Raw genomic sequence first — 268,807 nt, 5'->3', positions numbered from 1 at the left:
CTGTGAAGTGAGCTGTTTCTTCTTCTGCATTTCATTTGCTAAAGCTACAAGAATTCAAGCTCCTAAACCAGTTTTAGTCCTCTAAAGTAAAAATATCAGTGGCTTGTATATGTTTGATGCAGAATCACTCCTCCAGATGTACTTCATTTGTAATAAATATACTTACTCATATTTATTACAAGGGGATTTCCTCACAATGAATTATAAACCAGTAAACACAGTCACATATTTGCTGTGGTGTCATGTTCATTTAAGTTTCTTAATATTTCTATCAGGCAATCATTCCTTTTCTATGGGTATGCGACGTCTGATGACAAATGTTTAATACCCATACAGATCATTAAACAATTTTCTTACAATATTTTATGATTTTATTGGTAGCATCACTCATTACTAGGACATAGAGTCCAGTAGCATTTTAATCTAATTGTTCATTTTTCAACTAATCAAATACATTTATGTCAGAACTCAGGCATTTCTCTCCATGCTCATAGTACATTTGGAAATCATTGGACATGGCTATTCCAGATTTATTGTTATGAGACCACTTACCTCATTAAACAGCTTCAGCATTTAGACCTGCTGCCAAACCAGAGGAATTAAATATTTTAAGCATTTGACAAGTATTTGTTGTCAAGCATTCAGTAATCAGTTACCTATCTTCCAGTCTTGGAGGATAGTGTACAAAACTTATCCTTGTATTAATCTTCATTAAAGTAACATATGAAACATATAAACAAATTCAGGTAAATTCATCTACTTTGCTATTTTATAGAAACTTTGAATCTAATGGTATAAACTTACTCCTCTGTGTATACTCAGTCACTACTGTAACTCTGGATGTCCATCATGCTTAAACTTCATAGCCAAGGGTGTATCCTCCTTGGTTCACTTCCTCCCCCCCCCCCCCACCCTCAACAAAAGTTATAGAGCTAACATCCAGTTCCAAATGGAAAAAGAAATAACACATCTAGGTTCTGCGGTCTACTTGCTGGCTGATATTTGTTAATTTATGTTGTTTTCGCCTTGAGGGGTTTTCTAAAAAACCAGCTTTAGGACGTGAAATCGCTATAATTTTGTATAGACATTTATAACAGTGCTTGTTTCTTTCTCTAATTATGAACTGTGATGAAATAATTTCACTAGCACCATATCATTGAGTTTAGAATTAAGCCAAAGTAACATGCATTCATATATCCAATACTGATGCAAGTGCATGTAAAGTAAGGGGCTCTACACCTCATGAAAATCTTCTTCTCTATGGGAAAACACCATTGAACATTAATTATTATGCAAATAACTACGCATTGACATCAGAACATGTGGGAGTGAACTTAACTTTAATCTTATACTTTGTCACTGAACCAACGAGTATATTAAGCATCTATATTTTTTTGCAGCAGCTGACAAAAAATTGAATTATCGACAATTTTTATAACATTACACAGTGACTCAAATTCATCTTAACATTATAATCACTATTCTCCTCCTCCAGAAATAAATAGATGTATAGATAATGCCATTGCCTCAAGTAAGCAAATAAAAGTAAAAATTTATAAGAATTTAACCAATGTTATAAACTAAACAGAAATGCCTCCAGTTCAGATACTGGTTTTTGAGAGGCACACTCCATCAGTCATGCCCTGGGGTGTTGTCTGCATAAAATAATCAAACCACCCCTGGGAACTGGACAATAAACAAATCTTAAATCTAGGCATCTGACTCTTTTACTGAACAGCAAACTGCTTGCTCTTTGGCATCAAATATCTACATAAAATAACATGTCTAAAATGATCCAGCATGCACTACTAATAAACCTTGTAATTTCTAAACATAACAAATTGCATGATATTTTATGTAAAACACTTTGATAGAATAATGCTGCATTAAAATACATAGTCTTTGTACTTCAATACATCCCATCTCCCCTAAGCCCCAGGGCTTAAATCTTCATCAGCATATGCATTACATTTTAAGTACCATTCAAAGCCAGGTTTAGTACACTCCAGTGGGCATGTAAATGTTTGCTTAAAATCTACTTCATAGGAAGATGTTAATTCAGAAATTTATGCCATTATTCCATCAACAGCCTCCTCCTGTTTCTTCCTGTTCTTATCTATCTGTGCCGTAGTATCCACTCTTAGATTATGTACCTTCTCAGAGATTCCTTCCTTAGTCTTAGATTATACATTCCAAATTTTCTGTACTTCACTCTGTTCTATCTGTTCCCGCATTAGAATAAGGTGTATTACAGACGATTCAGTCTTTTCTCATAATTTATTATTGACTAGGCCAACTACACACTCTTCCAAACTCCATATGTAGAACTTAAAATAGTGGTTATAACTGAATCTTTGCTTTGCTCCAACGCTCTCAACTTTACTTGGGAGCCTGACATTTGATTCTGTGTTGTGTTACATTTCCGCTCAGTTAATTCTTTTAATTGTCTCAAGTCTTTGTTCACATCTCTGAATTGCTTATTAGCTTTATGTCAAACTGAATTGCACTGGTTGAATACTCTCGAATTTAGCTCCTGTGGTAAGATGGAACATTTTGTCTATGACGGCAATATCCTAGTTCAGGTTTCTTCCTTTTCCTTATGTGACTCATTCATCTGTGTTGTAACACCCTCCTCATAGGTCAAACAGTTTAGAAATGGTGGAATTGTTTTTCCTTACATTATCTCCTGTACCTCATAGGTAGCAGATGCTAGTTGAAAATGAAGTTCAACTCTCCAAAACCAAAAGGGGCCGTGCATTGTCAGTCAATACAAGATTCAGAATTGTGAGTAAGATTTAAGGAGAAAATACGTTGAATGTTACATTAGAGGCAGAAACAGGTGAGAAAAATTCGAAATTTGTGATTAGTTCATATGGGACCAAACTGCTGATATCATTCCCTAGGCGTACACATTACTTAATCTATCTGAAACTAACTGACGCTTAGAACAACATACATACCCATGCTCGAGGGAGGACTCGAACCTCCAATCGGGGAGCCACACAAATCGGGGAGCCTCAGACAGTGTGGCTACCTCGTGCGGCATTAGGTGAGAGATGAAGTACACCAGTGTAGAACAGTGCCCTTTGTTGTAACGTCTGTGTTGTTCCACTGGGTCATTACCATGCTATCTAGTGGCAAAATAAAGACCGATTGAGAGCTAAGACTAACTTTCAACAGTAACTGCCGCACTTTGTGAAATGAAGTTTAATCGGAACAGGTTGATGAGAGTGCTGAAATAAAGAGGTGAGCAGTGGAATCGAGACTGAGCTACAGCTGCCAGCTGCACTAAGTCCTTCACAGGACTCGGTACCACATCAGACGAGCTGCCAGTCAACTATTGCGTGAGAGCAGTGAGCTGCACCGTGCACACAGCCATTTTCAGACTTGTCACAGTGACGTGAGCAGGGCATGATCTAACTGGATGTACACAACACTGAGGGAAGCAGCACACAAGAGTATCCTTATGCAACCACCACAGCTATGTGTGGAGCCTTGCAAGTGGTTTGCCATTGCTGCATCAATGCCCATGGCCTACATAGGCTGTTCATCTTACTAGCATGAAGTGACAGCCCATTGGCATCAGGTGGAAGCTGCCACCCATTCATAGGCCCCAGCCAGGATTAGAGAGGAGAGCCATGCCTGCCTCACTATGCCATGCATGAAATTCAGTAAAACTCTTTGTAACTGATAATTGTGTTTGCTTACAGATTCCTTCATTTGTGTCACCATATCTCTGACACTACAGAGTTGTATCAGGAGAGCTGACGTCCCACAATGGACAGCAGAGGAGTGCCACCCCTACAGTGTATCATACAAGTCGCAACTGATTGTCATCAGTGTGAGAGACAGTTTCTACTCTTATTTTGTGATATTCATGAGGCTGGAATTTAGGGGATGTAATTATATGAGGGTTATGTGTACAAGACCAGAGGAGATGACTAACGTATCACAGTTTAAGGGCAATTTTAGAGACGAATGTTAAGATGTTACTGTTTGTTGTACTCAGTGTACTAGGAGGAGATTATGGAGTTTGTTTGGTAACCTTGTCCCTTGCGCTAAAACTGTAGCAGTTAATTGATTTACATACAGTTATTTTCGGCATGTAGCTAGATAGTGTAGGGAGTCCAGGTGGCTCACGATAAGACAGAAGAAGGGGGTTGATAGACTACTAAGGGACTACCTGATTTATCCATATTAGTTTTGATATTTTTCTGCTTTTGTCTGAGTCGAGAAAATGAGTGAGGTCGAAGCATCAGAAAAGTCACAGATCAAGTTGCCGCCAAAGAGGAGACTTTGCAGTTGTTACTGAATTAAGTAATTCAGTTAAGAGTGGATAATGTGATTGTAAATAATGCTTCAGGAAGCTCAAGAAAATTGGCTGTGTTTGAACAGTTTATTTCTTTACTATCGGTTTTGATCAGCGGCCATCATCTGGCACGTACATCAACACTAGAAAACAAAAGTGACTACAAAACGTCATAAAGACACAAAAGTACAAAACGTAAGTTATGAAAATTGGCTAACACAAATCACACACCACGTATGTGGAACCATAAAATCGCATTAGCTGTCACTCTCTTGAACCATAACACAGAACAGTAATTTTCCCACAATAGCAACCTTCGTCATGTACACACAACAAGATATGTGTAGTGTGGACACAGCATGAGTGACAATAGTAATCATATCGTTAAAGGTAACACCACAGAAATGTCCTGTCGATATGAACAATGACACACAAAGATAATTTTAAGATGAAAAGCAAACATAATTACGATTACAGTAAAGACACAGGTAATATTTGTAAGAAAGTGGATAATACACTGAAGGGCCAAAGAAACTGGTAAATACATGCGTTTTCAAATACAGAGATATGTAGACAGGCAGAATACAGCGCTGCGGTCGGCAACGCCTATAGAAGACAACATGTCTGGCGCAGTTGTTAGATCGATCACTGCTGCTACAATGGCAGGTTATCAAGATTTAAGTGAGTTTGAATGTGGTGTTATAGTCGGCACATGGACAATGAGACACAGCATCTCTGAGGTAATGCTGAAGTGGCGATTTTCCCATACGACCATTTCACAAGTGTGCTGTGAATGTCAGGAATCCAGTAAAACATCAAATCTTCGACATCGCTGCGACTGGAAAAAGATCTTGTAAGAATGGGACCAATAACATTGAAGAGAATTGTTCAACACGACAGAAGTGCAACCCTACCGCAAATTGCTGCAGATTTCAATGCTGGGCCATCAACAAGTGTCAGCATAAGATCCATTCAACGAAAACATATTGATATGGGATTTCAGAGCTGAAGTACCACTCGTGTACCCTTGATGACTGCATGCCACAAAGCTTTATGCCTTACCTAGGCCCATCAACACTGACATTAGACTGTTGATGACTGGAAAAATGTTGCCTGGTCGGATGAGTCTTGTTTCAAACTGTATCAAGTAGATGGACATGAACAGGTATGGAGACAACCTCATGAATCCATGGACCATGCATGTCAGCACTGGACTGCTCAAACTGCTGGAGGCTCTACAATGGTGTGGGGTGTGTGCAGTTGGTGTGATATGAGACCCGTTTTATATATGTAGATATGACTCTGACAGGTGACATGTATGTAAGGTTTCTGTCTGATCACCTGCATCCATTCATGTGCATTGTGCATTCTGATGGGAGTTTGAACACTTACACTGGCCACCAAACTCCCCAGACATGAACATTATTGAGGATATCTAGGTTGCCTTGCAACATGCTGTTCAGGAGAGATCTCCAGCCCCTCATACTCTTAAAGATTTAGAGACAGCCCTACAGGATTCATGGTGTCAGTTCCCTCCAGCACTGCTTCAGACGTTAGTTGAGTCCATGCTATGTTGTTCTGTGGCACTTGTGCATGCTCGCATGGTCCCTACACGATATTAGGCAGGTGTACCAGTTTCTTTGGCTCTTTGGTGAAGTATGACCACTTAATCCCAAGTATGAATTACAGAAAAATTTACATTTTTTTTAAAATTAATGTTATATGGACTTCACAATGTACTAACTGCTTAATATGAGTTAGAGGATAATAATGTAAATAATGTAACCTGTGACAAAAACCTTTGATATATAATTGAAACAAAAGTGGTAGTAGTATATGTGATGTGTAGTTTCTTAGTACAGTATGCAATTCAGTGCATCACAAGTCCCAACATACAGGGACTCAGGAACAAAGGATTAAGGTTGAAGTTCCCAGTGTATTAATGAGAAGCTATAGCATTGTGGATATAAGAAAAAATTAATGAAGGCGAAACTATACATTGAACACAGTGTTAAAACTCAATAGCTTAATAAAGGGTGCCTTAATGATAGTATGAGGAAAATCTGTCAATAAAAGAAGTGTTATTTAATGTCCAAGTGTGTGGTTAAAATATTTTACCACATAACATCTAACTTATAGTCAATCAGGTTTACATGGAAAACATTTCCCATAAGAGATCAGTGCACAAGGTCAAATGTGTCAGATCAATATGTAATTGAAGGGAAACAGCAAATGAGCTTATAATAGTTATACAAAATCAGGTAAAATCAGGTCATCTGGTTTAGGCAACTGAACATTGTACAGATAGGACAAAGTGTGTGACCAACAAATGGATAACTTCAGTAGTGGACTTTGGGAAATGACTGTATATTGAAAAACTATAAAATAAGTTTTCAACCATTGCAACTCAGTGAAACCCTTAATTAACTGATAGTCAATGTTATGCAATGGTGATGGGAGACATTGTCACAGCAGAGACAAGAATATTGCAACTCTAATGGGCCATACAGCCACTACAAAGCAATCCTATGAAATACTATAATAAAAATCTCGTATGTTACAGGATGGACCAGAAGGGGTTATGCAACTTATCAATGTGAACCATACATAAAGGTATCAGAGTAAAATGTAACAATAAAATTTCCATTAAATACATGAAGGGTTGTATACATACATGAGAACAGACAAGTTTGAATAATATAAAATCTCATATTGTACCAGGGGAAGCAGAAGGGTAATATAATATACGAATCTGAACCAGATGTAACAGTATCAGACTAAAATGTATCAGTAAAATTGACCAAACATACGTAAAGGATATTACATATATATGAGAATGGACCAACCTGATTGACGATTATCACAATTACCAAGCAGTGCTCTATCATAATGATATGAGGTCACAATATCGTAACAGAAAGACCTAAAAGTAAACAAATGTGAAAAAAGGATAAAATGACAAGCAGAGATTACCTCAAAACATGTAAAATCTACATTTTAACCTAACTGAAGTAAGAAGACTAAGACATGAACATACCTTATTACTGGGAGAAGAACCAAAGAAACTAGTACACCTGCCTAATATCGTGTAGGGTCTCCGCAAGCACGCAGTACTGCCGCAATAGGACATGGCATGGACTCGACCAGTGTCTGAAGTAGTACTGGAGGGAAATGACACCAAGGATCCTGCAGGGCTGTCCATAAATCAGTAAGAGTATGAGGGGGTGGAGATCTTCTCTAAACAAAACTTTGCAAATGTCTGGGGAGTTTGGTGGCCAGCGGAAGTGTTTAAACTCAGGAGAATGTTCCTGGAGCCAGTCTGTAGAAATTCTGGACGTGTGGGGTGTCGCATTGTCCTCCTCGAATTGCCCAAGTCCTTCAGAATGCACAATGGACGTGGATGGATGCAGGTGATCAGACAGGATGCTTACGTGCATGTGACCTGTAAGGGTCACATGTAGATCTATCAAGAGTCTCATATCACTCCAACTGTACACATCTCACACCATTACAGACCTTCCACCAGCTTGAACAGTCCCCTGCTGACATGCAGGGTCCATGGATTCATGAGGTCGTCTCCATTCGCATACACATCCGTCAGCTCGATGTAATTTGAAACGAGATTCGTCCGTCAAGGCAGCATGTTACCAGTCATCAACAGTCTAATGTCAGTGTTGACGGGCATAGGCGAGGCGTAAAGCTTTGTGTCATGCACTCATCAATGGTACATGAGTGGCCCTTCGGCTCCAAAAGCCCATAGTGATGATGTTTCGTTGAATGGTTCTCATGCTGACATGTGTTGATGGCTCAACATTGAAATCTGCAGCTGCTTGCGGAAGGGTTGTATTTCTGTCATGTTGAGCGATTCTCTTCAGTCATCATTGGTCTCATTCTTGCAGGATCTTTTTCCAGCCACAGCGATGTTGTAGTTTTGATATTTTACTGGATTGCTGATATTCATGGCACACTCCTGAAATGGTCGTATGGGACAATCCCCACTTCATCGCTACCTTGGAGATGCTATGTCCTCACGTTCAAATTCACTTAAATCTTGATAACCTGCCATTTTAGCAGCAGTGACTGATCTAACTGGTGCACCAGACACTTGTTGTCTTATATACAGGCGCTACCGACCACAGCGCCGTATTCTGCCTGTTTGAATATCTCTGTATTTGAATACACATGCATACACCAGTTCCTTTGGCGCTTCAGAGTAATATTCAAGAGTGAAGAGGGGGAAGAGATAGGAAGGATTGGGAATAGTGATGAGGAGAAGGGAGCTCCATAATTGATATCCTAATTAGAAATATAGTAGATACTGATGATGCAAAAATTAAAACACAGAAATGATAAAAGACAAGTCAGTACATTCGAGTACTGGTTATATTACCCCCTTCTGTTCCTCCTGTCAAAATACGAGTCTTTGTAGTTTACAATTTATAATATTTAATATCGCCTTGCAATTATTCAAGTTTGGCTATAATCATGTATGTATACTATCCTTTATCTATTTCTTGGTAATTTTCTTGTTAGATTTTACTCTGCTACCATTATCTATGATTCATATGGGTAAGTTATATTACCCCTCCTAGTCCACCTCATAAAATATGATATTGTATATCACGATATTTAACACGATCGCTGTGACTGACGCTTATAGCGTTTCCGCGATCAACAAGCCAGTGCGGGTAACGCTTATAAGCGGTGCGTTCGCTAGCTGAGTACTCAGTTTAGTTTGTTCGGCTGCGCACTTGTGTTAATACAAGCAACCAACGAAATATCACGTAACGTTTTCTTGTTTGCAGTTGTGTGTTTTCGTCTTTAGTCGCCTGTATTGTGCATTGTTTGCAATGGCGGTGAATCAACCGACACTGGGGTCTTCTAATCCGAAAAAGACTAGAAATTGTGAACAATATATTGACCATGAGTCACTGAGTGTATTAGAAGATAGTTATGTTGAGTTCAGAGAGGATGAACCAGAGGGGGTGGGTGGAATTTGGAGATTGCAGAAACATACCATGGTGATGACAGTGTGGAAGCAGTACTGTCGAATATGTTTCGGAATCCGACGATATGGACGACGACGATGAGAAAATTGCCGACGATTAAGAACCCGCGCTCGCAGAAGTAAGCAAACCAGGCGCGACTTGGCATATAGAACCACATGGGATGCAGTATCATCCGTTTACAAAAGCAGAATGTTTGCAGATAAATCTTGCTGGCAATACGCCAACGGGTTTCCTTAGGCTACTTGTTACAGATGACACACTGCACATCGTAGCTGATGAAACGAATGGTAACGCAGGCAGTATACAGAGGGGTCCAAAAAACTGTATCCTTTGTTTGAAAGTCCATAACTGGTAAACTAACTGACGGAGTTGTCTCATCTTTGGTAGTGTAATAGTTTGTAGTTCCTGCAATCGCCACACAAGCGTTGTATTGCGTTGTTTTGTTTTGTCAGCTGGCAGTCGCCAGATAGTCAGTGTTTTGTTCTTAGTTGCACCTAGTCACTCGAGTAAACATGGCTGGCGCAAGGCTTAAATTCGATGAAAGGAAGTCAGTTTTGAAGTGGTATTTTAAGTACGAAAACATTAATGAGGTTCAACGGCAATGGCGAAATGAGTATCAAACGGAGCCACCGACAAGTTTAACGATTCGTCGCATTCGAGACAAATTTGAAGCCGAAGGCTGTGTTAAAGATGTACACAAACAACGATCTGGACGACCTGTAACAGTAACAAGTCCAGCTAACTCCAGTCGTGTGTTACAACAATTCACTCGCTCACCACAGAAGTCTGTGAGACAGTGTCTCAATGAAACTGGAGTAAGTCGCTCAAGTGTTCGGCCAATTTTGAAGACAACAAAGTGGAAGTGCTACCTCCCACGAATGCTACACACTGTGAACGAGGACGACTCAGATCGTAGAATGGAGTACTGCGAGTGGTTTACTAACGTGGTGCGCAATGATGAAGAGTTTGCAGAGATGATTGTGTGGTCTGATGAGGTACAGTTCAAACTCAATGGTACAGTAAATCGCAACAATTGCGTCTACTGGGCCGCCGAAAATCCGAACGTCCGTGTAGACAAAGCCGTGAATTTTCCAGGAGTAAATATATGGTGTGGGTTGTCTTACCGGGGCTTGATTGGGCCATTCTTCTTTGACGGCACAGTTACTGGTGAGGTGTACCTTCAGAAGCTTCAGACATCCATTTTACCTACCATCCGAGACTTGTATGGAGACGGAAGAGTTCACTTTCAACAAGAATGTGCCCCAGCCCACTACCAAAATTGTGTTAGGGCGTATCTCGACGAAAATCTACCAGGAAGATGGATAGGCTGTAGAGGTGCTGTGGAGTATCCACCACGTTCCCAAGACTTAACTTCTCTGGACTTTTACCTGTGGGGAACACTAAAGGACCTCGTTTATCGACAAAAGCCACGCATATTGGATGAAATTTGAGAATCCATCGTACATTCGTGTGCAAATATCCAACTGAACTCGTTCCATTCAGTAGTTAGTGCTGCAGTTCGGCGGCATCGTTTATGTGTGAATGTTAATGGTGACCATTTCGAACACCTACAGTGATATCACCAAGCATCCCCATGTATACAGCGCATTTCTTTACGAAACCGTCTGGATTATTTAGCATGTACAATCTGATGTCATATTTATTCCTTTTGTTCTTTATATACTGCCTAAATGACAATCGTCCATCCAAAGTTTGACTTTAAGCTACACTTTCACCAAAAATGAGACAACTCCGTGAATTAGTTTGCAAGTTTAAACAGCGGCTACATTTTTTTGGACACCTCTGTATTTGCGAGCGAAAATACGAAACAGCGCTCTAGGATTAGTAATTGAAAACCTGGAAGGGCAGGAGAAATACTAGCCTTCCTGGGAATTTCATTACTTATGGGTAATGTCAAATATGCTCAGTTACAAGACTACTGGAAGAACGACCCGCTGTTAGAAATAGAGGAATAGCGATGAGTATGGGCAGAGAAGATATTTGCTCATCTTATGCTCACGGCATTTCGCGAAAAATCTAGAGTCAGGAGACCCGAAAGAAGATGATTGACTACGTAAGGTACGCTCTATATTGAATTATTTTAACAACAGAATGTGTTAGGTGTATTATCCAGGTAGGGATCTATCTTTAGATGAATCAATGATTCTTTGGAAGGACGATTGTCATTTAGGCAGTATATAAAGAACAAAAGGAATAAATATGACATCAGATTGTACAAGCTAAATAATCCAGACGGTTTCGTAAAGAAATGCGCTGTATACATGGGGATGCTTGGTGATATGGGGGGAAAAGGACATGCTGGAAAGATAGTATTTTTACAACAACTTTGCTTTAGCTAAAACTTTGCTTTAGCTAAAACCCTGTTGAATGCAAAAACACTTTGCACTGGGCCACTAAGGGTAAATAGGAGAAATACCCCTAAAGACGTGGTATGTTCAAAACTGTGGAAAGGAGACACTATTGCACGATATTCGGACGGCGTTGTGATCGGCAAATGGAAGGATAGACGAGAGGTCTCCTATATTTCCCAGAATATCCTAATACAATTGGACGTGTGCCGAATGCACGCCAGTCTCGAAACCACTGCCAGTTATCAAATATAATAGTTGTATGACTGGGGCCGATAGGCAGGACCAAATGTTGTATTATTTATGTGAACAAAAGACTATCCGCTGGCCAAAGAAACTATTCTTCCATGTAGTTGATATGCTAATGTTCAATTCACATTACCTATATAATAAATTCTCAGGGCATAAAATGACGCTGTATGATTATATGATACAAATAATAAAGAGAGTACTGCCACCAATGGACGTTATGGAAGGTGTGCGTAACAAATACTGTAAAGACACACATATTGTGCAAAAGTGGGATGCAACTGAAGGGAAGAAGCAAGTTATGAGGAAGCGTTGTACAACGTGTGCGTAATGGGGCAAGCGTACGGGTACATCGTATGTGTGCATAACGTGTCCAAACAAACGTGGATTCTGTTTGAACTGCTGCACAATAACACATCCGTAAAATGTAGATGTGTGACTAGGGCCTCCCGTCGGGTAGACCGTTTGCCAGGTGCAAGTTTTCCGATTTGACGCCACTTCAGCGATTTGTGCGTCGATAGGGATGAAATGATGACGATTAGGATAATACAACACCAAGTCCCTGAGCAGAGAAATCCTCGTCCCAGCCGGGAATCGAACCTGGGCCCTTAGGATTGACATTCTGTTGCGCTGACCAGTCAGCTTCTGGGGGCGGACGTACACATCTGTAATGTAATGGGATTTTCAGAGGAAGATCTGTTCGTGTTTGATTTGTAAAGTGTTTGTATTTGTTTTATTTGATAGCCAAGTAAAATGATGTTGCATTGATTGCTCAGAACATGAGGTTTCTGTATAGTATGTGGACTTATTTGTGGTTTGCTATAAAAACGTTACCTCTACACCTTGCAAACGTATTTGTTATATGGGACTGGGTTTCCATAGCAACACATTTCAGATGTTTTTTTCTCCGTTTGATAAATTTTTTGGCGTTTCCAGACTCTAATTCTTTCTCAATGGAGTGGATTTATCGCTTGTTTGAATTGCATTTTCTTTCCAGTTTGCAATAAAATCAATAAATCAGAGGCGTTGTTAGAATTTTTTGCAATAAATGCATATGACGCTTATAAGCGTCAGACAGCATGCAGTTTTTATCACATGATCGGCATGCAGCTTAAGTGTTACTTGTATTTCTATATCTAGCACCACCTCTTGCGCAAACGGTATATTCGCTGTCAATAATACATACGTGCACAACATGAACTTACAGGATATGATTTCGGCTCTCAGCTCACATGCACTTACAACATTCACCTGGTGCATTAGCGGCCCACACTGGCGACCACAGTGGATGTGTTAATCGGATTGCCTTATGGTGCCCGTATTCCTTATTGGAGTTGAAGTATGCTTGTCTCTGCTGTGACAGTATCTGCCGCCATCATAGCTCAACATTGTCTGTTAGTTATTTAAGAGCGTCAGTGAGTTGTAGTGAACGAAAATTGATTTCGTGTTTTTCATTTTATAGCCACTTTCCAAAATCCACTACTTGAGTTCTCTATTTGTTGATCATACGCTTCATCCAATTCTATACCATGTCCAGTTGCTTGAAACAGATGATCTTATTTTCGCTGATTTTGTATAACTATTATAAGCTCATTTGCTGTGTGTCTGCACTGGAACAAGAGCGCAATCTGGCCTTCCACCACTGTGAAGTGCTATTCTGCCAATCCAGTTGGACACAGGGCTTTGGAAGACGAACCTTTATTACTGCCTAATATATGTGCTGTTGTCAATGATATTGTCTTGGCACTCTTTTGTTATGTGGTGAGTGACAGATATTTGTTTGCTTTCTTGTCCTTTACTTTCTCATGGCTGTGTTGAGCTGTAGGGATCTCCCCAGTATGTTAAATGTGTCGTTTGTTAGACCACAGAAACCTAGAGACTTGTCTCGGTGCTTTGGGAACACAAGAGAAGTTTACTTACAGCCAGTGAGTGTGCATGATTTGTCATGTGTTCCATCTGTGTCATCTACCTGTACTACATGTAGAAGGGTTGATCATGAAGCCCACCAGTGCAGAGAATATTGTTGGGCTATGATACTGTGTGTCCTGCCCACTTGTCTAATACGTGGTGCGTAGGAAGCTATTTTCTCGGATAGCTTGACAACATACAAGCAAATCTTATTAATGGAGTTTATTACAGTAAATTGAATTTACCATACTTAACTTTGCCTTTTTATATTGAGGTATCATAAGCAATTGACGATCTGCAAATAATCAATGTCATTCGATATATACAATTTCCATGCAAGCCAATCACACAAGCTCATAAGTCACTGCTACAGAGTTTATATCACAGTTCGCCGTCTAGTGTGGCTCCTCTAGTGTGGCCTGGGCTATCTGGAGCGGCGCTTATATTCTCTTCATATAGGTGGCACTCCTGTCTTCGTGCCGGCCATTGTGGCCGAGTGGTTCTAGGCGCTTCAGCCCGGAACCTCGCGACTGCTACTGTCGCAGGTTCGAATCCTGCCTCGGGCATACATGTGTACGATGTCCTTAGGTTAGTTAGGTTTAAGTAGTTCTACGTTCTATGGGACTGATGACCTGAGATGTTAAGTCCCATAGTGCTCAGAGCCATTTGAATCATTTTTTGAACCTGTCGTGGTGTGGTCCTAGTCAGCGTACTATTGGCTGACATCTCACAGCCTTCTTCCTTATTACATTCCAAGCCAACATGCCAGAGCTTGATGTTATGCCAGAACAGATATGATGTACAGGTTAAGTGTAGTTTAATTCCTTTGTTACCTATTGTGTGTGCAGTTTCCTTCTCTTCTGGTATAACACCAAATGGAGTTCACACACATGCCAGAAACATGAGCAGCGACTACGAATGGAATGGTGGAAGCTTTGAAGGGGCAGATAGCTATTTTGTTACAAGCTACAAAGCAACAGAGGCAAGACAATGAAGCATTGCATAGCGGAATAGAGTAATGGAAACCCAATGGGGAGGAGGGGGGAGGGGCAGGATGGCAAGGACTCCTTGATTCAGAAGCAAATAAAACAATGTTGAGTGCACCCACCCATTCCCTCTATTCCACGCCTGCTAACCACATAGTGCCATTTTCGGGTAAAGCAACCAAGGATGTGTCTATTTTTATTAGTGATGTAAAGGCTGTTGCCAGACTGGGAAAATGGTCGAACGAAACGTCCTTAAATATGGCTACAATTAGGCTAGCGGCTGATGTGGAAACGTATCCTGTGTACCACAAGTCTCTCAGTAAAACCCAAATGGTTAATGAACAAGCTAATAGTCTAATACAGCTAAATTGGAAGCAGAACACCATGATGTTGTTTAGGGACAACTTAATGGACTGCTACAGATGCACGGTGAATCAGTGGATTCCTTCTGTGACAGGATTAACAAACTGAACTTGCAAATTTATGAACTAACACATGATGCTGACGGTGATAGAATGATTGTGTGTGAGGCAGAGAACAGAGCTCTAAATGTGTTTCTCAGACGTGTTTCTGCTGATATGCCACGGAGAACGGAGAACCCAAGTGACATATCTGCTGCCATTAGGATTGCTACACAATTAGAGGAGCTCGACATTATTACATTAAGACAGGGTGATTACAGTGTTTCTTCTTCTGAAGTGAAGTGTTTTAATTGTGGCTGCGTGGGTCACATCAAGAGCAATGTCATCAGCCGGAATGTTTTGAATGTACGGAGGTTGGTCATAAAGCACGTGACTGTCGAAAGAAAGCATGAGACAAGCAGTGTCCTGGTAATTGGTCATTAAATGGGAATGAGGGCGCCTCAACCATCGGAGAGTGTTCTCAGTATGCATAGACAGAGTGTTGTTTACTAGGCAAAGTACGTGTTGTGGAACATGAATTTCTGGTGGACACAGCGGCTCGTGTGCCAGCAATCAGTCTGGATGATTTGGGCATAAAGAGACTATGATCGCCACAGTATAGGTGTTAGGCGATGATATCGTGAAGTCGTTGGGGACAATGCTGTTCGGTTTCAATATGGGAAATAAGTGTCTTCGAGACCATGTAGAAATATTGTCACATGTTGTGAAGGATATTGTATGATATATGACGGTAGTATCTGTTCCCGAAAGAACAGTTCCCGTGGACGACCATGCAGCTTTGCTAGAAATGAAATGATAATTAAATTACATGTAAGCAGGAAATCCCGGGTTCGAGTCCCGGTCGGGGCACACATTTTCAACATGTCCCCAATGAAGTACATCAACGCCTGTTTGCAGCTAGGGTGTCCATTTAATTATCATTTCATTTCTAGCAAAGCTGCATGGTCATCCACGGTAACTGTTCTTTCGGGAACAGATACTACCGTCATATATAGTTAAAATATGGCTTCCCGGCCATTGACCTTCTTGTGCGAACGCACACGCTATGCCCGAACTCGTACGGGACTTGGTAGATTAATCTGCCACGAGTAATGAGTATGATGGGCAAACATCTATTAGGCGCACTACGAATGCAGTGGTGTGGACATGTTGGGAATGTGGACCTCACGGGGAGCGTGCAAGGGATAAGTCCCTGCAGACGCACTATCCTCTGTGCCCGCGGTGGCTCAGATGGATAGAGCGTCTGCCATGTAAGCAGGAGATCCCGTGTTCGAGTCCCGGTCGGGGCACACATTTTCAACATGTCCCCAATGAAGTACATCAACGCCTGTTTGCAGCTAGGGTGTCCATTTAATTATCAGATATTGCATGATCCTAAGACTCGACTTCCTGCTAATCACCACACAAAAATTGATCTTTTGCTGCTGCGTACAATTAAACTTAGTGGGACTTTCTTTCTGCTAGCACCAACAGCTATAAGTGTTACACTGGTGCAAGGTTCGCCAATCATGAAGGTGATACCAAATAAACTGTAGACACAGGCGCTAAAAATCAATTCACGTGATATGATACCGCAAGGTACAGCAAAGTTGATCTGGGTGAGCATTGATATGGACATACCTAAGGATTTATTGTATGATGTAGTGGCACTGGAAACTAACGGAGAACTGGCTAAGATACACTGTACTGTATGAGGAATTATAGTATGTGTGAGTGACGTGGATGGAGATTTTATGGTCCTGATCAGTCTTGATAATTTTGGCAAGGACGAAATGAGTGTGCTAAAGAGTGTGCTAATTTGGATGTTTTGGAGGAAGATAACTTGGGTAGATCAAATGCGGACATCTGCTGCAAGCAAACCATCAATGAATCTGCGTTACACAATAAAGTGAAAGATTTACAGGGAAATGATAGAAAAGCAATGGAAGCTTCGTTACTCCAGTTCATGGATTTGTTTAATGTGCGTGGTCTGTTGCCAGCAACGCCACTCACGCAACACAGAATACCCACAGGCAATAATGCTCGAGTGTACATGAAAGCAACCGATAATGTAAGAGTTTATCGACCAGCAGTTGGCTGACGATATTATTGAGTATAGTGATAGCCTCTAGGGAGGATAACTGTAATTTTCGTCCCAAAAAAGTCACCAAATGGCTCTAAAAACTATAGTTTTTGCTGTGATTTCCAATATCTCAATGCACGAACCATTACTGATGAATATTCAGTACCAAACATAACAGTCGCTCTTGACAACTCGGGTCACTATTCCCCCACAATGTATTTAAAGAGCGGATATCACCAAACAGAAGTAGCGCTAGAGGATCGACCAAAGAATTTTTTCCGTCCTGGGAGATCATTTCCAGTGTCATCAAATGCCATTCAGACTCAAGAATACACTCAACACCTTTCAGGTAGTTTTGGATGCTGTACTTAGGGGATCGAAACCAGAATGATGTTTAATTTATGTGGATGACATAATGATGTTTTTAAAGGACAGGGATGTACATGTATGAGGTATTCAAGAAGATTAAGCACAGCATGACTAACGCTAAGCATCGATAAATGTCATTTTACAGCAACAGAAGTAAATTATCTTGGGCATGTAATTAGCTCAAATGGCTCTGAGCACTATGGGACTTAACTACTGTGGTCATCAGTCGCCTAGAATTTAGAACTACTTAAACCTAACTAACCTAAGGACATCACGCACATCCATGCCCGAGGCAGGATCCGAACCTGCGGCCGTAGCGGTCACGCGGTTCCAGACTGTAGCGCCTATAACCGCACGGCCACTCCGGCCGGCCATGTAATTAGCAAGGAAGGTGTGAGAACAGATCCACGTTTGGTCTCAGCAGTTCACAATCTTTCGCCACAAAAAATGGTCAAACAGTTGTAGAGTTTTATCAGACTCTGTAATCATTGCCGTCAATTTGTAAGGACTTTGCCAGTATTGTTACTTTTGAACCAAATTTTATGGAAAGTAGTAAACTTCTAATGGTCTACTAAATGTCAGACAGTGCTCAATACATTAAAGCAAGCACTGATATGGGAGCCAGTTTTGATATGCCCTCATTCTGAAAAATAATTTATTCTGTTTTGTGATGCAACTAATATGGCTGTTGGATGTGTCCCAGTCCAGAACATAGATGGTAAAGAACGTCCTGTAGCGTGTGGATCCCAACAGTTGAACGAAGCAGAGCTAAATTATCCCTCAAATGAGTAGATGCTAATAGTAACCTATGGTATGCCCACCTGACTAGCCGTGTGGTCTAACACACTGCTTCCCGAGCAAGAAGGCATGGCGGTCGCCAGCACGAATCTGCCCAGCAGACTAGTGTCGAGGCCCGGTGTGCCGCCCAGCCTGTGCATGTTTTTTAAGGCGGTTGTCCATCTGTCTCGACGAATACAGGCTGGTTATCCTTATTCTGCCTCAGTTACACTGTCAGTGATTGCTGCACAAATACTGTCTCCACATACGCGTACTCATAATTACTCCACTAAGCAAACATTGGGGTTACACTCGTCTGGACTGAGACGTTCCGAGGGGGGGGGGGGGGGGGGCTCCACTGCAGGCTGAAGAACCGCACAATAACTCTAGGTTCGGTGTGGGGCAGTGGTGGGTTGAGTGGACTGCTGTAGCCTGTTGTGTACCACTGAGGGCTGCATCGGGGAGAAGCCTCTCTGTCGTTTCTAGGTCCCCTGTTCAATAGATACATACATACAACCTATGGTATTATGTGGCCGGCCGCGGTGGTATAGCGGTTCTAGGCGCTCAGTCCGGAGCCGCGCGACTGCTACGGTCGCAGGTTCGAATCCTGCCTCGGGCATGGATGTGTGTGATGTCCTTAGGTTAGTTAGATTTAAGTAGTGCTAAGTTCTAGGGGACTGATGACCATAGATGTTAAGTCCCATAGTGCTCAGAGCCATTTGAACCATTTTTTTATGGTATTGTGTACTTCTGCTGTTATTTATATGGTGAAAAGTTTAATGTAATGACGGATCACATGGTTCTCAAATCGTTATTAGTATTGAAGAACCCTTGCAGCAGATTAACAAGGTGGGCAGTCGTCTGAATGAATTTGATTACAAAGTAATACACATGGCAGAAAAAAGGGCATGCTAACTCTGACAGTCTGTGAAGAAAAACTGCGGCCTTGCAGGCACTGGACAGAAGCGTTGCTGAATTGTGAAAGGCTCAAACTGCTCATGATGACTGGCAACAATTCAAGTCGCAACCACAGTTCATGATACATGATGGTTTGCGGTGCAGAACAACAAACTGCAGATTATGAGTGGTAGTACCTGCAGGTTTCCAGAACAAAGTCTTGGCTCAAGCACATGGCCATATATTGTAAGGCTATGGTGGATGAAGAGCAACTGACAGACGAATTGCCAAAAAAATTTTATGGAGCACTGGAAGACGAGATGTCGAGCAATATGTCAAGAAATGTATACCTTGTGCGCAACGAGCTAATCTTAACCACTGACCGATTCCATTACGGCATCTACTAGAAGCATCTAAATCTTTTGGGAACCTTGGATTGAAAATTTTAGACTCATTTAATTAAACAGCAGCAGGAAATATATACATATTGACTATAATTCACCACTTTCTATACTAGTGCTTGCAATTCCTGACCAAAAATCGAGTGCAGTTTCCAAGCATTTATAAATAATTCGTAGCTCACCTTTGACATTCTGGACACATTAAATACAGATCAGGGTACAAATTTCATCTCTGATCTTATGAAACAAGTGTGTCGACTGCTCTGAATTCGCAGGCTGCAAACAAGCCCCCTTCCACTCTCAAGCCAATGGGAAAACAGAGAGTTCATCACCTGATTTCGAAGATGTTGAGCTACTATATTAGCAGTAATAATGAAACCTGGAATGTATATTGAAATTTCATAACTGCCACATGCAATTCTAAAGTCCATATATATTTATCAGGCTTTTGCCATACGAGGTAATATATGGGAGAAAAATGTCTTCACCTTTCAAAGTGATTAAGCCAAACTTTGAATCCAACATCGAATCAATAAAAAGTTATCTGAGAAATTGTGAGACATGTGGGAACAAGTAAAATGCGCAAATATAAAAGCCTTAGAAAGTCAAGATCAGCTAGGACAATGCGTAGGGAAATTACTGCTCTATAGGACTTGCCGACAGGTGTTAATAACAAAACCATACTCACTAAAACGGTAAACAAAGAAATTCCTGATCCAATACTTTGGACCACACCAAGTAGTGAAAATGATGTCGCCTGTCAGTATCAAAGTACAGATGTCAATGAAGACTTTGGTTATTCATGTTGTATGTATTAAACGTTTTAAGGGAGCTCTTGATGCATTACCACAGATACCAGCAGCATCTGCAGTACAGAACTCGAAGCCTTGTGGAAGAAAGAAGAAACAGATGACTGATGACCACAGTAAGTCTAAAAAGTGTTACATCCTTAGGCACCAAGATCTGAGATTGTTGTTTGCCTATATCTCACTTCATTTGTTCTTATGTGGGCTGTTAGGAAGTCATCCAGTTTTATTTTGTTCTATTTGTAGTTAGTTTGAAAGTGCGTTTTCTATTTGCCATTATCGAGGAATCGATAGAATTTTGTTTTGTACATGGGGTACAGTTTTGTCCAGGTAATCTCGTCTTCGGAAGAGAGAGGGAGATAGTGTTAAGTGTTCCTTTCTCTCAGGTCGCACACCAAAATGTGGACAGTTGCGCACCATAGATGTATTAATAATTTAAAAGCAAAGAGATGGCTGTGTTTTAATGTCATTGGAAGACCCACAGTGGTGCCAGAGGGAAGCTGTTACTACCTGCCCACGTAGAAAAGCAGAATGTTGCAGCAGACTGGCATAAAGGTATGCGAGGTACAGTTATTCCTGGGAAAAACCAAAGTAAGTGAATGTCAAAGGAAGTGTTCCGCCATGTCCACATTTCCAGAGAGTAGGTACCCACTGGGTCTACTCAGTTTTTTCATTAGATGTAGTCATAATAAACTCTTATGAACACAAGATAACAGAAGACTACCCAAAACTTAACCATCCTAAATAATACCCTGAATCCAGACATTATAGGTTCACTTGGATGATAGAAGTATAGTAATCACACCTGACAAACAAGAATTAACTGATGAAATTGTCAATAATGTCTTTCAGAAAATTACTAAGTGGTTCCTTGTAAACGAACTCTCACTGAATTTTGATAAGACACAGTACATACAGTTCCGTACAGTAAATGGTATGACGCCAGTAATAAATATAGACCTTAATCAGAAGCATATAGCTAAGGTAGAATATTCAAAATTTTTAGGTGTGTCCACTGATGAGAGATTAAATTGGAAGAAACACGTTGATGATCTGCTGAAATGTTTGAGTTCAGCTACTTATGCAAGAAGGGTCATTGCAAATTTTGGTGATAAACATCTTAGTAAATTAGCTTACTACGCCTATTTTCACTCATTGCTTGAATATGGCATCATATTTTGGGGTAATTCATCACTGAGAAATAAAGTATTTGTTGCACAAAAGTGTGTAATCAGAATAATAGCTGGAGTCCACCCAAGATCATCCTGCAGACATTTATTTAAGGATCTAGGGATATTCACAGTAGCTTCTCAGTATATATACTCTCTTATGAAATTTGTTATTAACAGCCAAACCCAATTCAAAAGTAATAGCAGTGTGCATAACTACAATACTAGGAGAAAGGATGATCTTCACTATTCAAGATTAAATCTAACTTTGGCACAGAAAGGGGTGAATTATACTGCTACTAAAGTCTTTGGTCACTTACTAAATAGTATCAAAAGTCTGACAGATAACCAACAAGTATTTAAGAAGAAATTAAAAGAATTTCTGAATGACAACTCCTTCTACTCCATAGAGGCATTTTTAGATATAAATTAAGAGAAAAAAATTAAAAAAAGAACAACAACAAAAAAGTTGCTATATTAACTTAGTTATGTTGTTAAATTAACTTAATTCTGTCATGTATTGGAAAATTTGACTCGTTCCACATCATTACGAAATATCGTATTCATGATCCATGGAACTAGTATTAATCTAATCTAATCTAATCTATTAGACAAACTATAGCAACGCAACAAGGCAGAATTACAGTAAAACGAGTGTTCCAGCACATACAGGAATATCGCAGTAGACAACATCATAGTATTACAACTATATAAGTGTGATATCAACCAGTGCTGTAGTGGTTCTGATTGCGATTTTGGTAAGCTGCTTCTGTTTTGAACGGAAGTAATTGGACCCCTGAGATTTGCCTGTGCATCACATACCCACTCATCGGTTTGTGAATACAGCTCACACGTAGTAAAGGAATTATGTATCAACCAATAACTGAAAATATATGTGTATGAATAATTGTATTAGTGTGTAAGAAATGACTTCTTCCTAGGCTTATGTTATCACTTTCACATATCAACCGTTGAACATCATGTAAATTAGTTTTATGGTAATGGAAGAATAAAGTTGTATATGTGTAACTACTGGTGGAAAATTTGTAGGATTTGTTTATTACAGGCCCTCCTACCTGAAAAATTCGAGACTAATATTCTGAAGGAAGGGGAAGACATTATGCCCCAGGATAGTATTCCCAGTGGAGGTTAAAAATTCGTTCAAGTTCTACCTTGGCAGCTGCCAGAAGCCAAACCACCTGTCTTAATGATCAGTAGACTGCGAGCTATCCAGAAATGCCGAGCGTATTGTGGCAAACATGCAAGCTATCACAACATGGGGGAAAGATCGAGTGCCCAGATCTGCAAGCAATACATAATGCCATCATGGAAGCCGAGAATACCATGGTACTAGTGACAAAGCAGTGTTTCGTAAGAAAGGCTAGGTACAACGCAACCTTAAGTACTTAGGTGTCTAACCAGCAGAAAAGAGCCTCTGAAAGGTTAAGTTGCGAAAGTTTGAAGACCCTAGGAGAGATGACAGTGGAGAAGAACCCAGGACACATGATGTCATAGCCATACCCACCGCCACAGACCCAACTGGAAGCGCCTCCGTCAATACCCCGCACTTCTTAACAATTTCCTGATTCCTGAGTTCTGATTGTCGGCTGCCTAGTGCATAGTCTCAGCCCTTGTGTTAGTTACAGCTATCCAATGAGAGGGGAGGCTATGGAGGCTGACCCTAGGCGTGCCTAACCGTCTTCCATCATCAACAGAACCACAGTTTCAGGTGCAAGGATGTTACTACTGCCAGCTGCACTGCCGACGTCCGAGGCCAAACTGCTGGGACATGGAGGCCTGCATCACTCTGCAGGTCAGCTGGAGGATAGACCTGCGCGACCTGGATGCTGTCTGTAATCCAGTCACGGCACTAGGAGCACTACTGCTGCTCATCCAATTCCCAAGGTCGACACCAATAATGCTGCCTCGCGTTTCTTAAACAGGGGCTGAGAGTGGACCCCTGCCTGCCAATAAGGATTTAGTGTGGAGCTGGGGCCTAACACCTGAGTACTAAACTTGAACGTATGCTTTCGAGATCTGTATGCAGAGCTGGAGGCCGCTGGATTCCATGGGCCTATGGCTGCCGTGTGACATAACATCCGTTACCCAATGCTTCACCGTCCTGGAGTTACTGCAAGATGAGCACAAGCCAGACTTCCACCTATGGTGAGCCGCTACTTCACCAGCCTCGTTCTGACAAAGCACTTTGGAAGACAATCCTTTATTACTGCCTAATAAATGTGTCATTTGAAATGTGCATTCTTATAGGACAACTATCCAAGGTGTTTCACCCAATAATATCCAAACACCAGACTCTGTACACAATTTATTAAATTACCAATACTAAACTCCTTTAAATAACAAATCCATATAACTTACAAAACTTAACAAATGGTTAAAGAGTGAGCTTTAAAAAACAATAACGACAGCTTGCCACCATAAAATCAGGAACCTTTTACAATAGTGCTTTTAGAGTTTATCCAAAAGACAAAATCCAATAATAAGTTAACTTGGCATTACAATTTAAAATGATTTATATAAAAAAACTTTAAGATAATGGCGCTTGGCACCATAAAATGACAGAAGCGCAACACACAACCAATAAATATAATAACAAAATAATTTGATACAACCAAAGGGCGCGGGCAACTCCCAACACAATCACAGAAGAGCGAGCTGTCAACACTTCGGAGCCTTCCCACTAGAAATGGTCCCTCAAACAAACCGCTGAGAGCTCCCCGACATGCCTCCCACAACTGACCATCACTTACGCACCTTGGTTATGTTCTGTAACACACGACAGATAATATCAACACAAGATAAAATTCAAAATACAGTATAACATCCCGACAGCACATGATAACCACAGCGCCATTAACTCGGGCGCTCTTAAGTGCCAGAAGCCACCACACACAAATCTCAAACAATTCTCGCTTCCTAAAACGAAACAATAAAAGCCAAGCGCACATGAATAGTCAAACTACAGTCTTATAAGTGCCTTAACGACACCAAACACGACTATTCCACCAAGTTAATAATAACACAATAAAAAAATACAGAACATACCACTAAATGCTTTTACACAACCAAATTGACTAGATCGTGTTGTTCAGGTCCCAGAAGACCACATATACCAAGCAGCAGTAATTCACTATGTATATACTGTACAAAACCGACCTTCTTAGGCAGCCTTTACCTAACACGTCGACTGCCAAATGTACCATACATGAACGCAACTCTGGGCAGAACTCCAGTTGAGCAAATAAATTAGTAACAACAAATATCGGAACGAGCCACACACACAGCAGAAGTTCCAACAACACTGTACCACATCAGAAAAGTTCAGAAACTGCTGCTGGAGCTTCAATGGGAAAATCTGACTAGCCAACCGGGCCCACACCCTAACCTGGCAGACGACTCCAAAATTCAGCAACTAGTTGTCCACAGGACCCCACCGGACCTCCACGTCAGACAGGCAGAAAGAACAGGTACGCCTACTCCAATTAATCACCATCGCATGGCCAGCACAGCGGCGAGTCGCCTCCGCCCCAGACCACTCTGCTCATATTGCAAGGCACAACAACCTTAGCGCTAGTCACTAGCAGGTCAGGCAGAGCGAACTTCACATTCCGTCCAGTCCCCGGAAAACCAACCATCCTCTCGCTTTCCGCCGGCCACCGCAAACACACGCCAGCGACGTCATAGTAAATCGCCACCGGAGCACCACCCGCACCAGGACAGCGAACTATAATCGATTACAGTGCTCGCTCTGAACAAGATCACAGGTTAGCGGCGTGCGCCATGTCATCATTGTCAATGAAGTTTTCTTGGCGCTGTGGAGTGCAACTAGAACCTCACCACTGCATTCTGCCTGGCTCTCTCCTGACGACTGTAGGAGTTGGGGACTGGACCCCTTTAGTTGGCAGATTTGTGCAAGTAACAGAGGAAGGGCTGCTGCTGTTAGTGGAAGGTGGGGATCAATATATGGTGATGCCTGAGGGTCAACACCAGAAATGCCAGAGTGAGTTAATCAAAATATGTCTGACTAGTGAAACTGTGACATATAGAAGTACATGCATCATCCAATGTTTCAGGGACAACATACAGAGATATCCTAGCTAGAAGGATGAGATCGAACTAGAACTGTATTTTTGGAAGGCAGGTTTGCATTGGATATACTCAGTATACAATGATGTAGTGACAGTTATTAGTTACTATGAGCAGGGGAAGCTTATGCGGACAAAACGTTTGGAATTATGGGGCAGTGTATTGTTAATGAATGGGATTATATGCGATATTTTGGGATCATATTTCATTTGCCAGCTACTATAATGGGAGTTACTCTACTAAATGTGGCACCGCCACAGCTGTACTGGGCAAATATTTAGACATGGTGTTCCTACAGAACCTTACCTTCCTTAACAATACGTAAAGACCTAGGCTAGACCATTAACAAACCCAAATAATAGAAGCCCAGGAAGGGCAGAGCACTGTTCAAAATATGTGTGAATTCCTAAGGGACCAAACTGCTGAGGTTATCGGACCCTAGACTTACACACTACTTAAACTAACTTATGCTGAGAACAACACACACACACACACACAAACACAAACACACTCATGCCCGAGGGAGGACTCGAACCTCCGGCGGGAGGGACCGCGCAATCCATGACGTGGAACCTCGGACCGTGCAGCCACTCCGTGCGGCTGGCATATCACTGTAGAGAAATTATTGCAGCATGTCGAACAGTGCTGGGACGGTAGACGACAAGTAGCCATGACTTTGAGCATCACATTACCTAGCGCCGCAGTGACTTTGATTTTTCTCTGCCTAGCTCTCCAGTATTTGACGTGACAAACCATGCAGAAGGCTGATACATGGCTAATCCAAATCCCCCAGAGACTGGATGCCATGAGCAAGAGATAAAAGATAAAATTACTGATTCAGGGAAAAATACAGTAATTAGCATAGTAGTCAAGAATAGGCAATTTAGTGTCAGGTACTAATTTTATGGAATAAGAGTAGGAGTAATTACAATAGAGCTCAAGGCTGGGGTAAGACCAGAGAGACCATTTTTTCTCCATAGACGGGGTCAGTGTCGTGCGTTGCTCAGGCATAACTGACAAGGGAACCTCCCCATCGCACCCCCCTCAGATTTAGTTATAAGTTGGCACAGTGGATAGGCCTTGAAAAACTGAACACAGATCAGTCGATAAAACTGGAAGAAGTTGTGTGGAACTATGAAAAAATAAGCAAAATATACAAACTGAGTAGTCCATGTGCAAGATAGGCAACATCAAGGAGAATGTAAGCTCAAGGGGGCCGTGGTCCCGTGGTTAGCGTGAGCAGCTGCGGAACGAGAGGTCCTTGGTTCCAGTCTTCCCTCGAGTGAAAAGTTTAATTCTTCGTTTTCAGTTTATGTGACAAACTCTTATGTGTTCATCACATTTTGGGAGTGATTATCACATCCACAAGAAAATCTAAATCGGGCAAGGTAGAAGAATCTTTTTACCCATTCGCCAAGTGTACAAGTTAGGTGGGTCGACAACATATTCCTGTTATGTGACGCACATGCCGTCACCAGTGTCGTATAGAAGATATCAGACGTGTTTTCCTGTGGAGGAATCGGTTGACCTATGACCTTGCCATCAAATGTTTTCGGTTCCCATTGGAGAGGCACGCCCTTTCGTCTACTAATCGCACGGTTTTGCGGTGCGGTCGCAAAACGCAGACACTGATTACAGTGAACAGAGACGTCAATGAACGAACGGACAGATCATAACTTTGCGAAAATAAAGAAAATTAACTTTTCACTCGAGGGAAGACTTGAACCAAGGACCTCTCGTTGCGCAGCTGCTCACGCTAACCACGGGACCACGGCGCTCCTGAGCTCACACCATCGTTGATGTTGCCTATCTTGCACATGGACTACTCAGTTTGTATATTTTGCTTATTTTTTCACAGTTCCACACAACTTCTTCCTGTTTTCTCTATTGATCTGTGTTCAGTTTTTCAAGGCCTACCCACTGTGCCAACTTATAACTAAATCTGAGGGGGGTGCGATGGGGAGGTTTCCTTGTGAGGAGCAAGTAAGGGAGTGTCACCACACCAGAGCCATTCTCTTGTTTCGGTAACATGGTTAGGCGCTGGGTTTTATCGAAACAAATAGACACTGGAGGAATATAAATAAGTGTGTGTGTTGAGGCAGGGATCACTTACCATCACTGGAAGCCAGCAGTGCCACAATAATGCCTGAGCGATGCCATGGATTCAAGACTGAGCCGCACCTTGCATCTGCACTAGTCTTTCACAGGTCACGGTGCCTCAGCGGGTGGTCTGCTGCCTGTGCCTGTTGACTCTGGTGCCGACTTCCTAGTGGGACTCGGCACCACGACACCATCTGCCAGCTGACTGCTGTCTGAGGGCAGCGAGTTGCGTCCTGCACGTAGCCATCGTCACAGTCCATTTCCATGATGCAAGCCAGTTGAGGGCTCGCCAGGCCTACATGATGCTGAGGGAAGCAGCGTACAACAGTCTCCTTACGCTGTGACCGCAGTTGCATGTGGAGGTGAGGGGCTGCCAACCAAGTAGGTCGTGACCACAGCACAACATGACACACTGCTGACGTCAACACCAAAGGCCTACAGAAGCAGCACGAGGCGGCAGCCACCGCCTGTTAATCATCTCCATGCAGGAACAGGGAAGAGAGACTTGCCTGCCTCACCACGCCGTAGATCAATAGAACTATTTGTAATTGTTAACAGTGTTTGCTCTGGACCCCACAGACTGTCACCACCACTCACTCATGCACAATATGCCCTGCGTGCTACATTGTCAAGAACAATTACTAACAAAGGAGACTACTTCATGTTATTTTAATGTCACTGCTTATTCTCTGATTTTCAAGATGGAACATCTGTAGTGCACAGGCTACTACAGTAACTCAGTCAGATAAATGAGCAAGAAAGTTATTTTTAATCACTATAGACTTTATCGTTGCAAATAAATTTAGTGACCCAGTTTCGTAATAAGTTATGCTTTATTTCAATGACACAATGACGTTCAGTATTAATGATTTGGTAGAGGACTGCACCTCAGACAGACGCTAAGTACAATATTACTCCTAGAGTAACAGAAATTTATTCTCACTATTTAACCAAACCACACACATACACACACAGAAAATGCATTTTACATGACCAACATCTAAACAAAGTTATGTAAAAATTGTCGATGTGTTGGTTTTAATGGCGTCTGATGACGAGTGTCTTCAATGATCCACCAGGTTACCATACACCTCTCTGCCGCAGCTCTCATGTAAGGCAATAATTCTGACTGGAACTCTCGTGAGACGCACTGCTGGCTGTGGAGACGTCTATATTGAGAATCGCAATTATTCTCGTGTGACTTACACCTAGTGGCAAACACTATATGTCTTCAGCTATTATTTATAATCAACAACAGGTTAAAATCTGGTTCACTTTGTTCATCCACGAGACAGAGAAAGTAGTAGAGACCATCACCCAGGATGATTCAGTATACCTTGACTTCTGGAAGGTGTTCGGCACCGGTCCACGCTTCCAAATAATGAACGAAATACGAGCGTGTAGAATGTTAGGCCTTGTCTGTGACTGAACTGAAGAGCTTTTAGTACATAGAACACAGCACGCCATTCATAACAAAGGGAAATCTTCATATGTAAAGGTAACGTCAGATGCAACCCGAGAGAGTGATACAAGACCATTACATTTCACAATATACATAAATTACTTAGTAGATGGTGTCAGAAGTTTCATTAGGCTTTTTCCAGCTCGCCCCGTTGTATATTGGGAAGTCACAACGCTAAATAATTGCAGCAAGGTGTAGGAAACCTGCAGGGGATCCACACTTGCTGCAGAGATTGGCAGTTGATCTTCGAAATAAGGAAGTGTTATGTATTTCTCATAAAGAAAGAGCAGTTTTTATATGATTATGCGATTGTAAAACAATCAGTGCAAGCAATGAGATCCATTAAAAATCTAGGAATATGTGTGTAGAGTGAGTAAAAGACGAACACCATATAAAATTAATTACAGGTAAGACAGATACCAGACAGACTTGCATTGGGAGAATCCTCAGGAAGTGTAGCCATCCATGAAAGAGGTAGTTTGCGAAGCCTTGTTCAATCAGTAACTGAATGTTACTTGTCAGTCTGGTATCTGTACCAGAGACCTGGCCGAGGAAACAAACGAGATCTGAAGAAGATGTTCTGTGACAAGTTTATTCTGTAAGCACGAAAGAATCACTGATATACTCAGCCAACTCTAGAAGTAGACGCTACAAGAGACGCAGTATACATCAAGGTGTACTTCACTATTATCGTTCCGAGGTCATGTGTTCCTTGAAGTGTCAACGAATATTTCAACAAAGATAAAAAGTCAGTTGTTAGCTGCATAAGACAACCTTTATTTGGTTGTTTTTACTGGTTTCAACAGTTTACACTGTCATCCTTAGGAGTCAAATAGTGGGCCATGGGTTGGGTTGGGTTGTTTTGGGGGAGGAGACCAAACAGCGAGGTTATCGGTCTCATCGGATTAGGGAAGGATGGGAAAGGAAGTCGGCCGTGCCCTTTCGAAGGAACCATCCCAGCATTTGCCTGGAGCGACTTAGGGAAATAACGGGAAACCTAAATCAGGATGGCCGGACGCGGGATTGAACCGTCGTCCTCCCGAATGCGAGTCCAGTGTGCTAACGACTGCGCCACCTCGCTCGGAAAATAGGCCATTCTTGTTAGGTTCAGCGTAATATGGTTTTTGCGCAAGACTAGCCTGATATCCATTATTGATAGCAATGTACCTAAGGTTTTTATGTTCTGTAGCAATAGCAGAGGGAGTAAGAGTCGCCTCAAACATGAGGTAAACCATAGCATAAATATGCTATTTTGTGCTTGAAAGGGTGACTGGAAGAAGCGTGGTGGATTTACCTGTCGCAGTAGATTTCCTATAGATGTCAAAACTAATTTTTCCGTATACCAGACGCATTTTCAAGTCGAGGAAACTAAATTCATGGAACTGATGCTCTATCTCGCATGTAAGTTAGATTTTCGGTTGGTAACAGTTCAGGAAGTCACTAATAGATATGAAATCGTGTATAGCACCTTTGAATATGGCGATGGTGTCATACACATATCGTCTGTAAAATGAAATATTACTAGCCAAAACGGGGCAAGATGTGAAAAAGCTAAACTCAGATTGATTAATAAAAACGTCGGCAAGAAAATCAGCAAGGCAGTTCCACATAGCCGGTGGTTTATCATGTTGAAACATCTGATCACTGAAGCTGAAATAATTATATTTGAGGATAATACTCAAAAGTGCTATACTTTCCTTAATTTTGGCAGAATTAAATTTCTTGTACTTACTGAGATTTTATCTAATAATGAGGATCATTTCATCCATTGGATATTGGTGCAGAGATTTGTAATATCAAGTAATGTAAGCAGATGACCAGAGAGAAAGGTAGAATTTTTAAAAAGTTCCCTAAGTTTTCTATATCTTTCAACAAAAAAGTTGTATTGTATGTGTAATATTTTTTAAGAAAATAGTAACTTCTTCAATAAGAAAAACCCAGAGCTACCAGTTGCATTAACAACTGGACATATAGGCCACTTATTTTGTATACATTCACTTGTGATCACAATTTTGGCTTCTTGGGACTCATGGTTAACACTCCAGCATGGTGTTAGGGAGAGCAAAGGGAATTACAGACTTCAAAAGCTTCCTTTAGCTCTGTAATGAAATTAGTAATTGGGTTCATACTGATGCTGTGAATATTATTCTCAGGAAAGAACTCTAATGTTTTGTTTACATAGTCTTCTTAGTGTGACAGATGAGTTGCCTTTTTCTAGCTTTATGATTAGATTAGATTAGTAATTGTTCCATAGATCATGAATACCACACTTCATAATGATGTGGAATGTGTCAGGTTAATAAAAGGTGTCTATACAAGATATTACATTACACAAAATATTACATGACACTCAATATTTTTTTCTTTTTGTGTGGGGATTGGGAAATTACCCACTTTCTATATCCAAAAATTCATCTAATTAGTAGAAGGAGTCGCCATTAAGAAATTCTTTAAATTTCCAGTTAAATGCTATATGGCTATCTGTCAGACTTTTGATGCTATTACGCAAGAGACCAAAGACTTTTGTGGCAGCATAATTTACCCCCTTCTGAGCCAAAGTTAGATTTAAACTTGAGTAGTGAAGTTCATCCTTTCTCCTAGTGTTGTAGCCATGAACACTGCTATTACTTTTGAATTCGTTTGGGTTGTTAATAACAAATTTCATAAGTGAATATATATACTGTGAGGCTACAGTGAAGATTTCTAGCTCTTTAAATAAGTATCTACAGGATGATCTTGGATGAGCTCCAGCAATTATTCTGATTACACGCTTTTGTGCAATGAACACTCTTTTACCCAATGATGAGTTACCCCAGAATATGATGCCATACGAAAGCAGAGAATGAAAATAGGTGTGGTAAGCTAATTTACTCAGATGTATATCGCCAAAATTTGCAATGACCCTAACAGCACAAGTAGCTGAACTCAAACGTTTCAGCAGATCCTCAGTGTGTTTTTTCCAGTTCAACCCCTCATCAATGCATACGCCCAGAAATTTTGAATATTTTACCTTAGCTACCGATTTCTGATCGAAGTCTATATTTATTAATGGTGTCATTACATTTACTGTGTGGAACTGTATATACTGTGTTTTGTCAAAGTTTAAAGAGAGCCCATTTGCAGAGAACCACTTAATGATTCTCTGAAAAACATCATTCACAATTTCACCAGTTAATTCTTGTCTATTGGGTGTAATAGCTATACTTGTATCATTGGCAAAAAGTACCAGCTTTGCATCTTCGTGAATATAGAATGGCAAGTCTTTAATATATATTAAGAACAGCAGAGGACCCAAGACCAAACCTTGTGGCACCCCATTCTTGATTGTTCCCCAGTTTGAGAAATCACCAGTTTTTTGCATACTATGTGAACTACTTATTTCAACTTTCTGCACACTTCCAGTTAGGTATGATTTAAACCATTTGAGCACTGTCCCATTCACACCACAGTACTTGAGCTTATCTAGAAGTATTCCATGATTTACACAGTCAAAAGCCTTTGATAGATCACAAAAAATCCCAACGGGTGACTTCTGGTTACTCAGGGCATTTAATATTTCATTAGTGAAAGTATATATAGCATTTTCGGTTGAAAAACACTGCTGGAAACCAAACTGACATTTTTTAAAACTTTATTTTTGCAAAGGTGTGAAGCTATTCAACAATACGTTACTTTTTCAAGAATTTTGGATAAGGCAGGCAGAAGAGAGAGTGGGCGGTAGTTGTTAACATCAGACATATCCCCTTTTTTATGCAGTGGTTTAACAATGGCATACTTCAGTCCATCTGGGAAAATCCCCTGCTTCAGAGAGCTATTAGATATGTGGCTAAGAAACCCACTTATTTCTTGGGAACAAGCTTTTATTATCCTGCTGGAAATGCCATCAATTCCATGAGAACTTATATTTTTGAGAGAGTTTATTATCTTCCTAATTTCAGAAGGAGAGGTGGGTCGAATTTCAATTGTATCAAATGGTGTGGGTAAGGCCTCTTCCATTAATTGCTTTGCTTCTTCTAATGAACATTTAGATCCTATTTTCTCTACAACATTTAAAAAATGATTATTCAATATGTTCTCGACTTCCGGCTTGTTGTTTATCAAGTTTCCATTCGGTTTGATGGTGATGCCATTATCCTGTACTCTTGGTTGCCCTGTCTCCCTTGTAATAATATTCCAAATGGTTTTGATTTTTTTATCAGAGGTATTAATTTCAGACATGATGCACATGCTTCTGGACTTTTTAATAACCTTTCTTAATGTAGCACAGTAGTTTTTATAATATTTGGCTGTTTCTGGGTCATTACTCTTTCTTGTTGTTAGATACAGATCCCTTTTGTGGTTACAAGATATTTTTATTCCTTTAGTAAGCCAATATTTTCTGCATGGTTTCTTATAATTAGATTTAACTACTTTCTTGGAGAAAAGGTTTTCAAATTCTCTTACAAGTGTATCATGAAATAAGCTATATTTTAAATTAGCATCAGGTTTCTTGTACACCTCACCCCAGTCTAACTGCTGAAGATTTTCTCTGAAATTTCTAATTGTTGAGTCATTAATTGAATGCACAACTTTGGAGGGTAGTTTTGAATTACTGAATGGAGCTATGTCATATACTGTAACTAGCTGAGCATCATGATCAGAAAGCCCATTCTCAACAGGACAAGAATTTATGTTTTTAAACCTATCTTCATCTATAAAAGTGTTATCTGTCAATGTGCTGCTGTCCCTTACTGCCCGAGTAGGAAAATTAATGACAGATGTCAAATTGAAGTAACCGAGCAAGACTTCCAGGTCATTCTTCCTATTACCCTCTTTCAGTGAATCAAAATTGTAGTCCCCACAAATAATAATTTGCTTTCCCCTATCTGACAGCACAACAAGGCATCCAAGTTTTCCAGGAATAAATAGAAGTTACCTGAAGGAGACCTATATACTGTTACAATTATAAAAGAGTCCTCCTTCAGTTTAACTTGACAGTCACATGCTTCTATATGGTGCTCTAGACAAAACTCTTTTGTATCTAAGCTTTCTACACAGTGATAACTTTTGACATGCATGACAACTCCTCCTCTCACCTTATTCTCTCTACTCATATGTGCAGCTAGTTTATAACCACTGATATTTACCTTTTCCATATCAGACACAATGTGATGCTCAGACAGGCATAGTATATCTATTACATTATCAGATTCAACGTCATCTAAACAAACCAGGAGCTCATCTACTTTATTCTTCAATCCCGGAATATTTTGGTGAAAAATGGCAATGTTATTTTTCACTTTACTTTTGTGAGAATCTACTTTTTTCTGTAATCCGCCAATATTTTGGTTAAATATGGTAACACTATTATTTACTTTCCTGTTGTGAGAATTTTGTGAGTTTTGGGCCTCTTTAGCACCTGCCTGCCTGAACTTCTCATTGGACACTGATATTAGTCTAAAAAGAGTACTAGTGTGCCCCCTTATGGATTTTGCTACCAACCCTGCCAGTTTACCCTTCCCTTTCCTATTGAGATGTAGGCCGTGCCTTGTGAAATCCCCCCTATCAATAACCTCGACAGGAACCACTCCAATGTCTGACAGAGTGGCCGCCCTACGCAACTGATCCAACTCCATATTTACCCTCCTGACAGAGCGGTTCAACTGGGGCTGATCATGCCACACGAAAGCAGGCACAAGCCCAACATTGGTATGGGTCGTTGCTGAGGCTATTTTCTTCCCTGAACTTCTTATCGACATGCCCAACTGTGGCTAGCGAATTGTCTTTACTTTTGTGACTAGTGTAATTAGTTTTCTTAGTGTTAATCTCATCAACCTTGCAGTTTTTAACTTTGTTGAAATATTCTGCAGCTGCTGAACTACAGTTATGAACAAAATCATAAGTCAAAAAATATATTGCTCCCTACTATGTATATGGCATTTTCTGAAAACACCTTCAAATCTAAATTAGAGAGACGTAAACTCACATGGAGTCTTTCCAATAATAGTTTTTCATACAAATCATTTGCCACTTAAAAAGGAAAGGTAGTGGTACTCGAGATTCTCTCTCTCTCTCTCTCTCTCTCTCTCTCTCTCTCTCTCTCTCACACACACACACACACACACACACACACACACACAATCACATGATCGATTTGTGACAATATGCGCCTCTACACTGCCATACCATTAACTCTGTCAAAAAAAACAGTGCTACAATAACGTTTTGCAAAAAAAAAAAAAAAAAAAAAAAAAACACCAACCCCACAAGGTCATAGTACTGGAACCTCTTCCTTTACTAATCAAGCACTGCATATTTCCAACTTCTTGATATATCAGTCATTTACCACACTATGGCAAATTCGAAACTGCATAATTTATACCTATTTCTGAAATACATAGATGGAATAACCTTAATAGCAGCCACCTTCTGTTGATTACAGGAACAGAACCTGGTAACAGATAAATTAATCACTAAAGAATGCTGTCAGTAAGCAAAAGAGACGATTAAAATATGTTCATTAGGAGATAGCATCAGATCTCTGAGTGAACATGAATTGAAAAATAATGGAAGTTGATCAAAACCAAATAAAGGTATTCAGAAAAAGGATTGACAACATAGAACGAAGATACTGCAAAAGAATTTGAAGAAAAGATCCTTGCATACCTAAAGTAGTTGCATGGTGTCTCAGCTGAAAACACAGTATGTGTGGAAAGTCGCTGTGTGCTGGACTATGGTTTACGATTATAGGTTACATTGGAAGTTCAGAAGAAAGCTTGTGGAACACAAGTTGGCACAAAAGTTGCTTCATAGATATGAAATCCTTTTTTTAAATTTGTGTAACATTTAACTGTTTGATTCAATTTTGGGTATGATTCCTTCAAAGACCCTAGTCTTCTAAGTTCCTGAAACTACAGTCTCTCCTTAGCGCTGGAGTATTGTAGTTTATTCTTGAACTAATCTGATTATACTATGCTTCTCTTCCTATATACAGTAAATGACAGTTGATAAAAATGACCACATTCAAATTAAACACTGCTCTTAAGACTGAACAATTTTATATTTCTTTTCATACGTATGTATTACAAATGTTAACATTCTTGACATAAACTATTCGGCTGTAATCAGTACACAGGACAAATTACACATAATCTAAAGTGGAAGAGGTGACAGACCTTGCTCCCTACAACCAATCTCCTCCAACACTTCCCAGAGATTCATGTAGCCAAAGTGATACTTCAGTAAGCGAACATGGCACACTTCATCAGTACAAACAGTCTGTTGACAATATTACAGAAAATTTAAGTTAACACTAGCAAAGGAACTAATGAGTACAAACGTAATTTATAAGGGAAGAAAAATGATATATTTTAAGTATAAATTTTGGCTATGAAGTTTAGTGATTTAGGCAATGTTAAATATATAATTACATGCCAGTTACTCATGAAAGAAACAAATCCAATTTCTTAGAATAATTAACATTTTCATAAGCTCGACAAAACTAAAGGAAACAGACTTTCATAATATAATAGGCAAATATAAAAATGCAAATGAAAATTCAAAAAGTAGTCAGCAAACAACATAATAATCTTGAGAGCTCCCATAATGAACATATGATATGAAATTTTCAGAGAATCGTCTTCAGAATGTGAATAATATCAAACAGTTAGTAAGATGAGATGTATCATCGTCTACTATTGAACAGGTGTCACTATGGTACAGATTTATTTTAATACACTCCCTCCACCCCCAGTGATTTTCTTTACTGTATAAGTAATTACTAAATGCGAACACACGAAAGACATAACGAACGTCAACAATACATACAGGGTGTTTGTAAACAGTCTGAAAAGCTTCTAAGGGCGTTAGGGCGTTTCAGGGGAGATTGTGCTGAGAAATGATAGCTACGAAAAAAATTCGATACAGTGAGCCAGTCCGAGCTGCTCAGTATTGAAGTTAGCCTATAAGGTAGCTGCAAACGCAATTTCAAGTAGCCTGCCAGATGCAATTAGTGTCAGATGTTCTCGTAGCACAGAGAATAGCCCACAGGACTGCTGAGCCTTTGGCTTGGGTTCAATCCTTACTGGCTTCCCAATTTTTGTTTTAATCTCTTGTTTGCTTTTAGGAAACCAAATGAGGAACATGTTTGGCAATATCGCCTCTGGTAGTAGATTTGAAATTGGCTGCCCAATGACCTGATTGGATAGCTACAATGTTAAATAACTCAAAAATGGTGCAACATATTGAATCCTTTTTAATAGTTATTTCTCAGTACAACCTACCCTGCAGCACACTTACAAGCTTTTCAGACAGTTTCAGAGCACCCAGTATAATATCTCTTGTTTTTCATTTCATTGACATGTAGTACACAATCGCCTTAATAAAACGTTGCCTTTATGACTACTGATCAAGGAGTCAGTACTTTCAAAAATAAACAGCAAAAATATGATATGAAGTTAATCCTCTTTCTTCTCCATTCAGCTAGCATTAGGTTACTTGTTTCACATTTCTTTCCTAAGCTACATATGTAACTGTCTTGAAGCAAAAGAAGAAAACTTTATTTTAAGTACAAAGTTTTTTGATTTATCAAAAGCATTTGACACTGTGTGCCACAACACTCTGGGTTCCATTGTATAACTGATCATATCCTCAGTCTATTTCAAACAATTAGTGGAATGAATGAGTACCATCTACTCTGCTGTTAAAATTATTCAGTCATACTTATCTAATAGATCTCAAACTGATTACTTCAACAACCAATATTCTAGTTTCCTACCCATTAACCATGGTGTTCCTCAAGGGTCAATCTTGGGCCCTCTGTTGTTCATATTATATATGAATGACCTACCTAGCAATGTAATAGATGATACTACAAACGGTTGCTTGTATGCAGATGATATCAGTTTAAGTGTTACAGTGCCTACGAACAATAACATACGTAACTCTACCTCACTCAAGGTAGATATACTTTCTGACTGGTGCAATGCCAATAACCTATCTATGAACATAAATAAAACACAGGAATTAAACATTTCTTATAACAATTGAATCACCTTAGAGACAGTTCCTGTAAAGTTTCTTGGCATTGTTTTGCAAAACAATTTAGGCTGGCAGGCACATGTGAATTGTTTAACACCAAAAATTTCTAAAGGAATATTTATGCTCAGAAAATTACAAGCAACAGTAGATGAGAAAATTTTGCTTTCTGTCTATTACAGTTATATTCACTCTCATTTGACGTATGGGACAATCTTGTGGGGAAATAATTGCTACTCAAAATGCTTATTTACATCCCAGAGAAAAGCTGTCAGACTGATATGTAAAGTACCACCTAGGACTCACTGTAGAGAATTATTTATTAAACTTAGTATTATGACCTTGCCATGTATATACATATTTCAATGTCTCTTGTACATTAAAAAGAACTTGTCTAGTTTTCATCTGAATTCTGATGTACATAGCTATAACACATGACACTGTAATGATGTAAGAAAAGACTACTGCTCATATACCAAAACTCTAAACAGCTTCAAGCACACATCTGTAAAGCTATTTAATAAACTACCAGAGTCAGTTAAGAGTCTGGAGCTGAAAAATATTAAGATATTTGTAATAACTTTATTAATTCAGAATTGTTTTTATATAATGCAAGATTTCTGTGAGCATAATTTCTAACATAGATTAATTATTTGTGTATTTATTGTCATTGTTGTTTGTACATTTTTGACATTGCTTATACAAGCTTTACATCCCTGTAAACGTTTTGTTTTTGGGCAATAAAAATCAATCAATCAATCAATGTTAAATGAGACTTTTGGTTCTTGTAAGACAGTAAGCATTTGTGAGTATAGTGGAAGAAGCCAATGAATTTCCCATCGGAAAGAGTGTAAAACGAAGTGACTGCATATCTCCACAATTGTTTTCAACAGTCTGTGAATTAGCATTGTGTAAATTGGACTTGAAAACAAAGGAAATCAGAATTCTGGAAAAGAATTAAATAACCGAAGGTTCATTTATAATATTTGCATATAGTATAGAGGAACTTCAAATATTGGTTAGTGAACTTGCTTTAGCTGCTCAGAAGTTGGCCTAAAAATGGACTACAGTAAAACCATGATCATGACGAATGAAGGGACACTGGAGAGAAATACAAGTATATATTTTGGAAGCATGCAATGCAAAGGGTGACAGAATATGTTTATCAGGGATAATTGCTATATGTGAAATGGGACATAAAACCAGAAATTTGTTGACGTTTTAACGTGGGCTGGCAAACTTCTGGAAGACATTCTTCAGTTCTGAAGCCTAAGACGTCGGCCAAGCTGAAGAAACAGTTTTTGACCAATGTATACCGCCAGCAATAACTTATGGCTGAGACAATTAGTTGTTAGAAAACTATTTTGGCCCAAATAGAGATGGAAAGATCAATGTTAGACTACAAAAAGAAAGACAGGAAGAAGGCAGACGATATCAGACAGACAATAAAGGTCAGTGACATAGTGAAAAGTGTGAATACCTGGAAATGACAATGGGCTGGTCTTATCGCTTGACAGATGGCTAGTGCAGTCGGCGGTGCTATTTACAAAACAATACATTACTTCAGTTAATATATTTTATTTTTAGCTCATGTCAAAATTCTGTACGACTGATGGGCAACTTTCAGTCATGTTCGCTTCGAGATTGTTTTTCCCGCCACGTATTATTTACTCTTTGGGTGTTTTCCCGCGACGAATAATTGCTCATTGAATGGCGTATGTATACGAGCAGCTGTCCGTTTGCGACACTTGTCTTGTTGCGCTGCCTCCGAGAGTCACATACGACGCGAATTCGAAGCTTCCAAAATTCTATAAAAGAGTTCTATAACAGAAGCTTTTATTTTCGGTTTCCAACCTCCAGCAGAATATTCTCTCGGCGGAAAGGTAAGAGATACTCAACTATTGTAGCGCAAGATAAGACTGACGCGTAATCAGTAGCGATTGTGCTCATAGGTAGTTGCGAAAATGTGTGATGTTTGTGTTCTTCTAGGATGTTAAGGTTTTCGTGTCGTTATTAGACATGCCAACATATATGAAAAACATACGTGGTCTAACTACACGCAGTTCGTGTTCTGCAGCTTCTGCGACAGTCTTTTCGTTCGTGATCACCCGTAAGCAAAATCGCTACAATAACTAAAATGGTGTTTCTTTTGGTTGTCAGTGGCTTGGAATAGTAAAAAAAACTAGATGCGTATGTCTCTAGTGTCGCTGCTCGGTAGTAAGTTCCATGTCAGTTTTATGTTCATGATCTACTGCCTGCCGAGTTAATGTTCGAAACTTGCAAACATCCTGTTAATGGCTATGACTGCCTTGTACGTTTAGTACCACTCAACTGGTGCTATAGTTCCGTGAGGCGTTTTCTCTAGAATGGGCTAAACCATCATCAAAATCGCCAACGCGATCCAATAACAGCAGAGTAAATACAAACACTTGAAAGTGTGCCTGCTAAATAACATTAAAATAATACTAGACGGTCACAAAACTGCCATAGCATAAGATACTCCCAAACTGCTTCATAACCCCAAGCAAACAATAATGGTTCATTTCCTCATTATTAATTTATTGTAGCTTATTTTTTACGTGGAAGATGTTACATGTTTCTGAAAATACACGCTAGAAGATGTTTAATGTTTATTGTTTGGTTTCTACGTTCTACGGGATAGCCAATGACAACACAGCATTGTTTTCTGAGAAATTAAATGTCGAAGAGTCGACCAGTGTTCTGGTTTTCCTATGTCTATGGAGTGAACATTCAGATTCAGAGAAAGAATTTTTGTGGCCGACATGTATTTACTGCCGATACGTTTACATGCGACACGACTTCTGGAAAATAAAAATGGAATTTCGCGACACGTTTTACTTTGCGGTGTTACGGTATGATTTAAATTTCGTTGCCCAGTCAGTATCGGATTTCCGATCGTCTTTTATTTTACAATGATGGGCTCTGGAAATCAGCCATTTCGGTTGACGCTTCACACTCCGTTCAGCCAATAAGACGCTGTCGCTTACACTGTCTGTAAATGATTGACTCGGTTCTTTTGTGGTGTTTTTCATAAAGAAAGAGTAGAAATATCTAACAGATGAGTGAATTCATGCAACATCTTCGAAACATGTTCATTCCATCATATTGTTTGCAAGAAATAATAATTAGTTAGGATGAGTCCGCCTTTTTGCAGATACACAAATTATCGTATTGTTTTAACACCCAGACGTGTTTCACCACGGTTGTGGCATTTCAATGAGGTTTTTTCTTTTATTTGTATGATACACACATTGTGTTCAGGATAGGAAATATGTTACATCAGGTATTGTTGATAATAAGTTATATGTGCACTTTACCTTTCGTTTTACATGGCGTGCCCCCCTGTGGCTGCCAACCGAACTCTCTCAGAGGTCTAAATTAGTACAGCATGTCCTCTGCAAACATGATGGATGTGGGGATATCGTCTTTAAAATATATGTTCAGGTAAAAATCGTGGCAAATGCCCGTCTTTGGTCTTACCATTGTTGTATGTGGCTAATCCTGAGTTGTGACAGGTTTGTTTTTGTATATGGACTGGCCTGGGGACATTGGTAAAAGTTTAGTGAAGCATAGGCATGGAGAACCACTAGTAGTTTTTGTTGTGCATGGATTATGTTCTGTATTTTGACAGTGTTTACTCGTGTTTTCTATTGCTCATTTGTGAATACTCTTTCTATGTTGCTGTGGATTGGATACCCGTTTCACCGCACAAATTTACATTTCTAATGCGCTTGCGACTGTTGTTTGTTTACTATTTTGTTTTGGCATGACGTCCACGAACTTCGAATCTGTTCCATTTGTTTTCAGTCTGCGCATGTTCTGCAAATGTGGAATGTGTGCTGTTACTTTTCAGTGCTCTTAAATGTCCTGAGTGTCGTACTCTGAAATTTCTACGTGTCTGTCTAATGTATACTGAATCACAGTCTTTGCATGCTAACTGGTGTATACCCGCTGTGTTGAATCAGTGTATGGTGTTGCTTATTTTTAATCTTTTCTGCAGAGAGTTGTTTGTTTTGCATGCTACATGTATACCTTGTTTTCTCATGTTGTTTCGTATTGTGTGTGTTGTTTTGTTGTCAAATGCCAGTGTATGCCCTGTTTTCTTATTGTTTGTAGTTTCTTCATTTTGTTTGCCTTGTGTTGTGAGGTACTTGTTGATGTGTTACGTTGTGATATTGTTGTTGGTGTCAGTGTCAGCTGTGCTTTTGTTTTATGGTTTAGTTTGTCAACAATGTTTATTTTGTAACCATTTTCTGTGGCAATCTGTCTGATTATACTTGGTTCTGTAGCTATCTTTATCCATTGAAACTCTGTTCAGTTGGTGTAGAAGGTATCTGAGGCCGACCTGCTTGTGCACTGTCACGTGGTTTGTCCTGTTGTGAGTAACTGTACTGATTGATGTAGATTTTCTATGTATTGAGATCCACTGTTCATAGTTTTTGTCTTCTATTGTGATGGCTAGGATTTTTTTTCTCAGTTTCCATGATGTCTTTGTGTAACTGTAGTGTCTGCCTGTGTGTTTCATCTATCAAGCAAATTATGTCATCATCATAGGAGTACCAATATATTACTTTGTACTATTTTCATGTTATTATTTCTTCAAAGACTTTGTTTTCAAGGTGATTAAAAAATATGTTGGCCAGTAGGCTACTTAATGGCGACCCCATGGGGAGTCCTTCCTGTTGGGCATAGAATTAATCTTTAAATCTGAAATAATTGTGTCCTGTTATTACTTTCAAAATAGTGGTGTCTATGTTGTCTTCCAATTATTTTGATTATTTCTTCAATTGATATGTGGGTGTATGTTGATGTGATATCAAATGAGAGTAGGACTGCTGTGTTGAATGTATTCATATCTTTGATTGTGTTGACTAACAGCATTCTCTGCTAGACGTTTTCATATATTCATGTCTTGTAGAGGCCGTTCCTGTCATGGTGCGGTCCTAATCAGTGCACCATTGGCCAACATTGTCTCACCGCCTTCTCTTATCTTGCATTCGTCATCTTTGTTCCAGCGCTCATGGTTGTGCCATAACATTCTTACATTGTTATATTTATTTCACATTGTGAGTGTGTAGAACTGTAGTTTTTGCATATGTCTTTGAATCTTTGGTTAGGTCACTTTTTAGTTTTGTTATTTGGTTTTCTTTTCTCAGTATAACCGTTTTCATACCTGAAGACCAATGTTCTTCCCTTGCCTGCTCTTGTGAGCACTACATTGTGTGTCTTATTTTGTGTATGTCGTTAACTCTTCCCTCCTCTGTGGTTGTCTTATCACTGATGGTACTTTTGTTCTTTTTGATAAACTGTATGATTTTTGCTGCTATTAGTTATCTGATTAGCCTTGAATTGATATTTCCCGTATATTTCCTTTCTTCCTGTTTTATTATATATTCACTTTCTGTGATGATGTTTTCTGTTATTCATTGTGTGAGATGTATGTAGATTGTATCCCTTTTGAAGTAATTCCTTCTGTATTGAAAACTTCATTTCAGTTAAATTAGCAACACTTTCATAGACTGTGTTTTGTGTGCCTGTGTCTGTTGTTCATGTTGTGTGGGTTTACATTCAACAGTTTCCTTAGTTTCTGGCCTTGTTTCTTGGGCTTCTTTTCTATTCCTCTTTCTATGTGAAATTTTACCTGCTCAGTGATGCCATAAAGTACTGCGGATTGTTTAATGTGTTTGACTAGTTGTGGATGTGTTTTGTGTAGTGTGATGTTGAGCAGTCCTTTCTTTGAGTAAATTTCTTGGATTTGTCTTTGAAGCCATGCAAATCCTGCTTTTATTTCTGCATACTGTCAGCAAATGATATGTTGTTTTTTTTACATTAACTTTGGCATAGTTAGGAGTAACATTGTTAGATAAACAAATTTTGTTAAGCCTTATATTTAGAATGTTTTGCTGGAGTTGAATTAGTGTATTTCTGTATGTGTCATAGAACTTCAAGGAAAATACGTGGCATGGTTTTGAAATTGTCATATTGGAGTTTTCAGCTCAGTTCCTGTGCTTGCAGAAAATAATTATGAATTTTTGCACTGGCCAAAATCTTCCTTAATTACCTTGAGAACATAATCGTGGAAGAAATAATAAAACCAAAACAGTGCAAAGTAATATACTGGTACTGTATGTTGATGAAATGATTTGTTTGACAGATGAAACACATGGCCAGATACAATTGCAGAGACATCAGAACTGCTCACCCAAAAATACACTTCACATGTGAAACTGAAACAAGCAAAAAAAAAGAATAATAATAATAAATTTCCTACACGTCACAATAGAAGAAAAAAATGTGAACATTGGATCTCAATACATAGAAAATCAACATCAGTCAGTACAGTTATTCACAACAGGGCAAAGCACCTGACAGCTCACAAGCAAACCAACTCTCAGATAGCTCCTACACAGACTGAACAGAATGGACAAAGGTAGCCACAGGCAAGAACAAAACATAATTAGACAGACTGCAAAATACAAAATAAACACTGTTGACACTGAACACACACAAAACTGTCACATACAACACACCACCCACAACCACATAACACAAGCCACACAAGATGAACAAACCACAAACAAGCTCGAAACTCAAGGTTTGGTGTTGAATGAATTGATTCAGTTAATGAGTAAAATTATTCCAGTAAACTCATTGCTGGAGGTATTCGCAAGAAAACTTAAAGAGAAGTTTGAAAACATTATAAACAATAAGCCAGGCTTTGAACCCTTGAGCCAAAATGATAGTTTTATTAACTTCATAGGTAAACTATTACCAGAAACAATAAGTGCTTGCATAACACCCAAATTCAAATATTGCCCAGTTACCTCAGTTGATGTAGAACAGTCCTTTTCTGCTTATAAAAATGTTTTAAGTGATCGAAGGCACAATCTTACTACCGAACATTTGGAACAGTACTTGGCCATTTATGTTTGTAATAGTAGAAAAATGTAAAATAAATTGCAAATGGTGCTTTGGTCCAATAGTATTAATTAAAAGTTAAGACTGTTCAAAAAAATTCATGGTTGTATGTTTCTTTTTTAAATAAAATATTAACGGAGTTTTCGAGCATGCCCCTCAGTGTGCAATATCCCAGATCGTGGAAACGACCTCACTGGTCAACGTGAAGATACAGTTCCCCTCAAAAACGTCTGTTATACAAGTCACTCGCATAAAACTGTTTAAAGGAATGATAGAGTGGGGTACGTCAGTTATCCACAACCAACCAGGAAGTGAAAGTTATGAAGGGTAAAAAGAATGAACCTGAAATTGGCAAGCAATGTAAGGTGTATGTGTGCTGTATGGGTTAACCTCATATAAGTAAGTTATATAACTGTAATTTGTTTTGCTTTTTTGGTTTGGTACATCAGAGAGTATCTAGAGGGATATTTGTTGTTTTTTATTGCAGAGATTACTAATACCATTACTAATACCATTTTTTTGGTGGATTGTGCATTCTCAGAAGGAGGGAGGGAGTGATAGAGTAATTTTTAACTACAAGTGGTGAATACATAAAGACATCCTAGGAAACGAGGATGGTCTCGCTGTTACTGTACGTCTGCAAAGGCGAAGCAGTGCAGTTAATACTTGTACAGCCTCTAGAATCAGGTGTGATGTTCTCAAGTCAGCTGGATGTGTGGCTTGCTAGTCATAAATGGACGCTAAAAACAACAGTGGGGGTCTGGGACTCAGGAATGAGACGAATATGTTGGAGTATGCCTTTCCAGAATTATGTAAGAAGCACTGGGGAATAATTTATTAATGGAGTAAAGGGAGGGTACAGGAGTTGCAGTTCAGTTACAGTAAATTATGGGTACAGTTTACAGGTGATGGATGTGGTTCCTCATGCTAGTAGTTGGCAGAAGAGGGGCTAAATAAATCATCAGTGACTGATATTTAAATTTAACTACAAAAATAAATGTCTTTATCTTTTTCTGCAGCAGTTGCCAATTTTTAATCAGATACTCATCTGAGAATAGAAGATGTCCAGAAGAAAAGTTTCAAGCTAGATATAAACTTGCTTTGACACATATTATATGTTGTTGGACACATGAAAAGATTTTTGTGGTAACACGTTGAATACCTATCTCAGCCTTTGACTGCTACAGGAATGAATGAACAACATTTTGTCTTCTTGTGCAACTCCCATGGAGTTTACTATCGTTTCTGACACTCTGGCTGTTTAATTTCATTTTGCTTTTGATGACTAAAAGACTAACAATTGTTTAGTGCTTGTATTTTTAAGATATGGCATTTGGAATGTATTGCAGGTAACCGAAAACTGTTTATGAGTGAAAAAGACATAATTAATCAGAGTGACAACAGCCAGTGCAGCTAGTTATGCCAGTTAGCGAAATGTTGCTTAGAAATTTTAGGGCTGGAGCACTAAAGGTTAGAAATTGTAGTAGATGGTTGTGTGAGTAGAGATGTAAGCAATTCTAGTCCATTACAATTATGTGACATAACATTCCACTAAATCAGCTGCTGCAACGATGTTCTTGTATTAAAGACAGCACTATGCAATATAACTCAAGTAGACATAGTAGAAAAGGTATTGTCATGGGCACCATGACTGAGAAATAAAGAAATATACAACTGAAGACTTCCGTTCTGTAGAGATACTTTATTGACATGAGATCATTGAATAGTTTATTGCTTGCATAACAAAACATCATGTATCTCATTACATGATATGTGTAATAAATAGTGTATTAACTATACTATATACGATGACATACTTTTGCTGCATTAAATATCTTTTGAAGGCTTGCTAATTTTCGTTTGTTGGCACATTATTCGCAGTCAGTAATGCCGTATACTGTTTCCAGAGCATTAGTCCAACATCAGAATATTACAGATATTTATTTATGTTGACATATATGTCGAGTTCATGAATCTATTTTACAGAGATACTAACACTAAAATGAGATCATTTAAATGTACCAAAGTTTTCATTATTTTTCTAATATCCCTCGCGTTATGTGAATATCACAGGCCGAGCAGGCTGATGAGCAGAGCCGGCAAGCAGCTGCGCCAGGAACTGTGCTGCAGATGGCGGTCGTCACAGCCCTGCAAAGAAAGTGGACGCAATTAACTTGCATAAGAAAACTGTGCAGCAGTACCAAATATAGTGACCCTGGAAACAGTTTCATCAATTTCAGAGCTTCGTAAGGGAACAACTTAAAATGTTGTACATAATCTGTATGTAAGTGATCCACAATATGGAGCTGTAAAGGAAGTATGTTAACACACCAAATAATATCGTCAGCCAGTATATAGAGGCACATCCTTATACAGAATGTTAAAGAGCGTCAAAATTAAAGTTATTATTTAATTGTAAATGAAAAATTGCGAGAAAGTAAAGGAAATCCTCATTTCACTATCGTTAAAATTACGTATCACAGGTCACTTCTTCAAAGCCAAAAGTAATTACGCTAATGACACAATCGAATATTAAATGCATTGGAGTTGTATTTCAGCGAAACTCTGTTCAAACCTCCGTCTGGACATTCGATTTGCGGTCGTGCTTCTACATACAGGGCTATTACAAATGATTGAAGCGATTTCATAAATACACTGTACCTCCATTCATTGACATATGGTCACGACACACTACAGATACGTAGAAAAACTCATAAAGTTTTGTTCGGCTGAAGCCGCACTTCAAGTTTCTGCCGCCAGAGCGCTCGAGAGCGCAGTGAGACAAAATGGCGACAGGAGCCGAGAAAGCGTATGTCGTGCTTGAAATGCACTCACATCAGTCAGTCATAACAGTGCAACGACACTTCAGGACGAAGTTCAACAAAGATCCACCAACTACTAACTCCATTCGGCGATGGTATACGCAGTTTAAAGCTTCTGGATGCCTCTGTAAGGGGAAATCAACAGGTCGGCCCGCAGTGAGCGAAGAAACGGTTGAACGCGTGCGGGTAAGTTTCACGCGTAGCCCGCGGAAGTCGACGAATAAAGCAAGCAGGGAGCTAAACGTACCACAGGATGGTGCTGCACCCCACTTCCATCGTGATGTTCGGCATTTCTTAAAAAGGAGATTGGAAAACCGATGGATCGGTCGTGGTGGAGATCACGATCAGCAATTCATGTCACGGCCTCCACGCTCTCCCGACTTAACCCCATGCAATTTATTTCTGTGGAGTTATGTGAAAGATTCAGTGTTTAAACCTCCTCTACCAAGAAACGTGCCAGAACTGCGAGCTCGCTTCAACGATGTTTTCGATCTCATTGATGGGGACATGCTGCGCCAAGTGTGGGAGGAACTTGATTATCAGCTTGATGTCTGCCGAATCACTAAAGGAGCACATATGGAACATTTGTGAATGCCTAAAAAAACTTTTTGAGTTTTTGTATGTGTGTGCAAAGCATTGTAAAAATATCTCAAATAATAAAGTTATTGTAGAGCTGTGAAATCGCTTCAATCATTTGTAATAACCCTGTAATTTCAGCTTTCACCAATTAGGGTGAAGCTCAAGTTCGAGTGCTGTTCTTAGGCACAGGGTGAGTTTGCTAGTTTGCTTAATATCACATAATGGAAGCTGCAGCGAAAGGGTTTGTTGGTGGAGCTAGCAAGAGACATGTACTAGAGATACAAACAGTATCCTCTCCTGTGGAGACTGGTACATAATACTCTTTCACAGCTTGTAGGCCTCCAGGATTAATAACCACTCATCCACTTCACTGTGACTGGTGGGTCAGTGATAGGGTTGGGGATGTGTATGGCTGAGGCAGCAACCAGAGAGAACTCAGTGTATTACACCCATCCCTTCTAACCAATGAGTTTGTAGTACTGGCGTGCACTACAACTGTAACTGAAACAGTACACATACTTCACATCTTAGGAAGCCTGCTGTGCTCTGTACCAGAGGGAGGCAAACAAAAGGTTAGGGGTCTGTCAGTCATAGGCAATTGAAACGTACCTCTTAGGGAAATGGCAACAGGGAGTGGGAAGGAACACCAGGTTCACTCTGGGAGTATGCCTTGGGAACTCATTCAACATGCTGAAGAGACTGTCCTGGCGACCATTAAGGGAACAAGGTGCGACCTACTGGGATTGTGGTACATACTGGAACAAGCAATTCCTGGTGTCTGGTCTCTAAGGTCATACTTGAATCATTCCAGTGACTGTCAGAGAAGGCTGAGAATGTCCAGTCGCTCTCACAGAATTCCAGCAAATTTCACACTCTGCATCATTGTCCCCACGACTGATGTCACACTCAGGTTCTGAGTCGAGAGGAAGGGTTGAAGCAGGGACTTGAAATATTCTGTGACAATCTAGTCTATGAGTTCCCTGACTCATGTGATAAGACTGTGAACTGCAGGGTCCCCCTCAGAGAGTCAGGTGTGCACTGCACATCAGAGACCGGTACAAAGGTGGCTGATTGTGTGCAAGGTGCACACTAACTTTTCTAAGCTTAGGTGACTCTCCACGCAGTGCAGGTAATTATAGCCATACGAGACCCCACAGTATTAGTGTAAGATCTAAATAAATGACGCTCACGGATGAAATGATTAAAATCATTGTGATCAATTGCCGAAGCATGCACAGCCTAGTGTCGGGATATGAGGTGCTCCTAAGAATCAGTGGAGCTCTCATCACATTAGCTAAAGACTAAAGTCCAAAACTGACAGCATATTTTTTGAGTGTATCTGAGTGTATACCGAAAGGATTGACTAACGTGAAATGGAAACTGTGTGGAGACACTCAAACCTACTGAGTCAGAAACTGAAGTTGTGTACAAGATTGTTAGGGTAGGATTCATTATTACAACAACCGAATATGTTAATTAGAGTATTGTAAGTTGTGGATATGACAAAACATCATACTATACAATACCAAATGCCATCTCTGAAACTTATCATAAATAGTTCTGAAACCTAACCTCGACAGAAATGTATTAGCAATGTCTTAGTGCAGGAACTGGTTCTAAGCTCAGATTCTCAAAAAGTCTGTGTGCAGAGAGTCCCATGTTTACTAACTTAATATGAAGAAGTTCGAAGAGGAACCACCATCCAAAAACTACTTCAGAGACAGTTAAATGGGGGAGATGACTTTTAACGATCAATAATTGTTACTTTGTGGGCATTTGGCTTTGGCCCAAGGCACATTCCTGTCTCCTAGAGCTGGCGAAATCATTACGAGCTCTAAAGACTCATTAGTATTTTCAAACTCAAACACACTCAGCAAAACTAGCAGTTTATATGTAATGGCTAAAGCTGTCACTATACACGGCGCGTTTCTGATCATGTATCACCCAAGATATAGTAATCATCGTGGTTTCCTCACTCTCTGAGAAGGGATTGCTACACCTTAGAGGACTTTACTTGCTGTTCATTATGATTAGCGACCGCATCACTCCCCAGCAGCAGTTGTCAGATGTATCTAGCGTTCAATTCACACAGCCTGCTTACGAAAATGGGCGCATGTAACAGAGTTGTGTTAACTCTGTTAGTGATCGTCGAAGAAGAAGAAAGGAACCAGTTACAGCAGTGACGTAGACTGCTGTCTTGTATGTAATTAGTCTGTTTCCCTGCCACATTCTCAAAATCTAACTCTGTCTTCTGGATGAAGAGTTTTCTTATCTGTAACAAATAACACGGAGTATTGCAGATCAAACTTCTATAAAATTTGTTTGAAAGCCCAACAAGAAATTAAAAAAAAAGTACACGGAGGAACCGAAACGCCAACCTTCAACATCTCTCATCATTGTCCACTATTCTACCAATTACGCTACAGCGTTGATATGATAGCCACGGTTAAGTTATCCATCACGCAAACTTATAAAGGCTGTAACCATAGATGTCAATATTTATTATTTAACTGTACTAAAAACGTTGCGCTTCTGATAAATCGTGAGTGTAGCGTAGCACTGAAACTGCATACTTTTATAGTACGCATTCTATAATACGGAAGGCACCAAATAATACGATAAACCTTTAAGTACTGATATGCAATTACCCGTCATTTTACTACAACAAATCGTACCAAGCGACGCATTTTCGAGAGATTCCTCATTTGATGGTACTCTGAAAGAGCTTAAGTTCATAGCATGTAGTTATACACTGTCCAGTGACATTAAAGCGACTAGAGGTGCAATTGTTTAGCAACTGATCATCCAGATGAAGTAATGGTCTACCAGCAGAGTCTCTTCAACGACTATTCAGCAAAGTTGGTGTCTATGGGATCTGCAGGAGGCTCCTGGTTCATATACCCACGCTGACTGCTGCTCACCGGCGACGCAGGCTGAAATTTCTACGCCACTACCGCAGCTGGAAGTCCACAGAGTTACAGCAGTTGGCCCATCTCACGTGAATCAAGTTTTGCGCTCCACTGGACAGATGGCCTTTGGCATGCGTGGCGTCAAACGTTCGAAAGCAAAACACCCTGCAACAATTGTCACAAGGTTCCAGGCCACACGGCAATCCCTGGGTGATCTCGTGATTCTGTAAGGCACAACCGGATCAACACATGTGTGCATCAATTCTTGGGGACCCTGTCCACCCCTACATGCAGTTTCTTCTTCCTCAGATCGACAGCATCTACTAGCAGGAAAATGTAATGTGTCACGCGGCTCACACAGTACATGCGTGTTCAAAGAGAAGCAGCGTGAGTTTACCATACTCTTCTGGCCATCAAATTCCCCAAATTAAAGCCCAATCGACAATCTGGGGGATCATCTCAATTGGGCTGTTCCTCAGCTGAGAAACCTACCACAGCCACCCATGGTAGTTGAGTCAGTATGGCTCCACAGCCCTGTCAGTACCTTCCAGAACATCACTGACTGTCTTCCTGCGCTCCTCGAAATTGTCGTCACTGCAAAATGTGATTATTCAGGCCTTTAACAGGTGCCCATATTAATGTGGCTCGCCAGTGTAATAGAAAATCACCAAATACAGACTTGAACTCCGTAGGACTTAATCCAGTATGGGGTCTCCTACACGTTAGCCATGGATGTTACTGTAATGGCTTCCAGGACAGATGTTATGCTGACCCTAGTTCGAAACAGCCTGGTGGCTTATGGACGAGGGTTGGTGTGCACCAAGCAAATTGTGGTTTTTAGGCGTCTTTTCATATCCCACTAGGTGAATACTGTGCTGGTTCCCATGTTCTGCCTCAGATACACAATATGTAAACGTTTAAAGCACTTTCTCACACTCAGAATTCGTTCTATATGCAGACAGGTCGGGTACACTGCTTCAGTCTTCAGGGGCAAATAGGAGACTGATGATGTTCATTGTTTGGCATCCTTAAACACTCAACCAACCACACAAGTGTGTCCTAAGTTTCACTTATGATGTAAAACTGATGTAGCATCTCATTGGCTGTGTTCCTCTTCATGAGTCAAAATCCGATTTGGCAGATTCTTTCCTTCACATCTCGCTGTGTAGTGTAATGTAGAATACCCTACTGTGATGTCACTAAGCTCGATCAGCTTCTTATCCACAAATGCCTTCACGTATTGTGAAAGAACACCTTAACAGGTGGGACATGATGTCATCAGAAAACTTCCAATGGCCGACTGAATATATTGGCCTGGATACTGGAAGACATCTTATTGGTGATGTAGGCAAATCAGTCGAGCAGTTCGTTTGTAAACATCTTTCAGAACTTTAAACTGCCCAGTTCATTATTTGTTATTGTTATCTTCAGCTACTAAAATGAACGTCATGAAGTTGCAGTTCTGTTAATGATAAGTATTTCTTCATTGCTAACACAAGTAGTTACTGTAATTTCTTAATGACCAATGAGTGTTATCAAGGATCTTGCTTCAAAGTTATATTGTAATTTATTGTATAAATTAACCAAACATATACAAATACTTTTCGAAATTGTGTCTATTTACGTTGTATTTTTCAGACAATGGAAATGTTGAGGTGCTGTACAATAGGTGGCTGTAAAAGCAATCATAGACCACAAAATGAAACAGCAGGCATATTTTCTTTGCTCAGTGATGGAGACCTAAAGAAAATGTTTCTGAGAAAAATTCCCACTGACATCAAAAAGCTGAAGAAGCCTTTAATATGCATAAAGTATTTTAATGATAGAGCAAAGTAAAAAGAGAACAATTTACAGTTGATGGAGTATTAAAGACTTTCGTAAGGATTTATCCAAAGCGGAAACCAAATGCAGTGCCATCAGGTTTCCTCAACCTGCCATGATACCTGACAACAGCTGGACCATCACGCAGAAAATTATGTACCGCGATATATGGTAATTTTAAAAACAGCAGTGGTGTGAATCCTGGAAGATTATAGGTGGTATGAATATCAGAATGCTACTAACAATTTGTGAGATTTGTACAAATATTTTGTCAAGTGCTACCCATATACACAAGAATCATTACTGCAGTATTCAGAGTAGCCAAAAGATAGTGCTGTTTTTATTGCTACTAGTGATGAAATACCCAAAAATTATTACATCAGTGACTGTTCAGAAAAATTGAGTGTCCTACGTTCCTTGACAAAGTATAAAATTACCTAGCATGAAATGTCCAACGAATATGTGTCATTAAAATCTAAGCATGTGTTGGATAGCCTAATTAAATATGTTGAACCAATAGTGTCTAAAGAAGACATCTTAAACATCCAAGCTATTGTTCTAAATACGGTGAATACGTCAGAGGAGAGTTTTTCAGGTGATGGTTGTTCACAGTTGCGAATGATAACTGAAACATCCAGTTTCGAACTAAAAATGACAACAGACGCAGGTACAGTGGGAATACATTGTTATTGTTAGGTTCTCTTAATGTACATTAACCATCAACATATGCTGCTTTGCACGCTAGTGGTTATTCGTGTAAGCATCTGTTGCCCTCAAGCAATGTAAGGAAGCCGATAAAGTTTGACTTAAATGGTTTCACTGCAGATGGTAGTACAGATTACCTGAAGATTAAGAAAAATGTTTTTAAGATCGTGAATTAATAGTGGTAAACATGCTCCTGGATGAACTTTACATTGAACCTCACTTGATCTTTTAAGGAAATACAATTATGGTGCCAGTAAAACTGATGACAGTGATGTAGTAACAACATACCAGGTTTTCATAATATCCAATGTCGTTTCAAACTTCAAAGCTGTTGTGTCGATAAAACTTGTCAGCAATTTCACTGCAGCACAGCTGCATTGTGTGTTCTTACATGTAAATAGTTATGTAGAGAAAGCTGGATTTACTGTGTCAGTAACGGAAAATAATGCAGTAGATCGAAAAAGTTATAAGATATTTATTCTTATTGGTGTTCTGAAGCCTTATATTTCTCATCCTGTTAACAATATTAGAAACTGAAATTTCTGACATTGTACATATGCTGAAATTTATCCATAAAAGGTGGGACTGCTAAGCCTGAGAGGGTGTTGAAGTTCCCTGACTTCGAAAGTTTTTACCTTAGTTACTTCAGCTTTTGTGTATTTGGAATGGATGCACAGAAAAATAAGGAGTCATTAGTAAAGTAGTCATTTGTTGTCACATAAGGCCCTATTTCCTTACAATATTGGGAGTCAAATTGTTAACCTAGCAGTCAAGGTTTTATCTGGAAGAACTGTAATTGCTTTAAAGGTTTTTAATTCTAGAAAAACAGGCTTTCCACAGTCTGAATCCACAGCACCATTCATACAAATAATTTGTAGCTGGTGGCACATCGCCAATGTAAAATGTGAATATGAATGTCAAAGATTTAACAATGAGTACAGGGAATCTACAGGATCAATAGTTACTTAGAGTTACACTTTTTAAGGAAAACATCATTATGGGTGAGAAACTGTCGACAGAGTATTCCTACTTCACAATATTTAAGTCGTCAGACTTTTCACACATTAATCAAAATTTCTGATGCATTTTTAGTCGTGATTCCATGTGGATCTCAACATTACAAAACAAATTCTACATTTGTCGAAAATATCTGTCTTTTTAGCTTCAGTGGGGCATTGAGTGAACTCAGCAGCGGTGGATGAAAATTTGCTAAATGTCAGATATTTCTTTTGTAATTTATCATATACAACTGCTGTTTGAATCAATCTTGTCTGTCCTTCTGGACATGCAAGCCCGAAAGAACAGATACCATCCATGTACAAAATTACATATTGCCAAGTGAGTTTCAGTATGACAATCCTGAAGGTAGGTTTAGCTGTTATCATCAACTTAGTGGTGCAAATTACTATCTAAGTTATATCCAAATGCTAGAAAATGAGGAACATTGAGATTCAGAGATATAGTACTGCTTAATTCTTTGAATAAAAATCTCCGTCTGAGAACTCTGTTTCCTTATTCTGGCACATTTGATGAGTGTGTGAATCTTGAAAAATATTCTGTGCTGTTACAGAAGAATCTTGATATATCAAAGATACCAAAAGTTTTTTGTCTGTACTGATGTTCATATCTGGTTATTCCAAAAAGAAGGAACTTCCCTTTAAAATGACGAGGGAGATTTACACCTCCTGGCTGCAATCTTCTAAGGAAATTTAATCATCCATGCTGAATGACTTCATTGTTGAATGTGACCATGGAAAGTTGATTGTTCCTACTGTTATGGTGACTGCTCTTGCTTGGTTCATGTTGAAAGGCATATTAGATGTGTGTTCAGATACTTTCATTGTAGATGTATATCAGCTTTCTGTTTTGCACAGAACGTGTAGTCTAAAGCTGGAGAGATGTGGTCGTGTTGAAAGTGATTTAAGTGATGTTCGTAGATCGCAGAGATCTCTGAGGAATCAATGCAAAATATCAATTTCTGATCCTGAAACGAAATGCTAAATAACCTAAAAAAATATCAATAAACTGCAACAAGTAAACCACGCGGAAGACAGTTAAAAAACCATGTGAATAACAGAAGTAACGTCTTATAAGTGGTGAGCATGTAATTTCCAGTATTTAAATATGTAAATGCCACATTTTCATTTCAGATTTTGTCATATACAGTACAATATCTGGAAACTTTTTCCTGTTATGATTCGTTTGTATCCATGTGTATTGTGCATCTGAGTAATGAAAGCTGACCTTTCTGTAGTACCACCACTATCTTTCAACACTATTGGGTAATGTAGTGACGCTACCATGGCTGTTGTAATGGTCCAGGGAGTGGACGATCATGGAGCTGACCAAACACCATCACATCAGATACAGCAGCAACACCACCAGCCAGTTTACACATTGCAAGCCAGGCAAGAAGCATCACCAAAAAAAAACGACAACACAGCAGGAAAGCAGGTTGGCTGTGGCATCACAGGGTCAGTTGCTACACCCCCAAGCCATGGACTTGTTATGGCGTACACGTCCGAAAGCAGCACTTTACGAAACAAGTAAGCATCAAACCTGCATAAATTCCCATCGTATTTAGTCAAAGGTACCACACTCTGGTGGCACCACCTACGAAGTCTGTGCAGCTCGATGGGGTGGCATGGTTCCACAAGCAGTCACCACAAGACCTGGCCTCCGTCCACAGAAGGATTGCTGCTCACCCCATGTCCACTGGTGTAGACTTAGGCGCCTAACAAAAGGCGGGCTACCGCTGGAGACAAGCTGGAGCCAGCCCTCTGTCCTGGAGGGCAGCTCTTCGAGATTAGGATGGTACGGCTGCTCAGCCTCTTATGTCTGTGTAGGCAAACTGTAAGTTGTACACAAAAAAGAAAAAAAAATATTTGTTACTAGATAGTTGGCCTCATGTACATTGCACCACTCAGCGTATTCTTCCAATGTACTATTTTAGACCACTCAAAAGATCTGTTACATATTGTTTTGTAAGGAAATATCTTTTGTAAAACATCATATGATTACTTTTCATGAATTGTCTGGTGATGGAATTGTTTTATACGATGTACTGACAAAAATGCAGTTTTAAACAAACAAATGCAGCGAATATTATGTATCCAGAGCCGCCTAGCAGTTTAGTCCACTTGGCTTGCACTTTGTCCCTTGGTAGCTCATGATTGAGAATGTTTGTGAGATACAATGTATGTGACTGAAATAACACTGGTAAGCTAGAAGCCATATTCTACTCATTACACTACATCTCCAATTCATGTAGAAATGTAACATACTTTCATATATTCTGATACCAGTTTTGTGTTGTATTTTATAGCCTTTGAAAATGACGGAATATCGAAACCCGTAAGGTGATTTTGGGAATAATAAAAAGTGTGGTCGAGACATCAGAAAAGGTATTAAAGTGCATCCAAATGGCCGTTTTGTGTCATGGCATTTTCATGCAACTTGCACCTAGATAGCCAGTCGCTGTGGCCGAGCAGTTCTAGGCGCTTCAGTCGGGAACCGCGCGACCGCTACGGTCGCAGGTTTGAATCCTGCCTTGGGCATGGATGTGTGTGATGTCGTTAGGTTAATTAGGTTTAAGTAGTTCTACGTTCCAGGGGACTAATGACCTCAGAAGTTAAGTCCCATAGTGCTCAGAGCCAGCCAGCCAAACCGAAGATAAATATTCTGCTACACATAAATGTGGTAGCTACTAGGTGATAATTCAGTTGATTAGTTCTACTTCCTATTTTTTACGCGTTTCTGAGAGCTGTGTTTTCTCCACAGGTGGAAATGAAGGAGCAGAAACCTTATCAGTCAACTTCAGACGAAGCGATACAATGAAAACCAAATGCCTTTGACATCAACGCAGTGTATGAGTTAGAAACATGTATCTCAGTTATAATAGCAATAACATTTCCGAGACTGCTTAGTAGATTTATTGGTGCCCTCAACACTTTACATCTGTTTGGACACACTACATATATTGAATGATTTGAAGGCAAATGAGACATTGGAAGAAGGTAAATTATTGTTCATCACAACAAGTTTTTAAAGCACATACGATTTCCAAAGTATTATTGCTTGAATCAGTTGATAATAATACATTATTAACTATTACTCTCGGTAAAATGCAGGTTTAACAAGAGCTATGTAATTCCGAAATGAAACAAATAAATAATCTATTAGAAGATTCTGAAGTACAGTTTCGTGTGTGTGTGTGTGTGTGTGTTTGTGTGTGTTTAGGTCGTTTCATTACCAAATATTTCTAATGCGAGTCCTCCTAATCAATTATCACATGAAACCAAAACGACAGAGAATACAGAGAGAAACTGCGCTATGGTATTCAGCACTTCCTGTAGTGCCAAAACATGCTATTAGCCACCATGTTTCAGGAAGTCTCTGCGAGTGTTTTGAAAGCAAGAGAGAGCGTGTGTGATTTTGTAAGCTACACTACTGGTGAACTTCTTTTTGGAGTCGTGCCTGCTATGTGCTAAGAACATAATAAAACTCACATACACTGCCTAACAATTACTATTGAACAGAGACATTGTTGGACAGAAATAATCACAGGCAATGATGGACAACATGAAACACAATACATACATAAAAAAGGTGGAGTGATATATTTATAACTAAAAACGGTACGAATTTCAACACATGGGAAAGCAGGATAACGTTCGTACATTCATCTCTGACACAGGTCAGACTTCCAACATACACATCGATATGGGACTCTCTGTAACTAACGTTCTCTCCTCAGGCACTAACCCATATTTTGCACTCTTAAGGAGTCCTTGGGAGATGTAGTCCCACTCCTGTCTCAAGACGGTTTTCAGCTCTTGCACAGTTCAGGGAGGGGGCGTTTATTGAAAACCACGTCTGCCAAGAGCATCCGAGGCATAATGTGTAGTGCTTAGGTCCTGAGAGTATGGAGGTCATTCGATACCTTCGATATTTTCACTTTCCAGTGTGTCTGACACCTCAGAAGTCTTATGTGGGTGAGTACCGTTCTCCATAAACATAAATTTTAATCCTAAGGCACCCTTAAACACTCTGACATGGACTAGAATGATCTCCCTGCAATATTGCAGTGCTGTAACAGTATCTCAGGCAAAGACAGACAGCAGTGTTTTGCCATTGTGGATTAAGCCTGTCCACACCATAACGCCTAGGCCATACCAATGATGTTCATGAACATTCTGTGGCATATAATGTGTTTCTCTCTCTCTCCACACTAACTGGTGACTAGAATCACTTGCCATAGTGAAACAAGATTCGTCAGAGAACATCACTCTGGACAAATGTTGGAGGCCCCAACCAATATGCTTCCTGCAGCAAAGAACTCTTTCATGGCGATGGGGTGCTTGAAGTGGGATGCATTTAGCAGGCTCCCAAGCATACAAACCAGCCAGACTTCTGTTTCTGATGGAGATAAGTGTTCGGGTTGCAGCTACAAGGCCTGCAGTGATCTGATTAGGAGTGAAGTGTCTTTTCCTCTTCACCAGTAGGGCTATGTATTGATCCTCTCTTGCTGTATGGTGGTCCGTCTACAACCACTGGCTTCTTTTCACATAGCATTTCCACCTTCAGCATTATTGTGGCCACAGTAGTGACACTGTGACCAACATCGAGCCAACCAATTGCTTGTCCAGTCATAAGCACTCAAATGATATCTTGGAGACATGTTACTGTACCACAAGGAATGTAGCATTAATCAGTTCCACAACCACATTTGTCAAAAATTATGCTGAATGAATTGTTGAATGCACACAGAGCATTCATACACGTGTTTCACTGCAATTACCGCTCCCTGCCCTCTACATTTCCTTGTACTACAATTGGTTGGGCATTCTGTAGAAATTGTCAGTTCTTCCATGGCAATTCATAGTTGTTCCTTAGCAAGTGTCAGTTGTTTCTTAGAAACTTTCAAGCAGTGTATCTCAATAAAAGACTGAAGTGGATATATTTACATATATTCTGTAACTGTGATGTGTTTTGTGTGCATTGATGTATTTGTTTACATGTGTAATAAGGTTTGTTTTACCCAAGGTTTCCACAGCATATAACTTAGCCCATATGAAATTCCAAGAATTTTTTGATGGTACAGATGTATGACAAAGGCTTGCATCACACTTTGTAAACATTTTTGGAATGTCTGTAGCATAATAGTGTAAGTTATTGTTCTGACTGAAAACAAATTTGCTCGAAGGAAGGCGTTTTATAAAATAAATTATTTAGTTTTTGACAGTTGCAGTAGGTGTTACTGCATTAATTGCTTATGTTACTTTCTGGAATTTTTAAGTGCAGTGTTCTTTCCCATTAAATAATATGTTTACAGGCAGATGGGCCTATAATATTTTATGAACAGATACTTGTCTTAGATTATAACCTTTCATTACAACATGAATCCTTAGTATGCAAAGTAAAAAGTGCAAACTACTCTAACAAACAATCTTGGTATTCTTTTATACATGAGTGATCATTTTGCGAAGTTTGCATCCGTTTAATGAGCAGGTGGTTAACCAATTCATTAGGATGTTAGTTTAGCTAGACTATGTCTCAAGTATTAGTTTCACAAACTCACGATCATGCAGCAACTTCGTCATATTTTCTACTGGCTGGATGGATTGTGTCGTGATGTATCTGTTCCCTGGGTCGGAGTTTACATATTTGATCCATGTAACATACAGTTTATTTCACTTGCTTCAAATAAAAATTTCAAATACTGTTTATACAGAAGCAAACTTTGAAGATAACCTTCTTTTAACTCTCTTCTCCTGAACTTGTGGGTCACACATATCTGCAACTGATTTTTGAATTTTTCTGTATTGCATGTCTAAGTATGCTGAAGGTGTATTAAACCACATGAAGACTGGTCCTATTTCGTTTGGTACAGAAGTACTTGTATGTATTTGTTACAGTAACTGCAGAAATATCATGTATATCAAGTGTTAGGAGTAAAATCCTCTCTGGCCATAATTGCTAAATATTGATAGCTGAACATTATCCCTTGGTTGTTAGACACATTATCTTTCTCTGTCTGACATCATGTCCACCCTCCTTTTTTTTTACTTTTGGAAAGGCAACATTTGTTCAGTTTGCTTCACTCTGGTCGTTGTGCTGCCTCTCTATAGTATTCTATCTGTGTGTGAAACCTACTACCTTACTACGTTCACTTTTCATAAATTGTACAGTGATTCTGGTACTTTATTTCCTGCAGTTCATAAATGAAAAAAATGTTCACAGAAAGTACTGTTATTATACAAAATAACCATTCAAAATAAACCACTAATACAATGTTTCTGGGTGACATGTTGATGTACTGGAAAAACTCTTTTTTTGAGAAGTGGAAAGTAAACAAGAAGAAAATCGTACAGTAGTAAAAATAGTGTGGTTTTGTAACGCAAGGGGGCTATACATAAATAAGGATTTTCCTTTTTTGTACAGCAGAAGATTTATATGGACATCGATGGCAGAAATAGGATTTATGATGACTACTGATGCTTTCCTCTGACACGAAAAATAGTCCTTCTTGTCGTCATTCTTCTTATGTTACAATTCATGGATTAGGCACTGAGCCTACTTACATCTTCACAAATTGTCTGTCCATCTTTTCTTAAGTCTTCTAACGTCCATTTGCCCTGCCAGTTTGTATTTATCATCCTACTATTCTATAATCATAATATAATATAAGACCCTTCATACAGCCATGAGAATCTTTTTTGTGTGAACTGAATAGAAAAATGCAAATAACGAGCGCCCTACTTCTAAAAAAAAAAAAAAAAAAAAAAAAAAAAAAAAAAAAAAAAAAAAAAAAAAAAAAAAAAAAAAAACACTCATCATAAATCCTATCCTCCAGTTTTTCTGTAATTATATATAAGAATTACATATAAGAATTTTTACAAACCAATCTTAGTCTAAAGAATATGGGCAAGTTACACTTACATTACCGACTGCATAACTTAAATTTTAAAAGTAATGTTTGGGCTCTGACTGGAGCCTCGTGACATGAACACAGTATGTCTGTTAAAATTGTTATAGTAGAAGAGAAAGTCATTTTAGCTTTCAACCACTCATGGACGTCAACACTGTTTATGTCAGTACAGCTGTCGATTTGCCCTAATTATTATCCCAAAAAAATGAACTAGATGGTGTTGTAGGTCCTTTTCTATGTATTCAAACTTCAATATACCACAGTTTTCCGTTCGCTGAATGACTTGGCGGAGACCTTGGTTGTACAAGTCTGCATTTTGGCTGTTCAGGAACCGTTTCACTTTGAAAATCAGTTCATCATCATTTTGGAAATGCCTCCACACAACTGTTTCTTCATATAACAAAAAAGTAAAAAGTCAGTGGGCACCACAGGAGAATACAAGGATTGAGACAAAATCTGATGGCCCAAAGAAGCAACATGTGTGAAATACACAGAATCTCCTGGGCCATTGCCATGGAGCATAAACCCATTGTTGAACAATTTCCCACGACACATTGACTTGACAGCCATCCGTAGCCTTGTTAGTACATTTAGTTCATTCAGTATTGATTGGCACTCCTCATATAACGCCTGCAAAGTAGCAGTTTGATATGTGTGTCGATTTACGCATGAAGACAGACTTAGTACTGTCTACCACCATCATATGGACATATATTGGTATATTGCAGCAGCATTTTTTCCACTTGTAAGTATGCTGGTGGACATCGATAGGGCAATATTGCAGCAGACAAGCATGGGCAACAGTGGACAGTGTGGTTTCTTGAAGGGACGAAGTGACTGCTTTAGACATACACAAGAACTCAGTAGCCACATGTGGGGTATCTGCACGAGGTCACAGATCCATGTTTAGTTGGTTGCCAGAGTACAGAGACAGCACAGGCTGTGCTGGAAAACATAAAGCACTGCGCATCCATCCAACCACCAGCCACACCAACCAAAGAATGCCCAGTGTCAATGAACTGATAATGGGGCACAGGCGAATCGTGTTTATTGAACTGGAGAAGGCAACTGCTCTATTATGGGGAACCCCATACCATCATCCCCTGAGGATTTCAAGCTGTGTGCACAATGGATGCCCCATTTTCTCACCATTGCACAGAAACAGAAATTTGTGGAGGTATGCCAAAGGTTGGTGCAACAGTACAGCGTAGATCCACACGATTTCTTTAGGTGACTGGTCACTGTCAATGAGGTATGGCTCTTCCATGAGACTCCAAAAAGAAAACGCAAATCTATGGAGTGGAATCATACTGGGAGCCATTACTGGGGCCAGTAATGCAGAAACAAATGGCAGCAATGTTCTGTGATCAGGAAGGGATACTGCTGGCAGTCTTGCTCCCTCCTAATACCACCCTCAACATTGATCAGGATTGCAGTTTACTGCACGAACTCCAAAAACACACTCAACAATGCCACCACAGACAATGTGGCCATGGTGTTCTGCTCCAACATGACAATGTGCAGCCACAATGCAATTGCCAGAACATTGCTACCATGAATGGAAAGGGTTTACTGTGATGCCACATCCTCCATGTTCACCGGATCTGATCTCTAGCGACTATACCCTATTGACACAATGAAAGAATTTATGTGGGGTAAGACGTTCACCACCAACAACAAACTTCATGCAGATGTCCGCCGGTGGCGCTGGGATACATCAAATAATGGTCTGCTATGCAAATACACACATCAATAAAAGTTTTGCATCACCCCAGTTAAGAGAACTCCTGAAGCGAGATGTTGACTGTGGATATTGTATCACACAGCCTCTTTGACTGTTCAGAGAAATCACTAAACCTGCCCAAAGATGTAAACAACCATGCATGACCAGCGCCAATTAGACTGATGGGGCCCGACAGCTGACCAGTTCCAGTCATTCCACCAGGAAGGAGGTACACGGCTCATGTTGCCTGTAGTTTCACCATGCCTAGATGGTCAAACCCACGGTTCGATCGCATCCGCATTGTTACTTTGTGCCAGGAAGGGCTCTCAACAAAGGAAGTGTCCAGGCATCTCGGAGTGAACCAAAGCAATGTTGTTCAGACATGGAGAAGATACAGAGAGGTAGTAACTGTCGATGACATGCCTTACTCCGGCCACCCAAGGGCTACTACTGCTGTGGATGACGGCTACCTATGGGTTATGGCTCGGAGTAACCGTGATAGCAACGGCACCATGTTGAATAATGCTTTTCATGCAGCCACAGGACGTCCTGTTACGACTCAAACTGTGCGCAATAGGCTGCACGATGCGGAACTTCACTCCCAACAGCCATGGCAAAGTCTATCTTTCCAACCGCAACACCATGCTGCATGGTACAGATGGGCCCAACAACATGTCAAATGACTGCTCAGGATTGGCATAATGTTCTCTTCATTGATGAGTGTCACATATGCCTACAACCAGACAATTGTCGGAGACATGTTTGGAGGCAACCCGGTGAGGCTGAATGCCTAAGACACACTGTCCAGCGAGTACAGCAAGGTGGAGGTTCCCTGCTGTTTTGGGTTGGCATGATGTGGGGCCGACGTACACTGCTGGTGGTCATGGAAGGTGCCATAACAGCTGTACATTACACGAATGCCAACCTCCGACTGATAGTGAAACCATATGGGCAGTATATTGGCGAGGCACTGGTCTTCATGGACGACAATTCGCGCCCCCATCGTGCACATATTGTGACTGACTTCCTTCAAGAGCTCCCGCACAGGGTTCACTATATCAGTTTAGGACAAAGATGATGTCACAAGAAAGAGCGGTAGCAGGATGCAGTGACCATCTACCCCTGTGCAGGATTAACCCATGAGAATGATATGGGAAAATAACCATCACTTTGTGATCAGCTGATTCATGGCACATGTTCTGTGGGCGAGGAGAACCAGAGCATTTCCATTAACTGGGCCAATCTTGAATGACATCACTCCTATCCCAAAACATTTGCACCCATTTCAACACTATATACAATGGCAATGTTGCATCACCAAATGCCTCATACTGTCCCTGGAAACACCATTGTGCACACCATGTGCCACTTCAGTCTTGATCTACACGTTTTCATGTTTCCTAAATATGCTGTTAGGGTACTTGATCTGGCCTTCTGTACTTTCAGTACACACTAACACTGACTCAAAGCCATCGCCACTCATTGTACTACCTCAACTGACCTGTCACCAGCTACATACAGCACACATACCATTGGATGCACATCCTTCATGTTACTTTAGCATTGCCATTGATTTTTATCCAACACTAGTAACATCTGTGCTTCATTGTCTTACAATTAATGCTGTAACATATAATTCTGAAACAATTATAAGCAACATAACGTTCCTTTTACGCTAAACGTTTGGCATTCTATAAGTTTTAGTCTCTGAAGAAATTTTGATGCACAAACCATAAGTAATCAATGCTATTTGAAATCCATAATCAAACCTCTGCCTCATGTGGATATAAAATTACGTTAATTAAACATTAATAGTTTTGGAGCCTATCTTAACATCAGGTATATAAAGTGATACCAGATTTGCCAGTGACTTTGTCAGAGTTTGGACTCTGAGAAAACACGTTTCTGATAATTTTATATAACTGTATGCATCACATAAATGATGTCCAAATTTGATGGTTTAGGTCAGCACCTCTCATGCTGTTTATTGATATTTCTTGATGCATCACAAATGTAGACTATGGAACAAACTTACAAAATTTTAAAAGGAAAATAAGCATTCATGACAAAGTTCTCGCTAAATTCACAAATGTTCATACCGGATTGTCAGAAGCTAAAAGTTTCAGCTATTTGAAAGACAGTTATTTTGAATTACTTGTAAGTTATACTGGTCTCTGACTTACATGACACTATATGATGATACTGCAGTTAATATCCAGTATACCACATAACAATTTTCATAATTTAGTAATAAATATGTAGATACCACAATGAATAATTACTAACTTCACTTACCTGTCAGTTGAGATAGTATCATTCATGAGTATCTAATCTACTTAATGATCTCATTATTTATGGATGTACATGCTTATTTTTAAGGCCTGTATGATAAATGTGAATAAATTACCATAAAATTCCATTATGTGAGCATATTTAAATTTTAGTACTACAAGAGCAATTCCACTGTAAGTACAGATGTGATAAGATACTAGCAAATCCTTTCAGTTAAGTTATGTCCATTTTGACATACAATCAGAGCAGTATGCCTCACATGGATGCGAAATGAAAGACAGGATGAAGGAAAATATAAGAGCATGAAAAGGTTTTTTTAAATCTATGGATTGGATGCTTTCCACTTTCCACTGCCTTGTGCCTCCATTGCTAACTTTGTCCATTCTCATATTCCAAGATTTCTGTGCAATCTTTCTCTTGATGAGTTTTCACTATAGGTAATTTCTTTGTGATTCCAATATTCATATGTCCAGTCAACATGTTTTCCTCATTCTGCCATTTCCGTCCCTTATGTTCCTTTTTTTTTATCCTTAGAACTATTTGTTCACACATCATTCTGTCTGTCCATTTCATTTTGATTCCATTTTTATCCACTCCAAAACTGTCCAAATAATTTTCCACTATATCTTCAATTGTCTACGAGTCACTCCCATATAACACTACACCTCAGCAAAACACTTTGCACATGTTTGTCTTATCTCTGCCTGTTCTTTTGTCAGTCAAAATACGTTTCACTGCTTTAAAATATCTTATATCCATAAATTATCTGTCTCCTATTTTTTCCAACTAGCTACCATTTTATGCCACCAAACTTCCATAGTATCTGAAAGCTCTTACTTTTTTCTAAGGTCTTCCTTCCAAACGTTATTTTGACAGTATCTTTAAGTTTACTGATTGTTATTATTTTGGTTTTTCCTACGTTATCATTGTTCAATAACATTTCACAATTTTTATGAGATCTTCCATTATAAATTATATTTCTTCCCCTGGTTCTCACAACACTGCTTGTTCATCTGCATATTCAATTGTTTGTATCATATCTCCTCCTACTTGTATGCTACTTGGAATATTTAGCCAATCATGTCAACTTTCAAATATTTTGTTTTATTGTAACTAATGACTTCATTGTTTAGCTTACATATAAATGTGTGTGTGTGTGTGTGTGTGTGTGTGTGTGTGTGTGTGTGTGTGTGCGAGAGCGCGCATGTGCTCGTATGCACACACATGTGCACTATGTGACTCACTGACTATGTTCTTCCATATGTACTGAGCACTCTCACAGACCATTTAACTACAATCAGACAACAGATAATGGGCTGTTTTTCCAGTACCAGAAATCACAAAAGTGTATTACATGTAGCAACACACAACTGATTCTTGCTAGGAACAGTATGGGTATGTCATTCTGTTAAGGTAAGTGACATTAGACTTCGAATTATATTAAATATGATAAAACCCATTAATAGCTAGAGAGAATGTTAACTGTTTGTGAAGTTAAGTCAAAGGAAAGGTCCTGCTAAAACCAAAGGAAGTCATGCAAATTACACAACGAATTTTAAATGTAATAGGAAACTGAAACAGACATTAAATCATTTTCCTAGAGTCTTTATGTATCATCAATATAAGGAAAATATTACCTGATTGTTTTTGGTTAACAATGTGTTATGGAGACAGCACTGAAAACAGTGACAGTATTGCAATCATAGTGAACAGTGACAAATCTTTATTATGATGGTACCTAAGAACTAAGCAACTGTTTCTTATCTCTTTTAGTGCTACCAAGGATTATATGCAGAACTCTGCACATGTATTAGCATAAATACTACATTAAATTTCACTTTAATAGTCATAACAGTTTGATTGTGTGCAACTTTGATTGTTGAAACTATTTTCTAGAGCTTTGCAATCATGAAGTATGAGGCAGTTAACATCAGTTTTTTACTGTAAATGCTTTTGAGCAATCTGATTAGATATCCCGGTTTTTGTAGATCATCTAAATATTGAAATGGTACCTTAAACAAAATACCAACTCCTCATAAACAGCTATTGTAACCCAGAGAAGCATTACATCTAAAGCCCACTCAATAGATTGTTAAACATAAGGTAGAAAAAAACAGTTTCATGTTTATTCTTTTGTGGAGGTGTATGAAATCCTTGTAAAAAAGTATTTCGTGCACATTACACTATGTTATATCTGTGAAAATTTAATTTTCAACAAGTAAGAGACTCAGAAATGATAAAATTAACTATTTGTTTCTTAGATAACTTTAAATGAGTGTGGTATTTCTAGTAATAGCAACTGAGGCAAGAAAACAACAAATTACAAGGATCAACTCCTCAATAATTTCCTTTGGTAATTCTTTTGAAGGTGAAACAGTATTTACAGTTTATGTACTGCAGATGTATTCTAACATGTCCATTTTAAGTGATGCGTTAAAACTCTCACTGCTCTGTAATTGAAGAATTACATTCCAAAAATGAGTATGGCTGTTTCATAATAGGCAGGATTATTAATTTGAAATGTGAAATGAGTATAGACTCTTTTGAAAACCATTGCATTTACTTTAGGTATTTATATTTACTATTGTGTCTCACCCTAAGTACAAACAATTTCTGTCAATGTGACTAAATTTAAGTATGAGCCAGTAAAGTAATGTTTTGCAATACTTATTACATGGCTACTTTCCCTTTGTTAATACTCGCATATGCAGTTGGCCTTCAATGCTAATAATCAAAGCTAAGCACTTGACTTGTTAATAATAAGTGGGTCAATGATCATTTGTCATTTCAAAATAAGGAAGTACTTACAACAGAGATTTTTCATATAACCTTGTTAATTTATGTTTCCTGCAGAATTCTCACTCATGATAGTCATGTTTTACAATGAATAACACAATGGAAATATGTGATGCAGACAGTTGCCATATGCAATAAATCTATGCTGCCGGTTTCTGTCTCACACTGCTGCACGATGAAATGTAAGAAAACTTTTGTGGGAAAAATGAAATGAGTGTTTTGATGATGGCACAGAGAGTCACTTCCACTTTTTCTTTAGCTCAAAGTGACTACTTACAATCTGCATAGAAACGAAACTAATACAGTTTATGGAGCTATTGAGATATAATTTCATGATTTTTTAATTATTTAATTTTCCCTATATTTTTATAGGGAAGGCCTTACTCTTCATTGTAATCATAATAATAACTATTCTGATCAATGTTTATAGTTTAAAATGGAAGACATATGAAGATCAAGCTTCAACTATGGTATTTCAGATTTTTTATACAGATCTGACATAAGGTTAGAAGTTCTACTGAAGTGGTCACAACAAAAAAGCAATAAGTGAAATTACTTGTTCCTTAATAACGTTTATTAAAGGCAATCATTTTGATACGTAGCATTTTATTTTCAAATAAAATTTCAGTGCCTGAGAACTGCTAATTTCATCCCCTTGTGCATTACCAAGCTACAAAATAGTTCTGCTTATAGGTTTGCTACTGACGAGATGATGAAAAAATGAATATGGCAGACAAGCAACAGGTGACTGCCCCCTAGTAGCAGTTTAACACGACTATAAGTATGGGCACAACTGTCCTACGTGTGAAGTCTATATGTACATTGTTAAAAGGAAAACCCTAATGTGGGTTTGCTCGTTGAACAGAATATATAAACATATTAAGATACATAAGTGTAAATATTAGAGTGAAGACACACATAAAACGATCAACATCTTAAAATTAAATAACCAGCCTAGATAGCAGTATGTTAAAGTGACCACTTCTAGGACACAGGAAAGTGTGACGACCATGGTTCGAATCTGCTCACAGATTAATGATGAGGGCTAGTGTGCCAGTCAGCCTGGATATGGCTTCTGGGTGGTTTCCCACAACCCACTAGGTGAATACAGACTGGTACCTGCATCCCACTTCACATTTCAAAAACTTTATGACACTTGCACACAGCATTTACTCTAGATGCAGACAGATGGGTACACTGATTCTGTGATGGACAGGAGACAGATGGCCTTAGATGTTGAGACTCCATAAACCCCTAAGCAGCAGAGTTAAAATAAAATAGGATATGTTTCGACCAATGTAGTATCACAAGTGTATCATCATAGTTGTGCTAACTTATTTTTATGTGTTATTTATGCTCACAGAGTGACAAAACCTACTTAATGGTTGCACTTTTTTCATTTTACTTACTTACGGTCTTATTATCTGTGATGATTGTACCCACACATACTATGGTTGTGCATAGCTCTTATTATGAACTCTATCACATATTGCTCTTTCTCCACATACTTAAATGTCGAATACAATTTGTTGTAAGCATAACAGTTTTTATTCTGGTGTAGGTTGATAGTGCCCAAGGGGGGAGAAAATAGGTAATTTCTGCATAACAAAATAAATTCTTCATTTCAAAAATAAAACTGCAGGCTAAGCAGGAAAATGACTTTCTGCAAGAAATTTACAGAGACTGAACATGCAAACATGAAGGACTATTGATCCTTAACACTGATATGAAGAAACGAATGAATCCTCTCATTACTGAGTCATGTGACTCAGTCCTTGAGGTGTATTTAGTTACTGATTTATAGGAAGTAGAAACAATTTAACATCTTTGATTACAAATTGCCTGCTTGTATGTAAATATTCTGTTTTTAATGATGTTGATCTCTGCATTATGTGTTTGATAGCTGCACACCAAATGCCCTGCGAGAGTTAATTGTTGTCTTTCAGTCAGAAGCCCACCACACCTCATTAAAAGGGAATGGAGTCTGCCCAAGGGATCTGAGTGTTTTGGCCCAGGGTCAGAGCTCATCCTTACTGGAGGCGTTTCGTCGGCGTCGGCGCAGCACATCGTCAGGTGTGAGCGACACAGCATCAGAGTCACTGTCAACATCAGCACGGCGCTGCCTGTGGCTGTCAGACGCGGGATCTGGGTCCACCAGACTGATCCGTGAGCTCACTTGCACGGGTTTCCTGGACAACAAGACCAATGCATCACACTGTGGTCACATGTGTAAAAAGTACAAATCTACAAAATTAAGAACAGAGAAGTTTTTGTGTGAAACAAGATCGATGTTGGCTACAGGAAAATTTAAACATATCTTTGGAGAAAAAAGAATCTACTGTATGAATTTTAAGGGCTCAGATGGCAAGCTCATACTAAGCAAAAAAGTAAATGTCCACGAAATATACATGGTGTTTTGAAAAAGTGTTATGTTTCTACAAGAGGTAATATTGATCAAAACTAAAACAAAATGTTGCTATAATAATATGTCTGGTAAATAATACCTGTTCCCATGTACGCTATTGTATTTGTAATGAGTAATGTGTAGTATTTGGTGGTGCACATAGCATTCACAAGAGATTGCATAGAAAATTACCACAATACGCAAATGTGGACAGACGCAAAACTTCATGTAGTCATGGAGGCGAAGAATCAGGATCGCTTCAGTATGAATGTACTAGCGTGAATTGTCAGTGACAGAATCATCAGGCAACACACTTTACCAAACAGATAAACACGTGTTCTATATCACGGATTTCTGTGTGATGAATCACCAGCACTATTGGAGAATGTTACCCTTACAGAAAAAGAATGACTTTGGTTTACATACAACGAGACACCACCACATTTTCTATGGTCTGTGTACTGGTACCACACTACAATGTTTCACAGGTAATGCATTGGTTGAGGAGGTCCTGTAGTGCGGTCTCCACATTCACCGGACCTGACCCCAGTGGTATTTCTGGCTAAGGTGACATTTAACCCATAACTAGTGTAGCGAAGTTTTCGTTGCAATATTGGTATGGTGGGGTCATTATATATCAAATTTTTATTTCAATACTAGAGGGCAAAAATAAAATAAAGTCTTATAATCAACTTAATCTTAATAGTTATTAACTTTTCAAGGCTAAAACAGTTAAAAAGCTGAATAGAAGTTAACAATAACCTGCTGCAACCCAGATCAAGATCTGAATCATTGTTGCAGCAGTACTCATTCTGTACTTTAGCAAGGTTTGACTCTACCCTTTCACCTAGTATAGGTCACTTATTGCAATCAGTACGGTGGGGTTCAGTCCCCACTGAAAGAAAAATTGGTCTACGGTCACAGACTTACCTGTCGTAAGCACAACCACTCTGTTCAACTGTGCAGAACACACAGTCTGAAAGATACAGATCCCTGCAGAACTTCAGTGTTAGAAATACCTAAACTAAACAAAACAAAAATTCTGGGGTCTGCGTGAACTAACCACACCACCCACTCAAATTAATTGGTGTGCATTGCACTCATAGACAATATTCAGTCAGTACAGGAGCGTGTAATGTAGTCTTAAAGGAGCCAGGTGTGCTTAAAAGAGTTTGTGATTCACTGGGAGCAAGAACTGAAGAATATGTCAGGATGTGTGGTTAAGCAAACGCAGCAGTACCTACGATGTCTTCTTCTAGGTGTAATGTCACCATCTACTTTTAAGTAAAACTTGTGTGAATTTATATGAAAGCGACCACAGAGCACTGTGTTGGCTACCACTGGCCAGTAAGCACAGAGTGGCAACATATGAGCTATAGCAACTGTAGTGATTCGAGAATTTCCACGTAAATTCTGGAACCACACGACCTGCTGCCACCTCGAACACGCGATGTTTTAAAGATAAGGGCGAGAGAGCTTATTTACTGCTCAACACATGTCTATGTATGCAGGATTGAAGTTTGTCATGGAATTAACTTCTACGTTTTTACTTCCTATCCTTTTTTTCATTTTTTCTTCCTATTCATTTTTTTCCATTTGGAATCTTTGCGCATGTAATTTTTTTTTTTTGTATTAATTTTGATTTGATCATGTCATATTTTCGTCCACATTATTGCATTCATTACATCAACCCCTCATTTTGCGCATTTATTTTTAATTCCTTCTTTCACTTAAATGTTCATCTGCATTATTCTTCCCATAGCACAATAGGAATGTGTATTTTAAATGTTTGTGTGAAGATTAACATCCAAAAAAATGTACATCTTCTGCATTACGAAAAAATACGTATTCAACGCTATTGGCAGTCAATAAAAACAGTTTATTTCGCGTTTTGTTTTTTGACCAACGAATCAACATTTCCACAAGTACAAATATTGTGACGGATAAATAAGAATAACTGAAATCAAATGCACAAAGAGTCCAAACGAAAACACAAAGACAGGAAGGAAAAATAAGAGCAGATGAAAAAGTTAATACCATGATTAAAGTCTCCTGCAAAGGATTAGGAATTTTAAAAAGTGATATATTTCTAACAGAATGAAAATAATGATCACAGGCATTTCGATAACCATTTGAAAATGAAATATTTTCAAGCACCTGACGAGATTCTGCATAGCAGACTGATACGCTAACCACTACGCTAGAATGTCACTATATGAACATTCGTTAATTTTAAAGCACTAGCACTACACAAAATTAAAATTTTTTTTATTATTCGCAAATGCTATCAAATGTACAGTTCGGCTTTATAAGTCGTTTAACAACTGAAAATACTATATTCTCTTTCCTCTCTGAGGTACTGGATGGGCTAAACAAAAGACTTGGAGCGCTAGGCATACGTTTTAGATTTAACTAAGGCGCTTATCGATCACAAAATATTGCTCCAGAAGTTAGACCATTACAGAATATGGAGCGTAGCTCACAACTGGTTCACCTCTTAGTTTAACAACAGACAGCAAAATGTCATTATTCACAGTGTTGGAAACGGCTGTGATGTCGGGTGTGAGTGGGGTACGGTCAAGTAGGGGGTGCCCCAGAGATCAGTGTTGGGGCCATTCATGTTCCTTATTTATATAAATGATATGCCCTCTAGTATTACGGGCAACTCTAAAATATTTCTGTTTGCTGATGACACTAGCTTGGTAGTGAAGGATGTTGTGTGCAACATTGGCTCGGTTTCAGATAGTGCAGTTCATGGCCTAAGTTCATGGTTTGTGGAAAATGAACTAACGCTAAATCACAGTAAGACTCAGTTATACAGTTCTTAACACACAATTCAACAAAACCCGATGTTTTAACTTCACAGAAAGGGCATATGATTAGTGAAACTGAACAGTTCAAATTTCCCGGTGTTCAGATAGATAGTAAACAGTCGTGGAAAGCTCACATTCAGGATCTTGTTCAAAGACTTAATGCTGCCATTTTTACTATTCGAACAGTAGCTGAAGTGAGTGGTCGTTCGACATGAAAAATAGTCTACTTTGGTTACTTTCGTTCGCTTATGTCGTATTGCATTATATTTTGGGGTAACTCTTCCCATTCTAAAAGGATTTTTCTGGCTCAGAAACGGGCGGATCAGGCAATAAGTGGTGTAAGTTCGCAAACCTCTTGCTGGACCCTGTTCACTATTCTGTGTATTTTGACATGTGCAGTATACTGCTGCATCCATTTTCAATAAATTACCACAAGCCAGAATGAGATTTTCACTCTGCAGTGGAGTGTGAGCTGATATGAAACTTCCTGGCAGATTAAAACTGTGTGCCACACCGAGACTCGAACTCGGGACCTCTGCCTTTCGCAGGCAAGTGATGTACCAAGTGAGCTACTCAAGCAAGAGCACTTGGCTGCGAAAGGCAAAGGTCCTGAGTTCAAGTCTCGGTGTGGCACACAGTTTTAATCTGCCAGGAAGTTTCATATCAGCGCACACTCCGCTGCAGAGTGAAAATCTCATTCTGGAAACATTCCCCAGGCTGTGACTAAGCCACGTCTCCGCAATATCCTTTCTTTCAGGAGTGCTAGTTCTGCCACGCGGGATTAGCCGAGCAGTCTGAGGCGCTGCAGTCGTGGACTGTGCGGCTGGTCCTGGCGGAGGTTCGAGACCTCCTTCGGGCATGGGTGTGTGTGTTTGTCCTTAGGATAATTTAGGTTAAGTAGTGAGTAAGCTTAGGGACTGATGACCGTAGCAGTTGAGTCCCATAAAATTTCACACACATTTGAACATTTTTGCTAGTTCTGCAGGTTCGCAGGAGAGCTTCTGTAAAGTTTGGAAGGTAGGAGACGAGATACTGGCAGAAGCTATTACAAGAATTCAAAAATCTTAGCAGCATTCCACGTACTTTCAAATCGAAACTGAAGACTTTCCTCATGGGTCACTCCTTCTATTCTGTTGAGAAGTTCCTTGAAAAATTAAGCTGATTCTTTTGTTATATTGTTGACTGCATTTACTGAAACTTGTGGCTTAAATTTTTTTGGGTTCATAAACATTTTATTTTTATGTGTTATTACTTTTATGTTGTAAGTTCACGTACTGACAAGTTGCGTGGCCTTGGAGATTTGCTCCTCAATATGGTCCTACGGAACTTGACGTGTAAATAAATAATAAATAAAACGAGTGCCCACCAGAGTGGATGGCTGCAGGGTGAGATAGCTGGAAGCACAACCCACATTGCCATACAGGTGGTTTCAAAAGCTCGACCTCATCCCTGCAGACCTCGCCTCACATGTAAGACCTTTATTACAGGCCTAAGGAAACAGAAAGGACAACATGTACTCGAGTGCCGACTGTAGAGCAATCGTGTAGAAACAGAAGTAGTGGAGTGATGGCTATGCCGGCTCACCCGTCTGCGGAGCTGCCGCTGTCGGGGCTGAGGTCTGCGGCGACGGCTACCGACCGGGGCTGGCTGAAGTCGCACTCCAGCGTGAAGGCGGCGTCCCCGGGAGCCACGAACTCGTCGTCGTGCTGCAGCACCACCACGTTGCGGTACCGCACGTCGCCCTGGCACACGCAGACACACACAGGATACTAGATATCGAAATAGACGACAGAGGGATTGAGAAACAATTAAAATCGCTCAAAAGGGGAAAGGCCGCTGGACCTGATGGGATACCAGTTCGATTCTACACAGAGTACGTGAAGGAACTTGCCCCCCTTCTAACAGCCGTGTACCATAGGTCTCTAGAAGAGCGTAGCGTTCCAAAGGATTGGAAAAGGGCACAGGTCATCCCTGTTTTCAAGAAGGGACGTCGAACAGATGTGCAGAACTATAGACCTATATCTCTAACGTCGATCAGTTGTAGAATTTTGGAACATGTATTATGTTCGAGTACAATGACTTTTCTGGAGACCAGAAATCTGCTCTGTAGGAATCAGCATGGGTTTCGAAAAAGATGGTCGTGTGAAACCCAGCTCGTGCTATTCGTCCACGAGACTCAGAGGGCCATAGACACGGGTTCACAGGTAGATGCCGTGTTTCTTGACTTCCGCAATACGTTCGATACAGTTCCCCACTGTCGTTTAATGAACAAAGTAAGAGCATATGGACTATCAGACCAATTGTGTGATTGGATTGAAGAGTTCCTAGATAACAGAAAGCAGCAGGTCATTCTCAATGGAGAGAAGTCTTCCAAAGTAAGAGTGATTTCAGGTGTGCCGCAGGGGAGTGTCGTAGGACTATTGCTATTCACAATGTACATAAATGACATTGTGGATGACATCGGAAGTTCACAGAGGCTTTTTGCGGATGATGCTGTGGTATATCAAGAGGTTGTAACAATGGAAAATTGTACTGAAATGCAGGATGATCTGCAATGAATTGACGCATGGTGCAGGGAATGGCAATTGAATCTCAATGTAGACAAGTGTAATGTGCTGCGAATACATAGAAAGAAAGATCCCTTATCATTTAGCTACAAAATAGCAGGTCAGCAACTGGAAGCAGTTAATTCCATAAATTATCTGGGAGTATGCATTAGGAGTGATTTAAAATAGAATGATCATATAAAGTTAATTGTTAGTAAAGCAGATGCCAGACTGAGATTCATTGGAAGAATCCTAAGGAAATGCAATCGGAAAACAAAGGAAGTAGGTTACAGTACGCTTGTTCGCCCACTGCTTGAATACTGCTCAGCAGTGTGGGATCCGTACCACCAGATAGGGTTGAAAGAAGAGATAGATAAGATCCAACGGAGAGCAGCACACTTCCTTACAGGATCATTTAGTAATCGTGAAAGCGTTACAGAGATGACAAATAAATTCCAGTAGAAGACTCTGGAGGAGAGACGCTCAGTAGCTCGGTATGGGCTTTTATTGAAGTTTCGAGAACATACCTTCACCAAGGAGTCGAGCAGTATATTGCTCCCTCCTATGTATATCTCGCAAAGAGACCATGAGGATAAAATCAGAGAGATTAGAGCCCACACAGAAGCATCCCAACAATCCTTCTTTCCACAAATAATACGAGACTGGAATAGAAGGGAGAACCGATAGAGGTACTCAACGTACCCTCCGCCACACACCGTTAGGTGGCTTGCGCAGAAAGGATGTAGATGTAGAGATGTAGACCTGATATCCTCAGCGATGTGCCTCTGTAGCCCGCGGCCAGAGAAACACTGCATGACAAAAAAAGTGAATCGCTCAGAAGTTACAGGCGGGTGTCAAAGTATCTTTGTAGACAGACACGTCACCAGCACAGGTGTTGTTGCGTCCTCGCACATTTTTCCTACACCACCTATGGTGTTATCAGCGTGGCGCCATCAGGAATTTAGGGCCAATGTGGGTTTGTCGAAGATGAGAGGCAGGAACTCTCTCAGTTGGGATAGGCGTTCGATTACAGCAGGCTGGTAATTCCTGTAGAGCTGACAAGATTGGCCTGGTGAAGTAACGGATTATTACTGTCAGTCAATTCGCTCATTGTTCTGACCAACACATTTGTTTGTTGAGGTGTGAGAAAACCCCTTAATACACTCCTGGAAATGGAAAAAAGAACACATTGACACTGGTGTGTCAGACCCACCATACTTGCTCCGGACACTGCGAGAGGGCTGTACAAGCAATGATCACACGCACGGCACAGCGGACACACCAGGAACCGCGGTGTTGGCCGTCGAATGGCGCTAGCTGCGCAGCATTTGTGCACCGCCGCCGTCAGTGTCAGCCAGTTTGCTGTGGCATACGGAGCTCCATCGCAGTCTTTAACACTGGTAGCATGCCGCGACAGCGTGGACGTGAACCGTATGTGCAGTTGACGGACTTTGAGCGAGGGCGTATAGTGGGCATGCGGGAGGCCGGGTGGACGTACCGCCGAACTGCTTAACACGTGGGGCGTGAGGTCTCCACAGTACATCGACGTTGTCGCCAGTGGTCAGCGGAAGGTGCACGTGCCCATCGACCTGGGACCGGACCGCAGCGACGCACGGATGCACGCCAAGACCATAGGATCCTACGCAGTGCCGTAGGGGACCGCACCGCCACTTCCCAGCAAATTATGGACACTGTTGTTCCTGGGGTATCGGCGAGGACCATTCGCAACCGTCTCCATGAAGCTGGGCTACGGTCCCGCACACCGTTAGGCCGTCTTCCGCTCACGCCCCAACATCGTGCAGCCCGCCTCCAGTGGTGTCGCGACAGGCGTGAATGGAGGGACGAATGGAGACGTGTCGTCTTCAGCGATGAGAGTCGCTTCTGCCTTGGTGCCAATGATGGTCGTATGCGTGTTTGGCGCCGTGCAGGTGAGCGCCACAATCAGGACTGCATACGACCGAGGCACACAGGGCCAACACCCGGCATCATGGTGTGGGGAGCGATCTCCTACACTGGCCGTACACCACTGGTGATCGTCGAGGGGACACTCAATAGTGCACGGTACATCCAAACCGTCATCGAACCCATCGTTCTACCATTCCTAGACCGGCAAGGGAACTTGCTGTTCCAACAGGACAATGCACGTCCGCATGTATCCCGTGCCACCCAACGTGCTCTAGAAGGTGTAAGTCAACTAACCTGGCCAGCAAGATCTCCGGATCTGTCCCCCATTGAGCATGTTTGGGACTGGATGAAGCGTCGTCTCACGCGGTCTGCACGTCCAGCACGAACGCTGGTCCAACTGAGGCGCCAGGTGGAAATGGCATGGCAAGCCGTTCCACAGGACTACATCCAGCATCTCTACGATCGTCTCCATGGGAGAATACCAGCCTGCATTGCTGCGAAAGGTGGATATACACTGTACTAGTGCCGACATTGTGCATGCTCTGTTGCCTGTTTCTATGTGCCTGTGGTTCTGTCAGTGCGATCATGTGATGTATCTGACCCCAGGAATGTGTCAATAAAGTTTCCCCTTCCTGGGACAATGAATTCACGGTGTTCTTATTTCAATTTCCAGGAGTGTAGAATGTCAAATGCTTTCAAGAATCACTAGAAAGGACCTTTATTTATTTATTTAATCGTGTCTGAGCTACATCTGTAATTAATTAATAGGCTATATATACTAGGTTACAAATACAACTAAATAATAGTAATACACTTATATATACATTCATGATCTTCACATATCATAAGTCGTCATTATTGTCCATAGAAGGCTGATATCTCTCTCCAGTGTTCGGCACACTTCACTCCAGCATTGTTGGCCAACCACAGGTCAGGGAAAGTGCATGGGGCCAGCAAGGATGGACAGGTCAACAGGTGTGTCATCGTTTGTTTTCCTCCACATTGGCAGGGCCCTTCTTCGGCGTATTCCCACCTGAACAGGTTACCCTTTGATCTTCTCATTTGACACCTAAGTCTATTTATGCTCTTCCAGATTTCATCAATTAAATTCAGTATCTCTTCTGTTACCCAAGGATTTCTACTAGCCCTCGTCTTTTTACCTACTTGATGCTCTGCTGCCTTCACTATTTCATTCCTCAAAGCTACCCATTCTTCTTCTACTGAATTTCTTTCCCCCATTCCTGTCAATTGTTCCCTTATGCTCTCCCTGAAACTCTGTACAACCTCTGGTTCTTCCAGTTTATCCAGGTCCCATCTCCTTAAATTCCCACCTTTTTGCAGTTTCTTCAGTTTTAATCTACAGTTCATAACCAATAGATTGTGGTCAGAGTCCACATCTGCCCCTGGAAATGTCTTACAATTTAAAATCTGGTTCCTAAATCTCTGTCTTACCATTATGTAATCTATCTGAAACCTTTTAGTATGCGTTACTGGGTCAAATTATGTTTCCTTCGGTAAGTGAAGGAGCGGTCGCTGCCGTAGCGAACTCAAGGATGGAGGTGTCCAGAGGCCGTAACAGCACAGAGCTTCCTGGCGAAACTTTAGGGGCTGTCTAGAGGACGAGGAATGCTTTTAGAGAGATACAGATCTACAGTGTGGAAAAAATACGACAAATTGTGAAAGCAGTAAGCGTCGCTCTTGCAGGATAGGTGGCAGCCAGGTGCTCTTAACCAAACTTGTAGAACGAATTATAAAATGACTTATTTTTACAATATGAATATTTATATATGTGTTTGGAGAGAGAGAGATTGATTTTTGTTTGAGATTTTTACTTTAAGTCGTAACTGGTACCTGAATTTTGGTTGCTGCCTCCTTGAATGGTCAGCTTCTGAACCAGTTGGTGACGTATTAACGATTTGGACGAAGTTTTTGTCCTTTAAGGTTTAAAATACGACTCTGTTAGTTACTTGGCTGTATTGCGGATGCCTTTGAGCCCAAGTTTTCGTAGCTTTTCATACCTAAGAGACCACTGTTGTAAGTAAATAAGATCAAACAGCAATCTGCTTTTCGTGGGAAAAGGAGATTGCTTGGCACACTAACTTCCTTCACACTAAACATCCTGTTACATCAAAATTGGTCAGTGGAGTTCAGCACCATACTATTGTACAAGAACATAATCCAATTACTGTGATAAAGAAATTATGAGAGGTTGTTACTTATTGAACGAAAACTATAGAGAATGCATTTCTTTTCCTGTACTTTAGTGAACTTTGTACACTTACAACTCTGCCGATTGATAGACGGCGACGACAATGAAGTTCACTTCCTTTCCCAAAAACAAGATATTTCTATTATTCACTTCCAGAAAATTTGTATAGATAAATGTTTGGCAACTCTTCCTCATACTTTACTCAGTTGTATCACTAAAATATCAATTTTCATTAAATGTAACAATACGTTCTGAGCGACAGCCTAGCAACACATCCTCTTTCCACAAGATACAGATTAACAGTTCTCTTTTTTTTAAAAAAAATCAATTGTCTGTTTTCTTTGGAGTCCATACTCAAAGATTTACAACTACTATCGTTGCAGGGATTGCGAGCTAAAGAGTTTGTTGCTGTCCAGCTGCGCTTCAATTCAAGTACTTTTTAAATCAAATTTGCATTTACGGTATTTAAATACATTACTCAGCTTCTCAGAATAAAATCAGACACAAGTTAGTTTAAAAGAAGCAGTGAGGCACACACAACATTACAGAATGCTAATTGGCTCACAAAAATTATTTGGTAGCCGGAGGAAGAGCTAGCATGCATATGTGCCTTTCCTCTCATTTGTCACGATGGAAATCCATCGTGACAAATCCTGCCTAACTTTAGAGATAATTACCATTGGTCGTTAATCAAGTGAAATACGTAGGAGAAAGCACTTTGGCAGCGTATTTTTGGACTTTTCGCTGGTCAGAGCTCGCAGTCTTTACCGTAATTGGCTAGAGAGTTTCCGGTACTGCAAGAGCCAACAGAATTTCTGTAATGTCAAGCACAAACAAATGTCATCTTCAGAAGGCAGGGAGAGCACTTCATCCTAGGCGGCCACTGAGAACTCTTCGACTTTGGGAACCCAGTCACCCTCTTTGCCTTTGTCTTCTAGAGTTTCCACTGTGTCGCTAAACGGATGCAGATGCTGGGGCCAGACTCAGAGTCTGCAGCCAAGACTTCAGTGATGTGCTATGGTGGAATCAGAGTTCGGTGAGGATGTGTAGCAACTGCGTGAGTCGTGACGACTGGCCCACAAATCTATTTACAGTGAAACGTCCCTGTGAAGTCGATTCATAAGACGCTTGTCGAATTCGGTACAGCTTATACACTTTACTACCTGATTTTAGCTCAATTCATAAACTCTTCCAGAAAGACAGAGCACTTTAATAAGGCATATTGAATATTATATGCATATTTCAATGTGGGCTTTAGGTTTTGTTTTATGTGAAACGCTGAGTTGGTCATCGTCTGCTGCGAGCAGACGATGTTGCTTCTCGTTCGAAGGAGAGCACAGGATGACCGACTTAGGTTCCCATTACCTGAACAGAGAGGTTTACCCATCTTAGTCGAAGGCTGTTTTTGTGTGTGCGGTTGGTGACGGAGGGCTACCACTCAGGTAGCTTCCGCTGCACGAGGAGCGACGTAATCTCGAAAGAGAAAGCGGCAGTCTTCGGTGAACGCTTGGTGAGTACGGATCGTAGCTCTCGACAGTGGTTTCAGGTGATAGGAAGCAGGTTGAGTTAGGACTTCGTTATGTTTAACTGTTGAAATACTTAAGAACTTCAGCTTAACTGAGGCGTGTGAAGCGAGTTATTTTTCCGAATGTGCCATAATTATACTTCGTTCAATAGGCGATTTTTGGGTGTATGAGTTAAAAGTGTGGAAGTTACCCTACTGGCCATTAAAATTGCTACACCACGAAAATGACGTTCTACAGACGCGAAATTTAACCGACAGGAGGAAGATGCTGTGTTATGCAAATGATTAGCTTTTCAGAGCATTCACACAAGGTTGGTGCCGGTGGCGACACCTACAACGTGCTGACATGAGGAAAGTTTCCAACCGATTTCTCATACACAAACAGCACTTGACCGGCGTTGCCTGGTGAAACGTTGTTGTGATGCCTCGTGTAAGGAGGAGAAATGCGTACCACAACGTTTCCGACTTTGATAAAGGTCGGGTTGTGGCCTATCGCGACAGCGGTTTATTGTATTGCGACATTGCTGCTCGCGTTGGTCGAGATCCAATGACTGTTAGCAGAATATGGAATCCGTGGGTTCAGGAGGGTAATACGGAACGCCATGCTGGATCCCAACGGCCTCGTATCTCTAGCAGTCGAGATGACAGGCACCTTATCCGCATGGCTGTAACGGATCGTGCAGCCACGTCTCGATCCCTGAGTCGACAGATGGGGACGTTTGCAAGACAACAACCATCTGCACGAACAGTTCGATGACGTTTGCAGCAGCATGGACTATCAGCTCGGTGACCATGGCTGCGGTTACCCTTGACGCTGCATCACAGACAGGAGCGCCTGCGATGGTGTACTCGATGATAAACATGGGTGCACGAATGGAAAAACGTCATTTTTCGGATGAATCCAGGTTCTGTTTACAGCATCATGATGGTCGCATCAGTGTTTGGCCACATCGCAGTAAACATACGTTGGAAGCATGTATTCGTCATCGCCATACTGGCGTAGCACTCAGTGTGATGGTATGGGGTGCCATTGGTTACATGTCTCGGTCACCTCTTGTTCGCATTGACGGCACTTTGAACAGTGGACGTTACATTTCAGATGTGTTACGACCCGTGGCTCTACCCTTCATTTGATCCCTGCGAAGTCCTACATTTTAGCAGGATAATGCACGACCGCATGTTGCAGATCCTGTATGGGCCTTTCTGGATACAGAAAATGTTTGACTGCTGCCCTGGCCAGTACATTCTCCAGATCTCATACCAACTGAAAACGTCTGGTCAATGGTGGCCGAGTAACTGGCTCATCACAATACGCCAGTCACTACTCTTGATGAACTGTGGTATTGTGTTGAAGCTGCATGGGCAGCTGTACCTGTACACGCCATCCAAGTTCTGTTTGACTCAATGCCCAGGTATATCAAGGCCGTTATTACGGCCAGAGGTGGTTGTTCTGGGTACTAATTTCTCAGGATCTATGCACCCAAACTGCGTGAAAATGTAATCACATATCAGTTCTAGTGTAATATATTTGTCCAATGAATACCCGTTTATCATCTGCGTTTTTTCTTAGAGTAGCAATTTTAATGGCCAGTAGTGTACTTTGTTCATTTTGAACAACGATGAAGTATAATTTCAAATGGTAAATTTGATTAGGATCACTTCAACCGTACATGAGTGTAATATTGTCTCGAAGCAAGTATGATTTTCAATCTTATATTTTGTGGAACTTGCTTTTATCTTTATGTGTCGATTTTGTGCCACGTGTTTGGTAATCAATGACCCTTCTGGTCCACCATGACACCAGAATGGGCTTTATTTTAACAGTTTGCTTGTTCAATCAGCTATAATTTCTGGAAGAATATCTGTTCTTTCGTGCGCATTCTACAAAGCAGCACAACAATTTGATTCGGAATGCACCACGTGCTCTACTTTGGCCATTTGCAATCAGCGGATGCAGTTAGTATGTTGAATAATTATCGCACAACCTTGCGCATTGGTTGGACCTCTGTCCAAAATAGTGCATACATAGAACCATAATGCAAATCGCACTCAGATATTTTTATGGTATGAATGCAAAGGAGATGATAGTATGATTGTCTCCCACCCCCGTTTTCTGTGTTTCTTCTTGCTGTAGTTAAATTGTTCTCTGTTACATTCTCAAGCAATTCTCACTTAAATATTTCTAGTCAGGCACCAGTTATGTGTAGTTTTGGATGTGCAACCAAATACTTAGATACAATAAATGATCGACATGAAAGATAAATTCTGTGGTATTGATCTTACCCACTTACTCCGTTTTCCAATCCTGAATTAATGAAGTTGCTTCATGCACGACGTGGAGTGTTATTTATCTGGCTACTCAAAGAAATTTGCGTACTTGTAATTAAACTATTGAAGTAATTATACTTATAATTTTCCAGCTCCGTTTTTTCTAAACGGTTAGGAAGGGCTTGGGCTGGTGGTGACCCTGAATTCCTGAATTTTTTTCATTACTTGTGTGAGGGGAGCAGGTAGAAATGCGAGATAACGTATATGGCTCGATGAGAAACGTAGTAAAGATAGTAATACGTTAGAAGAGATTGGTTTGGCTTAACTGAATTCACTATGCCAGCTCAGTTGACCACTTGACTTATAAGGTTCCTGCACAAGTTCACTGCATTTTTTCCGTAATTTTAATAAACGCAACAGATACACATAAGAGAGATTTTAATCATCAGGTAGATGCCGTGTTTCTTGACTTCCGCAAGGCATTCGATACAGTTCCCCACAGTCATTTAATGAACAAAGTAAGAGCATATGGACTATCAGACCAATTGTGTGATTGGATTGAAGAGTTCCTGGATAACAGAACGCAGCATGTCATTCTCAATGGAGAGAGGTCTTCCGAAGTAAGAGTGATTTCAGGTGTGACGCAGGCGAGTGTCGTAGGACCGTTGCTATTCACAATATACATAAATGACCTTATGGATAACATCGGAAGTTCACTGAGGCTTTTTGCGGATGATGCTGTGGTATATCGAGAGGTTGTAACAATGGAAAATTGTACTGAAATGCAGGAGGATCTGCAATGAATTGACGCATGGTGCAGGGAATGGCAACTGAATCTCAATGAAGACAAGTGTAATGTGCTGCGAATACACAGAAAGATAGATCCCTTACCATTTAGCTACAATATAGCAGGTCAGCAACTGGAAGCAGTTAATTCCATAAATTATCTGGAAGTATGCATTGGGAGTGATTTAAAATGGAATGATCATATAAAGTTGATTGTTGGTAAAGCAGATGCCAGACTGAGATTCATTGCAAGAATCCTAAGGAAATGCAATCCGAAAACAAAGGAAGTAGGTTACAGTACACTTGTTCGCCCACTGCTTGAATACTGCTCAGCAGTGTGGGATCCGTACCAGATAGGGTTGATAGAAGAGATAGAGAAGATCCAACGGAGAGCAGCATGCTTCATTACAGGATCATTTAGTAATTGCGAAAGCGTTACAGAGATGATAGATATACTCCAGTGGAAGACTCTGCAGGAGAACGCTCAATAGCTCGGTACGGGCTTTTGTTGAAGTTTCGAGAACATACCCTCAGCAAGTAGTCAGGCAGTATATTGCTCCCTCGTACGTATATGTTGCGAAGAGACCATGAGGATAAAATGAGAGAGATTAGAGCCCACACAGAGGCATACCGACGATCTTTCTTTCCATGAACAATATGAGACTGGAATAGAAGGGAGAACCGATAGAGGTACTCAAGGTACCCTCCGCCACACACCGTCAGATGGCTTGCGGAGTATGGATGTAGATGTAGATGTAGATATTCTCCTTCACTATTTGAAACAGTGTGTCAACGCAGGGATAACTCTTCGATTCTGCGCCTATAGAAGTCTCACGGCTCTCAGGTAAAGAACTCGTTGAGGCACGTTTGGAGCACACTTTCACCCAGGAAATGCCGGATCGCCGAACAGGCTCACCTCGTTGAGCGCGTTGCAGGCGTCGAGCGGCAGCTGCATGGAGAAGCGGGTGCCGCCGTCGGCGTCCAGGAAACAGGGGGGCCGGCGCTCGTGGAAGGAGCCGCGCGTGTACAGCACGCCGCGGAAGTCGCGCGCCGTCGCCACGCGCACGTGCATCGCGTCCGCGCCGCAGCGCAGCTCCACACGCTCGAACGAGGCCGCGTCGCCGTCCACGTGCATCGCGCCGCCGACGTCGCCCGACTCCCACAGCTCTGGGCCTGAATCGACACAGTCCAACTACTGCAGTGCGCGTGTAGAGGCGGGCGCAGCGGGTGCGCACTACAACCTGTGCAGAGGGGGAGAGGCAGAGCATACTCTGTGGCATCACCAGGCTGGGTATAGTCTCAGTCATAAGCCTTAAAACATCAAGTCAGACAAGGTACCGATAATTATGGATGTCCATCTTACCTGAGGTTGTACTGAGTTTCAGGGACAGCATAGGGGAACAATTGACAGGAATGGGGGAAAGAAATACAGTAGAAGAAGAATGGGTAGCTCTGAGGGATGAAGTAGTGAAGGCAGCAGAGGATCTAGTAGATAAAAAGACGAGGGCTAGCAGGAGTCCTTGCATAACAGAAGAAATATTGACATTAATTGATGAAAGGAGAAAATATAAAAATGCAGTAAATGAAGCAGGCAAAAATGAATCCAAACGTCTCAAATATGAGATCGGCAGGAAGTGCAAAATGGCTAAGCAGGGATGGATAGAGGACAAATGTAAGGATGTAGACGCTTATCTCAGTAGGGGTAGGATACTGCCTACAGGAAAATTAAAGGGACCTTTGGAGAAAAGAGAGTCACTTGTGTGAATATCAAGAGCTCAGATGGAAACCCAGTTCTAAGCAAAGAAGGGAAAGCAGAAAGATGGAAGGAGTATATAGAGGGTCTATACAAGGGCGTTGTACTTGAGGACAATATTATGAAAATGGAAGAGGATCTAGGTGAAGATGAAATGGGAGATACGATACTGCGCAAAGAGTTTGACAGCGGACTGAAATACCTGAGGCGGAACAAGGCCCTGGGAGTAGACAACATTCCATTAGAACTACTGACGGCCTAGGGAGAGCCAGTCCTAACAAAACTCTACCATCTGAGCAAGATGTATGAGACAGACGAAATAACCTCAGACTTCAAGAAGAATATAATAATTCCAATCACAAAGAAAGCAGGTGCTGACAGATGTGAAAATTACCGAACTGACAGTTTAATAAGTCCGAGCTGCGAAATACTAATGCGAATTCTTTACACACGAATGGAAAAACTGGTAGAAGCGGACCTCGGGGGAGATCAGTTTGGATTCCGTAGAAATGTTGGAACACGTGAGGCAATACTGACCTTACGGCTTATCTTAGAAGAAACATTAAGGAAAGGCAAACTCTTTTTCTAGCATTAGAGAAAGCTTTTGACAATGTAGACTGGAATACTCTCTTTCAAATTCTGAAGGTGGAAGGGGTAAAATACAGGGATCAAAAGGCTATTTACAATTTGTACAGAAACCAGATGGCAGTTATAAGAGTCGAGGGGCATGAAAGGGAAGCAGTGGTTGGGAAGGGAGTGAGACAGGGTTGTAGCCTCTCCCCAATGTTATTCAATCTGCATATTGAGCAAGCAGTGAAGGAAACAAAAGAAAAATTCGGAGCAGGTATTAAAATCCATGGAGAAGAAATAAAAACTTTGAGGTTCGCCGATGATATTGTAATTCTGTCAGAGACAGCAAATTACTTGGAAGAGCAGCTGAACGGAATGGACAGTGTCTTGAAAGGAGGGTATAAGATGAACATCAACAAAAGCAAAACGAGGATAATGGAATGTAGTCGAATTAAGTCGTGTGATTCTAGGGGAACTAGATTAGGAAATGAGACGCTTAAAGTAGTAAATGAGTTTCGGTATTTGGGGAGCAAAATAATTGATGATGATCGAAGTGGATAGAATATAAAATGTAGACTGGCAACGGCAAGGAAAGCGTTTCTAAAGAAGAGAAATTTGTTAAGATCGGGTATAGATTTAAGTGTCAGGAAGTCGTTTCTGAAAGTATTTGTATGGAGTGCAGCTATGTATGGAAGTGAAACGTGGACGATAAATACTTTGGACAAGAAGAGAATAGAAGCTTTCGAAGAAGAATGCTGCAGAAGAATGCTGAAGATTAGATGGGTGGATCACGTAACTAATGAGGAGGTATTGAATAGGATTGGGGAGAAGAGAAGTTTGTAGCACAACTTGACCAGAAGAAGGGATCGGTTGGTAGGACATGTCCCGAGGCATCAAGGGATCACAAGTTTAGCATTGGAGGCCAGCGTGGAGGGTAAAACTCGTAGAGGGAGACCAAGAGATGAGTACAGTAAGCAGATTCAGAAGGATGTAGGTTGCAGTAGGTACTGGGAGATGAAGAAGCTTGCACGGGATAGAGTAGCATGGAGAGCTGCAACAAACCAGTCTCAGGACTGAAGACCACAACAACAACAACAACAACAACAACCTTACTACATCGACAAGGGACTTCAGCTGACAGTATATATGAGAAAAAGTACCACCACGTCTGTGGTAGTGATACTGTGCTCATTACCAGTGTAGTACTCATAATATTATCGTTACTTATCTGTAATACTACACATATCAAAAAAGTTTTTGCATCACCCCAGTTTCCAGAACTCCTGAAGATAGATGTTGACTGTGGATATTGTATCATACAGTCCCTTTGACTGTTCAGAGATGTCACTAAACCCACCCAAATGTGTATACATGAGCAGCGCCTATTAGATGGAGGGGGTCCGACAGCCGATCAGTTCCAGTCATTCCGCCAGGAAGGAGGTACATGGCTCGTGTTGTCTGGAGTTCAGCCATGCCTAGATGGCCAATATCGCGGTTCGATCACGTCTGCATTGTTACTTTGTGCCATGAAGGGCTCTCAACAGGGGAAGTGTCCAGGCGTCTCTGACTGAACCAGAACAGTGCTGTTCGCACATGGAGGAGATACAGGAAGACAGGAACTGTCAATGACATGCCTCGCTCAGGCCGCCCGAGGGCTACTACTGCAGTGGATGACCGCTACCTACGGATTATGGTTCGGAGAAACGCTGACAGCAACGCCACCATGTCGAATAATGCTTTTTGTGCAGAAAAAAGACCTCGTGTTAAGACTCAAACTGTGCGCAATAGGCTGCGTGATGTGCAACTTGTCTCCTGACGTCCATGGTGAGGTCTATCTTTGCAACTGCGACACCGTGCAACATGGTACAGATGAGCCCAACAACATGCCAAATGGACCGCTCAGGATTGGCATCGCATTCTCTTCATGGACGAGTGTCGCTTATGCCTTCAACCAGACAATGTTCGGAGATGTGTTTGGAGGCAACCCAGTCAGGCTGAACGCCTCAGACACACCGTGCAGCGAGCGCAGCAAGGGGTGGCATTATGTGGGGGTGACCTACGCCGGTGGTGGTCATGGAATGCGCCATAACGGTTGTACAATACGTTAATGCCATCCTCCGACTGATAGTGGAACCGTATCGGCAGCATATTGGCGAGGCATTCGTCTTGATGGACGCCAATTCGCTCCCCCATCATGCGCATCTTGTGAATGACTTCCCTCAGGATAACGACATCGCTCGACTAGAGTGGCCAGCATGATCTCCAGACATGAACCCTATCGACATGTCTGGGATGGATTGAAAACGGCTGTTTTGGGACGATATGACCTTTCAACCACTTTTAGGGATCTACGTCGAATCGATGTGTAAGTAGGCTGTTTAGGTTTTATTATTGGTAACGCCACGTAGCGCTCTGTGTGAAAATCACTGGCTGTGCTGTGTGCAGTCTGTGGCTAGTTTGCATTGTTGACTGCCATTGTAGTGTTGGGCAGTGGCAGCTGGATGTTAACAGCGCGTAGCATTGCGCAGTTGGAGGTGAGCCGCCAGCAGTGGTGGATGTGGGGAGAGAGATGGCGGAGTTTTGAAATTTGTCATGAACTGCTATATATATATATATATGAGATGATATTAAGGTAAATACATTGTTTGTTCTCTATTAATATCTTTCATTTGCTAACTATGCCTATCAGTAGTTAGTGCCTTCTGTAGTTTGAATCTTTTATTTAGCTGGCAGTAGTGGCGCTCGCTGTATTGCAGTAGTTCGAGTAACCAAGATTTTTGTGAGGTAAGCGATTTGTGAAACGCATAGTTTAATGTTAGTCAGGGCCATTCATTTGTAGGGTTTTTGAAAGTCAGATTGCGTTGCGCTAAAATAAAAAATATTGTGTGTCAGTTTAAGGACAGTCATGTACAATTGTTCAAAGGGGACGTTACATATGAACGTTTGGGCAGGCATTGTTGGTGATGTCTTGATTGGGCCCCTCGTTCTTCCACCTACGCTCAATGGAGCACGTTATCACGATTTCATATGGGATACTTTACCTGTGCTGCTAGAACGTATGGGGACGTTACATATATGTAACGTCCCCTTCATGACAAATTTCAAAACTCCGCCATCTCTCTCCCCACATCCACCACTGCTGGCGGCTCACCTCCAACTGCGCAACGCTACGCGATGTTCACATCCAGCTGCCGCTGCCCAACACTACAATGGCAGACAACAATGCAAACTAGCCACAGACTGCACACAGCACAGCCAGTGATTTTGATACAGAGCGCTACGTAACCTTGGCAATAAGAAAACATAAACAGCCTACTTACAGACGTTGAGGAGTGGGACAATGTGGACCAACAGTGCCTTGATGAACTTGTGGATAGTATGCCACGACGAATACAGGCATCCATGCAAGGGGATGTGCTACTGGCTATTAGAGGTACCGGTGAGTAGAAAAATCTGGACCACCACCTGTGAAGGTCTCGCTGTATGGTGGTACAACATGGAATTTGTGGTTTTCATGAGCAATAAAAAGGGCAGAAATGATGTTTATGTTGATCTCTATTTCAATTTTCTGTACGGGTTCCGGAATGCTTCGAACCGAGGTGATGCAAAACTTTTTGGATGTGTTTATACCGGGTGTTACAAAATGATACCGCCAAACTTTCAGCAAACATTCCACACACACAAAGAAAGAAAATATGTCACGTGGACATGTGTCTGGAAACGCTTACTTTCCATGTCACAGCTCATTTTATTACTTCTCTTTGTTACATAAAATGTTCAAAATGTCCTCCGTTAGCGAGGATACATGCATCCATCCTCCATCGCATGGAGTCCCTGATGCGCTGATGCAGCCCTGGAGAATGGCGTATTGTATCACAGCCGTCCACAGTACGAGCACGAAGAGTCTCTACATTTGGTACCGGGGTTGCATAGACGAGAGCTTTCAAATGCCCCCATAAATGAAAGTCAAGAGGGTTGAGGTCAGGAGAGCGTGGAGGCCACGGAATTGGTCCGCCTCTACCAATCCGTCGGTCACCGAATCTGTTGTTGAGAAACGTACGAACACTTCGACTGAAATGTGCAGGAGCTGCATCGTGCGTGAACCACATGTTGTGTCGTACTTGTAAAGGCACATGTTCTAGCAGCACAGGTAGAGTATCCCGTATGAAATCGTGATAACGTGCTCCATTGAGCGTAGGTGGAAGAACATGGGGCCCAATCGAGACATCACCGACAATGCCTGCCAAAACGTTCACAGAAAATCTGTGTCGATGACGTGATTTCACAATTGCGTGCGGATTCTCGTCAGCCCACACATGTTGATTGTGAAAATCTACAATTTGATCACGTTGGAATGAAGCCTCATCCGTAAAAACATTTGCACTGAAATGAGGACTGACGCATTGTCGGATGAACCATTCGCAGAAGTGTACCCGTGGAGGCCAATCAGCTGCTGATAGTGCCTGCACACGCTGTACACGGTACGGAAACAACTGGTTCTCCCGTAGCACTCTCCGTACAGTGACGTGGTCAACGTTACCTTGTACAGCAGCAACTTCTCTGACGCTGACATTAGGGTTATCGTCAACTGCACGAAGAATTTCCTCGTCCATTGCAGGTGTCCTCGTCGTTCTAGGTCTTCCCCAGTCGCGAGTCATAGGCTGGAATGTTCCGTGCTCCCTAAGACGCCGATCAATTGCTTCGAACGTCTTCCTGTCGGGACACCTTCGTTCTGGAAATCTGTCTCGAAACAAACATACCGCACCACGGCTATTGCGCCATGCTAATCCGTACATCAAATGGGAATCTGCCAAATCCGCATTTGTAAACATTGCACTGACTGCAAAACCACGTTCGTGATGAACACTAACCTGTTGATGCTACGTACTGATGTGCTTGATGCTAGACTGTAGAGCAATGAGTCGCATGTCAACACAAGCACCGAAGTCAACATTACCTTCCTTCAATTGGGCCAACTGGCGGTGAATCGAGGAAGTGCAGTACATGCTAACGAAACCAAAATGAGCTCTAACATGGAAGTAAGCGTTTCCGGACACATGTCTACATAACATCTTTTCTTTATTTGTGTGTGAGGAATGTTTCCTGAAAGTTTGGCCGTACCTTTTTGGAACACCCTGTATAAACACAAATCGGCCTTATTACCAAAAATATTGAAACTTTGTTGATACATTTACTTCAGACTTTTACATGACACTCTAAGCAACATTTGGAAACCCGTAGGATACATATTTTAAATATGTATATGATATCCACAGAGGTGGAAAAAGTCGGGCGGCGCTTGCTAATATCGTGTCACACCTTCTTTCGCCTGCCGTAGTGCGACAACGCGACGTGTCATGGACGCAACAGGTCGCTGGCAGTCCCGGGCACGAGCACTGAGCCGTGTTTCCACCACAGCCCTTCATACGAGGTGCATTCAAGTTCCAAGGTCTCCGATTTTTTTTCTAATTAACTACTTACCCGAAATCGATGAAACTGGCGTTACTTCTCGACGTAATCGCCCTGCAGACGTACACATTTTTCACAACGCTGACGCCATGATTCCGTGGCAGCGGCGAAGGCTTCTTTAGGAGACTGTTTTGGCCACTGGAAAATCGCTGAGGCAATAGCAGCACGGCTGGTGAATGTGCGGCCACGGAGAGTGTCTTTCATTGTTGGAAAAAGCCAAAAGTCACTAGGAGCCAGGTCAGGTGAGTAGGGAGCACGAGGAATCACTTCAAAGTTGTTATCACGAAGAAACTGTTGCGTAACGTTAGCTCGATGTGCAGGTGCGTTGTCTCGGTGAAACAGCACGCGCGCAGCCCTTCCCGGACGTTTTTGTTGCAGTGCAGGAAGGAATTTGTTCTTCAAAACATTTTCGTAGGATGCACCTGTTACCGTAGTGCCCTTTGGAACGCAATGGGTAAGGATTACACCCTCGCTGTCCCAGAATGTGGACACCATACTTTTTTCAGCACTGGCGGTTACCGGAAATTTTTTTGGTGGCGGTGAATCTGTGTGCTTCCATTGAGCTGACTGGCGCTTTGTTTCTGGATTGAAAAATGGCATCCACGTCTCATCCATTGTAACAACCGACGAAAAGAAAGTCCCACTCGTGCTGTCATAGTGCGTCAACATTGCTTGGCAACGTGCCACACGGGCAGCCGTGTGGTCGTCCGTCAGCATTCGTGGCACCCACCTGGATGACACTTTTCGCATTTTCAGGTCGTCGTGCAGGATTGTGTGCACAGAACCCACAGAAATACCAACTCTGGAGGCGATCTGTTCAACAGTCATTCGACAATCCCCCAAAACAATTCTCTCCACTTTGTCGATCATGTCGTCAGACCAGCTTGTGCGAGCCCGAGGTTGTTTCAGTTTGTTGTCACACGATGTTCTGCCTTCATTAAACTGTCGCACCCACGAACGCACTTTCGACACATCCATAACTCCATCACCACATGTCTCCTTCAACTGTCGATGAATTTCAATTGGTTTCACACCACGCAAATTCAGAAAACGAATGATTGCACGCTGTTCAAGTAAGGAAAACGTCGCCATTTTAACTATTTAAAACAGTTCTCATTCTCGCCGCTGGCGGTAAAATTCCATCTGCCGTAGGGTGCTGACATCTCTGGGATGTATTGACAATGAACGCGGCCTCATTTTAAAACAATGCGCATGTTTCTATCTCTTTCCAGTCTGGAGAAAAAAAATCGGAGGCCTTAGAACTTGAATGCACCTTGTACCTTCAGAAGTGTTGCCAGTGCAGGATTTTCTGCACGAACTGAAAAAATGTTTCAAATGGCTCTGAGCACTATGGGACTTAACATCTGTGGTCATCAGTCCACTAGAACTTAGAACTACTTAAACCTAACGAACCTAAGGACATCACACACATCCATGCCCGAGGCAGGATTCGAACCTGCGACCGTAGCAGTCGCGCGGTTCCGGACTGCGCGCCTAGAACCGCTAGACCACCGCGGCCGGCTGCACGAACTGACCTCTCGATCATGTCCCATAAACGTTCTTTGTCATTTATGTCAGGCGATCTCAGTGGTCAAATGTTTCTTTCGAAATATCCGGAATGTTCTTCACACCAATTGAAAAAACTCTGGCCTGTGGCAGGGAGCACTTCCAATCAGATAAATTCCACCACCACTGTTCGGTAACATGACGTCCATGCATGGCTGAAAACGTTCCCCAAGTAGCCGAACATCCGGAGGACCCAGTCCATTCCATGCAAACACGGCGCACACCAGTATGGAGCCACGACCAGCTTGCACGATGCCTTTCTGACAACTCGGATCCGTGGCTTTGTGGGGTCTGCGCCACTCTCGAACCCTACCATCACCAACTGAAATCTGGACTCATCTAACCAGGCCAATCGTCTACCGTCCAACCAATATGGTTACGAGCCCACGGGAGGTGCTGAAGGCGATGTCATGCTGTTAGCAAAGCCACTTGCACCAGTGATCTGCTGCCTTAAAGCCACATTTCGCTGCAATGTCCTAACAGATACGTTCGTAGTACGGCCCACATTGGTTTCTGCGGTGATTTCGTGCAGCATTGCTTGTCTGCTAGCACTGACAAGTCTACGCATACAGCTCTCCTCTCAGTGGTTAAGTGAAGGCCGTCGCCAACGGCGTTGTCCATGGTGTGGCGTGACGCCTGAAATGTGTAATTTCTCGGCACGCTCTTGACACTGTGGACCTTGAGATACTGAATTCGCTAACAATTTCCGAAATGGAATGTACCATGCGTCTAGCTCTAACTACTGTTACGCGCTCGAAGTGCGTTAATTAGCATCATGCGGCCATAATCTCGTCAGAAATACTTACAAATGAATCACCTGAATGAAAATGATACGCTTGCCATCCGTACATGTGTATATCGCTATGCCATGGCTTTCATCACCTCACTGTATACATATGTGCCAGGTGATCAAAAAGTCAGTATAAATTTGAAAACTGAATAAATCACGGAATAATGTAGATAGAGAGGTACAAATTGACACACATGCTTGGAATGACATGGGGTTTTATTAGAACCAAAAAAATACAAAAATTCAAAAAATGACCGACAGATGGCGCTTCATCTGATCAGAATAGCAATAATTAGCATAACAAAGTGAGAGAAAGCAAAGATGATGTTCTTCACAGGAAATGCTCAATATGTCCTCCATCATTCCTTAACAATAGCTGTAGTCGAGGAATAATGTTGTAAACAGCACTGTAAAGCATGTCTGGAGTTATGGTGAGGCATTGGCGCTGGATGTTGTCTTTCAGCATCCCTAGAGATGTCGGTCGATCACGATACACTTGCGGCTTCAGGTAACCCCAAAGCCAATAATCGCACGGACTGAGGTCTGGGGACCTGGGAGGCCAAGCATGACGAGAGTGGCGGCTGAGCACACGATCATCACCAAACGACGCGCGCAAGAGATCTTTCACGCGTCTAGCAATACTTTTTTTTTTTTTTGGTTCTAATAAAACCCCATGTCATTCCAAGCATGTGTGTCAATTTTTACCCCTCTATCTACGTTATTCCATGGTTTATTAAGTTTTCAAATTTATACTGACTTTTTGATCACCTGGTACATTACAATACCTACAGAGGAAACATTCTTAGAAAAAGTTTCGAAAAGTTCTTGACCGATTTACTCCAAATGGATACATAACGCTGTAATAAAAGTTTGTACAGATATATCCTGAACATTTCTTTAAAAAGAATGTACAGATTCCCTGCTAAAAACGACTCACACGTCGAAAGTGCTGTGCTATGCCGTGTAATACCCACCACACTATGTTCTAGCCACAAGATGTTAAAATGAACTAAGTGTACAAACTTCAACAAATACTATCGATACTACAATATTTTAAACGTAGCCGCACAACAGCAACGGTTCCACGTAATAAAATTATAAATAGCCGACCAGTTGCAATGGATAAAGACATTCTTTACCTAGGTTTCAACAAATATAAATTTGTCTTCTTCAGAAGGTAGCCTAAGGACAATGAACATCATAGCTTACATTAGAAAAGTATGAAATTTAAGCCAAGAATAACTTTTAACACAAATTAGATAACTCTTGCATTACAGAAGTATGATAACGACGAGTGATACTTACAATTTTACATTAGTAAGGACTAATGTACCATCGCCGTTTTTTCAAATGTCGGCATAGATCCAGTTGTCAAAAATGAAATATAGCCCTAGAATTAGGGTTTGTCACATAAATACAAAATAGTTCATGGATCTTGCAGAGCTCACAACCGACTGAGTGTAATCGGCGAGCGTAGTTACTCTGAAAACAGGGCAGGTGGCGCGAACCATGTGCCAATTGGCGTACAAAGGCAACGTGTAAATTATCAGTATTGATAACGTCCTTAGGTAGAGTGACAATAAAAAGGGAAGGCGTTTAACACTCCCGATATAACAGTATGGGAGCACTGGTACAATTAATGTAGTACATCAAAAAAGGCAGGTGGTGCTTACGCCGAGAAACTTAGGCCCAGTGGCATATACAGCCAAAATATAAAAAATTACATTACTATATTAGTGCAGCGCACAAACGGTATATATGTCAGAACTTTAAAATTGACAATAACGGCTCTTGTCAAGAAAGAATTATGAACACTGGTACATGATCCTGTTAATACACATTCACAGGGAAAACAAAATTTTAGAGCCAGGCAAAATCACAAAGGGCCGATGTAGTAGCAAACATACATCGTGACAAAACCACTATTACATAAGGGGTAGTGAGCTTTAAGCACTCAAGGTGCATCACAGCTTCCTGAGGAAATAAACCACTAAGGTTACCAGCATTAATGTTGTACCGTAAACAGTACAGGTTTAAAGCCTTCGAAAAATTGTCTACAAGCAAGGTTCAACTGGTCGTTCAGTATATTACCGTCATTGAGCTCATGATGTTTGAAAATTTGTAACTCTTCCCACAGATCTAATCTACGCCCTTTGACTTCTCTGTGTAGGATAACAGTGTCTTCTAAATGTTTAGGCGTATGACTGGCTATCAGCAGGTGTTCAGCAAAAGTAGAACTGTGTATATTCGCTCCTTTTTTACCTAATAGGTGTTCTTTATATCTAGTTTTCACAGCTCTGCCTGTTTGACCAATATAATATGAAGGACAGTTATTACAGGTTAGTTTGTAAACCCCTGAATTGGAAAACCAATCGCCGGCGATCTCTACTGAATGCACAAGATTTCTCTTTAAACTACTGTCTGTAGAGAAGGAGACGTTGCCGTTATATTTTTTCATTAGAAGACGTTTTATCCTATACGATATATTACCCAACAAAGAAATAGAAGTAAATTTTTTAGCTTCTTTGCTATCTGTGGGGAGGTTGTTGCTCAAAGTCGAACAGTTTTGGGAAGTTTTCTTACTGAAGATGTAATCATTCATATTCTGATTGTACAATTTATTATCCGCAATCGCTTTGATGACATTCAATTCTTTATGTTGATAGTAGTAGTTACCGTACAGTGAGTGGCAGAATGAAAAAACGCCAGTTTATGAGCTTTTGGATGAGTTGAGTCAGCAGGGATGACATTATCTGAATACGTTTGAAGATGTTGAAATTGGAGGAACTATTCTGTATAGAAATTGTTAAATCAAGAAAGTTAAGTTCACCTTTTTCATTCTGATGTTCTTTTGTGAAGGAAATTTTTTTCATGTAGGCCATTGAAAGTATCGAAGAGAAGCTCTAACTCATGATCAGTACCGTCAAAAGCAATGATAATGTCGTCAACATAACGTGCATAATAGCGGATTTTGTGGCGTAATTGTGAACTTGAATTGAAGAACGTTTATTTCCAGAGCGTTGATGGAAACATCTGCCAAAATACCAGGGAGAGGACTACCCATTGCTAATCCATCTGGTTGTACACGCATTTTCCCATTGAACGTGAAATAATTGTATTTCAAAACGACTTTAAGCAAACTAATCAGTTCAGCAATCTGAATTTCACTTAGTTTTTTTTATGTTTTAGTAGATTCTTTTTTTACAAGGGCTATGGTTACATCGACCGGGACATTTGCATAAAGACGGACGATGTCAAAGGAAACCAGTCTAGTGTCAGGTGTAAATCTTACAGTTTGAATATTGTTGATCAATTCCTTGCTGTTTTTAACCGAAAAATTATTTGCAAATATGAAAGACATAACCCGTACAATAAACGACGGGTGTTCGACAGATCTGCAATTCGCTGGACTACATACACATGGACTTCAAATAAAGGCCAAAATGGTGTCTCGTGACACTGAACTAACGACATTTGGCGTCATTTTACACCTCATCGGTCTATTTCCAGATGCATGGTCAGAATATTCGACATGCTAGATATTAATTGCCCTTCACGGTCGGAAACACTCCTCAGGGTGCTTCTTGCATGCAATGACGCAGGAAGCTCGGCGCGCTCAACGTTCGAATGCGCGGTCCGTGTTCCGACGGCTTTATCCTAACTGTGGCCGTAAGGACTACGAAGGCAAGACCAGGGAAATCAGGGCTCGTGCGGACGCATAAAAGACAGTCGTTTCTCCGTCGCCACATTTGCGCGTGGAACAGGAAAGGAAGTGACTAGCATTAGTAAAGGTACCCTCCGCTATGCACCATAGATTGGCTTACAGAATGTATGTGTAGATACAGATGCAGATCGCATACTGGCTATGCATCCCACTACAACTGCCCTACGGTAGGACTGCAGATATTTTTAAAAGTATCGCGAATCTGATACATCTAAATTTAAAACAATTACCAGATCTCGATATAGCGAAAAAAGTACAGGATGTCCGAAAAGTCTTTCCCTAATTACATAAATTGATAACTCGGGCCTGAAGTAAGATACAAATATGAAACTTGTAACGATTTGTTTACAACTATCAACGTTTTTTTTTCTGTTTTATGTTCGCAGTACGTAAGTAGTGGATGAGGTGCAGTGCCCAAGAAGCCATGTCAACCAATCAGGAGAAGGCACAGTGTGTCCTGTGGTACCATGAGACACGATCACCAATCACAGTGCAGAGACACTTCCAGACAACATTTGGAAGGAATCCACCTGATGTCAAGAGCATTAAAGCCTGGTATGAGAAGTTCGAGAACACAGGGTCGGTTGCTGACCTTCCGAGGTATGGTCGACCGAGAACCTCAGCAGACAGGGTGGAAGCTGTAAGGCAGTCTTTTCTGCCAAGTCCGAAGAAATCGGTGCGCAGGGCCTCACGTGAATTACAGATGCCAAAAAGCTCTCTCCGTGACATTTTACACAAACGTTTATTGTTTCGTGCATACAAAGTGCAAATCGTTCAGGCCTCGTTGCCCAATGACAGTACACGTCGATATGACTTCGCGGTCGAAATTCTGTCACGTATGGAGGACGATGATGGCTATCTCAGACGAATTTCCTTTTCCGACGAAGCGACCTATTTTGTCAGTGGAGTAGTGAATCGCCAGAATGTGGGCATTTGGTGTTCACAACCCCCTGGCGAGGTCACGGAGTGCACCAGAGGCAGTCCACAGGTGAATGTTTGATGTGCGCTATTGCACGATCTAATTATCGGGCCATTCTTCTTCGCTGAGGCTACCGTCACATCTGCAGAGTATCTGGACATGTTGCAACTGTATGCTGTTCCTCAGCTGCTCCAGTATCACCCCGATGTCTTGTTTCAGCAAGACGGTGCACCGCCTCATTGGGGTTTGGACGTCCGTGCCTATCTCGATATGACCTTTCCTCGGCGATAGATTGGTCGTGATGGGCGAAAGGTTTGGCCTCCACGCTCTCCTGACATAACCCCACTAGACTTCTTTTTATGGGGTTATGTCAAGGACGAGGTCTACTGAACACGTGTACCGGATCTTGAAACCCTGCGGCAACGGATAACCACAGTCGTTGAATCGATCCCTCCAGTGATGGTGGCTAATGTGTGGGCGGAAACTGAATATCGCCTAGATGTGCTACGTGCTACCAAGGGTGCTCATGTGGAAGTTTACTGATGTGCGAAAAAAACTGTGATTATTTGTACACAATTAGACACCACTTTCATATTTGTATCTTACTTCTAGCCTGAGTTATCAATTTATGCAATCAGAGAAAGACTTTTCGGACACCCTCTATAAGTATGTCGACAGAAAAGATATCCACTTTTTTTTTTTTTTTTTTTTTTTTTTTTTTACCAGTCTACTGGCTTGTGCGGTCCGCCACGAATCCCTCTCCTGTGCTAACCTCTTCATCTCAGAGTAGCACTTGCAACGTACGTCCCCAATTATTTGCTGTGTGTATTCCCATCTCTGTCTTCCTCCACAGTTTTTGCTCTCTACAGCTCCCTCTAGTACCATGGAAGTCATTCCCTCATGTCTTAGCAGATGTCCTATCATCCTGTTGTCCCTTCTCCCTATCAGTATTTTCCACATATTGCTTTCCTCTCCGATTCTGCACAGAACCTCCTCGTTCCTTACCTTATCAGTCCAACTAATTTTCAACATTCGTCTGTAGCACCACCTCTCAAATGCTTCGATTCCCTTCCGTTGCTGTTTTCCCACAGTACATGTTTCGAAACAATACAATACTGTGCTTCAGACGTACATTCTCAGAAATTTCTTCCTAAAATTATGGCCCATGTTTGATTCGAGTAGACTTCTCTTGGCCAGGAAAGCCCTTTTCGTCATAGCTAGTCTTCTTTTGGTGTCCTCCTTGCTCCGCCCGTCATTGATTATTTTGCTGCCTAGGTAGCAGAATTCTGATGTTAAGTTTCTCGCTATTTCCATTTCTGCTACATCTCACTACTTTCGTCTTTCTTCGATTTATTCTCAATCCATACTCTGTACCCATTAGACTGTTCATTCCATTCAGCAGAATATGTAATTCTTCTTCTCTTTTACTCAGAATAGCAATGTCATCAGCGAATCGTATCACTCATATCTTTTCACTTTAAATTTTAATTCCACTCCTAAATATTTCTTTTATTTCCACCATTCCTTCTGCGATGTACAGATTGAAGAGTAGGGGTGAAAGACTACTTCCCTAGCGATCGATGTCCTCAGCAGTTTGGTCCCATAGGACTTACCACACATTTCCATAGCACCCTTTTTAAACCGGGCACTTCGTTCTTCGTCGTCCAATGTTGTTATTCCCTCCTGACCCTTGTACATGTAGTATATTACCCAAGTCTCCCTATTGCTTACCCCTATTTTTCTCAAAATTTCGAACATCTTGCACCATTTTACATTGTCGAACGTTTTTTACATGTCGATAAATCCTATGAACGTGTCTCGATTTTTCTGTAGTCTTGCTTCCATTATCAACTGTAACGTCAAAATTGCCTCTCGCGCCTTTACCTTTTCTAAAGCCAAACTGATCGTTATGTAGCACATCCTCAACTTTCTTTTCCATTCTTCTGCATATTATTCTCGTCAGCAACTTGGATGCATGAGCTGTTAAGCTGATTGTTCGATAATTCTCGCACTTGTCAGCTTTTGCAGTCTTCGCAATTGTGTGGATGATACTTTACCGTAAATCAGACGGTATGTCGGCAGAATCACGTTTTCTACACACCAACGTGAATAGTCGTTTTGTTGCCACTTCCCCCAATGATCTTAGAAACTCTGATACAATGTTATCCATCCCTTCTGCCTTACTTGAGCTTAAGTACTCCAAAGCTCTTTTAAATTCTGATTCTGATACTGGATTCCCTATCTCTTCTAAATCGACTTCTGATTCTCCTTCTATTACGTCAGACATATCTTCCCCCTCATAGAGGCTTTCAATGTATGCTTTCTACCAATTCGCTTTCTCCCCTGCATTTAATAGTGGAATTCCCGTTGCACTCTTAATGTTACCGCCCTTGATTTCAGTGTCGTCGATTTTTGTTTTGACTTTGCTGTATGTCCTTCCGATAATCATTTCGTTTTCGATTTATTCGCATTTTTCATGCAACCACTTCGTCTTTGCCTCTCTGCACCTCCTTCTTATTTCATTCCTCAGGTTCTTGTATTTCTGTATTACTGAGTTTCCCGGAACATTTTTGTAGTTCCTCCTTTCATCGATGAACTGAACTATTTCTTCTGTTACTCATGGTTTCTCCGCAGTTACCTTCTTAGTTCCTATGCTTTTCTTTCCAACTTCTGTGATTGCCCTTTTTAGAGATGTCCATTCCTCTTCAACTGTACTGCCTACTAAGCTATTCCTTATTGCTATATCTATAGCCTTAGAGAACTTCAAGTGTGTCGCGTCATTCCTTAGTATTTCCATATCCCACTTCTTCGTGTATTGATTCTTTCTGATTGATATCTTAAACTTCAGCCTACTGTTCAACATCACCACATTGTGATCTGAGTCTCTATCTCCTCCTGGGTACGCCTTACAATCCAGTATCTGATTTCGGAATCTCTGTCTGACCATGATGTAATCTAACTGAAACCTTCCCGTATCACCCGGCCTTTTCCGAGTATACCTCCTCCTCTTGTGAGTCTTGAGCAGGGTATTCACTATTACTAGCTTAAATTTAATACAGAACTCAATAAGTCTTTCTCCTCTCTCATTCCTTGTCCCAAGCCCATATTCTCCTGTAACCTTTCCTTCCACTCTTTCCCCTATAATTGCATTCCAGTCCCCCATGACATCTCCTTTTACGTACTGTATTACCATTTCAATATCCTCATGTACTTCCTCTGTCTCCTCATCTTCAGTTTGCGATGTCGGCATGTATATACCTCCCTATCGTTGTCGATGTTGGTTTTCTATGGAGTCTGTTAAGAACGACCCTATCACAGAACTGTTCATAGTAACACACTCTTTGCCCCCTACCTGTCTATTCATAACGAATCCTACTCCCGTTAGACCATTTTCTGTTGCTGTTGATATTACCCTACACTCATCTGACCAGAAATCCTTCTTTTCTTTCCATTTCACTTCACGGAGCCCTACTATATCTAGATTGAGCCTTTTCATTTCCCTTTTCAGATTTTTTAGTTTCCCTACCACGTTCAAGCTTCTGGCATTCCACGCCCCGACTCGTAGAACGTTATCCTTCCGTTGATTATTCAATCTTTTTCTCATGGTAACCTCCCCCTTGGCAGTCCCCTCCCGGAGATCCGAATGGGGGACTATTCCGGAATCTTTTGCCAGTGGAGAGATCATCATGACACTTCTTCAATTACAGGCCACATGTCCTGTGGATACACGTTACGTGTCTTTAATGCAGTGGTTTCCATTGCCTTTTGCATCCTCATGTCGTTGATCATTGCTGATTCTTCCGCCTTTAGGGGCAATTTCCCACCCCTAGGACAAGAGAGTGCCCTGAACCTCTATCCGCTCCTCCACCCTCTTTGACAAGGCCGTTGGCAGAACGAGGCTGACTTCTTATGCCGGAAGTCTTCGGCCGCCAATGCTGATTATTAATCAAAATTTAAGTACTGACGGGATACGAACCCGGGACCGAATCAAAGACGCTACCCCTAGAGCAGGGCTTGTACAGACGCATAAAGACAGTCGTTTCTCCTTAGCCACATCTGCGAGTGGAACAGGAAAGGAAGTGACTAGCAGTGGTACAAGGTACCCTCCACTATGCACCATAATTTGGCTTACGGAATGTATGTATAGATGCAGATGTAGATGACAAACTGGCTACGCATCCCACTGCAACTGCCCTATGGTAAAACTGTTGATTTTTTTAAAAATATCGAGCAACCGATATGTCGATATTTCAAAAGGTGTCATTAGTTGCTCTGGATATACCGAAAAAAGCAATGGATATATCGACGTAAAATATATTGACCCATTGGCCTATAAAAAAATCAGCTGAAACTTCCGAGCAGATTAAAACTGTGTGCCGGGCCGAGACTCGAACTCGGGACCTTTGCCATTCGCGGGCAAGTGCTCTACCACCTGAGCTGTCCAAGCACGACTCACGCCCCGCCCTCACAGCTTTAATTCCGCCAGTACCTCGTCTGCTACCTTCCAAACTTCACAGAAGCTCTCCTGCGAACCTTGCAGAACTAGCACTCCTGGAAGAAAGGATATTGAGGAGACATGGCTTAGCCACAGCCTGGGGGATGTTTCCAGAATGAGATTTTCACTCTGCAGCGGAGTGTGCGCTGATATGAAACTTCCTGGCAGACTAAAACTGTGTGCCACTGCAGAGTGAAAATCTCATTCTGGAAACATTCCCCAGGCTGTGGGTAAGCCATGTCTCCACAATATGCTTTCTTTCAGGAGTGCTAGTTCTGCAAGGTTCGCAGGAGAGCTTCTGTGAAGTTTGGAAGGTAGGAGACGAGGTACTGGCGGAATTAAAGCTGTGAGGACGGGACGTGAGTCTTGCTTGGGTAGCTCAGTGGTTCAGCATGTCCGGTCAGAGGGTTTAGCTACCCTCTGTAAAAAAAAAAAAAAATAAATAAATAAATAAATAAAAAACTGAGTGAACGAATCAACGATCAACCTGAACAGGCGTCATCGGTCGTCCGCCACGAACAAATTCAACGAACAATACAGCACAAAATGAGATTTTAAAAAAAGTGGTAGAGCACTTGCCCGCGAAAGGCAAAGGTCCCGAGTTCGAGTCTCGGTCCGGCACACAGTTTTAATCTGCCAGGAAGTTTCATATCAGCGCACACTCCGCTGTAGAGTGAAAATTTCATTCTAAAATATCAGCTGCCAGTTTTCGAGCTGATTATTTAATTATTGACTTATTATTAGATACTCTGTACATCAACAAGCTAGCAGCCTGCTTATCCCCCTGAGAGCAGGAATTGAAAGGAAAACGATGCGTGTTCACGCCTGGTGACGGCCACTTTGCTAACAATGGTAAACGCATGTAACTGGGACAATAGAAGGCGTCAGATGGGCCCGTCGTTCGGTTTCGTCACATATCGGATTTGTCAGAACACTTCATATCGAGTTCTCTTTTCTCTTTTTGTTTTTCTGTTTTTTTCATTTCTGCAAACGCTAACGACCAAGCAGTTGTAGTGCCAAAATTTCGTAAAGAAGCTAAACGACTTTCTGTTGGTAGCGCCGAACGCCGATTGCGTCAGTATTTCCCCTCACATGTCTCTGCCAACCTCGTCGCGTAGATTTTTGTTCGTCATTTTCAGCAACTGTTTTTGAATAACGCCGGTGTGAAGAAAAAGCACGCCAGCTGTACTGAAAATCGTTTTCTTCACATCGGAAATCTTGTTATCCAGTTCACCCCGCCAGTGCAACTGGACTACTACTTCTTTTGCGCCACCTATACTTGAGTCACTTGGATGCAAAACTGTCCATGTCTACTTTTCAAAAAAATTGAGTTGTCAGCTCTGGATTGTAAAGCATGACATTTTACACATGCTTGAAATGCTATTTATGCTGAAAACTCTCCAGGTCCTATGGAAAACAGCTCACGAAAAGTGTGGTTAGATCCTAAACTGTCCACGTCCATCAGTAAGTTGGGTGCAAAACTTGCCTTGTCCCTTTTGAAAAATCGCATTGAAGGCTGGTGTCATGTGACTGTAATGCAGGTAGAAAAGCTGTCGCGTGTATTTACCTGCGACTCTTCAACATTACAAAGATGGAGCGACATTACAATTCCGTGGTTACTACGGAAAAGCGAGTCACGCCAAATTTTTTTAGGAACACATTTAGTACAAAATTTAACATTGGATTTGGGTCTCCAAACACAGATGTTTGTTCCACGTGTCTCAGACTTTTGGAGCAGGTCAAAACTGAAAAGTGTGACGTTAAGAAAGCTCAACTTATGGGTCGAAAGGGACTTCATAACTAGAGATGGGTAGTTCGCGAACGAACGGCTGCAAAGGAACGGTTCACCAAGATGAACGAAAGGACCGAGGAACGAATTCCGAGGAACGATCGGTTCATAGTTCGTTCAATTCGGTCGCGGCGGTCTACTTATAGTTCCCGGGAACGAGGAACGATCGGTTCATAGTTCACTTCGGTCGCGGCGGTCACTTGGGCAGTTGTCGTTCCAGCCTCGGTCGCGTGCTCGTCTCAGCCTCGGCCTCCATCGTCGTTCTTCGCATGACCGCCTGTCTCAGTTCCACTGCCGACTGCTCCTAGTCAGTTCAGTATCCAGTTGTTCGTTTCGTTCCCTGCGCTCGCCAATTTCAAATGTGTTCCAAACGGTTCTTGCACTTGGTTCTGGCTATTCGGCGTCCACGACCGGTAATCAAAAAGTATTTTATAGTTACGTAAATTACATAAAAATTGATTTGTATGTAATAGGTACGTCTTTTCAGGTAACAAAAGGGCATATCAGCTCACTTCATTATATCGATGAACAGCAGAAGACATACTCATAACAAGGCAAGTTTTTTTGTTATTCATATATTTTTTGGTTCCATCGACTTGATTTAGCAGCTACCTTTCAATAATTTGCTTAATTTTTAGTGTAAGAAAATTCATATAAAACAATTTTCGTGTATCTTTCATATACAAAACATTTCATTTAGGAAGGCCCTAATTATTTTTAAGTTTGGTTGTTTCCAATTTGCATTACCTGCTAGTTTAGTTTCTTTAAAAAAAAAAGAAAGCGGGTTGTGGGTCATTTTGGCTCAGTAGGAAAAGCGGTTCCTCTCCATTTTAAAAGATATTGCCATAAAATCGTATTTACTTATTATCTCAAAAACATTTGTTAAGGAGGAGCTTTCAAACCAAAAACTTTAATACTACGAACTTTATTATTACTATTATTGCTGCATTAACTTAAATAATCCAAAATAAAAACCTCATTTTTAATAAGCGTGTGGCGCAAGTATGAGAAAACCACATTTTATTTTACGCTTCCATAAAGTCTCTACTTTGCCTAATAACTTAGAGACAACGTGAAGTATATATAGGGTGTAAACGATTATTGATTACAACGTAGCATAGCTATGTAGTGGAAGTCGAAACGAAGAATTTTATACTAGACACTTGTGGTCTATTACGTTGGGAAACAGCCACCAACAGGTTTACAAGACTACATGAGCTACTATAGCCCATGCGCGTCGCGTGAGATTTTCATGTTCTCTTCTCCAGCTCTCTACACATCGTCATCGATTGTTTGCCAATTGTCGCTTGCATTAGCTTGTTATTTCTTCATTGCCTAATTATTACGTATTTGTCTGTTTGTTCTATCTGCTCGTAACGGGCAACACATCGTCCATAATTGGCGAGCAGTCTGTACTCGGGGCCGGTTTTCCGTGCGCCACCCTATATTATTCCCCTGCGACCAGCCACACAAGGCTACGGTTGGCTAAACGAGAGGTTCTGCAGAATCACAGAAATTATTTCTAAAAGTGTGTAAGAATTCTGTAATGAATAAAAACTCTGCACTCCAGGGGGGAGGCAAGTGCCCCATCTTGGTGCCCTCCATCCTTCAGTCACCTACACTACTGGTTTCCACTTTTGTCATAAGAACCGTATACCAAGCGCAAATGAACGGTGAACGAGTAAAAATGAACGATTCCCAAAAAAGAACGATCAGCAGTGAACTAGTTCCCAAGGATGAACGAGTTTGCCCATCTCTATTCATAACTTTAAAGCAAACAGTTTCTATTCACTGCTGAAGGAGAAGCAAGACAACCTTCTGACAATCTCCTCTGACTGCCAAAAGAATTAACCCTTGTCAAAAAATACCTGATCAGAGTGTCGATTACAGTAGGCAATTATACCTATACAATTTTGCCATTGTAGTAGGTTCCTCTAAATCAAAATTAACCACTAATAATGTCTCGATTCCCACTTGGCTTGAACATGGAATGTAAGAAGGGGTCAAATGAAATATGTGTTCAGCTCTTTACCACCGTTTGTGCCATACAGACACGAGCAACATACTAACTTTGAGATTAATTGCCGATGGATGCCCTGGGCAAAATAAGAACACAATAGTCGTCTCAATGCTGTGTCACTGGATGTACAAACATGCGCCAGGAGTAAATAAAACAGAAGTTCCCAGAATGAAATTTTCACTCTGCAGCGGAGTGTGCGCTGATATGAAACTTCCTGGCAGATTAAAACTGTGTGCCCGACCGAGACTCGAATTCGGGACCTTTGCCTTTCGCGGGCAAGTGCTCTACCATCTGAGCTACCGAAGCACGACTCACGCCCCGTCCTCACAGCTTTACTTCTGCCAGTACCTCGTCTCCTACCTTCCAAACTTTACAGAAGCTCTCCTGCGAACCTTGCAGAACTAGCACTCCTGAAACAAAGGATATAGCGGAGACATGGCTTAGCCACAGCCTGGGGGATGTTTCCAGAATGAGATTTTCACTCTGCAGCGGAGTGTGCGCTGATATGAAACTTCCTGGCAGTGAGTCGTGCTTGGGTAGCTCAGTTGGTAGAGCACTTGCCCGCGAAAGGCAAAGGTCCCGAGTTCGAGTCTCGATCGGGCACACAGTTTTAATCTGCCAGGAAGTTTCAAAACGGAAGTTATTTATCGCGTAACTGGATATTCATTCATGCCTCCTGATAGAGTTTTTGGGCACATCGAAAGGCAACTGCGGAAACGAGAAGTGATAGTTCAGCCATCCGAGTACCGTACCATGTTGGAACAGTATGGGACCCTTCACATGCTACTGAAGAGACTCGAAGGTAGCTGACAGGAAAGGAGCCATTCAAAACATCACTAAACCCGCAGCATCATTCCCCTTCCAGATAACGAAAGTAAAACGAGTGATCATCATACGTGATTCTCAGAATGCTATAAAAGTCCGAGGGGAGCCTAATTATAATCCTGAAATCAACCTACCAGTGTCCGTATGCAAACGTGGGAAACACTTAGGACACACAAACTCGAGCTGCATTACGAACACGGTCGTTCCTATTAATGAAAAGAAACTGGAGCATGTTTCAAAACTCCTCCAGAAACACTACGGTGAGTCCTGGAGGGAACGTGAATCCCTGTCGTGGTACATGACATTAGTAGGTTCCAGCGGGTCAGGGGCATCAGTTGAATCAGAATACCTACCAGGAGAAGATGATGACATTGTTCCAGATATGATGTATTAAGTGGATTGCAGTTTGTCAGTTGTTACACCATGTACCTTCAGAAATATTAAAAGAAATTAAAACTGGATACACAGTTTTACGTTCACTCCATATCCTCTCCTCATGTACACCTAGTCAGGTTCAAAACTGTCCATGTCCATTTCAGTTGCACGCAAAAGTGAAAACAGTTTTTCCACTTTTTCTCAAAACCGGTTATGGAGGACATGGACAGTTTTGCATCTACATCTACATCTACCTCCATTATCCGCAAGCCACCTGACGGTGTGTGGCGGAGGGTACCTTGAGTACCTCTATCGGTTCTCCCTTCTATTCCAGCCTCGTATTGTTCGTGGAAAGAAGGATTGTCGGTATGCCTCTGTGTGGGCTCTAATCTCTCTGATTTTATCTTCACGGTCTCTTCGCGAGATATACGTAGGAGGGAGCAATATACTGCTTGACTCTTCGGTGAAGGAATGTTCTCGAAACGTCAACAAAAGCCCGTACCGAGCTACTGAGCGTCTCTCCTGCAGAGTCTTCCACTGGAGTTTGCCTATCATCTCCGTAACGCTTTCGCGATTACTAAATGATCCTGTAACGAAGCGCGCTGCTCTCCGTTGGATCTTCTCTATCTCTTCTATCAGCCGTACCTGGTACGGATCCCACACTGTTGAGCAGTATTCAAGCAGTGGGCGAACAAGCGTACTGTAACCTACTTCCTTTGTTTTCGGATTAATTTCCTTAGGATTCTTCCAACGAATCTCAATCTGGCATCTGCTTTACCGATGATCAACTTTATACGATCATTTCATTTTAAATCACTCCCAATGCGTACTCCCAGATAATTTATGGTATTAACTGCTTCCAGTTGCTGACCTGCCGTATTGTAGCTAAATGATGAGGGATCTATCTTTCTATGTATTCGCAGCACATTACACTTGTCTACATTGAGATTCAATTGCCATTCTCTGCACCATGCGTCAATTCGCTGCAGATCCTCCTGCATTTCAGTACAATTTTCCACTGTTACAACCTCTCGATATACCACAGTATCATCCGCAAAAAACCTCAGTGAACTTCCGATGTTATCGACATGGTCATTTATGTATATTGTGAATAGCAACGGTCCTACGACACTCCCCTGCGGCACACCTGAAATCACTCTTACTTCGGAAGACTTCTCTCCATTGAGAATGACATGCTGCGTTCTGTTATCTAGGAACTCTTCAATCCAATCACACAATTGGTCTGATAGTCCATATGCTCTTACTTTGTTCATTAAACGACTATGGGGAACTGTATCGAACGCCTTGCGGAAGTCAAGAAACACGGCATCTACCTGTGAACCCGTGCCTATGGCCCTCTGAGTCTCGTGGACGAATAGCGCGAGCTGGGTTTCACACGACTGTCTTTTTGCTACAGAGTAGATTTCTAGTCTCCAGAAAAGTCATTATACTCGAACATAATACGTGTTCCAAAATTCTACAACTGATAGACGTTAGAGATATAGGTCTATAGTTCTGCACATCTGTTCGACGTCCCCTCTTGAAAACGGGGATGACCTGTGCCCTTTTCCAATCCTTTGGAACGCTACGCTCTTGTAGAGACCTAGGCGACTCACTTGCTTCACACTCACAAAGAAACAAATATCGCATATAAACACCGATGTTTTGGAGAAAATCATCGATTGGTCGATAGTTGATAGGCAGTCGCACCCTGTGGCCACCACACTGGGATCCGAACGCAGAGGCCGCCTCGTTCGGGTTTGACTGGCAGCATGAGGTGAGCCACGGAAACGCGAGAACCGTCCCCAAGTGCTGGTGCCGGGAATCGAAACCGCCTCCCGCCGAAAGGTGATCCTCCAGACCGACCAGTTGAGTCGCTCAGCCTGGAGTCTAAATATAGTGACGAGCTGTCTGGAGGCAGTTGAAACACAAAACGCGACAGCCGTCTCCCCGCTGCTGGGCCTATCTAACCTCCAACCGACGTAACCCTGTGACGACTCCGGCTGGCTACGTAAGCTCCGTGTTCTTCTCACTTCGGCTGGTATTACACTATCAAATTTCTTTGTCCAATATCTTTGTCAAAGATATTTGATAGTGTAATAAGGACTTTGTCAAATGTCGTCCAATATTTGATCAAATCTAGGGCCTCGCTGTAGATTTGATCAAACAAATCGCTTGTCTTCTGTTCACCGCAATGTGACATGTTACCACATGGAGCGCTAGCATCGCTGCAGCGTTCTGTCGTCTGTAGTGTTTTTATAACCATTGCCGGTAAATACAATTGGTGTGTGCCGACAACTACAAAATGAATAGAGATGTATGAAGCTGATGAGGCGCTTTACAACGTGAGGCACCCTGAATACAAAAATAGATTAAGAAGATCCTGACCTGACCTAACCTGACCTAACCTAACATAACCTAACATAACCCTCTCCTGTAGCAAGGAATCGGAGTGTTACACTGAGCCTGTCTTCTGCAGATGTAGCAGTTCTTCAGTGAATATTGTGCTTTGTGATATGAGGATACACTTCACTGAGCAAATACAGAAATGTATGCTCATCTATTCTTAAGTAATTGATGTACCACTTGACGTCTTCCACTGTAAGCTCACGTAACAAGTTTTGTTGAATGCTTATATCGTGTCGTCGTAAAACCCACGGCTTCACCCAGATTAGATTAGTTTTTCGTTCCATAGATCCGTGCTGAGGAGATCCTCGTGGATGTGGAACATGTCAATTTTTTAAAGCTGAAATAACAATACTAATAGTATGAATAAATACATTACATCATTTGTTTCTATTAAAAATTTCGCCAATGGAGTAGAAGGAGTTGGCCAGTAGTAAGTCTTTCAGGCTCCTTTTAAACTGATCTTTATTTGTAACCAAATTTTTTATATTTGGTGGCAAATTATTGAAGATGAGTGTTCCTGAGTAGCGGACCCCTTTTTGAACTAAAGTAAGTGCTTTCAAGTCCTTGTGCAGATCATTTTTGTTCCTGGTATTGTATGTACGAACTGAGTTGTTTGTTGGAAAAAGAGATATATTATTTAGGACAAATTTCATTAAGGAGTAAATGTACTGAGAGGCAGTAGTCAGTATTCCCAGTTCTTTGGAGAGGTTTCTACAGGACGTCCGTGAATTTACTCCACAAATAATATGTATTACACGCTTTTGGACTATGAAAACTTTTGTTTGACTTGAAGAGTTACCCCAAAATATTATCCCATATGACATTATGGAATGAAAGTTGGCAAAGTATGCAAGCTTTTTCATTTTTATGTCACCTATGTCTGCTAACACTCGAATTGCAAATACGGATTTGTTAAGGCCTTTCTGCAGTTCTGTGGTGTGCTCCTCCCAACTGAATTTATTATCAAGTTGTAATCCCAGGATTTTTAAGACTGTCAACCTCGTATGTATGGTTCCATTTTTTCCCCCACTTCTTTTCCGCATGTGCACACAACGCAATTGGGGTACGTGCAACTGCTGCGGTTAATAACAAGTTGTTGTCAGCCATCTTGAACTTTGACGAAAAATTTGATGACAGTGTAATACCCCTTCTAGCGCTACATCAAAGATATTTGTCAAATATATTTGACGGAATATTTGGTCACATCTTTGATCAAATCTTTGACAAAGAAATGTGATAGTGTAATACCGGCCTTTGCGACGGATTTTTTACGTGCGTGCGTGCGATGCTCCAATTGCGACGTATTATACGTCGCTGCTGCAATGCAATTCCTTTTATAATTTTTGTTCACCTACCTCTTTACGGCGGCAGATCTTCGCACGTAAACTCCTGACTGCAGCTACTTACGAGATCACAGAAAAGCAGTGTTGAGGAAACTGTAACCTCATAGCTACACGCCGGAGGCCGCTATAAGTAAAATTTGCTCAAAATTGTCTATGTACCTTAAAGAAATGATTCGGAAAGGGGATGTCACTCGTATTTTAAACATGAAGTTCAAATTTAAACCTTCAATAGATCTTTATTGCCGTTAAGCAAGATCATCAGCCCACATTTACGAAAATTACTAAAGTTTATGCTCACAGTTATCGCCATACCTAAAACAGCCCGAACTTTTACCTTCCCAAATTCCGAAACCAATTACTTGTAACACAGTCAATGATCGGCCAATTACTTCTGCACACGATATTCAGTGGTTGTCTTTAGTAAAAGCTTATGCTCGCCATAAAATACTCAGCAAGAATATGCTCAGTACCGCCACGCTATATAATTCAAAGTTCACTCGCGATTTTCGTCGGAACGAATTATCACAACACTCTAAAGTTTTCATAAACAGTTTCTGGTCACAACCCGATACCATTAACACTGGACATAATGCGAAAAGTCACATCCAGCATAACCGCCTCCAATCAAAGCTAGCTCGCGACTCCCCTCTCAGTCTCCCACACTCAAAACTATATCTCCTCGCTAGGCGGCCAACCGTCTCGCTTCTCATTGGCTGTCAGCACTTACGACCAATGAGAACTCACTTCTAGGGCGCAGCTGGCGCCAAAATCTAGCAAGCACCAACCACTTCTCTAGGCTCATTGACGTCATCAAATTAAGTAACACAAAACTCTCTAATTAAATAAACAAAACAAAATGAACTATAAGCTTTACTCTGTATCTGGAAATTTATTATGTAGTCGCGAATGTTCTGGCTGTCTTATACATAAGCATACATACTTGGGCATCCGACATTCACTAGTAGGGGAACCACTAGTGGATTCGTTCCCACGTTACAGAGTTGGAACACTTGCCAGTTCCTGTAGAGAATTACATGAATGATTTTTAATAATGCCGAACGTCCCACATACTCTCACACACGCATTCTCATTCACACGCACCCTAACACACAATACACATATTTACTTAGAATTCTCGTCCGCAGCTCGTGGTCGTGCGGTAGCGTTCTCGCTTCCCACGCCCGGGTTCCCGGGTTCGATTCCCGGCGGGGTCAGGGATTTTCTCTGTCTCGTGATGACTGGCTGTTGTGTGCTGTCCTTAGGTTAGTTAGGTTTAAGTAGTTCTAAGTTCTAGGGGACTCATGACCATAGATGTTAAGTCCCATAGTGCTCACAAGGGAACCTCCCCATCGCACCCCCTTCAGATTTAGTTATAAGTTGGCACAGTGGATAGGCCTTGGAAAACTGAACACAGATCAATTGAGAAAACAGGAAGAAATTGTGTGGAACTATGAAAAAAATAAGCAAAATATACAAACTGAGTAGTCCATGGGAAGATATGTAACGTCAAGGACACTGGGACCGTCGGAGCGCCGTGGTCTCGTGGTAACGTGAGCAGCAGCGGAACGAAAGGTCCTTGGTTCAAATCTTCCAGTGAGTGAAAACTTTAACTTTTTATTTTCAGTTTATGTGACAAACTCTTATGTTTTCATCACTTTTTTGGGAGTGATTATCACATCCACAAGAAAACCTAAATCGGGCAAGGTAGAAGAAACTTTTTACCCATTCGCCAAGTGTATAAGTTAGGTGGGTCGACAAGATATTTCTGTCATGTGACGCACATGCCGTCACCAGTGTCGTATAGAATATATCAGATGTGTTTTCCTGTGGAGGAATCGGTTGACCTATGACCTTGCGATCAAATGTTTTCGGTTCCCATTGGAGAGGCACGTCCTTTCGTCTACTAATAGCACGGTTTTGCGATGCGGTCGCAAAACACAGACACTAAAGTTATTACAGTGAACAGAGACGTCAATGAACGAACGGACAGATAATAACTATGCAAAAATAAAGAAAGTAAAATTTTCACTCGTGTGAAGACTTGAACCGAGGACCTCTCCTTCACCAGCTGCTCACGCTACCACGGGACCACGGCGCTCCTAAACTCACGTTATCCTTGATGTTGCCTATGTGGCCCATGGACTACTCAGTTCGTATATTTTGCTTATTTTTTCACAGTTCCACACAACTTCTTCCTGTTTTCTCAATTGATCTGTGTTCAGTTTATCAAGGCCTATCCACTGTGCCAAGTTATAACTAAATCTGAGGGGGGTGCGATGGGGAGGTTCACTTGTCAGAGTCATTTGAGCCATTTGAACTTAGAATTCTTGAAATTATTATTATAGAAAAGTTACAGAGGTTTTCTGACACTAAAAACTTTCCAGATTTATATATGAACACTGAAAGTGTTATTAGATCATCGTACGTAGTCACTGAAGGTGAACTATTACATCACTGTATTTATTTAAATTCTTGACTGTCGGAAAATTACGGTTTTTTTATGGAATTTTACTAACTTCCACAATACAACTATTTTTGATCTCAGACTTTAACATATTGTTTGTTTTCACAACAGGAGGTTCTACATCAAATATGACGTTCCTCAGGTTATTGCTTTATTAGTTATTAAAATTTTAGTTTCGTATAATGTAAGTGGCCAGCCAGCGCTTCTCCACTGTTTTCACACGTGCAGCTGCAACAGATGGTCGTGACGTCAGTCTGCAGGACACAACTCGTCCGTTACTGACAGTATAATACTCCACCGGCTTACACTGCAGCCCGCATTCATTCTGAAGTAAAGCTTTTAATGGACAAACGGGCGATCGCGCACTGGTTGCGACGGCACAACTTGCACCTGCTGTTAGGGCTGTTGACATTTTTAAGAATATCGCGCATCCGATACATCGATATTTAGCAAGTACAGGGCTATTACAAATGATTGAAGTGATTTCATAAATTCACTGTAGCTCCATTCATTGACATATGGTCACGACACACTACAGATACGTAGAAAAACTCATAAAGTTTTGTTCGGCTGAAGCCGCACTTCAGGTTTCTGCCGCCAGAGCGCTCGAGAGCGCAGTGAGACAAAATGGCGACAGGAGCCGAGAAAGCGTATGTCGTGCTTGAAATGCTCTCACATCAGTCAGTCATAATAGTGCAACGACACTTCAGGACGAAGTTCAACAAAGATCCACCAACTGCCAACTCCATTCGGCGATGGTATGCGCAGTTTAAAGCTTCTGGATGCCTCTGTAAGGGGAAATCGACGGGTCGGCCTGCAGTGAGCGAAGAAACGGTTGAACGCGTGCGGGCAAGTTTCACGCGTAGCCCGCGGAAGTCGACGAATAAAGCAAGCAGGGAGCTAAACGTACCACAGCCGACGGTTTGGAAAATCTTACGGAAAGGGCTAAAGCAGAAGCCTTACCATTTACAATTGCTACAAGCCCTGACACCCGATAACAAAGTCAAACGCTTTGAATTTTCGGCGCGGTTGCAACAGCTCACGGAAGAGGATGCGTTCAGTGCGAAACTTGTTTTCAGTGATGAAGCAACATTTTTTCTTAATGGTGAAGTGAACAGACACAATGTGCGAATCTGGGCGGTAGAGAATCCTCACGCATTCGTGCAGCAAATTCGCAATTCACCAAAAGTTAACGTGTTTTGTACAATCTCACGGTTTAAAGTTTACGGCCCCTTTTTGTTCTGCGAAAAAAACGTTACAGGACACGTGTATCTGGAGATGCTGGAAAATTGGCTCATGCCACAACTGGAGACCGACAGCGCCGACTTCATCTTTCAACAGGATGGTGCTCCACCGCACTTCCATCGTGATGTTCAGCATTTCTTCAACAGGAGATTGGAAAACCGATGGATCGGTCGTGGTGGAGATCATGATCAGCAATTCGTGTCATGGCCTCCACGCTCTCCCGACTTAACCCCATGCGATTTCTTTCTGTGGGGTTATGTGAAAGATTCAGTGTTTAAACCTCCTCTACCAAGAAACGTGCCAGAACTGCGAGCTCGCATCAACGTTGCTTTCGAACTCATTGATGGGGACATGCTGCGCCGAGTGTGGGAGGAACTTGATTATCGGCTTGATGTCTGCCGAATCACTAAAGGGGCACATATCGAACATTTGTGAATGCCTAAAAAAACTTTTTGAGTTTTTGTATGTGTGTGCAAAGCATTGTGAAAATATCTCAAATAGTAAAGTTATTGTAGAGCTGTGAAATCGCTTCAATCATTTGTAATAACCCTGTGTAGTCGTCGGCAACTGGTACATCGAAAAGAATTATAGATATATCGAAGAAAAGAAATGTCGATTTACCGGCATATATAAAAAAACGGCTGCACATTGAAAATATACTGCCGGTTTTAGAGCTGTATGTTTATGTATTGACTTGTTATTGGATAGCTGCCGAGAATTCTTCCGGGTTGTATGGCCGTGGTCCATGGAACTCTTCTATCCCTGACGTTTCGTCCTGGACTAGGTTGGACATGTTCGGAGGTGCTCCTGGCTGTGAAGAGTCTTGCCGACCGACGAGGCGGACGTCGAAGAACGGCCTAAATACCGTCGAAAGTGGGCGTGGTCTGGATTTCAACTGACAGCAGAGATAAACCTTGCGAAAGATAAAATATAACTATCGATCATAGTGCGTCAAAGATAAAAACTTCTCGTCGATTCTGTAGCGCCACTGTCCAATACATCGCTGTATTTCATGACTTCTTCTTTTCTGTTAAAATTATCTCCATGTTTGTATACCGAGTGATCAAAAAGTCAGTATAAATTTGAAAACTTAATAAACCACGGAATGATGTAGATAGAGAGGTAAAAATTGACACACATGCTTGGAATGACATGGGGTTTTATTGGAAAAAAAATTCACAAAATGTCCGACAGATCGCGCTGGACAGCAAAACGTCAGTGACTGCGCATGACAATCGTGTATAAAAGGAGCTGTAATGAGAGAGAGAATCAGATGCGCCAGCAGTCGCGGCATGTCGACGTTACCTGAAAAGGCGCTTTTAGTGAAGCTGTATTATCAGAATGGGGAGTGTGCTAGTTCAGCGTTACGATCCTATCGCCATAGGAAGGGGATTCGAACGGGTAAAGGTCCGTTGACAAATGCAGCTGTGGCGAGATTGATTTCGAAGTTCGAAGCCACGGGTTGTTTAGACGATAGACCCCGTAGTGGCCGACCGAGCACAAGGCGTAATGCTGCTGAGACAGTTCAGGAAGAAATGGAGACTGTAGCGGGTTTGTCTATGCACGGGGAAGTCAGCGCTCGTGCAGTCGCACGTCGCACCGGCATTCCCTACACTACTGTTTGGTTGGCACTGAGGCGCACCCTCCGATGCTATCCGTACAAAATCCATCGGTATCGTCAACTGTTACCTGGCGATTTAGTGAAGCGGAGGACATTTGCGGTGTGGGCGTTTCAAAAGATGGCGGAAGATGACGATTGGTTGAGTAACGTGTTGTGGGCCGATGAAGATCATTTCACGCTCCGAGGGTCTGTCAACGCCCACAACTGCAGAATTTGGGCTACCGAAAATGCTAGAACTGTCGTGGAAACTCCACTGCACGACGAGAAAGTCACGGTATGGGTTGGATTTACCACATCCACCGTTATCGGGCCTTTTTTCTTCGAGGAAATGCGTAATTCTGGTTTTGTAACTGCTACCGTGACAGGTGGGAGATATGCCGATATGTTACAGAATCACATCATCCCCAGCCTGGCTGATAAACACCTGCTGGAACGTACGATGTTTATGCAGGATGGCGCTCCACCCCATATTGCTAGACGCGTGGAAGATCTCTTGCGCGCAAGTGTATCGTGATCGACCGACATCTCTAGGAATGCTGAAAGACAACATCCGACGCCAATGCCTCACCATAACTCCGGACATGCTTCACAGTGCTGTTCACAACATTATTCCTCGACTTCAGCTATTGTTGAGGAATGATGGTGAACGTACTGAGCATTTCCTGTAAAGAACATCATCTTTGCTTTGTCTTACTTTGTTATGCTAATTATTGCTATTCTGATCAGATGAACCGCCATCTGTCGGACATTTTTTGAAGTTTTGTATTTTCTTGGTTTTAATAAAACGCCATGTCATACCAAGCATGTGTGTCAATTTGTACCTCTCTATCTACATTATTCCGTGATTTATTCAGTTTTCAAATTTATACCGACTTTTTGATCACCCGGTATTTCGATGGCTCCTCTATACAGCCGTGGATAATAGTTCGTCAAAGTACATAAATCTTCAGTTTCCGAAAATTTCACTACGTGATCACCCGACGGAAGAGCATGTTCCGCCACGGCTGACTTGTATGTTTTCCCTAGTCGGCAAAGATTTTTACGTTCCTTCAACCGTGTATTCACACTTCTCTTTGTAGTTCCAGTGTAGACCCTACCACACGTACACGCAATGTTGTATACACCACTTCCAGACCGACGGGGACGTTTATCCCTAACGGAACAAAGTGCTTGGCCTATTTTCTTAGTTGGGCTGTAAATGGGTCGAACGTTATGTTTCCTTAAAATCTTGCCGATTTGATCCGTTACTTTTTTGACGAAGGGTAGAGAAACTGTGTTCTTCCATCGCTGTGACCTATCGTTGTCCTTAGGCCTCCTGTTATTCGGTCACAAAACTCTATTAATTTCCTTGCTAGAGTACCCATTCTTCTCAAAAGCGTGCTGTAGAATTTTTTTAACTCGGCGTCCAGGTATTCCGGCGTAAAAATCGTTTTAGCTCTGTCCACTAGACTTTTAATTACACCTCTTTTCTGTTGTGGATGATGACTGGAACCCTTATGCGAGTATCTGTCGGAATGTGTAACCTTCCGAAAGACTATGTTTCAAGCTGCCATCAGTCTGTCTCATAACGAAGACACCCAAGAAGGACATTGCAGTCGGCTGGTGTGGCCGAGCGGTTCTAGGCGCTTCAGTCCGGAACCGCGCTGCTGCTACGGTCGCAGGTTCGAATCCTGCCTCGGGCATGGATGTGTGTGATGTCCTTAGGTTAGTTAGGTTTAAGTAGTTCTAAGTCTAGGGGACTGATGACCTCAGATGGTAAGTCCCATAGTGCTTAGAGCCATTTGACCCAAGGATATTGCATTGTCTTTCTCCATTTCCGTGGTGTAATGGTACTTGAATTACGAAACCATTACGGCACCTCACCTCAACCTCTCGATACCAGCAATATTCTACTGTGTTTCTGTAAAATAGTTAACATATTTCTGTGACAACATTCAGATTTGATTTCATTAATGTAGAGGTACTTCGATACATCGATATGTATATATTGCAATGATATTATTCTTATGTGTATTCTTTCTTTTGTCGCTATGATCTTTGACGTACTTGTAACTCTGATTTTTGGGCGCGTAAGCGGTTATTAGAGAGTCAAGCTTTGGTCGTCATGTAAAAAAGACGCAAATTGTAATCAGTTTATGAACTGTCAACTTTAACAGTGAGGAAGATATTTTCAAGTATGTTTTATATTGTGAAGTGATGTTTTGGAACGAGTTACGTGATATTGCAACAAAAGTAATAAAAAAAAAGAAGTGTAACTTAAATTCGGAGTGCTGATTACTTTCTTACATCACCATTGTGCTAACTTGCAAAAGTTTAATCTTCAAGAATGGTTTATGAAACACATCTATAAAACTTTTGAATATCGCAGAACAACACCTAGGCCTCTTTGCATCCGAGCTTGGAATCATCACCACCTAGATTTTCGACGACTGGGCTACGAGTTCACAACGAGGCCAGCGTGGGAAACACGAAAAGATGAGTGCCTAGTTTATCCCTTATTTCAAGAAATGACTTTATTAACTGTGCTCTAATGACACCTGCCGCATAATACAACTTTGTTGTTGCCCGAAAATGCAATATTTAACAGCGTGAGGAACACTACAATCATAATTAATTTTTGACCTTTGTTGTGGTAGCGTTGTTAGAATGGTAAAGTGGATTTTGGGATTTATACTATTTAAATAACAAAAGAATTGCTCTATAGCTTTTTTGCCGTGTGACCAAAACACAAATGTATGACCCACGTATCGATACCATCGACATGCTTTCTCATCCGCTTTTTCCAGATCTAATTGTTCGAATTTTTCCACGTAAAAATTAGCGTTCGTAGGGCTCAATGAGTTACCCATGGCCACACCATCAACCTGCTGCAATATTGGATACTCTGTACATTAACAAGCTGGCAGCCTGCCTAACGCCCCCTAGAGCAAGAATAGAAAGGAAAACGATGCGTGTTCACGCTTGGTGATAACCACTTTGCCAACAACGGTAACTGCATGTAAGTGGCACAATAATGGCTGGCCAATGGCTCTGTCCTTCCCTTTCGTCACGTATCGGATTTGTCCGCAACATTTCATGTCGACTTCCCTGTTTTTTTCATTTCTGCAAATGCAGTGACCTAGCAGGAGTTGTGTGGAAATGGCGCGTTGAAGCTGAGTGTTGCAGCGCCGATTACGTCAGCATTTCTCGTCACACATCCTCCCTCACCGGAGAGACCAATCTCGTCGTTTACATTTTTGTTCATCGTTTTCAGCAGCTCTTTCTGAAGAAATCCAATGTGAAGAAATAGCACACTAGTCGAGTTAAAAATTCTTTTTTTAAGGCAACTGATGTGCTATTTCTTCACATCGGAAATCTTGTTATACCCACCAGTGCAATTGGACTACTACTTTTGTGCCACCTATACTTGCTTCACACATTCAAAGACAAAGACTGGCCGTCATGAAAGCTCAAAAATCAGAAAACTCCTTCACACAATGAAAGGAAAATTATGATCTACCATAGTTTCACAAGGACAACTTCAAACACTTCCAGAAAATTGTGAAAAAATATAAAATAGAAATATCGACACTCGATATTGCCTGTTTGATATCGATATATCTATTTTTTCCAACGGCGCTGCATGCTATAGACCAGGACACTACCAAGAACTTTTTATGTACGAGGTGCATTCAAGTTCTAAGACCTCCGATTTTTTTTTTCTAATTAACTACTCACCCGAAATCGATGAAACTGGCGTTACTTCTCGACGTAATCGCCCTGCAGACGTACACATTTTTCGACGCCATGATTCCATGGCAGCGGCGAAGGCTTCTTTAGCAGTCTGTTTTGACCACTGGAAAATCGCTGAGGCAATAGCAGCACGGCTGGTGAATGTGCGGCCACGGAGAGTGTCTTTCATTGTTGGAAAAAGCCAAAAGTCACTAGGAGCCAGGTCAGGTGAGTAGGGAGCACGAGGAATCACTTCAAAGTTGTTATCACGAAGAAACTGTTGCGTAACGTTAGCTCGATGTGTGGGTGCGTTGTCTCGGTGAAACAGCACACGCGCAGCCCTTCCCGGACGTTTTTGTTGCAGGGCAGGAAGGAATTTGTTCTTCAAAACATTTTCGTAGGATGCACCTGTTACCGTAGTGCCCTTTGGAACGCAATGGGTAAGGATTACGCCCTCGCTGTCCGAGAACATGGACACCATCATTTTTTCAGCACTGGCGGTTACCCGAAATTTTTTTGGTGGCGGTGAATCTGTGTGCTTCCATTGAGCTGACTGGCGCTTAGTTTCTGGATTGAAAAATGGCATCCACGTCTCATCCATTGCCACAACCGACGAAAAGAAAGTCCCATTCGTGCTGTCGTTGCGCGTCAACATTGCTCGGCAACATGCCACACGGGCAGCCGTGTGGTCGTCCGTCAGCATTCGTGGCACCCACCTGGATGACGCTTTTCGCATTTTCAGGTCATCGTGCAGGATTGTGTGCACAGAACCCACAGAAATACCAACTCTGGAGGCGATCTGTTCAACAGTCATTCGGCGATCCCCCAAAACAATTCTCTCCACTTTCTCGATCGTGTCGTCAGACCGGCTTGTGCGAGCCCGAGGTTGTTTCGGTTTGTTGTCACACAATGTTCTGCCTTCATTAAACTGTCGCACCCACGAACGCACTTTCGACACATCCATAACTCTATCACCACATGCCTCTTCAACTGTCGATGAATTTCAATTGTTTTCACACCACGCAAATTCAGAAAACGAATGATTGCACACTGTTCAAGTAAGGAAAACGTCGCCATTTTAAGTATTTAAAACAGTTCTCATTCTCGCCGCTGGCGGTAAAATTCCAGCTGCCGTACGGTGCTGCCATCTCTGCGACGTATTGACAATGAACGCGGCCTCATTTTAAAACAATGCACATGTTTCTATCTCTTTCCAGTCGAGAGAAAAAAAATCAGAGGCCTTAGAAGTTGAATGCACCTTGTATATATGGTAGATACAGTAAGTCCGCACGGTGGGGGAGACTGTGTAATGCTTGCATCTCACTTTTAATAATCCAGCAGTTGGTTCAAATGGCTCTGAGCACTATGGGACTTAACATCTGAGGTCATCAGTCCCGTAGAGCTTAGAACTACTTAAACCTAACTAGGCTAAGGACATGGGACTTAACATCCATGCCCGAGGCAGGGTTCGAACCTGCGACCATAGCTGTCACGCGGTTCCAGACTGTAGCGCCTAGAACCGCTTTATACTCCCATTTTTCAATACCTGATATTAACCTGTCATAAAACGATTGTGCATATACAACTTCATTTGTATATAAGTGATACCGCGTAAATGGTTAATGTCCAGAGTGATGGCATTTTAACGGAAATGATCAAAAATATAATTAGTTCATTGAAATTATCCATTATGTAATATGGTTATAATAGAATTGTTTTGCATAATAACATATAAATTATTGTTGTTGCATTGGTTGTTTATCTATGGTATGTTGTATTCAGGGCCTGAAGATGATGTAACAACACCGAATCTGTTGTTGTTGTTGTCTTCAGTCCTGAGACTGGTTTGATGCAGCTCTCCATGCTACTCTATCCTGTCCAAGCTTCATCATCTCCCAGTACTTACTGCAGCCTACATCCTTCTGAATGTGCTTAGTGTATTCATCTCTTGGACTCCCTCTACGATTTTTACCCTCCACGCTGCCCTCCAATGCTAAATTTGTGATCCCTTAATGCCTCAGATCATGTCGTACCAACCGGTCCCTTCTTCTTGTCAAGTTGTGCCACAAACTCCTCTTCTCCCCAATTCTATTCAATACCATCTCACTAGTTATGTGATCTACCCATCTAATCTTCAGCATTCTTCTGTAGCACCGCATTTCGAAAGCTTACCAGATAGGATTAACAGAGGACTTCGAGAAGGTCAAAGAAGAGCAGTACATTTTGCATTATCGAGAAATAAGGGAGAGACAGTGCCACTGACATGATATAGTATTTGGGGTGGACATAATTAAAACAGATAAGAGTGAAGTAATGGTGTTTGGAAGAGAGAAAGGAATGAATGGAAATATTACCTTGAATGGAGAACCCCTCAAAGTGGTAGAAAGTTTTACTTATTTAGGGAGTGAAATATCTAGGAATGGAAGAATAACTAACGAAATTAATAGGAGGTTACAGAAGGGAGGCAATTTCTACCAAACAATAAAACATCTGATTTGGAATAATGAAGTTTCAGAAAGAGCAAAACTCCTGATGTATAAGAATTATTACTTCCCTATTGTCACCTATGGTGGAGATACATGGACAATGAAAGAAAGGGACTGGAGCAGACTGCAAGCAGGGGAAATGAAATTTCTCAGAGCAGTTAAGGGAAAAACAAGAATGGACAGAGTAAGGAATGTAGAGATTAGAAAGGACCTCAAACAAAAAAGTATGAGAGAAGAAATTGAAAGAAAGAGATTAAGATGGTATGGGCATGTTAAGAGGATGCATGGACAGAGACTCCCCAAAATTATGGAAGAACTAAAGATGGATGGGAAAAGACCTAGAGGGCGCCCAAGAACACGGTGGGAAATGGGAATGAGAATATCTGTTGAAAGGAGAGGTGTGACCTGGCAGCAAGTGGAGGAAGAAAAGTGGTGGGAGGACCGAGCCAAGTGGAGAGGACTCGTCAGCACCCAGACCCGGCAGTAGCTGGAGCGGGATTGGGATATAGATAGATAGATAGATAGATAGATAATTTAAACAAAGGCGTTTCTCGTTGTGGCGGAATCTTCTCACTAAATTCCAGTCACCAACTTTCTCCTCCGAATGCGAAAATATTTTGTGGACGCCGACATACATGTTGTTGTTATTGTGGTCTTCAGTCCTCAGACTGGTTTGATGCAGCTCTCCACGCTCCACATACATAAGGGATCATAAGTAAGGAAAACTAGGGCTCGCACGGAAACTTATAGGTATTCGCTTTTTTCCACGCGCGCTTCGAGGTTGGAATAATAAAGCGTCGTTGTGAAGGTGGCTTGATGAACATTCTGCCAGGTACTTAAGTGTGAATTCCAGGTTATCCACGTACATGTAGGTGTGACGCAAAACTCGTCCCTCAGACACTAACAGACTGGATAGAGGCAGACATGACCCCAAATTTCTGTCAAAGATTATTGCTCGGCATGAAAGTTGGTGGTACCAGTAAAACCCTCACAAGGAGCGTCGAACGACTGAATGGCAGGCTCCTGGATCACAAGCCTCAAAGAAAGTCAAACGGCAACGTTCGAGAACAAAGACAATGTTGATGGCACTCTTTGATACTAAAGAATTAGTTCACCGCGAGTATGTTCTTCCAGGTGAAACAGTGAACCAAACACTTTACATCAAAGCTTGAAACATTTGCGGCAAGCAATTTGACAAACTGCGACATTCTCTTGTTATTATCCACGGATATAGCTTGCAGTAAACATCTATCGGTGTTGCTGCTGTAAAAAGAATTCAGAATTCTGGATCTGATGATGGTCATTAAAGACCGAAACCGGTAATCTGGTAAATAGAAAAAATTGCGACCATAGGCGTAAATTAAAGGAAACTTAAGGATTTTGACGTCGCCGACCTGATCTGTGGCATCCTCAGGAGTGGTTCTTAGTGCATGGCAATGGAAGATCCCATACCGATGTATCCATTACCGAGTGTCTGGCCAGACACTCTGTTATTGCCATCCCACATACATCATATTCGCCTCACCTCTCGACTTCCGATTTTTTTTAATTATTTCTGCGAGTGAAACGGTGACTGGAAAGATATCGCAGACATCCAACGGACTGTGACAAATGAACTTAGAAGCATCGCAGTTGAGCATTTTCCTGCTTTCAAGATCTCCTGAAGCATTGGCAACTGTGTATACAGGGTGAAAAGTATTTAAACCGACTAACTCTGGTAGTAAATGATGACTGACTGAAACCCTCAGCTGCCGACAGGTGTAGTTGATATACCTCGATGCGGACAGCTGAAAATGTGTGCCCCGACCGGGACTCGAACCCGGAATCTCCTGCTTACAGGGCAGACGCTCTATCCATCTGAGCCACCGAGGACACAGGTGAATAGCGCGACTGCAGGGACTTATCCCTTGCACGCTTCCCGTGAGACTCACATTCCCACCTGTCCACAGCTCTACATATGTAATGTACCTTATAGACATTTGCCCATACACTCATTACTCGCGCACGCTTTGGCGAATCCCGTAAGAGTTTGGGCAAGCTGTGCGCATTCGCACAGACGAAGGTCAATGGCTGGGTAGCCTTTAACTATATATATATGAAGACAATAACTGTTCTCGAAAGAAGCGTCTCTAAGGTACATTACATATGTAGAACTGTGGACAGTTGGGAATATGAGTCTCACGGGAAGCGTGCAAGGGATAAGTCCCTGCAGTCGGGATATTCATCTGTGTCCTCGGTGGCTCAGATGGATAGAGCGTCTGCCATGTAAGCAGGAGATCCCGGGTTCGAGTCCCGGGCTGGGCACACATTTTCAGCTGTCCGCATCGAGGTATATCAACAACACCTGTCTGCAGCTGAGGGATTCAGTTAGTCATCATTTATTCCAGGAAAAAGCTGCACGGTCATGAACAGTATTCTGTTCTGTCGAGAACAGTTATTTTCTTCATGTATATAAACTCTGGTAGGTTGTAGGGGACATCAAAACAAATACTTTTCCCTAATGCCATTTTTCCTATGAGGATTATTTAAACCGGTAGAGGCCGTATTACGCTCTTCAGTTGTTAGAGGCCGTATTACGCTCTTCAGTTGTAGGCAACTGCTGTCCACCAGTGTAGTAGTGCATTGTCTCTGTTTACTAACGGAGCGATACACCTGGAGTGAGTACACTGACATGGTCGGTGCGTACTACGTAGCGCACCACAACGGACGAGCTGCACAGCGGGTTTATCAACAACAATATCCTAATCGCCGTATCCCGCATCGTACGACCTTTGCTGCTGTGTACCGACGTCTGCGTGAGACCGGGTCATTTAGCAGATTACCTGGACAGGGACGCCGTCGCACGGTAAGAACGCTGCAATTTGAGGAAGCTGCCTTGCAGCATGTGGAGCGGGATCCTTAAATCAGCGCTCGAGCAATTGCACGTAACATGGGGAGGAATCAGACGAATGTAAGAACAGTCCTTCGAGAGCATTTGTTACGTCCATTTCACTTACAGCGTGTCCACAACCTGGACCCAGTTGATTATCCACCCAGAGCACAGTTTTCGCAGTGGTACCTGGAACAGTGTGAAATGCAACCTACATTTCCGTCCTCTGTGTTCTTGTGTTGTTTACCGATGAAGCAACGTTCGGGCGTGATGGAGTCTTCAACATGCACAGTTCGCATGTTTGGAGTGAGGATAACCCACATGCCACAGTTACTGGCGCTCGTCAAGTGCGGTTCTTCGTTAATGTGTGGGTCGGTATTGTTGGGGACTGTTTAATTGGGCCGTATCTGCTACCTAGGCCATTAAATGGCAGGCACTATTACAATTTTCTCGCCAGAGCATTGCCAGAATTGCTGGAAGACGTCCCGCTCCCTACAAGACAACGCATGTGGTTCCGACATGACGGGTCGCCGGCACATTTCAGTCGTCGTGTGCGTCGATTCCTGGACCGACGGTTCCCAGAAACGTGGATTGGCAGAGGTGGTCCTGTACCGTGGCCTGCTCGATCCCCAGATATGTCCCCTCTGGACTTTTTTGTGTGGGGAGAGATGCGCAACCTTGTTTACGCAACTCCTGTTGCGTCAGAAGAGGATCTGGTTGCCCGGATAGTAGCAGCAGCAGGAACAATTCGGGATACTCCTGGGGTTTTTGCCCGTGTCAGACAGAACATGATCCGACGGTGTAACCTTTGTTTACGTGTCATTTTTGAAAATCTACTTTAATTGATATTATGTTGTGTTAATCTGTTGTCCCTTGGTCATAAAAAAATGGAAAAGCGTTTGTTGGTTTAATTAATTACCCGCCAGAGAAAGTTCCCCTACCGGTTTAAATACTCCTCATAGGAACAAATGACATCAGGGAAAAATATTTGTTTTGATGTGCCCTACAACTGCCCAGAGTTTGTCGGTTTTAATACTTTTCACCCTCTAGATAGCCAAGGGGAGTACTTCGGTAGAAGCTAGGATCATTATTTGGTAAGAGTAATTTTCTATTTTTTTAAAAAAAAGTCCTGTCCTGGAACTTCTCAGACAAAGGGAGTAATCCAGTAATTTTATAAAGTTCAGTGTATTAACTGACTTTGTAGTATTTAATCGCGGCCACCCTCAGTTACTTTAGAGACAGTAAGCACATTATTGCTGTTTTGTTTTCGGAAACTTTTGAAAGTAAAACGGGTCCTTTTGGATTTAAATAACTCAAATTACGCAAAGTAGATCTCTGAGATCCGTTTTCTTCACAAAGTTTAAGGGGAATGGAGAGGTCTGCCTCTTGACAAAACCTGGGTACCTCATTCTGAACTGGTAGCAACAAGGCAGTCAATGGAGCAGCACCAGCAGTAAACACCAAAAGAGAAGAAATACGAGGCACCCTCTCATTCCCGTGCCTATTTTGCCCAAAGGGACCGCCATTATCTCACATGCGTGTGTGAAGACTCTGAACATACTCGAGAACAGTTCGCGATGAGTTCCATCTGATGACACTCCAAAAGAAACCCGCAACAAATATAAAAGGCTGTGAGGACGGGCGTGAGTCGTACTTGGGTAGCTCAGTTGGTAGAGCACTTGCCCGCGAAAGGCAAAGGTACCGAGTTCGAGTCTCGGTCCGACACACAGTTTTAATCTGCCAGCAAGTTTCATATCAGCGCACACTCCGCTGTAGAGTGAAAATCTCATTCTGGAAATAGAATGTATCCCCAAAACTCAGAACCTGGGACCACATTGTCAGACTGCGCCCGACATATCGAGTACATCCACGTCTCTTTAAAACAATCGAAATCCTATGTACAAAACCGCCTGAAATGTCTCATTGCTTTACAAATGAGCTGAACACATATTTCACTTTAAGTGTGCAACTCAGAAGAAGTTGAAGAATGGTATGAAAGTAAGCTTAAGTTTTGTTGCATGTCCCTAAGTGCATTATGGAACTCTGAATGAATAAAGTCTGCCTAATCTGCGCTTCATTTTAAGCAAAAGGTAGTTTTTCACCTCGGTTGTTTGATTTGGGGGTGTGGACCAAACAGTGATGGCATTGGTCCCATCAGATTGGGGAAGGATGGGAAAGGAAGTCGGCCATGCCCTTTCAAAGGAACCATCCCAGCATTTGCCTGAAGCAATTTAAGGGGGGTAGGACGTGAAACGGGCCGACTTGGAGCAGGAGAGGCACCACAGGACATTTTAATTTCCAGCATCTATACTTTTACAAGTAAATTCATAAAACTTTGTCAGCATCACCAGGAAGGAATCAGGATTCACACTCATTGCAGTGGAAGTTCGAAAACATACAAAATTATTTTTTTTCCGTGTGAAATTTCATCATTTTTGTCACTTACTAATGGCTGCATTTGTTGCTATAGGTACACTTTTCTCCATAGGTTAGAGAGATTCTTCGATGAATTTTTCACAGCATACATACCATACTTACAGGAGTATGAAACTCTACAATTTATTTAATTTACGAAGAAACGAATGGTCCGTTGTATTTTAAACTTCATGTTTAGAAAAAACACAAATTTTGTAGTTAATTACCTCAATTTTTACCACAGTTTTTAATAGATTTGGAAAATTCTACAGTTTCATACACCGTTAAGTATGGTTTGTATGCTGTGCAAAATTCATCGAACCATCTCTCTTACTTATGAAGAAAAGTGTACCTATAGCAACAAATGCTGCCATTAGTAAGTGGAAAAAAAATGATGAAATTTCGCATGTAAGAAAAATTACTTCGTTATGTTTTCGAACTTCCACTGCTATGAGTGTGAATTCTGAATCCTTCCTGGTGATGGTGACAAAGTTTTATGAATTTATTTGTAAAAGTATAGACAGTGGAAATTAAAATGTCCTGTGGTGCCTCCCAAGCTCCAAGTCGGCCCGTTTGACGTCCTACTCCCCTTAAAAATGGTTCAAAATGGCTCTGAGCACTATGGGACTTAACATCTGAGGTCATCAGTCCCCTAGAACTTAGAGCTACTTAAACCTAACTCAACATAAGGACATCACACATATCCATGCCCAAGGCAGGAATCGAACCTGCGACTGGACCGTAAGAGCAGCGCGGTTCCGGACAATTTGGTCGAGATTGGTCACATACAGATACCTCTACCCGACGGAAAATAGAAATTCAGTATGTTAGCTAAATTTCATACGCAGCAACATACACTACTGGCCATTAAAATTGCCGGCTGGTCCCGGCGGAGATTCGAGTCCTCCCTCAGGCAGGGGTGTGTGTGATTGTCCTTAGGATAATTTAGGTTAAGTAGTGTGTAAGCTTAGGGACTGATGACCTTAGCAGTTAAGTCCCATTAGATTTCACACACATTTGAACATTTTGAACATTAAAATTGCTACACCAAGAAAAAAAGCAGATGATAAACGGGTATTCATTGGACAAATATATTATACTAGAACTGATATGTGATTACATTTTCACGCAATTTGGGTGCATAAGTCCTGAGAAATCAGTACCCAGAACAACCACCTCTGGCCGTAATAACGGCCTTGACACGCCTGTTGGGCGTTGAGTAAAACAGAGCTTGGATGACATGTACAGGTACAGCTGCCCATGCAGCTTCAACACTATACCACCGTTCATCGAGAGTAGTGACTGGCGTATTGTGACGAGCCAGTTGCTCGGCCACCATTGAACAGACGATTTCAATTGGTAAGAGATCTGGAGAATGTGCTGGCCAGGACAGCAGTGGAACATATTCTGTATCCAGAAAGGCCCGTACAGGATCTGCAACATGCGGTCGTGCATTATCCTGCTGAAATGTAGGGTTTTGCAGGGATCGAATGAAGGGTAGAGCCATGAAACGTAACACATCTCAAATGTAACGTCCACTGTTCAAAGTGCCGTCAATGCGAACAAGAGGTGACCGAGACGTGTAACCAACGACACCCCATACCATCACGCCAGGTGATACGCCAGTATGGCGATGATGAATACACGCTTCCAATGTGCGTTCACCGCGATGTCGCCAAACACGGATGCGACCATGTTGATACTGTAAACAGAACCTGGATTCATCCGAAAAAATGACATTTTGCCATTCGTGCACGCAGGTTCGTCGTCGAGTACACCATCGCAGGCGCTCCTCTCTGTGATGCAGCGTCAAGGGTAACCGCAGCCACGGTCTCCGAGCTGATAGTCCATGCTGCTGCAAACGTCGTCGAACTGTTCGTGCAGATGGTTGTTGTCTTGCAAACGTCGCCATCTGTTGACTCGGGGATCGAGACGTGACTGCACGATCCGTTACAGCCGTGCGGATAAGATGCCTGTCATCTCACGAGGCCGTTGGGATCCAGCACGGCGTTCTGTATTAACCTCCTGAACCCACCGATTCCATATTCTGCTAACAGTCATTGGATCTCGACCAACGCGAGCAGCAATGTTGCGATACGATAAACCGCAATCGCGATAGGCTAAACAATCCGACCTTTATCAAAGTCGGAAACGTGACGGTACGCATTTCTCCTCCTTACACGAGGCATCACAACAATGTTTCACCAGGCAACGCCGGTCAACTGCTGTTTGTGTATGAGAAATCGGTTGGAAACTTTCCTCATGTCAGCGCGTTGTAGGTGTCGCCACCGGCGCCAACCTTGTGTGAATGCTCTGAGAAGCTAATCATTTGCATATCACAGCATCTTCTTCCTGTCGGTTAAGTTTCGCGTCTGTAGCACTTCATCTTCTTGGTGTAGCAATTTTAATGGCCAGTAGTGTATTGTGTAACACGCACCAAACGGAAAATCATAGCGACATCTGTTTTTCACTGCAAACTTTTTCCAAATGTCGCACAGTTTTTCACAATAACTATGACCATTAACGAAATTATGGGCGCACCATCATAAACTTGACATATGAAACTCTAAGTAAAGCAAAAAAAATTTTTTTCAGAAGTTCTGTAAAATCGTTTGAGAAGGACTGCACCTCCATTCTGTCAGCACCGACTGGCCGAAAACTGACAAACGCTTGTTGGCCTCCGTTTCCGAAGTAACGACGTAAATTGGTCATTGCGCATCGGCCACTTTATCCTATGCTGACTCTGCTGGACGAAGAGACTTGGGGCATTTGCGAGGGATCAGTTACGCTCAAGGCAAACACAGTTTATAACTGTAATACGAACTTGGCGTGTTAAATTCTTCGTGTACGGTTATACACCGTAAGCGGCAGATTATGACAGCATTTTAAATTCGATCAATAATTTCGCAAAATATTGAAAATAGAACTTTTGTTGTCCCACCCTGCAACTGGCATCAGGCGTTTTACTAATACGTATTAATAGGTCCATGCATGACAATGCACGTTACCAATATGTGCCGACAATCCGTGAGCGAAAATGCGATTTTTCAGGGTATGTCAGGCTCTATTGATCGCAGACATAAAGGGTGAAGTCTTTTGGATATTCTGTAGTGAACACACAGTGCGTCGTGTAGAAATAATCCGAAAGCAAAGATCGCTTAAATACCACCACATTTCTAGAGAGAGTTTCGTTGTGGAAACTATTAAATACATCTCGCATTGAAATACGTACCAAATTTCGAGGCTCAGTAAAACATCGCCCATCTTGGAGATTTTGTGCTCGTCTAAATTATACTTGCCTTTTTTCGGTGCTCCTGCAGCAGCTTTCTGTCGTGTTTTGTGTACCATGGGGGATCAGTTCCGCCTGATATTAATTTATTTGGTATGAATCTCTCGAGTGCCGTTGATACTATTTCTTTGAACTTTACGCCACATATGGTCAGTGAAAAAGACCAATAAAAAGGTGTTATCATGTGGACGTAATGTGCTGTTCCAGTCTCTTCTGTGCCTAAGGTCCATCACCGTTCCTTTTGGATCCCTACGTAATTCGGTGCTCTCCGATACACACGATCGAACAGCGGAGGAGTGGTACTCAAGCGTCAACTTTAGGTTACAATATCTCCGGATGTAATTAACATTCTACAATGCAACAAACGGCACTGATTACGTATTTGTTTATATGTTCAGATGTGCTAACAAAACTAACGGGATTCCATTTAAAAAAACGTAGGTTTGTGTTAAAAAACATACTTCCGTGCATTTTTTTATGGTTTGTATTAACCAATTACACTAGCCCCTCTCCTTACGTTCGGTCTGTGGAATCGATTCGTCAGTATTTGATGTGGTTTACGAAATATATCCAGCGGTAACGTTAGGTGACTCACCCTGTATATATATATATATATATATATATATATATATATATATATATATATATATATATATATATTTTTTTTTTTTTTTTAAATAGAGGTGGAGCCCCTCCACGCCCACACCGGCATGATGGCCAACTCAAAAGGTCTACTGCCATCTCTTCATAAGGGTTAGTATTCACTAAAGTGAGGTGTCGCAGGATGTGGGTACTGCGATGTTTGCGTACGTCTGGTTAGGATTAACCATTAATACGCGCTCATCTTGGCAGAAATACATATTGACATAATCGTCGGTTTTCCAAAAGATATAAATATTTCGATTTCGGAAAAGAAGCTCTGTATTTGGCCAAGATGTCGAAGAAGAAGGTCCCTTACGTACTGGTTGTATCGAGTAAGATGTGGAGGCGGCGGTTTGAAAGCGGACAGAAGTACGAGGAATGGCGTCCCTGACCTGAGGGATCGCTAGCTGGCGAAGGGGCAAGTGTGGCAAAAAGTCCGGCGTGGCAAATGTCCGGCATTCCTTCAGTACTGTGTTATTGTGATAATGATTTTACTTCAGCTGGTCTGCCTCATGTATCGTTATATCCAAATGGTTTATAAATGTTAATCAACGTTCAGATCCGATGATGGCACCTTTAGTGTGTTGAAACCGGTTATCCAGTAAACAGTATTTAAGCGATCTCTTTTGGATATCCCTTGGCCTAGCGACCATTTAAAAATCTAGCGGAAGATCGGGTATACTGGTAGCTATATTACAGCACACGGTCAAAATTTAAATGTTACACACTTCCCTTAGCCCAGGCAAAGTCAGCTAATCGGTTGGTTCTTTTGCATTAGGTGTAGTCCAGGGTGTGCTTGAGCACTTTGTAAAAGCACCATTTGTTCGTGGACGGTACCTGGGAAAACCCCGATGATTTCCGGGTAAGCAAAGTACCAGTTGTGAGGTTGACCACTTCTGTAATTTCTGTTCGTGGCAGATCGTCGAAATTTTTACCGTATGTTCTTCAGATGATATTCTCGGGGAACTTCGAAACTTTTTTCGGTATGATATTCCACACCTAGATCCAGAGGTTCAAATTTACCATATTTTTGCGCGTAAAATATGACTGTAATATCTGGTTTGAGACGTTAATGTAGTTTTAGCTGACGTGGTAAGAACATGGCAAGGGTTCTAGGGTCACGAAACTATGTTTTTACTTGACATTTTTTCGCCAATAATACTTTATAACCCCCTGTCTCTACAATATGGACAGTTCACGTCTATACAAATATGTACCAAATGGTAATGCAGTAACTAAAAATGGTACGTAAAGGTTTTTTTATAAATTACCGCTACCAGTCACAAACTTCGTCAACTATTGGAATACTTTTTTATTTAGCGACATGTTTCGACGGTTAAACCTCATCTTCAGACTAAATGGCATTACAAAAACAATTTTAAAATAATGCCATACATATGTTAAATAGTCTTTTAGTGAATGATGTGGTCATCTTTTTCTTCTGGTGTGGCAATCTCGTTCTGATGCGCATGGGTACCACCATTTCCGTGCCTCTCCAGGTCACTGGTCACAAATTGTCACTAACACAGCAGTAACTTGGAGACACGATCACAAACAGTTCTGTAGTGCAATTTATAAAAAAAAAAGAAAGAAAGAAAGAAAGAAAGAAAATAAACCTTTACATATTGCTTGAGACAGTCACGGTCGAAATATAGTAAACATGTCTTGAAATTCAACTAAAAATGGACTAGAAAGAGTCATAACATAACTAACGAGAATTCAAAATGATTGCAAAAAATTATGTAAAACCGGGAAGACTGAGAACTCAGTAAAATACCGCTAATAATATTTTTACTCTTTTAAGAAACAAATCATAAGCGGAGCGTTTTCAAAAGCATGGCGATCGATGAGCAAATAATCCAGAAAAATATGTAAATCAAACGATTTTGTGCTAACCTTATACTATGCGTACGATACCTATTTGTTGTTTGTGCGTGTCAAAGCATATAAATGTATAGAAGTAAACAGATACGAGTAACTGTCAAGAGTTTACTGATATATCGAGTTCGTTTTATACGAGCAGCATATCCCCAGCTGTAGCGGGGAAAAGAATCGAACTAGTGGAATTTTTCCGCTGGTGATTCCAGCACTATTAGTAATTAATGGCGAGGAAACAAAATCTGTTCTTTGTTATACATCGTACTAAAAACAGCACATCCGTGATCCAACAATCTGTGCTGGAAACACATGTAATTATCCCGCCTCAATGAATATTTCAAAACGTAACGTAAAAACCCTGTTCGGTGAATTCTGCCGCCTGTCGGTGAGGCCGCGCAACTGCGCAGTTGTTTTGTTGAGCGACCGATAGATGGCAGCTGCGAAGTCTACCCGACACTAGTTCACACCAAACGTAACATGCGAGGAAGAGATCCAAGTTACAGAGCGCATCAAGTAGCTAGATATGAAATTTGTCAGTCTCTCTGTCTGTCGACTGTTAAGAACCCTTTTTCGTTGGAAAAGGTAGGCATATCATGTTGAAATATACGTCACATACAAATTTCTGTGGTCCCTTTGCGATGTAAAAAATTTATGCTTGATAATGAATGGAATGAAAAGTCACAGCCATTTACGTCAAATAGTTTGGTAGACGCAAATGACTCACCAAAACCTACAGGGTATCTCCCGTTGACCTGGAATCATTAAATATGGCACGAAGGAAGATTTCACAGTACAAGTGAAGGGAAAAAAAACGTATGTTTTTACCATTAGAACTTAATACTGCATTCATCACCTGTCGAAGCATAATAGAAAAATACTAGTGCATTTAGTCATGAAATGTAAATTGTAAGTAAAGTAAAATATTTTATTAAACTTGTCTCTCTACCTACACAAACTGAAGACGCCTCTCGTTTCTTTTAGTATGTCCGGGCTAGTCCAGAATGAAATGTGAGGCTAGCCTATAGATAGAAATCATTCATAAAAAGTAGTGTCTTACAGGGACCTGTCTACGGTAACAGGTGACAGATGAAGCGTTGGCAGTTGGTCACTCTGATTGCGCCTTTCAAAATAGGAAAGATCGCAACTGGCAGTGTTAGCAATTCTGTTTCTAGCACGCGCCTACACAACACTTGAAATGTACCTGCGTCTGCTCGAAAGCCCCCACAGAATCGAAAACATAATAAAGAAAAAAATACACGTTAGCAAACGGTGGCCGAACAATCCCTGAAATACCTATAGGGGTGTCTCTGAGAAAAGCACTTTGTAACAAATAGAGAAAGAATAAAAAAAACTATGCGCTGCCCGTCACATGCCATACATAATCTTCTGATCCAGACGTTGTGATTATGGTGCATTTACACGTGAAAAGATGCATGGCGTCCACCCCCACTACGTCCTCGTATTTGTATCTGTCGCTAATACCATTTACATTGCCCTTCTTGATCTCGCGTCCTTTAAATCACTTTTTTCTAGAATGAGATTTTTACTGTCCAGCGGAGTGTGCACTGATATGAAGCTTCCTGGCAGATTAAAACTGTGTGCCGGACCGAGACTCGAACTCGGGACCTTTGCCTTTCGTGGGCAAGCGCTCTACCATTATTATTATTATTATTATTTATTTTTAATCTCATTTTGTTCGTTTTCGTTCGTTGCATCTGCTCGGGGCGGACGTCATAAGACGTCCGTTTAAGTTCGTTGTTGGTCGATTAACTCAGTTTTTTTTTTACAGAGGGCAGCTAACCCTCTGACCGGACACGCTGAGCTACCGCGCCGGCGTTTACCTAGCTTATCTCTAGTCTCCTGAGGCGCTTTGCCTTTCATAAAGCAATGTTTAATCAGCACACGAAATTCTTTTTCGTCCATTTTTTGACAATCACTCGACTTCCTTGATTCACACGAACGCCAAACACAAAGAAATAGACCTATATGACATGTGAGCTACCCAAAGACGACTCACGCCCCGTCCTCACAGCCTTACTTCTGCCAGTACCTCGTCTCCCACCTTCCAAACTAGAGCACTCGCCCGCGAAAGGCAAAGGTCCCGAATTCGAGTTTCGGTCCGGCACACAGTTTTTATCTGCCAGTAAGTTTCATAATTTTTTCTGCTTTACTGCCACTTCTTTTAAGTTTTCCACCATTCCCTTCTTTTTTTTTTTTTCTCGGCGTTGAAGCCATGACCAATACATATTCAAATATAAAGTAATGCAGAAAAAAGCTGTTTCCATTTTTTGGCGCTGAAACGGCTAAAATGCACGAACTGTTTGTCCAGTTTCGTCGTATTTCCAAGTTTGCATCCCAGCAACTTTATTTAGCAAATAATTGTTATTTGGCGCAAAAGTAAAAGTAAGGGCTTTCAAAGTCGCCTGTTTTGCGCCATAAATCATGGTCGTAGCAAACTGGAAAGGACTGCTTCTCGTAATTCAAATAGCTCTGAGCACTATGGGACTTAACATCTGAGGTCATCAGTCCCCTACAACTTAGAAGTACTTAAACCTAACTAACCTAAGAACATCACACACATCCATGCCCGAGGTAGGATTTGAACCTGCGACCGTAGTGGTCGCGCGGTTCCAGAATGAAGCGCCTAGAACCGCTCGGCCACACCGGCCGGCGATATGTTGTAGAATTTTGGATCATACCCTGAGATCAAGCGTAATGAGCTCACTCGAACATAATTAAGCCCTCTGTGTCAAGCAGCATTGATTACGAAAACGTCAGTCCAGCCGAACCCGAGTCACAAACTTCCCACCTGACATGCTGAAAGCCATGGATTGAGACACCGACGCGGATGTGATATTTGTTGACCTTGCCATTTGCGTGCAGGTGCATAGCCGTTCTTGCCACCGAGTCTGCTTTACTACGCATCACTTGTCCGTCTCATCTTGACCTGCTTACCAACAGTTTTTCTGAGATGGGTGCAACTGCAGGTCTCCGTCGAACGTTGACGTTTCTTGTATGGTCAAATCAGGTAAGCCCAAGGCTCGCTCGGCGAAAGATCCGTACGCAAAGGCTGGAAAGTTGCACAGGTCACACCAATATTCAAGAAAGGTAGTAGGAGTAATCCACTAAATTACAGGCCTATATCGTTAACGTCGATATACAGCAGGATTTTGGAACAAATATAGTCTTCAAACATTATGAATTACCTAGAAGAAAACTGTCTATTGACACACAGTCAACACGGGTTGACAAAACGTTCCTGTGAAACAGGCACCAGCTCTTTATTCGCATGAAGTGCTGAGTGCTACTGACAAGGGATTTCAGATCGATTCCGTATTCCTGGATTTCCGGAAGGCTTTTGACACTGTACCACACAAGCGGCTCGTAGCGAAATTGCGTGCTTGTGGAATATCGTCTCAGTTATGTGACTGGATTTGTGATTTCCTGTCAGAGAGGTCACACTTCGTAGTAATTGACGGAAAGTCATCGAGTAAAACAGAGGTGATTTCTGCCGTTCCCCAAGTTAGTGTTATAGGCCCTTTGCTGTTCCTTATCTATATAAACGATATGGGTGACAATCTGAGCAGCCGTCTTCGGTTGCTTGCAGATGTCGCTGTCGTTTATCGACCAATAAAGTCATCAAAAGATCAAAACAAATTGGAAAACGATTCAGAAAATATATTTGAATGGTGCGAAAATTGGCAGTTGACCATAAATAACTAAAAGTAGGAGGTCAGCCACATGAGTGCTAAGAGGAATTCGTTAAAGTTCGGGTACACGATAAATCAGTCTAATCTAAAAGCCGTAAATTCAGCTAAATACCTAGATACTGCAATTCAGATGGTTCAAATGGCTCTGAGCACTATGGGACTTAACATCTGAGGCCATCAGTCCCCTAGAACTTAGAAGTAGTTGAACCTAACTAACCTAAGAACATCACACACATCCACGCCCGAGGCAGGATTTGAACCTGCGACCGTAGCGGTCGCGCGGTTCCGGACTGAAGCGCCTAGAACCGCTCGGCCACTCCGGTCGGCTACTGCAATTAGGAACAATTTAAATTGGAAGGAACACATCGAAAATGTTGTGGGGAAGGCTAACCAGACTGCGTTTTATTGGCAGGAGACTTAGAAAATGTAACAGACGTACTAAGACTGCCTACACTATGCTTGTCCGTCCTCTTTTAGAATACTGCGACGGCCGTTGTGGCCGAGCGGTTCTAGGCGCTTCAGTCCGGAACCGCGCGACCGCTACGGTCGCAGGTTTGAATCCTGCCTCGGGCATCGATGTGTGTGATGTCCTTAGGTTGGTTAGGTTTAATTAGTTCTAAGTTCTAGGCGACTGATGACCTCAGAAGTTAAGTCGGATACTGCTCAGAGCCATCATCTTAGAATATTGCTGCGCGGTGTGGGATCCTTACCAGATAGGACTGACGGAGTACATCGAAAAAGTTCAAAGAAACGCAGCACGTTTTGTATTATCGCGAAATATGGGAGAGAGTGTCACAGAAATGATACAGGATTTGGGCTGGACATCAGTAAAAGAAAGGCGTTTTTCGTTGCGACGCAATCTTCTCCCTAAATTCCAATAACCAACTTTCGCCTCCGAATGCGAAAATATTTTGTTGACACCAACCTACATAGGGAGAAGCGATCACCACGATAAAATAAGGGCCGGCCGCGGTGGTCTCGCGGTTCTAGGCGCTCAGTCCGGAACCGCGCGACTGCTACGGTCGCAGGTTCGAATCCTGCCTCGGGCATGGATGTGTGTGATGTCCTTAGGTTAGTTAGGTTTAAGTACTTCTAAGTTCTAGGGGACTGATGACCACAGATGTTAAGTCCCATAGTACTCAGAGCCATTTGAACCATTTTTTGATAAAATAAGGGAAATCAGAGCTCGTTCGGAGAGATATAGGTGTTCTTTCTTTCCGCGCGCTATACGAGATTCGAATAATAGAGAATTGTGAAGACGGTTCGATGAACCCTCTGCCAGGCACTTAAATGTGATTTGCAGAGTGTAGATGTAGATGTAGATCTGCAGCAGCACCATATCAAAATTCATTAACCAAAGTAGAGATCGCATGCGGTAAAATAAAATTTGTGGCCGCACTGACAGTTTCTTGCTACGGAGGACACAGCATGTTACCTCGGAGGGAGAGTAATCGACACGTGTTCGGTAAAAACTCGATTAACCGTCACTCTTTAAGCCGTCAGTTTCTGTAAACCTTCACTGCTGTAACAGCATAATAATACAGGTACTGTAATAACAGAATGCTCTAAGGTGCAGTGACGCATTCGCTTTGTTTATCTACTCTACTTTAGTGGGAAGTGAGTGTACCCGCCCACCGTAGAATGGTACATAAAATATGACCTTCAGCTGACGTGCTCACACATCTCCCCCTTTTCTTGCCTTTGTCCCACTTGTAGACTTGGCCACTGTTTCTATGTTTCGATACAGTGTATCGATACGTGGAACTGTCTCAGTGTTTCCAAACGGCTGTGTTTCACTGTCTCGGATACCGGGACCAGATTCGATCTCGAGCACAAAGAAACTGTATCGCTGTTTCAAAATAACACTGCTTCAGTCCACTTGTGCTTGGAACGGTCTAATTGTGTCGAAACAGTGACGTTTCATTCTGCTCTTGTGTCGGACGGGATTCGGGCTCGGTACAGGTACTGAAACACATTTAAAAAAATGGTTCAAATGGCTCTGAGCACTATGGGACTCAACTGCTGAGGTCATTAGTCCCCTAGAACTTAGAACTAGTTAAACCTAACTAACCTAAGGACATCACAAACATCCATGCCCGAGGCAGGATTCGAACCTGCGACCGTAGCGGTCTTGCGGTTCCAGACTGCAGCGCCTTTAACCGCACGGCCACTTCGGCCGGCAGAAACACATTTAACATCTCACTTCATGAAACACTTTCAAGTGTGTCGAAATCTTTTTGACACACAACTGCACGAAGCTTAAGGTTTCCGAAAATAAAGCTTCATTTCTAATTGAATGCCCTATTCCGAAATGGCGTAATATCTGCTTTATAAACACCAACAATAGAATAACGCGCATTATTCGCATTCAAAATAATAAAAGTGTGAAAAACATTCAGTTAAATTACACATCTCTTATAACATACACGTGCTGCAATTACAGTCGAGCTTGATAAATGTATGAAGATGCCACTGGTACACGAATCACAAGATCCATTGCTGTGGTGGAAAGAAAATCGTGTGTTGTTTACTACGCTGTTTGAAGTAATGAAGCTACGTCTTTGTATTATGGCCACCTCTGTTCCATGTCAGCGTATATTTTCAAAGTGGGGGCAAGCAATAACAGACAGACTATCCCGTCTTTCAAGCGAAAAAGTATCAAAAACGATATTTCTCAACTACAACTTAGAATAGGTGAAGTAGATCTATACAGAAATGAAACAGTAAAAATTCAGATCACTTTGTTCTTCTCTGGCAAATATCCACTGAATTTGTATTTGACTGGATTTTGTTTAGTCCACTAAATCTTAGATGTAGCTACCTTATAAGAACATTTTTCTCAGATTTGTTGCACACAGAAGACAATTCCGTATTTGCTCACCATTCAGTGAGTTTAATTTATTTTAGTGTATTTATCTGTTCGAGAATAATTATCTGATTTATGTATGTATATGTTTGTGTGTTGTAAATGTGCTATGTTTGCTTATTACACAATATAGCCATCTTAATACTTGTGTATCATAGATAATTCTCAGGCAAACCAACAACAGTACTTTGATACTTTTGTTTTTGCCTTTCAAATGCTGTGATAAAAAAAGCATTTCGACAGAAACTTAACTTTATCTCTGATTTCCTGGGGAAGTATGTAATAAAATGATAATATACCTGCTTGCTGTGAGTACTTGAGGGAAGTCCATATACCTGTACATCAAACAAACTTCCTTAGCAAGAATTGTAAGTGGTGTAGAGCCAGATGTGCCATGATACAGGTACCACAAAGGCATTACACCGTATGAATTGTTTTAAATTTTAGTTTGGATTTTATACTTAAAGGAAACATACCGCAAACAATGGAAAATTTAACTGTGAGTAAGAAAAGTGTGAGTGGCACACTCACAAATGTTAATTCAGTGCCTCGCTTCCCAGAATGCTATCTCAATAAATTATATTCTACGATATACCTCTTGAAGAGCACATACAGATCATCACTCATGAAACCTATCAACATCAGGCACTAGAATACAGGGAAACGAATTTGGCAAAATCTGTTATGTCAAACATACAAACTCTGACCCCAGCCAATTGAAAATATGAAAGTCACATAACACGAAAACAGCGCATTTCCTGTATGAAATAAGAGACTGCCAAGACACCTGAGTGAAATTTTCATACTTTCGGTGATATTATTGGCATCTCTCGCACCTTATTTGTGTTTGTATGGCAATATTTGTACAATAGACACTCAATATGATGTAATGTGTGGGCCTATACAATTCCGAAACACGAACTGTTTCATTGTTTCGAAACAGCGTTTCGAAACATTATATTGTACTGTCTCATTTGTTTCGAAACAGTTACGTGTTTCAGTTTTCCCATATCTGCCCACTTGTGAGTCAACAACCACCACTGGATCGGTTTCCAGTTGTGGCGAGAAGGCTGTAATTGTCGCAGTGTATCCAGCGGGCTGTGCCGTGTTACGTGTTTTCCACTCGAATAAGCTTTATTGACTAATATTTTACACTACCGTATTTAGTGCAGGTGTCTGTGATACAGTGACTCGATAAAATGTGTGAAAAACGTAAACGTGTTGTTTTAGGACTTAATAAAAAACTTGAAATTATAAAATGCTTAAGAGAGGGCGAAACTGCGACAAGTGTAGCGCTGATTTATGGTATTGGTAGAACAACAGTTTAACGACATAAAACGTGATGCTGATAAAATAGAACAACATGTGTCAACAATGCAGAGCATGGATGGAGATGTGCGAACAAGAAAGACAATGAAACCTGCAAAATATGATGAATTGGACACTGCGATGTACCGATGGTTTATACGAGCAAGAAGTCAGGGGATTCCACTTTCAGGGCCTATAATAAAGGCCAAGGCTGCTGAAATGAACAACAAACTCGTCTTTTAAAAGCGAGTATCGGATGGCTCGACAAGTTTAAATTTCGTCATGGCATTCGCCAACTTGATATCAGTGGAGAAAAACTCAGCGCGGATAGCTCTGTAATTGCCGCGGTGAAAGCTCGAACATCAAAAGGGCAAAATAAATTGACTGACTATTTTCAAGCTATATAAACTACACTCCTGGAAATGGAAAAAAGAACACATTGACACCGGTGTGTCAGACCCACCATACTTGCTCCGGACACTGCGAGAGGGCTGTACAAGCAATGATCACACGCACGGCACAGCGGACACACCAGGAACCGCGGTGTTGGCCGTCGAATGGCGCTAGCTGCGCAGCATTTGTGCACCGCCGCCGTCAGTGTCAGCCAGTTTGCCGTGGCATACGCAGCTCCATCGCAGTCTTTAACACTGGTAGCATGCCGCGTCAGCGTGGACGTGAACCGTATGTGCAGTTGACGGACTTTGAGCTAGGGCGTATAGTGGGCATGCGGGAGGCCGGATGGACGTACCGCCGAATTGCTCAACACGTGGGGCGTGAGGTCTCCACAGTACATCGATGTTGTCGCCAGTGGTCGGCGGAAGGTGCACGTGCCCGTCGACCTGGGACCGGACCGCAGCGACGCACGGATGCACGCCAAGACCGTAGGATCCTACGCAGTGCCGTAGGGGACCGCACCGCCACTTCCCAGCAAATTAGGGACACTGTTGCTCCTGGGGTATCGGCGAGGACCATTCGCAACCGTCTCCATGAAGCTGGGCTACGGTCCCGCACACCGTTACGCCGTCTTCCGCTCACGCCCCAACATCGTGCAGCCCGCCTCCAGTGGTGTCGCGACAGGCGTGAATGGAGGGACGAATGGAGACGTGTCGTCTTCAGCGATGAGAGTCGCTTCTGCCTTGGTGCCAATGATGGTCGTATGCGTGTTTGGCGCCGTGCAGGTGAGCGCCACAATCAGGACTGCATACGACCGAGGCACACCGGGCCAACACCCGGCATCATGGTGTGGGGAGCGATCTCCTACACTGGCCGTACACCACTGGTGATCGTCGAGGGGACACTGAATAGTGCACGGTACATCCAAACCGTCATCGAACCCATCGTTCTACCATTCCTAGACCGGCAAGGGAACTTGCTGTTCCAACAGGACAATGCACGTCCGCATGTATCCCGTGCCACCCAACGTGCTCTAGAAGGTGTAAGTCAACTACCCTGGCCAGCAAGATCTCCGGATCTGTCCCCCCCATTGAGCATGTTTGGGACTGGATGAAGCGTCGTCTCACGCGGTCTGCACGTCCAGCACGAACGCTGGTCCAACTGAGGCGCCAGGTGGAAATGGCATGGCAAGCCGTTCCACAGGACTACATCCAGCATCTCTACGATCGTCTCCATGGGAGAATAGCAGCCTGCATTGCTGCGAAAGGTGGATATACACTGTACTAGTGCCGACATTGTGCATGCTCTGTTGCCCGTGTCTATGTGCCTGTGGTTCTGTCAGTGTGATCATGTGATGTATCTGACCCCAGGAATGTGTCAATAAAGTTTCCCCTTCCTGGGACAATGAATTCACGGCGTTCTTATTTCAATTTCCAGGAGTGTATTTCACCTGTAAGTTTATAGTACAGTACAGTACCGTACATTACGTATTTTGCAACTTTTGTAGCTACTGTACGGATGTTTTTTTATCATGTAATAAATAGTTTTATTTGCTATTACAATGGTGTTTAATTTGTTTTCGCTCCGAAATATTATTACATTACTGTGAGAGTGTTATGTGTCTATACATAAAATAATTGATTGAGGTTATGTTTTGGAGGAATACAGTATTTCTGTTATCCGTCTATTCGCTCAACAGTCACGACCGAAGATGACGGTTAGTCGAGTCTCCACTGTACAAGGGACGGCGAATAAGTCGTGCAGGGCTTTTTCTTCTCGGCCAATGTAGGTTGAAAAAATGAGGAATCTGTTTTGCGGCAACGAGGAATATTCCAGCTTCGGCCCCTATACTTTCATGGGGTTCCGATGGGTGGCAGCGCTACACCTATCCTTCAAAATGTCGTCTGTGAAGGAGGCGCGTTCCAAGCAGAAAGCTGTCATTGAGTTTATTTTGGCGGAAAACAAGAGGATCGGAGATGTTCGTAGGCGCTGGTAGAATGTCTACCGAGGCCTGCCAGTGGACAAAAGCACGGCGAGCCGTTGGCCGAGGCGGCTGTCACCGTCGCTCCGAGGTCGCCCCAATCTGTCCCATCTCCCGCCGGCTGGCCGGCCGCACACAGCTGAGACTCCAGCAGTGCCGGAACGTGCAGACACTCTCACTGCAAGTGATCGACGGATCGCAATCAAACACCTCGCTTCTCAGCTGCACCTTTCTGTTGCCAGTGCTAGCACAATTAATATAAGAAACTATCAGCCTCGATTACGGTAATGAAACCAACCTTTACTTAAGTTTCAGCCCAAGTAACTGAGCCTTCTTCAGAAGATAAACCTGATTCTATAATATGTCCACGAGGGCATGGTCTAGAAATTTAAAATGCGGTGATCTACGCCTATTCAGGCTGTTTTGGTTTTATTTCTACACCATGCCCTCGTAAACATATTATACAGGGTGTTACAATAAGGTACGGCCAAACTTTCAGGAAACATTCCTCACACACAAAGAAAGAAAATATGTCATGTGTCCGAAAATGCTTACTTTCCATGTTAGAGCTCATTTTATTACTTCCCTTCAAATCACATTAATCGTGGAATAGAAACACACAGCAACAGAACGTACCAGCGTGACTTCAAACACTTTGTTACAGGAAACGTTCAAAATGTCCTCCGTTAGCGAGGATACATGCATCCACCCTCCGTCGCACGGAATCCCTGATGCGCTGATGCAGCCCTGGAGAATGGCGTATTGTATCACAGCCGTCCACAATACGAGCACGAAGAGTCTCTACATTTGGTACCGGGGTTGCGTAGACGAGAGCTTTCAAATGCCCCCATAAATGAAAGTCAAGAGGGTTGAGGTCAGGAGAGCGTGGAGGCCACGGAATTGGTCCGCCTCTGCCAATCCATCGGTCACCGAATCTGCTGTTCAGAAGCGTACCAACACTTCGACTCAAATGTGCAGGAGCTCCATCGTGCATGAACCACGTGTTGTGTCGTACTTGTAAAGGTACATGTTCTAGCAGCACAGGTAGAGTATCCCGTATGAAATCATGATAACGTGCTCCATTGAGCGTAGGTGAAAGAACATGGGGCCCGCTCGAGACATCACCAACAATGCCTCCCCAAACGTTCACAGAATATCTGTGTTGATGACGTGATTGCACAATTGCGTGCGGATTTTCGTCAGCCCACACATGTCGATTGTGAAAATTTACAATTTGATCACGTTGGAATGAAGCCTCGTCCGTAAAGAGAACATTTGCACAGAAATGAGGATTGATACATTGTCGGATGAACCATTCGCAGAAGTGTACCCGTGGAGGCCAATCAGCTGCTGATAGTGCCTGTACACGCTGTACACGGTACGGAAACAACTGCGCAGGATTAGCCGTGCGGTTTAAGGCGCTACAGTCGTGGACTGTGCGGCTGGTCCCGGCGGAGGTTCGAGTCCTCCCTCAGGCACGGGTGTGTGTGTTTGTCCTTAGGTTAATTTAGATTAAGTAGCGTGCAAGCTTAGGGACTGATGACCTTAGCAGTTAAGTCCCATAAGATTTCACACACATACACGGAAACAACTGGTTCTCCCGTAGCACTCTCCATACAGTGGCGTGGTCAACGTTACCTTGTACAGCAGCAACTTCTCTGACGCTGACATTAGGGTTATCGTCAACTGCACGAAGAATTGCCTCGTCCATTGCAGGTTTCCTCGTCGTTCTAGGTCTTCCCCAGTCGCGAGTCATAGGCTGGAATGTTCCGTGCTCCATAAGACGCCGATCTATTGCTTCGAACGTCTTCCTGTCGGGACACCTTCGTTCTGGAAATCTGTCTCGATACAAACGTACCGCGCCACGGCTATTGCCCCGTGCTAATCCGTACATCAAATGGGCATCTGCCAACTCCGCATTTGTAAACATTGCACTGACTGCAAAACCACGTTCGTGATTAACACTAAACTGTTGATGCTATGTACTAATGTGCTTGATGCTAGACTGTAGAGCAATGAGTCGCATGTCAACACAAGCACCGAAGTCAACATTACCTTCCTTCAATCGGGCCAACTGGCGGTGAATCGAGGAAGTACAGTACATACTGACGAAACTAAAAAAGGTTCAAATGGCTCTGAGCACTATGGGACTCAACTGCTGAGGTCATTAGTCCCCTAGAACTTAGAACTAGTTAAACCTAACTAACCTAAGGACATCACAAACATCCATGCCCGAGACAGGATTCGAACCTGCGACCGTAGCGGTCCTGCGGTTCCAGACTGTAGCGCCTTTAACCGCACGGCCACTTCGGCCGGCTACTGACGTAACTAAAATGAGCTCTAACATGGAAAGTAAGCGTTTCCGGACACATGTCCACATAACATATTTTCTTTATTTGTGTGTGAGGAATGTTTCCTGAAAGTTTGGCCGTACCTTTCTGTAACACCCTGTATAAGTGCCGAGACAGTTCGGCCAGGTCTCATTTTGTTGGCATCTCATTTTGTTGGCATTTCATTCTTGCCTATTCTCTTATTTGCTTAGTTGATTAGCCTTTATTCGTTTATGGCTCATGTTATTGTGCTCTCTTTCAGTCATTCCGATTGTTTTGATTTGCTCCCAGTTGAGAAGTGCTCATTCTGGCATTTCACTTTTGCATATTTCTCATTTTGTTAATAATATGCTCCTTAGCTTTTTACAGTTAAATTGATTAACAAAGTCTCATGTACTGTTTGTTCATTTCAGCCTGTTCATATTTTGATGTGCTTTAAATACTGTAATAATTATCGGAAGCATTTCTTCCTTTAAACTTGTGTGAAGTGTTCTCGATGTAGGATTTGTTCTGTGACACAGGTGTAAGGTTTTGAATATAAATTACATACGAAACTGTGCTTTAAAAGGAATTTCAGTTTGTACTACATCAGACGACAATTTTGTGATATGAGGGAGGAATTTTAGGGGCGAACCCATGGAAATAGTCTAAAGTGATCCCCTTTAGAAATAAAAATTTGTGTGACGCTGAAAGACGTGACACTGTAGGAACCGAAAATTTTTATACGTTACACCTCGTAGACATTTTATAGTATCAGGTTCATCTTCTGAAGGCCGGCCGCGGTGGTCTAGCGGTTCTAGGCGCTCAGTCCGGAACCGCGCGACTGCTACGGTCCCAGGTTCGAATCCTGCCGCGGGCATGGATGTGTGTGATGTCCTTAGGTTAGTTATGTTTAAGTAGTTCTAAGTTCTAGGTGACTGATGACCATAGATGTTAAGTCCCATAGTGCTCAGAGCCATTTGAACCATCTTCTGAAGAAGGCTCAGTTACTTGGGCTGAAACCTAAGTAAACGTTGGTTTCATTACCGCGATCGAGGCTGATAGTTTCTTATATATTAGATTATCAAGATTGCTGCCTGGACTGCAATGTTGAAACACAATTCATTGAGCAGCTGAAGAAAGTAAAAATTGCACCAAACGACCTCCTGGTCAGCTTTGATATCGCTTCTTTGTTCACGAAACTGCCACTCAGTGGCGCTCATGTGGGACGGCACTGTAGCGGGACTTTGAATTCCGCCGCGCTACACTCGTTCCCTCAGACATAAATTATACCGTCGCAGCGGTATGAGCGCTCCACGGCAGAGAAAACACGAACATTGTAACTCTTTTTTTTCTATCCGTTTCTGTTGTGTCTCGAGAGCGGAAGCCTATTGCAGACGTGATCTGATGAAGACGACAAAAAAAACTTATTAATGTGTAGACATATTGTGGAAGTTGTTATGACATTTGGAGGAGGGAAGCAACGTAAAATAAATTGCATTTAATATCAAGACGGTTTTGTATACATTAGAAATTCCTGGAGATTTCGGAGTAGACTTTTCACGCAGAAATGAAGTAGGAGATTTTTGAAGACCTGGACGCCGCACGAAAGAAGACATGTTAACATGGTAAAGGATGAACTCTTATCTACGCCATTTCCCCCTGTCAGTTACATTTTGTTATTCTCTGTTCTTTTTCAATAATTTTTGTAGTGGAAATTGGTTTAACTTTTGCTCAAAAACGCCGCAAGGACCACCCCAACAATAGCTTTTCCGAATCACGAAGTCCGATAGCTTTTCTGCAATACGAAGTGCGATTTGGATTTCATTCTTTCCCTTTTTCACGGTCAATTACGATTTCAAAACCCCCTTTTCATTCACCATTTCTTCCCACATTTTCAACCTTTTTCTTTTCTTTTCTTCTCTTTTTCTTTTTTAATAACCACAACACTACGAATTGCTGGAAGGCGTCGCCATGGGTAGTCCCCTTAGTCCATCGATGTCCAACTTCTTCCTGGAACATTTCGAAGCACAGGCACTGCACTTGGCGAGTTGTAAACGTAAGCTGTGGTACAGGTACGTCGATGATACTTTCGTTGTGTGGAGCCATGCTGGGGAACAGCTCGGTGACTTCCTAAGGCACTTGAACAGCCTCCATATCAACATAAAATTTACCATGGAAGTAGAAAAGGACAAGAAACTACCATTTCTAGATGTGCCGGTCACAAGGGATGGCGAAAACCTGGGACACAGCGTGTACTGAAAACCGACACACACGGACCGATACCTGCACAAACTATCAAACCACCACCCGAGCCAGAAAAGAGGCGTGATTAATAAGCTCGTAATGCGAGCAGGACGAATATGTGAGCGGCAGTACCTCAGACGAGAAATACAACACCTGGAAAGTGTTCTCGGGAGCATTGGGTGCTTGACGTATTCCAATCTCTGTCTTCCTCTACAGTTTTTGCCCTCTACAGCTCCCTCTAGTACCATGGAAATCATTCCCTCATGTCGTACCAGATGTCCTATCATCCTGTCCCTTCTCCTTATCAGTGTTTTCCACATATTCCTTTCCTCTCCGATTCTGCGTAGAACCTCCTCATTCCTTACCTTATCAGTCCACCTAATTTTCGACATTCGTCTATAGCACCACATCTCAAATGCTTCGATTCTCTTCTGTTTCGGTTTTCCCACAGTCCATGTTTCACTACCATACAATGCTGTACTCCACACGTACATCCTCAGAAATTTCTTCCTCAAATTAAGGCCGGTATTTCATATTAGTAGACTTCTCTTGGCCAGAAATGCCTTTTTTTGCCATAGCGAGTCTGCTTTTGATGTCCTCCTTGCTCCGTCCGTCATTGGTTATTTTACTGCCTAGGTAGCAGAATTCCTTAACTTCATTGACTTCGTGACCATCAATCCTGATGTTAAGCTTCTCGCTGTTCTCATTTCTACTACTTCTCATTACCTTCGTCTTTCTCCGATTTACTCTCAAACCATACTGTGTACTCATTAGACTGTTCATTCCGTTCAGCAGATCATTTAATTCTTCTGCACTTTCACTCAGGATAGCAATGTCATCAGCGAATCGTATCATTGATATCCTTTCACCTTCTATTTTAATTCCACTCCTGAACCTTTCTTTTATTTCCATCATTGCTTCCTCGATGTACAGATTGAAGAGAAGGGGCGAAAGGCTACAGCCTTGTCTTACACCCTTCTTAATACGAGCACTTCGTTCTTGATCGTCCACTCTTATTATTCCCTCTTGGCTGTTGTACATATTGTATATGACCCGTCTCTCCCTATAGCTTACCCCTACTTTTTTCAGAATCTCGAACAGCTTGCACCATTTTATATTGTCGAATGCTTTTTCCAGGTCGACAAATCCTATGAAAGTGTCTTGATTTTTTCTTTAGCCTTGCTTCCATTATTAGCCGTAACGTCAGAATTGCCTCTCTCGTCCCTTTACTTTTCCTAAAGCCAAACTGATCGTCACCTAGCGCATTCTCAATTTTCTTTTCCATTCTTCTGTATATTATTCTTGTAAGCAGCTTCGATGCATGAGCTGTTAAGCTGATTGTGCGATAATTCTCGCACTTGTCAGCTCTTGCCGTCTTCGGAATTCTGTGGATTATGCTTTTCCGAAAGTCAGATGGTATATCGCCAGACTCATATATTCTACACACCAACGTGAATAGTCGTTTTGTTGCCACTTCCCCCAATAATTTTAGAAATTCTGATGGAATCTTATCTATCCCTTCTGCCTTATTTGACCGTAAATTCCGATTCTAATACTGGATCCCCTGTCTCTTCTAAATCGACTCCTGTTTCTTCTTCTATCACATCAGACAAATCTTCACCCTCATAGAGGCTTTCAATGTATTCTTTTCATCTATCTGCTCTCTCCTCTGCATTTAACAGTGGAATTCCCGTTGCACTCTTAATATTACCACCGTTGCTTTAAATGTCACCAAAGGTTGTATTGACTTTCCTGTATGCTGAGTCTGTCCTTCCGACAATCATATCTTTTTCGATGTCTTCACATTTTTCCTGCAGCCATTTCGTCTTAGCTTCCCAGCACTTCCTATTTATTTCATTCCTCAGCGACTTGTACTTCTGTATTCCTGATTTTCCCGGAACATGTTTGTACTTCCTAATTTCATCAATCAACTGAAGTATTTCTTCTGTTACCCATGGTTTCTTCGCCGCTACCTTCTTTGTACCTATGTTTTCCTTCCCAACTTCTGTGATGGCCCTTTTTAGAGATGTCCATTCCTCTTCAACTGTACTGCCTACTGCGCTATTCCTTATTGCTGTATCTATAGCGTTAGATGACTTCAAACGTATCTCGTCATTCCTTAGTACTTCCGTATCCCACTTGTTTGCGTATCGATTCTTCATGACTAATGTCTTGAACTTCAGCCTACTTCGGCGAAGTAAGGAATGAGAAAAACAAATGTCGGGTACGGCCTTTTTGCCATACATTACCAGAGTGACGGACAGAATCGGCCGTATATTGCGCAAACATGGCGTAAAGACGATTTTCAAACCGAGAAGGAAGATAAAAGAATGTCTTAGATCGGCAAAAGGCAAAAGGGACCCACTTGCAATGTAGGGAATATACCGCTTACCATACACATGTGGAAAAGTTTACGTCGGAATGACTGGACGATCAATCAACACCAGGATCAAAGAACATTGGAGGTTGGGGCAGGTGGAGAAATCGGCTGTGGCAGAGCACCCACTGAATGAGACCGAACACGTAATAAAATTCGCCGACACGGAAGTTGTGGCTGTAGAAAAGCACTATCACACCCGATTGTTCGGAGACGCTCTTGTTGTTGTTGTTGTGGCCTTCAGTCCTGAGACTGGTTTGATGCAGCTCTCCATGCTACTCTACCCCGTGCAAGCTTCTTCATCTCCCAGTACCTACTACAACCTACATCCTTCCGAATCTGCTTAGTGTATTCATCTCTTGGTCTCCCTCTATGATTTTTACCCTCCACGCTGCCCTCCAAAGCTAAATTTGTGATCCCTTGATGCCTCAGAACATGTCCTACCAACTGGTCCCTTCTTCTTGTCAAGTTGTGCCACAAACTCCTCTTCTCCCCAATTCTATTCAGTAGCTCCTCATTAGTTATGTGATCTATCCATCTAATCTTCAGCATTCTTTTGTAGCACCACATCTCAAAAGTTTCTATTCTCTTCTTGTCCAGACTATTTATCGTGCATGTTTCACTTCCATACATGGCTACACTCCATACAAATACTTTCAGAAACGACTTCCTGACACTTAAATCTATACTCGATCTTAACAAATTTCTCTTCTTCAGAAACGCTTTCCTTGGCATTGCTAGTCTACCTTTAGTATCCTCTCTACTTCGACCATCATCAGTTATTTTGCTCCCCAAATAGCAAAACTTCTTTACTACTTTAAGTGTCTCATTTCCTAATTTAATTCCCTCAGCATCACCCGACTTAATTCGACTACATTCCATTATCCTCGTTTTGCTTTTGTTGATGTTCATCTTATATCCTCCTTTCAAGACACTGTTCATTCCGTTCAAGTGTTCTTCCAATTCCGTTACTGTCTCTGACAGAATTACAATGTCATCGGCGAACCTCAAAGTTTTTATTTCTTCTCCACGGATTTTAATACCTACTCCGAACTTTTCTTTTGTTTCCTTTACTGCTTGCTCAATATACAGATTGAATAGCATCGGTTGAATAGCATCGGGGAGAGGCTACAACCCTGTCTCACTCCCTTCCCAACCACTGCTTCCCTTTCATCTGCAGAAATACAAAAACACGCGAACAGCTTCGACAAGAGAGAGGGAAGCCTTAAGGTATACGGATCCTGGCTGCCCGTACTGCAGCGAACGACCGTCGCAGGTAGCAAGAGGAGAACCGCACCGGAAATGACCGCGGAGAAGCCCTCGGTCGTTGGCGCGCCAGCTACATATAGGCTGCGGCCGCGAGCTCGGCTCAACGGAACTCTGGTCACTGGCTAGCGACAAGAACCTGAGGAGAGTCCAATCAGTCCATAAAAGATTCCTCCGACTGGCGACAAATCCACCCCGTTTCCAGTCAAACCGAAATCTATAGAACCTCACAAACTTCCCCATCATCACCGACATCATTAAACAAAAATCAGAATCTTTTTTCACCAAATCCGCCGCCTCCGAATATCATCACATCCGCAACATTGGAATAAACCCAGAGCACACCATCACCAAATTTCCGAAAATGACAATCACTCGCACATTTCACGTCTAAAAAATCTACACCGCTTCTACAGTTACACAACAAATGAAACACCCAAGACGACACCAAGCCATCAGTTTCGTTCATAATAAAATATCAGACAGAAGGGAGGAGCTGAATTAATGTCTCGGTCCTTTAAAACCACAGGGGTCACTGGACCCATCCGACACCACACACGCTCGGTTCCAGTTCACCACCGGCAGTGGAGGGTGAAGCTTTGACAACGCCAGCCACTCATGCTGGCGAAACGTCGCCAGAAGGACGTCGCCTGAAGAACCCGAGACACAAGTCAACAGGAGTCTGACAATTCATTAGACTATTGTTGCTCATGCACCCAACAGCCCGGATCTTACACTTTCCGACTTGCGTCTGTTTGGCCCATTGAAGGATGCATTCCATGATGTCGATAACTGGGAAGTTATTGATGCAGCAAGACATCGTACAGTGGAGTGGTAAATGGAAATGATGTCTTGGTGCAGGTCTTATAACGGACGAAATAAAAGGTTGCGAACGCTAGGTGTTTTCTTTGATTTAACGAAGGCTTTTGACTGCGTTGACCACAAAATATTATTACTGCAGAAGTTGCACCATCATGATGTAAGGGGAGTAGCTTACAATTGCTTCGCTTCTTACTTTAAGAACAGAAAGCAGAAGGTAATTCTCTGCAATATTGAGATTGCTAGTGATGTTCAGTCCCAATGGGACAGTGTTAGGTGGGGCGTTCCCCAAGGGTCGGTGCTGGGTCCACTGCTGTTTCTTATTTATACAGGGTGTTACAAAAAGGTACGGCCAAACTTTCAGGAAACATTCCTCACACACAAAGAAAGAAAATATGTTATGTGGACATGTATCCGGAAACGCTTAATTTCCATGTTAGAGCTCATTTTATTACTTCTCTTCAAATCACATTAATCATGGAATGGAAACACACAGCAACAGAACGTACCAGCGTGACTTCAGACACTTTGTTACAGGAAACGTTCAAAATGTCCTCCGTTAGCGAGGATACATGCATCCACCCTCCGTCGCATGGAATCCCTGATGCGCTGATGCAGCCCTGGAGAATGGCGCATTGTATCACAGCCGTCCACATTACGAGCACGAAGAGTCTCTACATTTGGTACCGGGGTTGCGTAGACGAGAGCTTTCAAATGCCCCCATAAATGAAAGTCAAGAGGGTTGAGGTCAGGAGAGCGTGGAGGCCACGGAATTGGTCCGTCTCTACCAATCCGTCGGTCACCGAATCTGTTGTTGAGAAACGTACGAACACTTCGACTGAAATGTGCAGGAGCTCCATCGTGCATGACCCACATGTTGTGTCGTACTTGTAAAGGCACATGTTCTAGCAGCACAGGTAGAGTATCCCGTATGAAATCGTGATAACGTGCTCCATTGAGCGTAGGTGGAAGAACACGAGACATCACCAACAATGCCTGCCCAAACGTTTACAGAATATCTGTGTCGATGACGTGATTGCACAATTGCGTGCGGATTCTCGTCAGCCCACACATGTTGACTGTGAAAATTTACAATTTGATCACGTCTAAATGAAGCCTCATCCGTAAAGAGAACATTTGCACTGAAATGAAGATTGACACATTGTCGGATGAACCATTCGCAGAAGTGTACCCGTGGAGGCCAATCAGCTGCTGATAGTGCCTGCACACGCTGTACACGGTACGGAAACAACTGGTTCTCCCGTAGCACTCTCCATACAGTGACGTGGTCAACGTTACCTTGTACAGCAGCAACTTCTCTGACGCTGACATTAGGGTTATCGTCAACTCCACGAAGAATTGCCTCGTCCATTGCAGGTGTCCTTGTCGTTCTAGGTCTTCCCCAGTCGCGAGTCATTGGCTGGAATGTTCCGTGCTCCATAAGACGCCAATCAACTGCTTCGAACGTCTTCCTGTCGGGACACCTTCGTTCTGGAAATCTGTCTCGATACAAACGTACCGCCCCACGGCTATTGCCCCGTGCTAATTCATACATCAAATAGGCATCTGCCAACTCCGCATTTGTAAACATTGCACTGACTGCAAAACCACTTTTGTGATGAACACTAACCTGTTGATGCTACGTACTGATGTGCTTGATGCTAGTACTGTAGAGCAATGAGTCGCATGTCAACACAAGCACCGAAGTCAACATTACCTTCCTTCAATCGGGCCAACTGGCGGTGAATCGAGGAAGTACAGTACATACTGACGAAACTAAAATGAGCTCTAACATGGATATTAAGCGTTTCCGGACACATGTCTACATAACATCTTTTCTTTATTTGTGTGTGAGGAATGTTTCCTGAACGTTTGGCCGTACCTTTTTGTAACAGCCTGTGTAAATGATATGCCTTCTAGTATTACAGGTGATTCAAAAATATTCCTGTTTGCTGATGATACCAGCTTGGTAGTGAAGGATCTTGTGTGTAATATTGAAACATTATCAAATAATGTAGTTCATGAAATAAGTTCGTGGCTTGTGGAAAATAATTTGATGCTAAATCACAGTAAGACTCAGTTCTTACATTTCCTAACTCACAATTCAACAAGAACCGATATTGTGATCAGACAGAATGGGCATATTATAAGCGAGACGGAACAGTTCAAGTTCCTAGGCGTACGGATAGATAGTAAGCTGTTGTGGAAAGCCCATGTTCAGGATCTTGTTCAGAAGCTAAATGCTGCTTTATTTACCATTAGAACAGTATCTGAAATAAGTGACAGTTCAACACGAAAAGTAGTCTACTTTGCGTATATTCATACGCTTATGTCGTATGGTATTATTTTTTGGGGTAATTCTTCTGATTCAAAAAGGGTATTTTTGGCTCAAAAACGGGCTGTTCCAGCTATGTGTGGTGTAAGTTCGAGAACCTCTTGTCGACCCCTATTCAATAGTCTGCGAATTCTGACATTACCCTCGCAGTATATATTTTCTTTAATGTCGTTTGTTGTTAGCAATATTAGCTTATTCCCAAGAGTTAGCAGCTTTCACTCAGTTAATACTAGGCAGAAATCAAATCTGCATGTGGAATGCACTTCCTTGACTCTTGTGCAGAAAGGAGTGCAGTATTCTGCTGCATCGATTTTCAGGAAGCTACCACAAGAACTCAAAAATCTTAGCAGTAGCCCAAACACTTTTAAGTCTAAACTGAAGAGTTTCCTCATGGCTCACTCCTTCTATTCTGTCGAGGAGCTCCTGCAAGAGCTGAAAAATTAAGCAACTTCCAGTGTTACATTGTTGATTTCCTTTGTTTAATACTTACGACTTGTTGCCTGAATATGTTTCTTATATTCAATTTTATCTGTTTCTACTATCGTGTTATAATTTCATGTATTGACTCGTTCCATGACCATGGAGACTTCTCCTTAGTTTGGTCCCACGGAACAATAAATAAATAAATAAATTCGACGCGACATAGGGCGACCTGCGCGCCGGATGGGGAATAAATGATGATGAAGACAACACAACACCCAGACCCTCTAACAACCCCACCACAACAAAGGTCAAATTTTAATCATGATTGTGGTGTTGCTCACGCTGCTAAATATTGTAAATATTGCATTTTCGGGCAACAACAAAGTTATATTATGTGGCAGGTGTCATTAGAGCACAGTTAATAAAGTCATTTCTTGAAATAATTGATAAACTAGACACTCATCTTTTCGTGTTTCCCACGCTGGTCTCGTTGTGAACTCGTGGCCCAATCGTCGAAAATCTAGGTAGTGATGATTCCAAGCTCGGATGCAAAGAGGCCTAGGTGTTAGTCTGCGATATTCAAAAGTTTTATAGATGTGTTTCATAAACCATTCTTGAAGATTAAACTTTTGCAAGTTAGGACAATAGTGATGTAAAAAAGTAACAAGCACTCCGAATTTAAGTTACACTTCTTTTTTTATTACTTTTCTTGCAATATCACGTAACTCGTTCCAAAACATCACTTCACAATATAAAACATACTTGAAAACATCTTCCTCACTGTTAAAGTTCACATTTTATAAGCTGACTACAATATGCGTGCTTCCCACACGACCTCCAAGACTTGAATTTCTCAAGGTCCGACTCTCTAACTAATAACCGCTTACACGCCCAAAAATCAAGAGTTACAAGTACGTCAAAGATCATAGTGACAAAAGAAAGAATATACATAAGAATAATATCGTTGCAATACAAACATATAGATGACCTGGGTGACAATCTGAGCAGTTCTCTTAGGTTGTCCGCAGATGATGCTGTAATTTACCGTCTAGAAAGGTCATCCGAAGACCAGTGTCAGTTGCAAAGCGATTTAGAAAAGATTGCTGTATGGTGTGGCAGGTGGCAGTTGACGCTAAATAACGAAAAGTGTGACGTGATCCACACGAGTTCCAAAAGAAATCCGTTGGAATTCGATTACTCGATAAATAGTACAATTCTCAGGGCTGTCAATTCAACTAAGTACCTGGGTGTTAAAATTACTAACAACTTCAGTCGGAAAGACCACATAGATAATATTGCTGGGAAGGCGAGCCAAAGGTTGCGTTTCATTGGCAGGACACTTGGAAGATGCAACAAGTCCACTAAAGAGACAGCTTACACTACACTCGTTCGTCCTCTGTTCGAATATTGCTGCGCGGTGTGGGATCCTTACCAGGTGGGATTGGCGGAGGACATCGAAAGGGTGCAAAAAAGGGCAGCTCGTTTTGTATTATCACGTAATAGGGGACAGAGTGTGGCAGATATGATATGCGAGTTGGGATGGAAGTCATTAAAGCAAAGACGTTTTTCGTCGCGGCGAGATCTATTTACGAAATTTCAGTCACCTACTTTCTCTTCCGAATGCGAAAATATTTTGTTGAGCCCAACCTACGTAGGTGGGAATGATCATCAAAATAAAATAAGAGAAATCAGAGCTCGAACAGAAAGGTTTAGGTGTTCGTTTTTCCCGCGCGCTGTTCGGGAGTGGAATGGTAGAGAGATAGTATGATTGTGGTTCGATGAACCCTCTGCCAAGCACTTAAATGTGAATTGCAGAGTAGTCATGTAGATGTATATGTATCAAAGTAGCTCTACATTAATGAAATCAAATCTGAATGTTGTCTCAGAAATATGTCAACTACTTTACAGAAACGCAGTAGAATATTGCTGGTATCGAGAGGTTGAGTTGAGGTGCCGTACTGGTTATGTAATTCAAGTACCATTACAACCCTGAGGGGAGAAAATCCCCCGACCCGCCGGGAATCGAACCCGGGCCCCTGAGGACGGCATTCCTTCACGCTGACCAATCAGCTACCGGTGAGGGGTGGCGTGAGGCGGTCGCGTTGAACGGAGATTATGTCGGAAAATGCAAATGGTGTACTGGGATCGTGTATAAAAGCAAAGTGCTTTCCGGAGATGCGTGTGTCTCATTACTTACCGAACGCCCCTCGCTCACGTGCGTGACGCCGCGAGTGGAGAAATGTGGCGGTGGGTGCTTTGCACCTGCACGTGTCAGACACGTGGCGGGCCTGGGTGCTGGATTAGCCACGTGCGCAGGCAAGCGCCGTCCCATTGTGGTCGCGGTCAAAGCGAGCGTCGCGTTGCAGGGGGCAGTTTACAACCCTACTGTCAGGGGTCGGCCGTTGTCGGACAGTCCTATCGCACACGGCGAGTTTACACACTTCCTCTGCCTACACGATTAAAATGCAGCAGCTTTTCTCGGTGGCCGGGAAAAAAGTTTTTAGTGGATAGCCCAGACGGATGTACGGTGCGCTAAATAAAGGAAGAGGACCAAATTAGACGATGGGTGTTCAGTAAGTAATACTTGTTTTCTGAAGGCAGCTTGATTTGATTCGATTCCAATACGCCGTATTATTCCTCACACTTCTGGCTGCAAAACTTTTGAACACAATCTCCCTTCAATGCGACGGCCTTACCAGGGTGTCTCACGACCCGGGACAACCGGGAGATCCGGGAAAAACCCGGGAATTTTTTCATCCGGCAGAAAACCGGGAAAAACCCGGGAATTTTTTAGAATTCCGTGAGTCTATTACTGTTTTCTTGAGGACAATATTATGGAAATGGAAGAGGATGTAGATGAAGATGAAATGGGAGATACGATACTGCGTGAAGAGTTTGACAGAGCACTGAAAGACCTCTGAGTCGAAACAAGGCCCCGGGAGTAGACAACATTCCATTAGAACTACTGATGGCCTTGGGAGAGCCAGTCCTGACAAAACTCTACCATCTGGTGAGCAAGATGTATGAGACAGGCGAAATACCCTCAGACTTCAAGAAGAATGTAATAATTCCAATCCCAAAGAAAGCAGGTGCTGACAGATGTGAAAATTACCGAACAATCAGTTTAATAAGTCACAGCTGCAAAATACTAACACGAATTATTTACAGACGAATGGAAAAACTAGTAGAAGCCGACCTCGGGGAAGATTAGTTTGGATTCCGTAGAAATATTGGAACACGTGAGACAATACTGACCCTACGACTTATCTTAAAATCTAGATTAAGGAAAGACAAACCTACGCTTCTAGCATTTGTAGACTTAGAGAAAGCTTTTGACAATGTTGACTGGAATACTCTCTTTCAAATTCTGAAGGTGGCAGGGGTAAAATACAGGGAGCGAAAGGCTATTTACAATTTGTACAGAAACCAGATGGCAGTTATAAGAGTCGAGGGGTATGAAAGGGAAGCAGTGGTTGGGAAGGGAGTGAGACAGGGTTATTGAATCTGTATATTGAGCAAGCAGTAAAGGAAACAAAAGAAAAATTTGGAGTAGGTATTAAAATCCAGGGAGAAGAAATAAAAACTTTGAGGTTCGCCGATGACATTGTAATTCTGTCAGAGACAGCAAAGGACTTGGAAGAGCAGTTGAATGGAATGGACAGTGTCTTGAAAGGAGGATATAAGATGAACATCAACAAAAGCAAAACGAGGATAATGGAATGTAGTCGAATTAAGTCGGGTGATGCTGAGGGAATTCGATTAGGAAATGAGACACTTCAAGTAGTAAAGGAGTTTTGCTATTTGGGGAGCAAAATAACTGATGATGGTCGAAGTAGAGAGGATATAAAATGTAGACTGGCAATGGCAAGGAAAGCGTTTCTGAAGAAGAGAAATTTGTTAAGATCGAGTATAGATTTAAGTGTCAGGGGGTCGTTTCTGAAAGTATTTGTATGGAGTGCAGCCATCTATGGAAGTGAAACATGGACAATAAATAGTTTGAACAATAAGAGAATAGAAGCTTTCGAACTGTTGTGCTACAGAAGAATGTTGAAGATTAGATGGGTAGATCACATAACTAATGAGGAGGTATTGAAGAGAATTCGGGAGGAGTTTGTGGCACAACTTGACTAGAAGAAGGGATCGGTTGGTAGGACATGTTCTGAGGCATCAAGGGATCACAAATTTAGCATTGGAGGACAGCGTGGAGGTAAAAATCGTAGTGGGAGACCAAGAGATGAATACACTAAGCAGATTCAGAAGGATGTAGGTTGCATTAGGTACTGGGAGATGAAGAAGCTTGCACAGGACAGAGTAGCATGGAGAGCTGCATCAAACCAGTCTCAGGACTGAAGACCACAACAACATTATTCTTTTAGTTTTCAGTTAAATTTTTGTGATTTTGACTGGTAAGAATCAATACTCCAACAAAGGATATAACTGTATCCCGCTTCTGCGGAATAATACTGCAGCAACAAAACATGAACGAGAGGGGAAAAAAACGAAAATAAAACTTAAGTCGCAAAGGAAATGCGCCATATACAACAGCAAAACATAGTGCTCATACAAGCGTCTGCCAACAGCAAAGTGTGTCAAAGGCTTTACGAAGACTATGCAGTGCTTCCTAACAACAAACTGCTTCCGATGAGCGTGACGTAACAGACAGTCCTGGTACTCAAGAAAATTTACATCCGAATCTGGGCATACGAATGTGCACTTTAAGCCGAATTACGCATTTTAGTATGGTTCACGAAATTCCGATACTCTTGAAGTATCCTCTGATGTCTTGTTTTTGTTACATAGTGCAACATCTTCTAATGTTGTACACGTACGAACATACGAGCTTCCTGCGTCATAGTAGCTGCGCATGAGCAGTGGGGCCTGTTATCTGGCGCTCTCTGGCAACTGCTGTAACGAATCAATTTCTAACAGGTCACGGGGAAATATTGCGAATGGTTGGTTGAAAAGCGTTACTTTCAAAGTAAATTTACTTTTACACAAGATGAACAATGTGCGAGAATGTACGATGAATTTCTTAAATCACAAAGCGTTTGACTCTCAATTAAAAATCAACTCTTTGAGGACGACCATCTAGTAGAATTTCGAGCTCTTAAAAAATTTTACTGGCACATTTGTGTGATATATCTGAAAGTGTAATACGCGCAAAAAAAATCAACATTATATGTGGAAGCTTAGCGTCTCTTGCAGCTTATTAACCTTCGAGACCACGATTATATGCGAAAGCTTTGTTTTTCTTGTAGCAACACTACGTATATTAATTTAAACCATTAACTTTCCCTATTTGTGTTTTCGCGCTACGTAAAGAGTGGTCTTGCTATTGGCTGACTACATCACGTGTCCTGTGCTGTCTTCGGCTGGCGAGATCACGTGACATGAGCTATGACTGGCTTACAAAAGCGCGTGGCTATCTCGATTTCAATGCTTTGGAAAGTAACATGCGGTGTATGATGGAATTCTAATTTATAACTTCATAACATGAAAATATACAGCGTACCTGTTGCTGTACATCAAAGATCTTTCCAAAACATCTTTTTTCCCCCTTAGTTTCGTTTTCTAAAGTGCCGGGGAATTCTACGTCGGCATATAAAATCATAAACATTCAAAGGACTGATAAGTTTTACAGTGCCGAGGAAAAGTATACTATCACTTAACACGGGAACAGTGTATGTTCACCCGGGAGAAAGTGTATTTTCAACCGGGAAATCCGGGAAAAATCCGAGAATTTTTTTTCCTTGTCCCTGTATACACCCTGCCTACGTCACCTTACTCTCGGCGGGCCGGTACTCCTGCACGGTGTCTTCTGGTCGACGTCGGAGATAACGGCTTGCTGCATCTACATCTACATCTACATCTACATCTACATGGTCACTCTGCAATTCACACTTAAGTGCCTGGCAGAGGGTTCATCGAACCATTTTCACACTACTTCTCTACCACTCCACTCTCGAACGGCGCGCCGGCCGGAGTGGCCGTGCGGTTCTAGGCGCTACAGTCTGGAACCGCGCGACCGTTACGGTCGCAGGTTCGAATCCTGCCTCGGACATGGATGTGTGGGATGTCCTTAGGTTAGTTAGGTTTAAGTAGTTCTTAGTTCTATGGGACTGATGACCTCAGCAGTTAAGTCCTATAGCGCTCAGAGCCATTTGAACCATTTTTTTCGAACGGCGCGTGGGAAAAAGGAACACCAAAATCTTTCCGTTAGAGCTCTGATTTCTCTTATTTTATGATGATTATCATTCCTCCCTTTCGGAAGAGAAAGTTGGTGATTGAAATTTCGTAAATAGATCTCTCCGCAAAGAAGACCGTCTTTGTTTCCGTGACTGCCACCCCAACTCGCGTATCATATCAGTGACACTCTCACCCCTATTGCGCGATAACACGAAACGCGCTGCCCTTCTTTGCACTTTTTCGATGTCCTCCGTGAAATCTACCTGGTAAGGATCTCATGCCGCGCAGCAGAGGACGGTCAAGTGTAATGTAGGCTGTCTCTTTAGTGGGTTTGTCGCATCTTCTAACTGTTCTGCCAACAAACCGCAGTCTTTGTTTCGCCTTCCCCACAATATCCTCTATGTGGTCTTTCCAATTTAAGTTGGCCGTAATTGTAATTCCTAGGTATTTAGTCGAATTCAGAGCCCTTAGATTTGTGCGATTTATCGTACACCCAAAATTTATCGGACTTCTTTTAGTACCCATGTGGATCACCTCGTACTTTTCTTTGGTTCAAATGGCTCTGAGCACTATGGGACTTAAGAGCCGAGGTGATCAGTTCCCTAGAACTTAGAACTACTTAAACCTAACTAACCTAAGGACATCACACACATCCATGCCCGAGGCAGGATTCGAACCTGCGACCGCAGCAGTCGCGCGGTTCCGGACTGAAGCGCCTAGAACCGCTCGACCACCGCGGCAGGCGTACTTTTCTTTGTTTAGTGATAATCGCCACTTTCCGCACCATACAAAAATTCTCTCTAGATTATTTTGTAATTGGAATTGATCGTCTGATGATTTTACTAGACGGTAAATTACAGCGTCATTTGCAAATAATGTAAGGGGGCTACTCAGAGTATCACCTAGATCATTTATGTAAATCAGGAACAGAAGAGGGCCTATGACACCAGCTTGCGGAATGCCAGATATCACTTCTGTTCTACTCGATGATTCACCGTCTATCACTACGAACTGTGACCTCTCTGAGAGGAAATCAGTAACGTCCCTCCATGGTCCACGTACTGTTTCCCGCGGAGTCCATCCTTCATTGGGCATTGGGCCAAACAGATAGAAGTCTCGTGTGAGGCGGCGAGGAAATCACCAGGCGCACGTCTTTTGAGTACCCCAACTGGTAGATGAGTGTGTCACCATTACCAACTACCAACAGAGACGTCCAGTGGTGCACCGAGGTGTCTGGCTGTGGGCCGCCGATCACCTCGAGTGAGAATGGCCAGACGTTCCAACACTGCAGGAGTCGCACTTGTATGTGGCCAGCAGGATATCGTACCGTGCTGCATGACGACACAGGCCTGGCCCAAAGACTCGCCGTGCTTTTGTTCACTCACACAAGGGAACCTCCCCATCGCACCGCCCTCAGATTTAGTTATAAGTTGGCACAGTGGATAGGCCTTGAAAAACTGAACACAGATCAATCGAGAAAACAGGAAGAAGTTGTGTGGAACTATGAAAAAAATAAGCAAAATATACAAACTGAGTAGTCCATGCGCAAGATAGGCAACATCAAGGAGAGCGTGAGCTAAGGAGCGCCGTGGTCCCGTGGTTAGGGTGAGCGGCTGCGGAACGAGAGGTTCTTGGTTCAAGTCCTCCCTCGAGTGAAAAGTTTCCTTTTTTTATCTTCGCAAAGTTATGATCTGTCCGTTCGATCATTGACCTCTCTGTTCGCTGTAATAAGTTTAGTGTCTGTGTTTTGCGACCGCACCGCAAAACCGTGCGATTAGTAGACGAAAGGACGTGCCTCTTCAATGGGAACCGAAAACATTTGATCGCAAGGTCACAGGTCAACAGATTCCTCCACAGGAAAACACGTCTGATATATTCTATACAACACTGGTGACGGGATGTGCGTCACATGACAGGAATATGTTGTCGACCCACCTAACTTGTACACTTGGCGAATGGGTAAAAAGATTCTTCTACCTTGCCCGATTTAGGTTTTCTTGTGGATGTGATAATCACTCCCAAAAAAGTCATGAAAACATAACGGACGGACAGATAATACTTGTCTGAAAATAAAAAATTAAACTTTCCACTCGAGGGAAGACTTGAACCAAGGACCTCTCGATCCGCAGCTGCTCACGCTAACCACGGTACCACGGCGCTCCTGAGCTCACACTATCCTTGATGTTGCCTATCTTGCACATGGACTACTCAGTTTGTATATTTTGTTTATTTTTTCATAGTTCCACACAACTTCTTCCTGTTTTCTCGATTGATCAGTGTTCCGTTTTCCAAGGCCTATCCACTGTGCCAAGTTATGAGGGGGGTGCGATGGGGAGGTTCCCTTGTCAGGTCTCCGTAGACATTTTGCAAGTGGCTATGAATGTCTGCGATGTTCTGGTTTCCCGCCGAAAGAATCTCAGGGTCAGTTTTATGCTTAGAATATAGTTCCGTTACAGACGCCATTTTGAAGGACACGTAATACGACACCACCTATCAGAACTTCAGGAACAATAGCAGCTCAAGTGGGAATATGGTTCAAATGGCTCTGAGCAGTACGGTACTTAACATCTGAGGTCATCAGTCCCCTAGACTAAGAACTACTTAAACCTAACTAAGCTAAGGACATCACACACATCCATGCTCGAGGCATGATTTGAACCTGCGACCGTAGCAGCAGCGCGGTTCCGGACTGAAGCGCCTAGAACCGCTCGGCCACACCGGATGGCCCAGTGGGAATATTGCACGATGTCCCACAAGAAATCGTGCATTTTTTTTCAACCGAAATTAACCGAGGAAAAAATGTATTGCAGTACTTCTTCAAGTCCCTGGTACAGACACATGGGACATGATCACACTGTTTATCGAAAGTGAAGAGCCTCCATAGAACAGATTTTTAACTTAGTAATTCGCCACAGGAAGTCAACCAGCAATCATATATAGCATCCTTTATTGATTTTAATGAAGCATTTAATTCGGTGGACTGAGAAGAAATAGATGAAATTATTAAAGAATTTTGTAAAGTAAAATTCGCAAACATAATGCGTGAACCTTTAACAACCGCGAGTCATGAAGTTAAATTGATGGGTGATGTATGTCAGCCATTCGAAATAAAAACCGATGTTGGACAGGGGAACGACTTCTCATCTTTACTGTTTATTGCAGGGGTGACCAAACTGCGGCCCGCGGGTCGCATGCGGCGTAAAGTGTCATTGCGGCCCAAGAAGTGACCACCTGTCACAAGACCGGTAAAATAAATAACGAAAATACATAAAATTCCATCATCATCATCATCATCATTTAAGACTGATTATGCCTTTCAGCGTTCAGTCTGGAGCATAGCCCCCCTTATAAAATTCCTCCACGATCCCCTATTCAGTGCTAACATTGGTGCCTCTTCTGATGTTAAGGGGCTCCGGAAAGGCTCAAAATCATGAAAAGTTCAATTTTTACTTTTTTGCGTTTTCTGAATCAGCAGACTATTTCCTTTTAATAGATATATAATTTATTCAATTCCGAAGACTACAACTATTTTTAAACTTTTTTTTGAAATGTGTTCTACATGGGCGTGACCCACTGTGGCGCTGTTAAACTGCTGTCAAATGGTGTTATTATTAACGTCCGTGTTCATCAGGTACATTTTAGTGATGTGAGATAAAGTATGTGTTGTGGCTAACCTGTGATGGTTCAATATATATCGCTGGTGTGATTGTCGATTGTTTCATGTTTATTTACTCTGTCGTTATCTCGAAAATATTCGTAATTAATTCTGTTTCTTGAGTCTCTGTTTTGTTGAAGTATAATAATGAGTAAAAGTAAAGTTATTAGAAATCCTCTGAAGGCTTTTAAGAAAAGGAGAAATGTTGGAAAGCCAAAGGTATGTGTTATTACTGTAAACAATAAAGACGATAACCATGTGAGTGAACCTAACCTCTCAAGTACACCTGCCCATAGCAGTCAAAGTGGGAAAGAAAATACTTCACAGAAGAAGCTTGGTTCAATGAGTGAAAACTATGAATGTTTTATGGGCGAATCGGATGTGAATGAAATATTTGATATGTCGGTTCTCAAAGGAATTTTTTCAAACTGTGTAAGATGTATTCATTGTAGTGAAGTTGGTCTGGAACTCTCCATAATAAAGCACGTAGGACTTGCTAGTGAAATACAACTGAAATGTGATAAGTGTTCATACATGACCACCTTTTGGAACAGTGTTGCAGTAACTGCAACTGAAGAAAATGGTAGCAAAATCTACGAACACAACAACGAGCGATGCTTGCTTTAGACAAGGAACGCCTTCGGGCTGCAGACAGGGCTGTAAAGAGTCTAGAAATACAAGCAAGAGTAAACAGGAGGGGGAACAAGAGGAAGCTGGAGGAGGAGTTTGCAGAGGATGAAGATAATCCATCCTATGGACGTGGAATGCACTAAAAAGCTAACCCAATCTTTGTCGCTCGATTCCCAAAACTTTTATTTTCTCATACTAATTACATGTTTTCTAAGGATTTTCCAAACATATTTGTTTCAAACTTGCAGTAAATGTTACACAGTACCTTCTGCATAATTCAACACAGCCTTTTTCCAAAAAACTATATATTTTTGAATATATAAATAAAAAATTGCAAAAAAATGTTGTGAATTTTCATTACAATTGAAAAAAAAATCATCTTTAATAACTGAACTAAAATTTTGTAAAATCCCTGTGTTAAGTTGTAGCCCATATTCCAGTAAATAACCTGTACAAAGTTAAACTTCCTACCTCAAATACTTTGTGAGGAAAGATGTAATTTATAAGCGTTATTTTAACATTGCAAGTATAGGGCGTTCCGGAGCCCCTTAAGCCTATTACTTCAAAATCATTCTCAACCGAATCCAGGTACCTTCTCCCTGGTCTACCCCGACTCCTCCTACCCTCTACTGCTGAACCCATGAGTCTCTTGGGTAACCTTGCTTCTCCCATGCGTGTAACATGACCCCACCATCTAAGCCTGTTCGCCCTGACTGCTACATCTATAGAGTTCATTCCCAGTTTTTCTTTGATTTCCTCATTGTGGACATCCTCCTGCCATTGTTCCCATCTACTAGTACCTGCGATCATCCTAGCTACTTTCACATCCGTAACCTCAACCTTGTTGATAAGGTGACCTGAATCCACCCAGCTTTCGCTCCCATACAACAAAGTTGGTCGAAAAATTGAACGGTGCACAGATAACTTAGTCTCGGTACTGACTTCCTTCTTGCAGAAGAGAGTAGATCGTAGCTGAGCGCTCACTGCATTAGCTTTGCTACACCTCGCTTCCAGTTCTTTCACTATGTTGCCATCCTGTGAGAATATGCATCCTAAGTACTTGAAACCGTCCACCTGTTCTAACGTTGTTCCTCCTATTTGTCACTCAATCCATTTATATTTCTTTCCCACTGAGATTACTTTCGTTTTGGAGATGCTAATCTTCATACCATAGTCCTTATATTTCTGATCCAGCTCTGAAATATTACTTTGCAAACTTTCAATCGAATCTGCCATCACAACTAGGTTATCCGCATATGCGAGACTGCTTGTTTTGTGTTCACATATCTCAATCTCACCCAGCCAGTCTATTTTTTTCAACATATGATTCATAAATAATATGAACAACAGCGGAGACAGGTTGCAGCCTTGTCTTACCCCTGAAATTACTCTGAACCATGAACTCAATTTACCGTCAATTCTAACTGCTGCCTGACTATCCGTGTAAAGACCTTTAATTGCTTGCAAAAGTTTGCCTCCTATTCCATAATCTCGTAGAACAGACAATAACTTCCTCCTAGGAACCCGGTCATATGCCTTTTCTAGATCTATAAAGCATAGATACAATTCCCTGTTCCACTCATAACACTTCTCCATTATTTGCCGTAAGCTAAAGATCTGGTCCTGACAACCTCTAAGAGGCCTAAACCCACACTGATTTTCATCCAATTGGTCCTCAACTAATACTCGCACTTTCCTTTCAACAATACCTGAGAAGATTTTACCCACAACGCTGATTAAAGAGATACCTCTGTAGTTGTTACAATCTTTCCTGTTTCCATGTTTAAAGAACTTTATAAGATAAAAAAAATTTATTTGATAAAGCAAGTATCTCTCTTTTGCCTCTTCTTCTGTCCCCCACCCCCTTCCCCAACGTGTACAATCGCAAGATATTTCATTAACATTCAGTGCTCCTAACCCCGTAGTCAACCGAGATACCTAAAGAAGAGCACCAATATGTTCACAGTTTCTTGTAAAAGCAACCTAGTACAAACGTAACTTCCTCAGATTTACAAATAAGGTAAAGAAGCACGAATTCTGTTGGTGCTGGAAGTTGTTTTTGTATGTCAGTCCTTAAAACAGGTGGAAATTTAAGTTCAGGAGTACACTATTTGTTAAGAAGTGTAATCAACTGCACAATTAATTGATTGCAGAAATCTCCCAGAACAATGTGTGTTGGTCAGCTACCGCCAATAGTTTCACATTTTCCTGTGTCAGAGAGGGAGACACCACCATTATGAGTATGCCTGCAACAGACCTGGCGTTCGCCGAGCCTAGCTGACGTGACGTCACGAACAAGCGCCGAGGCCTTCCTTTGAGTCGGTGTTGTACGCAGGCGACGCTGAAACGCCAAAAACCTATAATGGCCCATGACGTAAGCCTACCACAAATTCCATTACGCATCATACCTCGGAAATAAAGCAGTCTCAGGCAAAACTTTATTTAATATTTTACTCTTATTTTGATCCATACGTTACACCCGAAAAGTGTGTTATAACACTACTGTATGCTACTGCTATACCATAACCTCAAAGCTGGAGGCAGTTTCTAAAAATGGAACTATCTTGTTAAAGCAATTATGGTATAAAGGAAGAGAGCAGAGTTACCCTCTGAGAGGATTTTTGTTATGTTGACTGTGTTGTACCTAACAGATGTGGCTTATCGGAAATCAAAGTCAGAATTACGTAAATATTTGAACAGTAACAAATATTTTTGCCTAGATATACTGTTTAAAGAATAAGGAAAACGGTCGCCAGCCTAATTAGGCAAGAGAAAGATTAAGTTCTCGTTTAAGAAAGTACGTATGAGTAACTTAACGGACAAACACAACCTATATTTTGCCACACGCGAGTGCAACGAACTCGGACACCTGCATATGTTCACGGTTAAGACTGGAAGCCGACAGAGCAGGACAGACTGTTTGCATAAATATAACAGATAACGGAACACAATATTACTTTCAGGACTTATTCCAACTGAATGGTCTTTATAACATTACTATTAATATTCACTGCAGGATCATTAATTGGACATAGGGTAAGTATTATTTTTTAAACACTTTCCTAATTGACATAGAATTATAAATGTTGTTCACTGCAAAATTATGAGCTGGTAACAGGTTAAGTCTCTCTCAGTTAAATACTTTACGATTTAAAATGAAAGTTAAATGGAATTCAATAACAGGTTACCTCTCACTGTCTTTTGAATAAAGAAATTATTGTTTTCATAAATAGTGGCAAAGGATAACCTGTGGATTTTATTGCACTATTAATGTGCACTTTCAATAGCCAAAAGAAACAAGTGCTTAGCAAGCATGAGTATATAACTTTCCATAAATGCAGTTCACGACTTTTACTACAGTGAGACACAATGTTGACAAATTTACAAGAAACTGAATCAGCTTTAAAAATTTACTACAGGCAGCACTATGGTCATTAACTAAGCAACACTTTATAAGCCTCAGTTTTAAGAACTTTTAATTTTTAAAAGAAACAGCAAATTGTCTTTATTACCACAGACTTGTACTTTCAACTAAATGATTAAATTGGACTGTTTCCATCACTGGAAGGCTTTCAATTTTTCCACAAACTAGGACACTCGGTAATCATAGTTCAAATGGAAAGGAACCTGAGAGGTGTTGTTATAGGGAAAAAAATCAAGGTAGGTACATAAATTCAGTTATAAGTTACCTTATATTTGCGCACACTAACACATCCAATAAGCTGGTCCTTCACTGTACATCATTATACTATTCCGTTACAGTGACTGCGCAATGTGGTGGCAACTGCATGTTGGTAGGTGGATTTGCAGGCAGAATTGCTGGACTCTGTCCCTTCTTGGTGGCGATGATAGATACCAACTCCAGAATCGTTCCAGCTATTTATCCATCCATCCGAGGCCTTGGACAGTGGCAGGAAAAACCTCTCTCGGAACCAGCACTATATACAACTTTTACATGAGCAGTTGACAGTTTGGTAGCTCTTCCCCGACTGACTCTTGGTTCCACCTTTCCTACCTAGGCCAACCACAACTTGCGCGCGATACACAGTTCCGTTCCCGAGGGGAACCACAACAACTTTTACATACAGGATAACTAAGAACCCTAAGTGAGGATCGGCAGCTAACATAACAGCAACCAAACGCATTAAATGAAACAGAACATTTGCACATATTGACATTTCTACAAAAAATTATTCACACAGAAATTACAAATCATATACTGTAAGTTTTGTTCCCTCCAAATGGGACAAAGAATTTAAATGACAGGTATACTACATACCATAGAATCAAACCACGACATCAAAGTTTTAACAAAGAATGGAGTATACAATTTTATGTTATCGATTCAATCAAACAACATTTACAGAAGCTCAACGATATAACATTAAATAAAACAAAAGCAAAATGAATCAGTAGAGTATTAGAGCTATGGTGTTACAGTGCACACTTACTTTTGAATCACCCTCGATAAAATTATTAATTAAATGTCACATATGAAAGGCAAATTAATGCCCTCTTGCTTTTTTAGAATAAAGAATCATTAATTAACAAATTCTAAATTACTTGAATCTGACAACATACAGGGTGTTACAGAAAGGTACGGCCAAACATTCAGGAAACATTCCTCACACACAAATAAAGAAAATATGTTATGTGGACATGTGTCCGGAGACGCTTAATTTCCATGTTAGAGCTCATTTTGGTTTCGTCAGCCTGTACTGCACTTCCTCGATTCACCGCCAGTTGGCCCAATTGAAGGAAGATAATGTTGACTTCGGTGCTTGTGTTGACATGCGACTCATTGCTCTACAGTACTAGCATCAAGCACATCAGTACGTAGCATCAACAGGTTAGTGTTCATCACGAACCTGGTTTTGCAGTCAGTGCAATGTTTACAAATGCGGAGTTGGCAGATGCCCATTTGATGTACGGATTAGCACGGGGCAATAGCCGTGGCGCGGTACGTTTGTATCGAGACAGATTTCCAGAACGAAGGTGTCCCGACAGGAAGACGTTGGAAACAATTGATCGGCGTCTTAGGGAGCACGGAACATTCCAGCCAATGACTCGCGACTGGGGAAGACCTAGAACGACGAGGAAACCTGCAACGGACGAGGCAATTCTTCCTGCAGTTGACGATAACCCTAATGTCAGCGTCAGAGAAGTTGCTGCTGTACAAGGTAACGTTGACCACGTCACTGTATGGAGAGTGCTACGGGAGAACCAGTTGTTTCCGTACCGTGTACAGCGTGTGCAGGCACTATCAGCAGCTGATTGGCCTCCACGGGTACACTTCTGCGAATGGTTCATCCGACAATGTGTCAATCCTCATTCCAGTGCAAATGTTCTCTTCACGGATGAGGCTTCATTCCGACGTGATGAAATTGTAAATTTTCACAATCAACATGTGTGGGCTGACGAGAATCCGCACGCAATTGTGCAATCACGTCATCAACACAGATTTTCTGTGAACGTTTGGGCAGGCATTGTTGGTGATGTCTCGTGTTCTTCCACCTACGCTCAATGGAGCACGTTATCACGATTTTATACGGGATACTCTACCCGTGCTGCTAGAACATGTGCCTTTACAAGTACGACACAACATGTGGTTTATGCGCGATGGAGCTCCTGCACATTTCAGTCGAAGTGTTCGTACGCTTCTCAACAACAGATTCGGTGACCGACGGATTGGTAGAGGCGGACCAATTCCGTGGCCTCCACGCTGTCCTGACCTCAACCCTCTTTCATTTATGGGGGCATTTGAAAGCTCTCGTCTACGCAACCCCGGTACCAAATGTAGAGACTCTTCGTGCTCGTATTGTGGACGGCTGTGATACAATACGCCATTCTCCAGGGCTGCATCAGCGCATCAGGGATTCCGTGCGACGGAGGGTGGATGCACGTATCCTCGCTAACGAAGGACGTTTTGAACATTTCCCGTAACAAAGTGTTTGAAGTCACGCTGGTACGTTCTGTTGCTGCGTGTTTCGATTCCATGATTAATGTGGTTTGAAGATAAGTAATAAAATGAGCTCTAACATGGAAAGTAAGCGTTTCCGGACACATGTCCACATAACATATTTTCTTTCTTTGTGCGTGAGGAATGTTTCCTGAAAGTTTGGCCGTACCTTTTTGTAACACCCTGTATATCTGTTTGAGCATATTAAAGAACAATTTACAGAAAAGGACTGAAACCATGGCGATATGGAACACGTTCAAGTTTTATCAGGACAATGACCCGAAACATACTATGAGGAATATTTGTTGTACAATTGCCCCAAAAGTCTTGCAACCACCACCTCAGTCACCAGATCTCAACCCCACTAGGAATGTGTGAGGAGAACTGGAGCGACGTATTAGAAAACCACCGGTATCGTCCAAGGAAACTCCGAAACGTCGATTAAAAGTAGAATGGGAGAGTCTACATGCAGATTGTTTAAAAAAGACCATTTGCAGTATGCCGCACCGTTTGAAAGAAGTGATAAAATAGAATGACTACCCGACAAGATATCGAAACACTTAATGTTTCACAAAATCTTGTCTTGAAATGATTGGTTATGCAAAGTGTCCGAATATTAACGTGAATATAGGACCGAGTTGTATTTAAATAGTACTATAAAAGAACTTATGTACGTTGTCTTAATGAAGTTTGTGCTATTATTTACAAGACATATACTTGGACATATGTTTTGTTTGTTTTGTTACGAATAAAGTTATGACGCTACACAGTTAACATATCACAGTGTCCGAATATTAAAGTGATTCAGTGTTTGCCGGCCGTGGTAGCCGAGCGGTTCTAGGCGCTTCAGTCCGGAACCGCGCGACCGCTACGGTCGCAGGTTCGAATCCTGCCTGGGGCATGGATGTGTGTGATATCCTCAGGTTAGTTATGTTTAAGTAGTTCTAAGTTTTAGGGGACTGATGACCACAGATGTTAAGTCCCATAGTGCTCAGAGCCATTTGAACCATTTGATTCAGTGTTTACATTGTGGGCCTACGGCACAAATAAACCTAACCCGCCATAAAACCAAAACGTCACAAGCATCGATAAATGCTAGTCTCACAATCGACGATGATGTGCTTAATGCTTCTTGGCACCTCAAATGAGTTACTGTGTGTTGAAATTCAAAACTTTATATACTATATCTCTTTCAAAATCCCACAAAATAGGTTTTCCTCACAGTAAAAATGGTTCAAATGGCTCTGAGCACTATGGGACTCAACTTCTGAGGTCATCAGTCCCCTAGAACTTAGAACTACTTAAAACTAACTAACCTAAGGACATCACACACATCCATGCCCGAGGCAGGATTCGAACCTGCGACCGTAGCGGTCGCCCGGCTCCAGACTGTAGCGCCTAGAACCGCTCGGCCACTTAGGCCGGCGGTTTTCCTCACAGTAGAAATACAACATATACTGTTGTCTCATACTGAATGAATTGACATATCTGACAAGGGAACCTCCCCATCGCACCCCCCTCAGATTTAGTTATAAGTTGGCACAGTGGATGGGCCTTGAAAAACTGAACACAGATCAATCGAGAAAACAGGAAGAAGTTGTGTGAAACTGTGAAAAGAATTAGTAAAATATAGAAACTGAGTAGTCCATGCGCAAGATAGGTAATATCAAGGACAGTAGAAGCGAAGGAGCGACGTGGTCCCGTGGTTAGCGACAGCGGTTACGAAACGAGAGGTCCTAGGTTCAAATCTTCCCTCGAGTGAATAAGTTTAAATTTTTATTTTCAGTTTATGTGATAAACTCTTATGTTTTCATCACTTTTTTGGGAGTGATTATCACATCCACAAGAAAACCTAAATCGGGCAAGGTAGAAGAATCTTTTTACCCATTCGCTAAGTCTACAAGTTAGGTGGGTCGACAACATATTCCTGTCATGTGACGCACATGCCGTCACCAGTGTCGTATAGAATACATCAGACGTGTTTTCCTGTGGAGGAATCGGTTGACCTATGACCTTGCGATCAAATGTTTTCGGTTCCCATTGGAGAGGCACGTCCTTTCGTCTACTAATCGCTCGGTTTTGCGGTGCGGTCGCTAAACACAGACACTAAACTTATTACAGTGAACAGAGACGTCAGTGAACGAAGGGACAGATCATAACTTTGCGAAAATAAAATTTTCGGTCGTGGGAGGACTTGAACCAAGGTCCTCTCGTTCCGCAGCTACTCACGCTAACCACGGGACGACGGCGCTCCTGAGCTCGCATTCTCCTTGATGTTGCCAAAGTTCGCATGGACTACTCAGTTTGTATATTTTATGTTGTGACTTGGCAAGACAGCCAAGTCACTATGCGAGGATGCCGAAATCCACGCGCTTAGTTCACGCAGGCTTGCGTGAGGTCTGGAACAGGTAAAGTAGTTAATATAGCAAATAAAGTACGTAGTTGATGTAATACTTAACTTTAATCCATAATTGGTGAACGTCGCTCTTGACAATACATGTTTTACAGCATCAATAGTAAGTGGTAACGGCGCCTTGCTAGGTCGTAGCAAATGACGTAGCTGAAGGCTATGCTAACTATCGTCTCGGCAAATGAGAGCGCAATTTGTCAGTGAACCATCGCTAGCAAAGTCGGCTGTACAACTGGGGCGAGTGCTAGGAAGTCTCTCTAGACCTGCCGTGTGGCGGCGCTCGGTCTGACATTGGCGACTCGCGGGTCCGACGTATACTAGCGGACCGCGGCCGATTTAAAGGCTACCACCTAGCAAGTGTGGTGTCTGGCGGTAACACCACATTTTATTAATTTTTTCCATAGTTCCACACAACTTCTTCCTGTTTTTTCGATTGATCTGTGTTCAGTTTTTCAAGGGCTATCCACTGTGCCAACTTATAACTAAAGCTGAGGGGGGTGCGATGGGGAGGTTCCCTTGTGAGGAACGAGCTACCATTTAGCGGGATTTATACCAAACGAAGAGACAAAATTTGCTGCAGTGTGCTACCATCTGGCGGCATTTATGTAAACTTGTAGTTGAGTGGTAACGGTTAGATGCGCACGCTGTTAACTGTGCTTGTCGTTTATCAAATCCGCATGTATTTGACCCGTCAGGCAACTACGTCACGCCAGTTGCGGATACGCGGAACCTCATTCAAATGTGCACAACTGGAGGTGTTCTCGCGAGCCTAATGCCATGTAGATTCATGGCCCTGTATGTCAGATCACCCCGTCTACATTACGTTTAGCAGCATTCAAAGAAAATCAACCAATAACATCGAAATGTGTCGAAAGTAGCAGGCCAGAGTGGCCGAGTGGTTCTAGGCGCTACGGTCTGGAACCGCGGGCATGCGTGTGCTGTGCTTAGGTTAGTTAGGTCTAAGTAGTTCTAAGTTCTAGGGGACTGATGACTTCAGATGTTAAGTCCCACAGTGCTCGGAGCCATTTGAACCATCTGTCGACAGGCGTCACAGGAACCAAACGGCGGTGCAGACGCGGTCTCACGGGCTCTACACTGACCGATAGCACCGTCTGTAGGGGAATTCCCGTTTCATACTTCTACATTTGGTATATGCAACAATTAATGTAACTAAACCGAGAAGAAATTTCACAAATGTAACTAAAACACTTGTCCACTAACTTCCTTTTTAGGGTTCCCTACCTCAATCGGCAAGAGCCCTTAGGATCACTTTGTTGTTGGTCTGCCCGTCCCACTATTAAAAGCCCTTTTTCTCAGCAATGGGTAGACGTATCGAAGTTTATGTCACGTACTAAGGCTTATAAGCCTTTGATGGTGTAATAAATGTAAGCTTCTAAGTCGGTGTGCAGCGAAAAGATGCGGCCATTTGTGTCTCATAGTTTTAACACTCATCTAAACCTATAGGGCACATCCCGTTGGCCCGGAATCATGAAATTTGGCAAGAAGCAAGGTTTCAAATCACACACAAAGGTAAGAAAATCCGAACATTGTTAATTTGTAATTATATCAAACAGACTAATACTTTTTTTGTCGTTTGTTATCCGCCGTCAAAGAAGAACTTAAAACAATCAGTATTGGTTGCAGTGGTAAAAAAACATCAAGAAAAGAATTACTTTGTTGCTCGTATCGGAGCTATTACTGCTCGTAGATGTGCCGTTTCAAATCAAATGGCTGTGAGGACTATGGGACTTAAGATCTGAGGTCATCAGTCCCCTAGAACTTAGAACTACTTAAACCTAACTAACCCGAGGACATCACACACATCCATGCCCCAGGCAGGATTCGAACCTGCGGCCGTAGCAGCAGCGCGAGTCCGTACTGAAGCGCCTGCAAGCACTCGGCCACAGCGGCCGGCTAAGCACCTTCTCGCTTCCCATGTTGAAGAACAATTCGGAGATGGCGATTGCATCTTTCAACACCATCGAGCACCTGTTCATAACGCACTTCCTGTGGCGGAGTGGTTAGACTACAGTAACATACCAGTAATGGACTGGCCTGCACAGAGCCCTGACCTGAATCCTACAGAACACCTTTGGGATGTTTTGGAACGCCGACTTCGCGCAAGGCCTCACCGACCGACATCGATACCTCTCCTCAGTGCAGCACTGCGTGAAGAATGGGCTGCATTCTCCAAGAAACCTTCCAGTATCTGATTGAACGTACGCCTGCGAGAGTGGAAGCTGTCATCAAGGCTAAGGGTGGACCAACACCATATTGAATTCCAGCATTACCGATGGAGGGCGCCACGAAGTTGTTCGTCATTTTCAGGCAAGTGTCCGGATACTTTTGAGCGCATAGTGTGCCTATCTAGTCCTGAGTATTAAAAAAGTTGTTTGTATCTAGAATAAAATTTTCACTCTACAGCGGAGTGTGCGCTGATATGAAACTTCCTGGCAGATTAAAACTGTGTGCCCGACCGAGACTCGAACTCGGGACCTTTGCCTTTCGTGGGCAAGTACTCTACCAACTGAGCTACCCAAGCACGACTCACGCCCCGTCTTCACAGCTTTACTTCTGCCAGTACCTCGTCTCCTACCTTCCAAACTTTACAGAAGCTCTCCTGCGAACCTTGCAGAACTAGCACTCCTGAAAGAAAGGATACTGCGGAGACATGGCTTAGCCACGGCCTGGGGGATGTTTCAAGAATGAGATTTTCACTCTACAGCGGAGTGTGCGCTGATATGAAACTTCCTGGCAGATTAAAACTGTGTGCCCGACCGAGACTCGAACCCGGGACCCTTGCCTTTCGCGGGCAAGGTAGGAGACGAGGTACTGGCAGAAGTAAAGCTGTGAGGACGGGGCGTGAGTCGTGCTTGGGTAGCTCAGTTGGTAGAGCACTTGCCCGCGAAAGTCAAAGGTCCCGGGTTCGAGTCTCGGTCCGGGACACAGTTTTAATCTGCCAGGAAGTTTCAAGTTGTTTGTAGTTCCCCGCTCTACATAACGTGTCCTTGAGGAGAACGTCGACCCTACATTGTGGGCAGGAGTGGCCACGGAGTGACGGCAGGTCTTGGTTTGCTGGGCCCAGGAGAGGGGTGGGGGGGGGGGGGGGGGGAGGGAGTGGAGAGACGGCTGTCACGTTTTGCGTTTCCTGCGCCTCCAGATCGCGTGTCGGCTATCTTTAGACTCCAGACTGGCCGGCCCAACTGGTCCGTCTGGAGGATTACTTTTCGGCGGGAGGTGATTTCTCCATGACGATTCTCGTGTTTCCCTGACTCATGTGTGACTGCGAGTCAGAAGTCTCGGTAATGCGGTGTCGGGGTTCGTGGCCCATTGTGGTCGCCAAAGGGCAGTTGCGGCGGGAACCGTACCCCGCCGCCCATCTACATCTACATCTAAATACACAGCCCGCAAGTGACCGTATGGTGCATGGCGGAGGGCACATTGTACCACTGCCTGGTCCCCACGCAAATGGAGCGAGGGAAGAACGACTGCCCAGATGCCACCGTACAAGCCGTGATTTCTCTTATGTTCGTGGTCCTTACGCGAAATCTACAGGGTGATTCAAAGAAACGGGAAATTTTGAAAGGCGTGTTGGTAGCCGTGGGCTATTGGTAGTATTGAATAGCGTACGCCAGCAAATGGCTCAAATGGCTCTGAGCACTATGGGACTTAACATCTGAGGTCATCAGTCCCCTAGAACTTAGAACTACTTAAACCTAACTAACCTAAGGACAGCACACACATCCATGCCCGAGGCAGGATTCAAATCCTGCGACCGTAGCAGTCGCGCGGTTCCGGACTGCAGCGCCTAAACCGCGTGGCCACCGCGGTAAAGCGTACGGCAGCCTGTCAACGACACTTTATCACGTATGCTTGGATTGGAGCGCAACGCGCATTTGCGATCAAAGTGTTTTACAAGAACAATGACAGTATGGAGTGGGCACGTACAGAATTGCACAGTCATTTTAATTTAGGACGCCGCGATCGTCTTTCATGAGCACCTGCAATTAAAACGTCGATACGTAATTTCGGGGGAAATGGTTCGACAATGAAAAAGGACGAGACAATATCCACGCTGCTCCAGATGCTGTCATAAGAAGTCCACGTCGTTCAATCCGTTGTCACTCGGCGTCTTTGTAGCTGCATAGTTCCGATCATGTTATGCAACGCCAACCCTGTGTGTTAATCTGTGGCTGGTGCTGTGTAAGAGTACAACAGCATGTGAAGACCCTAACTTTTGACACACAAAAATGGTTGAAATGGCTCTGAGCACTATGGGACTTAACATCTGACAAGGGAACCTCCCCACCGCACCCCCCCCCCCCCCTCAGATTTAGTTATAATTTGGCACAGTGGATAGGCCTTGTAAAACTGAACACAGATCAGTCGAGAAAACAGGAAGAAGTTGTGTGGAACTATGAAAAAAATAAGCAAAATATACAAACTGAGTAGTCCATGTGCTAGATAGGCAATAATAAGGAAAGCGCAAGCTCCGGAGTGCCGAGGTCCTGTGGTTAGCGCGAGCAGCTGCGGAACGCGAGGTCCTTGGTTCAAGCCTTGTCTCGGGTGAAAGGTTTTAACTTTTTTTTTCAGTTTATGTGACAAACGCTTATGTTTTCATCACTTTTTTTGGGAGTGATTGTCACACCCACAAGAAAACCTAAATCGGGAAAGGTAGAAGAGTCTTTTTACCCATTCGCCAAGTGTACAAGTTAGGTGGGCCGACAACAAATTCCTGTCATGTGACGCACATGCCTTCACCAGTGTCGTATACAATATATCAGACGTGTTTTCCTGTGGAGGAATCGGTTGACCTATGACCTTGCGATCAAATGTTTTCGGTTCCCACTGGAGAGGCACGTCCTTTCGTCTACTAATCGCACGGTTTTGCGGTGCGGTCGCAAAACACAGACACTAAACTTACTACAGTGAACAGAGACGTCAATGAACGAACGGGCAGATCAAAAGTTTGCGAAAATAGAGAAAGTAAACTTTTCAGCCGAGGGAAGACTCGAGCTCACACTCTCCTTGATGTTGCCTAACTTGCACATGGACTACTCAGTTTGTATATTTTGCTTATTTTTTGCATAGTTCCACACAACTTCTTCCTGTTTTCTCGATTGATCTGTGTTCAGTTTTTCAAGGCCTATCCACTGTGCCAACTTGTAACTAAATCTGAGGGGGGATGAGATGGGGAGGTTCCCTTGTGAGGTCATCAGTCCCCTAGAACTTAGAACTACTTAAACTTAACTAACCTAAGGACATAACACACATCCATGCCCGAGGCAGGAGTCGAACCTGCGAACGTAGCAGTCGCGCGGTTCCAGACTGTAGCGCCTAGAACCGCTCGGTCACAAAGACCGGCGCAGTCCCGGTCCGCTACAGTTTAATTTACAGATTAATACAGAATCTATCAAAAAGAATCATCCGATTAAAAAAAAAAATTATTGATGTTTTGTTTAAGGTTCAAAGATTTGAACCCATGTTTCATCGCCTCTGACGATGTTCGCCAAAAAATAAAAATTAATATGTGAATGCACCTCGTATGTCAAGCTTTTTGCTTACAAGTCCAGGATCGGTGTACACGTTTCGCAGGAAATTTCAGCAGTGTTTAGAACAGCTATTGCGCACATGTTTTAAACAATATGTCTTAGAATCAGCTGAATAGTGACTGAGATAGGGATTTAGTGTTCCATAAGCATCAAAGGTTTTACGTGGTTTTGAAACTGTCTGTAACGATGGATATCCTTCCAAAATTATTAGTTTTCCTTCGTGGCGATTCCAGTAAACCATGCAGCTTATTTTTCCATTCCTTACTTATGCGTCCCATTAGGTGAGGCTGACGTTTGCATAAATTGTAGCTGTTTGATTGGGACTGGTAATATTAGCCAACAGTTATGTTTGGGTCGCCCCCTTTAATACACGCTGTAATAACATTAGAGACGATCGAACGCTCGTTATTCCCCAAATACCTCCTCTTCTTCGAATTTTGCACATTTTGTTGCAATGCTGGACGATCATCCATCACTTCTGTACAACGAAGTACATCAGTAAGTGTACAAAGTTAACTCACTAACACTGGCAACTAAGGTCCCACGAACAGAAACGACGTATACCACTGCGCGCCGATATAAACCGCTAGACTGGTAACGGGCAACAGGCCGGCCGGAGTGGCCGAGCGGTTCTAGGCGCTACAGTCTGGAACCGCGGGACCACTACGTCGCAGGTTTGAATCCTGCCTCGGGCATGGATGTGTATGATGTCCTTAGGTTACTTAGGTTTAAGTAGTTCCAAGTTCTAGGGGACTGATGACCTCAGAAGTTGAGTCCCATAGTGCTCAGAGCCATTTGAAACATTTTTTTTTTTAAGCAGGAGACCATTACTATAATAATCAGCTGTTCTGCATTTTTGCTGACTGGAACTATGATAAAAATAAGCAAAATATACAAACTGAGTAGGCCATTCGCAAGATAAGCAAACATCAAGGAGAGAGTGAGCTCAAGAGCGCCGTGGTCCAGTGGTCAGCGTGAACAGCTGTGGAAAGAGAGGTCCTTGGTTCAAGCCTTCCCTCGAGTGAAAAGTTTAATTTTTTCAAAAAAAATAGCTCTGAGCACTATGGGACTCAACTGCTGAGGTCATTAGTCCCCTAGAACTTAGAACTAGTTAAACCTAACTAACCTAAGGACATCACAAACATCCATGCCCGAGGCAGGATTCGAACCTGCGACCGTAGCGGTCGTGCGGTTCCAGACTGCAGCGCCTTTAACCGCACGGCCACTTCGGCCGGCTATTTAATTTTTTATTTTCAGATACTTATTATCTGTCCATCCGTCCGTCCGATGAGAGGTAACTGTGCCGTAGTATGGGGACGCTACACCTAAACGGAAAAATTTGAAAACGTTAAAAACATATGTTTTGACACAGCACAGGGGAAACTGAGCGACTGTGAAACTGTTGCATTCATTTGTTGCAGTTTACGTGACAAACTCTTATGTTTTCATCAGTTTTGTGGGAGTGATTATCACATCCACAAGAAAACCTAAATCGGGCAAGGTGGAAGAATCTTTTTACCCATTCGCCAAGTGTGCAAGTTGGGTGGGTCGACGACATATTCCTGTCATGTGACGCACATGCCGTCACCAGTGTCGTATAGAATATATCAGACGTGTTTTCTTGTAGAGGAAGCGGTTGACCTATGACCTTGCGATCAAATGTTTTCGGTTCCCATTGGAGAGGCACGTCCTTTCGTCTACTAATGGCACGGTTTTGCGGTGCGGTCGCAAAACACAGACACTAAACTTATTACAGTGAACAGAGACGTCAATGAACGAACGGACGGATCATAACTTTGCGAAAATAAAGAAAGTAAACTTTTCGCTTTTTTTTTTTTTTAATTTTATTTTGTTCGCTTTTGATCGTTGCATCTGCTCGGGGCGAAAGTCGTAAGACATTCGTTTAAGTTCGTTGTTGATCGATTAGGTCAGTTTTTTTATTACAGAGGGCTGCTAACCCTCTGACCGAACAAGCTGAGCCACCGTGCTGCCGACTTGAACCCAGGACCTCTCGCTCCGCAGCTGCTCACGCTAACCACGGGACCACGGCGCTCCTGAAACCCCGATTGACCTTGATGTTGCCTATGTTGCCCATGAACTACTCAGTTTGTGTATTTTGCTTATTTTTTCATAGTTCCACACAACTACTTCCTGTTTCCTCGACTGATCTGTGTTCAGTTTTTCAAGGCCTATCCACTGTGCCGAATTATAACTAAATCTGAGAGGGGTGCGATGGGGAGGTTCCCCTGTAAGATCATATGAACAGAAACGGCGGATATCACTGCACGCCGATCTACACCTCTAGACAGGTAACGGGCAACAGATTTTGGGAGCCCCTTTAGTCCGGTGGCAGAGTTCTTCAGGGAAAGGCCACTTCCCCCACCAAAAGCGCTGCTCGCTCTGAGTTTACACACAGACTATACCACACAGGCGTGCGCGGCCTCGTTGCTATGATGGCCGACGCCTCGCCCACCGACTCGCCGTGCTTTTGTTCGCTGACAGGTCTCCGTAGACACTCTGCAAGCGCCTGCGAATATCTGCGGTGCTCTGGTTTTCCGCCAAGAGAAACTTTATGACGGCTCTCTGCTTGGAACGCACCTCCGTTACAGTCGTATTTTGAAGGCTACGCACAGTGCGGCCACCTAATGGAACTTCATGAGACCATAGAGTCTGCAGCGGGAATATTCCACGATTTCCCACAGCAAATTCCGCATTTCTTTCAGCCGTAACTGGCCGCGGAACGAAAGATGTTGCATTACTTAATGATACTGGGGGGGGGGGGGGGGTAAGAAATGACAGAGGAAGCTGCGTGGTAGAATTTTGCACAGAGCATAACTTAATCATAGCTAACACTTGGTTCAAGAATGGTGACAGAAGGTTGTATACTTGGAAGAAGCCTGGAGATACTGGAAGGTATCAGACAGATTATGTAATGGTAAGACAGAGATTTAGGAACCAGGTTTTAAATTGTAAGACATTTTCAGGCGCAGATGTGGACTCTGACCAGAATCTATGCAAAAAGGTGGGAATTTAATGAGATGGAACCTCGATAGACTGACTAAATCAGAGGTTGTACAGAGTTTCAGGGAGAGCATAAGGGAACAATTGACACGAATGGGGGGAACGAAATACAGTAGAAGAAGAATGGGTAGCTCTGAGGGATGAAGTAGTGAAGGCAGCAGAGGATAGAGTAGGTAAAAAGACGAGGGCTAGTAGAAATCCTTGGGTAACAGAAAAAATATTGAATTTAATTGATGAAAGGAGAAAATATAAAAACGAAGTAAATGAAGCAGGCAAAAAGGAATACAAACGTTTCAAAAGTGAGATCGACAGGAAGTGCAAATTGGCTAACCAGCCATGGCTAGAGGACAAATGTAAGGATGTAGAGATTTATCTCACTAGGGGTAAGATAGATACAGCCTACAGGAAAATTAAAGAGACCTTCAGAGAAAAGACAACCACGTTATCAATATCAGGGGATCACATGGAAACCCAGTTCTAAGCAAAGAAGGGGAAGCAGAAAGGTGGAAGGAGTATATAGAGGATCTATACAAGGGCGATGTACTTGAGGACAATATTATGGAAATGGAAGAGGAGGTAGATGAAGATGAAATGGGAGATATGATACTGCATGAAGAGTCTGACAGAGCACTGAAAAGCATAAGTCGAAACAAGGCCCTGGGAGTAGACAACATTCCATTAGAACTACTGACAGCCTCGGGAGAGCCAGTCATGACAAAAGTCTACCATCTGGTGAGCAAGATGTAAATAGACAGGCGAAATTCCCTGAGACTTCAAGAAGAATATAATAATTCCAACCCCAAAGAAAGCAGGTGTTGACAGATGTGAAAGGTTCCGAACTATCAGTTTAATAAGTCGCAGCTGCAAAATACTAACGCGAATTCTTTACAGACGAATGGAAAAACTGGTAGAAGCCGACCACAGGAAGTATCAGTTTGGATTCTGTAGAAATGTAGAAACACGCAAGCCAATACTGACCCTACGACTTATCTTAGAAAATAGATTAAGGAAAGGCAAACCTACATTTCTAGCATTTGTAGGCTTAGACAAAGCTTTTGACAGTGTTGACTGGAGTACTCTCTTTCAAATTCTGAAGCTGGCAGGGGTAAAATACAGGGAGAAAAGGCTATTTACAATTTGTACAGAAATCAGATGGCACTTATAACAGTCGAGGGACATGAAAGGGAAGCTGTGGTTGGGAAGGGAGTGAGACAGGGTTGTAGCCTCTCCCCGATGCTATTCAATCTGTATATTGAGCAAGCAGTAAAGAAAAGAAAAGTTCGGAGTAGGTATTAAAATCCATGGAGAAGAAATAAAAACTTTGAGGTTTGCCGATGACAGAAGAGCAGTTGAACGGAATGGATAATGTCTTGAAATGAGGTTATAAGATGAACATCAACAAAAGCAAAACGAGGATAATGGAATGTAGTCAAATTAAATCGGGTGATGCTGGGGGAATTAGATTAGGAAATGAGACACTTAAAGTAATAAAGGAGTTATGCTGTTTTGGGAGGAAAATAACTGATGATGGGCGAAGTAGAGAGAATATAAAATGTAGACTGGCAATGACAAGGAAATCATTTCTGAGGAAGAGAAATTTGTTAACACCGAGTATAGATTTAAGTGTCAGGAAGTCGTTTCTGAAAGTATTTGTATGGAGTGTAGCCATGTATGGAAGTGAAACATGGACTATAAATAGTTTGGACAAGAAGAGAATAGAAGCTTTCGAAATGTGGTGCTACAGAAGAATGCTGAAGATTAGACGGGTAGATCACATAACTAATGAGGAGGTATTGAATAGAATTGGGGAGAAGAGGAGTTTGTGGAACAACTTGACTAGAAGAAGGGACCGGTTGGTAGGACATGTCCTCAGGCATGAAGGAATGACAAATTTAGCATTGGAGGGCAGCGTGGAGGGTAAAAATCGTAGAGGGAGATCAAGAGATGAATACACTAAGCAGATTCAGAAGGATGTAGGCTGCAGTAGGTACTGGGAGATGAAGAGGGTAAAAATCGTAGAGGGAGACCAAGAGATGAATACACCAAGCAGATTCAGAAGGATGTAGGTTGCAGTAGGTACTGGGAGATGAAGAAGCTTGCACAGGATAGAGTAGCATGGAGAGCTGCATCAAACCAGTCTCAGGACTGAAGACCACAACAACAACAACCTCGTAGTAAAAATGAAGCAGAGTCGTGAGCTGCACCGAGAGTTGGTTGCCATTCTGTGGTGAAGACGTCGTCGCCGGTGGGGCCTTGATACGTTCCGAGGTGTACAGTGCTCGGTGTTTTGTGTAGGGCCTGCGCACCTGTGGCGAGCCTCAATTGCCGGAGTGACAGCAAGGCCGCCAAGGGGGGAGGGGGACTGGACTCCAGTCGTTGACCCTGGAGGCGCGAGGCGAACGGACAGGCCGGCATTCCAGCTGCAGCTGCAGGCGCCACCTGCCCGCTACTGGCGCCGCTCCAGCGCTGGAATGCCGCCCGGAGCGGCCCCGCTAACTGGAGAGGAGCGGACTGGACTAAATATAGCCAACCAGCCGGCCGGCCTATCCCACGGCACGCGGCCACACCGCATTCTCTCCCTCCCTCTCTCTCTCTCTCTCTCTCTCTCTCTCTCTCTCTCTCTCTGTGTGTGTGTGTGTGTGTGTGTGTGTGTGTGCAGAGCCCAACTCCTCGCTACTGCGCGTGCGCCCAAGGCGTACAGTCCAGGCGCCGCTAGGTTATGGCTTAACATATTCCAAGCGACGTTCTCCAGGGACTCCAGAAAGCGATCTTTGACGATACTGCTGCAACAACAGGGTGACCAAAATAAAGGAACCCCTTTCTTATTAACAACATACAGAGAAACTTTCACAAAATGAGCTTTCGGCGAGCAAGGCCTTTATCGAAAAAGAACAACATACCGGGTGACCAAAAAGTCAGTATAAATTTGAAAACTTAATAAACCACGGAATAGTGTAGATAGAGAGGTAAAAATTGACACACATCCCTGGAATGACATGGGGTTTATTAGAACAAAAAAAAAAAAGTATTCCTAGACGCGTTCGAGAAGAATAGAAATATCGATATTGGGTAGGTAAATGGTCAGGACATGCACAGACCAACCGGAATGGCATGCGACTCATTGAAATCTGCAAAAACCATGACCTATTTTTCAAATCAACATTTTTCAAGAAATGAGCCTCGAAAACGAAAACTTGGATCTCACCTAATCCATTCCTAGGTGAATATCAGTTGGATCACGTAATGATCTACCGCGTAAATACAGTAGAAATCTTGAAACTTAAAGTCCTTAATGGACTAGACCTAGATTCCGACCATTACCCAACAAAATTCTCCCTAGATGTCATTCCAGAAAAAAGAAAATTCACTAAGAAAGCTCCACACCGTAAATACGATGTACAAAATATAAATGGCACTGAACAATTGCAAAAGAAACACAAAATTTAAAACCACAAAATTGGCAACAACTGCAAGCAGGACTTTTAAATGCAGCTGAAACTGTAGCATCGCAAACAAGAACACGTAAACACCAATGGTGGACAAATGAGTGCGACCAACTGATAAATCTCAGACAACAGGCGTGGCAAAATTGGTTGTGCAACAAAAATCAAAAGACCCTGGAAGATCTCAAAGATACCAGGAAAACAGTCACAAAAGCAATACGAACAGACCGTAAACAACACGAAGACAAAAAATTGCAAGACACAGAAAATGATTTCAAGAAAAACAACTCCCGAAATTTCTACAGAGCATTAAAATGATTTCAAGAAAAACAACTCCCGAAATTTCTACAGAGTATTCAAATTTAAATTAACAAAGTACTCTCCTCCATCACTCCAATTCAGAAATGAACATGGGGAAATTGCCCATACCAACACCGAAAACTGCGAAATTCTTGCAAAATACTTTTCTAAATTACTGAATTGTGAAAAGCCTGCAGAAAAATTTGAGTTCCATCATACACAACGAAACCCAGACTCAAAGCCACCAAGTTTAGAAGAGATTAAAGAGATAATTTAGTCACTGAAAAACAACAAAGCATCAGGAGAAGACCAAATCATCGCAGAATTATGGAGAAATGCAGGAGAAAATCTTCTTGCAAAACTCAATGAAATAATACATGAAATCTGGAAAACTGAAGGAATTCCCACAGATTGAAAGACTGCAATCATACATCCTCTGTACAAAAAAGGATGTAAAACAGACCCCAACAACTATCGTGGAATCTCTTTATTGTCAATAACATACAAAATTCTGTCTAAAGCCCTACTAAACCGCGCAGAACCTCAGCTGAATTCAAAACTAGGCGAATACCAAGGTGGGTTCAGAAAAGGTCGATCTTGCGTAGACAAATCCTTAACTTGAAAAACTCAATGAAATATTTACACAGTACTTCAAACAAAAGTTATGTCATCACGTTTGTCGACTTTAAAAAAGCATATGACAGTACAGACCGAGAATCCCTTTTTGAAGTATTAGCAGAATTTGGACTAGATCAGAAACACTCACGGAGACCAAATCCAGAGTAAAATTTATGGGAGAATTGAGCACAGAATTTTAAATAGAGACAGAAGTACGACAAGGGGATGTACTGTCCCCAGTGCTCTTCAATTGTGCTCTTGAAAAAGTTGTTGGAGAATGGAGAAAAGCAGGTGCAACAGCACACAGACTGGGACCAACACGTAAGGGCGTAGAATTAGACTGTTTAGCATTTGCTGATGACATGGCACTGATCGCGCAAGACATTACCGATGCACATAAACAGCTAGAATTATTACAAGAACAGGCAGCTAAAATAGGATTACAAATTTCATTTGAAAAAACAAAATTTATGACTGACATCAAAGATTTACCTTCTGATCTCAAAATTGGTAATAGCTACATCTCTCGAGTAAAAGAATTTAAATATTTAGGTGAATGAATTGCAGAAAATTGTAATGAAAAGAAATCTGTCAGATCAAGAGTCCAGAAAATGGAGACGGCGTTTCAGTTAACAAAAAACATTTACAACAAAAAGAGTCTCTCGTGGAACTGCAAAATACGACATTACACAAAAGTAATTAAACCCGAAGCTCTCTACGCATCTGAGAGACTAAACCTTCAACACAGAACACTAAAAGAGGAATTAGAAGTGAAAGAACGTAAGATAATGAGCAAAATCCTACGACCAAGAACTAAAGATGGTGCGCATTATCCAAAACCCAATGCAGAAATATATAAAAATATCTCCAAAATAACAGACACAATGCGCATGAGAAGAATCCAATTCATGGGGCACTTACAAAGAATGGACTCAAACAGGTTAACGCACATAATCCATACATTTTTAAAGAAAAAAACTACAAGACCGAACTGGTACAAACAGACGGAAAAAGACGGAGAGAATTAGGGTCTTCAAATCTACATGATAGAAATGAAATCAGAAAAATTACAAACACACGGGGTTTTGAGGAAGAAGACAGAAAAACTAACCGTCATACGTGGTCTACGCAACGAAAGCTAGCCGATTCGTTGTTTGTGAAGAAATACTGGGCGAAAAGGAAGGCCAACAAACGTTGATTACGCGTGGTCCTAAGTGATCCATCCGCGACGAAGAAGAAGCTAGACGCGTGAAATATCTCTTGTGCGCGTCGTTTGCTGACGATCGTGTGCTCAGCCGCCACTTTCGTCACGCTTGGCCTCCCAGGTCCCCAGACTTCAGTCCGTGCGATTATTGGCTTTGGGGTTACCTGAAGTCGCCAGTGTATCGTGATCGACCGACATCACTAGGGATGCTGAAAGACAACATGCGACGCAAATGCCTCACCATAACTCCGGAAATGCTTTACAGTGCTGTTTACAACATTATTCCTCGACTACAGATATTGTTGAGGAATGATGGTGGACATATTGAGCATTTCCTGTAAAGAACATCATCTTTGCTACTTATTGCTATTCTGATCAGATGAGGCTCCATCTGTCGGACATTTTTTGAACGTTTGTATTTTTTTGGTTCTAATAAAACCCCATGTCATTCCAAGCATGTGTGCCAATTTGTACCTCTCTATCTACATTATTCCGTGATTTATTCAGTTTTCAAATTTATACTGACTTTTTGATCACCCGGTATAATCATCTTGTGGTGTTGCAATACTTCTTGTTGTGCCTGTGCTTGCTATGAAAACAGGACGAGGAAGATACCTTTTTTTATGTTTTGTTTTACCCAGACATGTTAAACCACTTTTTGTGCTATCAACAGTGGGCTACTTTTTATTTTCTTACTGTAAAATTGTTGTTACATATTAACATTTAGGGAAACTTTTTGGCACATAGTATTTACAATTGTGAATGAAGAATTGTTCTAAAATATTATACATCATTTGTTCATAGTTCACAGTTGAGGTACGTATTAGCGACCTGATGCACTGTGTGTTGTTTGTAACACTTCGTCAAAGTTCTATTTAAAGCTTAATTGGCAAAAAGAGTGGGTGTATGCATTAGTTTACATACCTTACATGATGCTACAGGTCATTTGTGTTGGTAGCTATTCTGCTACACAATCTACAACTTCTCACCTGCAAACAGCAAAACGTACTTCTTTATTTTTATGTTGATTATGCATTTACAAACGGAAATGAGTATATATCACGTTTTGTGTGTGTAGCTTACGGTTTTGATATTGTTGTGCTTCCTCATATGTTGTTGCCGAAGTGAATAGGCTGATTTCGTGACCTATGGTCGCTTGACACCACTCTTTCCGATTTTCGCCCCCATTGCGTGTTGTTGTGGCTGTGTAGTATTCATTTGTTTGGTAGCGTCTTTGGCTGGGCGAGGCGCGCAAGTTTGAAGCGTATTTGGCGTTTGTGGTGTTTGGTTTGTGCGAGTGTGCCTGTGCGTGAGTTCAGGACTGCGGCAGAGAGAGAGAGAGAGAGAGAGAGAGAGAGAGAGAGAGAGAGAGATAGAATGTTTTTTTTTCCATGAGTAGTTTTGGTGTGGGTGTTAATTGTATAGCTCTTCTATTGTCGCGAAGAGGGTTTTATTGAAGAGTGATGTGTCTTCATTGAATAATTTCTTTCCCTGGGCTACCGATTTTTGGATGTGATAGTTTTCTTCTACAGTTAATTTATGTTATAAGCTACAACTAGGTTTAAGAATGTGTAAGGCAGTTTCAATGTTTGTTGGGCGGTGATTTTGCCTGTTAAGCTATAAATAGAACTTTGACATGATGTTACATACAACACACAGTGGATCAGGTCGTTGAAATATATCTCAACTGTGAACTATGAACAAATGATGTATAATACACTCCTGGAAATTGAAATAAGAACACCGTGAATTCATTGTCCCAGGAAGGGTAAACTTTATTGACACATTCCTGGGGTCAGATACATCACATGATCACACTGACAGAACCACAGGCACATAGACACAGGCAACAGAGCATGTACAATGTCGACACTAGTACAGTGTATATCCACCTTTCGCAGCAATGCAGGCTGCTATTATCCCATGGAGACGATCGTAGAGATGCTGGATGTAGTCCTGTGGAACGGCTTGCCATGCCATTTCCACCTGGCGCCTCAGTTGGACCAGCGTTCGTGCTGGACGTGCAGACCGCGTGAGACGACGCTTCATCCAGTCCCAAACATGCTCAATGGGGGACATATCCGGAGATCTTGCTGGCCAGGGTAGTTGACTTACACCTTCTAGAGCACGTTGGGTGGCACGGGATACATGCGAACGTGCATTGTCCTGTTGGAACAGCAAGTTCCCTTGCCGGTCTAGGAATGGTAGAACTATGGGTTCGATGACGGTTTGGATGTACCGTGCACTATTCAGTGTCCCCTCGACGATCACCAGTGGTGTATGGCCAGTGTAGGAGATCGCTCCCCACACCATGATGCCGGGTGTTGGCCCTGTGTGCCTCGGTCGTATGCAGTCCTGATTGTGGCGCTCACCTGCACGGCGCCAAACACGCATACGACCATCATTGGCACCAAGGCAGAAGCGACTCTCATCGCTGAAGACGACACGTCTCCATTCGTCCCTCCATTCACGCCTGTCGCGACACCGCTGGAGGCGGGCTGCACGATGTTGGGGCGTGAGCGGAAGACGGCCTAACGGTGTGCGGGACCGTAGCCCAGCTTCATGGAGACGGTTGCGAATGGTCCTCGCCGATACCCCAGGAGCAACAGTGTCCCTAATTTGCTGGGAAGTGGCGGTGCGGTCCCCTACGGCACTGCGTAGGATCCTACGGTCTTGGCGTGCATCCGTGCGTCGCTGCGGTCTGGTCCCAGGTTGACGGGCACGTGCACCTTCCGCCGACCACTGGCGACAACATCGATGTACTGTGGAGACCTCACGCCCCACGTGTTGAGCAATTCGGCGGTACGTCCACCCGGCCTCCCGCATGCCCACTATACGCCCTCGCTCAAAGTCCGTCAACTGCACATACGGTTCACGTCCACGCTGTCGTCGGATGCTACCAGTGTTAAAGACTGCGATGGAGCTCCGTATGCCACGGCAAACTGGCTGACACTGACGGCGGCGGTGCACAAATGCTGCGCAGGTAGCGCCATTCGACGGCCAACACCGCGGTTCCTGGTGTGTCCGCTGTGCCGTGCGTGTGATCATTGCTCGTACAGCCCTCTCGCAGTGTCCGGAGCAAGTATGGTGGGTCTGACACACCGGTGTCAATGTGTTCTTTTTTCCATTTCCAGGAGTGTATTTTACAACAATTATTCATTCACCAAAGGTTTCGCTAAATGTTAATATCTAACAACAATTTTATAGTTGTTGTCGTTGTGGTCTTCAGTCCTGATACTGGTTTGATGCAGCTCTCCATGCTACTCTATCCTGTGCAAGCTTCTTCATCTCCCAGTACCTACTGCAACCTACATCCTTCTGAATCTGCTTAGTGTATTCATCTCTTGGTCTCCCTCTACGATTTTTACCCTCCACGCTGCCCTCCAGTACTAAATTGGTGATCCCTTGATGCCTCAGAACATGTCCTACCAACCGATCCCTTCTTCTAGTCAAGTTGTGCCATAATCTCCTCTTCTCCCCAATTCTATCCAATACCTCCTCATTAGTTATGTGACGTACCCATCTAATCTTCAGCATTTTTCTGTAGCACCACATTTCGAAAGCTTCTATTCTCTTCTTGTCCAAACTATTTATCGTCCATGTTTCACTTCCATACATGGCTACACTCCATACAAATACTTTCAGAAACGACTTCCTGACACTTAAATCTATACTGGATGTTAACAAATTTCTCTTCTTCAGAAACGATTTCCTTGCCATTGCCAGTCTAAATTTGATATCCTCTCTACTTCGACCACCATCAGTTATTTTGTTCCCCAAATAGCAAAGCTCCTTTACTACTTTAAGTGTCTCATTTCCTAATCTAATTCCCTCAGCATCACCCGACTCAATTCGACTACACTCCACTATCCTCGTTTTGCTTTTGTTGATGTTCATAATTTTACAGTAAGAAAATATTAAAATAACCCACTGAAGATAGCACAAAAAGTGCTGAAAAATATCTGGGTAAAACAAAACCGAAAAAAAGGTATCTTGGACAAGGCGGAATTGCTCGTCCTAAAAACAACACAGACACACACACACGCACACACACGCACACACACACACACACACACACACACACACACACACACACACACACACACACACACACGCACGCACACATGTCTCTGGCAACTTTAGCTGGAGAGTGTAGTCATATGTTTGAGAGTAGCGTTTGCGTGTGCGTGCGTGCGCGTTTCAGTGTGTGTGTGTGTGTGTGTGTGTGTGTGTGTGCGTGTGTGTGTGTGTGTGTGTGTGTGTGTGTGTCTGTGTCTGTTGCCTTTTTTCGATAAAGGCCTCATTTTGCGACAGTCTCTTCGTTGAGTCTATCTGAAAGCCATCTCCGCTACATGGTGAGTAGCATCTAGCCTTGTTCTGACATTCAGTCCTGGATTTTCCATTGTTCGCTTTAAACAACATGCCGACAATTCACTCGTTTACTGTACATACAGAATACTCAGTAGAAAATTATTATTATTATGAAAAGCAAAGGACTGCGCATTCGGTACGTCAGTAGTTCACAGAAGATGCTGAAACCGTTCAATCATGAAATTCGATACGAAACTCTGCGACTCGCAACATGTCTCTGGAAACTTTTGCCAGTTCATTTGATGCGATTTCCACAAGACTTTTTGTTCTTCAACTCTTCAATTGTAAGCGCGTTGTCACTGTGAACTTCACCCTTTAAATTACCTCGCAAATAAAAATCACCGCCGGCCGGAGTGGCCGAGCGGTTCTAGGCGCTACAGTCTGGAACCGCGCGACCGCTACGGTCGCAGGTTCGAATCCTGCCTCGGCCACGGATGTTTGTGATGCCCTTAGGTTAGTTAGGTTTAAGTAGTTCTAAGTTCTAGGGGACTGATGACCACAGATGTTGAGTCCCATACTGCTCAGAGCCATTTCAACCACAAATCATCCGCAGACAGATCGGGCGATCTGAGAGGCCGTACACCTGCCTATGCTCTACGTACTTCCCGGAAAGCTCAATGGACGTACGGCACTGAGAACCGTGAAGCATGCGACGTAGCGCCCTCTTGTTGGAAAAAACGCTCACTCCCCTTCCTCCTCCGTTAGCTGCGGTATGAGTGGTTGCAAAAGTTACGTTCCATACGGTTGAGAGAGTTTACGGTGTTGTTAAAGAAGATTGGGCCTAGCACGCGCTGGCCTGAAATTACGCGCCAAACGCCTATTTCACACCATGTGTTATGAGAGTTCACGTACCCGCAAACATTGGACCACGCTTCCTCTGAGCTGAAGTAAAGATTTGGATGCGGGTAACCATCAGTGACACGCCAGACTAACCACTCGCCAAAGTGTTGTCATTCTGCGAAATCCGTAGGTTATAATACTTGCATCACTCTAATGTAACAGCTCCAACATGATGTCGCATGATGTTCGTTTGATGTTTAGCTGAAGAGAGAGACGTCTAGTTTCTTTCCGCGTACCTCTAACCACAGTCTCGTGAATACGTTCAATATTTTTCGGAGAACAAGCCTGTTCTACACGGTTACGTTTGGCGTTAGTGACTGAACCTGTTGCTACATCTACATCTACATCCATACTCCGCAAGCCACCTGACGGTGTGTGGCGGAGGGTACCTTGAGTACCTCTATCGGTTCTGCCTTCTATTCCAGTCTCGAATTGTCCGTGGAAAGAAGGATTGTCGGTATACCTCTGTGTGGGGTCTAACCTCTCTGATTTTATCCTCACGGTTTCTTCGCGAGATATACGTAGGAGGGAGCAATATACTGCTTGACTCCTCGGCGAAGGTATGTTCTCGAAACTTCCAACAAAAGCCCGTACCGAGCTACTGAGCGTCTCTCCTGCAGAGTCTTCCACTGGAGTTTATCTATCATCTCCGTAACGCTTTCGCGATTACTAAATGATCCTGTAACGAAGCGCGCTGCTCTCCGTTGGATCTTCTCTATCTCTTCTATCAACCCTATCTGGTACGGATCCCACACTGCTGAGCAGTATTCAAGTAGTGGGCGAACAAGCGTACTGTAACCTACTTCCTTTGTTTACGGATTGCATTTCCTTAGGATTCTTCCAATGAATCTCAGTCTGGCATCTGCTTTACCGACGATCAACTTTATACGATTATTCCATTTTAAATCACTCCCAATGCGTACTCCCAGATAATTTACGGAATTAACTGCTTCCAGTTGCTGACCTGCTATATTGTAGCTAAATGATAAGGGATCCTTCTTTCTATGTATTCGCAGCACATTATACTTGTCTACATTGAGATTCAGTTGCCATTCCCTGCACCGTGCGTCAATTCGCTGCAGATCCTCCTGCACTTCAGTACAATTTTCCATTGTTACAACCTCTCGATATACCACAGCATCATCCGCAAGAAGCCTCAGTTGCTCTGAATTTAGTGATCAATTCGTGAGCGACAGGTTCGTCAGGAGCAGCTGTCTCTGGATACGTTACTGTGAAACTTCAATTTCACGTATTAAACGGTTCACGTCCAAAGAAAAATGTCGACAATAAACACTCTTTGTTCGTCTGAAAAAGACAATCTGCAGAACGGTTTCCACAACACTCTTCAGACTGACTACTAACAACGCAGAACTCCCAAGGGGAGGCCATGGCATCGGGATCGCGGATTTACTAAAAATTTTGTACAACTTTGGCAGGCCTTTAAAACGACATAATGTGCAGGTAGTAAGGTGTACTACTGTGGCAATTTGGAGAAAATCGCAGAAGAAGTTTTACAAGTCTATCATGTGGCTCATGTATCTGTGCGTAGTTGCCGGACATTACATTAGCTCTATCCCGCTCAAGCGCCGCCCTAGCGTTAAGAAATGAGAACACTCAGCTAGCTTCAAATGTCACCTTCAGTATAACACGGGGCCTCTTTTACCTTGGTCACCCCATATAAGAACCAATTTTATTTTGATTTTTATGTGTGTTCTGCATCTGTTTAAAATATACACACATCAAAAACAGTTCTGCATCGCCCCAGTTCCCAGAACTCTTGAAGAGAGATGTTGACTGTGGATATTGTATCACGGACACAGTCCCTTTGACTGTTCACAGATGTCACTAAACCCGCCTAAAGACGTAAACAACCATGCATGAGCAGCGCCTATTTGACGCAGTAGGTCCGACAGCTGACCATTTCCAGTCATTCCACCAGGAAGGAGGTACACGGCTCGTGTTGTCTGTAGTTCAACCGTGCCTAGACGGTAAATACCGCGGTTCGATCGCGTCCGCGCTGTTACTTTGTGCCAGGGAGGGTTGTCAACAACAGAAGTGCCCAGGCGTCTCGGAGTGAACCAAAGCGATGACATGAAGGAGATACAGAGAGACAGGAACTGTCGATGACATTCCTCGCTCAGGCCGCCCGAGGGCTACTACTGCAGTGGATGACCGCTGCCTAAGGATTATGGCTCGGAGGAACCCTGACAGCAACGCCACCATGTTGAATAATGCTTTTCGTGCAGCCACAGGAGGTTGTGTTGCGACTCAAACTGTGCGCAATAGGCTGCACGATGCGCAGTTTCACTCCAGACATCCGTGGCGAGGTCCATCTTTGCAACCACGACACCGTGCAGCGCGGTACAGATGGGCCCAACAACATACCGAATGGACAGCTCAGGATTGGCATCACGTTCTCTTCACCGACGAGTGTCGCATATGCCTTCAACCCGACAATCGTCGGAGACGAGTTTGGAGACAGCCCGGTCAGGCTGAACGCCTCAGACACACTGTCCAGCGAGTGCAGCAAGGTGGAGGTTCCCTGCTGTTTTGGGGTGACATTATGTGGGGCCGACGTACGCCGCTGGTGGTCACGGAAGGCGCCGTAACGGCTGTGCGATACCTGAATGCCATCCTCCGACCGATAGTGAAACCGTATCAGCAGCATATTGGCGAGGCATTCGTCTTCATGGACGACAATTCGCGCCCCCATCGCGCACATCTTGTGAGTGACTTCCTTAGGGATAAAAAACAATGCTCGACTAGAGTGGCCAGCATGTTCTCCAGACACGAACCCTATCGAACATGCCTGGGATAGATTGAAAAGGGCTGGTTATGGACGACGTGACCCGCCAATCACTCTGAGGAATCTACGCCGAATCGCCGTTGAGGGGTGGGACAATCTGGACCAACAGTGCCTTGATGAACTTGTGGATAGTACGCCACGACGAATTCAGGCGTGCATCAATGCAAGAGGACGTGCTGCTGGGTATTAGAGGTACCGGTGTGTACAGCAATCTGAACCTCTGAAGGTCTCGCTGTACGGTGGTACAACATGCAATGTGTGGTTTTCATCAGCATTCAAAAGGATGGAAATGATGTTGTTGTTGATCTCTATTTAAATTTCCTGTCCAGGTTCCGGAACTCTCGGAACCGAGGTGATGCAAAACTTTTTTTGATGTATGTATATTACATAATTACATCTATGAAGCGTTCATGAAAAAAATATTTAAAAAAGATAAAAAACACTGGGTGTTCTGGAAAGACACGGCTCGATATACCACATATTTTTCACATGGATTCTTTTTTTTTTTTTTTACTGTTCGTAATGTGAGCGCCATAAATTTGAAAAATTACCCACAAGCAATTCTTACAAGGGGAGCCCACGACTGTGGTATCACGGATTTACTTCAAGCTCTGTACACCTTCAGTAGGCCACTAAAACAACATAGTGTGCAGGTAGTAAGGTGCACTACTTCGGCAGTTCCGAGAAAATCGCAACAGAAGTTTTACGCGTAGGTGCTGGATGGTAAGACTTCATGGTGGTGAAACAATTAGTGTTGGAGCTTCGTAAGATGAAAGTGTATCAGGGGACTGTTCTATTCCCAATCAAACTTAATTTTTAATCCATAGATTTTTATCACTGGTCATATTATTTACTTTATATGACATTTGATAGATAATGTTGTTGGTATTTTTGTTGTTGTGGTCTTCAGTCCAGAGATTGGTTTGATGCAGCTTTCCATGCTACTCTATCCTGTACAAGCTTCTTCCTCTCCAAGTACCTACTGCAACCTACTTCCTTCTGAATCTGCTTAGTGTATTCATCTGTTCGTCTCCCTCTACGATTTTTACCCTCCACGCTGCCCTCCAATACTAAATTGGTGATCCCTTGATGCCTCAGAACATGCCTTACCAACCGATCCCTTCATCTAGTCAAGTTGCGCCACAAACTCCTCTTCTCCCCAATTCTGTGCAGTACCTCTTCATCAGTTACATGACCTACCCATCTAATCTTCAGCATTCTTCTGTAGCACCACATTTCGAAAGCTTCTATTCTCTTCTTGCCTAAACTATTTATCGTCCATGTTTCACTTCCATACATGGGTACACTACATACAAATACTTTCAAAAATTACTTCCTGACACTTAAATCTATACTCGATGTTAACAAATTTCTCTTCTTCAGAAACGCTTTCCTTGCCATTGCCAGTCTACATTTTATATCCTCTCTACTTCGACCATCATCAGTTATTTTGCTCCCGAAACAGCAAAACTCATCAACTACTTTGAAGCGTCTCATTTCCTAATCTAATTTCCATTATCCTCGTTTTGCTTTTGTTGATGTTCATCTTATATCCTCTTGTCAAGACATTGTCCATTCCGTTTAACTGCTCTTCCAGGTCCTTTGCTCTCTCTGACAGAATTACAATGTCGTCGGCAAACCTCAACATTTTTATTTCTTCTCCATGGATTTTAATTCTTATTCCGAATTTTCCTTTTGTTTCCTTTACTGCTTGCTCAGTATACAGACTGAATAACATCGGGGAGAGGCTACAACCCTGTCTCACTCCCTTCCCAACTCCTCCCTCACTTGCATGTCCACGGGCATGACACGTAATATAACTGAAAAAAACGCACGTATTTGCATGAAGTTCTGGTGAATTTCATGTTATTTGACTACTTACTTTTTTTAATAAAATTTAATTATTAGAACAAAGATATTTATAACTGTTGACAAGTAAATGAAGAAACGCATAGTTTTCCTGGAAATGTATAGCTGTTGTGATTTGCGAGAGCTCTTCTACATGCAATCTGGTAAGGTTCCCAGAACTATTGTCGCCTCGGCGATTCGGGCTGCAGGCACAAAGGTAGCCCGCATCTGGCGTTAACCTGCGTAGCGGTGATACGTTGCTAATGCAGTGAGAATGAGTAGTATAGGGCCTGCCGGTGTGGCCCAGCGGTTCCAGGCGCTTCAGTCTGGAACCTTGCGACTGCTACGGTCGCAGGTTCGAATTCTGCCTCGGGCATGGATATGTGTGATGTCCTTGGGTTACTTAGATTTAAGTAGTTCTAAGTTCTGGGGGACTGGTGGCCTCAGATGTTAAGACCCATTTGAACCATTTGAATAGTATAGGTGCAAATTGTTTGGATATCACAGCATTTACACTTGTACTACAGAAATGAAGGTTTCAGGGGGAGTCGAATCGTCCCCTTACACACGTTCGAACGCTAACCACTTACATTTTTATCTCATTTTGTTCGTTAGTCCTCGCCAGGTCGCTCCAGACATCTTCCAACAAGGGGAACCCACGGAGTTGGGATCACGGCTTTACTACAGACGTTGTACTCCTTTAGTGGGCCATTAGAACAACATAATGAGCAAGTAGTAAGATGTACTGCAGCTCCGACAAAATCGCAAGTGAAGTTTTAGGCTTCTATTGTCTAGCGGATGTTTATGTGCGTAGGTTGTTATGGTACTTGAATTACGAAACCATTACGGCACCTCACCTCTACCTCTCGATACCAGCTATATTCTACTGTGTTTCTGTAAAATAGTTAACATATTTCTGTGACAACATTCAGATTTGATTTCATTAATGTAGAGGTACTTCGATACATCGATATGTATATATTGCAATGATATTATTCTTATGTGTATTCTTTCTTTTGTCACTATGATCTTTGACGTACTTGTAACTCTGATTTTTGGGCGCGTAAGCGGTTATTAGAGAGTCAAGCTTTGGTTGTCATGTTAAAAAGACGCAAATTGTAATCAGTTTATGAACTGTCAACTTTAACAGTGAGGAAGATATTTTCAAGTATGTTTTATATTGTGAAGTGATGTTTTGGAATGAGTTACGTGATATTGCAACAAAAGTAATAAAAAAGAAGTGTAACTTAAATTCGGAGTGCTTATTACTTTTTTACATCACTATTGTCCTAACTTGCAAAAGTTTAATCTTCAAGAATGGATTATGAAACACATCTATAAAACTTTTGAATATCGCAGAACAACACCTAGGCCTCTTTGCATCCGAGCTTGGTATCATCACCACCTAGATTTTCGACGATTGAGCCACGAGTTCACAACGAGACCAGCGTGGGAAACACGAAAAGATGAGTGCCTAGTTTATCCATTATTTCAAGAAATGACTTTATTAACTCTGCTCTGATGACACCTGCCACATAATAACTTTGTTGTTGCCCGAAAATGCAGTATTTAGCAGCGTGAGCAACACCACAATCGTTATTAATTTTTGACCTTTGTTGTGGTAGGGTTGTTAGAAGGTGTAGAACGCTAGAATTGATAGTGGGCCGGCACGGTAGTTCAGTGTGTTCGGTCAGAGAGATAGCTGCCTTTTGTAATAAAAACAAATAAATAAAAACTGAGTGAACAGATCAACATCAATATGAACGTTCGCGCCGAACGAATGCAACGAACAATAGCGAACAAAATGAGATAAAAATGTAAGTGGTTAGAGTTCGAACGTGTGTAAGGGGACGATTCGACTCCCCCTGAAACCTTCATTTCTGTAGTACAAGTGTAAATGCTGTGATATCCAAACAATTTGCACCTATGCTATTCAAATGGTTCAAATGGGACTTAACATCTGAGGCCACCAGTCCCCCAGAACTTAGAACTACTTAAACCTAACTGACCTAAGGACATCACACACATCCATGCCCGAGGCAGGATTCGAACCCGGGACCGTAGCAGCAATGAGGTTTCGCACTGAAGCGTCTAGAACCGCTCGGCCACAACGGCCGGCACCCATGCGGTCTCTGTAGCAGCGAAGGATTTTATGCACGAACTGACATCTCCATTATGTCTTACAAATTTTCGATCGGATTCATGTCTGGCGATCTCAGTTGTCAATTAATTCACTGGGATTCTTCAAATGACCGCAAACAATTGTGACCAAGTGACATGGTGCATTATCATCTATAAGAATTCCATCGTCGCTTGGCTGTAAAGGAGTCTCGCAGGTAGCCCAACATAACCATTTCCAGTGAGTGATCGCCTTGGTTTGACCAGAGAACGCAGTCCATTCCATATACATTACTGGCCATTAAAATTGCTACACCGACAAGAAATGCAGATGATAAACGGGTAGTCATTGGAAAAATATATTATACTAGAACTGACATGTGATTACATTTTCACGCGATTTGGGTGCATAGATCCTTAGAAAATGAGTACCCAGAACAACCACCTCTGGCTGTAATAACGGCCTCGATACGCCTCAGCATTGAGTCAAACAGAGCTTGGATGGCGTGTACAGGTACAGCTGCCCGTGCAGCTTCAACACGATACCACAGTTCATCGAGAGCAGTGACTGGCGTATTGTGACGAGCCAGTTGCTCGGCCGCCATTGACCAGACGTTTTCAATTGGTGAGAGGTCTGGAGAATGTGCTGGCCAGGACAGCAGTGGAACATTTTCTGTATGCAGAAAGGCCCGTACAGGAGCTGCAACATGCGGACGTGCATTATCCTGCTGAAATGTAGGGTTTCGCAGGGATCGAATGAAGGGTAGAGCCACGGGTCGTAACACATCTGAAATGTAACGTCCAGTGTTCAAAGTGCCGTCAATGCGAACAAGAGGTGAACGAGGCGTGTAACCAATGGCACCCCATACCATCACGCCAGGTGATAAGCCAGTATGGCGATGACGAATACACGCTTCCGATATGCGTTCACCGCGATGTCGCCAAACACGGATGCGACGATCATGGTGGTGTAAACAGAACCTTGATTCGTCCGCAAAAAATTACGTTTTGCCATTCGTGCACCCAGGTTCGTCGTCGATTACACCATCGCAGGCGCTCCTGTCTGTGATGCAGCGTCAAGGGTAACCGCAGCCACGGTCTCCGAGCTGATAGTCCGTGCTGCTGCAAACGTCGTCGAACTGTTCGTGCAGATGGTTATTGTCTCGCAAACGTCCCCATCTGTTGACTCAGAGATGGAGACGTGGCTGCACCATCCGTTACAGCCGTGCGGAGAAGATGCCTGTCTTCTCACGAGGCCGTTGGGATCCAGCACGGCGTTCCGTATTACCATCCTGAACCGACCGATTCCATGTTCTGCTGACAGTCATTGGATCTCGACCAACGCGAGCAGCAATGTCGCGATACGATAAACCGCAATCGCGATAGGCTACAATCCGATCTTTATCAAAGTCGGAAACGTGATGGTACGCATTTCTGCTCCTTACACGAGGCATCACAACAACGTTTCACCAGGCAACGCCGGTCAACTGCTGTTTGTGTATGAGAAATCGGTTGGAAACTTTCCTCATGTTAGCACCTTGTAGGTGTCGCCACCGGCGCCAACCTTGTGTGAATGCTCTGAAAAGCTAATCGTTTGCATATCACAGCATGTTCTTCCTGTCGGTTAAATTTCGCGTCTGTGGCACGTCATCTTCGTGGTGTAGCAATTTTAATGCCCAGTAGTGTAAATACAGTGCACACCATTATGGAACCACCACCAGTTATCATAGTGCCCCGTTGACAACCTGGGTTCATGGCTTCGTGGGATGCGCGCCACACTGGAACCCTGGGATCCGCTCTCACCAACTGAAATCGGAGTTCGGGTGACCAGGCCACGGTTCTTCAGTCGTCTAGGGTCCAACCGACACGGTTCCGAGGTCAGCAGGGGCGCTGCGGGCGATGTCGTGATGTTGGCAGAGGCGCTCGCGCCGGTGGTCCGCTGCCGCAGCCCATTAACGCCACATTTCGCCGCGCTGTCCCAACGAAGACGTGCGTCGTACGTCGCACATTGATGTCTGTGGTTATTTCACGCAGTGTTGCTTGTTTGTTAGCACTGACAACTCTATGCGAACGCCTTCCTTAAGTTAAGGTGGCTGGCCACCGTGGATCTCAGAATACTGAATACGCTAACAGTTTACGAAATAGAATGGCCAATACGTCTAGCTCGAACTGCCATTCCGGGTTCAGAGTCTGTTCATTCCCCGTCACGCAGCCTGTAAGGGGTCCGTAGGCCCTTACTATAAATTTGCACTCGGCACAGGTCGATAGGGCGAACAATCGATTGTGTCGTGTTGCGAGAGCGAGTGTGGAGTTGAGCAGGGCCATGTTGCGGGTAGAGGTGTGTGGGGGTCGTTGTTGAAATGGAAGGCTTTAGCGGAGAAGGAAGTCGCCATCGCCGTGGTTGGACCCCTTTGTACTAGAATAGTACCGGGAAGGTGAAGAAGTATCATTACGAAAGTGATCAGTGACATTTCTAGGGCCGATATTTGGTTTCGCGTCTACCGCGCCGGCATCACCTTGGATTGCAGTGATGGATTAGCCTGTGACGATAATGGATAATGAAGAAGCCTGTGCTGAGATTAGCCATAATTAGATATGTATGACGAAGGCAGTGGATGTCTCCTTTTCTTTTCTTTTGTGTTTTTCAGACGAATATAGGTTCGTAATTAGTGAAACTGGGTTGGTGTTTTTCTTGTTACCAGACATTTCATTATTACAGTATTTAACAGGACGAACTGGCAAGTAACAACTTCCGTAGCAGCCAATTCCGATTACCAGCCCCATTAGGTACACGGTCATATTAATAAAAAATATTGGGCTGCTATTCGATCAGATCAGGTCGGGATAAATAAACGGAGGTGTTACAAGCCCTAATCACGTCGGACACACCTCCACATCAGTCACATGAGTACAAATGACAGGTCCGTTTAACCATTGCTCAAAATCGCTCTGAGCACTATGGGACTTAACATCTGAGCTCATCAGTCCCCTAGACTCAGAACTACTTAAACCTAATAACCTAAGGACACCACACACATCCATGCCCGAGGCAGGATTCGAACCTGCCACCGTAGCAGCCGCCTGGTTCCGGACTGAAGCGCCTAGAACCCTTCGGCCACAGCGGCCGGCGCTTATCCATTGCCTTTTATACCTTGTATACGCAGTACCACCACCAGCTATATAGGGTGAAAAGTATTTAAACCGAGAACCTCTGGGGGATTGAAGGGGACATAGAAACAAATATTTTTCCCTAATGCCATTTTTTCCTATGAGGAGTATTTAAACCGGTAGAGGAAGATTTCTCTGGCGGCAAGTTAATTAAACCAAGAAACACTTTTCCATTTTTTTATGTACCAAGAGACAACAGATTAACGCAACCCAACTTGAATTACAGTAGCTTTTCAAAAATGCCTCCATTGACACGTAAACAAAGGTTACTCCGTCGGATCATGTTCTCTCTGACACGGGCAAAAATCCCAGGAGTATCCTGAATTGTTCCTGCTGCAGCTGCTATCCGGGCAACCAGATCCTCTTCTGATGCAAACAGGAGTTGTGTAAACAAGGTTGCGCATCTCTCCTCACACAAAAAAGTCCAGAGGGGACATATCTGGGGATCGAGCAGGCCACGGTACAGGACCACCTCTGCCAGTCCACGTTTCTGGGAACCGTCGGTCCAGGAATCGACGCACACGACGACCGAAATGTGCCGGCGCCCCGTCATGTTGGAACCACATGCGATGTCTTGTAGGGAGCGGCACGTCTTCCAGCAATTCTGGCAATGCTCTGGCGAGAAAATTGTAATAGTGCCTGCCATTTAATGGCCTAGGTAGCAGATACGGTCCAATTAAACAGTCCCCAGCAACACCGACCCACACATTAACGAAGAACCGCACTTGACGAGCGCTAGTAACTGTGCCATGTGGGTTATTCTCACTCCAAATATGCGAATTGTGCGTGTTGAAGACTCCATCACGCTTCATCGGTGAAAAACACAGAGGATGGAAATGTTGGATGCATTTCACACTGTTCCAGGTACCACTGCGAAAACTGTGCTCTGGGTGGATAATCAACTGGTTCCAGTTTGTGGACACGCTGTAAGTGAAATGGACGTAACAATTGCTCTCGAAGGGCTGTTCTTACATTCGTCCGATTCGTCCCCATGTTACGTGCAATTGCACGAGTGCTGATTGAAGGATCCCGCTCCACGTGCTGCAAGACAGCTTCCTCAAATTGCAGCGTTCTTACCGTGCGACGGCGTCCCTTTCCAGGTAATCTGCTAAATGACCCGGTCTCACACAGACGTCGGTACACAGCAGCAGAGGTCGTACGATGCGGGATACGGCGATTAGGATATTGTTGTTGATAAACCCGCTGTGCAGCTCGTCCGTTGTGGTGCGCTACGTAGTACGCACCGACCGTATCAGTGTACTCACTCCAGGTGTACCGCTCCATTAGTAAACAGAGACAATGCACTACTACACTGGTGGACGGCAGTTTGTAAGACGTATGCTTTGCCGGCGATGGGCGAGGCACGACAGAATCTCTGACCAGAGAGTAGTTTATCGTTAGTTGTTGCTTGTCGCTAGTCTGCGCGAGTCGACAGTAGTAGTCTGGTGGAGTCGGCATGTGTCGGCTGTGTGCTCTGGTCGCGACTCTGGTCAGGACTCTGGAGGATGAGTATTGTTGTAGAAGGTAAAGAAGCAGCCTTGCGCATATTTAATAATGTATGTTAATTGTAATTTAATTTGTTCAACGAAATGCCCCAATAATAATTTTTTATAATATAAAGTAACTCTTTTAAAGAAAAGCATTCATTTCAATTTCCAATGCATTATCATTGCTCCCAAGAATTAAAAAAAATATACGCCAGGATTGCACGAAGCTGTGTCGAAAAATGTCTAATTAAGAGTAGATATAATTGCAGTTTTTATTGAGGTAAGAATTTTTGCTTTTGTTATTCAGAAGAATACAGGGCCGAAGGCCAGCGCCTCTGTCCTTATAAAATTCATCAGGTTACAAAACTTTATTATTTTTGGTGTTTAGGAATTTTTCTGTTTCGAACTTGACATTAACTGAGAAAAGAATTTTGTGATAACATTAAATGTGAATGCATTTCTGCGCACAGACTATAAACGGGAGCCAATTTTGTTCAGAGGTTACAATATTAGAAAAATTCATTCAATTATTATTTTTTGTGGCCACGCTAAATTTGGCACATTATCATTTTCAGTTAGTTATAATTCTGTAGGGAGGTTACATTTGGCTCAAATTCATTTTATTATTTTGTGGGGAGGTTACACTTGGCTCGGTTCCATTTCTATTTTCTGCGGGGAGGTTACAAGTTGCCTACAGCTGAAGAGCGTAATACGCCCTCTAACAACCGAAGACTTCGATCAGTTGTGGAGCATGCTGTTTCTCGATTTCAACTTGTTGCATAAAACTATGGGCAGCGTATTGGACATGTTTTGCGAGAGTCACACGGAAATTTATAATCCGATTTTTGATTGAAATTTTTTATGCGGTTTTTGGCCTCAGGACAATCAAAAACAGATTTTTCCCAAGTTATCTGATATCACCTTGACGTGGTGGATGGGTTTACGTAACCAACAGTATCACACCTGTACGCGCATGCACACTGAGTAGTACAGTTTGTTTGACGTCAAACGTACACCTTAGGCATTGTTGTGATTTGTAGTCGACCACTGTTAAATTATGATGCTTACAGGGCAATACATTGCTACTTTTGTAACTATTTATTTTTCTTCTGCCATACGTTTTCCCCACTCTTCGACAACACTGCGTTACGAGTTGACGCCATTCTCACCAGCGGTGCTATTTCTACAGCGGTTTGAAAGTTTAATTATAATGCCGCTGTATACGCACCATTACTCCTGGTGGGCGGGCGGCAGTCGCTTTGGTATCTCACCTGTTGGTGGGGCATCTCCAGACACATCTTCGGCCTGGAATCTCACTGACTGGAATTGCCTTCAGTGATGAGTGCCGCTTCGAACTGACAAGGGGAGGCCGCCAATTGCGAAATTCAGATTCGATTCATACTGCGCATAATAAAAGCTCATGGCCAGAGGTATAATGTGGCAAAGCACCAAGATGCCCTTCTCAGCCGTTGTCGAGAAAATCGACAGTTAAAAGAAACCGTTGCGGTGAAATACTCTCTAAGATTACTAATTTTTTACACCGTCGTGGTGCAGCGGTAAGCGGTCGGATTCGTAATCCGAAGGTCGCCGGATCGATTCTCGCGTCTTGCTACCTTTTATTTTTTTAAGTATTTGTTTTTTGTAATTCAAATATATATATATATATATATATATATATATATATATATATATATATATATATATAAAAATTCCCGGCAGTCAGTTGCAACAATGATGCATATAATAAGTTGAAAGTCGTTTGTCGTGGAAAAACTGGCGACTTCGAACATCATTATGTTTTCCGCAAACAAAGTTGTATTTCACAAATGTTATTAATTATCTTCATAATCTTAACCACGCATAGTTAACGGAAGACGTAGAAACGATATTCCGAAACGAATACGTATAGCGTAAGTCAAACGTTCGAATTAGAATAGAGACCCCACGAACACAAATTCGCTGTGGCAGGTATGAAATATAAACTCCGTTACTCGCTCGTTACACTCGAACGACAGATGTTGAATGGGCCGAAACGAGCCGCCGCATAACAGCGTAGTTGCCTGCTAACTTCGAAAGAAGGTAGATGCGGTCCCTAGCGCAACTTATAACATCGTCGAAAATCAGTGCGGACGGGAGAGCTTTGGTACACCCTGTTAAAAAAACGGAAAAATGGAGGCGGTACAATTGGAGAGCGATATATATATATATATATATATATATATATATATATTACAAACAACTAAAACTATATATATATATATATATATATATATATATATATATATATATATTACATTTGTGAAATACAACTTTGTTTGCGGAAAACATAATGATATTCGAAGTCGCCAGTTTTTGCACGACAAACGACTTTCAACAACTCATTATATGCATTATTGTTGCAACTGATTGCCGGGAATTATATATATATATATATATATATATATATATATATATATATATATATGTGTGTGTGTGTGTGTGTGTGTGTGTGTTGTGTGTGTGAATTACTAAAAACAAATACAAAAACAAAGGTTGCATGGCGCGAGATTCGATCCGGCGACCTTCGGATTACGAACCCGAGCGCGTACCGCTGCGCCACGGCGCTGTAGAAAATTATTCATCGTAGAGAGTATTTCACCGCAACGATTTCTTTGAACTGTCGATTTTCTCGACAACGGCTGAGAAGAGCATCTTGGTGCTTTTCCACATTCCACCTCTGGCCGTGAGCTTTTATTATGCGCAGTATGAATCGAATCTGAATTTCACAACTTGCGGCCTCCCCTTGTGAGCCCCGATGGCCAGTGGACACGTGTCTGGAGACGGCCCGGACAGAGACGGGGCACCAACCGTGCGCCTGGACAACCTGGAGTGCTGCTCTGGTGCGACATTTCTTTTCGTAGCAGGACCCCTTTGGTTGTCATCCATGGGACCGTTACAACACACCAGTAAGTCGACGATGTTCTGTTGCCCTTAATGGCAAAGCCATCCTGGGCCTACGTTTCAGCAAGGGGGTGCCGGCCCGCACACGGCGAGAGTTTCCGCGGCTTCGTGAAATGATTTTTTCTATTAAGGTGGTCTTGCCAATATTTGTATCGCCATAAAGGTACAATTGTTTCTCACGCACCTCCGTGGACCGAAAGGCCTTGTTACACCACCGCACAACATGCCCCGCCCAGCCATTGTAATTGAGATGACACTCACTCAGAGACCTGACAAACAAACGATTTGCATGAAAAGAATCGAAAAACTTCTCAATGAAACGAATCCTCGACCAATTGTTGACTAAAAACGGGTCAGTGTAATCGATCCTACTGGTTCGATCTGCCCACCTACGCAATCGAACATTAAAAGACAAACAAGAATCATTACAATTCGAAATTGGCAGAGAATCATATTTCGTAATGTAAATTAGTGCAGACTTTCGACTTCTACAATTCTGAACATCAAAAACGCCATTAATACTGCCGAACATGAATTCTATACCAGACCGTACCTCATTTAATAACATTTTCTCTTTCATCTTTATATAACAATGCAAATGTGTTAAATTACCTTGAGCAAAAGGTTCCTCTTAAACACAATACTCCAAAACAGACCAGACAGACAAAATAGTGCCCACAAAGTGCTGTTTTCTAGACACAGAACTAGCATCGACTGTAATAAGAAAGCTATCGCTCCTCTTTTTATACGCACGCCGCCGTGTTGGACTTGCGGCAGCGTCTGGAACATGTCCAAGCCGGTCAGGCACGTCCTGGCCTGCACGCGGCTTCCCTACGTTGTCTCCCCAATTGAGAACCTTTGGAGCACTATTTTAAATTTCATATAATTTAAAGGTTTATTTCACGACACTCTTCGTGCACTATGTCATCAAAAGTATCCCGACACACCCAAAAATAAACGTTTTCATGTTAGGTGCATTGTCCGTAACAGCGACCTCAGTAGTCATCGGACATCGTGAGAGACCGTCACACATGAATTCCAAACTGCATGACGATGCATTGCAAGTCCTATGACAGTTGAGCTGGGAGTGAGAAAACTTGGATTTCATTGTCTAGCGGCTACTCATAAGCCAAACACCACGCCGGTAAATGCCAAACGACGCATCACTTGGTACGAGGTGCATTGAAGTTCTAAGGCCTCCGATTTTTTTCTAATTAACTACTCACCCGAAATCGATGAAACTGGCGTTACTTCTCGACGTAATCGTCAAGCAGACGTACACATTTTTCACAACGCTGACGCCACGATTCCGTGGCAGCGGCGAAGGCTTCTTTAGGAGTCTGTTTTGACCACTGGAAAATCGCTGAGGCAATAGCAGCACGGCTGGTGAATTTGCGGCCACAGAGAGTGTCTTTCATTGTTGGAAAAAGCCAAAAGTCACTAGGAGCCAGGTCAGGTGAGTAGGGAGCATGAGGAATCACTTCAAAGTTGTTATCACGAAGAAACTGTTGCGTAGCGTTAGCTCGATGTGCGGGTCCCTTGTCTCGGTGAAACAGCACACGCGCAGCCCTTCCCGGACGTTTTTGTTGCAGTGCAGGAAGGAATTTGTTCTTCAAAACATTTTCGTAGGATGCACCTGTTACTGTAGTGCCCTCTGCATCGCAATGGGTAAGGATTACGCCCTCGCTGTCCCAGAACGTGGACACCATCATTTTTTCAGCACTGGCGGTTACCCGAAATGTTTTTGGTGGCGGTGAATCTGTGTGCTTTCATTGATCTGACTGGCGCTTTGTTTCTGGATTGAAAAATCTCATCCATTGTCACAACCGACGAAAAGAAAGTCCCATTCGTGCTGTCATTGCGCGTCAACATTGCTCGGCAACATGCCACACGGGCAGCCGTGTGGTCGTCCGTCAGCATTCGTGGCACCCACCTGGATGACACTTTTCGCATTTTCAGGTCGTCGTGCAGGATTGTGTCCACAGAACCCACAGAAATACCAACTCTGGAGGCGATCTGTTCAACAGTCATTCGGCGATCCCCCAAAACAATTCTCTCCACTTTCTCGATCGTGTCGTCAGACCGGCCTGTGCATGCCCGAGGTTGTTTCGGTTTGTTGTCACACGATGTTCTGCCTTCATTAAACTGCCACGAACGCACTTTCGACACATCCGTAACTCCGTCACCACATGTCTGCTTCAACTGTCGATGAATTTCAATTGGTTTCACACCACGCAAATTCAGAAAACGAACGATTGCACGCTGTTCAAGTAAGAAAAATGTCGCCATTTTAAGTATTTAAAACAGTTCTCATTCTCGCCGCTGGTGGTAAAATTCCATCTGCCGTACGGTGCTGCCATCTCTGGGACGTATTGACAATGAACGCGGCCTCATTTTAAAACAATGCGCGTGTTTCTATCTCTTTCCATTCTGGAGAAAAAAAATCGGAGGCCTTAGAACTTGAATGCACCTCGTATAAGGAGCGCAAACACTGGACGCTTAAACAGTGGAAAAACGCTGTGTGGAGTGACGAATCACGGTACACAATGCGGCGATCCGATGCCAGGGTGTGGGTCTGCCAAATGCGCGATGAACGTCACCCGCCAGCGTGTGTAGAACCGACAGTAAAATTCGGAGGCGGTGGTGTTATGGTGCGGTCGTGTTTCTCGTGGAGGGGACTTACACGCCTTGTTGTTTTGCGTGGCACTATCACAGCACAGGCCTAGAGTGATGTATTAAGCACCTTCTTGCTTCCCACTGTTGAAGAGCAATTCAGGGATGGTGATTGCGTCTTTGAACACGATCGAGCAGCTGTTCCTAATGCACGGCCTGTGGCGGAGTGGTTACACGACAATAACATATCTGTAATGGATTGGCCTGCACAGAGTCCTGACCTGAATCCTACGGAACACCTTTGGGATGTTTTGGAACGCCAACTTCGTGCCAGGCCTCACCGACCGACATCGATACCTCTCCTCCGTGCAGCACTGCGTGAAGAATGTCCGCAGCTCGTGGTAGTGCGGTAGCGTTCTCGCTTCTCACGCCCAGGTTCCCGGGTTCGATTCCCGGCGGGGTCAGGGATTTTCTCTGCCTCGTGATGACTGGGTGTTGTGTGCTGTCCTTAGGTTAGTTAGGTTTAAGTAGATCTAAGTTCTAGGGGACTGATGACCATAGATGTTAAGTCCCATAGTGCTAAGAGCCATTCGAACCATCCGTGAAGAATGGGCTGCCATTCCCCAAGAAACCTTCCAGCAACTGACTGAACGTATGTCTGCGAGAGTGGAAGCTGTCATCAAGGCTAAGTGTGGGCCAAGCCCATACTGAATTCCAGCATTAGCGATGGAGGGCGCCACGAACTTGTACTTCACTTTCAGCCAGGTGTCCGGATACTTTTGGTCACATAGTGTATTTATGAGTATCAATAGTAGTCAAGAGCAAATATGCATATGTTTTGAGAAAAAGTAGAGAAATAAAAGTTTAGTAAGATAAATGAATACGGCACAGACGATGTTTTGGTCAAAAGAAAAGCTACAGAAAGCTTTCGTCAGTTATCACGTCCACTTTTATTGTTATTGACATTTAGTAGTGTAATACGTAAATCTGGCTATTCAATGTGAAGAACAACAACAAAACTAGAGAGCGTAGCGGTGTGGTTTTTTGCGACGTTATTGAGAGGACGTGAGCTTGCTACCATGGTTCATTAAAAGACTGAAAACCAACGAGCGAACACTGTCGAATGCGAACCGAGCGCTAGCGAATGGAGATCCCTCGCGCTCGCGTATCGTTTACACTTGGCTGTCGCTGACGCTCGTGTTCGCTCCGGTGTAAAACCAGGTTTAATTGGAACACGACATGCGAGCCACCTGCGCGGACCGAAACTGAAAAAAAGGAAAGAAGCCTCGCCAGGGCAGCCGGAATGCCGAGCATGCAGATCGCTCAGGAGGGCGGCACTAAAATTGAGAGCGCGCAGGAATGCGGCCCCGCCTCCCCGGCAGAACCTGCCGCGTAGCCCGGGGGCGGCGGAGGCGGGCGACAGGCGGGCGCCGAACCCGGGACTGCAGGCCGCGGCGCCCGAGCCCGTCAAGCGGCGTACTAAATGAGTTTTGCTATTTGGGGACCAAAATACCTGATGGTATATAAAATGTAGACTCGCAATGGCAAGGAAAGCGTTTCTGAAGAAGAGAAATTTGTTAACACCGAGTATAGATTTAAGTGTCAGGAAGTCGTTTCTGAAAGTATTTGTGTGGAGTGTAGCCATGTATGGAAGTGAAACATGGACGATAAATAGTTTGGACAAGAAGAGAATAGAAGCTTTCCAAATGTGGTCCTACATAGGAATGCTGAAGATTAGATGGGTAGATCACATAACTAATGAGGAGGTATTGAATAGAATTGGAGAGAAGAGGAGTCTGTGGCACAAATCGACCAGAAGAAGGGACCGGTTGGTAGGACACGTTCTGAGGCATCAAGGGATCACCAACTTATATTGGAGGGCAGCGTGGAGGGTAAAAATCGTAGAGGGAGAGGAAGAGATGTATACACTGACCAGATTCAGAACGATGAAGGTTGCAGTAGGTACTGGGAGATGAAGAAGCTTGCACAGGATAGAGTAGCATGGAGAGCTGCATCAAACCAGTCTCAGGACTGAAGACCATAACAACAACTGACGAACGGTTTGCGGCTTGGCACTGTGGCATTCTACCCAGCACTGTTCAGACATCTGACAAGAGAACCTCCCCATCGCACCCCCCTCAGATTTAGTTATAAGTTGGCACAGTGGATAGGCCTTGAAAAACTGAACACAGATCAATCGAGAAAACAGGAAGAAGTTGTGTGGAATTATGAAAAAAATAAGCAACATATACAAACTGAGTAGTCCATTCGCAGGATAGCCAACAGTGAAGGGAGTCTCGGCGCAGGAGCGCCGTGCTCCCGTGGTTGGCGTGAGCAGCTGCGGTAAAAGAGGTCCTTGGTTCAAGTCTTCCCTAGAATGAAAATTTTACATTCTTTATTTTCGCAAAGTTATGATCTGTCTGTTCGTTCATTGGCGTCTCTGTTCACTGTAATAAGTTTAGTGTCTGTGTTTTGCGACCGCACCGCAAAACCGTGCGATCAGTAGAGGAAAGGACGTGCCTCTCCGATGGGAACCGAAAACATTTGATCGCAAGGTCATAGGTCAACCGATTCCTCCACAGGAAAACACGTCTGATGTATTCTGTACGACACTGGTGACGGCATGTGCGTCACATGACAGGAATATGTTGTCGAATGGGTAAAAACATTCTTCTAGCATGCCCGATTTAGGATTTCTTGTGGATGTGATAATCACTCCCAAAAAAGTGATAAAAACATAACGGACGGACAGATAATAATTGTCTGAAAATAAAAAATTAAATTTTTTCGCTAGAGCGCAGACTTGAACCAAGGACCTCTGGTTCCTCAGCTGCTCACGCTAACTACGGCGCCACAGCTCTACTGCGTTCACACACACTCCTTGATGTTGCCTATCTTGTGCATGGACTACCCAGTTTGTATACTTTGCTTATTTTTTTCATATTTCCACACAACTTCTTCCTGTTTTCTCGATTGATCTGTGTTCAGTTTTTCAAGGCCTATCCACTGTGCAACTTATAACTAAATCTGAGGGGGGTGCGATTGGGAGGTTCCCATGTGAGCACTGTTCTAACACTAACTTGCTACCAAAGCCTTCTGCCAGTTCTGCAGCTATAGCAGGGGCCGTAGTACGCGGGTCGTTTTTCACCATTCGGGGCACCTTCCTCTTGACTGTTGTTCGCGAGTTTCTGAGGACGCCCCTATCGTGGACGACTGACGAGAGTTTTTTCTTCTTTCCATTTCTGTACGATACTTAGTTTTTCGGCATCGGTCGGCGACCTTGCCTATTTCTGCATATAGTTTTCCCTCACCGTGCAGCAGCACAACAAGCCTTCGCTCTTCCGCTGTCGTTTCGCTACCTTCACGGGGCACGGCGCTACGTTGGTCTTGTCTGACAGAGACCTGTGCTTTGCTGTAGTACGAGCCAGCTGCGTTGCGTACACCGAATGCTTGCTACCGCCGAGTTGTGCCTTCAGACTGCGGTTAAATTGTCAAGTGGGGCGGTGTCTGATTGCTCTTGTCCCGCGTGGAACACACGCCTGTGATGGCAACACAGAACTAACCGTTCCAGGTAGAGGGTACGATGACATTCGCATAGTCGACGTCTTGCGAAATATTCCCTGCATTATGGCACATACGCAGATACACATTCCGTGTTTGCATCAGTCACAACTGACCGTCAGGTACGACGTTTTCTTGAGTATTTGCCACGCTGCATCGGTGCTTCATCGCCTTCAACACGTCGAACGACACGCTTCTGCCCAAGTTCAAAATGGCTCTGAGCACTATGGGACTTAACATCTATGGTCATCAGTCCCCTAGAACTTAGAACTACTTAAACCTAACTAACCTAAGGACATCACACAACACCCAGCCATCACGAGGCACAGAAAATCCCTGACCCCGCCGGGAATAGAACCCGGGAACCCGGGCGTGGGAAGCGAGAACGCTACCGCACGACCACGAGATGCGGGCTTCTGCCCAAGTGGTCGCAAACTTACAGTTTATCAGTGTGTGGCGTTTCTCTTATACGCTGAGGCCACAAAAGTCAGTGGACACCTCATAATATCGTTCAAAAATGGTTCAAATGGCTCTGAGCACTATGGGACTTAACATCTGAGGTCACCAGTCCCCTGCTTAAACCTAACTAACCTACGGACATCACACACATCCATGCCCGAAGCGGATCCGAACCCGCGACCGTAGCCGTCGCGCGGTTCCGGACTGAAGCGCCTAGAACCGCACGGTCACAGCGGCCGGCACTAATATCGTGTCGGAGTACGCGAAAGAACTTGCCGCCCCAGCCCCCACCCCACCCTTCTAACAGCCGTGTACCGCAAATCTCTAGAGGAACGGAAGGTTCCAAACGATTGGAAAAGAGCACAGGTAGTCCCATTTTTCAAGAAGGTTCGTCGAGCTGATGCGCAAAACTATAGGCCTATATCTATGACATCGATCTGTTGTAGAATTATACAACATGTTGTTTTGCTCGCGTATCATGTCATTTCTGGAAATCCAGTATCTACTATGTAGGAATCAACATGGATTCCAGAAACAGCGATCGTGTGAGACCCAACTCGCTTTATTTCTTCATGAGACCCACAAAATATTAGATACAGGCTCCCAGGTACACGCCATGTTCCTTGACTTCCGGAAGGCGTTCGATACAGTTCTGCACTGTCGCCTGATAAACAAAGTAAGAGCCTACGGAATATCACACCAGCTGTGTTGCTGGATTGAAGAGTTTTTAGCAAACAGAACACAGCATGTTGTTCTCAATGGAGAGACGTCTACAGACGTTAAAGTAACCTCTGGCGTGCCACAGGGGAGTGTTATGGGACCATTCCTTTTCACGATATATATAAATGACCTAGTAGATAGTGTCGGAAGTTCCATGTGGCTTTTCGCGGATGATGCTGTAGTATACAGAGAAGTTGCAGCATTAGAAAATTGCAGCGAAATGCAGGAAGATCTGCAGCGGATAGGCACTTGATGCAGGGAGTGGCAACTGTCCCTTAACATACACAAATGTGATGTATTCCGAATACATACAAAGAAGGATCCTTTATTGTACGATTATATGATAGCGGAACAAACACTGGTAGCAGTTACTTCTGTAAAATATCTGGGAGTATGCGTGCGGAACGATTTGAAGTGGAATGATCGTATAAAATTAATTGTCGGTAAGGCGCGTACCAGGTTGAGACTCATTGGAAGAGTCCTTAGAAAAAGTAGTCCATAAACAAAGGACATGGCTTACAAAACACCCGTTCGACCTATACTTGAGTATTGCTCATCAGTGTGGGATCCGTACCAGGTCGGATTGACGGAGGAGATGGAGAAGAACCAAAGAAGAGCGGCGCGTTTCGTCACAGGGTTATTTGGTAAGCGTGATAGCGTTACGGAGATGTTTAGCAAACTCGAGTGGCAGACTCTGCAAGAGAGGCGCTCTGCTTCGTGGCGTAGCTTGCTGTCCAGGTTTCGAGAGGGTGCGTTTCTGGATGAGGTATCGAATATATTGCTTCCCCCTACTTATACCTCCCGAGGACATCACGAGTGTAAAATTAGAGAGATTCGAGCGCGCACGGAGGCTTTCCGGCAGTCGTTCTTCCTGCGAACCGTACACGACTGGAACAGGAAACGGAGGTAATGACAGTGGCACGTAAAGTGCCCTCCGTGATGCAGAATCCAATTATCAGCAATGTCGGCACGGACACGAAGAACTCTTTTTATGAAGTCTTTCTAAAATTTCTTTGTAGTAATATTGTTTGTCCAGGAGGCACCCACTCTTTATGAACAAATCCCTTGGAATCAAAGCAGCACGCAAGCATGCATTTCACTTTTGACCTTGACACGCGAGCTCTTTTTGGTCTGGGTGATCCCTTTGAGCACCATAGCGAACTTTGGCATTTAGTCTCTGGATCGTGCTCAAAACACCAACTTTCACCACCAGTGATAACACGGCTCAACAATTCTGGATTGATTTCCGTTTGCTCTAAGACATTGGCTGCCACATTTTTCCGTGTTCCTCGCTCTTGTGATGTGAGATTTTTGGGGACCATTTTTGCACAAATCTTTTTCATACCAAGATCTTCAGTTATTAGTAGACGAACCGTTTCTCGATTGATGTTGAGTTCTTCTGCAATCATTTTCACGGATAATCTTCGATCAGATCGTACGAGTTCACGCACCCTGGCCAAGTTGACAACCGTCCCTGAGGTTGATGGTCGTCCACCATGGATGATCATCTTCATCTTCAACATTCGTTGTGCCTTCACTAAACATTTTATGCCAACGAAAAACTTGAGTTCTTGACATAACCTCCTCTCCAAAAGCCTTCTGAACCTTACCGGAAGTTGTCGTCGCGTTTTCACCCAATTTAATGAAAAAAGAAATGGCATACCGTTGCGCAATGTTATGCAGTTCCATTTCCGTGGCGAGAGACACAAACACGTGTTAACTTGTTGCAGGACAACTCACGACGGATCAGTTGCATCGATGTGCCGCTTGGACTTAGAAGCAGCTTATAGACCAAGGTCAAAGATATTGTGCCTACGGAAGCAAGCCTGCAGGGTTGCCACATCTTGCAAAGAAAATTAGTCTGATTACTTTATTGTCGCACCTCATAGATGAGGAACAGCAAAGCGCCTATAATACTTCCTTCTGAGACAGCAGATACTATGTCTGTCCTACTCAATTACTTTCTCTCTCCGCGCCCCCCCTCCCCCCTGTTATTATGAACTTCGATCTTCCTGACAATAGCCGGCCGCGGTGGTCTCGCGGTTAAGGCGCTCAGTCCGGAACCGCGCGACTGCTACGGTCGCAGGTTCGAATCCTGCCTCGGGCATGGATGTGTGTGATGTCCTTAGGTTAGTTAGGTTTAAGTAGTTCTAAGTTCTAGGGGACTGATGACCACAGAAGTTAAGTCCCATAGTGCTCAGAGCCATTTGAACCATTTGAATCTGACAATAAATCAAGAGCCCAGTCACACTATTGAGACGATACTCCATAGGCACTCAGTTTCATTAAAAGTCGCTTGTGTGAAAAACAATTAACCAGTATGATATCCCCTGTCGATAGCACTTGTTATTCGTGTGAATAAAGAACCAAATGCGTTTCACAAGAACAGTACTTTCTGAATCCGTGCTGAATACGTGGTCAATGCATTCCATTCGACTGCAGTACTAACAAAATATGTCAGATTCCACACAGACTAATCCGTAGGTAATATCGCTATCGTTTGTCATGGCATACTTTATCCTGCCATAACTACATCCAAAATAATTTTTGTCTTTTTTTTTTTCTTTTCTCCACAGCATTTTTTAACGTTATGGGAATAATTTGCGAGCTATTACCCTAAAATGTAATAAGATTTTAAAATTGTTTTATTCTTGACCACGGACTGCCGAAAGATACTGTCATTAGACGATGGGGTAGCGCTTCATGAACAATCTGATGAAACAGCGCATGTGAGGAGTCAGTAATAAGTGCCAACAGACAGATAGAATGCATCTTGCAAGCGAAATTTTTAAGGTTCCATATCTGAATCGATAAAAACGCCTTTGTAGGGTCGTTTTGTTGTTCGTCCGACTTTTCAGAACTCTTTTTCTCAACGGTTAGACGACCAAGTTGAAATTTGTGTCACATACTAAGGTCTACCGTCCCTTGCTGATGTAAAAATGTGAAGCTTCTAAATCAATGCAATCAAAACATACGCCCGTTTATGTCACGTATTTTGATGCTCCCAAACTCAAACATCAAAACCTATATGGTGCTTGCCATTGATTTTCATCAGGCACCCTTTACTTGCAGATAAGAAACCAGTTTACTTTATCTCCAGTTCTGCTTTTTCACGCACTTGAAGTGAATCTCTCGGCATTGCAGTATACATGGAGTAAGGAGCAAAAGGTACACTATGTGATCAAAAGTATCCGGACACCTGGCTGAAAATGACTTACTAGTTCGTGGCACACTCCATCGGTAATGCTGCAATTCAGTATGGTGTTGGCCCACCCTTAGCCTTGATGACAGCTTCCACCCTCGCAGGCATACGTTCAATAACATACTGGAAGGTTTCTTGGGGAATGGCAGCCCATTCTTCATGGAGTGCTGCACTGAGGAGAGGTATCGATGTCGGTCGGTGAGGCCTGGTACGAAGTCAGCGTTCCAAACATCCCAAAGGTGTTCTGTAGAACTCAGGTCAGGACTCTGTGCAGGCCAATCCATTACAGAGATGTTATTGTCGTGTAACTACTCCGCCAAAGGCCGTGCATTACGAACAGCTGCTCGATCGTGTTCGAAGACGCAGTCACCATCCCCAAATTGCTCCTCAACAGTGGGAAGCAAGAAGGTGCTTAAAACATCACTCTAGGCCTGTGCTGTGATAGCGCCACGCAAAACAAGGGGTGGAAGCCCCCTCCATGAAAAACACGACCACACCATAACACCACCGCCTGCGAATTTTACTGTTGGCACCACACACGCTGGCAGATGACGATCACCGGGCATTCGCCATACCCACACCTTGCCATCGGATCGCCAGGTTGTGTACCGCCCTTCGTCATTCCACATAATGTTTTCCCGCAGTTCGTTCGTACAATGTTTACGCTCCTTACACGAAGCGAGCCGTCGTTCGGCACCTACTGGCGTGGTGTGTGGCTTATGAGCAGGAAATCCAAGTATTCTCACCTCCCGCCTAACTGTCACAGTACTTGCAGTGAATCCTGGTGCAGTTTGGAACTTCTGTGTGATACAGGGCGCGAAAAGCTATTTACAATTTGTACAGAAACCAGATGGCAGTTATAAGAGTCGAGGGACATGAAAGGGAAGCAGCGGTTGGGAAGGGAGTGAGACAGGGTTGAAGCCTCTCCCCGATGTTATTCAATCTGTATATTGAGCAAGCAGTAAGGGAAACAAAAGAAAAATTCGGAGTAGGTATTAAAATCCATGGGGAAGAAATAAAAATGTTGAGGTTCGCCGATGACATTGTAATTCTGTCAGAGACAGCAAAGGACTTGGAAGAGCAGCTGAACGGAATGGACAGTGTCCTGAAAGGAGGGTATAAGATGAACATCAACAAAAGCAAAACGAGAATAATGGAATGTAGTCGAATTAAGTCGGGTGATGCTGAGGGAATTAGATTAGGAAATAAGACACTTAAAGTAGTAAAGCAGTTTTGCTATTTGGGGAGCAAAATAACTGATGATGGCCGAAGTAGAGAGGGTATAAAATGTAGACTGGCAATGGCAAGGAAAGCGTTTCTGAAGAAGAGAAATTGTTAACATCGAGTATAGATTTAAGTGTCAGGATGTCATTTCTGAAAGTATTTGTATGGAGTGTAGCCATGTATGGAACTGAAACGTGGACGATAAATAGTTTAGACAAGAAGAGAATAGAAGCTTTCGATATGTGGTGCTACAGAAGAATGCTGAAGATTAGATGGGTAGATCACATAACTAATGAGGAGGTATTGGATAGAATTGGAGAGAAGAGGAGTTTGTGGCACAACTTGACAAGAAGAAGGGACCGGTTGGTAGGACATGTTCTGAGGCATCAAGGGATCACAAATTTAACATTGGAGGGCAGCGTGGCGGGTAAAAATCGTAGAGGGAGACCAAGAGATGAATACACTAAGCAGATTCAGAAGGATGTATGTTGCAGTAGGTACTGGGAGATGAAGCTTGCACAGGATAGAGTAGCGTGGAGAGCTGCATCAAACCAGTCTCAGGACTGAAGACAACAACAACAACGTGTGATGGTTTGGATAGATGTCTGCCTATTACACAATCCGACTATCTTCAACTGCCGGCGGTCTCTGCCAGTCAACAGACGAGGTCGGCCTGTACGCTTTTGTGCTGTACGTGTCCCTTCACGTTTCCACTTCACTGTCACGTCGGAAAAAGTGGACCTAGGGATGTTTAGGAGTGTGGAAATCTCGCGTACAGACGTATGACTACAAGTGACACCCAATCACCTGACCACGTTCGAAGTCCGTGAGCTCCGCGGAGCGCCCCATTCTGCTCTCTCACGATGTCTAATGAGTACCGAGGTCGCTGATACGGAGTACCTGGCAGTAGGTGGCAGCACAATGCACCTAATGTGAAAAACTTATGTCTTTGGGGGTGTCCGGATACTTCTGATCACGTAGTGTACGTTCCCACGCTGGCGAGCAGAGGCGATTGGCCATCTGGCGCTCTTTAGAACCAGGGTTGTGGGGGGTTGGGTTGTTTCGGGAAGGAGACCAGACAGCGAGGTCATCGGTCTCATCGGATTAGGGAAGGATGTGGAAGGAAGTCGGCCGTGCCCTTTGACAGGAACCATCCCGGCATTTGCCTGGAGTGATTTAGGGAAATCACGGAAAACCTAAATCAGGATGGCCGGAAGCGGGATTGAACCGTCGTCCTCCCGAATGCGAGTCCAGTGTCTAACCACTGCGCCACCTCGCTCGGTTAGGACCAGGGGCATGAGGTGATGTGGCAGAAGTCGCTGGTAACGTCAGCAAAGAGTTATGTAGGGAACGGACGTTTGCTCTGGCGCGCATGAAGTAATTGTGGTAATAAATATTTGTTAACAAAAGTTGCCTTTTGCCACTGAACACGTTAGGAGGAGTCTACGGGTCATAAACACTATTTTTCAGTAATTCTATAGTGTCAGGAAACGTTGATGTTAAAGAATAAATGAATAACTTTGGCATAACCGAGGATGTACGGTCTTATACGAACTATACCAATCGTATGCTCAAATTACAGACTGTGCGTCACATTCGGCAGTCGGCGATAGGATATCTTTCGATCTAGTCCTGCGGTAGACCGGTGCTCTTGTAACTTATAATGAGTAGTAATAAATATTTGTTAACAAAAGTTGCCTTTTGCCACTGAACACGTTAGGAGGAGTCTACGGGTCATAAACACTATTTTTCAGTAATTCTATAGTGTCAGGAAACGTTGATGTTAAAGAATAAATGAATAACTTTGGCATAATCGAAGATGTACGGTCTTATACGAACTGTACCAATCGTATGCTCAAATTACAGACTGTGCGTCACATTCGGCAGTCGGCGATAGGATATCTTTCGATCTAGTCCTGCGGTAGACAGGTGCTCTTGTAACTTATAATGCGTGTGAACAAGTTCATTTTACGATGTTTCTTACATAAACGCACCATAGTGGCTACCCGTGTAAAAATTATTTGCACAAAAAGCTTCTTGCCACTTCATTACGTAAAGCGTAGATACTGGTATTGCACTTTCAGAATCAGGCGACGCTGCCACGGCACTGCAAGAGGACATAAAACTAAGAGAGCATCTCCACATAACAGGTAGCAAGAATTCCCTCTCGGCGGCTCACGAAGTCAGTTCAACGACGGACTGGCTTCATTATTGCAAAATTCGGGTGGAAAAGCGTGCCCGGTTATACTCTACGCCTCTCATTCCACCATTTACGGACTCACCAGCAAAACTGAGTCATTTCTGTAGATTTAATACGACTGGGCGTTTCTTGCACCTAGAATAATGAAATTTGCCAAGAAGCAAGGTATCACAGTAGAACCAAAGGAAAAAATTTCCAAAGTGGCTAGTTTTTTATAATGTCACATGCAAAAAAGGAATGTCACAAGCTGTCTATGTGCATCCATCTGTTATTCCCTTTCTTATTATGAAGAAGTAGATGTATCAAGTTGATATTTATATCACGTATTACAGGCTATGGATCCTTGGTACATCGACATCTACATCTATACACCGCAAGCCACCTGACGGTGTGTGGCGGAGGGTACCTTGAGTACCTCTATCGGTTCTCCCTTCTATTCCAGTCTCGTATTGTACCTGGAAACAAGGATTGTCGGTATGTCTCTGTGTGGGCTCTAATATCTCTGATTTTATTCTCACGATCTCTTCGCGAGATATACGTAGGAGGGAGCAATATACTGCTCGACTCCTCGGTGAAGATATGTTCTCGAAACTTCAACAAAAGCCCGTACCGAGCCAATGAGTGTCTCTCCTGCAGAGTCTTCCACTGGAGTTTATCTATCATCTCCGTAACGCTTTCGCGATTACAAAATGATCCTGTAACGAAGCGCGCTGCTCTCCGTTGGATCTTCTCTATCTCTTCTATCAACCCTATCTGGTGGTACGGATCCCACACTGCTGAGCAGTATTCAAGCAGTGGGCGAACAAGCGTAGTGTAACCTACTTCCTTTGTTTTCGGATTGCATTTCCTTAGGATTCTTCCAATGAATCCCAGTCTGGCATCTGCTTTACCGACGATCAACTTTACATGGTCATTCCATTTTAAATCACTCCTAATGCGTACTCCCAGATAATTTATGGAATTAACTGCTTCCAGTTGCTGACCTGTTATATTGTAGCTAAATGATAAGGGATCTTTCTTTCTATGTATTCGCAGCACATTACACTTGTCTACATTGAGATTCAATTGCCAATCCCTGCAACATTCGTCAATTCGTTGCAGATCCTCCTGCATTTCAGTACTATTCTCCATTGTTACAACCTCTCGATATACCACAGTATCATCTGCAAAAAGCCTCAGTGAACTTCCGATGTCATCCACAAGGTCATTTATGTATATTGTGAATAGCAACGGTCCTACGACAATCCCCTGCGGCACACCTGAAATCACTCTTACTTCGGAAGACTTCTCTCCATTGAGAATGACATCCTGCGTTCGGTTATCTAGGAACTCTTCAATCCAACCACACAATTAATCTGATAGTCCATATGCTCTTACTTTGTTCGTTAAACGACTGTGGGGAACTGTATCGAACGCGTTGCGGAAGTCAAGAAACACGGCATCTACCTGTGAACCCGTGTCTATGGCCCTCTGAGTCTCGTGGACGAATAGCGCGAGCAGGGTTTCACACGATCGTCTTTTTCGAAACCCATGCTGATTCCTACAGAGCAGATTTCTAGTCTCCATAAAAGTCATTATACTCGAACATAATGGGCCAAAGTGAAACTCGTAAGTCAATGCAGTCAAAAGCTACAGCCATTATGTCACATATTTTGATACTGGGAAACTCCCTCATTAAAACCTTGACATATGACCACGAACGTTTCCAGTAAGGAATGTTTCTGAGTAAAAGTAATGGGAAAAAACTCGCAAAACTGTTAATTTGTAATTATATCACAAGGAAAAACTTTCTTTTGTCATTTGTTATCCGAGTTCAAACATGAAATTAAAAAGTTCTCGAACGTTCTGGAATCCTTGGGAGCGATATCTTGCCCGTAACAGGCAAAAATGGTCGAGAGCCTACAGTTCCAAAGTGGACCAACTGCCCATACACACACTCAAGTTTGTACGGAATCCCAGTTGAGCCCTGCCCTGTTTTTATTCGACTTTATGCAGAACAGGGATGCAGAGGAGTCATGCAGATTTTGTCCTCGAAAAGACATGGACTTCAGAAATATAAATGTACTGCATAAAAAAAGGGTAAGTAACTGGTAATGTGATGCAAAAATATGAAAATTTTATTCAAGGTTTATTTTACATCCTTACTCGAGAAAATTAAAAAAAAGATATATTTCCAGTTACTAATAAATGTTAAATGACATGCGTTCACTTTACTTTAATACAGATCCATCTAGTGCTTTAAGTAAATTGAGATTTTATATTTTTTTCTCATTTACGTCTGACTGCTTCGTAACAGTTTTGGAACCAACGCATGTAACCTCCCCACAAAATTTTAAAATAGGACAGAAATATAAAATGAATAGGAGCCAAACGTAACCTCCCTAGCAATTAAATTTAATGACAATAAAAGTGAGAACCGCAATCTGACTCAAGTATAAGTTCCTCACGAAAATAATGAAAGTCAATTCAGTGATAAGAAAATCTCAGTGATAATGATAATTCAATTAAACCGAAATATCGGTCTTTGGCCCTGTGCAAAAATCAGAATTAAATTCTTACCTCATTGTAACTGCTAGTCAAATTTCTGCTCTTATTCTTGCGCACGGCTTGGAGGAACTGCATTGCAAATAATAATATTTTTTTTTTTGTAATTTAACTGAAACTTTGGTTTAAGGGAACGAAATCGTTAGTTCAATTAAATAAATTTTTTTTTTGTAAAATTGCTTTTGAAATCAAATTATTATTGGGGGACTTGTTGGAAATTAATTACAATAAATAAACTTTACATTATCTGATGATTACCTTAATTAATAATATACCTCATTCTGCATCTTGACCAGTGTTGCCGACAGACTACATCACACAACCGCACTGGGCTGCTACTACCGACCGACTGCCCTGCATGACGACCACCAGCGCACTGCTCTACATGACGACAACTAGCGAACTGCTCGCAACACTCGCGCGGTCAAGCGCAGACTAACCACGATTATAGGCTCTCTGGTCAAAGATTTTAACGTGCGTCACCATCGCTGCTATGTTACATACGTGTTTCACGCACTTTGGAGTCCAATGCACAGTGGCCCGTGTAAGGCGGTCACGTCATTTTGATATCTGTTAACAATGTGCACGTCAGAGAGAGAGAGAGAGGGGGGAGGGGACAGGGGGGAGAGTGAGAGAGAGAGAGAGAGAGAGAGAGAGAGAGAGAGAGAGAGAGAGAGAGAGAGAGAGAGGAGAGTCATGTTACTGTTAAAAAATCTTTGCTCTTGTTGTGCCACAATCTTAGACTCTCCGCAGCCTGATACATTCTTAGCTGAAGTGTGCCGCTAGGTGGCGGACGTATTCTGTAGTGCTGTTTTGACTTGTGATGGCATCTGTTAGATGAAGAAAGACTTATTGTAAAGGACAGCAATGGTGAATATTATGTGTACAGGGTGGTCCATTGATCGTGACCGGGCCAAATATCTCACGAAATAAGCGTCAAACGAAAAAACTACAAAGATCAAAACTCGTCTAGCTTGAAGGGGGAAACCAGATGGCGCTATGGTTGGCCCGCTAGATGGCGCTCCCATGGGTCAAACGGATATCAACTGCATTTTTTAAAATAGGAACCCCCATTTTTTATTACATATTCGTGTAGTACGTAAAGAAATATGAATGTTTTACTTGGACCACTTTTTTCGCTTTGTGATAGATGGTGCTGTAATAGTCACAAACATATGGCTCATAATTTCAGACCAACAGTTGGAAACAGGTAGCTTTTTTAAATTAAAATACAGAACGTAGGTACGTTTGCACATTTTATTTCGGTTGTTCCAATGTGATACATATACCTTTGTGAACTTTTCATTTCTGAGAACGCATGCTGTTACAGCGTAACTATCTTGTAAATACCACATTAATTCAATAAATGCTCAAAATGATGTCCGTCAATTTGCATTTGGCAATACGTGTAACGACATTCCTCTCAACAGCGGCGAGTACCTCGCCTTCCGTAATCTTCGCACTTGCATTGACAATGCACTGAAGCATGCTGTCAGGCGTTGTCGGTGGATCACGATAGCAAATATCCTTCAACTTTCCCCACACAAAGAAATCCGGGGACGTCAGATCCGGTGAACGTGCGGGCCACGGTATGGTGCTTCGACGATCAATCCACCTGTCATGAAATGTGCTATTCAATACCGCTTCAACCGCACGAGAGCTATGTGTCAGACATCCATCATGTTGGAAGTACATCCCCATTCTGTCATGCAGTGAAACATCTTGTACTAACATCGGTAGAACATTACGTAGGAAATCAGCATACATTGCACCATTTAGAATGCCATCCATAAAATGGGGGCCAATTAAGCTTCCTCCCATAATGCCGCACCATACATTAACCCGCCAAGGTCGCTGATGTTCCACTTGTCTCAGCCATCGTGGATTTTACGTTGTCCAATAGTGCATATTATGCCGGTTTACGTTACCGCTGTTGGTGAATGACCGTTCGTTGCTAAATAGAACGCGTGCAAAAAATCTGTCATCGTCCCGTAATTTCTCTTATGCCCAGTGGCAGAACTGCACACGACGTTCAAAGTTGTCGCCATGCAATTCCTGGTCCACAGAAATACGGTACGGGTGCAATCGATGTCGATGTAGCATTCTCAACACCGACGTTTTTGAAATTGCCAAATTCTCCCGCAATTTGTCTGCTACTGATGTGCGGATTATCCGCGACAGCAGCTAAAACACCTACTTGGGCATCATCATTTGTTGCAGGTCGTGGTCGACGTTTCACATGTGGCTGAACACTTCCTGTTTCCTTAAATAACGTAACTATCCGGCGAACGGTCCGGACACTTGGATGATGTCGTCCAGGATACCGAGCAGCATACATAGCACACGCCCGTTGGGAAATTTGATCACAATAGCCACACATCAACACGATATCGACCTTTTCCGCAGTTGGTAAACGGTCCATTTTAACACGGGTAATGTATGACGAAGCAAATACCGTCCACACTGGCGGAATGTTATGTGATACCACGTACTTATACGTTTGTGACTATTACAGCGCCATCTATGACAAAGCGAAAAAAGTGGTCCAACTAAAACATTCGTAAAACATTCGTAATTCTTTACGTACTACACGAATATGTAATAAAAAATGGGGGTTCCTATTTTAAAAAAAAACACAGTTTATATCCGTTTGACCCATGGCAGCGCCATCTAGCGGACCAACCATAGCGCCATCTGGTTTGCCCCTTCAAGCTAGACGAGTTTCGTTCTTTGTAGTTTTTTCGTTTGACGCTTATTTCGTGAGATATTTGGCGCGGTCACTATCAATGGACCACCCTGTATATTAAATTGCGAAAGAAATATAAATTTTGAAAATATTGTTTTAAGAGAACAAGTTCGAGGTAACACAGCAGTACAGTGCAGCTAGTTTGTCGGAATCATTATTGTCAGCTAGTTAATTTTTCTCATAGCTGAGAGAAGGACCACCACACTTCCCTGAGTCACGCATTAACACATTAACTGAATCAGCTGTTTGGCTTTATAGAAATTCTCTGTTGACGTTGTACCCTTTTTAAACCAAGCATAGTATTGTTCAGATCAATGTTGTGTGTGAGGATGAAGCGAAGTTTTACTCTGTCTTTTTGAATACATACTTCATTCCGAAATACGGGGCTTTCAAAAAGTCTTTCCGCAGTGCCGTATGCCGCAGTGAATATACCGAAATGAAACTCAGTGAGATACAAGTTATTAATTTATTGAATTATCATTTTTACTTACAAATTTTCACATTAAATGTTGAAAGTGTCCCCCCTGTTGGTGAGTACACAATTCAATTCGTCTAATCATACGGCACGCGCAGCTAACAATCCTACGGCACTGCAGAGAGACTTTTTGAACTCCCGGGGTAGTTGTCTTGGAATATCGTTTCACAATAATCGTTACTCTCCCCATCCCACTGTTTAAAGGAGGTTTATCATTAAGCATTGCCACACTGCACCGTATAGTATGCAACAGTTTGAATATTTATTTAGAAACAGGTCCAGCTTAGCAGCTCTCTGCTTGGGCGTATGGCTGGCTGGCTCTGAGCACTATGGGACTTAACATCTATGGTCATCAGTCCCCTAGACCTTAGAACTACTTAAACCTAACTAACCTAAGGACAGCACACAACACCCAGCCATCACGAGGCAGAGAAAATCCCTGGCCCCGTGGGCGTATGGGGTATCGTCTCAGTTGTGCGACTGGATTCGTGATTTCCTGTCAGGAAGGTCGCAGTTCGTAGTAATAGACGGCAAATCATCGAGTAAAACTGAAGTGATATCAGGTGTTCCCCAGGGAAGCGTCCTGGGACCTCTGCTGTTCCTGACCTATATAAATGACCTGGGTGACAATCTGAGCAGTTCTCTTAGGTTGTTCGCAGATGATGCTGTAATTTACCGTCTAATAAGGTCATCCGAAAACCAGTATCAGTTGCAAAGCGATTTAGAAAAGATTGCTGTATGGTGTGGCAGTTGGCAGTTGACGCTAAATAACGAAAAGTGTGAGGTGATCCACACGAGTTCCAAAAGAAATCCGTTGGAATTCGATTACTCGATAAATAGTACAATTCTCGAGGCTATCAATTCAACTCAGTACCTGGGTGTTAAAATTACGAACGACTTCAGTTGGAAAGACCACATAGATAATATTGTGGGGAAGGCGAGCCAAAGGTTGCGTTTCATTGGCAGGACACTTGGAAGATGCAACAAGTCCACTAAAGAGACAGCTTACACTGCACTCGTTCGTCCTCTGTTAGAATATTGCTGCGCAGTGTGGAATCCTTACCAGGTGGGGTTGACGGAGGACATCGAAAGGGTGCAAAAAAGGGCAGCTCGTTTTGTATTATCACGTAATAGGGGAGAGAGTGTGGCAGATATGATACGCGAGTTGGGATGGAAGTCATTAAAGCAAAGACGTTTGTCGTCGCGGCGAGATCTATTTACGAAATTTCACTCACCAACTTTCTCTTCCGAATGCGAAAATATTTTGTCGAGCCCAAGCTGCATAGGTAGGAATGATCATCAAAATAAAATAAGAGAAATCAGAGCTCGAACAGAAAGGTTTAGGTGTTCGTTTTTCCGGAGCGCTGTTCGGGAGTGGAATGGTAGGGAGATAGTATGATTGTGGTTCGATTAACCCTCTGCCATGCACTTAAATGTGAATTGCAGAGTAGTCATGTAGATGTAGATGTAGACATCTCTAACAACTGCCCCTTGTAGATTCTCCTTGCGGACGCTTATGCCTGTGGAGAATTGATATTGTCCGGGTGAGCACAGTCACCACTTCCCTCCAGTTTACGAGTTGCATTTGGTCAGCTTTAGGACAGTAGTTGTAGTGCGTCGTGCGTGGCCGCTGCTCAACGCTCTAGCGTACCCAGTGTGTGTGGTGACCTTTATCTTCTCTCTGCTGGGAACGTCCGTGCTTGAGTCCTTGATAGACGGCGTGACTCAGCGAGAGGAGAGAAAGCGACTCTCTCTCTGTGGACCGTGTGAGCGCCGGAAACTCACAGCCGTGCGCGGAGCGTGTAGCGGCTGTTAATGCCCGCCCTGGTAACTGACAAGGGAACCTCCCCATCGCAACCCCCTCAGATTTAGTTATAATTTGGCACAGTGGAAAGGCCTTGAAAAACTGAACACAGATCAATCGAGAAAACAGGAAGAATAAGTGAGGAACTATGAAAAAATAAACAAAATATACAAACTGAGTAGTCCATGGGCGACATAGGCCACATCAATGATGATGTGAGCACAGGAGCGCCGTGGTCCGGTGGTTAGCGTGAGCAGCTGCGGAGCGAGAGGTCCTTGGTTCAAGTCTTCCCTCCAGTGAAAACTTTACTTCTTTATTTTTGCAAAGTTATGATCTGTCCGTTCGTTCATTGACGTCTCTGCTCACTGTAATAAGTTTAGTGTCTGTGTTTTGCGACCGCATCGTAAAACCGTGCGATTAGTAGACGAAAGGGCGTGCCTCTACAATGGGAAACGGAAACATTTGATCGCAAGGTCATAGGTCAACTGGTTCCTCTACAAGAAAACACGTCTGACATATTGTATACGGCACTGGTGACGGCATGTGCGTCACATGACAGGAATATGTTGTCGACCCACCTAACTCGCACACTTGGCGAATGGGTAAAAAGATGCTTCTACCTTGCCCCATTTAGGTTTTCTTGTGGATGTGATAATCACGCCCAAAAGAGTGATGAAAACGTAAGAGTGTGTCACATAAACTGCAACAAACGAATGCAACAGTTTTACAGTCGCACAGTTTTCTCTGTGCTCTGTCAAAACATATGTTCACAGTTCGCCGGCGGACGGCATGGAGGTAGGACGTAGTGTGGGGTGCGCTGCGCCGTCTGCGCTTCCGCGTGGTAAGTCTTGCGCTTGCTGCGGCTTAAAACTCTGTTTATAGAACGCTTCGAGAAGTAATGAGTAGCATGCAGTGATGGCTCAACCAAGTCGAAAAGATACGTTGAAACTTACCTTTGATCCTCGATATGCGAGACCCAAGTCGTTTGAAGTAGAAAATTGGTTAGAAGAATATGTGAAGCTCTCCTTTAATGATGTAATTGGGATCCACCTGTCGATTGTAGCTTGTGTCGTGTTTGTTAAAATGTGTAGTTCCGAGTTGTGCGAGAAAATAGTTGAGTCATCCGGAGGTGTCATGAAATTTAAGCACTCAGATGGAAACGTTGGTGAAGTCACCGTTGCACATGCTGGTTTTGGCATTCGCACAATTCGAATCTTCGAGTTACCTTTTGAGATTACAACAGACCAAATTAATGCTGTAATTTCACCCTTCCGGGAAGTGCTCAGCAACTTTGCCGAGAAATGGTGAAGCGCGCATAAATTGCCAGTGGTGGTGGTGGTGGTGGTTGTTGGGATGTTTAAGGGGGACTAAACAGCTAAGGTCATCAGTCCCCCATTCCAAAAACAAGCGAGACAAAGTCGCAGAGCAGATAAAACCCCAAGGGGAAGGAGACTGCCCGCCCCCCCCCCCCCCCCCCCCCCGGTGCTAAAGAACACAAATTAGGCAACGAACACTACAGAAAAGAAGAGTACAGAGGAACACCAGACAGAAAGAAATAGAAGAAAAGAAGATGGCCGGAGACTGGTTGACTGACCACGACAACAAAAAAGGGAAAGAGTCAACCATCCGATGAGACACCAAAACAGCAACAAATATGGAGAGACACGAGGACACAGAAACGGAAAAGTGCAGGACCCCCCTAAATGGATCCATAAAAAGGACTAGCACGGATAAAATGTAAAACATTGTCAGCCATGGAGGCATCGTCGCATAAAATCAAAGGCAAGGTGCCCGGGAAATTAAAAGACTGCCGAAGGGTGCGCAGTCGGGGACACTCCAATAAAACGTGGGCGACCGTCAGCCGGGACCCACACCGACACAGGGGGGGGATCCTCCTGACACAAAAGATGGCCGTGCGTCAGGTAGGTATGGCCGATGCGCAGCCGACACAGGATAACAGAGTCCCTGCGAGAAGACCACAGGGAGGAGCGCCACACATCGGTCGTCTCCTTGACAGCCCGCAGTTTATTCGGGGCTGTCATGCCTCGCCACTCAGCAGACCACATCCCAAGCACCTTACGGCGCAACACCAGCTGCTGATCGGGAGCCGTGAGGCCGATCTCCAAAGCTGGGGCGTCGAGCGCCCCTTTGGCCAGCCTGTCAACACGTTCGTTCCCCGGGATGCCAACATGACCTGGCGTCCAAACCAAGACCACCGAACGACCAGAACGGGCAATGGCAGAAACAGACTCCTGAATAGAGGACACCAGAGGAGAAGAGGGATAGGAGCGGTCGATGGCCTGAAGGCTGCTCAGGGAGTCACTGCAGATGACGATGGACCTACCTGAGCAGAAACGCATATGCTCAAGAGCGCGCAAGATGGCCACCAGCTCTGCAGTAAAAATACTGCAGCCAGCCGGCAAGGAGCGTTGCTCAACGTGGGCGGCGCGAGCAGAAGCGTAGGCAGTGCGACCATCAACCAGGGAACCATCGGTGTAGACAGGCTCACAGCCCGGAAATGATTCGAGGAGCGCAAGAAAACGGCGACGGAGGGCCACAGGCGGAACCGAGTCCTTAGGTCCCTGTGCCAAATCCAGACGGACGGACGGCCGGGACAAACACCAGGGAGGCGTAGGTGTACGGACCCGGAAGGGAGGCGGAAGAGGGAATGAACCCAGTTCTGACAGCAGGGACTGGACACGGACAGCTACGGAAAGCCCAGACCTAGGTCGCCGTTCGGGCAGATGGAGGACCATGGCAGGGAAAAGCAGGCGACGATTGGGACGGTCTGGCGAGCAATGCACGTGGACAGCATAGTCGGCGAGCAGTCGATGGCGGCGAATCCGCAGCGGGGGAACCCCGGCCTCCACCAGTAGACAGTACTAAATGGCGTACGGCAGCTTCGAGTAGAGTTACAAAAGCGCATCCCGTCGTACATCAATGTCTGCGGATATAGAGGGATTGTAATTTATGACGACCAACCGCGAACATGTGCCGCCTGTAACAATCCTGGGCACGTTCGCGCAGAATGTACACAGCGGCGCGTTGCACAGCTGCCGGCCGGCGATGACAACACTGCCAGGTTCAAAAATGGTTCAAATGGCTCTGAGCACTATGGGACTTAACATCTATGGTCATCAGTCCCCTAGAACTTAGAACTACTTAAACCTAACTAACCTAAGGACAGCACACCACACCCAGCCATCACGAGGCAGATAAAATCCCTGACCCCGCCGGGAATCGAACCCGGGAACCCGGGCGTGGAAAGCGAGGACGCTACCGCACGACCACGAGATGCGGGCGAACACTGCCAGGAACCTACGCCGCCGTGGCACGCGAACGGCCGACTGCCTCCTCAGCCGCTGAATCGTGTGCAAATACAAATTCTCCAAACGCTGAAATTCCGATGGACGTCAATGCCGTCATAGCTGACGACCTACGAGAGTCCCGCCAATCTACGGAAACAGTTGAAGTTCCACCGACACAGGCACCTGCAATTGTAAAGGCAGCAGATCCGCCGGAAGCTGAAGACCGACGCAACTTGCAGGAAAGCGACACTAACTTGGATACTGAAGAAAGTCCGTCGAGAGGCAATTCTCCGAAGAAAAATAAGAAACGCCGGCTGGCGCGCAAAGGTGCAGACGAGACAGCTCCCACACTCCGACAAAAAGCGAAGGAAATAGGTAGTACCTTAAGCCAACAGATCTGTAGCAACACGAAAGCGACACCAGTTTCCGAGGAGCGTTCCCCTTCTGCGCTGGAAAAACGAGACGTCCAAGGAAAGCCAACAAAGAAAGCATCCAACCACCCTCAAGAAACGAGTCACTCTCATGAAGCTTCACTCGTCCCACCCACGACGACAACCTCAACCAGCTGGGCAGACGAAAGCGACCATAACAATGCCGACGCTGAAATGACAGAAGTTTCAGAAACTCAGACAGACTGTAAGCTAGCCCCACAGGTGGCTGATTTCTTCAACGACGACGTCTCCGCGAACGAACATTCTAAAGAACAAGGACACACCGCTGAAACATTTGCTACCGGTGAATATTATTAAGATGCGTTTTAAAGCTGACGTTTGCGAGACAAAACAGAAGAATGTCTTTTAAAGTTAGATCAAGTAGAACGAAGAATGTCTGACATACAAGCATACAAAATCGCGACAGTAAACCTTAATAAGATTCTTAGTTCCTTTGAACTACAGAACTTAAAAGATTTTATATATGCTGACAGTGACATTATCCTTTTACAAGAAGTGACAGACATTGAGCTTGGCAACGTACCTGGCTTCAACGCCGTTACAAACCCAGAGCATGGAGCGGAAATGGGCACGGCTCTGCTCACAAAGGAGGGCATAGCAGTCCAAGATGTAGTAAAACTACCAAACAGTAAAGGCATAGCGGCCACAATAAACAACATACGACTCATTAACGTGTATGCCCCTTCAGGATCCAGTAACAGGCACCGCAGAACGGAGTTCTTTAAAGAAGAAATTGTCCCACTATTTGGAACTCGATATGAACACCTTATCCTAGGAGAAGATTTTAATTGTGTTTTGCATGCCAAAGACAAAACTCCCAATTTCAACAAGTGTACTGAACTGGAACGTATAGTTAATGACTTAAGAGTAATAGACTCATGGGAACGTATGCACGGTGCAGCCCCTGGCTTCACCCACGCCACAAGTCACTCGGCGAGCCGTCTCGACAGGATATATGTAACGCACAATTTGAGACACCTCATTTTGCAGTCCGAAGTATGGCCTACCGTTTTTTCAGATCATGCTGCTTACATATGCACAATCAATCTGATAAAACAAGGGACATTCAGAGGTCGAGGCACATGGAAGCTCAATGTGTCACATCTGGAAGACTATGCTTGTCAGGAGGCATTTCACAAGGTATGGAGAGAGTGTGAAAGCAAATTTAGCTCGTACAACTCTGGCACTGACTGGTGGCTGAAACATGCCAAACCTAAAATACGGAGGTTTTTCATAAACTACTGCAAAGACAAAAACTTTTGGTACAAATCAACTATAGAATTTTACTTTCAGTGTCTAAGGGATTTGTACAAGTGCGATGCAACAGTTGTGGACAACTACGAAAGAATTAACAAAATTAAAGCAAAAATCTTAGCACTACGGCGTAAACAACTGGAAGGCTACCAAATAAGGTCGCGTGCCCAGAATATAGTCCAGCACGAGGTCACTTCCATTTATCATGTCATTCGTGAAAGAAAAAGGGCGGCTCGCAAGATATTATCTGAAATAACAACTGATGATGGAAGGAAGTTGACGAAGCAAAGAGAGATTAAAGAGGCAATCGTACAGCATTTTGAATCCTTAATGTCTAGTCAGACGGTTGACGAACAGCTTCAAGACGAGTTAATGATTAACCTCCAGGGCAAAGTATGCCACGCGGAAGCACAAACTCTCATCTCGGAAGTGACTGAGGAAGACGTCGAAGAAGCTATATATGGAAGCACGAAAAATAAGGCTCCAGGGGCAGATGGAATTCCGGCAGAATTTTATCGCAGATTCAGTGGCCTCGTAAAAGGCAAGTTTACTCTCATCTGCAACGAACTGCTAAACCCTGAGAATGACATCCCGAAAGAATTTCGTGAGGGACTCGTAGTGCTAGTGCCAAAAACTACCAATACGAAATCTGTAAGCGCTCTGAGGCCAATTACGCTTTTAAACAGCGATTACAAAATCTTTGGCCGCATCCTCGCTCGCAGGCTGAAAACCACAATGACCAGCGTCACTGGCCCTTATCAAACAAGTGTGGGCAAAGACAGAAGAATTCTCCAGACCCTCTGTGATTACAGGGACCTAATCTCAACGGCCGACGTCTGCAAAATAAAATGTGCACTCGTCTCACTCGACTTTGACAAAGCCTTCGACAGAGTTAATCATAGTTTTCTCCTTCGCACCATGGGCGCAATGGGCTTCCCACCTCGATTCATTGCGGTAGTAAGAAATACAGTAACAAACAACTCAGCCAGAATTGTCATCAATGGACATACACTCCTGGAAATTGAAATAAGAACACCGTGAATTCATTGTCCCAGGAAGGGGAAACTTTATTGACACATTCCTGGGGTCAGATACATCACATGATCACACTGACAGAACCACAGGCACATAGACACAGGCAACAGAGCATGCACAATGCCGGCACTAGTACAGTGTATATCCACCTTTCGCAGCAATGCAGGCTGCTATTCTCCCATGGAGACGATCGTAGAGATGCTGGATGTAGTCCTGTGGAACGGCTTGCCATGCCATTTCCACCTGGCGCCTCAGTTGGACCAGCGTTCGTGCTGGACGTGCAGACCGCGTGAGACGACGCTTCATCCAGTCCCAAACATGCTCAATGGGGGACAGATCCGGAGATCTTGCTGGCCAGGGTAGTTGACTTACACCTTCTAGAGCACGTTGGGTGGCACGGGATACATGCGGACGTGCATTGTCCTGTTGGAACAGCAAGTTCCCTTGCCGGTCTAGGAATGGTAGAACGATGGGTTCGATGACGGTTTGGATGTACCGTGCACTATTCAGTGTCCCCTCGACGATCACCAGTGGTGTACGGCCAGTGTAGGAGATCGCTCCCCACACCATGATGCCGGGTGTTGGCCCTGTGTGCCTCGGTCGTATGCAGTCCTGATTGTGGCGCTCACCTGCACGGCGCCAAACACGCATACGACCATCATTGGCACCAAGGCAGAAGCGACTCTCATCGCTGAAGACGACACGTCTCCATTCGTCCCTCCATTCACGCCTGTCGCGACACCACTGGAGGCGGGCTGCACGATGTTGGGGCGTGAGCGGAAGACGGCCTAACGGTGTGCGGGACCGTAGCCCAGCTTCATGGAGACGGTTGCGAATGGTCCTCGCCGATACCCCAGGAGCAACAGTGTCCCTAATTTGCTGGGATGTGGCGGTGCGGTCCCCTACGGCACTGCGTAGGATCCTACGGTCTCGGCGTGCATCCGTGCGTCGCTGCGGTCCGGTCCCAGGTCGACGGGCACGTGCACCTTCCGCCGACCACTGGCGACAACATCGATGTACTGTGGAGACCTCACGCCCCACGTGTTGAGCAATTCGGCGGTACGTCCACCCGGCCTCCCGCATGCCCACTATACGCCCTCGCTCAAAGTCCGTCAACTGCACATACGGTTCACGTCCACGCTGTCGCGGCATGCTACCAGTGTTAAAGACTGCGATGGAGCTCCGTATGCCACGGCAAACTGGCTGACAGTGACGGCGGCGGTGCACAAATGCTGCGCAGCTAGCGCCATTCGACGGCCAACACCGCGGTTCCTGGTGTGTCCGCTGTGCCGTGCGTGTGATCATTGCTTGTACAGCCCTCTCGCAGTGTCAGGAGCAAGTATGGTGGGTCTGACACACCGATGTCAATGTGTTCTTTTTTCCATTTCCAGGAGTGTATCAGCCGCCCGATTGACGTCACCAGCTCCATTAGGCAAGGGTGTCCAATGTCAATGGCACTCTTCGCCTTCGCCATCGAGCCCCTGCTTGCCTCCCTTAAGAAACATCTACAAGGACAACAAATACATGGAGAAAAGATCGTGTGCAAGGCATACGCTGATGATGTTGGCTTCCTAGTCGTGAATGGCGCTGAAGTACTGAGCGCACTACGAATAGTAACAAAATATGAACAGGCATCTGGTGCAAAACTTAGTAGAACAAAATCGGTGATTTTCAACATCGGCCGTGGAATTGGGACGCAAACGCAGGATCTGTTACGCGAGCTTGTAACCATGAAATGTCTCGGCATAGATTTTAAAAGAAATATCAAGCACACTATTGCTGCGAATTATCGAAAATTACTTAACAGCATACGCGCCTCTGTACACGCACATAGTATTAGGAAACTCGATGAACTTCAAAAAGTAACAGTGGCAAATGTATACATCACATCCAAAGTTAATTATGTAGCACAAGTTCTGCCACCACCTGCGGCTTTGTTGAAAAGCATCGCATCTGCACTAGGACACTTTGTGAGCCGCGGACGTATTTTCAAAGTCAAATGTGACATTCTGATGCTCCCTACGAAATGTGGTGGGTTAAATCTCACCGATGTCTGCAAAAAAGCGCAAGCCTTATACCTTGCTACCACATACAAACAATGGAAAGAGCCAAGTGGTACCCTTGCTGCACATTTGTTAAACGAAATAGCTCCTGCTGACGTCAGTGCACGCCCGGGTTCCCGGGTTCGATTCCCGGCGGGGTCAGGGATTTTCTCTGCCTCGTGATGGCTGGGTGTTGTGTGCTGTCCTTAGGTTAGTTAGGTTTAAGTAGTTCTAAGTTATAGGGGACTGATGACCATAGATGTTAAGTCCCATAGTGCTCAGAGCCATTTGAACCATTTGACGTCAGTGCACCTATAAATGTCCAACACATACCCAACGGACTATACCACTTGAAATACTTTTTCGTAGAATACAGCTATATACAGGCAAGGATTCCTGGGAAAGACATCATGAAAGTAATAACTTCATGAAAGACAAACCCAGAAACGACGTAGAACAAAAGTATCCTTGTTATAACTGGGAAACAATATGGCAAAATATTCACTGCCGGAACTTGCCAACGTATGTCAAATCGACCTGGTACTTTGCTGTAAACAGAAAAATTACGACGAACTCTAAACTTCACTCTATTCGATTGGCCGAGTCACCGCTGTGTCCATTATGTAAAATACCAGATACCGAAGAGCATAGATTGCTGTGTGACAGGGTGAAAGAAATATGGCTCTACATAAGACAAAAGATAGCGAGCGTCAGCAGAACTACGCCCAATGCCGTTACGACTTCTGAGTTTTTAAACCCTGACGGTATACCTTACCCTAAAACAAAACGAAATGCAATGAACTGGTTGAAAGGCCAAACGATGCATTACGTCCTAACAAAAGAATCAAGCAATAGGGAGGACTTCTGGGTATACCTTGCAACTGAGCACCACAAGTTGATGTGTACTAAAAAATACAAAGAAAATTACGCAAACTTTTTAACTAAAACAATCCTGTAACCATTAGAAATGCGTAATTTACATTGCACATCCAAGCATTTCGTATATTAGACGAATGATTTTTGGTTAAAGTTTGTACTTCACGTAGCAGGAGGAGGATTTCCAACAGAAAGTAGTCAGAGAAGATCATCAGTATAGACCAATTAAGCCTATGTGTATCTATTACTTTGGTTTCGGGGAAACACAGTGATGAAACTGGTATCCGCCATTTATTTAGTTTCTGTTTTTCTTTCGTTTTCTTTTCACAAGAAGACACATTTCTGTTAATTAAGTGTAAAATCAAGCAGAAGAATCCTATTTTACTTCATTACCTTCTGAAAAAGGAAATTATACTTATCAGCAATAATGAGTTTGCTTCTTTCCGTTTTTCCACGCACGGAGAACGAAATTTACAGATGCAGTTACATTCCCACAACAATTATGAGACTGCCTTCTCAATGGAATTTACATTTATTTTTATTCAAGCCATGTTGCAAACAAAGGCAACAGAAGGGGCATACTTCGTTCGTCGTTCAGAAGAAGCGCGTTTCCACATCATCAAGTTACATTCATTCTTAAAGGCGGATAAGCCGGGCCGAGAAGGCAACACTTGGCGAGCGTAAAGGATGGGTTGAAGGGGACAAAAAAAAAAAAAAAAAAAAAAAAAAGTGGTTACCGTGAGCAGCTGCGGAGCAAGAGGTCCTTGGTTCAAGTCTTCCCTCGAGCGAAAACTTTACTTCTTTATTTTTGCAAAGTTATGATCTGTCCGTTCGTTCATTGACGTCTCTGTTCACTGTAATAAGTTTAGTGTCTGTGTTTTGCGACCGCATCGTAAAACCGTGCGATTAGTAGACGAAAGGGCGTGCCTCTACAATGGGAAACGGAAACATTTGATCCAGGAAAACACGTCTGATATATTCTATACGACACTGGTGACGGCATGTGCGTCACATGACAGGAATATGTTGTCGACCCACCTAACTTGCACACTTGGCGAATGGGTAAAAAGATTCTTCTACCTTGCCCCATTTAGGTTTTCTTGTGGATGTGATAATCACTCCCAAAAGAGTGATGAAAACATAAGAGTGTGTCACATAAACAGCAACAAACGAATGCAACAGTTTCACAGTCGCACAGTTTTCTCTGTGCTCTGTCAAAACATATGTTTTTAACGTTTTCAAATTTTTCCGTGTGTAGACCGTCAAATCCTGCATATGTCCAAGCAAATCTGAACATGTCCTGGAATTTTGGAGAGCGAAGTTGATTATGTGTGAGTGCCTGAACTCTGATAATTGTCTGAAAATAAAAATTTAAACTTTTCACTGGAGTGAAGACTTGAACCAAGGACCTCTCGTTCCGCAGCTGCTCACGCTAACCACGAGACCACGGCGCTCCTGAGCTCACATGAGCCTTGATGTGGCCTATGTTGCCCATGGACTACTCAGTTTGGATATTTTGCTTATATTTTCATAGTTGCACAAACTTCTTCCTGTTTTCTCGATTGATGTGTGTTCAGTTTTTCAAGGCCTATCCACTGTGCCAACTTATAACTAAATCTGAGGGGGGTGCGATGGGGAGGTTCCCTTGTGAGTGACAGCCGGCACGCTAGTTCAGCGTGTTCGGTCAGAGGTGTAGCTGCCCTCTGTAACAAAAAACTGACTTCATGGACCAACGACGAACTTCAACAAGCGGCGTGGGACGTCCACCCCTAACACATACAATGAACTATAGCGAACAATATTACATACACTACTGGCCATTAAAATTGCTACACCAAGAAGAAATGCAGATGAGAAACGGGTATTCATTGCACTAGAACTGACATGTGGTTATATTTTCACGCAATTTGGGTGCATAGCTCCTGAGAAATCAGTACTCAGAACAACCACCTCTGGCCGTAATAACGGCCTTGATACGCCTGGGCATTGAGTCAAACAGAGCTTGGGTGGCGTGTACAGGTACAGCTGCCCATGTAGCTTCAACACGATACCACAGTTCGTCAAGAGTAGTGACTGGCGTATTGTGACGAGCCAGTTGCTCGGCCACCATCGACCACACGTTTTCACTTGGTGAGAGATCTGGAGAATGTGCTGGCCAGGGCACCAGTCGAACATTTTCTGTCTCCAGAAAGGCCTGTACAGAACCTGCAACATGCGGTCGTGCATTATCCTGCTGAAATGTAGGGTTTAGCAGGGATGGAATGAAGAGTAGAGCCACGGGTCGTAACACATCTGAAATGTAACGTCCAGTGTTCAAAGTGCCGTCAATGCGAACAAGAGGTGACCGAGACGTGTAACCAATGGCACCCCATACCATCACGCCCGGTGATGCGCCAGAATGGTGATGACAAATACACGCTTCCAATGTCCGTTCACCGCGATGTCGCCAAACACGGATGCGACCATCGTGATGCTGTAAACAGAACCCGGATTCATCCGAAAAAATGACGTTTTGCCATTCGTGCACCCAGGTTCGTCGTCGAGTACACCGTCGCAGGCGCTCCTGTCTGTGATGCAGCGTCAAGGGTAACCGCAGCCACGGTCTCCGAGCTGATAGTCCGTGCTGCTGCAAACGTCGTCGAACTGTTCGTACAGATGGTTGTTGTCTTTCAATCGTCCCCATCTGTTGACTCGGGGATCGAGACGTAGCTGCACGATCCGTTACAGCCATGCGGATAAGATGCCTGTCATCTCGACTGCTAGTGACACGAGGCCGTTGGGGATCCAGCACGGCGTTCCGCATTACCCTCCTGAACCCACCGATTCCGTATTCTGGTAACAGTCATTGGATCTCGACCAACGCGAGCAGCAATGTCGCGATACGATAAACGGCAATCGCGATAGTCACAGTCTGACTTTGATAAAAGTCGGAAACGTGATGGTACGCATTTCTCCTCCTTACACGAGGCATCACAACAACGTTTCACCAGGCAACGCCGGTCAACTGCTGTTTGTGTATGACAAATCGGTTGGAAACTTCCCTCGTGTCAGCACGTTGTAGGTGTCGCCACCGGCGCCAACCTTGTGTGAATGCTCTGAAAAGCTAATCATTTGCATATCAGAGCATCTACTTCCTGTCGGTTGAATTTCGCGTCTGTACCACGTCATCTTCGTGGTGTAGCAATTTTGATGGCCAGTAGTGTATATATGCTCAGGGATTGGCTGTTGTTTTGTCATCATCATCATCACCATCATCATCATCATCATCTCATTCGCATCGATACACAAGTCGCCAAAGTGGCGTCAGTTTAAAGACTTGTACCCGACGGGAGGTCCTAGCCACACGGCATTTCATATACCGCTGTCAACGCATTTCCATTTAAATGATAATTAATTGAAACTCTAAGCTGCCGACAGGTGTTTTTGGTGTACCTCGATGGGGACAGCTAAAAATGTGTGCCCCGACCGGGACCCGAACCTGGGATCTCCTGCTTGCATGGCAGACGCTTTATCCGTCTGAGCCATCGAGGACAGTTGGGAATATGAGTCTCACGGGAAACGTGGAAGGAATAAGTACCTGCAGTAGCACTATTTATCTGTGTCCTCGGTGGCTCAGATGGATAGAGCGTCTGCCATGTAAGCAGGAGATCCCGGGTTCGGGTCCCGGTCGGGGCACACATTGTCACTTGTCCCCATCGAGGTATATAAACAACACCTGTCGGCAGCTGAGGGATTCAGTTAGTCATCATTTATTCTAGAGAAGTTGCACGGCCATCAATGGTATCTGTGCTTTCGAGAACAGTTACTATCTTCATATGAATTTCCATTTCTTTCCGCTGAGTCCACGCAGCCCGTCTCGAGTAGTACTGTTTGACGCAATTGTTCTGAGGCCGGTATTACACTATCATATTTCTTTGACAAAGAAATCAGTTCAAATATCTAGCAAACATCTTTGACATGGCGCGAAAAAGGCGTATTACGTTGTCGTCATATTGTTCGTCAAATTTCAGAAAAGTGGTTCAAATGGCTCTGAGCACTATGGGACTTAACTGCAGTGGTCATCAGTCCCCTAGAACTTTGAACTACTTAAACCTAACTAACCTAAGGACATCACACACATCCATGCCCGAGCCAGCATTCGAACCTGCGACCGTAGCGGTCGCGCGGCTCCAGACTGTAGCGCTTAGAACCGCTCGCGTCAAATTTCAATATGGGAGAAAACAACTACCTGTTATTATGCGCTGCAGTTGTTTGTACGATTGCATCGTGTGTGCATTTGGAAGAAAAGCGGCGGAAAAAAAACGAAACATACTTAGGTGAAGCCGTGGAAATTACGTCGAGATAGTAAAAGCATTCAGCAAAATTTGTTACGACAGCTGCTAGCGGACGACGTCAGGTCTTACATATAAATTAGCTACGAATGGATGAGAGTGCACTTTAGTATTTGCTCATTAAAATGGTTTCTCATATTATAAGAAAGAATACTCATTTGAGACATGCTATATGTGCATAAGACAGGTTCACCGTGACACTACCATTTCTTGAGACGGGAGAGAGCATCTCAAATAGTACTCCAATACCACAGTGCACATCAAGCAAAATAATTCCAGAAACGTGTCAAGCGATTTGTGAAGCACTGCAGGGGGAATATCTGAAGGTAAATAAACGTATAGTACACTATAAGGGCAATAAGAACTGTTTTTATTTCTGAATAATTTAATTATTAGAATTAGTCTTCAAACAACTACAAATTTAATAAAAAGTACGAAACAGGTGAAACACTTTTTAACTTGTGTCATCCAGAGTTCAAAAATATACAAAGTAGAAGGGAACGCTAGCCGACGGCCTTCCCGCAGTCGTAACACCGGTTCCCGTCACATCACCGGAGTTCAGCGCTGTCGGGCTGGGCTAGCACCCGGATGGGTGACCATCCGGTCTGCCGAGCGCTGTTGGCAAGCGGGGTGCACTCAGCCCTTGTGAGGCAAACTGGGGAGCTACTCGATTGAGGAGTAGCGGCTCCGGTCTCGTAAACTGACATACGGCCGAGAGAGAGGTGTGCTGACCACATGACCCTCAACATCCGCTTCCAGCGACGCGTGTGGTCTGAGGATGACACGGCGGCCGGTCGGTACCGTTGGGCCTTCATGGCCTGTTCGGGCCGAGTTTAGCTTACTTTTCTTTCGCTAATAAACAGACTTATTCATAACGAAGATTTTTGTAGATATTTTTGAAATATTTCCCACAAATTAGTTGAAAAATGACTAACTGAAGTACCCCATCACGTTTTCCTGTGTCTATGTGAAGACTAATCTCAGGAACTTCTGTAGGGATTTTCATATGCTTCCACCAATAGAGAGAGTGATTCACGAGAAAGGTATGTGGAAGTAATTCAATAGCGCAACACTACACAAGGCGTCCAACTGTGGATACCTAGTACAACGAGTGCCAAATCAGGGCTGTTCGCTAGTCGAATATACATGTAAATGTTAGGAAGCCTTTTTTAAACATTTATGTCTGGAGTGTAGCCTTGTGTGCGAGTGTGGACGATATGCGTTTTGGAAAATGAGCTAACACAAACTTTCAAAATGTAGTGCTTCAGAAGAATGCCGAAAGTAGATGGGTAGATCGAATAGCAAATGAGGAGGTACCGACTGCAACTGAGAAGAAAAGAAATATATGGCACAAGCCAACTAGAATAAGGGGTCTGTTGACGGGACACATGCTGAGCCACCAAGGAATGGTCAGTTTGGCAATGGAGGGAAGTTTTCGGGGGTAAAAACTACAGAGGCAGACAAAAAGATGGATGTAGATTGTAATAATTATGCAGAGACGACGATGTTTACATAGAACAGAGTAGTGTGGAGAGCTGCAGCATTTCAACTGTCCTATAACAATACATACGAATGTAGCTTTGTAAATCTGTTACGCTGCTGGCCATCAAAATTGTTACACCACGAAGATGACGTGCTACAGACGCGAAATTTAACCGACAGGAAGAAGATGCTGTGATAAACAAATGATTAACTTTTCAGAGCATTCACACAAGGTTGACGCCGGTGGCGACACCTACAACGTGCTCACATGAGGAAAGTTTCCAACCGATTTCTCATACAGACCGGCAATTCACCGGCGTTGCCTGGCGAAACGTTGTTGTGATGCCTCGTGTAAGGAGCAGAAATGCGTACCATCACGTTTCCGACTTTGATAAAGGTCGGATTGTAGCCTATCGCGATTGCGGTTTATCGTATCGCGACATTGCTGCTCGCGTTGGTCGAGATCCAATGACTGTTAGCAGATTATGGAATCGGTGGGTTCAGGAGGGTAATACGGAACGCCGTGCTGGATCCCAACGGCCTCGTATCACTAGCAGTCGAGATGACAGGCATCTTATCTATATGGCTCTAACGGATCGTGCAGCCACGTCTCGATCCCTGAGTCGACAGATGCGGACGTTTGCAAGACAACAACCATCTGCACGAACAGTTCGACGACGTTTGCAACAGCACGGACTATCAGCTCGGAAACCGTGGCTGCGGTTACCCTTGACGCTGCATCACAGACAGGAGCGCCTGTGATGGTGTACTCCACGACGAACCTGCGTGCACGAATGGTAAAACGTTATTTTTTCGGATGAATCCAGGTTCTGTTTACAGCATCATGATGGTCGCATACTGGCGTATCCCCCAGCACGATGGTATGGGGTGCCATTGGTTACACGTCTCGGTCACCTCTCGTTCGCATTGACGGTACTTTGAACAGTGGACGTTACATTTCAGATGTGTTACGATCCTTGGCTCTACCCTTCATTCGATCCCTGCGAAACCCTACATTTCAGCAGGATAATGCACGACCGCATGTTGCAGGTCCTGTACGGGCCTTTCTGGATACAGAAAATGTTCGACTGCTGCCCTGGCCAGCACATTCTCCAGATCTCTCATCAATTGAAAACGTCTGGTCTGTGGTGGTCGAGCAACTGGTTCGTCACAATACGCCAGTCATTGATCTTCATATACTGTGGTATCGTGTTGAAGCTGCATGTGCAGCTGTACCTGTACACGCCATCCGAGCTCTGTTTGACTCAATGCCCAGGTGTATCGAGGCCGTTATTACGGCCAGAGGTGGTTGTTCTGGGTACTGATTTCTCAGGATCTATGCACCCAAATTGCGTGACAATGTAATCACATGTCAGTTGTAATATAATATATTTTTCCAATGAATACCTGTTTATCATCTGCATTTCTTCTTGGTGTAGCAATTTTAATGGCCAGTAGTGTATGTTCGCATGTGGGTGCGTTTCACTGCAGTTCAATGTAAATCACTATGCGTAGAAATGAATTAGCGATAGTAGATACTAGTGCAGAACATCATAAAAATTGTCAATATGTTATCATATGTTGAACATGCATTATGAATTTTAAGTAACTCGTTCGATATTACAGTGGGAGAACGCATTTATGGTCCATTGAATGAGCTAACAATTAACCATCTTCAGAGAATAATTCGAATGAATGCCCCGATAACGTCGAAAACTACCGGTATCTCGACAGGTAACCCTCCTTTTCATTTTAAGGCATTTTCCAATTCGTGTCATAAAAATGACAGGGGCTTACTTGTCGACATACTGGAGTTTTTGATGAATTTACCCAAACGCATTCTCGCACGTAATACAAGAGGCTGGGAAAAGCTTAACTTCTCCTTGGGCAATGCGTTGAACATTGCAGTCTGAATACTTCACAGGCTACATATCCCTAATCAATAAAATGTGTACAGTGTATACAATTGATATGTTGACAGAAACGTTTTTAAAATATGAACCTTTAAAACCAAGAAAAATCGTTACTTTACTTTGTTTCAAAGTCTACATCGTAATACCATCTGCTATCTGAGTCCATGTCCGAAACATCTGATTGTAAATTAAGGATGATAGTTCTAGGCTTTTATCCATCTTCACCTCACTGTGAAAGTCTTATTTTTGAAATTTTTCAGTGTGACACAACACAGCTGTCCATTACTTCATTACTTCATGCATAAGACTTTCAGTGTCTGTTATCTTGAATGCCCCCCCCCCCCCCCCGTCCCCCCACATAGCTTGTAACCTGTCCGCAAATTAATTGGCTCTGAGCACTATGGGACTCAACTGCTGTGGTCATAAGTCCCCTAGAACTTAGAACTACTTAAACCTAACTAACCTAAGGACAGCACACAACACCCAGCCATCACGAGGCAGAGAAAATCCCTGACCCCGCCGGGAATCGAACGCAAATTAATTCTATCGGACTATACTGACAGTACTATGCGGGTAAATGCTAAACTGTGAGACCACATTCACATGCAAGAAAGTCAAATTTATACATTCTGTCGCGTGACTGTTATAAATTAACGATCTGCACAAGTTATTGCAATTCGGTCGCTCTATGAATGAAACTGTATTATCGCAAAATACGGCAACAGCGGTCCAGTTTGTGATTCGCGGCTAGCCGCTCGGAAAGAGAGTGAATCTTAGGCCGGTATTACACTATCAAATTTCTTTGTCAAATATCTTTGTCAAAGATATTTGATGGTGTAATAGGAACTTTGTCAAATGTCGTCCAATATTTGATCAAATCTAGGGCCTCGCAGTAGATTTGATCAAAGAAATCGCTTGTCTTCTGTTCACTGCAATGTGACATGTTCCCACACGGGGCGCTAGCATCGCTGCAGCGTACTGTCGTCTGTAGTGTTTTTATAAACATTGCCGGTAAATACAATTGGTGTGTGCCGACAACTACAGAATTAATAGAGATGTATGAAGTTGGTGAGGCGCTTTACAAAGTTAGGCACCCTGAATACAAAAATAGATTAAGAAGATTGGACCTGACCTGACCTGATCTAACCTAACCTAACATAACAAAACTCCTGTAGCAAGGAATCGGAGTGTTATACTGAGCCTGTCTTCTGAAGATGTAGCAGTTCTTAAGTGAATATTGTGCTTTGTGATATGAGGATACACTTCAGTGAGCACATACAGAAATGTATGCTCATCCATTCTTAAGTAATTGATGTACCACTTGACGTCTTCCACTGTAAGCTCACGTAAGAAGTTTTGTTGAATGCTTTTATCGTGTCGTCGTAAAACCCATGGCTTCACCCAGGTCAGATTAGTTTTTCGTCCCATAGATCCGTGCTGGGGAGATCCTCGTGGATGTGGAACATGTCAATTTTTTTTAAAGCTGAAATAACAATACTAATAGTATGAATAAATACATCATTTGTTTCTATTAAAATTTTCGTCAATGGAGTAGAAGGAGTTGGCCACTAGTAAGTCTTTCAGGCTCCTTTTAAACTGATCTTTATTTGTAACAAAATTTTTTATATTTGGTGGCAAATTATTGAAGATGAGTGTTCCTGAGCAGTTGACCCCTTTTTGAACTGAAGTAAGTGCTTTTAAGTCCTTGTGCAGATCATTTTTGTTCCTGGTATTGTATGTATGAACCGAGTTGTTTGTTGGAAAAAGAGATATATTATTTAGGACAAATTTCATTAAGGAGTAAATATACTGAGAGGTAGTAGTAAGTATACCCAGTTCTATGAAGAGGTTTCTGCAGGAGGTCCGTGAATTTACTCCACAAATAATACGTATTACACGCTTTTGGACTCTGAAAACTTTTGTTTGACTTGAAGAGTTACCCCAAAATATTATCCCATATGACATTATGGAATGAAAGTATGCAAGCTTTTTCATTTTTATGTTGCCTATGTCTGTTAACACTCGAATTGCAAATACAGATTTCTTAAGGCCTTTCTGCAGTTCTGTGGTGTGCTCCTCCCAACTGAATTTGTTATCAAGTTGTAATCCCAGGAATTTAAGACCGTCAACCTCGTATGTATGGTTCCATTTTTCCCCCCACTTCTTTTGCGCATGTGCACACAACGCAATTGCGGTACATACAACTGCTGCGGTTAATAACAAGTTGTTGTCAGCCGTCTTGAACTTTGACGAAAAATTTGATGACAGTGTAATACCCCTTCTAGCGCTACGTCAAAGATATTTGTCAAATATATTTGACGGAATATTTGGTCACATCTTTGATCAAATCTTTGACAAAGAAATTTGATAGTGTAATACCGGCCTTACTGGCTACTAGCAGTTAATGGTGGGGGATGCGCGGAACAGCTGAAAATAGGCTCGCTTTCCAACATGACGCGAGCTGTAGCAAAGTCTTCGCACTGGAGACCACAACAGCAGCAACAAAGTACACAAGCGGCAAGACGCAGTCAATACCTTCGCTGCGCAGTGCCGATGGTACTGTTACCGACGACTGTGCCGCTAAAGCGGAGTTACTGAACGCAGTTTTCCGAAATTCCTTCACCAGGGAAGACGAATGGAATATTCCAGAATTTGAAACACGAACAGCTGCTAGCATGAGTTGCTTAGAAGTACATACCTTAGGGGTTCCGAAGCAACTCAAATCGCTTGATACGGGCAAGTCTTCAGGTCCAGATTGTATACCGATTAGGTTCCTTTCAGATTACGCTGATACAATAGCTCCCTACTTAGCAATCATATACAACCGCTCGCTCACCCATAGATCTGTGCCTACAGATTGGAAAATTGCGGAGGTCGCACCAGTGTTTAAGAAGGGTAGTAGGAGTAATCCATCCAACTACAGACCTATATCATTGACGTCGGTTTGCAGTAGAGTTTTGGAGCATATACTCTATTCAAACATTATGAATCACCTCGAGGCGAACGATCTATTGATACGTAATCAGCACGGTTTCAGAAAACATCCTTCTTATGCAACGCAGCTAGCTCTTTATTCGCACGAAGTAATGGCCGCTATCGACAGGGGATATCAAGTTGATTCCGTATTTCTAGATTACCGGAAAGGTTTTGACGCCGTTCCTCACAAGCGAGTTCTAATCAAGCTGCGGGCCTATGGGGTATCGTCTCAGTTGTGCGACTAGATTCGTGATTTCCTGTCAGGAAGGTCGCAGTTCATAGTAATAGACGGCAAATCATCAAGTAAAACTGAAGTGATATCAGGTGTTCCCCAGGTAAGCGTCCTGGGACCTCTGCTGTTCCTGATCTATATAAATGACCTGGGTGACAATCTGAGCAGTTCTCTTAGGTTGTTCGCAGATGATGCTGTAATTTACCGTCTAATAAGGTCATCCGAAAACCAGTATCAGTTGCAAAACGATTTAGAAAAGAGTGCTGTATGGTTTGGCAGGTGGCAGTTGACGCTAAATAACGAAAAGTGTGAGGTGATCCACACGAGTTCCAAAAGAAATCCGTTGGAATTCGATTACTCGATAAATAGTACAATTCTCGAGGCTGTCAATTCAACTCAGTACCTGGGTGTTAAAATTACGAACGACTTCAGTTGGAAAGGCCACATAGATAATATTGTGGGGAAGGCGAGCCAAAGGTTGCGTTTCATTGGCAGGACACTTAGAAGATGCAACAAATCCACTAAAGAGACAGCTTACACTACACTCGTTCGTCCTCTGTTAGAATATTGCTGCGCGGTGTGGGATCCTTGCCAGGTGGGATTGACGGAGGACATCGAAAGGATGCAAAAAAGGGCAGCTCGTTTTGTATTATCACGTAATAGGGGAGAGAGTGTGGCAGATATGATACGCGAGTTGGGATGGAAGTCATTAAAGCAAAGACGTTTTTCGTCGCGGCGAGATCTATTTACGAAATTTCAGTCACCAACTGTCTCTTCCGAATGTGAAAATATTTTGTTGAGCCCAACCTACATAGGTAGGAATGATCATTAAAATAAAATAAGAGAAATCAGAGCTCGAACAGAAAGGTTTAGGTGTTCGTTTTTCCCGCGCGCTGTTCGGGAGTGGAATGGTAGGGAGATAGTATGATTGTGGTTCGATGAACCCTCTGCCAAGCACTTACATGTGAATTGCAGAGTAATCATGCAGATGTAGAACACGAAAGACGGTCATGAACTGGCGATTATCAACTCTCTCGGGTTCGCAGTTGAAGCTCGCTGCCAGCTGGGCAGATTTTCGCTGTGCGCCTCTAATCCGACTCACCGTCTTTCTCCGCGGCGAGCAACGGCAGCGGCAGCGAAAGCAGCAACAGTGTCAGGGGCACGTGCCCCAACCGTCTCGGCGAGCGCATCTCAGCGGACTGAGCGCGTGGGACTGGCGCCGCGGGCAGAGCGGCCAGAGATATACAAACACCTCAGCAGACAGGTGAGCATCGCGTCGCGCACGCCGACGTCTTGCGATAGCGGCGAAAGTGGGGGAGCGGAGGGGCGGCGTGAGCAGAGAATCCCTGCGCTTTCAAGGCCACAACACCGCCTGCAGTCCTTCGACCATAAATATAATAGACTGGCCCTGACGTAATTTTCGAGGCTCCGACGTCTCTGGGCTAAAGTCACGCGAATGTTGGCAAAACATGGTTGTTTCGTGTTGCGCTTATGGCTGTACCACAGTCTAGTATATACAGTCGCGACACTCACTGCTGTGAAAGTTGTTATCATTTGACAGTTCAAGTGACACTAGCGCCCCTAGCGGCCGGAAAGCTCGCCTTCCTCTGACGGCAGATGCGACGTAAAAATCATGTTTGTTTTTTAATTCGTTTTGTACGTAATTTACAAAATAGTTAGTATATTTTTGCGTCACAAGTATTAGGAGAACAGCGAGAGACGTAAATGATCGTGAAATATAAATAAACAGAGCACGAACTATTGAATGAAGTGACATAAACTGCAACATATTCTTGAAGAAATAATTAAGTAGCAGCATACAATCGCACTTATTCCACTGAAAGTAAGAGAATACACACTGTGTATCCCACATATCAAGTATATAGATGCTCTTCCTTGTGTAAAAATGAAGCGACACATCACTTTTCATTGCGTTCTGCTTTGCAGGAAGCCTGCTTTCAAAAATACAATTTCCATCTTATTCTTTGTGGTATCAGGTTATCTCAAAAAAAGCATGACTGTTTTAAAATATCCCATTGATACATTTAACGAAAATAAAATTCAATGAATGAGTCAGTCCTAACTCTTTAGCAAGCCAAATGAGCCAGCTTCATTACTTTTTTATTTCTTCTCTTGCTCCTACAGACTAAGTCTTGATTCCTGAATTTAATAATGTAAAGGGCACTTGCAATGAAGTTCCTTAAGGATACAGGCCCTTTAACACAATGTGCAGTAAATATGTCAGAAATATCGTTTACGTTTTGGCAAAAATCTGCAGTAGCAGTAGCAGATGATGATATGGTGCCACAAGTAAAAAATGTCTCAATGCCTGCTGCTACTGTATGACTCAACATAAGAACTGCAGTGCTTACCTTCATTTTTGAAAATGCTAGCAGTTGGACAGCTCTTTTAGTGGACAATGTTATACCTGAATAAATTATTACGTATGCTTTTTATCAAGTGTGGGGTGTCATGAAAAAAGTAGATCTCACTCCCTTCGTGTACTAAGCATGGATTAACTCGTGTGATACCCACTCTGTGCCTCCACTCCACAAAATTCGAGCCTTGGTCAGTGACACGTGTTTTTACAACCAAACCAATCTCTGTGAGTTTTTTGACAACTTCAAAAAATATGTGCATCAGATGGGTGGCTCCTACTGGCCCTTTAGAGGAATAATATACTAATGGCTGTTAAAATTTGAGAATATGTCGTTAATGCAGTATTGGCAACCACAGATGTATGTATGAAACCATGTCTTCAAATCCAATAACACGATCCCTAGAGCTGTCATATATCAAATTTTCCATTAGTGACATCTCATCCATAGACAAATTAACAATTATATCAGTTTTTGGTAACTGCTGCACTTTCTGCTTTAAAAGATGAAATATGTTATTATTTATCCCACAATTTAATTGTATATCTTCCACATACCTTTGTATGGTACGCACTGATGAAAGGCTAAAACAGTGTGATAAAAAACTGTATGCCTGAGTACTATACAACAAATTAAGTGCAAATAATTTAGTTTCATATTTCCATCTCGCACCACGTTTTCCATTCAATGGTATACTGATTTGGCTTATCAATAAATTGAGAGCATCTCTTTTCAAGTACTTGGAACCAATGCTTTTTAAACTGAGATTGTCCTTTTGTACTTGTGTCCTGTGACGTTGCGGTTGCAGCTTATTCTTACGATGGGCACTTTCCTTGTCACGTAGTAATTTTGTACAAAGTCTAATGATTTGCACATTTATATATTTCACACGATTTTCCAACACGCGATTAATTTCACGCAATCTAAGCATTTCATCTTCAAAAGATGTCTGTCTTACAGATTCCGTTGCTAGTGATTTTATGTATGTATCTCGTGTAGGAACATTTGTGGTAGCTGCTTCTTCTGGGTCAGGAAACAGTTTTATTGTTTTAGCAGTAACACTTTCACGTTTGTATGGCAATTTTCTCTCCATCGTCACTAGTTGTGGCTTATTCGGCACGCCAAATAACGTAGGAACTGCATTCCATACCAATGTCTTCTTTTCCGCGCTCATAAAATGGTTTGACTCGAAATGTAATACACAAAACTTCACGTTATTGTGCAAAGAAAGGACATCTTTTTGCAGCAGGTCCTGCCTTCTGCTATTTACTAACTATTTATTGCTCCTAAAAAAGAAAAACAAATTCAGTAATTCAATACAGTTTAGAAAAAAATCGTAAATAAAGAGCGCTCTAATGTGACGTTTCATACCCCTCAGGGTCCTTAGGAAACCTGAAGAATGACAAATGTGGTGTCTTCTTCCTATTATTACTGCAACTGATTGGGCTACATACGCTGCCTTTCGTAAAAACCATGTTAAAAATGAATATAAACGACACTGTTTACATTTACTGAATGCCGTATTCAGCAGCGTAGCTTCTCCACCGCTTGGGGCGCTGTTGTCGCAGTGTATGACGAAAATCAGCGAGAGTATCGCGACTGTATATATTAGACTGTGACTGTACCATAGACTTACTAAATAACAACTAGACCGCGCATTGGCGCTAGTGTCGCGTCCCCACATTGAACGTGACAGAAGCCGCCATTTGCAGTGTAATTTTTCCTCCTATCTACGTGATTATGTAGCTCTCAATTCGTTCAAGCAAGCAATCATTAATGATAGAAAACACAGTCATAGCTCAGTCACTCAAAATGATTCTGAAATTTTACTTGTTAGAATGAAATCAGGCGATGATTCTTCTTCTCTGCAGGCTCGTGCTTTGCGGCATTCTGCTAATCTGTACAAATAAAATGCCTCGTAATTTTGGGAGGGTTGTATAATCAGTCGGGAAACTTCATACCAAGCGGATATTTGGCTTTGATGAAGTTTAACCTTCCGAAGAAGTAATGGAGCTCTTGGATTATTAAATGCAGGTTCGTATCCAGTCTTTCGGAAGTTCCCTTCTGATTAACAACTACGCAATATATCGATAAATATCATTAATTCTCAAATTTCAAATACACACCTTTTATTTGAAGGAGCACTCTATATATTTTTCCTTTTTAATCGTACAGTTCGTATCAGTTATCTTCTGTGATAAATCTCAATAATCAGATTACAGTTCTTCCAAACCAAGCTCAGGCTAATCGGCACGAAGACAATCTCGGAAGCTCCCTTTCCTTTTTTTTTTTTAACAACCACCAGAGAGAGTATTACAAAGAATACTTATGCGCTCATGGCATAGCTATTGTATGACTACTTTTCGCATGGATTCTGCGAGTGTGAAGATAGAAAATTAGTAAACGTCATTCAAGGGTAGAATTGTATCTGAATAATTCATCGATATTACAGCAGGGAAACAGTGCGTAAACAGGGTTCGTTCGTGGGCTGCTTTTAATTGTAACAGCATAATGGAAGCAAAGACGAATACGGAAACAATGTTACATTTCACAGGTCAGTCATTCCTGATTGTTTGTTACTTTCCATTACTTGTATATAGTATTTTCATGGAGAAATAATACATGATGACCGTTTGTTTTTGTTTAGGTTTCCCCTTACAAATGATTTTCTAAATCGGAAATGGATTGTTGCTACTCGGAGAGAGAACTTCCAACCGACAGCAAATCATTTGCTGTGCTCTCTTCATTTTCAAGAGAATTGTTACATGGAAAATTATGTAAATACGCGTCAACTTAAGGACGATGCTATACCGACAATATTTGGATTTACAACTCATTTGAAAAAGGTATAGTGTCCTGGAAATCGTGCAATATATGCCTAGGTTAAATAGTGTGGAAATACTGTCAGTGTGTATAATTTTGAACGTTCCTTTTCCAGATTACCAAGGCAATCAAATATATGTTAAGTATGAATCAGAGGTAGGTCGAATAATTGCGTTCAGATACTTAACATGTGTTGTCTGGTGGTGATTATACTTCGTAAATGGTCAGATATTTGACAAATGTTGCAAATTCAACCACTTTCAGAGGTGATATCAGTGTTAAAAACTAATATGCGAATGAAATTCCTACGGTATTTAAAGTGATATGGGTTATTACAGTTCATCAAACCAGAATTCCAGTGTAGACAATACTGTTCTAAACAAAAGTAAGCGTGCAAAATGTACACAGTAGGCGGCTAAAATCAAACAGGACCTGACAGGAAAATTACGTGAATTAAATACTAATCGTACTGTCTGCTACTTTAAACGTTTCAGGTAATTATCTAATGCAAATAACTCGATGTAAACTCGCTCCACCTTGTCAGGAAAGAGCCTTGCATTCTTAAATTTCGCGTTTCAATGCAGACGTACCTCGGAAATTAGGAAACTTCATTCATTCAAGTATACTTTTAAAGTAGTCTCAAATACTCAGAACTTTTTTAAACAAACATGTGTTTAATTTGTAGTTCAATTTGCTCTTGTTGCGTCTCATATACTGCAAATCACAACCCCTGTACTAGGATTCATCCCTGCAAATGGCGGCGATCGGCTGCTTCAACTGGGGGACAGTTGCCTCGCTTCTGCGCTACGGCGTGGTAGGGGCTTTGGCTGTACTCAGCGTTTTGTCGGGGGAAATGGCGTTACATTTCACATGTAAGTGTTTCTATGATAGTGCAGATGCGTTTATTGAAATCTGCTGAAGTGACTTTTATATGTTTTTTACACTTGACGTAGAGTATCACGTAAGTTAAAGTGTTGAAAGTGATGGCTGTAAAGTCAGACTCATATTACATTTTGGAAAGTATCTGTGATAATTCGGTTACAGAAGTAAGTATAACTGTTTCTCGTTCCTACTCATAGGATCCCTAAGGATGAAAACCGAAAGCAGCTTTGGATACAGGCCCTGTAACGGAAAAACTTTAAGCCATCTGCACATACGCGCCTTTTTGTATATACAAGCTGGCCGAAGTGGCCGAGCGGTTCTAGGCGCTACAGTCTGGAACCGCGCGACCGCTACGGTCGCAGGTTCGAATCCTGCCTCGGTCATGGATGTATGTGATGTCCTTAGGTTAGTTAGGCTTAAGTAGTTCTAAGTACTAGGGGACTTATGACCTGAGAAGTTAAGTCCCATAGTGCTTAGAGCCATTTGAACCATTTGAATTTGTATATACAAGTGAGATTATAATAAGGTAAGAGTACCTATAGTCGACACATGAAGATAATTTTTTTCTACCTTCTAATACTATAAAATAAATGAGGCTCCAAAATTATTTTCTGAAACTTCAGAGTCTCACCTTACATCTAAAATATCATTTCTTTTAAACTGATAGTTTAAACTATTGTAAAAATAGTAGGAACTGAACCTTTGAAGTGCACGTAAATTGATACCCTAAAATGGACCTGCTCCTAAATTTTGGCACCATATATATATATATATATATATATATATATATATATATATATATATATAGGGTGCATCAAATAAATGTATACACACTCTGAAGCGTCATAGAAAATTTATTTCTACATCGACATCTACATTTATACTCCGCAAGCCACCCAACGATGTGTGGCGCAGGGTACTTTACGTGCCACTGTCATTACCTCCATTTACTGTTCCACTCGCGTACGGTTCGCGGGAAGAACGACTGCCGGAAAGCCTCCGTGCGCGCTCCAATCTCTCTAATTTTACATTCGTGATCTCCTCGGGAGGTATAAGCAGGGGGAAGCAATATATTCGATACCTCATCCAGAAACGCACCCTCTCGAAACCTGGACAGCAAGCTACACCGCGATGCAGAGCGCCTCTCTTGCAGAGTCTGCCACTTGAGTTTGCTAGACATCTCCGTAACGCTATCACGGTTACCAAATAACCCTGTGACGAAACGCGCCGCTCTTCTTTGAATCTTCTCTATCTCCTCCGTCAACCCGACCTGGTAGGGATCCCATACTGATGAGCAATACTCAAGTATAGGTCGAACGAGTGTTTTGTAAGCCACCTCCTTTGTTGATGGACTACATTTTCTAAGGACTCTCCCAATGAATCTCAACCTGGTACCCGCTTTACCAACAATTTTGTATGATCATTCCACTTCAAATCGTTCCGCACGCATAGTCCCAGATATTTTACATAAGTAACTGCTACCAGTGTTTGTTCCGCTATCATATAATCATACAATAAAGGATCTTTCGTTCTATGTATTCGCAATTTCCCGTTCTACAATGTTAAATTTCTGGAAATGGAAAGCTTAAAGTCCAGTTGGAAAAATAAATGTACTTTGCAAATGTGATTAATGTTCAAACTGGTGGCCTTCAGCATCAATACATTTCTGAGTACGAGGCACCACTGATTCCGTACATCGTACCAAAGTATCCAATGAGATTTCTGCGCACACCGCCTGAATCTCATTCAAAAGTGTGTCAAGGTTACGTGGTTTACGTTTGTACACCTCATCTCTTACTGTGCCCCACAAGAAGAAATCCAGCGGCGTGAGGTCTGGAGATCGTGCAGGAAACTCGATCGGCCCCCTGCGTCCTATCCACTGTCCTGGCACATTGTGATCCAGGTATGCTCGTACGTCCCTATGATAGTGCGGCGGGGCGCCATCTTGTTGGAAATAAAACTCATCATTACCGTATAATGCACGAATGGCGGGGAATATGAAGTCAGCAAGCATTGTTAGGTACGTTTCTCCAGTAACAGTACCTTCAAAGCGGAAACGCCCAATGAGTCCCCTTGCACACAAACCACACCACACATTTACACCAGGCAAATTCACGACCTTTTCAACTGTAATGTGAGGATTATGTTCAGCCCAGTACACACAATTGTGCCTATTGACAGTTCCACTGAGTTTGAATTGGGCTTCATCCGACCAAATTATGCTACCCATAAATCCCGGTTCACGTCTCACCATCTGAAAGCATTCACAAAATTCTAACCTTTGATCTGGATCGTCGTCACTTAGCTGCTGCACCAGCCTTGGAATGTACACACGAAACTTCCCTTTCTTCAGAATGCGTAGCACACTACTAGCACTTACATTACTTTCCCGTGCCGCTTGCCTCGAAGATTTTTGAGGCTAACGCTGAAACAGTTCCAAGACCGCAGTTGTGGAATCGTCACTTGTAGCTGTACAAGGTCACCCTGATCGACCTTTATGGGCATCACACACTGTTCCATGAATTTCGAATTTGTCCCGTAGACGTGTAGTTGTACCTTGAAGGTGGTTCTGTACCAGACTCACTTCTCCACTGTCTTCGAACCGCAGCTACATTCTCAAACTTCCAATGCCATTTAATTATCTGCTTCCGCGCTTCAAACCTCAAACGCAGCCGGCCGTGGTGGCCAAGCGGTTAAAGGCGCTACAGTCTGGAACCGCGCGGCCGCTACGGTCGCAGGTTCGAATCCTGCCTCGGGCATGGATGTGTGTGATGTCCTTAGTTAGGTTTAAGTAGATCTAAGTTCTAGGGGACTTTTTTTTTCTTTGGTGGGGTTTAAGGGCGCTCAACTACTGAGGTCATTAGCGCCCAGTCACAGTTGTTAGAGCACATGGGATCTAGTAAAACTCAAGGGGAGGGGGGGGGGGGACACCAGAAAGTCCTGACAAAGATGCAGATAAAATAAGTAAAAAAGTTAGATGTCTTTGGACAAGCCAGTCAAAGTTATAAAACGCGCAGAACACGAGCAGCTGCTCGAGCGTCATCAGCTAAAATATCCGGTAAAGTAGATGGCAGGGACAGGACAACACGAGATTGACTAAAGCGGGGACACGACAATAAAACATGGCGCACTGTTAATGCTTGACCACAAGGGCACTGCGGGGCTGGGTCACCGGAGAGCAGGTAGCGGTGGCTAAACCGGCAATGCCCAAACCGCAACCTGGTCAGAAGGACCTCCTCACGCCGAGATGGTCGGGAGGAGGTTGTCCAAGCAGTTGGCAGCGGTTTTACTGCCCGGAGCTTGTTTCCTTGGAGGGATGACCAAGCATTCCACCACAACGACACAAGCCTCTTACAAACAACCCCACGAACGTCAGATGATGGGACACAATGGGAGGCTGGTCGAGGCAGGAGGACTGCAGCCTTGGCTGCAGCATCTGCAGCCTCATTCCCAGGCACTCCTACATGTCCGGGAACCCACAGAAAGCTGAAAGGAGAACCATTATCAGCGAAAGAATGGAGGGACTGCTGGATCCGTTGCACCAAGGGATGGACCGGATAGGGAGCTCCAAGGCTCTGAAGAGCACTGAGGGAATCAGAGCAGAGTACATATGATGAATGGCGGTGGCGGCGGGCATACTGAACGCGGCCTGATGGAGAGCAAAAAGCTCGGCCGTAAAGCTGGAACATTGGTCGAGGAGCCGGTATTTAAAGGTGGCGGCCCCGACGACAAAGGCACAGCCGACACCATCGTCAGTTTTGGAGCCATCGGTGTAAATAAAGGTGTGACCGGCAAGTCGAGCACGAAGTTCGACAAACCGTGAGCAATACACTGCAGCCGGAGTACCCTCCTTCGGGAGTGAGCTGAGGTCGAGATAAATATGAACCGGAGCCTGGAGCCAAGGTGGTGTCGGGCTCTCACCCTCTCTGAAAGTGGTAGGGGGGGGCAAAATCCAATTGTCGAAGCAGGCGACGAAAGCGGACTCCGGGGGGCAGCAGGGCAGACACATACAACCGGTACTGACGGTCGAGAGAATCGGCGAAGAAGGACTGATAAGAGGGGTGGTCGGGCATTAACAACAGCTGGCAGGCATACCGACACAGCAGTACGTCGCGCCGGTAGGTCAATGGTAATTCGGCAGCTTCAGCATAAAGACTCTCGACAGGACTAGTGTAGAAGGCTCCGGTCGCAAGACGTAACCCCCGATGGTGGATAGAGTTGAGACGGCATAAGAGGGATGGCCGAGCAGACGAGTAGACGAAGCTCCCATAATCCAGCTTCGATCGGACTATGGACCGATACAAGCAAAGCAGGACAGTGCGATCCGCTCCCCAAGATGAACCACTAAGAACTCTGAGGACATTAAGGGAACGTGTACAACGGGCCCCCAAATAAGAGACATGCGGAGACCAACAAAGTTTCCTGTCCAATGTGAGCCCTAGAAACTTAGTTGTTTCCACGAATGGGAGAACAACGGGACCGAGATGTAAGGATGGCGGAAGGAACGCTTTATATCGCCAAAAGTTGATACAAACCGTCTTCTCTTCAGAGAACCGGAAGCCATTTGCCACCCTCCATGAGTATAGACTGTCTAGACAACGCTGAAGGCAGCGCTCCAGGAGGCATGTTCTCTGGCCACTGCAGTAGATCGCGAAGTCATCGACAAAGAGAGAGCCTGAGACATTAGGTGGAATGCAATCCATAATTGAATTGATCACGATGGCAGAAAGGGCTACGCTCAAGACAGAGCCCTGAGGCACTCCGTTCTCCTGGAGGAAGACGTCGGACAATACGGAACCCACACATACACTAAACTTTCGATCCGTTAAAAAGGAATCAATAAAAAGGGGCAGGCGACCGCGTAGGCGCCACCTGTGCATAGTGCGGAGGATACCTCCTCTCCAACAGGTGTCATAAGCCTTCTCCAAATCGAAGAACACGGCTACCGTTTGGCGCCTTCGCAAAAAGTTGTTCATGATGAATGTCGACAAGGTCACAAGGTGGTCAACAGCGGAGCGGCGGCGACGAAAGCTGCATTGGACATTGGTAAGTAGCCGTCGAGATTCAAGAATCCAGACTAACCAAGCATTAACCATGCGCTCCATCACCTTACAGACACAGCTTCGAAGAGTAACTAGAAGGAAGGTGTCTATCCTTCCCGGGTTTGGGTATAGGAACAACGACGGCGTCACGCCAATGCATGGGGACCTGACCTTCGGTCCAGACGCGATTGTAGGTACGAAGAAGGAAGCTTTTGCACGCCGGAGAAAGGTGTGCCAGCATCTGAACGTGAATGGCATCTGGCCCCGGAGCAGAGGACCGGGACAGTGCAAGCGCACGTTCGAGTTCCCGCACAGTAAAGGGGGCATTATAAGTTTCCAGATTCAGCGAGTGGAAGGAAGGTCGCCGAGCCTCTTCTGCCTCTTTCCTGGGAAGGAAACCTCCGCGAAAAAGCGGCCGAAGGCGTTGGAGACAGCCACAGGATCAACAAGGACCTCATTACCTGAGGTCAGGCCAGGTACCGAGGAGTGGGCCTTAATGTCCGACAGCCGGTGCAGGCCACCCCAAACAATGGAAGAGGGAGTAAAACTGTTAAAGGAGCTGGTTAAAGAGGGCCAACAAGCTTTTTTGCTGTCTTTGATGACTCGACGGCATTGCGCTCGGAGTCGTTTGTATTCAATACAATTCGCCAACGTAGGATGGCGGCGAAAGGTGCATAAAGCACGTCGTCGACCACGGATAGCGTCTCGACAAGCCTCATTCCACCAGGGGACGGAAACGTGACGTGAAGAGGTAGTATGAGGAATGGAATGTTCGGCAGCATTGACAATAACAGCCGTGAGGTATTCGACCTGACTGTCACAACTGAGAAAATCGTGGTCCGGAAAGGTCGCCAGGGAGGAGTAAAGTCCTCAGTCAGCTTTCGGTATGTTCCGGCTCGAAGGACGTGGGGATGGGGTGTGGTGCAGGAGACGAACGACACAGGGGAAGTGGTCGCTCGAATAGGTGTCAGAAAGGACATACCACTCGAACCGATGGGCAAGAGTGGTAGAACAGATCGAGAGGTCCAAGTGGGAGTAGGTATGAGTAGAGTCCGAGAGGAAAGTCGGGGCGCCAGTATTGAGGCAGACAAGATTGAGATGGTTGAAGACATCCACCAAGAGTGAGCCTCTTTGACAGGATGCAGGAGAGCCTCAAAGGGGAGGATGGGCATTGAAGTCGCCAAACAATAAAAACGGCGGAGGAAGCTGAACAATCAGGTGCATCATGTCAGCCTGACTAACTGCGGATGACGATGGAGTGTAGATGGTACAAACTGAAAAAGTAAAAGCAGAAAGAGTAATACGGACAGCTATTGCTTGGAGTGGGGTGGTCAATGGGATGGGATGGTAATAGACGTCGTCCCGAATGAGCAACATGACCCCACCATGAGCTGGGATACCGTCCACAGGGGTGAGGTCATACCGCTCCGAGGTATAGTGGGCAAAGGCAATACGGTCAGTCGGGCGCAACTTGGTTTCCTGGAGACCAAGGACGAGCGGACAGCGCAGGCGGAGGAGCAGTTGTAATTCCTCCCGATTAGATCGAATACCTCTTATGTTCCAATGTAGCAAGGCCATCGCTAGTCAAAAAAGAGGGGGAACGAGACGGGGGAAGAGCTGGTCACCTGGACGGCCGCGGAGGGCCAGGTTTCGAGGGAACAGCGCTACAACCGGCGGGAGGCGGATCCTGTTCCATCGAGTCGGCGCCAGCTGCGGCCGCTGTCCCTGGATGTGTAGGAGGGGCAGCATCATTTGCCGACGAGAGGCCAGCTGAGCGCCTGGCAGCAGAGCGTCCCGGCGAAACTGAGGACGGCCGGGAGCAGCGACTCACGGATGGAGCGTCAGATGAAACGCACCGGGGTGGAGAGGGGGATAGAGACTTCTTCTTGGAGGCCTTCTTGGAAGTCCGAGGAGGCACAGGGATGGTGGGTTGGACCCGAAGAAGGTCCTCACGCACGGGGTCCGTTTTGGAACGCCGGACCTCGGAAGCTGGGGTCCGGAACGTTTCCCCGATGGAGTCTGAGAAGAGGATCGCTTCTCAGGCGGCGGGGGGGGGGGAGGAGGAGGATGGGTGGTCCCTGGGGCAGAGGGGGCGGGGGCCACGGGGGAGGAGGATTTGGAAGGGAGGGATTTGGGAGGCGGAGGCATAGACCCCGGATGGGGGGAGGAGGTGGAGGGGGGACAGGATAGGGGTGAGGATACCGTGGAAGGAGTGGACACGACTGAGGCAAACGAAGTGGTTAACGTGACGGGATGGAGGCGGTCATACTTCTTCCTGGCCTCAGAATAAGAGAGACAATCCAAAGTTTTGAGTTCTTGAATCTTCTTCTCCTTCTGATACGCGGGGCAGTCTAAGGATCTAGGCGAGTGGATGCCAGGACAATTAACGCACTGAGGTGGTGGGGTGCATGTATGTTCCTCACGAAGAGGACGTCCACAATCGCCACAAAGGGGCTCAGCCTCACACTGTGACGACATGTGCCCAAAGCGCAAACACCAAAAACAGCACATAGGAGGCGGCACGTAAGGTCACACGTCGCACCGGTAGCACATCACCTTCACCTTCTCCGGGAGAACGTCCCCCTCGAAGGCGAGGATAAAAGCCCCGGTGTCGATGCGACGGTCTTTGGGGCCGCGCTGGACTCGCCGGACGAAATGCACGCCTCGGCGCTCCAGGTTGGAACTGAGCTCCTCATCAGATTGCAGTAGGAGGTCCCGATGAAAAATAACCCCCTGCGTCCTATTCAGTGCCAGATGCGGGACAATGGACACTGGGATGTCCCCTAGGCGGTCGCACGCCTGGTCTTGTTAAGAACGGACTCTGAACGCATCTTGCTGAGAGCCTCGATTTCCCCGAAGATGTCCTCAATGTGCTGAACAAAGAACATGGGCTTGGAGGTGGCGAACGTCCCCCCATCGGTTCGAGAACAGACCAAATAGCGGAGGAAGTACTTCGCCCCAAGCCGGCGGGCCTGTCCCTCCTCCCAGGGAGTGGCCAAGGGGGAAAGGGCATGAGAACCAGAACTAGAAATGGTACCTTTTCTTTTGAAAGACTCGGCCGCAGAGCGACCTGATACGTGTCGACGTTTCATCTGTGAAACGTCCGCCCCGATACCACCCACTCCGACCAGCGGCTCTCCCCACGGGCGCCACCCAGCCTCAGCAAGGGCCACCTGGCAGGATGACCGTTGCCGGGAGTCCTGATGCCACAAGGAGACGGGCATCTACTTCCTGGCCGACGTGGGGAGGGTGCAGCTCAGGTATCGGCAGTACGATCCCTGTGTTGTCAGGGGGCTACAACCTAGAGGGTACATGACGACCCCACCACAACGGGCTGGCTACCGTGCTGGATTTCTGGTGCCATGGAAAGTCCATCATGATCGTAGGTGCAGATGGGGACGCACTATGGGCGTAACTTGTACAACCCATCAGGCGTTTAGGGCCGATTTGAGGACTAGTGGGTGTGGTTACAACGCCGTTACAATGCTGTGTGCTAAGGTCTTAGTGCACTGAGGACCAGTGGTACACCACGTAAGGCGTTCTTCCCCAAAAGGCTCGTACTTCTGTAGAATTTTGAAAAATGGAGGTCAAACCCCAAGGGGGACCATCACATGGAAGGCCGAAACGGTTGAAACTCCTTTTAGTCGCCTCTTACGACAGGCAGGAATACCTCGGGCCTACTCTTACCCCGGACCCGCAGGGGGAGTTCTAGGGGACTGATGACCTTAGAAGTTAAGTCCCATAGTGCTCAGAGCCATTTGAACCTCAAATGCACGTCCGCCATGTTGCAGTTACTTCCTTGCCACTGCTGCCACCTGTTGAAGAAACATAACATTACTTTCTCACGGATATTTAACCTTGTAGAACGGGAAATAAATTGTCTGTGACAGTTCAAAGTGTGTATACATTTTTTTGACGCACCATATATATACAGGGTGAGTCACCTAACATTACCGCTGGATATATTTCGTAAACCACATAAAATACTGACGAATCGATTCCACAGACCGAACGTGAGGAGAGGGGCTAGTGTAATTGCTTAATACAAACCATAAAAAAATGCACGGAAGTATGTTTTTAACACAAACCTACGTTTTTTTAAATGGAACCACGTTATTTTTGTTAGCACATCTGAACATATAAACAAATACGTAATCAGTGCCGTTTGTTGCATTGTAAAATATTAATTACATTCGGAGATATTGTAACCTAAAGTTGACGCTTGAGTACCACTCCTCCGCTGTTCGGTCGTGTGTATCAGAGAGCACCGAATTACGTAGGGATCCAAAGGGAACGGTGATGGACCTTAGGTACAGAAGAGACTGGAACAGCACGTTACGTCCACATGCTAACACATTTTTATTGGACTTTTTCAGTGACGCGCATGTACATTACCATGAGGGGTGAGGTACACGTTCGACGGGCGTTTCATAGGACGTGGAGGACGCATAAATTGGCCAGCCCGTTCTCCTGATCTTACACCTCTGGACTTCTTTCTGTGGGGTACGTTAAAGGAGAATGTGTACCGTGATGTGCCTGCAACCCCAGAGGATATGAAACAACGTATTGCGGCAGCCTGCGGCGACATTACACCAGATGTACTGCGGCGTGTACGACATTCATTACGCCAGAGATTGCAATTGTGTGCAGCAAATGATGGCCACCACATTGAACATCTATTGGCCTGACATGTCGGGACACACTCTATTCCACTCCGTAATTGAAAATGGAAACCACGTGTGTACGTGTACCTCACCCCTCATGGTAATGTATATGTGCGTCAGTGAAAAAGACCAATAAAAAGGTGTTAGCATGTGGACGTAATGTGCTGTTCCAGTCTCTTCTGTATCTAAGGTCCATCGCCGTTCCCTTTGGATCCCTACGTAATTCGGTGCTCTCCGATACACACGATCCAACAGCGGAGGAGTGGTACTCAAGCGTCAACTATAGGCTACAATATCTCCGGATGTAATTAACATTTTACAAAGCAACAAACGGCACTGATTACGTATTTGTTTATATGTTCAGATGTGCTAACAAAACTAACGGGGTTCCAGTTAAAAAAACGTAGGTTTGTGTTAAAAAACATACTTCCGTGCATTTTTTTATGGTTTGTATTAAGCAATCACACTAACCCCTCTCCTCACATTCGGTCTGTGGAATCGATTTCTCAGTATTTGATGTGGTTTACGAAATATATCCAGCGGCAATGTTAGGTGACTCACCCTGTGTATATATATATAGTGAAGAGCAAAGAATCTGGTACACCTGCCTAATATCGTGTAGGGCCTCCGCGAGCACGCAGAAGCGCCGTAACACGACGTGGCATGAACTCGACATAAATCCGTAAGAGGGGGGGTGGATATTTCTTCTGAATAGCACGTTGGAAGACGTCCCAGATATGCTCAATAATGTTCATGTTTGGGGATTTGGTGGCCAGCGGAAGTGTTAAAACTCAGAAGAGTATTCCTGGATCCACTCTGTAGCAATTCTGGATGTGTGGGATGTCGCATTGTCCTGCTGGAATTGCCCAAGGCGGTCGGAATGCACAATGGACATGAATGGGTGCAGGTGATGAGACAGGATG

General features: G+C 43.1%; 1 protein-coding gene and 1 non-coding gene across 3 annotated transcripts; both read right to left on the bottom strand.

Annotated features, from left to right (window-relative positions):
* Positions 1 to 47,085: 47,085 nt before the first annotated feature.
* LOC126426971 (uncharacterized) lies at positions 47,086 to 253,316 on the bottom strand. 2 transcript variants are annotated; one of them, XM_050089119.1, is made up of 5 exons: positions 253,198 to 253,316; positions 86,306 to 86,562; positions 75,735 to 75,892; positions 70,968 to 71,122; positions 47,086 to 47,504 (listed from the first exon to the last, which is right to left on the bottom strand). In XM_050089119.1, the coding sequence occupies exons 1-5, from the start codon at positions 253,283 to 253,285 to the stop codon at positions 47,497 to 47,499; spliced, it is 666 nt and encodes a 221-aa protein (XP_049945076.1). In that variant the 5' UTR covers positions 253,286 to 253,316; the 3' UTR covers positions 47,086 to 47,496. The 2 variants fall into 2 exon arrangements, with proteins under 2 accessions (XP_049945076.1, XP_049945075.1); XM_050089118.1 differs by lacking the exon at positions 47,086 to 47,504 and having other exon boundaries at positions 67,727 to 71,122.
* On the bottom strand, positions 126,762 to 126,835 carry Trnat-ugu (transfer RNA threonine (anticodon UGU)). Its single transcript has one exon. It is a non-coding gene; the product is annotated as a tRNA-Thr (tRNA).
* Positions 253,317 to 268,807: the final 15,491 nt, after the last annotated feature.

Source organism: Schistocerca serialis, chromosome 11, assembly GCF_023864345.2.
Source record: "Schistocerca serialis cubense isolate TAMUIC-IGC-003099 chromosome 11, iqSchSeri2.2, whole genome shotgun sequence".
Lineage (NCBI taxonomy): Eukaryota > Metazoa > Arthropoda > Insecta > Orthoptera > Acrididae > Schistocerca > Schistocerca serialis.
Note: the sequence above shows the minus strand (reverse complement) of the source record. Positions and strands in the feature narration are given on the sequence as shown.

Coding starts and splice junctions, on each gene's coding strand:
- LOC126426971 (XM_050089118.1), bottom strand. CDS start 253,285: ATGCGCTCGCCGAGACGGTTGGGGCACGTGCCCCTGACACTGTTGCTG. Junction 86,563..253,197: donor GCTCGCCGCGGAGAAAGACG/GTGAGTCGGATT, acceptor GTGTCGATTCAG/GCCCAGAGCTGTGGGAGTCG. Junction 71,123..75,734: donor AGCGGCAGCTCCGCAGACGG/GTGAGCCGGCAT, acceptor CTTGTTGTCCAG/GAAACCCGTGCAAGTGAGCT.